This window comes from Cetorhinus maximus, unplaced genomic scaffold (genome assembly GCF_964194155.1).
Source record: "Cetorhinus maximus unplaced genomic scaffold, sCetMax3.hap1.1 HAP1_SCAFFOLD_204, whole genome shotgun sequence".
Classification (NCBI taxonomy): Eukaryota; Metazoa; Chordata; class Chondrichthyes; order Lamniformes; family Cetorhinidae; genus Cetorhinus; species Cetorhinus maximus.
In genome coordinates, this window is record NW_027596181.1 from 173,200 (window position 1) to 461,557 (window position 288,358).

At 43.7% G+C, this 288,358-nt stretch overlaps 3 protein-coding genes, 1 non-coding gene and 1 pseudogene across 4 annotated transcripts; 4 read left to right on the plus strand and 1 right to left on the minus strand.

Moving 5' to 3' along the window:
• Window positions 1-17,335: 17,335 nt before the first annotated feature.
• LOC144673028 (uncharacterized) lies at window positions 17,336-152,999 on the plus strand. Its single transcript, XM_078535025.1, is given in 28 exon segments — window positions 17,336-17,399; window positions 21,166-21,332; window positions 27,248-27,419; window positions 27,525-27,590; window positions 31,101-32,838; window positions 37,220-37,306; window positions 37,668-37,842; window positions 39,547-39,587; window positions 40,559-40,633; window positions 46,184-46,354; window positions 47,830-48,000; window positions 49,388-49,576; window positions 57,548-57,693; window positions 59,065-59,136; window positions 82,703-82,878; window positions 90,691-90,877; window positions 96,829-96,897; window positions 100,583-100,675; window positions 103,253-103,305; window positions 104,764-104,929; window positions 108,143-108,220; window positions 116,588-116,834; window positions 120,197-120,354; window positions 127,913-128,035; window positions 140,555-140,809; window positions 141,271-141,339; window positions 147,460-147,571; window positions 152,768-152,999. Coding segments are annotated over 28 exon segments (5,352 nt in total).
• On the plus strand, window positions 101,697-101,770 carry trnan-auu (transfer RNA asparagine (anticodon AUU)). The gene has a single exon. It is a non-coding gene; the product is annotated as a tRNA-Asn (tRNA).
• Window positions 153,000-153,439: 440 nt separating the features above from the next.
• LOC144673029 (histone H3.3A-like) lies at window positions 153,440-156,549 on the minus strand (annotated as a pseudogene).
• Window positions 156,550-182,682: 26,133 nt separating this feature from the next.
• Window positions 182,683-224,299, plus strand: LOC144673030 (scavenger receptor cysteine-rich type 1 protein M130-like). The gene is made up of 7 exons (XM_078535026.1): window positions 182,683-182,953; window positions 210,005-210,319; window positions 215,416-215,730; window positions 216,900-217,214; window positions 222,477-222,791; window positions 223,777-224,094; window positions 224,178-224,299. The coding sequence occupies exons 1-7, from the start codon at window positions 182,683-182,685 to the stop codon at window positions 224,297-224,299; spliced, it is 1,971 nt and encodes a 656-aa protein (XP_078391152.1).
• Window positions 224,300-224,328: 29 nt separating this feature from the next.
• LOC144673025 (scavenger receptor cysteine-rich type 1 protein M130-like) lies at window positions 224,329-233,924 on the plus strand. The gene is made up of 7 exons (XM_078535024.1): window positions 224,329-224,640; window positions 224,790-224,831; window positions 225,017-225,133; window positions 227,308-227,415; window positions 230,161-230,271; window positions 230,804-230,929; window positions 233,554-233,924. The coding sequence occupies exons 1-6, from the start codon at window positions 224,430-224,432 to the stop codon at window positions 230,920-230,922; spliced, it is 708 nt and encodes a 235-aa protein (XP_078391150.1). The 5' UTR covers window positions 224,329-224,429; the 3' UTR covers window positions 230,923-230,929; window positions 233,554-233,924.
• The last annotated feature ends 54,434 nt before the right edge of the window (window positions 233,925-288,358 follow it).

Genomic DNA, 288,358 nt, shown 5'->3' on the forward strand with positions numbered 1-288,358 from the left:
CACATGGAAACAGCCCCCCCGGGGCCCAACCCTCATCTCTTGAGACACCCAATCCCAGCCACCTTCCCCGCCCAGACGCCCCTGACACCCGCCCCCCGACAGACCCCCAACCACCGCAGCCCCTCCAGACACCCCCGACTCACACGCAAACAACCCAACCCCCACAGCAACCGAGACGCCCCCCAACACCTCCTACCTCCCGAGACACCCAACCCCTGACCTCTGGACACACCCAAACCCCATCACCAGCCGACCACCAAACCCTACCCCCTCAAACTCTGGACCTCACAACCCCCTCCTGATCTCCAGAACCACACCCCCTGACAATTCCCTCACTATATCCGGATAGCCTCAAACACCAGCCGCGCCTCCCCTCTCCAGACATTGCCGGCTGCTAAGCACCACCCCTGATCTCCAGCTACCCCAACCAGTATCCACATTCCCTGACCTCTGGACACCACCAACACCTACCCCACGACCTCTGGGCACCCTAACTCCTAGCCCCCAACAACCGAACAACCTCAATTCCCATTGCCCTGAACTCCAGGTACCCAGAAACCCACCGCCCCTGCCCCTCGACCTCCAAACACCGCCAACCCCACCCGCCAGTCCCCAGGACACCCAAAAACCTCTATTCGCACCCCCAGCCTCCGGACACCCCAAACCCCACACCCTTGAATTCCAGACACCCCCCACGCACACCCGGACACATCCAACTCCTCACTCTTGCCCAACACCGAGACCCCCCCAAATCCCCACTCTTCCCCGGCCCTTTAGGCACCCAAACACCCACCCACCGGGACACCTCAAGCCCCACCGACCAGGACACCCACAAATCCACACCCAACCTCCGGGTGCCCCCAGCCTCCAGGCCCCCTGAAACTCCACCTCCCCCAACCTCCGGACAGCCGCAAAAACCCACCTTAACCTCCGGTCACCCCGAACCCCTAGCTCAGCCAGAGACTCCCACACCTGAACCGCCACCCCGCGGACTCTCCCACAACCACACCACCCGGGACTCTCCTGCACCCCCACACTCCAGACTCACCCGCACCACCACCCACCCGACTTTCCCGCACCCCAACCCCCTGGTCTCTCCCACACACCAACACCCCCCCGGAACTCCAGACATGAGCATGGACACCACCCCCCCAAACTCCGGACATGATCATCCCCCCCACACCCCCAAGGTTCAGATATGAGCATCGACCCCCCAAACTCCAGACATGAGCATCTCCCCCTCCCCCAAAATCCAGACCCCCAAACCCCAGACATGAGCATCATCCCCCACCCCCATACTCCAGACATGAGCATCCCCCCCACCCCAAACTCCAGACATGAGCATCCCCCCCGCCCCAAACTCCAGACCTGAGCATCCACCCCGCCCCAGACTGCAGACATGAGCATCCCTCCCGCCCCAATCTCCAGACATGACCATCCCCCGCGCCCCAAACTCCAGACATGACCATCCCCCCCGCCCCAAACTCCAGACATGTGCATTCCCCCCGCCCCAAACTTCCGACTTGAGCATCCCCCCCACCCCCAAACTCCAGACATGAGCATCCCCCCACCCCCAAACTCCAGACATGAGCATCCCCCCCACCCCCAAACTCCAGACATGAGCATCCCCCCCACCCCCAAACTCCAGACATGATCATCCCCCCCCACCCCCAAACTCCAGACATGAGCATGGACGGACCCCCCGCCCCCCAAGTCCCGCCCCTGCCCCCCCTCCCCTCCCCCCCTCCCCCCTCCCCCCTCCCCCCCTCCCCCCTCCCCCCTCCCCCCCTCCCCCCCTTCTTTCCTCCTCCCCCCCCCTCCCTCCTCCCCCCCCTCTCCCCCCCCCCCCCGGGTTGTGGGGGGGTGGGGGTGGTGGGGGTGGTTGGGGGGGTGGGGGGGGAGTGGGGTTAGGGGCGGGGGGGCGGGGCCGGGCTCTGTTGCGGGGGGGGGTGGGGGGGGCGGGGTTGTGGGGGGGGCGGGGCGGGGTCCGTGTTGTGGGGGGTGGCGGGTGGGTGGTGGGCGGAGCTGGGTTGTGGGCGGCGGGGGTGGGTTGTGGGCGGGGCCGGGTTGGGGGCGGGGCCGGGCAGATATTGCAATAAAGCGGAGCCTGGGAGAAAAGGCGGGAAGAGTTTAAATCGCCTGTAAATAGTTTGCGGGTTTTTCAATGTGAGTCCCGGGACTGGGAGGATCCCCTCATCTTCCTAGTACCTTGGAAAGACGGCATTGCCGACATGGCAGCGATTTCCTCACTCAGCCCTGGTGATGTTGTTTGGATTTGTTCCCATTCTTCACCTTGGGCTGGGGGACACGATCTTCAGAGCGAGAGTGAAGCTGGGTCTAGGAGGGAAAAGCAGCCTTTCACCTTTCTCCATTCTCCCCGCCTCTCATTGCTCCATTTTCCTCAGGAGAGGCGCAAATGCGCCCTTTTCTCTCCAAAGCTGCAGGTTAATCCCGGGCCCCCCCTCTATTCAACAATCTGACTTCAATACAAAGCTTCACTCTCTAGAAATACTGTAAATTCCCCAGAAACACTGACCTTCTCACCGTCATTCACAAACACCCCCTCCCCCATCATCAAATCCCCGCCCAATGGACAGGCTTTGGGGGGTCGGGAGGCGAGTTACCCGCTGCAGGATTCCCAGCCTCTGACCTGCTCTTGTAGCCACAGTTTTTATTTGGCCGGTGCAGCTCAGTTTCTGGTCAATGGTACACCCCAGGATGTTGATAGTGGGAGATTCAGTGATGGGAATGCCATTGGACATCAAGAGGCGATAGTTGGATTCCCTCTTGTTGTGGATGGTCATTGCCTGACACCTGTGTGGTGTGAATGTTACTTCCACTTGTCAGCTCAAGCCTGGATATTGTCCAGGTCTTGCTGCATTTGGACATGGACTGCATCGGTATCTGAGGAGTCACTAATGGTGCTGAACATTGTGCAATCATCAGCGAACATCCCCACTTCTGATCTTGTGGAAGGAAGGTCATTGAAGCAACTAAGGATGGTTGGATGAGGACACTACCCTGAGGAACTCCTGGAGCTGAGATGACTGACTTCCAACAAACATCTTCCTTTGTGCTTGGCATGACTCCAACTAGCAGAGAGTTTTCCCCCTGATTCCCTTTGACTCCAGTTTTGCTCGGGCTCCTTCATGCTACACTCAGTCAAATGGAGAATTGATCTCAAGGGCAGTCACCCTCATCTCACTGTCATAAGTTTAGGAGCTGAGTGGCCCTGGCTGAACCCAAACCGGGCGTCAGTGAGCAGGTTATTGCTAAACAAGTGCTGCATTATAGCACAGTTGATGACTCCTTCTGCTTCTTTACTGATGATGGAGAGTAGACTGATGGGGCAGTAATTAGCTGGCTTGGACTTGTCCTGCTCTTTGTGTACAGGACATAACTGGGCAATTTTCCACATAGCCAGGTAGCTGTAGCTGTTGTAGCTTTACTGGAACAGCTTGGATATGGTGCGGAATGTTCTCGAGCACAAATTTTCTGGGACAGAGTTCTCCACTTCCCCCACCCTTTGTGTCAGGAAATGTTTCCTAACTTGCTCTCCTGAATAGCGTGACTCTGATATTAGGAAAGTTGTCCCCTTGCCCTGGCCTCCCACACCAGTCATTAAAGTTTCTGTCAACCGAGCAATTCTTTTCACATTCCTAAGATCCTCAATCAGAGCAGGTAGTTGGCAGGGGGCGGGGGAGGGTGGTGTGGCGAGAATGGGTGGTGCAGGATGGGGAGTTACTTCTGCGCCCGCTCTTTCATATCGCTCCTTCCAGATCATCATAACTCACTATTTAAAATAAAAACTCATCTCCCTTCTGGTTCCTTTGCCAATTACAGATTCCATAAATCTGTCCTCCTCTGCTTCCGACCCCTCTGCCAATGGAAAAACTTCCTCCCTCACTATCAAAACCTTCCTAATTTTGAACTCCTCTGTTCAAACTCCCTTTAGCCTTCTCTGCTCTAAGGGAAACAGCACCAGTTTTCCCAGGGCTTCACATAACTGACGTTTTTTTTAAAAATTCTTTCATGGGATTTGGGTGTCACTGACAAGGCCAGCATCTGTTGCACGTTCCTAAATGCCGCTGACAAACTGGTGGTTAGTCACCTTCTTTAACCACTGCAGTTTATCTTGTAAAGTTTCTCATTCTTGCTACCATTCTATTAATTCTGCTCCAGCTCTTTAAGTGGGGGACCCGGAAACTCTCGCTCAGGCCCAACCTGTGATTGATAAAAATTGAACATAACTTCCTCATTTTTGTAATCTATAACTCTGTTTATAACGTAGAAAAAAAATGTCTCAATATCTGTGTGTTTTCTTTGAAGTCTCTTCGGTCCTGTATCACAGTTAAAATTGGACCACAAATTCACCATGTTATTTTTAATTCAAAGGTTTGAGAGCATATCTGGCACCAGTAATTGAATAAGTAGAAAGCAATGGGAGTATAAGTTTGCAGATTGATATGGGGAAATGGAGAAGAAAATTATTGTGGATTCATACATGGGAGGGAGATGGTTTTTGATACTTTCTGTGCTCTGTGGTAAGACATTTCTCTCTCTGTCTTGTTCCAGCTCTTCCCATTTGTACCTGTGGCCTGATTGGCAGAGTCTGTGAACTCGACTACTGCTGTGACCCTGACTGCTCCTCTACAGACATCAGTGTCTTTTCTTCCTGTCTGCCGGGCAGTGAACTGTAAGTCTCTGTTAGTGTGTTACTGCATTGCCTCCTGATCTGGCAATGCCGTGATTTTAACATAGGAACATAAGTAGCTGTGGACATAAGCTGTGGACCCTTTGGCCTCTTGAGCCTGCTGCACTATGCCTGATCATAATGACTCTTCTGCCTCAACTCTGCTTTCCTGCCTGCTCCTTATATCCTTCCTTTTTTAATTTAATTGAATGTGGGTGTCACTGTCTAGGCAGCATTTTTATTGCCCATCCCCAATTGAGAAGGTGGTGGTGAGGTCCCTTCTTGAACCACTGCTGTCCATGCAAGATCAAACGAGAATCCACAATCTCTGGGGTAGAGAATTCCAAAGATTCACAACTCTGAGTGAATCAGTTCCTCCTTATCTCAGCCCTGAATAATCTGTAATCCCATCTTCTAGATTCCCAGCCATGGGAAACAGCTTTTCAGTGTCTACACGGTCATGCCCCTTCAGATTCTCCTATGTTTCAATGAGATCACCTCACTAATGTTGAGTGCTGAACAGAGCATTGGTCAGTCTAGAAACGGTTTTAGAGACCCATTCTAGGAGCTCAAAGCTGGGTGGATGAGCAGTGGGCTCTACAACAGGAGTGGTTTCTGATGTATGTTTTCTCCCGCTAATCCTCCTGCCATGGGTCCACAGATGTTACTTCTCGCTGTCGTGTGTTGAACCATATGGGACGGCGTGATGGTAGGTATACTGCTGGTTGGTTGAGGAAGTTGTTGACTTAGAGCATTCTAGGTTAGACTAGACATGCCAATTGCTTGCCAGTTGCAATTATCCTTCTGATGTTGGTGATGGTGTGGGGCGGTGTGGGGCGGAGGGGGCGGGGGTGCTGCTCTTCAGAGCAGGGAACCAAGGGAGGTGATTTGGTCAAAGAGTCCAGCATGATGTACATTGGTACGTTTGTTGTGGTCAGATTTGTATCTTACTGGGCCGCAGTATTCTGCACTTGAGTACATGATGGCAAGAGGAGAGATCCTCAGGATGTTGGCCTGTGATCCCCATGAGGAACTTGTCAGTCTGCTGTGAGCCTGTTGCAGGTTACTTTTCTGCTGCCTTGATGACGTGCTGCTTGTATGTAAGACTTCTGTCAAGGATGACGCCGAGATAGAAAAGGTGGAGATTGTTCAGACTCTGGCCATCCTGGGTGATGTTCAGTTTCCTGTTAGTGCTGGCATTTTAAACATTCATTCATGGGAGTTGGGCTTCGCTGGCTGGGCCAGTATTTATTACCCATCCCTAATTTCCCTTGAGAAGGTGCTGATGAGCTGCCTTCTTGAACTGCTGTATTCCATGTGGTATATGAGCACCCACAGTGCTGTTAGGAAGGGAGTTCCAGGATTTTGACCCAGTGACAGTGAAGGAACGGTGGCATATTTCCAAGTCAGGATGGTGAGTGACTTGGAGGGGAACTTCCAGCTGGTGATGTTCCCATCTATCTGCTGCCATTGTCCATCTAGATGGCAATGACTGTGTGCTTGGAAGGTGCTGTTGAAGGAGCCTTGGTGAATTCCTGCAGTGCACCTTGTAGATGGTACACACAGCTGCCACTGTGTGTCAGTGGTGGAGGGAGAGGATATTTTTTGGATGTGGTGCCAATCAAGTGGGCTGCTTTGTCCTGGATGGTGTCAAGTTTCTTGGGTGTCCTGGGAGCTGCAGTAATCCAGGCAAGTGGGGAGTATCCCATCACACTCCTAACTTGTGCCTTGTAGGTGGTGGACAGGCATTGAGGCATCAGAAGATGAGTTACTCATCACAGGATTCCAAGCCTCTGACCTGCTCTTGTAGCCATTGTATTTATATGGCTAGTCCAGTTCAGTTTCTGGTCAATGGTAACCCCGCCCCCCCCTCCCCCGCCCCCCCCCCAAGGACATTTATAGTTGGGGTTACGTGATTGTAATGCCATTGAACGTCAAGTGGTTAGATTCTCTCTTGTTGGAGATGGTCATTTCCTGGCACTTGTGTGGTGTGAGTGTTACTTGCCACTTGTCAGCCCAAGTCTGGATATTGTCCTGCTCTTCCTGCATTTGGACGTGGACTGCTCCATTATCGTGAATGGTGCTGAACATTGTGCAATCATCAGCGAACATCCCCACTTCTGGCCTTATCATGGAAAGAAGGTCAGTGATGAAGCAGCTGAAGGTGGTTGGGCCGGGGACACTATCCTGAGGAACTCCTGCAGTGATGTCCTGGAGCTGAGATGACTGATCTCCAGCAACCACAAATATCTACCTTTGTGCTAGGCATGACTCCAACCAGTGGAGATTTTCCCCCGATTCCCATTGACTCCTGTTTTGCTAGGGCTCCTTGGTGTCACACACTGTCAAATGTGGCCTTGATGTCAAGGGGAATCACTTTCACCTTACCTCTAGTTCAGCTGTTTTGTCCATGTTTGAATCAAGGCTGTAATGAGGTCAGGAGTTGAGTGGCCCTGGCGGAACTCAAACTGGGCATCACTGTGCAGGTTACTGCTAAGCAAGTGCTGCTTGATAGCACTGTTACTGATCCCTTCCATTCCTTGACTATTGATCAAGAGTAGACTGATGGGGAGGTAATTGGCCGAGTTGGATTTGTCCTGATTTTTGTGTACAGGATGTGCCTGGGCAATTTTCCACATAGCTGGGTTGATGCTAACGTTGTAGTTGTATTGGAATAGCTTGGCTAGGGGCAGGGCAAGTTCTGGAGCATAAGTCTCCAGTATTATTGCCGGAATGTTGTCGGGGTACATATTCTTTGCTGTATCCAGTGCCTTCAGTCGTTTCTTGATATCACGTGGAGTGAATTGAATTGGCTATAGACTGGCATCTGTGATGCTGGGGAGCTCCGGAGGAGGCCGAGATGGATCATCCACATGGCACTTGTGGCTGAAGATTGTAGCAAACGCTGCTGCCTTATTTTATGCACTGATGTGCTTGGCTTCCCCATCATTTGAGGATGGGGATATTTGTGCAGCCTCCAGTGAATTTTTTAACTGTCTGCCGCCAGTCACTTCCTTTTGTATTCGGCCAGCTCGGCTCGGAGCAACTGAGCCACTCTTGGAGATGGACGTTGAAGTCTCCCTCCCAGAGTACGTTTTGCACCCTTTCCACCCTCAGTGGTTCCTCCAAGTGGTGTTCAAGCACTGTGTCCCTACTGAGTAACATATTATGCCCTGTGTGTTAGTTTATATAAAAATATACTGAAACAATGCAGGTTTGTGAGGAGTTGTCTCATCCCTACTTATTCAGGAAGGAAGCACTGATTCATCAGCTGAGGGAGGGCGGTACGTGGAATTCAGCAGGAGGTTTCCTTGCCCATGTTTGACCAGGAGACTTCATGGTGTCTGGAGATGATGTTGAGGAATCCTAGGGCAACTCCCTGTTGACTGTGTATACCACCGTACTACCACCTCTGCTGGGCCTGTCCTTCCAATAGGGCAGGGCAGGGCACACCCAGGGATGTTGATGGTGTCTGGGACATTATCTGTAAGATATGATTCCGTGAGGATGACTGTGTCAGGGCTGTTGCTTGACCAGCCTGTGAGACAGCTCTCCCAATTTTGGCACTAGCCGCAGTCTGCTGGTAAGGAGGACTTTGCAGGATTGTGAGGGCTGAGTTTGCCGTTGTCATTTCCGGTGCCTAGATCGATGCCAGGTGGACGGTCCAGTTTCGATCCTTTTTAGGGGATTTGGAGCAGTTTGGTTCAGCTAAATAGCTTGCTAGAGGGTATTTAAGAGTCAACCACATTGCTGTCGGTCTGGAGTCACATGTAGGCCAGACCAGGTAAGGACGGCAGATTTCCTGCCCTAAAGGTTATTAGTGAACCAAATGGGCTTTCACAACATTCGTCAATGGTTCCGTGCTCAATAAACTTTTAATTCCAGATTTTAATTGGATTCAAACTACAACATCTGCCACCTGGGTCTCTGTATTACATGTATAGCGGGAATCTCACTATGCCGTTGTGTTGGCATTGCAGGTGGAATATGCTAGAAGCTGTTTTACTGGTGCTCGGTTGTAGGCACCATGTCTTGTGGTTGTCACCCAGCTTTGTTGCACCATAGTTAAATGAATCTTGGAGCTTCGGGGTATGAATCTGTAGGACACTGCAGATAACATCTGCATAGATTAACTCTCAGAACCAGGTTGGAGGTAAAAACAGAAAATGCTGGAAAAACTCAGCAGGTCTGTCACTAACTGTGGAGAGAGAAACAGAGTTAACATTTCCAGTCCATATGACTTTTTCAGAGCTAAAGAGAAGTGGAAATGTGCTGGATTTTATACTATTTAAGAGGGGGCGGAGCAGGTGGAGCAAAATAGAAGGTTAGGGTTAGGTGGGAGCTCAGGAGAGGTGGACGAGGATGTCATGGACAGAAAACAAAGGGAGTGTTAATGGTGGTGGTAAGAGCTAAAGAAGGTGCTGATCATGGCAGAAAGTAATAGAAGAACAAGGCATAGCGCTGTGTAAAAGCACAACATATACAGAAAACAGTGACAGATGGTCCCTGTTGGGGCGGGGGGGGGGGGTGGGGGGGGTGGGGGGGGGGGTTGGGGGGGGGGGGTGGAAAAAGGATAAAAAAAGAATATATAGATTAAAAATAAATAAAAGTAAAGAAGTATTTTTTTTTAATGAGTAAAAAGGGGGTAAAGATGGAGGAGAGAGAGAGAGAGACAGAGTTACACAGAAACAGGCCCTTCATGTCCGTGCCAGCCGTCAAGCACCTACCTATTCTAATCCCATTTTCCAGCACTTGTCCTGTAGCCCTGTCTGCTATGGTGTTTCAAGTGCTTATCTAAACACTACTTAAATGGTGTGAGGGTCCCTGTCTCTACCACCCCATCAGGAAGTGTGTTCCAGATTCCAACCACCCTCTGGGTGAAAAAAAAATTCCTCAAATCCCCTCTAAACCTCCTGCACCTCAGTTAAATTGATGCCCCCTCGTTATTGACAACTCTGCTAAGGGGACAAGTTTCTTCCTATCTACCCTATCTACGCCCCTCATAATTTTGTAATCCTCTATCAGGACCCCCCTCAACCTTCTCTGCTCTAAGGAAAACAACGCTAGCTTATCCAGTCTCTCTCCAAAGCTGAAATGCTGCAGCCCAGGCAACACCCTGGTGAATCTTGTCTGCACCCTCTCCAGTGCAATCACATCCTTCCTATGGCAACCAGAATTGCACACAGTAATCCAGCTGTGGTCTAACTAGCGTTTTACACAGCTCCAACATTACCACCCTCTTCTTATATTCTATGGCTCGGCTAATAAAGGCAAGTAACCCATATGCCTTCTAATCCCCCTTATCTACCTGTGCTACTGCCTTCAGGGATCTTTGAACATGTACACCAAGGTCCCTCTGATCCTCTGTACTTCCTAGGCTCCTACCATTCATTGTGTATTCCTTTGCCATGTTAGTCCTCCCAAAATGCATCACCTCACACTCCTCAGGATTAAATTCCATTTGCCACTGCTCTGGCCATCTTGCCAGCCCATCTATATCTCACTATTACAGGACTTTCCTCCTCACTATGTACAACACCACCAATTTTCGCGTCATTCTCAAACTTACTGATCATACTTCCTATATTCATGTCTAAATCATTAATGTACAGAACAAACAGCAAGGGTCCCATAACTGATCCCTGCAGTACATCACTCGTTACAGGATTCCAATTGCAAAAACAACCTTTGACCCTGACACTCTGCCTCCTGGCACTAAGCCAATTTCGGATCCAATTTTCCAAATTGCCCTGGATCCAATGGACTCTTACTTTCTTGCCCATTCTCCCATCTGGAGCCTTGTCAAAAACCTTACTTAAGTCCACGTTGACTACATCAACTTCACTACCCTCATCTACACAACTAGTCACCTCCTCGAAAAATTCAAACAAGTTTGTTAGACATGATCTCCCCCTGACAAAGCCATACTGACTATCCCAGATTAATCCCCGCCCCTGCGACTGGAAATTAATCCTGTGCCTCATATTTTTTTCCCAATAGTTTCCCTACCACTGATGTTAGACTCACTGCCCTGTCATTACCTGGTTTATCCATACTATGCTTCTTGAATAATGGTGCCAAATTCGCTGTCCTCTAGTCCCCTGGAGCCTCTCTTGTAGCCAGAGAGGATTTGAAAATTAGTGCCAGAGCCCCTGCAATCTCCTGCCTTGCCTCACAAAGCAGCCTTGGGTAATTCTCACCTGGGCCTGGGAATGTATCTACTTTTAAGCTTGCTAAAACCACTAATACCTTTTTCTTCAATGTTAATTTCTTCAAGCATATCACAGTGCCCTTCCCTGATTTCTACACCTACATTGTCCTTCTCCATAGTGAACAAGGCTGAAAAGTAATCGTTCAAAACCTCACTCTCTGGCTCCACGCAGATTGCCACTTTGGCCCCAAGTGGGCTCTATTCTTCCCCTGGTTATCCTCTTGCCCTTAATATATTTATAAAATGCCTTCGGATTTTCCTTTATCTTGTCCGCCCGTGTTTTATCATGTCCCTGCTTTGCTCTCCTAAGTATTTAATTACTCCTGCGCCCCACCCCACACCCACCCACACTTTCTTTACTCCTCGAGGGCTTCTGTTGTTTTCAGCCCTCTGTATCTGACATAAGCCACCTTTATAAACTTATTCAATGTGCTATATCCCTTTGACATGCAGGTTTCTTGGACTTGTTGGTCCTACCCTTCACCTTCAGGGGAGCATGTTGGCCCTGAACTCTCACTATTGCCTTTTTGAATGACTCCCACTGCTCTGATGTAGACTTTCATACAAGTAGCTGCTCCCACTCCACTTTGGCCGGATCCTGACTGATCGTATTGAAACTGGCCTTCACCCAGTTCAGTAACTTTCTTTCCAGCCCATCTTTGTCCTTTTCCATAACTACCTTAAATTTTAGAGTTGTGGTCACTGTCGCCGAAATGCTCCCCCACTGACACTTCTCCCACTTGCCCGGCTTCATTCCCTAAGATTAGGGCCAGGACTACCCCTTCTCTTGTGGGACTTTCTACATGCTGGCTCAAAAAGCTCTCCTGGATGCACTTTAAGAATTCCACCATTCACATCATGACCAGCCCAGTTAATATTGGGGAATTTGAAATCCCCTACTATTATTACCCTATTACTTTTACACTTCACTGAGATTTCCCTACATATCTGCTCCTCTCTCTCCCCCTGAATGTTTGGACGCCGAAAGTACACTCCCAGCAAAGAGATTGCCCCCCTTTTTGTTTTTTAAGTTCTACCCATATGGCTTCATTTGAGGAATCTTCTATGATACCATCCCACTTTACTGCAGCAATTGACCCTTGATCAATAGGATAATGACACCTCCTCTTTTACACCCTGCCCTGTCACACATGAAGATTCTATACACTGTAATATTTAGCTGCCATCCCTGTCCTCCCCTCAACCATCTCTCTCCGATAGCACCAACATTACATTGCTATGTGTTAATCAATGTCCTCAATTCATCGGCCTTACTGGTAAAACTCCTTGGGTTAAAGTAAACGCAATCCAGCTTTGTGCCTTAACAGGTCTATATTTGTTCTTCCTTCCAGATTGATTCGTTTCCCTTCTATATTTGGCTGTGCATCACCCCCTACTGTACCTCCGCTCTGCATCCCATCCCCCTGCCAAATCAGTTTAAAGCTGCGCCCCCCCGTCCCAGCCAGCAGCACTAGCAAACCCCCCCCCAGAAGGATGTTTGTCCTGTTCCAGTTCATGAGCAACTCTCCGACTTGTACAGGCCCCAACTTCGCCAGAAACAGACCCAATAATTCCGGAAACTAAAGCTCTCCCTCCTGCACCATCTCTTCAGCCACGCATTCATCCTTTCTATCTCCTATTCCTATACTCACTAGCACAAAGTTCATGGTCTGAAGTTTTTGTGCTTAATGTTCACTTCAAAAGGCCGTAAATTACCCCATCAAAAGATGAGGTGCCGTTCCTCCGGTTTGCCTTGGGCTTCACTGGAACATTGCAGGAGCCATGGACGGACATGTGGGCATGGGAGCAAGGTGGTGTGTTGAACTGGCAAGCAAGAGGAAGGTCTGGGTCATGCTTGCAGACTGAGTGAAGGTGTTCTGCAAATCGATCCCCCAGTCTGCGTTTAGTCTCACCAATATAGAGGAGACTGCTTCGGGATCAGCGAATACAGTCGGCAAAATTGAAGGAGGTGCAAGTGAAGCGCCCTTTCTCCTGAAAGGAGTGTTTGGGGCCTTGGATCATGAGAACGGAAGCAGTAAATGACGAGGTGTTGCACCATCTGCAATTGCATGGGAAGGTGCCATTGAAGGGCGATGAGGATTTGGGGGGTGATGGAGGAGTGGACCAGAGTGTCACAGAGGGAATGCTCCCTATGGAATGCGGACAGGGGGTGAGGAAAAGATGTGTTTTGTGGTGGCCTCATGTTGGAGATGACAAAAATAGTGGGGGATGATCTTTTGAATATGGATCCTGGTGGGGTGAAAAGTGAGGACACGTGGGACCCTATCAGGGTTCTGGGAGACAGGGGAAGGAGTGGAGACAGAAATGTGGCAAACAGTTCCTCTGACATGTCCTCCTCCTTCCTTAACTGAGGCTTTCCACCCAAGATGGTTGACAGGGCCCTCAACCGTGTCCGGCCCATCTCCCGCGCATCCGCCCTCACACCTTCTCCTCCCTCCCAGAAACATGATAGGGTCCCCCTTGTCCTCACTTATCACCGCACCAGCCTCTGCATTCAAAGGATCATCCTCCGCCATTTCCACCAAATCCAGCATGATGCCACCAACAAACACATCTTCCCTTCACCCCCCCTGACGGCATTCCGCAGGGATCGTTCCCTCCGGGACACCCTGGTCCACTCCTCCATCACCCCCTACACCTCAACCCCCTCCCACGGCACCTTCCCATGCAACCGCAGAAGGTGCAACACCTGCCCCTTTACTTCCCCTCTCCTCATTGTCCAAGGGCCCAAACATTCCTTTCAAGTGAAGCAGCATTTCACTTGCACTTCCCTCAATTTAGTCTACTGCATTCGTTGCTCCCAATGCAGTTTCCTCTACATTGGAGAGACCAAACGCAGACAGGGTGACCGCTTTGCAGAACATCTTCAGTCTATCCGCAAGCATGACCCAGACCTCTGTGTAGCTTGCGATTTCAACACTCCACCCTGCTCTCATGCCCACATGTCCGTCCTTGGCCTGCTGCATTGTTCCAGTGAAGCCCAACGCAAACTGGAGGAACAGCACCTCATCTTCCGACTCGGCACTTTACAGCCTTCTGAACTGAATATTGAGTTGAACAATTTTAGATGATGAACTCTCTCCTCCATCCCCACCCCGTTTCCGATCCCCCCTTTTCCAATAATTTACATATATTTTTCTTTTCCCACCTATTTCCATTATTTTTAAATGTATTTCCATCCATTGTTTTATCTCCACCTTTTAGCCTATTTGAATCCCTTCCCCCCACCCCACCCCCACTAGGGCTACCTGTACCTCGCTCGTCCTGCTTTCTACCCTTAACGTCACCATTTTCACATTCCTTAGCTAATGTCACCTCTTTGGTCCTTTTGTCTATGACATCTTTTGGCAATCTCCACCAATCACTGGCCCTCTATCCAGCTCTACCTGTCTCACCCCCCCCCCACCCCCCTCCCCCTTAAAGTATCTTATATTTCACCTCTTTTCTATTTTCCTTAGTTCTGATGAAGAGTCATTCGGACTCGAAAAGTTAACTGTGTTCCTCTCCGCAGATGCTGCCAGACCAGCTGAGTTTTTCCAGGTATTTTTGTTTTTGTTCTCTTGTGCTGTAATCTTTCTATGTTGCAAGCAAGGATGATAAGGGGGAATCTGTAGATGTGGTGCACTGGATTTCCAAAAGGCATTTGATAAGGTGCCACATTAAAGGTTACAGCACCAAATAGGAGCTCATGATGGAGGGGGTAACACAATAACATGGTAGAGGATTGGTAAGTTAATAAAATGCAGGGAGTCAGAATAAGTGGTTCAATTTTAGGCTGGCAAGTTGCAACTAGTGGAGTGCCACAGGGATCAGTGCTGGGGCCTTAACTATATCCAGTTTATATCAATAACTTGGATGAAGGAACCGAATGCATGGTAGCTTAAGTTTGCTGATGACACAAAAATAGGTACGAAAATAAGTTGTTAAGAGAACATCAGAGTTTACGAACGGGTTTAGATAGGTTAAGTGAATGGGCAAAAATTTGGCAGATGGCGTACAATATAGAAAAAAAATGAACTTGTCCATTTTGGCAGGAAGAATAGAAAAGCAGAATATTATTTAAATTAAGAGAGATTGCAGAGCTCTGTGTACAGAGGGATTTGAGTGCACTGGGAGATGAATCACTAAAGATTAGCATGTTAGTTCAGCCAGTGATTAGGAAGGCAAATGGAATGAAGATAGGACAAAGCTGGGTCAGTGGGGGGTGCGGGGCTGGGTCAGTGGGGGGTGCGGGTCTGGGTCAGTGGGGGGTGCGGGGCTGGGTCAGTGGGGGGTTTGGGACTGGGTCAGCAGGGGGTGCGGGGCTGGGTCAGTGGGGGTGAGGGGCTGGGTCAGTGGGGGGTTGCGGGGCTGGGTCAGTGGGGGGATGCGGGGCTGGTTCAGTGGGGGGGTGCGGGGCTGGGTCAGTGGGGGGATGCGGGGCTGGTTCAGTGGGGGGGTGCGGGGCTGGGTCAGTGGGGGGTGCGGGGCTGGGTCAGTGGGGGGTGCGGGCCTGGGTCAGTGGGGGGTGCGGGGCTGGGTCAGTGGGGGGTGCGGGGCTGGGTCAGTTGGGGGTGCGGGGCTGGGTCAGTGGGGGGTGCGGGGCTGGGTCAGTGGGAGGGTGCGGGGCTGGGTCAGTGGGGGGTGCGGGGCTGGGTCAGTGGGGGTGCGGGGCTGGGTCAGTGGGGGGTGCGGGGCTCGGTCAGTGGGGGTTGCGGGGCTGGGTCAGTGGGGGGTGCGGGGCTGGGTCAGTGGGGGGGCGCGGGGCCGGGTCAGTGGGGGTTTGGGGGCTGGGTCAGTGGGGGTTGGGGGGCTGGGTCAGTGGGGGGTGCGGGGCTGGGTCAGTGGGTGGGTGCGTGTCTGGGTCAGTGAGGGGCGCGGGGCTGGGTGAGTGGGGGGTGCGGGGCTGGGTCAGTGGCGGGTGCGGGGCTGGGTCAGTGGGTGTTTCAGGGTTGGTTCAGTGGGGGGTGGGTGTAATGTGAGTTAAACAGCTGATAACTAAATTTTACATTGTCTCAAACTTCTTTACAAATTAATATGGAGAATAATTTAATTTGTAATTTGGAGAAAAGTCTGATCCGAGACTGAATCATTTTTATATTTCTACAGTGAAGAAATGATAGGACACTGGCTGATAGTTTGATTGGGCACAAGGGTATGGGCAGACATTCAGTGAGACACACAAGTGGAGAAAATGCAACAAATTGCATTTGTATAGCACCTTTCATTAACAAAACATCCCGTGCTGCTTAACAAAAGCAGTATAATTCCTTTTTAAAAAGGCACCGGGATACTGAAGGAGCACCAGAGCAGGTGACCAAAAACTTTGGTCAGAGAGTTAGTGTTCTTAAGGAGAATTTGAAAGGAGGAGAGAAAAGTAACAGAGGCTGAGAGGCTCAGGAAGGGAATTCCAGAGCTCAGAACTTGGCCCCCAGTTTTGGATGATTATCATCCGGATGTGAACCATGTCAGACTTGGAGAGATGGAGGGCAGAGATATCGATGGTTCCCAGAGCTGTTCGAGGTTACATAGATAGGACGAGAGGGGCCATGGAGAAATTTGAAATGCTAGGTTGGGGATTTTAAAATGAGATGTTGTGAGACTAGGAGCTAGCGTGGACCAGTAGGCACAGGTGATGTTTAAAAGAGACTTGTTTAGAGTCAGGATGCAGGAAGCAGTGATGAAGTAGAGCTGGGTGTCCTCAGCTTACATTTGGAAACAGGTTGCCAAGGGACAGCGTATTGATGAGAAATAGAAGAGGGCTAACGAGACATCACTGGGAGACTCCAGAGATAATGGTGTGGGAGTGGGAAGAGATTCTTTGGCTGCAATTTAATAGATAAGAATTGATCTGGGAACTTTTGCCGCATTTTCACCCAGCTGGTTGACAGCAGAGAGGAGTTGGAGAAGGATGATGTGGTCAACCATGTCAAAGGCTGGAGACAGGTTGAGAAGAATGAAAATGCTTCATTTCCTACTGTCAGAGCCAGGAAGGGTGTTATTTGTGACTTCAATAAGAGCTGTTTTGGTCCTGTGGAATGGTTGCACCTTGATTGGAGGGATTCAAACATGGAATTCCATGAAAGATTGGCATGGATTTTGGAGATAATAACATGTTCAAGGACTTTGAGAGGGAAAAGGAGACTGGAGGACAGTTGTTTGCAAGGACAAAGGGGTCAAGCATGGGTTTTTTGAGGAGAAGGGTGAGAGCAGGTCGTACATTGTCTAGCAGCCAAAAAATCTACCATCTGTATCACTGTGACATATGTGAGATTGTAAAATCTCTAACGGTATCCTGCAAGTAAATGCTGTGCATCACCTCACTGTTTGAAGCTGTCAATGTTCTTCTGATTTTAATATATCCATCCAATCCTTGTATTCGTCTAAGATTTATTACAGAACATCCTAATCTTGGAACATCTGTCAGCACCATGGCTGAAGGTCCAAACCAGATAGAATATCCAACAACTACAAAAAGAATGAGAATGGGCACAGGTATGTTCATAAAATACTTCAGAATAAAATTTCTATGCTAATAGATTGACCATATCTTGTGCAAGACCTGCGGCTCAGACAGGAAGAGGGAACAGGACAGGGGCCGAGTAGAAGGAGTTAAATGAGTGACCCTCTAAAGGGACATCACAGTCACAGGTTGAGGGAGCCCCAGAGTTCTGGAACTATTGAGTAGATACCTGGCATTGGTGCCATGTGTGGTCAAATGCTGCCATGATGGCAGGGACAGTCACCTCACCTCAGATCTAGAATCAATTGGCTGCTTACAGAAGAGGGTTCCCTTGTATTGAAGTTTTTATTATAATCTCACTCCTGAATGGTCTGGCTCCAATCTTTTTTACTATACTCCCTAGTCATAGAGCCATGGGGTGAATTCCACACCAAGGCCGTGACCCGCACCACCTCCCTGGATTAAAATTAAGCTGCACCAAGCTCCATGTGACTGGGAGTGTCCGAGCCAAATTAACGGCCATTAATTGGCTCAGAACAAGACTTAAGCTGCTATCAGAATGGATGTCCCACCTCCGAGAGCTACCTGATCATAAAATGGCAAGTAGCATTCATGCCATACAAGTGCCAACCAATGATGGTCTCCAACTAGATAGAATATAAACATCTCCACTTGACATTTAATGGCATCACCATCATTGAATCGCCCGCTATCAACATCCTGGGGGTTACCATTCACCAGTAACTGAACTGGATTCGCCATATAAATACTGTAGCTACAAGAACATATCAGAAGCTGGGAATTATGAGGAGAGTAACTCACTCCTGTCTTCTCAAAGTCTGCCCACCATCTGCAAAGCACAACTTAGGAGTGCAATGGAATATTCTCCCCTTGCCTAGATGTCTGCAGCTCCAACAACACTCAAAAATCTACACCATCCAGAACAAAGAGCCCACTTGATCGGCATCCGTTCCACCACTTAAAACATTTTAAAAATTAATTCATGGGTTGTGGGCTTCACTGGATAGGCCAGCATTTATTGCCCATCCTGAGTTCTAAATTGCCCTTGAGATGATGGTGGTTAGCTCCCGCCTTGAACTGCTGCAGTCTATATGGTGCAGGTATATCCACAGTGCTGTTAGGGAGAGAGTTCCAAAAACAGTGAAGGAATGGTGACATATTTTCAAGCCAAGATACTGAGTGGCTTAGAGGAGAACTTCCAGATGGTGGTGTTCCCATTTATTGCTGCCCTTGCCTTCTGAGATGGTAGCGCCTGTGGGTGGAAAGGTGCTGTCTTAGCAGCCTTGGTGAGTTCCTGCAGTGCATCTTGTAGATCGTACACACTATTGCCACTGTGTCGGTGGTGGAGGGAGTGAATGTTTGTGGATGGGGTGCCAATCAACTGGGCTGCTTTGTTCTGGATTCTATCGAGCTTCGTGAGTATTCATGGAGCTGCACTCATCCAGGCAAGTGGAGAGTATTCTATCACACTGCTGACTTGTGCCTTGTAGATGGTGGACAGGCTTTGGGGAGTCAGGAGTTGAGTTACTCACTGCAGCATTCCTAGCCTCTGACCTGCTCTTCTAGCCACAGTATTTATGTGGCTAGTTCAGTTCACTTTCTGGTCAATTGTAACCCCCAGGATATTGATGGTGGAGAATTCAGCAATAGCAATGGCATTGAATCTCAAGGGGCGATGGTTAGATTCTCTCTTGTTGGAGATGCTCATTGTCTGATAGTTGTGTGGCACAAATATTACTTGCCACTTGTCAGCCCAAGCCTGCATATCACCCAGGCCTTGCTGCATGTGGACATGGACTGCTTCAGTATCTGAGGAGTTGTGAATGATGCTGAACATTGTGCAATCATCAGTGAACATCTCCACTTCAGACCTTATGATGGAATGAAGGTCATTGCTGAAGCAGCTGGAGATGGTTGGGCCTAGGACACTGCCCTGAGGAACTCCTGCAGTGATGTCCTGGAACTGAGATGATTGACCTCCAACAACCACATCCATCTATATTTGTGTTTGGTCTGACTCCAACCACTGGAGAGTTTTCCCACTGATTCCCATTGACTACAGTTTTGCTAAGGTTCCCTGATGTCACACCCAATCAAATGCTGCATTGATGCCAAGGGTAGTCACTTTCATCCCACCTCTGGAGCTCAGCTCTTTTGTCCATGTTTGAAACAAGGCTGTAATGAGGTAAGGAGCTGAGTGACCCTGGCGGAACCCAAATGAGTGTCAGTGAGCAGGTTATTGCTGAGCAATTGCTGTTGCTGACTCCTTCCTTCACTTTACTGATGGTCGCGAGTAGACTGATGGGTAATTGGCCGGGTTGGATTTGTCCTGCTTTTTGTGTACAGGACATAACTGGGCAATTTTTCACATTGTAGGGGCAGATGCCAGTATTGTAGCTGCACTGAAACAGCTTGGCTAGGGGCGCGGCAAGTTCTGGAGCACAAGTCTTCAATACTGTTGCTGGAATATTGTCAGGGCCCATAGCCTTTGGAGTATCTGGTGCCTGCATCTGTTTCTTTATCACGTGGAGTGAATTGAATTGGTTGAAGACTGGCATCTGTGATGCTGGGGGCATCTGGAGAAGGCCGAGATGGATCATCCACTGGGCACTTCTGGCTGAAGATTGTAGCAAATGCTTCAGCCTTATCTTTTGCACTGATGTACTGGACTTCCCCATCATTGAGGATGGGGATATTTGTGGAGCCGCCTCCTCCAGTGAGTAGTTTAATTGTCCGCCATCATTCATGACTGGACATGGTAGGATTGCAGAGCTTAGATGTGATCCAATGGTTGTGGAATCTCTTAGCTCTGTCTGTTACTTGCTGCTTATGCTGTTTGGCACACAAGTAGTTCTGTGTTATAGCTTCACCAGGTTGACACCTCATTCTTAGGTATTCCAGATGCTGCTCCAGGTGTGCCCTCCTGCACTTTTCATTGAACCAGGATTAATCCCCTGGCTTGGTGATAATGGTTGAGTGTGGGAAATACCGGGCCATGAGGTTATAGATTGTGGCTGAGTACAATTCTGCTGCTGCTGATCATTCACAGCACATCATGGTTGCCCTGCCTTGAGTTGCTAGATCTGTTTGAAATCTATCCCAATTAGCACGATGATGGAGGGTATCCTCAATGTGAAGACATTAGCTCCTTCCACCACTTACGCACAGTGGCAGCAGTGTGTAGTGTCTACAAGATGCACCGTAGAATCTCACCAAGGCTCCTTTGACCCCACCTTCCAAATCCATGACCTTTGCCACCAAGAAGAACAAGGGCAACAGATGCATGGGAGCACCAGAACCTGCAAGTTCCTCTCCAGGCTACACACTATCCTGACCTTGAATAAAATCACTGTTCCTTTACTGTCACTGTGTCAAAATCCTGGGACTCCCTTCCCAGAAGCGCTGTGGGCATTCAGGCACCAGATATATTGCAGTGGCTCAAGAAGGTGTCTCACCACCTCCTTCTCTGGGGCAATTTGGGATAGACAACAAACGCTGGCCTTGCCAACGACTCCCACATCCAGCAAACAATAAAGACAATTGCTGGGTTTAAATTTGAGATTGATAGCTTCTTGTTAACCATGGGTATGAAGGGATTTGGGGCAAGGTTAGGAATTAGGTCACAAATCAGCTATGCTATAACTTAATGTTTCTGGATTTTCACACTTTGTTTGATAATGTGGCTCACAGGAGGATTCAGTCGCTTCCTGTAAAGGAAGTAGAACAACGTGGCTAGAAATTCAATGATGTTTGTTTTTCTCCATTTTGTGTTCACAGATCCAAACTCCAGAATCACTGAGTTCTTGACAAAGTGGGATGATTTCCAGCTGTTCCAGTTGACAAAATTTTACTGGGACAGACTAGAACAGGCGATTGAAGAAGGGGTGGATGGAATCAGCTCATTGTTAACATACGAGAAGATTTTCAATGGTAAAGAACATCGGGTAAGTGGGAGGGTTGCAATGAGTTTGGGTTATTTAAACATTACAGAACTTGCAGAATGTAAGGATGATAGAAGACCAAGATCTATCTAGATCATTTTCTAACACCCGGGCAGTCACATGCTGATAATGGTGATAAATCAACCTCCAATAATTAGCCTACAACAGAACCAAGCATGAGGTGAGGAAAGCCTCAGAGCTTTGGGAACCGTGGACCCAAAGTGATCTGTTTCTTCCAAGCATACAACACTTACCTCATACAGATACAGCAGCATTGTGGTTATGTTACTGAATTAACAAACTAGTAGCCTGGACTCTTACTCCAGAGACCTGAACTTAGATCTCACTGTGACAGTTTGTGAATTTGATCTAAGGTAATTAGATAATATTGAATTGTCGTCAAAAGCCATCTGGGTGGCTCATGTCCTTTAGGGAAGGAAACCTGCTGTCCTTACTCATCCTGACCTGTATATGACTCCAGACACCCAGCAACATGGCTGACTCTTCACTGCCCTCTGAAATGGTCTAGATCAACATGCAACACAGCTATAAAAAGGTGTAATAAGAGCTCCCAGCATTGGATTCAGTCTCAGCTCAGTCGACCATGCAAAGTCCCCACTAACATTGAAGGACTTGTAACAAATGTGACTAATAAAACAACAGCCTGACATAAGAATAATCCTGTCAATATGACCATCAAACAACATCCCAGACTCTTCTGCTACTATTCCTGGGTATGCCCTTTCCCACTAGATGGATCCACCAGAGATGGCAGCCTAGGGGTATACAGTAACCAGGGAGAGTCCTCAATATAGACTCAGAACCCCAGGAAATCTCTTGGCATGGGGCCAAAGATAGACAACAAAACCACCTGCTGATTATTGCCCTCCTTCAGTTGATGAATATGGACTCCTCCAGGTTAATTAGAAAAAGCAGGGGCAGAGAATTCACTATAGGTGGGGACTTAATTTCTCCCATCAAGAATGGCTCGGTAGCACCACTAATGACAGTGCTTTCTGAGTCCTGAAAGACATACCTGCCAGACTGGGCTTGCAGCAGTTGGCCAGAGAACCAACAGGAGGTGAAACCTTATTTGTCCTCACCCATCTACCTATTGCAGATGCATCTGTCTATGACACTATAGGAGTGACCACTGCACAGTCCTCGTAGGAAATGAAGTACCGTCTTCAAACTGAAGACACCTCTCATTGTGTTGTGCGATAGTATCACCGTGCTAAATGTGATGGATACACAATAGATCTACTGTCTCTAAACTCACTATCCACAAAGCGCTGTGGGCCATCAGCTGCAGAATTGTGGGAAGGCATATCCATCACTCCACCATTTCAATCATACCAGGGGCTCAACCCTGGTTCAATTAATGTGTAGGAGAGCATTGCAGGATCAGCATCAGGGGTATATAAACATGAGATGCCAACCTGGTGAGACCACAAAACATCACCAAAACATATATACTTCACATCTGTCTTCACCCAAGAGAATGAGGATGAAGGTATCGAACTCGGGGATAGAGACTGCAAGGGTCTTGAGCAAATTGATATCGGGAGTGACAAGGTATTGGAGGTGTTGGCAGGCTTAAAACTGGATAAATCTCCAGGTCCGGATGATGTGTGTCCCAGACAGCTGAGGGAGGCAAGGGAGGAGATCGCAGGGGCTCTGACTCAAATTTTTAATTCCTCTCTGGCCACGGGGGAGGTTCCAGAGGACTGCAGAACAGCTAATATGGTTCTGTTATTTAAGAAGTGTTATAGAGAGAAGCCAGGGAACTACAGGCCAGTGAGCCTCACGTCAGTGGTAGGGAAACTATTGGAGAAAATTCTGAAGGAGAGAATCTATCTCCACTTGGAGAGGCAAAGTTTGATCAGGGATAATCAGAATGGCTTTTTCAGAGGGAGGTCATGCCTAACAAATTTAATTTAATTTTTTGAGGAGGTGACCAGGTGTGTAGATGAGGGTAGTGTAGTTCATGTAGTTTATATGGATTTCAGCAAAGCCTTTGACAAGGTCCCACATGGGAGACTTGTAAAAAAGGCAAATGCACATGGGAGACAGGGTAATTTGACGAGGTGGATTCAAAATTGGCTGAGTTGTAGGAGACAGAGTGTGATGACAGAAGGATGTTTTAGTGACTGGAAGCCTGTGTCCAGTGGCGTACCACAGGGATCTGTGCTGGGTCCCCTATTATTCATCATTTATAAAAATGACATAGATGACAATGTGGGGGGTAGGACTAGTAAGTTTGCGGATGATACAAAGATTGGCTGGGTGGTTAACAGTGAGGTTGAGTGTCTTGGGCTTCAGGAAGATATAGACGGGATGGTCAAATCCAAAGATAAGTGGCAGATGGAATTTAACGCTGTAAAGTGTGAGGTGATATACTTTGGAAGGAGTAATTTGACAAGGAAGTATTCAATGAACGGCATGATACTAGGAAGTTCTGAGGAACAAAGGGACCTTGGCATGTGTGTCCATAGATCTCTGAAGGAGGATGGGCATGTTAGTGGGGTGGTGATAAAGGCATATGGGACACTTGCCTTTATCAATCAAGGCATAGATTACAAAAGTAGGGAGGTCCTGTTGGAGTTGTATAGAACCTTGGTGAGGCCACAGCTGGAGCACTATGTGCAGTTCTGGTCGCCACATTATAGGAAGGATGTGATTGCACTGGAGGGGGTGCAGAGGAGATTCACCAGGATGTTGCCTGGGATGAAAAATTTAAGTTATGAAGAGAGGTTGGATATACTTGGGTGGTTTTCCTTGGAGCAGAGAAGACCTGAGGGGTGACCTGATTGAGGTGTACAAGATTATGAGGGGCATGGACAGAATAGATAGGGAGCAACTGTTCCCCTTAGTTGAAGGGTCAGTTACGAGGGGACATAAGTTCAAGGTGAGGGGCAGGAGGTTTAAGGGGATGTGAGGAAAAACGTTTTTACCCAGAGGGTGGTGAAGGTCTGGAATGCACTGCCTGGGAGGGTGGTGGAGGTGGGTTGACTCACATCCTTTAAAATGTACCTGGATGAGCACTTGGCACATCATAAAATTGAAAGTTATGGGCTGGTAAATGGGATTAGGTAGGTAGGGCAGGTGTTTCTCACGTTTTGATGTAGACTCGATGGGCCGAACGGCCTCTTCTGCACTCTGTGATCCTGTGATATTCAGAAGCAAGTGATCCCACAACCAACAGTGCATATAGCTTTGCATTCCTGCCAGACCAGTAATATTGTGGTGAACAGCTAAACAACTAACTGGAGGAGAAGATTCCACAAACGTTCACATAATCAATGATGGGGAGCCCAGCACGAGTGCAAAAGTTAAGACTGAAGCTTTTGCAACTATCTTCAGTCTGAAGTGTTTATTGGATGATTCATCCACTAGGTTCTGGTTCCCATCATCACTGAAACAAGTCTTCCGCCAATTTAAATCCCTCCACATGATATAAAGGAGCAACCGAGCTCACTGGATACAAGGTCCCCAACAATATCCCGGCTGTAATGCTGGAGATTAGTGATCCAGGTCTAGCCGCAATTCTAGTCAAGTTGTCTCAGTGCAACACTGGCATCTCTCTGACAATGTGTAAAATTTCACGGGAATATCCTATCCATGAAAAGCAGGACAAATCTGAGCCAGCAATTGCAATTCCATCAGCCTACTCTCAGTCATCAGCAAAACAATGGAAGGTATCATCGACAGTGCTTTGAACTGGCCCTTAGCAATAACCTGCTCACCAATACTCAGTTTGGGTTCTGCCAGGACCACTCTGTTCCAGACCTAATCGCAGCTTTGGCTCAAACATGGCCAAAAGAATTCCAGAGGAAACGTGATGGTGCTTTCCCTTCACATCCAGGCAGCATTTGAGCTAATGTGGCATCAAGGTGTCCTCACAAAATTGAAGTCAATGGGAAACAGCAATCATATTACTTCTCAATCTCTTTTTCCAGTGAGGACACGCCAGTTTACACAATAGATCCTCGCCCAACCCCTCCATCCTCTCAATCGTTCTAGTTGTTCTCTTCAGTAGCTCTCATAACCTTGTTGTACTGAGGCAATCAGGACTATACACAGCATTCTAAGTATGGTCACACCAATGTTTTTAGGAAGTTGCAAATTACCTCACACTTTTGGCTCAATATTGCCCTCTTAATACACCCCAACACCTAATTTGCTTTCCATGCTGCCACTGAGAATTGTTCCCATATTAGATAACGGAATCACCAAATCTTACAGAATAGAAATGGGAAAATGGATAGAACTGCAAATATTGTGAATCTGACACAATGATGTGAAACTGAAAACACCCAGCAGATCCATCATTATCTGTAAAAGGATAGGGGAATGATTCAGGTTTATCTCTATAAATAAAAAGAAAGAGTTTGATGAGGCTGGGAAAAGGAGAGAACAGGGAGGGTATAGTGGGAAAGCCTTCACCATCCCCTTCTCTAGGGTCATTAAGAATGAGTAACAAATGCTGACTTAGCCAGTGATGCCCACATCTCGTCAAAGAATATTTTAAAACTCCTGTCCCTGTTTCTCGCTCTGACAGTCACCCCTCATGGGTGAACATCAGATAATTGAGTTCATTCGCTGTGTAATTTCCTGCCTCTATACTCTTGGTGTGGAACGTAACTCCCTTTTCCGACTGTTAGACATTGGAAAAATTAACCCCATTGTCTGCTTTCCCAGCCACCAACTCCATCTTCTCACCACTTGATTGGATTTCTCCCCCTGGTCACTGACTAATGCTTAGCCAGGCTATCTGGGATTTCAGTGTCCAGCTTCAAGCTGAACTCAATTTGCTGCAAACTTGCCAGCACAAAAATGTCCTACTTCTCTCCACATAACACTGCAAGTCTCTCCCCCTATCTCAACACTTCTCCTCAACCTTCATCCATGAGTGTGGAGGTAACCAAGGTAACCTTGCAACCTCTGGAATGTTAAGCTACTCAGATTCTGCTGCCTTTACCCTGAACCACTCCAGGTCCCAGATATCACTTGTGTGCTCACAAACCTATAATATCTCCCAGTACTCAGATACCTTCAATTCAAAATTCCCATTCTTCTGTTTAAATAACTTAATGACCTTGACCCTTTCGTTCCTTGTAAGCTGCTCGAGTCCTGAAACCTCCCATTGGAATTCTCCATTGCTCTGACTCTGGCCTTATGAGCAGCCTCTGCTTCACACCACCTCAGTGTTCAGTTATCTTGGGTCACACTCATTCTCAAAACCTATCCACTTCCCACTCCTTACCAAGTTTTCATACTTGTAGCCAATTTGCAGAAATATCAAGCTTCTGAACTTTCAGTTACTGAGGGGGAAATTTATTGGATTGATTAGATTTTTCACCATTATTATTGGTCGATTCTCCTGACAGATAAATCAACAGTACTGGTTTGGTTCAGTCAATGGTGATTTCTCTGCCAGTTTTCATTTTAAGATTCCCATTCTTCTGTGAAAATAACTTAATGACCAGAATTGTCTCTTCCCCTCCACCAGAGATCTGATTTGCTGCTATTTTCTTGCTGAGTAAATGAGAAACTGTAACAGTAAGAAGTCAGTGTGAGGAAACAAGTGGATCATATTGTCAATCAATAATTTGACAAAGAAAACTCATCACACTGATCACATAAAAATACTGCAGATTGTCAATGATTCCTCACTCTCCCCAAAATGTATTTCAGACTTCTGGCTTAGTTTATTCACATTTATTTGCTGTTAATGACTGAAATGAGATGAAGATGATTTTTAGTGAATGTTCATTATGTATCAGTTCTCCGCCCAGTGACTGTTTATTGGACTCAAAACAATTGGAAATACCATCACTGAGCAGATCCTTTCCTTCTAATTCTCAGTGTTTATCTTTCACTCTGATTCTCAATATATTCATTATTATTCTTTGCAGAAAGTCACCGAGCTCACGGATAAGAGAAACCGGGCGGAGAGTTCCAAGCTTCTCCTAAGTCTGGTGATGGAGAAAGGCTCTCGGGCCCAAAGGGTGATGTGGGAATCCTTTGTGAAAGTGCATCATGGGGTCCCAAAGTTGGATAAAATAATAAAAGAAATACAGGAACTTGGTACGGTAAAATCACACAGTGAATTAAATTTCAGATTCAAACATTGCAGATTTTGCTATAACATTACACAGATCTGATTTCATGACAGTTAATTGCTTTAAACAGGTTCTGGTCCATTTGATTACATGAACATTGGAAGAGGCTTATCTGAAGTACCCAGTCACCTGAAAGGTAAGAGATGAAATGGACATTTAAAACCATTTCACTTTTTTTTATTCATTCACGGGATGTGGGCTTCGCTGGCAGGGCCAGCATTTATTGCCCATCCCTAGTTGCCCTTGAGATGGTGGTGGTGACCTGCCTTCTTGAGCCACTGCAGTCCATGTGGTGTAAGTACGCCCACAGTGCTGTTTGAAGGGAATTCCAGGATTTTGACCCAGCGACAGTGAAGGTATGGCGATATATTTCCAAGACAGGATGGTGAGCGACTTGGAGGGCAACCTCCAGGTGGTGGTGTTCCCATCTATCTGTTGCCTTGGTCCTCATACGTGGTAGTGGTCGTGGGTTTGGAAGATGCTGTCTAAGGAGACTTGGTGAGTTTCTGCAGTGCACCTTGTAGATGGCACACACTGCTGCTACTGTGCGTCAGTGGTGGAGGGAGTGAATGTTTGTGGATGTGGTGCCAATCAAGCAGACTGTTTTGTCCTGGACAGTGTCCATCTTCTTGACTGTTGTGGGAGCTGCACTCATCCAGGCAAGTGGGGAGTATTCCATCACACTCCTGACTTGTGCCTTGCAGATGGTGGACAGCTTTGGGGAGTCAGGAGGTGAGTTACTTATTGCACGATTCTTACTCTCTGACCTGCTCTTGTAGCCACAGTATTGTTGTGGCTAGTCCAGTTCAGTTCCTGGTCAATGGTAACCCCCGAGGATGTTGGTAGTGGGGGGATTGAATGATGGTAACACCATTGAACATCAAGGGGCGATGGTTGGATTCTCTCTAGTAGGAGCTGGTCATTGCCTGACACTTGTGTGGCGTGAATGTTACTTGCTACTTGTTAGCCATGCCCTCCTGCACTCTTCATTGAACCCCTGGCTTGATGGTATTTGTAGAGTGGGGGATACGCTGGGCCATGAGGTTACAGATTGTGTTTGAGTACAATTCTACTCGTATTCTTCTCTGACCTCCTCAGTTCATCGAATCCAATTCAGGAAATCGCGTTGTCCAGTTGTCAGCCATAAGCCATTTACTTTCTACATGATGTGATCTCTGTCCAAGTCATGAACTGGTCCAGCTCCATCTTCAGTGTCAGCAAACACCATAGCGACTGGAAACTCTTTCCAAAGGTTCTCAGTTCTCCGGGCAGAGAAAAGAAACACTGAACATGCTGTTTATTCCTACACTTACATAGTTTAAACTAGTCCTCCCCAATTTGATAAATTAGCATCATCTATCAATAGGGACTCTATCCAGGCATTCATGTATTTACTTGGCCTCTGTAAATTAGCGTAAATCTTTGCTGCTTGAAATTAAACAAATTAAAATCCTTGAGCCTGTCTGAGTAGCTGAGCTTCTCTAAGCTGGGAATCATTCCTGCAGCTCTCCTTTGGAACTTTTCCAATGACACTATATTATCCAACACGTAGGGGTAACCAAAACTGTGCATACTATTGAGATGTGGTCTGACCAGGAACCTGTACAGGCAATGTGATAGCCCTTGTTTAACACTGATTGGTTCCATCAATATAAACTCAATACTTTGTTAGCTTTAACTACAGTTTTTCTGCACTGATCATGAACCTTCAGTGATCTGTACACAGTAGCACCAAGATCTTTTTTATCTCACCCTGTCTCAGTATTGTTCCCTGCAAGTGATACTTTTATTCAATATTGGCCCAATCAATATGTATGAGGTACAGTTATCTGAATGGAACACTGTTTGCCAATGTGTGTCCACAGTTGTAGCACATCTAAACGTTTTATTGGATTTGATCGCCCTCTACTATACTAATCTTCAAATCGATGTTTTTGTCATCTGAAAACGTATATATTGTACTCCTAACACCCTACTACTTGTGCTCCTGATTCATATTTTCACCCTGGTCCAGCTCATGAATACAGATTGTCAAAGTCATGGGTGTAGGACCAACCCTCGGGAGAGATCACTTGTCACATATCTTCCAATTAAATTTGAGGTTCGGGATTGAAGAGATTTCCTAATCCAGAGCTTCAAATTTCAACTCACACTCCATCAAATGAAGTAACCTAGTGTGAGGATGCATATCGAAGGCTTTCTGAAAGTCTAGAGTGACAATGTCCACCAGATTTCTCTCATGCCCTATCCTAGTGACTTCCTCAATAAACTCCTCCAAATTTGTTGGACACAAGCTCATTTTTTTGAAGTTGTGTTGTGAATTTCTAATGGCCTCTTCCCTTTCCCAGTGATCATAAAGAACATTCCTTATTATCCCTTCCACTATTTGTCCCTTTTTAAATGGTATGGATAATGTTAATGAAATTTGAAACATTACATTTTTATTATTTCACGGAACAGGATGAGAGGTCAGAAAGTCTTTGATGCGAAATGAGAATATCTACAGATATTCACACAACAGAACATTAATGTGGAGAAATGTGAGGAAAAGGGAATATTCAGGGTGACTGGGAATCTACTGACCCATTTCCTCATGGCGGTGAAAGAGAGCACACTATTCTACTCAAAGAATAATCCTACAATTCACGGGTTGTGTTTGAACCCAATGTAATAATTACAATAAATATATTTTCAATTTCCCAAAACTACATTGTGGGAAACTAGAAGCAAAACTAATTATTTGTAAACAGTTCAAATGAACTGTGAATGTTACTGCTGTAATGTTACATGGAGTGAAGTAGGTAGTTGTTCTATTTCAAGTTCTGATCAGTAAGATGACAAGACTATTATAAAAACACAATCAATGTATGCATGTGTAAAACTCCTGAAAAAGTGTTAGCGATTTCTGCAACGCAGGACAACAGGAAAAGGATTATTCTTTTTGAGTTCTCTGTCCGAAGGCAGGTCCGACTCACAGCTAAACCATGGTAGGGCAAGGAGGCAGGTCCAAGATCCACCCCAGCTGGGATGGAATCGAACCCCATGCTGTTGGCACCAACCTGATCCACACTGGCCGCCCAGAAAACTGAGCCAATCTGCCCTAATATCTCAGATAACCTGCACACAGCTTGACAGAATACCAGAAGGAATCTTGCTCTCCAAGTGTACAGTGATATCAAAGATAACTTGCTGAAGGCAGGTTACAATAACAGTGGGACTCCTGAACAATTAAAGTCACTCCCTCTCCCACTCCTACCCAATGTCCTATTTACCATTGCTGCAGAAGATTGGCTTCGCTGAGGATTTCATAAACTGATTGACAAGAACATCTACCACCATATAACCAGGGCCTTTGTGGATTTGTAATGAGGTGTCCAGAGTAAAGGCAGGTCAGAAAGTGTTAACCATCAGAGAGAAAATATCATCTTTATAAAATCTCCATGTTCAGTAAATATTAGAACCAAGTGACGACTTTAAATTTTTCTTGGTCAATGGTCACTTTCAAGCGAGGTTTCCAATAATTGAGCTTTAATTCCAGCAGAAACTTTGATTGAAACCGTAAAATGAATCAATCTATTCAGCAAAATCATATTGAGAAGCCTTTTATGTTATTACAACTAACATTTACTGTCTACTTTAATTGAAGGTGTTGAACAGAAACACAAGGAGATCCTCCGGGTACAAACTGAAACATTGAGAGTGAACACTATCCTAATAAAGGAGAAGGTTAAGATTTTCCAGCTGATTGATCGATACGCTGAGCTAACGATCATTTCTAATGATCGAGATCGGACACTTGTAGAACATGAACTGTTGGCAAGAGGCCGGGACCATGAAGAGTGGAGAAAGAAAGATCTCCGGAGAGAACTGGAAAAAATCCGAACTGATCAATTGTTCCAGAGCAGTTTTTCCCTGAGAAAATCCAAATCTGGGAGTTCAGCAGCAGTGAGTGGAGTCCCAGGGATCGGAAAAACAACAATGGTACAAAAGATGGTTTATGACTGGGCCACTGGGAAAATATACCCAGACTTTCAATTTGTTTTCAGTTTTAAACTCCGGGATTTGAACACCATTAACTGCAGAATAAACCTGAGGAATCTGATACTGTTTTTCTATCCTTACTTTGGGAATGTTCTGGGAGAGCTCTGGAAGAACCCAGAGGGATTGCTGTTTATATACGATGGTTTGGATGAATTCAAGGACAGGATTGATTTTGCTGACAATCGGAGACATACAGAACCTCAGTTCATGTGCACAGATCCTGAATGCTGGTTTGAAGTGTCCGACATAGTGTACAGTTTAATACAGCACAAGCTGCTCCCAGGATGTTCAGTGCTAGTGACCAGCCGCCCCACTGCATTGCATTTATTGGAAAAGGCTGAGATTAGTGTCTGGGCTGAAATCCTGGGATTTGTTGGTGATGAACGGAAGGAATATTTCAACAAGTTTTTTGAAGATCAGGCAGTGGCAGCAGCTGTTTTCAAACACGTGGAGGAGAACGAGATCCTGTACACCATGTGCTACAACCCTTCCTACTGCTGGATCCTCGGTCTGTCACTGGGTCCCTTCTTTACACAAAGAGACAGGAAACAGCAGCAAGTTCCCAAGACCATCACCCAGCTATATTCCTACTATATTTACAACATTCTGAAAAACCATGGCCGAGAGATTGAAAGCCCCCGTGATGTGTTCCTGAAGCTTGGTGAGATGGCCTTCACAGGAGTCTCTGAGAAGAAGATTGTGTTTAGAAATGGCGATTTAATCAAGTACAATCTGCAATCTTCCCAGTTCCTGTCTGGGTTCCTGATGGAACTTTTGGAGAGAGATGATTCTGTCCAGAGTGTGGTTTACACGTTCCCACACCTCACCATCCAAGAGTTTGTAGCTGCACTGGCACAATTCCTGACTCCCGATCCCAAGGACATCCAGAAAGTCCTCAGTGAAGCGTACAGTGAGGAAGATGGGAGATTTGAGATATTTCTCCGTTTTGTTGCTGGTCTTTCCTCCCCACAGTCAGCTCGGCCCCTGGAGGAGTTTCTGAGTCCATTTCTTCATCAAAAAACCTGTCGAGTGATTGACTGGGTGAAGGAGAATGTTCACGGTCAGCTTCAAAATGAAGGGACTAAGATTGTTAAAAGGAACCTCCTGAACACGTTCCACTACCTGTTTGAGTCTCAGAATAAAGCACTGGCTCAGGCCACAGTGGGATCTGTTGGAACACTTGCATTTAGTGGATTGCGACTGACCCCGATTGACTGTGCGGTCCTGTCTCATGTCCTTGGACTCTGTGATACAATAAAACACCTCAATCTACAGAGGTGCTACATTCAGTGTGAAGGACTCCAGCGGCTGGAAAACGTTCTGTACAAATATCAGAGTTTGAGGTAATTGCTTGTTTGGTCCTGGAGCTCGTATTTTGATTATTGAAGTAAAATTTACTATCTTATAAATGAAAAAATAAATAACTTCCAGTTCAAGAAAAAAGAGGCAGAGTCAGAAAAAACTTTACAAAATAAGATGAGTGTAAAATTCCAAATTAGAAAATAAGAATAATACTTTTGAGAACAAATTGTTGGGATACTTAATGGTGAATCAAATAGTTTAAGCGTGGGATTTTGATGATAAGAAATAGGGCTAGTTATATACAAAGGGAAAATAATATAGATAGTCTAAGGATAATAAACACCAGTGGAGATAAAAATAACTTAAATAATAATAATTATAAACCATATCAACTGTAAGCTGTACTCATCACAAGGAAAATAAGTCCTATATATCATCATAATTAATCAAATTGTTTCTGGCGGGCAGGTGAAATATCTTAAATTTAGATAATGACGAAAAAAGACCTTTCAAATTCAAATTATTTAAATTTACTCTCAATTCTGTTCATTTAATGAGGAAACCTGCTGCTGACCTAAAAGTTCGAATTCCCCCATTGCATGTTCATACCCAGAAGGCAGTCAGACATGCTGGACAACTGGGAGGTATTTTCAGGAATCTGTACCATTGACTGGTTCTTACACAGAGTGGACAGTCTCTGGTAGAACTGACAGTTGGACAGTTACAACAGGATTTTCTGATAATCCACCCCACATCTGTGAAAGTGCTGCAAGCAGGGAACTCCCGGAATTTCCCGGAAATATCATAAAAGCTGCACCTGCAGTAAATGTAGAGGTTATTTAATGGGGAATAAAGTGGGAAACATCCCTCCTAGATCAACGACGGGAACAGGGACATGTCAACTTTGTAACAGGACAGAATAAACTTTCCTTGTTGCATAAAATCCAGCGGATAGATTTTACAGCAGCAGTTAGCACACTTTGACAATATCCAGCAATAGCAGGAAATCAAGATGTGGAAGGGAGAGAGGAACCTGGTGAAATTAGAATCACTAAGGAAGCAGTGCTGAGTGAACTGATGGAGCTGCAGGCTGACAAGACTCCGCGTCCTGATGAGCTTCATCTTAGGGTCTTAAAAGAGGTGAGTAATGAGGTAGTGGATGCGCTGGTGTTAATTTTCCAATATTCGCTAGATTCTGGAAAGGTTCCATCAGATTGGAAAGTAGCAAATATAACCCCTCTATTCAAGAAGGGAGGGAGGCAGAAAGCAGGAAACTATAAATCAGTTAGCTTGACGTCTGAAGTGGGGAAGGTGTTAGAATCGATCATTAAGGGGGTTATAGCTGGGCATCTAGAGAAACTCAATGTAATCGGGAAGAGTAAACATGGTTTTGTGAAAGGGCAATCATGTATGACCAATTTAATGAAGTTCTTTGAAGGAGTGACATGTGCAGTGCATAGAGGGGAGCCTGTAGACATACTGTGCTTGGATTTCCAGAGGCATTTGTTAAAGTGCCACATCAAAGGTTATTGCATAAAATCGATGGGATTAGGAAAACTCCGGAAATTTCTCTGAACTATAGCAATAGTCTCACCTGCGGGAAAGGTAGAGCCTGTTTAATGCTAAATAAAGTGGGGGACAGCCCTTCCCTGTCAACGAGGAGAACAGGGACACTTCAACTTTGTTAAGGGGAGAGAATAAAATGTCCTTGTTGTATAAAATCCAGGGGGATGGATTTTAAAGCAACAGTTAGCAGAGTTTCACAATATAATTCACTCCGAGGTGTTATACAGAGTAATGTCATGCACAGAGTTATGAAGGACATGGAATCACTGCTTTAATTCTTGGAAAATTGGACCGTTCTTATAAAAGCCCCAGAATTAACGAAGAACAGAAATGAGACAAGTTTCCTCAAACTTGGCCGGCCAGTCACTGAGCTTCAGGAGAGTAATTCTGATCATCAGGGATTGAGGCCAAACAGGGGGACATTTAGATGCTGCACACAGACAACTCTCTGTCTAATAAATATTGAGAGGGGTGAAAGTGGTATTCACCAGTAGTTAAATTAGTGATAGTGAATTGTTCACCAGTTTACACTGCTCACTGTTTCCTTTTCCCTTCAATTGAAAGGAAAATCGGGTGAGCTGTAGTATGGGCGGGTGATCCAATATCACCCATCATACACTATCAACAAAAGATCAAATTACGCCCAATAGATTTAATTTACAGTAACAGTAAAATCTCTGCATTGATTTCTGATGTTGCTTCCATGTTTCCTGTGATATTGGGAAAAGCAATTGAATCTGATCTGAGTTTTTATTCAATGTAATTACATTTCGGGGCTCCCCGAAGGAGGGAAACAGAGGCAGCGGAGGGAGGAGGCGAAATTGCCAAGAATACTGGCACCGGCAGTGTGTCAATTTCACGATGCTGATGCTCGTTTCATCGTGAATCACCAAGAGTAGGCGGGTTGAGACAGGAATGTCAAGTAAGACAGTTGAGAACTTTGTTCAGCAGATAATAAGGTTTGAGATTTAAAGTTCTAAAGGGGTGGACAGTTTACCTGTTCATCTGAAGGAAAGTGGGCACAGAGTGGGAGCCACACATGGCTGCCACAGCCCAATAAGAAGGTCAGTGGGGTAGGCACTTAGTAAGGAGGTGCCTTGGTGCTGTGGAGGTGGCAGGGAGGGTGGAAACTCAGGATTTGAATGGGGTTGGCACTCCCAGCAGTGCGGAGGGAAACTCAGGATTTGAATGGGTTTGGCACTCCCAGCAGTGCGGAGGGAAACTCAGGATTTGAATGGGATTGGCACTCCCAGCAGTGCAGAGGGAAACTCAGGATTTGAATGGGGTTGGCACTCCCAGCAGTGCGGAGGGAAACTCAGGATTTGAATGGGTTTGGCACTCCCAGCAGTGCGGAGGGAAACTCAGGATATGAATGGGGTTGGCACTCCCAGCAGTGCGGAGAGAAACTCAGGATTTGAATGGGGTTGGCACTCCCAGCAGTGTGGGGGTAAAAGAGGGAGAAAGGCTGCCAAGAACAATTGAGAGGCCACCTTCCCAGAAGGAAGGCTCCAGCTGTCAGATGTTGGATGAGGGGCAACACCCTCCGCAGGGAGGGCAGAACCCCTGGCATCAGAAGGGCACAGGAGAGGAAAGAGGGGCAGGAAGGTTACAGAGGCCGAACATTCAATACAGGAACTGTTGCTGAAGACGGCGATATCAAGGCCCAGTGATGGTGGATATTGTGACCCTTCAGGCAGTGCCCACATACATCTGTGTCCTCAATGCTGAATACCTCACAGCGCTGGTCACAGTTATTGTGGCACTGAACTCCTTCACTTCTGGCTCCTTCCAAGGATCAGGTGCGGACCTTAGAGACATGTCACATGTGGCTGCACACCAGGCCATCTCACAGGTCATGGATTCACTTTTAGCCAGAGCTGGACAGCGCATTCATTCAATAACAGGGAGGCCTTGCAGGGACACAGGGATTCCCCCAGGGGCAGAGTATCACTGATTGTACCCATTGGCCATCAAGGCACCCAGTGACTGGTCAGGGAGATCCATACAGGAAGGGCTTCCACTCCCTCAATGACTCGTCTGTGACCACAACAAAAACTTCCTCCATGTGTGCACTCACTATCCTGGCAGCTGCCATGATACTTCATCCTCCAAAGTGTTTGTCCTAGAGGATAACGGATATTCCTCGAATTGATGTTACTGAGCTCTCTGTGGGAGTCCCAGAAAGAGGCACAGTGGTTGGACAACCATTGAACAGGACATCAGGCTTCTGAAGATGTGATTCCAGTGCCTGGACCAGTCGGGTGGTGACCTCCAATCCCCTCTTGCAAGTGTCTCTGTCAGTGTGGAAATCTGCTGCATTCTCCATAACATGGCTCTCCAGAGAGGTGTGGACCTTGAGGAGAATGAGGCACTGGGATGACACAGCTCATCGAGGGAACAGCAGGCTGTGAGAGAGGAGGTGAAGGGAGAGGACGCTGAACAAAGTGGAGCCCCTGCTGCATGATGAGGTGGCTTCCTCCTGCCCCCCTCGGGGAAGAGGAACTTGCCCCCGCCCCCTCCCTCATGGCCTCCAGTTTGGCAGCGATAAAGTGAGGGGATTCCCTGCCCTGGGTACCAAGCCTCGGGCATCCCTGTGACATCTCACCTCCCTCTGTTGCTGTGGGAGGCTTGGTACAAACTCCTGATCTCTCCCTCAGGACAACCAGCAGCCTCAGTGATGGCTGCCAAGTGAACAGGAAATCTGTCTCCATGACAAATAATGATGTCCCCATTTAAAAACCATAACTTTAATCACTTTCCCACCGGTTGTGGGTTTTTGACCCAAAATAATCCTGTTCCTTGCCTCCATTGTGAAAATTCAGCCTGTTTTAATGTGTTTCTCACTTCTCTGTTTAGACTAAGTCATAATAATCTGTGAGATTCAGAAGTGAAACTACTGTCTGCGATCCTGAGGAATCCAGGCTGTAAAATTCAGGAACTGGAGTAAGCACCCGACTGTGTGAGTTTGTGTTTATAATAACCGGATGTCTGACACTGTATTTTATTATTGGTTTCAGGATTTTGGTTATTAATAGCACTTTGTACGTTATTATGAGTATCAGCAACAGGATTAATATTAATCAGTGGGGTGAAAATGGACATGGAAATGGCAGGGAAGTAAAACAGGTAAAATCACATTTTCTGGTGTCTATAGGAACACCTGATATTGAGGACTATTGAAGTAGACCCATATCGCAGATGACCGATGCAGTGCTGACTATTCTGCAGCTCCATTCATGTCCAATTTCACCCCCGCCTGTATTTTGTCCAGATTTCCACTGTTTCCTCTCCCTCTGATCTCCAGACTGTGTAACAACACTCTCACAGTTTCTTGTGCTAAGGATCTTGCCTCCGCTCTTAGTACAAACTGGTCACTGACAAACCTGGACCTAAGTAATAATAAACTGAAAGATTCTGGAGTGAAACTTCTGTCTGCAGCTCTGAGGAATCTAGGTAGTAAAATTCAGAAACTGAGTTTAGTACATAAGAACATAAGAAATAGGAGTAGGAGTTGGTCATTTGAACCCTCAATCCTGCTCTGCTATTCAATAAGATCATGGCTGATCTGCTTGTGTTTTGAATTTCACATTCCTATCTACTGCTGATAATCTTTGATTCCCTTGCCTAACAAGAATCTATCCAGCTCCGCCTTAAAAATATTCAATAACCCCGCTTCCTCCACCTTCTGAGGCACAGAGATCCACAGTCTCACAACTGTCTGAGAGAAAACAAATTCTCATATCTGTCCTTAAATGAAAAACCCTAATTTTAAAAACAGTGACCCCGAGTTCTGGACTCACCCACAGGAGGAAAAATCTTTTCCATGTCCACCTCATCAAGACCATTCAGTATCTTATATACTTAAATCAAATCACCCCTCATGCTTTTAAAATCCAATTGAAACAAGCACTGTCTGTCCAACCTTTCCTCACAAGACAAACCACTCATTCCAGGTATCAATCCAGGAAACCACCTATGAACTGCCTCCAACGCATTTACATCCTTCCTTAAATAAGGAGACCAAAACTACACACTATTCAAGATACGGTCTTACCAATGCCCCGTATAACTGAAGCATAACATCCTTACTTCTCTGTTCAATTCCCCTTTAATAAAGGACAGCATTCCATTAGCTTTCTGAATTACTTGCTGTACCTGCAAACTAACTTTTTATGACTCATGTACTAGAGCACCCAGATCCATCTACACCTCGGAATTCTGCTGTCGTTCTCTGTTTAAATAATATTCTACTTTTTTATTATTCCTGCCAATGTGAACAACTTCACATTTTCCCACGTTATAATCCATGTGCCAGATTTTTGCTCACTCAACTTATCTATATCCATCTGCAACCTCCTTCTATCCTCTTGTCAACATACTTTCCAACCTATTATTTGTATCATCTGAAAATTTAGCGACCGTGCCATCACTCCCTTCAGGTAAATCATTGATGTAAATTGTAAAAAGCTGAGACCCCAGCACAGATCCCTGCGGGACTCCACTCGACACATCCTGCTTTTCAGAAAAAAGACCCATTTATACATCCTCTGCTTTCTGCCAGCCAACCAATCTCCTATCCATGCTAATATGTTACCCCCTACACCACCAGCATTTCTTGTCCACAGTAACCTTTGGCATGGCACCTTATCAAATGCCTTCTGGATATTCAAGTACAGTATGTCTACAAGCTCCCTTTATCCACAGTGCATATTACTCCTTCAAATAATTCCCAATAAACTGGTTAAATATGGGCAGAATTTTCGGGTTGGCGAGCGTGGGTGGGGCCTGCTCACCGACACATAAAATGACGCACGGTGACATCGGACGGGAGTCTCAGCGTCACCGCGCGCTATTTAGATTTTCAGTTTGGCGGGTGTGCAGCCAAACTGCCAAAGGCCTATTGAGGCCTTTAAGAAAGTAATGAAAGTAGTTCAGAATGCTGCCAGTCCAACCTTAAGGTTGGAGGGCAGGCAAAGAGTCCAGGTGGTCTTCACATTTTTCATAAAACCTCATCCATGGGCGGGATTACGTTTCATGAAGGGTTTATTAATTAAATTAAACATTTTAAAACATTTGATAAACACTGTCTCATGAGGGGACATGTTGAAATATTTTTTTTTGTCTTTAATAAAAACTTTCATTCCACAATTAATCTCGGTGAGGCCGCTCTGTGCCTCAGGGAGATTTCTGCCTCTGTCACCCGCGCATGTGTGAAAGATCGCAGGCCCCGACTCAGAGAATCCCCCCTCCCCACTCCCGCTGCCCCCACAGGGAGTGTTCAGCGCTTCGGGGGCGTGCGTCACGCTGGGTGGGCTTTAATTGTCCGGCCCACGTAAAATGGCGGCACAGCCTCGATCTGGGGCGCCCATCGGGATCGCGCCCGACCCCACCCAACCCCCATCCCTTTCTGCCCATGATTTTCCTTTCACAAAACCATGCTGACTCTACCTGATTACGCGAGTTTTTCTCAGTGTTTAGCTATCACCCCCTTAATGATCAATTTTAACAACTTCCCCACCACAAATACCTATAGTTTCCTGTTTTGTGCCTCGCTCAAGGTTTTAAAATTTCAGGTTATTTAATTTCAAAGTCTTAGTTATTTTTATTTATAGATCTACCTTAACTCCCACACCAGTCTAAGCCTGCACACTGTCCCTCCCACTGGGCACTTGCCGGCCAATCAACGCACTGGCTTCCTGTGACGTCACAATCGCCTTTACCCCACACTGCTGCCTGACAGCAGCTGAAACGGTGCATTCCTCAGCTCCCGACTGCCCCCTGCAGCTCCGCTCCCACTCCCAGCAAGGTCGGCCGCTCTGCAATCCCTGGTCTATATTTGTAGGCATTCCTCAGCTCCCGACTGCCCCCTGCAGCTCCGCTCCCACTCCCAGCAAGGTCGGCCGCTCTGCAATCCTTGGTCTTTATTTACAGGCGCTTCTCAGAACCTAACTGTCTCCTGCAGCTCTGCTCTGTCTCCCAGCAAGGTACCAGACTGTGGAATTATGTTTATAATAACTGCATGTCTGATGCTGTAAAGTATTATGATTATCAGTAATAGTGTCACTAATAAACACTGCACATTATCATTACTACAAGTATTAGTGTTATTAATAAACACCACGGATTTACTCTGATTCATGAAATGTTTCTCTCTAAGATCTCCAGCCGGATAGTAACAGCCTCACATATTCATAGCTCCCCTCTCAGCACAAATCGGGCACTGATGAGCCTGGACCTGAGTTACGACAAACTGCAAGATTCAGGAATAATACCTTCAAAAATCATTTAAAGTCATTCTGAAAGACATGAATCAGAATTAAAAACTGGATAAAACGATTATTGCTTCTACAATTCCCATGGTGGAATTTTATGGCCCCTCTCGCCAGCGGGATTTTCCAGACCCCGCCGAAGTCAATGGATTGTGAACGGCCCATCCTATTTTACAGCCCCTCCCGTGCAGTAAATTTCCCCCCCCCCCCATATTGTATTCTTACATTTTTAGCTTAGCTTAATTAGACATTCACATTATAGATCTTTAAACTAGAAAGCTTCTCAGTTTGTAATAAAAGTGTAAAACATTCACAAATATATTGGTAAGGCAGATAATAAACGATCAAAATGAATCAGCTATCACAGTCTGTGGCTCCCAATAACCCAACAGTAAAATTCAGAAACTGTGTGAGATGTTGTTTCTGATAACAGGATGTCGAACACTGTACGGTATCATTAGTATCAGTCATGGTGTCATCAACAACAACATCAACTTTCATTCATATAGCAGCTTTAATATAGTTAATTGTCCCAAGACACTTCACAGGAATGTTATCGAACAGACTTGGGCAGCGTGGAAAATGAGATATTAGGACAGGCAACTAAAAGCCAAGTCAGGGAGGAAGGTTTTAACGAGAGTGTTAAAGGAGAAGAAAGGGGTAGAGAGGTGGAAGGAATTAGGAAGGGAAATCCAAAGCTTGGGGCTGAAGAGCTCAAGGTGCAGCTGCCAATGACAATAATTTCCATATTTAATAATCTGAAACATAAACACGTTGTTATTATTAGTATTGGGAATAGTGTTGTTTAAAATAAAACTTATTAATAGGCACATAATTAGCTTGGCAGCGAAGTTAAAGCCCAAGTAATAAAAGGGACTGTGACAGCATGGATATAAAGTTGTCTAAGTGACAGGAAACAGAAAATACTTGTTAATGGTTGTTTTTCAGTTCGAGGAAGCAGACAGTGGAGCTTTCCACCGGTTGCTTCAGGACGAGCAGTATTACATTTCTTGATATATGCTAATGACTTAGACTTGGGTGCATCTAAAAATGAGGCACCAACCTGGTGAAGCTACAACCCAGGACAACTTGCAGGCCAACTAATGAGAGAAGAACATGATCCCACAACCAACCGATAAGATCAAAGTTTTGTACACCTGTCACATCCAGTTGTGAATGGTTACGGGCGATTAAACAGCTCACTGGAGGAAAAGGCTCCACCAATATTCCCATCCTCAATGGGGGAGGCCAGACACGGCTGACGATTATTGGCTCAAACAGTCCAATTTAACTGGGTCAGACCCATTCTTAGACCATTAAAGTTGGCTTTCCCCATATTAATTATTCTTACTCTGGACTGTTCTTTGTTTTATCCCATAGTCAGCTTAAACCTTATGATACAGTGATCACTCCTTTAGACTTGATCCACTTGGCCCATCTCATTCGAAAGAATCATGTCAAGCTGTGCATCCTTTCTCACACTGGAAACACGCTGCTGCAGAACAATTTCCTGGTCACTCTAGGAATTCTGGCCCCTCTCTGCCTGTCACATTAATACTATCCCAGTCTATATTTGGAAAATTAAAGTTCCCCATTATAACTACTCTATAATTCTTGCACCTCTCTGGAATTTCCTTGCAAATTTGTTCTTCTCCATCTTTCCCCTAGTTGGTAGCCTAGAGACTAGCAATGTAATTGCACCTTTTTTGTTCCATAGATCGAGCCATATAAATTCTGTCCTTGTCCTCTTTGGATCATCCCCTTTCTCCAGCACTGAAATTTTCTGCTTAATCATTCCGACCACCCCATTCCATTTTCTCCCTTTCCTATCTTTCCTGAATACCCTATATTCAGACCAATCTTATTTACCACACTCCATGCATTCACAAACATTCTCTGTAACCCTGATTTAGACTTTAGTGTCTTCTCCCTTACTCTGTACAGACTTAATAACTTATTATTTCCTATTCTAGTGCTATATATTTCTCGCAGTATTCTTTGGTATTCCTCTCTGTTATTACCTGCTGGTTCCCACACTCCTGCCAAGTTAGTTTAAACCCTCCCCAATACCAGGAGCAAATCACCTGGAACTCAGCTCCAGCTCTGTTTCGGTGCAATCCATCTGACCTGTAGAGGTCCCACTTCCCTCAGAGCTGCTTACAAAGTTCCAGCAATTCTAAATCCCTTTCCCCTGCACCATCTTTCCAGCCACTAATTCATCTGCTTACCCTCCTATTTCTGTGTTCACTTGTGCGGGATACAAGGAGTTATCCAAAGATTACTGCTTTTCAGGCTGCGCTTGCTAATTTCTTACCTAGCTCCCTAACTTCTGTCTGCAGGGAAACAGTCTCAGTATAGGCTACTGAACTTTAAAGACTGATGCTTCACTTAAGGGGTTATGAATCTTTCGAATTCTCTATCCCAGAGGGTTGTGGATGCCCATCGTTGAATAAATAATTCTAAGGCTGAGATGGACAGGTTTTTGGTCCCTCATGGGATTGAGCAACATGGGGAGTGGGTGGGAAAGTGGAGTTGAAACCCTCGGTCATCCATGATCATATTGTCTGAGCAGGCTATTCCGGCTCCTATTTCTTTGTTCTTCTGCAGCAAGACCTAGAGAATTTGTAGGCTTGGCCTGATAAGTGGCAAATAACAAATGCACCACACAAGAGCCAGGCAATTACCATCTCCAACAAGAGAGAATCTAACCTCACCACCGCTCCACCACCACCTCCACCCACCTCCCAGCCCATAGAGGCTGGGAATTCTGCAGTGAGTAACTCACCTCCTGACACCCCAAAATCTCTTAACTATCTAGAAGGCCACAAGTCAGGAATATGAACTAATGCTCTCCACTTGCCTGGATCAGTGCAGCTCTAACAACAATCAAGAAGCTCGACACCATCCAGGGTAAATGAGCATGCTTGTACAGAATCCCATTGACCAACTTAACATCCATTCCCTCCACTACCGACCAACATTGGGGGCAGCATCACACCAAGACTCCTTCAACAGCAAATTCCAAAACCGTGGCCTCTACCACCTGGAAGGACAAGGTCAGTCGATGCATCACAAACTGCAAGTGCCCCTCGAAGTCACACACCATCCTGATTTGGAACTATATCCCCGTCCCTGCACTATCACCTGGTCAAAACGTGCAAGTGAAGCTTGAGATTCAACATACAGACGTGTTCCATATGAGTCTTTACTTAGACACCCATTTAATATAATTAATCTTCCACCTTGTGCAGCTCTGTTGCTGTTTCTTTGAATGTCTTTAACATTTCTCTTGAACCGTTAGCACATGAGGCAAAAATGCTGCAAATGAATTGAACTTATTCTGTGTTGTCCTTCCATTGTCACCCTTTGCAGGAGGCAGTGAACTGTTAAAGGCCCAGTAATGTCCTTAAAATAATGGTGAAAGATTAATTTTGTGATGCATTCATTGAAGACACATACACAACAAGGTGATATGTCACAATAAAATATAACCCCGTGAAACCCAAGTGCAATGAGATGAACCTTTTAAAGTGATGATGGGGGCTCTTACATTGCACTCCCCCTGCGCTGTCAGCTGAGGTGGAGGCAGGGTGCTGACCTTTCTCCTCCGAGGATTTCAATGACCATGGTGGTTGTCCTCTGGTTCCCTGAGGTCTGGAGGGCCCCAGCATACTGAGGGCCTCCTGCACAGATACTGGAATAGGCTCTGTTATCGTGGGTTTGTGAGGTGCTGGTGTTCCGGTCAGAGCAGTGGAGGACCCGCTGTCAAATCCAGGAGCACTCTGAGAGGAGCCCTCAGATGCTGCAGGCAGTCTCTCCTATACACTTTCAGGGCACACTGGATCCTCCCTGCTCACCTGAGGAGTCCGAGGACTTGGTGGTGACTCCAGTCACCTCACCCCCTCTCACCCAGCCATTGCTCATGGTGGTGATGATGACATGCAGGTCAGTGTGTATCTCCAATCGTTGGTCTGCTGGATTGACTGTCCTTCAAGGTCACCAATCTCTCAGTACAGGATGCCTAGGGCACTCATGCCTGGGACAAAGCAATACTCATCGCTTGGATTAACTCCTACAGCCTTTGTGTCTGGTTACACACAGCTTCTTTATGTTAACATACCTCATGCTGCAGTTCCAACATCTGCTACCTTGTTGAAGACGCTGGTGACATGTCATCAGCCTGAAGCTTGACATTGCCTTTCCCTCCCAGAGCCCTCCGAGTGTGAGTGACCTTGGCTATTACTGTCTCCATCAGCTGCTCGGGCGTGTCTGTACTGTTCACCAGATTGTGACCCCTTTACTAATGGAATGTGACTATCTCCCGACGTGATAGTACCTGCACTGGTGGAGGGTGCGAGGGGAATAATGTGACGGTGCACACTCTGAGGTCCCCTTCTCGTCCTCAGAGGTGGATGGCTGTCACCCGGTCACAGCCGTCGATCTGTGAAAGAAAAAATAGTGTTTCTAGGGAAATGTTTGTTCTGTGCTCGCCAGAGGGTCTCCTGTGTCCATCCATTAGGGCACTCATTCTCTCAGCTCCACAACCCACCTCAACATCAGTGATTGCCCACCCTGCCTCCAGATCTCCCAGTTCATGTGTCTGAATTTCCATGGGTGGAAGGATGAGGAGATCTGGGGTACAGTGACCCATTTGGCTCAGTCCCTCTCGTCAGCTGTTTTCATCTGCAAGCATAGAAATCTTCATGTAACTCGCCCATCAAAGACACACACTAGCCTATACTGGTGGCAGCCTGACTGTCCCGCATGGCACCACATGCATGTCTCCTGCATGCAGCACTCATCAGCGTGCAATCCTTGATCTGTCATCTGCCATTTCAGCTCTTCATTCAGTAACCAGGGCTCCCTCGCTGGTCCCTCCAGAGTTGCTGTGTTTAAAAGTACTGCTGGCTGCCTTTACAGATGGCGCCAGCATTGTCTGAACCGGGACGTCCCCTGTCTGCACCCCCGAAGTGGACGGCTTCTCCCACCTGTTAGCTCTGATTAAATCGCATTAGTAACTCTGGCTACCCTGACCCTCCGTCCAAACACCCACTTACAATCTGATCAGGCCTTCACCGCCTCCGGTAAAATTCCAGTCATTATCTTCAGCTCAATCACAAACTCCATTCCCAAGCCATTGACCATCCCAAGCCCCTCCCTAGCAACCAGGATAAGGACATGGGAATCCTGTGCTTTTGTCTTGTATCATCATCCTTTTTCATATTGTCCTTTCCTTGCCACCCTCCCATCCCCATTTCCCTGTTGTTTAAAACCTGCTGATTAGCTGATTTTTTTGTTCAATTCTAATGAAAGTGCATTGACAGAAACATTAAACTCTTTTTCTCTCTGAACAGATATTGCCTGACCTGCTGAGTATTTCCAGCATATTCTATTTAGATTTCAGATTTACACCAACGATAGTATTTTACCTTCTAGATTAATGGAAGTTGTTTCTTGAATTTCTCACACTATATATTATTATTGTCATTAATGGTCTTTAAAAAACTGACTTTACACTGATCCCTGTTATCTTTCTCCCTCTGATCTTCAGCCTGCGTTATAACAATCTCACAGCTTCTTGTGCCGAGGATCTCGCCTCTGCTCTCAGTACAAACCGATCACTGACGGATCTGAAAATTGATAATAATAAACTGGGAGATTCAGGGGTGAAACTATTGTCTGAGGCTCTGAGGGATCCGGACTGTAAAATACAGAAACTGGGGTAAGTACAGACTGTGTGATATTGTGTTTTTAATAGCAGAATAGTAAACAAAACAATGTCAGTACTGTTACTGGTATAATAAATAAATGCTGTCCAATTTTATTAGTGCCAGTGATAAAGTTATAAATTTTTGAGTAAATCTACATTTACTCAGATTCATATTATTTCTGTCTCTAATCCAGTCCATAGGATGTCAGTCCCACAGATAGATGTGCTGAGAGTGCGGGGGAATAAAGTGATGGTTCACCCTCTGAGGACCCCTCCTCCTCCCCAGAGGTGGACGGCTGGCCCCAGGTCACAGAAGGTCCTTGATTTGCGAGAGCGAGAATCGTGAATGGAGGGAAATGCATATTAAAACACATCCTTCAGATTATTGTTTGTGACCAGTGATGGACAAATGAACAGGATGTATTGTGGTCAGCAGAGGCTCTCCTGTGTCCATCCATTAGGGCACTTATTCTCTCAACTCCACAACCCACCTCAACATCAGTCATTGACCGCCCTGCCTCCAGATCTCCCAGTTCATGTGTCTGAATTTCCATGGGTGGAAGGTTGAGGAGATCTGGGACACAGCGACCCATCTTGGCTCGGGCCCTCTCGTCAGCTGTTTCATCTGCAAGCATAGAAATCTTCATGTAACTCGCCCATCAAAGAGACACACTAGCCTATACTGGTGGCAGCCTGACTGTCCCGCATGGCACCACATGCATGTCTCCTGCATGCAGCACTCATCAGCGTGCAACCCTTGATCTGTCTTCTGCCATTTCAGCTCTTCATTCAGTAACCAGGGCTCCCTTACTATTCCCTCCAGAGTTGCTGTGTTTGAAAGTACTGCTGGCTGCCTTTACAGATGGCGCCAGCATTGTCTCAACCAGGACGTCCCCTGTCTGCACCACCGAAGTGGACGGCTCCTCCCACCTGTCAGCTCTGATAAAATCGCATTCGTAACTCTGACTACCCTGACCCTCCGTCCAAACACCCACTTACAATCTGATCAGGCCTTCACCGCCTCCGGTAAAATTCCAGTCATTATCTTCAGCCCCATCACAAACTCCGTTGCCGAGCCATTGACCATCCCAAGCCCCTCCCTAGCAACCCGGATAAGGACATGGGAATCCTGTGCTTTTGTTTTGTATCATCATTCTTTTTCATATTGTCCTTTCCTTGCCACCCTCCCATCCCCATTTCCCTGTTGCTTAAAACCTGTTGATTCGCTGATTTTTTTTTTCAATTCTAATGAAAGTGCATTGACAGAAACATTAAACTCTTTTTCTCTCTGAACAGATATTCCCTGACCTGCTGATTATTTCCAGCATATTCTATTTAGATTTCAGATTTACACCAATGTTTTACCTACTAGATCAATGGAAGTTGTTTCTTGAATTTCTCACACTATATATTATTATTGCCATTCATGGTTTTTAAAACACTGACTTTACACTGATCCCTGTTATCTTTCTCCCTCTGATCTTCAGCCTGTGTTGTAATGATCTCACAAGTTCTGCTGTCGAGGATCTCGCCGCTGCTCTCAGTACAAACCGGTCACTGACGGATCTGAACCTTGATCTTAATAAACTGGGAGATTCAGGGGTGAATCTATTGTTTGAGGCTCTGAGGGATCCGGACTGTAAAGTACAGAAACTGGGGTAAGTACAAACTGTGTGATATTGTGTTTATAATAGGATAGAAAACAAAACAATGTCAGCCCTGTTACTGGTATAATAAATAAACGCTGTCCAATTTTACTAGTGCCGGTGATAAAGTTATTAATTTTAAAAATCTCCATTTACTCTGATTCATATAATTTCTGTCTCTAATCCCATCTATGGGATGTCAGTCCCACAGATGTTTGTGCTGAGGGTGCAGGGGAATAAAGTGATGGTTCACCCTCTGAGGACCCCTCCTCCTCCTCAGAGGTGTGCTGTCCCCCGGTCACAGGAGTCCTTGATTTGTGAGAGCGAGAAGAATGATTCGAGGGCAATGCACATTACAACACACCCTTCAGATTATTGTGTGTGAACAGTGATGCACACATGAACACAATGTTTTGTGGTCACCAGAGGCTCTCCTCTGTCCATCTATTTAAACACTCTCTCTCCCAGCTCCACAACCCATCTCACCATCAGTAATTGCCTCCCAGACTCTAGGCTTCCCAGCTCCAGCGCTTCACCTTCCATCAAAGTCTGGAATGAGCCTAAGCTGGTGCAGCCTGACTGTCCATCATGACACCACAGGGATGGGTCCTGCATGGAACCATTTGGTCATCACAAATCAACTCTGACTGGGCCCTCCAGAGAGGCTGACATGTCTCTAACAGACATTGCTGCTGCCTGGGCATTGCCAGTGGCTGGGAGGGAATGACCTTTCTACCAATTTCACTTTCATCATAAGCCATAAGTGAAGTTGTAAGCTTCACCCTGTGTGCAGCACTCACGGCCATTATCCTCATCCCCACCACAAACTCCATCCCCTGATCACTGATGTTCCATGTCCTCTAGCGAACCCGGGCAAGGACTTGGGGATACTGTGGATGATTCTTGCAAGCAGGGAAATTATCCCTTTGAGGTCGTGACCCTAGAATTACAGCATGACGTGGTTCAACACCCAATAGAACAATTGGGACGTTAATGGGTTTAATTTCCCGCTACATTGTCCGCGGGAGCTCTTCAACATTTGCGCGTGCCCGCCAAGCGAAATATCGCACGAGTGCGCGATGACGTCAGGACGCTCGTCCGACATCATATCGCCCGATTCCCCGCCTGCTTGGGTCAGGCACGCGCCCGCCTGCGGGACTCTGGGCTCTGTTTCTCCCTTCACAGATACTGTCTCCCAGGCTGAATATTTCCAGAACATTCCTTTATATTTCACATCCACAGCATCAATTATAGATTGCTTTTATGTTTGAAGTTGTGTTTCTTGAATGTTTCACACTGTATATTATTATTTTAATTAGTTAAATTCTTTGAAAAAAACTGGAAATTTATTCTGATTCCTGTTATTTTTTCTCTCTCGAACCCTCCCCCCACCCCCCAGTCTATGGGGCAACAATCTGACAGATTCTTGTGCTGAGGATCTTGCCTCTGTTTTTAATCGCTCACTGACAGATCTGGACCTGACTGCTAACGAACTGGGAGATTCAGGAATGAAACGACTGTCTGTAGCTCTGAGGAGACCGGACTGTAAAATACAGAACCTGGAGAAAGTACTAGACAGTGTGAGATTGTGTTAAGAATAACTGAATATTTAACAATATATTTGTGCACTGTTACTAGTATTAAAAAACACTGTCCATTATTATTAGTGTTAGCTATGAATAAAAGGAAACATTTAGTTTGATTCATGTTATTTCTCTCTCTGAACCCTAGGCTATTGGATGCCAGTCCCAAAGATCTTTGTGTCTCGGGTGTAGGGGAATATTGCGAGGTCTCCCCTCCTCCTCAGAGTTGGGTGTCTGTCCCCGGTCACTGTGGCCATTAATTTGCGAAAAAGAAAAAAGTGATGAGATGGCAAAAGTAAGGAAAAGGTCCTGGGGTCGCTCTGTTAATAACTGATGACATTAGCACAGTAGTCAGAGATGACCTTAGTTCAGAAGATCAAGATGTAGAATTAGTTTGAGTAGAAATAAGAATTAGCAAAGGTAACATATCACTTTTTTATTCAATCATGGGATCCAGGCATCACTGGCTAGGCCAACATTAATTGCCCATCCTTAATTGTCCTTGGAAAAGTTGTGGTGAGCTGCCTTCTTGAACCACAGCAGTCCATGTGGGAGTAGCTTATAGGCCCCTAATACCTTCACACTTTCGGACAGAATATACAGAAAAAAACATGTGCGCCTGTAAGAATGGTGCTGCAATAACCACGGGTTATTTTAATCTTCATACATGTTGGATGAAGCAGAATGGCAAAGGTTTCCTGGAAGATGAGTTCGTAGAGTGTATTCGAGACAACTTCTTAGTCAGTATATCCTAGTACCCACCACAGAACGGCTATTTTAGACCTGGGAATGTTCAATGAGACAGGATTAATTAATGACTGCTTAGTAAAGATGCCTATAATTAGCATAGTATGAGAGCAAGTTAGAAGTATAAAACCTGATAAAGGTTCTCCAAATATTTATATAGGAAATGAGAACTAAAGTGTGCACAGGTTTCTTCGAGAATGAGGCTGGGAAATTAATATTGGGAAAGGAGGAAATGGCAGAAGTGTTGAACAGGCAATTTGTGTCCCTCTTCACTGTAGAATACACAAGAAACATCCCAAGAATACTTGGAAATCAAGAGGTAAAAAGAAAGAAGGAACTTAAAACAATCAGGGTTCCGAGGGAAAAGGTATTAGGGAAACTATTAGAACCAAAGGTTGACAAGTCCCTTGACTTGATGGCTTTCATCATAGGGTCTTAAAGGATGTGGCTGCAGACAGAGTAGATGCATTGATTGTGATCTTCCAAAATTCCCTAGATTCATGGAAGGTCCAGCAGATTGGAAATCACATGGGGAGAATGTGTTAGATTTCTTTGAGGAAGTAACATGAAAATTGATAAAGGAGAATCTGTAGATTTGGTGCACTTGGATTTCCAAAAGCAATTTGATAAGGTGTGACATTAAAGATATAAAAGATAACAAGATAAGATTTTGTAATATAGGTAGTAGCATATTAGTATGTATAGATGATTGATTAGCTAACAACAAACAGAGAGTTGGGGTAAAGGGTCATTTTCGGTTTGGCAAACTGCTACTAGTGGAGTGACACAAAGGTCAGTGCTGGGGCCTCAAATACCTGTGTAAATTACTTGGGTGAAGGAACTGAATGCATGGTAGCTAAATTTGCTGATGGCGCAATGGTAGGAAAGTAACTTGTCAAGTGGACATAAAGAGTCTATTAAGGGATTTAGAGGTGAAGTGAATGGGCAAAAAATTGGCAGATGGAGTTTAATGTGGGTCAATGTGAATTTGTCCTCTTTGGCTGTAAGAATAAAAAAGCAGTGTCTTACCTGAATGGAGAAAGACTGCAGACTGTACGGTACTGAGGGATCTGGGAGCCCCAGTCCATGAATCGCTAGGCATGCAGTGGAGCAAGTGATTAGAGAGACAATTGGTCTGCTGGCGTTTCTGTGGATGCTGTGGCTGAAGCAGTTCCAACGACTGTCTAGTAAACCGAAGATCCTGAGTGTGAATTTCAGTGGTGCCTTTACCCCAATTTCCATTCAAGGCTTTGAAATGTGATGTGTTTACAACAAAAATACTTTGATGCACAAAAACCCAGCAACCAAAGTGTCCCAACGGAAGAAATCAAGAATTGTATTAGATCAAGGGAAGAGATGTATAAAGTTGCCAGAAAAAGGAAAGGCTGAGAATTGGGAACATTTTAGAAATCTGCCGAGGAGGACATAGAAATGGAATAAGAAAAAAAAGATAGAATATGAGAGTAAACTAGCAAGAAACACAAAAACTGATTGTAAATGCTTATGTAGGTATGTAAAAAGGAAAATATTAGTAAAAATAAATGTGGTTCCATTTCAAGCAAAGTCAGGAAAATTTACAATGCGGAATAAGGAAATGGCAGAGAAATTAAACAAATACTTTGTGTCTGTCTTCACAGAGAAAAATACTAAAAAAATCGCTCAGAAATAAAGGAGAATCAAGGGACTAGTGTAAACGAGGAACTGCAAGATATTAATATTTGTTAAAAAAAAAGTATTCGAAAAATTACTGGGACCTAAAGTAGATAAACCCCCTGAACCTGATGTTCTACATCCCAGAGTGTTGAAGGAAGTGGCTACAGAGATAGTAGATGCGTTGTTGATCATATTTCAAAATTCTGTAGCCTCTGGAATGGTTTCTGCAGATTGGAAGGTGGGAAATATAACCCCGTTGTTTAAGATAGGAGGTAGAGAGTAAACTGGGAACTAGAGATCTGTTAGCCTGACATAAGTAGTAGGGAAAATGCTAGATTCTGCAATAAAGGATGTGATAATAGAACAGTTAGAAAATAATGGTAGCATTGGGCAGATTCAACATGGATTTATGAAAGGGAAATCATGTTTAACATACTTGTTGGGGTTTTTGAGGATGCAGTCAGCAGAATAGATAAGGGGAGACCCGTGGATGTGGTACAGTGAGGTAGCACAAGGACCACAGCCGCAGCTATACACAATCTATATCAATGATTTGGATGTGGGGATTAAATGTAATATTTAGATGTTTGCGGGTGACTGGAAATTAAGTGGAAGTGTGAGTTGTGAGGAGGATGCAAAGATGTTTCGATGGGATCTGGAGAGGATAAGAGATTGGCCAAAATTTGTCAGATGGAATACAATATGGAGAAATGTGAGGTTATCCACATTGTCAGGAAATAACAAATACAGACATCTGTTAAATGGTGAGAGACTGGGAAGCGTTGATCTTCCAAGGTATTTCAATGTCCTTGTTCATGACTCACTTAAAGATAACATGCAGGTACAGCAAACAGTTAAATAGGTAAATGGTATGTTGGCTTTTATTACAAGTGTATTTGAGTTTAGGAGTAAAGATGTCTCACTGCCTTGGTGAGACGGCAACAGGAGCATTCTATGCAGTTTTTGTCTTCTTACCTAAGGAAAGATATACTTGTCTTAGACTGAGTGCAATGAAGGTTCCACTAAAATAATTCCTGGAGCAATGCGTGCTGAGGAAAAATTAAATAGACTGGACGTCTATTCTCTTGAGTTTAGAAGAATGAGAGGTGATCTCATTCAGGCATACAAAATTCTTACAGGGATTGACAGTGTAGATGCAGGTAGGAGGTTGCCCCAGGCTGGGGGTGTCTAGAACCAGGGGACGCAGTCTCAGAATAAGGGGCAGGCCAATTAGGACTGAGATGTGCAGGAATCTCTTCACTCAGAGGGTGGTGAATATTTGGAATTCACTGCCCCAGAGGAGGCTCAGTCATTTAGTATGTTCAAGACTGGGATTTATAGATTTCTACACATTGAAAGCATCATGGAACATGGGGTTAATAAAAGGAAATGTTGTTGAAGTGGAAGATGAACCATGATCTCAGTGAATGGCGGAGTTGGCTCTAAGGGCTGAATAGCTGGCTCCTGCCCCTATTTCATATGTTTTTATTGCAAGGGGAATGCATTGTAAAAGAAGTTTTGCTGCAGCTAAACAGGGCCTTAGTCAGACAGCATCTGGAGTAAACTATACAGTTTTGGTCTATTTAGTTAAGAAAGGGTATAATTGCATTAGAACCAGTTCAGAGAAGGTTCACTCGACTTATTGCTGGGATGAAGGGGTTTATTTTATGATGAAAAGTTAAGCAGATTGGGCCTATACCCGTTGGTGTTCAGGAGGCTGAGAGGTGATCTTATTGAACACAGAAGATCCTGAGGGGACTTGATAGGGTTTGTGCTGAGAGGACTTTTCCACTTGTGGGAGGAGAACTTAGGGACACTGTTTTAAAAAATAGCGGTCTCCCATTTAAGACTCAGATGAGAAGAAATTTAGTTAGTCTGTGGAATTCTCTTCCCAAGAGGCGAGTGGAGGCTGGGTCATTAAATATATTCAAGGCTGAGTTAAGGTAGATTTTTGATTGACAAGAGAATTGAGGATTACGCAGACCAACAGGAAAGCTGAGTTCATGCCAGAATCAGATCAGCCAGAATCAGATCAGCCATCATCTTATCAAATGACGGAGAAGGCTTGAGGGGCTGAATGGCCTACTCCTGCTCCTAGTTATTCTGTTCTTATTCCAATACGTTCTTCAGACTACAATCTGTGGCCAGTGATGGATAGAGAAGCATTATGTTTTGTGGACCCCAGAGGCTCTCCTGTGCCCGTTCGCTAGGCCACTCGATCTCTCAGCTCCACCAAACATTTGCCCGGCCTTCAGGACTCCCAGCTGCAGCACTTCATCTTCCATTGGTGTAAGGATGGCAAGACCTGGACGCCAGCACTCTTAGTGGCTCCTTCCCTGACATCATGTGCTCTCTTTTCTACATACATTTCTATGGTTACTCACCCATCAAAGGTACACATTAGTCTATGCTGATGTCAGCCTGCCTGTCCATCATGTCACCACAGAGATACCTCCTGCATGTGGACACTCAGTCTCGGCAGTGCAGGGTCAATTCTCACTGGCCAGGGCCTTCCACAGAGAGGCTGACATGTCTCTGACAGTCAATGCTGCTACCTGGGCATCCTTAGTCACATATAAGGCTGTACGTTTAACATTGGTGCTGCGCTCACCTTGCCAGAACACATCAGGACTTTGATCCTTTTGTGTCACTGCAACCACGTGCCCCACACCTGCTCACCCCCTCGGCAATCTCCACCCAGGCTTGCTTGGATTGACTGGGCCGATCTCCTCCTCCTGTCCTGAGGGAACAAGACCTCCCTCCGAGCCCGAGCAGTCTGGGGAAGCGCATCCAGGGAGACATCAGTAAACCAGGGATGTTGCCTTCATAGCTTCCAGCAAGATCACAGCCATTATCCACAACCCGACCAGAAAACTTCATTCCTGAGTCACGGACCATCCCATGTCCCCCCCACCCCCGAGTGACATGGAGATACTGTGCTGCTGTCTTGCACCATCATCCCTTCTGTCAGTTAATCACATCGCAGATCCCATTCTGATCTCTCCTTGCCCGCAGATCCCCCAAACGCCGTAGCTTATAACCTGTCAATTCACTGCTATTTCCCAGTTCTAATAACAGCTCAGACTTTAATATGATAGAATTCTTCAACAAGATGGAGAGTGATGAAGTTGATTCTGAATCTAGGGTCCTGAATCTTAATAAACGAATCTACAATGGTATGAGGCGCAAGTTGGCTGTGATGTATTGGGAAAATGTTATTTAAAGGGGTGACGGTGGATAGGCAATGGCAAACATTCAAAAAGCACGTGGGTCAACTGCAACAATTGTTTATTCCTGGCATGCGCAGAAGTAAAACAGGAAGGGTGGACAAACCATGGCTTACAAGGGAATTTAGAGACAACATTAAATAAAAGGAAAAGGCATACAAATTGGCCAGAGAAAACAACAGACCTGAGGATTGGGAGCAGTTTAGAATCCAGTAAAGAAGGGACAAATAATTGTTTAAGAAGAGGAAAATAGAGCATGAGAGTAAGTTTGCGGGGAACGTAAAAACTGACTGTAAAAGTTTCTATAGGTATGTGAAGAGAAAAAAATTGTTGAAGACAAATGTAGGTCCCTTACAGTCAAAAACAGGGCAATTTATAATGGGGAACAAAGAAGTGGCCGCCAATTAAATACATACTTTGGTTATGTCTTCACAAAGGAGGACACAAATAACATACCAGAAATGTTGAGGAACTCAGGGTTTAGTGAGAGGGAGGAACTGAAAGAAATCGGTATTGGTAGGGAAATGGGTTGGGGAAATTGATGGGATTGAAGGCCGATAAATCCCTAGGGCCTGATAATCTACATCCTAGAGTACTTAAGGAAGTGGCCCCAGAATAGTGGATACATTGGTGGTCATCTTCCGAGATTCTATAGACTCTGGAACAGTTCCTACAGATTGGAGGGTAGCTAATGTAACCCCACTATTTAAAAAGGGAGGTAGAGAGAAAACAGGGAATTATAGACCAATCAGCCTGACGTCGGTAGTGGGGAAAATTCTAGAGTCCATTATAAAAGATTTAATAGCTGAGCACTTGGAAAACAGTGGCAGAATCGGACAGAGTGAGCATGGATATACGAAAGGGAAATCATGTTTGACAAATGTACTGGAATTTTTTGAGGATGTAACTGGTAGAGTTGATGAGGGGGAGCCAGAGGATGTGGTTTATTTGGATGTTCAGAAGACTTTCGATAAAGTCCAGCCTAAGAGATTAGCGTGTGAAATGAAAGCACATGGGATTGGGGGTAGTGTATTGAGATGGATAGAAAACAGGTTGACAGACAGGAAACAAAGAGTAGGAATAAACAGGTCTTTTTCCGAATGGCAGGCAGTGACTAGTGGGGTACAGCAGGGATCGGTGCTGGGACCACAACTATTCACAGTATATATTAATGATTTAGATGAGGGAACTAAATGTAATATCTCCACATTTGCAGATGACACAAAGCTGGGTGGGAGGGTGAGATGTGAGGAGGATGTGGAGATGCTTCAGTGTGATTTGGACAAGCTGAGTGAGTGGGCAAATGTATGGCAGATGCATTATAATGTGGATAAATGTGAGGTTACCCACTTTGGTAGCAAAAACAGGAAGGCAGATTATATTCGGAATGGCTATAAATTGAGAGAGGGGAATGTGCAGCGATACCTGGGTGTCCTCGTACACCAGTCGCTGAAGGTAAACATGCAGGTGCAGCAGGCGGCAAATAAGCCAAATGGTATGTTGGCCTTCATAGTCAGAGGATTCGAGTACAGGAGCAGGGATGTCTTCCTGCAATTATACAGGGCCTTGGTGAAACCACACCTGGAGTATTGTGTGCAGTTTTGGACTCCTTATCAGAGGAAGGATGTTCTTGCTATAGAGGGAGTGCAGCAAAGGTTTACCAGACTGATTCCTGGCATGGCGGGACTGACATATGAGGAGGAATTGGGTCGGTTAGGACTTCATTCGCTGGAGCTCAGAAGAATCAGGGGGGACCTCAAAGAAAGCTATCAAATTCCAACAGGACTTGACAGGGTAGATTCAGGAAGGATGTTCCAGATGGTAGGGGATCCAGAACCAGGGGTCACACTCTGAGGATACGGGATAGACTATTTAGGACTGAGATGAGAAATTTCTTCACCCAGAAATTGGTGAGCACTACCACAGAAAGTAGTAGAGGCCAAAGCATTGCATGTGTTGAAGAAGGAGTTAGATATAGCTCTTGGGGCGAAAGGGATCAAACGATATGGGGAGAAAGCGGGAGCAGGATATCGAGTTGGATGATCAACCATGATCATAATGAATGGTGGAGCAGGCTCGAGGGGCCGAATGGCCTACTCCTGCTCCTAGTTTCTATGGTTCTATGTTTAACTCTGTTTCTCTCTTCACAAATACTTGCCTGATCTACTGAGTATTTCCAGTATATTATATTTATATTTAATTTGCAGCATTAATAGTGTTTTCTTTTTCCTTTATAAATGGATGTTGTGCTTTTGGAATGTCTCTTACTTTATATTATTATTAATAGTATTCGTTAAAACACTGTGGATTTAACCTGATTCCTGTTATTTTTCTCCCCCTGTTCCTTAGTCTATGTGGTAACCGTCTCACTGATTCTTGTGCCGAGTATCTCGCCTCCGCTCTCAGTACAAACCGGTCACTGACGGATCTGAACCTGGTATACAACCGCTTCACAGACCAATCTGTCCCCGCTTTCAGCCGACTCATCCTGACCTGTAGGATACAAACCTGATCAAGTGAGTGTTTGTGTTAATTGTTAGTGTAATAATTAAAATATAAATGGGATTTAAAATATAAATGGTCCTGAATCTATCAAACAGCAGCAATGAAAAGCGGATTGCCACTGCTCGACAAGATTCTCCCAAACTGAAACTGCTTAATTTTCCTCCCGGGACCTTCAGCAGTGACCCCACCTCCCCGGGGAGCTCCACACGAGCAGAGTCTAGTCGGGTCAGGGGAGAGTGGTGGGGTCGGGGGGTTAAGGCGGTCAGGTTGATGGCCAATGGGGCTGGGTCAGCGGCGTTGTTGGGTCGGGCTGTAGAGCCGGGGGTTTAGTCAGATTTGGTCAAGGACAGAGTTGGGAGGGTCAGGAGGTAGTCGGGTTGGCGGGGGTGTTTGGAGGGGTTAATCGGGTAGTGTGGGTGTAGTATGATGGTCGGTGAGGGGGTGGGGGTGGTTGGAGGGGTTAATCGGGTAGTGTGGGTGTAGTATGATGGTCAGTGGGGGTGTGGGGGTGGTTGGAGGGGTTAATCGGGTAGTGTGGGTGTAGTATGACGGTCAGTGGGAGTTGGGGGTGGTTGGAGGGGTTAATCGGGTAGTGTGGGTGTAGTATCATGTTCAGTGAGGGGTGGGGTTTGGAGGGGTTAATCGGGTAATGTGGGTGTAGTATGATGGTCAGTGGGGGGTGGGGGTGGTTGGAGGGGTTAAGCAGGTAGTGTGGGTGTAGTATCATGTTCAGTGAGGGGTGGGGGTTGGAGGGGTTAATCGGGTAGTGTGGGTGTAGTATGATGGTCAGTGGGGGGGTGGGGGTGGTTGGAGGGGTTAATCGGGTAGTGTGGGTGTAGTATGATGGTCAGTGGGGAGTGGGGGTGGTTGGAGGGGTTAATCGGGTAGTGTGGGTGTAGTATGATGGTCAGTGGGGGTTGGGGGTGGTTGGAGGGGTTAATCGGGTTGTGTGGGTGTAGTATGATGGTCAGTGGGGGGGTGGGGGGTGGGTGATTGGCGGACTCAGTTGTGGAGTTACCCGGGTATTAGACCAGGTTTTACAGTCTAACATTTCCTGGGTAACTACCCGGGTAAGTCCTGTGGATTTGTCCCAAGTCTCCGATTCTTACCCAGAGTCAGAGACATTCACACAGGGTCCCGGGCAGCAGGGGTATTGCCCAGTGGAAATTTAAACCTCTGGGGCAATTCCCACGTAGACCCGTGAGTCAGGACATCCCAGGGACCCGCTGCCCATCTTCAGCCATATGTCTGGTCTCTGATGACCCAGTGAGCAAGAGATTTGGCCCATTAACTCCAGTCTCCCTGTTATTGACACTGTTGTTCAATCTGTTTATTCCTGTTTAATCTTTAATCTCTTTCAGGCTGGAGTACAATCAGTTCAAAGTGGAGAAAATCAGCTGAAGTTGCTGCAGGGAACCAGATCTGTACTGAGAGTGAGATGCAAACCTTAGGATTGATAAACATTTATGTTCTCACTATAGGAACATTTTTAACCGAGTTTCTCTCCCTCCCCTTTAACCGGCCGCGCTCCAGGTTTAAATCCTATTGGCCCTTTCCCAGTTTCCAGCTCGAGCTGAGGGAGCGTCATCTCCCATTGTGACGTCAGAGGCCCAGCCACAGGGTCACGAGACTCAGCCGCCCGACCCCACAGGCGCTGCTTCTGCAGGATATCCGTGGCTGAATGTTCCCCAATGGGTCACTGGGGAAATGTACAGACAGGGAGGCCCATGGTGGGGATCAGTCTGGGCTGCAGTGGGACATTGACAATTACACTCAGTATTCCTGGGATTGGGGGTAAAGCCCCTAGGGCTCCCGCTCAGTATCACTGCCCAGTGACCCTGCTGGGAAGTGAACCTGTGTGGGTTCAGGGTGGGTACAGGGTCTGTTCAGCTGGGATAGATCCCACTGTCCAATAGAGACAAAAACCGACTGCATGGGGTGTCCCAGAGAGAGTATCCTATTGGGGAGGTTCCAGCGGATTCTGTAACTGAGGGATTGGACTGAAAGTATCAATGCTTTTCTGTCGTCCCTAAGAAAGAAATCATCAGTTGTTGAAACAATGTGTTGAATTTAGACTCTGCCCTATTGATATTGCTGTAATTTACAGACTGAAGGGTGAGTTTCTAAACAGCTGGAATGACAAAGAGGACTGGAGTGTGTCAAATAAAGATGGTGACCTGGTAAGTTCACCCACCCGCTCAAAGAATAACAAGTTGTGGAAGTTAAGTGACCCAGTGGAAACTACACTGCAGTAAATGGACAGGAACCACGTAGGGACCCACAGCCTGAAACTCCGCGGGCCTAATGCATGGGTTGTGGTCTGAACACAGAGCAGGATCACCAGCATTTAAACAGAGAGAAGATAGTTTGATGTTCTGGGTCAGGTTCCTTAAGATGTAACTTTGTTGGATTGATATTATTTTCCAGATACTGATGGGCCTGTTGTACATTACATTATTTCCTGATTTATTTTACATTCCCCATCATATACAGTTTGTTTATTCTCCCCTCACTCTGGTACAATAAATGGTGTAGTTTTACTGTGTTCATCAGGCTTCAAAAAATCAAGGAAGGGAACCAATAATTTGAAATCAGTAATAACCAGATTCGAACAACAGGCTCACACAAGAAAGATGATCTGGTATTAGATATCTCCTGGGGCCACAGACTGACAGATCAAGGGACAGAGAGATAAGGCTCTATGGTTTAATGTAAGGAATCAACTCAGAAATGTCAACATAATCACCATACAGTAATGAGAGATTAATACTGATACAGTGGAAAGAACAGGTAACAGGGACAAAAAAACACAATTTGTAAAGGCCTTTACACCCATTTATAATGTTGTCACTGACACCCAATTAACGCTGATAGCCCACAAATTGCAATGAGATAAGTGGCCCATTTAATGGAGTCGATTTCAACTATCAGGGGAGGATTGTGTATTGGGTTATGTTGCTGGACTAACAATCCTGGGGTTTTGCTGATAACCCAGAGAACATGAGTTCAGATGAAAGTTTGAGAATTTTAATTCAGATTAACAGAAGCTGGATTTTAAATAGAAACTGTTGTCATTGATCATTAATCTGCCCGAGTGTTTGTAAAGGAAACGTGCCGTCCTTATCTGGCCTGTTCTGTCTCTGACTCCAGACTCTGCAATGTGATTGGCTGTCATGTTCGCGGCCTCTGAGGTGCCCGAGTATTCCGCTTAGTTGTATAAAACAGTCACATCGATCATTCTAGGAGATGCCCCAACAGCGACATCTCAGGGTAATTTGAGTCGACAATTACAGTGACTTCACCAGCAACAGCCACAGCTGGGAAGTGGGTGGAACTTGTCACTCGGGTGTAAAACTGGTGTTTCAGATCCTTGAAATGGAAATTGAAAGGTTTCTGTGAGGCCGCTGATTTCTAATGCCAGTTTCTCACCAGAGGAGCAAGTTGGGGGATAAATGTTCATGCAGACACCGGGGTGCTCCCCATATCTTCTTGTACTAGAGCGGCTGGGATGTGTTGTATCCACTGGAACAGACAGAGAGCGCCAGGGATTAACACCTCATCGGGGAAAGCAACAAACAATGGAAAATAGAATCCGGCCGAGTCCAAAAAACCCGGACGATTTACTATATACCCCGTTATGGGCAAAATCCCAAGACAAACCTCTTCTCCAATCAACAGTATTAGATCGACAGACTACGGAATGGATGAATTAGATTCCTGAATGGTTCATAAATGAATCTCCCCAATCTGATCTAAACTATAATTTTATAATGAGTGATCTAGTGAATACTTTTTGATGGTGATAGACTGAGTTAGCAGCCTCTCATTCATTGTGCTACTTACCTGCCTATTAATTGTCTAATTAATGTTCCTGGGTGACCCTGTCTGCAACTATACAGAATAGGTCCTCCCGATCCACTCCAGCTCTACCCTCATAATTGTAAACACCTCAAATTAATGGTCACTTAGTCTCCTCTGTTCCAAAGAAAACAACCCCAGCCGATCCAGTCTTTCCTGGTAGGAAATGGGTGAGAGCCAGGCTGTCAAGGAGGACAAGGCCAGTATTGCACTAATCCCCTCAGTGCATCTCGCTCTACAACATTTATTCAGCCCTGAATACTGGTGAGAATGACGGGTCAACAGGGGAGTGCAGCCAGAGCCAAACCCATGGTGCCACGGATTGTTCAGCTGACCGGGGGTGAGGAGGTGCAATAATTGGGGATTATGTAGTTCAGGGAGACCGCTGGCCTTTCTGCGGCTGCAGACATGAGTCTTGGATGAGTTGTTGCCAGACCAACCACCTCCCCCCAACCCCCATGGTGGGTCAAGGCCACGCCGAAATCGGCAAAGGCAAAGAAAGCAATGCTCAAAAAGATGCAAATAAAAATATATAAGTTGTTGAATTCTGAGCTTGGAGGTTCTTCTCAGCATCACCACATCTCTCTTAAAAGAGCTGAGACCACAAGAAAATGGCACTTGCGGCCCAGCTCTTTCTCAATAGAGATCAGTAAGAAACATGTGCTACACCCGCGCTTTCTCTTTGTCAGATCTGAACAATTATTGTATGTTGCGTCTCCTGTGTAATGGACCTAGAGCTAATCTTCTTCCCTATTATTCCCAAATTTCCCCTGTCCAATACAATGTGAACAATTATTGTGTTGTGTTCTTCTCTAATCTGTAAACTTCATTGTTCCGGAGTGTGGGAACATCTACTGGCCGGAACTGAGAACTGTAACAGAGCGGCTCAGATTCACATTTACAGTCAGTGTTACAAAAACAGCCACAATGTGCAATGTAAGCAAATAGTTTCTGTCTGTTAATTATGTTGTATTGTTCCAAATTTTATAGTGAGAAATGAATAGAATCGAGAAATAATAACGATATTGCTTCACTCCTTGGATTATTGTGAATTTACCATTTTATTCTTTACTAGACATTAAGCACCATTTCTGTCTGATTTCTCAGGTTTACATGACTGAAAAAAACAAACACAAATAGAATAAAAACTAAGCTGATGGCTTCACAGGAAATAAAAGCAAAAGAAATGGGGGTGAAATACAAACAGAATAAAATGAAATAAATCTGAAAAAACTGGTCAGGCTGATCCTGAAACATCTGTGAAGAAGTTCGGGTTAACAGTTCAGGGCCTTGAACCTTCTCTGGACCTGAAAAGATAATCCAGCTTCTCCACAGAGAGATTTGAACATTCGCCTTCTTTATTTTAATAATGTTTTATTTTGATTTCAGAGTTGCTTATTTGGTATTGAAATATTCTTTTGTAAATTCCATGGGCCCAAATCTTCCTGTCTCCGGATGGTCAGAATTTGGGTGTTTGTGAGAAGATGTGTGTTAGGATCTTGCGGAAGTCCTGACTCGGGGACTTTCCTTATTCAATGGGCCAAGGGAGCTGGACAGGCTTTTCCTGATTCCACATCCTGGGTTGTTCTTCCCCGGTGTCTTGGGGATGACACTAGGCAGTAAATAGGAACTCTCTGCTTCTTTCTTGCCTGTGAGCTGTCTGATTGGGACTCTTCCTGTTAATCCTGTTTTATTGTCACACTCACAAGGTCTGAACTGCTGCTCTCTTTCCCATGGTCTCTAAGATTCTTAACCAGGTTAGGAAGGAATCAGTGACCCTGACCAGTAACAGCCGTTTCCTAATGGTTATCCACAAGGGCGGTTCACACACTCTCCTCACTTCATCATTAACGACCATAAATAAAACATAAAAGATACAAAACCACAGCAACAACAATAACTTCCATTTATAGGGCGCCTTTAACAAAGTAAAATGTCACAAGTTGCAGGAGGGTTACGGACAAATTTGACACAAGAACAGAGTAAGTAGGAGCAGGAGTAAACCACACAGCCCGTCCAGCCCGCTCCGCTATTTCATATGGGCAGGGCCAGGATTCCCTTCCCGCCATCCGAAGAATTGGTGGTGAACACATTCCCGCCAACTCCCACTGCCCCGCAGCCATTTCACTCTGGGATGAGCGTCAATTGGCTGCAGGTGGAACTTCCGCCCCTCAGTGGGAGGAAGTCCCGCCTCAGAGAGCTGCTGGCTATTCTGATTGGTCGAGAGCTCTCTGGTCCCTGAGGCTCCAGGAGTGGAAAGGACCGGGACTGGAAGTAGCTCCCAGAGCCTCAATCCCAAAATTCCAGCAACAGGTAATTTCTGGGGGCCTCAGGCCGGGTGGGGGGCGGCCTTGCAGCTACCGGGCTTAAGTGGTGGGGGCAAAGTTTTTCTTTATTGGTTCATGGGGTGTGGGTGTCCCAGGAAAGAAAGAATTTTTTGACCATCTGTAATTGCCCCTGAACAGAGTAACTGGCTACGCCACTTCCGAAGGCATTTAAGAGTCAACCACATAACTCTGAAGTAATGTAGGAGTTTGGATCCACATGTAGACGAGACCAGGTAAGGATGACGGATGAGAGATTTCCTTCCCTAAAGGACATTCGTGCACAAGATGGGTCTTTACAACATTTGACATTGGTTTCATAGTCACCATCACTGAGACTAGTTTCTATTCCAGAATTTGTATAAGTATATTCAAACTCCACCAGCTGCTGTGTTCGGATTTGAACCCGTATCCCCACAGCAGTAGCCTAGGAATAAGGATTAGTATTCCAGCGACAATACCACTACAGCACCATACCCACCCCTGATGGAGGAACCTTCACTCCGCCCCCATCCCTCGCCCAAGGCCTGAACTGGATCATTGTCGGGCTTCCTCCAGAATCGAGAAGTCCTCCCGCCAGATTAAAAATTGAGGCTGGGCAGGAAAGGGCCGTTAAGGGAATATATTTAAGAAGGAAATTGATAGATCTCTGGACTCTAAAGGTGCCAAGTGTTCTGGGGAGAGAGCGGGAGGATGGCGTTGTGATAGAGAATCAGCCATGATCATACTGAATGGCGGAGCAGGCTCGAAGTGCCGAATGACCGTGTCCTGCTCCTATTTCCTATGTTTCTCAATTGGGGCAGGGGTGGACAGCCCATCTGAGACCACGTCCACACCAGCATTAAATTGCTGAGAGATCGGGCAGGCGTGAATGCAGTGGGAAGCCTATCTGTGATACTGCCCGCTCAACCAGCCACCCCCTTCGGCCCCCTTCCCCTGCCCGGCCAACCACCGACAAACCAGCCAGACACAGCATCAAATTCAGGCCTCTTTTATTGCAGCTCACAAGCTCTGGGAAGCTCCACCCGCTTTTACTCTTATTGGTCTAACAAGGTTGAAGGTTTTCTCTACCAGTGCAAACTAACTGTTTAAGTTTTATTTTCAGTAATATTACAGGCATTTAGAAATGTGCCTGATGAAAGAGCAAAAATAAACTTTTGAGCAAAGCTGAGAAAAATACCTATAGGATTGGAAAAAAACAAAGATTAAAATAGTTTTTGGTTTGTCTTTTACCTGATTACAAAAAGTTTACACAGTTGTGCACATTTGGGAATGTTTGCTCCACCCTTTTGAGAAGAAGCAGAGAAGTTCACCCTTTCCACTGACAGCCCAGTGATTATTGAACTAAAAACTTTCCCTTTTAAAGATTTGGCTTCATCCCATTTGTTATCTTACAGGACAAACTGTTTGTGAACAGGAGATATGGGAGTTATCCCTAAACTGATTGCAAACACTTCTGTCTCTGATATAAAACACCGGATTATGTGAATATTATTGGACGATAAATTCCTCCAGGGCTCATGCATGAGAGAGAAGAGTAATTAATGGGATGTCCCACTTAGAATATAGGAGCGAAATAACACCAACAAATGGAAATGAATAACTCTTCCTGGCTATAGTTGAATGGAATATATCAATCCATATGGATCTATGTACATTTTAATAAAAGTGTAGGAAAGGGTAGATGAAACTAGTAAGTTGAGTGCTTTATCTTGAGGTCGTTGTGTCTTTGCCTCTGAATGATTTAAGGAAACTCCTTTTGATAGTCTGCCCACTCCCTCGGGCATTGCAGCACACGAGGGAGATAAGCAAATATCTACAGGCAGATGCCACCCCCTACTCCCATCACCCCCTTGCCCCTGAACAACTTCTGGTAAGATTACCCAAGAGTGAAGAGTGGCTTGTTTTAGATGGCATGATATTGGCATTTCGGTATGCGTGTGCAGATATGATATGTTAATGTGCAGTTACTAACATGTGGAAATGTATGATGCTCCTGCACTGAATAATGGGCCCCAGACTTGCTCAGATACTTGGCAACAGAACCACATGAATGGATTAATGTGATCAGTAGCGTGATAAAACATTATAAATCACCAAGGCATAAAATAGATATTCCACAGAAAAAATGACTTTAAAAGAATCAGGGTACAATTAAACACACCGGTATCTACCAGGAGGAGTAACATTTAAATGAAAAGGGATTTTGATTTAGAAAATATCCACAAGGTGGATGCAGCTGAAGACAGCTGGAGAATATTTAAAGTCCATGCATAAACTTCTGTTTGAACTGTAAGTACTTACGACATTCCAATAATTTAGAATTGTGTGAGTGATGTGCAGGTGGAGAGGATGAATCAAAGTCAACAGTTACCACATTTTACTGGAAAAGGTTTTAAATGTATTCTTGGGGGCAGCTCAAAGGTTTGTGTTGTTGATTTTGATAATTTTAATACCTTTAGTATGTTATCTACAGTTTGTAATCAAGTAATTAGGAAAAGAAGGTTATAGGTTAGAAATAGATGGATTAACCAGAAATCTGTTTGTGAGAGGGCTAATTGTTGGGAGGGCTAATTTTTCGAAGAGGTGACCAGGTGTGCAGATGAGAGCAATGCAATTGACGTAGTCTATTTGGACTTCAACAAAGCTTTCAGCTTTCTTCCAGTTGTTCTATTTAGGCCTCTCTCTCTCTCTCTGTCTGTCTGAATTTAGTTCCTGAAATGTTCACTGGCTATTGCTCTTATGATCAAAAAATTGCCAGCAGTGTTCCAGCTCAGAATGGGATTATTAAGGAGCAGAATAGGGTCAGTTTATGAGCTCGGTCCAGGGCTCAGGTCCCCTCTGACAGCGCTGACCCAGTGACTGTGCGGCGATCCCTCATTCCCAAAACTCTGACAGTGAAGCGATCCCTCATTCCTGACCCACTGACTGTGCAGCGCTCCTGTTTTCCTGACGCTTTGAAAGTGCAGCGGTCCCTCATTTGTGGCCTACTGTGAGTGCAGCTCTCCCTCTGTTTTGACCATCTGACAGCATAGCGCTGCCTTATTCCTGACCCTCTGACAGTGCAGCGTTCCCTCATGCCTAACCATCTGACACTGCAACGCTTGATCAGTCCTGACCCTCCGACAGTGCAGCACTCCTCCAGTCGTGACTCTAAGAGTGCCGCACTCCCTCCGTCCTGACTCACTGACTGTGCGGTGCTCCCTCATTCCAGAGCCTCTGACAATGAAACGCTCGCTCATTCCTGACCCTCCGACTGTGCAGCGCTCCCTCAATCCTGAGCCTTTGACAGTGCAGCAGTGCTGCAGCCGTGACTCTCTGACATTGCAGCGCTCTCATTTTCCTGATCCCCTGACAATTCAGCACTACCTCATTCCTGAGCCTCTGAGAGTGCAGCGTTCCCTCATGCCTAACCCTCTGACAGTGCAGCATTCGATCAGTCCTTACCCACTCTCAGTGTCGTGCTCTCTGAGTCCTCACCCACTGACAGCACAGCATTCCATCGGTTTTGACCCTCTGACAGCATACTGCTCCCTTATTCCTGACCCTCTGAAACTGCAGAGTTCCCTCATGCGTAACCCTCTGACAGTGCAGCGCTCGATCAGTCCTGACCCTCTGACAGTGCTGCGCTCCCCGAGTCCTCACCCACTGACAGGACAGGGCTCCTTCAGTCGTGAGAATCTCACAGTGCAACACTGCCTCTGCCCTGACCTTCCGACAGTGCAGCGCTCCCTCAGTCCTGACAGTCTGACAATGCAGCAATCTCTCAATCCTGACCATCTAACTGTGAAGCTCTCCCTCAGTCCAAACTCTCTGACAGTACAGCACACACTAAGCCCTAAAGCTTTGACAGTGAAATGCTGCTTCAGTCCTGACCCTCCGACAGTGCAGCGCTCCCTCAGTCCTGACAGTCTGACAGTGCAGCACTCTCTCAATACTGACAATCTATCTGTGCAGTGCTCCCTCAGTCCAAACTCTCTGACAGTGCAGCACACACTCAGCCCTGAAGCTTTGACAGTGAAACGCTGCTGCATTCCTGACGCTCGACAGTGCAGCGTTCCTTAGCCCTGTCACTTTTACACTGCAGAGCTACGCCAATCCCTGCCATCTGACAGTTTAGCGCTCCCACAATCCACATCCTCTGGCAATGAAGTGCTCCTTCAGTCCTGACCCTCTGACAGTGCAGTGCTCCGCCAGCCTTGACCCGTGTCAGTGCAGAGCTCCCTCAACACTGACCTTTTGACAGTACAGTGTTGTCTCAGTCAGTACCCCCTGACAATGCAGCACCCCCTGTTTTCTGTCCCTCTGACAAAGCAGAGCTCCCTCATGCCCAAACCTGTCACTGTGCAGCGCTCAATCAGTCCACCCTCTGACAGTGCAGCACTCCCCCATTCATGACCCCCTGACAGCGCATCGCTCCATCAGCCCTGACCATATGATGCTGTAGTGTCACCTCAGGCTTAGCCTCTGACCGTGCGGCGCCCCTCAATGCTAACCCCCTGAAAATGTAGCGCTCCCTCAGCCCTTAACATCTGACAGTGCAGTGCTCGTTCAGTCCTAACCATCTGACAGTGCAGCGCTCCCTCAGCCCTTAACATCTGACAGTGCAGCGCTCCCTCAGTCCTGAGCATCTGACAGTGCAGTGCTCTTTCAGTCCTAACCATCTGACATTGAACGACTCTCTTACGCCTCACCCACTGATAGTGCAGCTCACTTTCAATCCTGACCATATGGCAACACAGCGCTCCCTCAATCCTCATGCACTGACAGTGTAGCGCTCCCTCAGTCCAAACCGTCTGACAGTGAAGCACTCCCTGATTCATGATCCTCAGACAATGTAGCGCTCCCTCAGCCATGTCCCTCTGGCAGTGCAGTGCTCCTTCAGCTCTGACAATGCAGTCCTACAACAGACCTGACCCTCTGACAGTGCAGCGCTCCAACAGACCTGACCCTCTGACAGTGCAGCGCTCCTCCAGTCGTAACTCCCTAAGACTGCAGCACTAACTCAGCCCTGACCCACTCACATTGCAGAGCTCGCTCAGTCCTGACATCTGACAGTGCAGAGCTCGCTCAGTCCCGACCCACTGACTGTGCAGCACACCCTGATTCCTGACCCTCTGACAATGTAGCCCTCCATCATGCTTAACCCTCTGTCGGTGCAGCGCTCGTCCTGACCCTCTGATACTGCAGCACTCCCTGATTCCTGACCCTCTGACAACGCAGCCCTCCCTCATACGTAAACCTCTGACAGTGCAGCACTCTATCATTCCAGGACCTCTGACAGTGCAGCGCTCCCCCATTCCCGACCCCCTCGCAGTGCATTGCTCCATCAGGGCTGACCCCATGACACTGCGGTGCCACCTCAGGCCTGGCCTCTGACTGTGCAGCGCTCCCTCAATCCTAACCCCCTGAAAGTGCAGCGTTCCCTCAGTCCTGAACATCGGACAGTGCAGCGCTCTCTCAGTCCTGACCATCTAGCAACGCAGTGCTCCCTCCATCCTCACACACAGTGAAGGGCTCCCTTAGTCGAAATCCTCTGACAGTGCAGCAATCCCTCAGTTCTGGTACTCAGACAAGGTAGCGCTCCCTCAACCTGTTCCTCTGAAAATGCAGTGCTCCTTCAGGCCTGACCCGCTGACAATGCAGCCCTCCCTCAGAGCTGACCCTCCGACAGTACGGCGCTCCTCCAGTCATTACCCACTGAGTATGCAGCAGGCCCTCCGTCCCCACCCACTGACTTTGCAGAACTCTCTCAGTTCTGACTCACTGACTGTGCGGCGCTCCCTCATTCCTGAACCTCTGACAATGAGGCGCTGCCTCATTCCTGAACCTCTGACAGTGCGGCACTCCCTCATTCCTGACCCACTGAGTGTGCGGCGCTCCCTCATTCCTGACCCACTGACAGTGAGGCGCTCCCTCATTCCTGACCCACTGACTATGCAGTGCTCCCTCAAACCTGATTCTCTGACAGTGCAGCGGGACTGCCGTCCTGATTCTCTGACATTGCAGCTCTGCCTCAATCCTGATCCTTTGACAATGCAGCGGAACTGCAGTCCTCATCTCTGACAGAGCAGCGCCCCCGTATTCCTGACCCCTCACAATTCGGCACTACCTCAGTCCTGACCATCTGACAGTGTCCGACAGGCCTCCTCCTGGAACACCAGGGTTTTATGATTCACGAGTCCCATTTCTTCACGGAATGGGAGATTAGAAAACGGCTCAAGACGCGAAGGTAATGAGTGATTCCGGGCAGTTCCCCCATGCTTTGTACCGACTATTGTGCCTGATGTTCTGTACCGGCATGTAACAATGTTTCACGTGTCCAGCTGTGGTGACCGAGGGTCTAAGTTGTTGTACATGAGAGTTGTCCATGGGGTTCGGTGTGAATGCTCAAACACTGCCCGCAGCCTCCATGATTGAAATGATTATCTTCTTCTACCAGCTTCTTAACTCGAGAATGCATTTCATTTAATTCATTGGCACAAAGCTTGGAAATACAAATAAGTTATCCAGATCAGTTGAATAATGTTGATTTGTTAGATACTGAAGAAACTTCTAAAGCCGGTGAACAACATGGTCAGAAATAGGTTGAAATATATTTTAATAGAGAACCAGGTTGGGAGGAAAAGCAGCGCCTTCAGCTCATGTACGTTAATGGGATTTGATTTCATTCAGTTTTATCTGTGTAAAGCGACCGCAATAGGGCTCGAATCCACATTCTCCTCATAACGTTGCACGATAAACGGGGCTTAAAAGCCGTATCTATTCGGCCTTGAGACAAGCCAAGCCTCCAGCAAACAATTGTGAATAAATGTTATCGATACATTCAAGACCCTGACTCTCAATGTAAGTAGCGCACTTTGCCCCAGAGTCCTCATCCACTCCTGAAGCTGAATTCTGACTGTTTTCTATGAATCTTGTTTGTTAATTTGTTGTTTTAACAGGAAAACACGATGTTCACCGCGGGAAAGCAGCAGACACCGCAAGGCAGGAAGTTGAGGAAATGTTTTCAATTTCACAAGAACAATTTATTTTCGCCGTGGTAGAAATACAGTCAATATAAATTAGAACAGGGGCGTTAATTGAACTCGAGTTAGGACAGGAAACATGGGTTCGGTTTTTCACTTTTGTAGCCAATACCCGAATAACGGCCCAAACAGATTGAACCGCCTTCTTCAGCTCTTCCCTGAATTCAGTTTGTGTAGCTGCATGAAGACACGTGTTTGTACAGGGACACAAAAACATCAGCATCTAACCTGATTGAGGAGCGATGTATGTGAAACTTATATAATCGGGTCGGTAATGCACGGCTAGGTTGTGAGTTACAGAACAGACAGCGGCTGTCAACCACAACACTATAAAACTGCCTGATATAATGAACAGGTAAATAATGGATTTCCTTCCGTTTTCCACCTCTAGATCATTGTGATTCTTAGTGTTGTGAGCCCGGAGTTCCCTGCGGGCTCTGGGAGCTGTTAAATTGCATCTGATTGTCAATTGAATAACAATATGAAAACAAAAGGAAGTCAAATAGAGAAAATACTTCCGATCCCATAGTCCGCTACCCGGCAGGTGATAAAAAATAAATCCCAGCTTGGGCGGAAACCCCCGTGAACATTGTTTAATGATCAGTTTGTGTTCATAGGCAAACCAGAATTGGATATTCTCCAAATAGTTCAGCACAAAGGCCGTTATTAAGGTCACTGTAGCAATTTTGACAACGCAACACTTTATTTTAACCTTCTGACAGCACATAGATACACAACGGTCAAAACTGAAGGAGACTGTAAACCACACAGACGTTTATATGTCATTATTACTCATGTTCATGTTTAACTTGCCGACGGCAGTGTAGGAGAGGAATGAGTGTGGGAAGAATTTTCTGCATTGAATCACTTGACTCCTCAACTTCCACAGCCGAACCTGGATGTCTCTGCATCCCTTTACATCACCCCAACGAGTTTCAGTTTGCACAGAAGGTTTGGTTTCCAAATTTCAGTTTTAATTTTTGTTTCCTTAGGATATGGGAGGATCAGATTTCTTTCTCTGTTTCCTTTTTCAGATTGGGCCTGGCTCAATAAAATAAAACAAGCTTTGAAAGGAGAGATTCCATCACAGGAACTAATCGAGAGAATACATTCTGCCGCATTTGTGGTGTGTTCTATTATCGAGAGTAGCAAGTTCCTTGCAGCAAAGTCTAGTTTCTCAATACACGTTTCTACAGAGCACTTCCGCTACCAGGTCAACGTGCCATGTTTTCCTTTCACTGATCCACTCTCCGCGAGCCGCTCTCTTGGTGGGATGCTGTGTTGTTGTTCCGCCTATTAAGTTGCATGTCGATCAGAGCTATCTTGCATTTGTTATCGACCAACATCAAATTGTCAGTCTGATTCATGCGCATAGTCCTGACGTTCCCGCTTGCGAATCGACGAGATGACATCTCCTATATTTTAGTTTGTTTCATTTATTTGCCTGGTGCAATGTATTCTATCAACTTGTTATGGAGAGACTCTAATCTAGAAGAACCCATTGAAGCAGCTGGGCTGTGGTGGGTCAGTACCTTAGTAGTCGGGCGCTGCCCGATGTGAGGTGGTTGGCGAATGACCAGAGAGATACGATTGTCCATCCCACCGCCAGAGGCTGCCTGAAGCACTCGTTCATTATGGCAATCAAATTGGAGTTATCACTCATAGCTACTGTTTCCCGTGTTGTGTTAACATTCTGCAATGAAAATGGGGTGCCCTGTCTCCAGGGCTCCAGGTTTGGCAAAATGTATGTAGATCTGGGCTGCGCAAACGGCAGGGTGCGACTCTTGACCTCCCCGGTTGAATCTGCATCAATGCAGAAGACTGCGATTGGCACCAGCTTGGTTGCAAAGGTAGCCAGGAATGTGCCTTATTTAGACATCAATCTGCCTTTGGGTTCCAGTCCAGATATTTTGACAGGGGTTATTCGCATATTCTTTAGCTCTTCCGAGGCATCCATATCGCAGTGGAGCTATTGTCCCACAGCTGCGAGTTCGGTTCCTGAGTCCACATGGCAGTGGGCCTGGGCACGGCATGTATGGGGCTAACCCGCTCTGTGTTTCTCTGAAACTTCAGCCTGGGGCTGTGAGGAACCCGTTTCCATGGTCACTGGGAAGATGCACAGTTGAGAACTTGCTCATGGGGAGGCCCTGCACCGACAGAGGGAGATTTACACATTTCTCATTGTTGTAAGCCAGCAGTGTGGGCTGAAAATGAGATGACATTCAGCGCACAAAAGCAGAAAGCATGCTCACTCTCTTCACCCACACATTGGGCACATCCCATCAATCTGTTGGATGCATTAATTTCAATTAAACCGGAAAAAGGAACAGGCGTACCATGCATCTACGTCAAAGCCATTAGAGTTATGATGTACAAAGTAATTAATGGAAATTGCCCATGTCCACATATATGGAACCAAAATATGTCATCGCACTGTGTGAAGCTTCATTTGCTCTGGATATCATTGAGGGGGTATAAGTGAAGACAAAGCATTTCTGAAGATGATCAACAAAGACAGGTGAGAGATTCTGCCCTTGACATCTAGGCCGCATTTGACCGAGTGTGGAATCAAGCAGCCCTAGCAGAACTGGAGCCAATGGGAATCAGGAGGAAAATGCTTCACTGTTTGGAGTCATACCTGGCAGAAGCTGAGCTGGGCGAACCATTGTGGCTACAAGAGTAGGTCAGAAGCTATGAATCCTGCAGCGAGTCACTCACCTCCTGACTCCCGAAAGCCTGTCCACCATCCACAAGGCACAAGTCAGGATGGAATACTCTCCTCTGGCTTGGATGAGTGCAGCTCCCACAACGTTGAAGAAGCTTGACACCATCCGTGGCAAAGCAGCCCGATTGCTTGGCACCCCTTTCACAAACATTCACTCCCTGTGCCACCGACAAACAGCAGCAGCAGTGTGTACCATCTGCAAGATGCACTGCAGAAACTTACGAAGGCTGTTTTGGCAGCACCTTCCAAACCCACGACCACTCCCATCTAGTTGGACAGGGCAGTAGACAGATGGGAACACCACCACCTGGAAGTCCCTCCCAAGCCACTCGCATTCCTGACTTGGAAATACATCTCCGTTCCTCCACTGTCGCTGGGTTAAAATCCTGGAACTTCGTCCCTAACAACACTGTGGATGTGCCTACACTACAGTGAATGCAGCAGTTCAAGAAGGCAGTTCACCACTGCCACCTCATGGGCAAATGGGGATTGGCATTAAATGATCGCCTTGGCAACGATGACGGCATCCCGTAAAATGAATAAAAATGTGATAAATTTTATTTGCATCTTATAATTATTTTTTGTTGATAGAAAATTAAAAATCCAAAATCCTTAGGCATCGACACCAATTTGTTCCAAACCCTGAATATTCCAACCAGCTGTGCGAGGTTTTGTGCACCCCTGTCCAGTTGTTGTTCCTGTGTATCCCTGTCCAACTGTGGTAGCCGTAGGAACCCCTACTTCCACTGTGGTAGCCCTAGGTTCCTGTGTGCATCCGTGGTCCCCCTGTGTATATCTGCCCAGAGGTGCTAGTACCTGGGTATACCTGTCAGCGGTGTAACCTGGTCAATTTGTCCATGAATGTCGTCTTCTAGGGTCGTGTCGATAAGATTTATGTGGTTATGGGAACTCGTAATACACCGTCCAAACAAAGTTTACCCCATTCACAGAATTGGAAGGGAGCTTTCCGGAGCCGGAGGGCGGTCGCTTTCCATCCAAGTGTATCCGAAAGAGAGTGATCTCCTGCCGAAAATTCCGGGAAGGAAATTCGGAAGTTGAGTCAGGAATTTAAAAAAATGTAAAGTATATTTTTTCGCTCTGTCACTTGTATGGCTTTGAACGTTGTGACACTTGCTGAAGTGAGTGCAGTGGATTCAACATTTCACTGCCTCTCTTAACATTTTCTTCGAGCTGAGACCAAAGACATGGGTGTTTACATCGTGTCGATGTTATCAGCTTCGCCTGACACGTGAAAGGCCCCTTATTACTTGATAGAAATCTGCTTCCGCATGCGGCGGATATTCATAGGCTGAATGCAATTGTCCTTCATCCACAAATGTGATCTGACATGTTAACTGTTTTGTGAAATGCACTTTTCTGAATGGAAATCGAACCAGAACCGCGGAAATCCTAACCATTAGGCCGGCAGGGAAGGATACCTAAACGTCGTTGAAATGACGAAAGGATCATTTGGATGTGCTTTTCATTTTGTGCATTAAATGAAAATTAATTTCATGAATCTGCTATTTAAAGATCTGTTTACGTGTTCCTCTATTCTTGTTCATTTATCCGGCTGCATCTGACTTCAATCTGGAAGGGCTTTTTTCTGTCTATTTAATTCTCCTTTACATTTCAAATACATTGAAAAATAACCCACAGGTACACATGCAGTTTTCGAGAATAATGAACTAAAAAATCTTCCCAGATCAGACCACATTCAGCCGAAATGAGGAAAAATACAGATCCATGCAAGCAGCAGAGTGTTGAAACGCATTTAGATCCAGCAGATCAAGTCAAAATCACATCGCGAGTCTCGCGCTGAGAATTGTTTTGAGCCGATGTCAGGGTAATTTGCGCTCCCCCATAGCGTAGTCATGGCCTAGTGGTTAAGGCGATGGGCTACAAAGTCCATCAGGGTTTCCCTGCGTATGTTCAAATCCGGCTGGTTACGCGGTTTCATTTGCTCCATCAGTTTCAATATTTGACGGAGTTAATTTATGATGTATTATGCCTGACGTGGAATGCTACCGCACCGAGTACAACAGGAGATATTCCCTCCCATTATTGTTCATCTGCGTATAATTACGGAATTTCTGCCATAAATTCAGCAAATTAGTGACATGTTTCCTTCTGGTCCCCTCTCCCTTTGTCTCAATTACTCCACGTCTAATTATACATAACAAAAACAGAAAATGCTGGAAAAACTTAGCTGGTCTAACAGCATCTGTGGAGAGGAAAAAAAAGTTTCCACTTCTCTTTAGTTCTGAAGAAGAGTCAAACGGACTCGAATCATTAACTCTGTCTTTCTCTCCACAGATGCTGTCAGACCTGCTGAGATTTTCCAGTAATTGTTGTTTTTGTTTCAGATTTCCAGCATCCGCAGTATTTAGGTTTTAACTTAGTGTTTAATTGACTCCCGCTCTCTTCCAGGAATGCCTACCTTGCAGAAGTACTGTTCTTCACTCCGACACGATTTCCGCGTTTCTCTTTTCCCCTTCTCACCTTCATTGCTTTCCATTTCCCTTCTGGTGTTTGACAAGGTGTTCAGTAAAACTCGCTTTCACAGCCATTCTTCCTTCCTCAGTGACTGTCCCCGCCTCCAATTTACCCCTCGTGGTTCCAACTGAAGCTCCGTCCCTCATGTTTTGAAACCGCCCAGGGTTACAGGTATCCCCGGGACATACAACACTCCTTGGGCTGCTGTTCTCGCTGCATCCTGAGATCCACACTCAGTGCCGTGCGCTGTTATATGATCACACCCGACCTTTCCATCCAGCACCACCGACTTACCCTATCTCAAAGCTGTCCTTGTCCCCAGTTTCATTGTATTCTTCCCCTCAACCGAAGCCTTAAAAATAAACCTTGTCTCTCTATTTCAGGTGCTAAGGGGCGCAAGCTCCAACAAATCATTGATATGAAAGCCCAGCCAGGACCCTCCACCCCTCCCCACCCCTTTGGCCCCATCCAGTCTTCCAATCCCAGCCCCGGCCGTGTATTCACCATGCCCTCTGACCTTCCCCTCTCTGATGCTGAACGTTCAGAGCTCAGTAAAGGACTCAGGTTCATACCCTTACGCCCTTGCCTCAATGAATTTTGGGCTCGGCACAATGCTGAACTCTTCTTCCGGCGCCTTCGTCTCCGTGGTTACTTCTTTGGGCAGAAGTCCACCACCCCCACGCCAACCCCCGCCCCCCCGCTCTCCCCCACCACCTTCAAAGGATCTTTACACCCGCCTTGAGTATTCTCCCTTCACCTGGACCCCTCCCTCCGGCCTCTTACCTGCTCTTGATCTTTTCATTGAGAGCTGTCAGAGTGACATCGGCCGTCTCAATTTCTCTGCTCCTCTCTCTCAAACTAACCTGTCTTCTTCTGAAGTTGCCGCACTCCATTCTCTCAGGCCCAACTCTAACTATGTTATCAAATCTGCTGACAAAGGTAGCACTGTTGTTGTCTGGTGCACTGATTTCTACCTCGCAGAGGCTGAGCGCCAACTCAAAGGCACTTCCTCCTACCTCCACATGGACCATGACCCCACCACCAAACGTCAGGACATTGTTTCCAAGGCGGTGCCTGGCCTGAACACCTCTGGGGATCTTCTCTACACAGCTTCCAACCTCATAGTCTCCCAACCTCATAATCTCCCAACCTCGGACAGCACGCTACTACCTCCTCCCCAAAATCCACAAACAGGCTTGTCCCAGTAGACCGATCATGTCAGCCTGTTCCTGCCTCATGGAAATTATTTATTCGTATCTTGACCCCATTCTCTCTCAATTTCTCCAGTCTTGTCCCACCGACATCCACGATTCCCCTTTTCCTGACATCATATCAACAATTTCCAGTTCCCTGGCCCCAACCACCTCCTCTTCTCCATGGACGTCCAATCTCTCTACACCTCCATCCCCCACCGGGATGGTCTGAGTGCTCTCCGCTTCTTCTTGAACAGAAACCCGAACAATCCCCATCCACCACCTCTCTCCTCCGTCTGGCTGAACTTGTTCTCTCACTGAACAATTCCTCCTTAAACTCACCTCACATCCGCAAATAAAAGGTGTGGCTATGAGTATCCACATGGGCCCCAGTTATGCCTGTCTCTTTATGGGATATGTGGAGCATTCCTTGTTCCAGTCTTACTCAGGACCCATCCCACAACTCTTTCTCCGGTACATCGATGACTGTTTCAGTGCCACTTCATGCTCTCGTCTGGGCCTGGAAAACTGTATCAATTTTGCTTCCAATTTCCACCCTCCATCACTTTCACATGGTCCATCTCCGACACTTCTCTTCCCTCCCTTCACCTCTCTGTCTCAAGTTCTGGTGATAGACTGTCCACCAATATTCATTACAAGCCAACCAACTCGCACAGCTACCTCAATTACAGCTCCTCACACCCTGCTTCATATAAGGACTCCATCACATTCTCTCAGTTACTTCAAGTCCGTCACATCTGTTCCAATGATGCCACTTCCCTAAACAATTCTTCTGACATTTCTTCCTTCTTCCTGAACCGCGGTTTCCCACCCACGGTGGTTGACAGGTCCCTCAAGTGTGTCCCACCCATCTCCCACGGCTCTGCCCTAACACTTTCCTTCTCCTCCCAGAACCTTGATAGGTCATGTACTCACTTTTCAACCCACCAGCCTCCGCATTCAAAGGATCATGCTCCACAAATTCCGCCAACTCCAGCATGATGCCACCATCAAACACATCATCCCTTCACCCACCCTGTTGGCATTTGGTATGGACTGTTCCCCTTGGGGCACCCTGGTCCACTCCTCCATCACCCCCTACACCTCAAACCCCTCCCACGGCACCTTCCCATGCAATCGCAGCAGGTGCAACACCTGCCCTTTTACTTCCCCCCTCCTCAACGTCCAAAGGCCCAAACACTCCTTCCCAGTGAAGCAGCGCTTCAGTTGTAATTTCTTCAACTTAGTCTACTTCATTCGTTGCTCCTAATGCGGTCTTCTCTACATTGGAGAGACCAAACGCAGACCGGGTGGCTGCTTTGTGGAACAAATACGGCCTGGACACGAGCATGACCCAGACCTTCCTGCCGCTTGCCACTTCAACACTCCACCCTTCTCTCATGCCCACATGTCCGTCCTTGGCCTGCTGCATTGTTCCAGTGAAGCCCAACGCAAACTGGAGGAACAGCACCTCATCTTCTGACTAGGCACTTTACAGCCTTCTGGGCTGAATATTGAGTTCAACAACTTCATATGATGAACTCTCTCCTGCAACCTCGCGCCTTTTTGATCCTTTTTTTCAAATATGTTTTTATTAATTTATATATATAATTTCTCCCCACCTATTTCAATTACTTTTTAAAAAATGTATTCGTTGTTTTATTCTGCTTTCTACTCTTAATGTCACCTTTAGCACCACCTTTAGCACCACCTTTAGCCAGTATCACCACTTCGGATTTATGCTTATTACATCTTTTGCAATCTCTCCTTTGCCGCCACCTACCACTGGCCTTCTACCCAGCTTCAACTATCCCACCGCCTTAAACAGTTTACACTTCACCACATTTTCACCTCTTTAGTTCGAAAGAAGACGGGTTCGAAACGTTAACTCTGTCTTTCTCTCCACAGAGGCTGTCAGGCCTGCTGAGTTTTTCCAGCAATTTTTGTTTTTGCTTCGAATTTCCAGCATCCGCAGTGTTTTGCTTTTATCTTAAAGGAAAATGTCGTTATTGCGCAGAAATAAAAGAAGATCATCAACAGTTCCCCAAATCAGGCTGCCAGTGGGATTGGCAGAGTCTGGCCGCCACGGGATCCGCCAACAATCTAAACTTTGGCTTTTGGAGAGCCTCACGATTATGTGGAACATTAAAGTGTGACGGGTAAAGGGTTAGGTCACCGAACTCAACAAATGTAGCTCTTTCACAATTGAAGTTCAAAATCCATTGTACATGTAAGGTTTACAATAACATTCTTGAACACTGAGGTGATCTGCCATAGGTTCATTAAGGATGCAATAATACACAAGGGGGAATTTGAAATTGCAATCACTCCGAGCTACTGTTGGTGGGCGACCCAAACATAGCAGAGCGCTGAGTTCAGCATCTGAAGCCGAATAGACAGTAAAGCTTTGAGTCAGTGGACGTTTGTTTCCGCGTACTAGACAATGCCCCTAACATGCATTGTTTGATTGCATTGAAGCTGAAATATTTATTTAATGATAATTTCACTCGTGATAATTATCCAAGATTAAAACATTTTAACAGCAAGTCTGTCCTTATTTTTGTATCTACCATATTACATAAAACGGTGCCCGTTCAGGTGTTTCCTCAGGAGAACCACACAAGACGGTTCTCAAATCTGACTTTTTTATTCGTTCATGCGGTGTGGGGGTCTCGGTCAGCATTTATTGCCCATTTATTGTTCATGGAGCGTTTAAGTGTCAACCACAATGCTGTGGGTCTGGAGTCACACGTAGGCCACACCAGCTAATGTCTGGAAGATTCCTTCCCTGAAGCACATCAGTGAAGCAGGTGGGTTGTTATGAGGATCGTCAATGGTTTCAAGGTCATCATCAAACTTTTGCTTACAAATTATTTTGAGGAGTTTATTTTTCACCATTTGCCTTAGCGAGATTCGAACCCAGGTCACCAGAACATTGCCCCAGGTCTCTGAATACTAATTTATTGAAAATATCGCGATGACATTCCGTCCTCTTAAAATGTTGACATCATAGGCAATGGGTGGATCAAATTAAATACCTTATTATTTCATCCTAGAACTGACTATTGTTGCACGGTCGGCTCAGGCCATTCCAAAAGTACTTTCTATAGACTGTTACTTCCCCCTTTAACCGGCAAAGATTAAGGTTAATATAGCTGAAAAATAAAGGAAAACTACTATAGCTTGAACGCACCAGAGGATAGTCTGATCAACCTTTTTGTTTAAGTGCCTGTTATGGAGGTTAAAGTATTTAAATTCAACACTAAATTAGATCTCCTCAAGATCATATACTTACTACGACCTATATTATGTCTGTGCCCTCCGTCCGCTCGTTTGGTGAATTCCGCTCTTCAGAACCAGGTTAAGCATTTTATTTAGTAGTTATGGTTTTACATTGGAACTGCTCTTTTGAACATTTCAATCATCCTTGGCGCTTCGTGATCATAGTTTCACTTTTGCGTGTCCATAGATAGCCTCAAGATTATGTACATCATTATATTCAATACAGAAAATGCTCTCCTTTCTGGCTGTCTTGGAGAATATAGCGGTGGGGTGGGGTTGGGGGTGGGGGTGGGGTGTTGGGGGTGGCCTGGAGTCATTTGTTTGGAATCTTGCCCTCCATTCCCCAGATGTTTAGGGTACTGTTGAAGTTATGAAAGCTAATGTTCACATTAATCAGTATAACCAATATCACAACCAACTGCAAGACAGAACTATGAATGAACTCTCTTAACTCCACTTCCCAGACACTCACTAGTTTGGTTATTGATATCAGGTTGATTTTATTTGTCGAGTCGTGACCATCTGGATTATATTCAGGAGGACTGGATAAATAGATGCAGATAGCGCGCGTCAGTTGAGGGATCAAGAACTAAACGCCAGATATAAAATATTAAATGACAGAACGATTCAGAAATTATGGTGAAGAAAGGTCTTTACTGGAGAACTGGGAGATGGTGGAATTCGCAGATTCAGAAGTTATTCCAAAATAAAGAGGAACATAAATAAGCTGGTGACTAAAAATAAGCAGGTGATGTTCTTACAAGGCGGGTAAAATGTATTGGGACTATTTTCTTGGCTGGAGGGTAAAGGCCCAAAAGGTTTGGCTGGTTGGAATGATCTGTTTCCTTGTTACAAAATACCGACATGTTCACGACCAATTGAGAGTTGAAGTTAATACGATGAGCCAAGTTCTTGCTACCGTTATAATTAGATACTGATCAGGAGACAGGACGCTCGTCTATTACTTCTGGAAACAATGGAGAGTGAAACCTGACTGGGGTCCAGGGTTTGTAACATTCACATCAATATTACAGGTAAACTATAAACAACCACGATTTCAACACCCACTTCGTTGCTTCTATTCTAAAGGAATCTATCACTTAATATTACAGAGAGTATTATTCCTGTAGCTGGAGTGGAAGGCACTAAGCGCTAACTCCCACGTGTTCGACTCCATATCTGAACCTCAAGTATGACTGTTCCCTTTGGATGTGGGGTAAAAGGTGGAAGGTTTCAGCAGGAAATTGAGCTGCACAGTTTCGGAGAGTAGACATGAAACACACGGCTCTAAGGTCAGGAAATGTTTTCTGATGCCTGTTCATTTTCAATGACAACAAATCCCTTTGATCCAAACGGAAGGTGGCCATTCTGTACGGAATCACGGGCTGTAATTCTGCTCTAACTTGGGCAGGTCGTTTGGCTTTGTTTTTTTATATTTTTAACCACGGACAAAATTAATATCCAAGGAGATTTCACTACATTAATCAGCTCTTCCACGAACTTCGCATGTGTCGCTGCATAAATGCACGTGTTTATAGAAGACTTCAACTGGATGAGCATATATCCGGTCTCATTGGCAATATATTCAGGATCTGTATATACTGGTTGGATACGTACGACCAGGGCACCAGGCCACTGACTCACCACTGATATCAGAATCAACAATATAATATATATATTCAGTATAACAATATATTCAGTTCTGTTGGAGGGTCGTGTGGACCCGAAACGTCGGCTCTTTTCTTCTCCACCGATGCTGCCAGACCTGCTGAGTTTTTCCAGGTAATTCTGTTTTTGTTTTGTCAACAATATAAAATTGGCCGACACGGCGAACAGAAAAATAATGGATTTCCTTCGGTTCTCCATCTCTGGATCGCGCTGATTCCCAGTCCTGGGAGTCCGGAGTCTCCTGCGGGCAATATTGGTTACTACAATGCGTCTGACCGTTAAACAATTACACAGCAATATCAATGCAAAAGGAACCAATGAAAATAGAAAACCTTGTAATCTGAAGTAGGTTCCGCCTGCAGGCGATCTGAAAAAGGCCACATTGGGGCTGAAACCCCACTGAATATTGTTCATTATTATTTTAGGTTCAAATGCAAACCAGAAAGGGATGTTCTCTAAACACATTATCACAGAAACAATTATTATGACGATGGACGCAGTTCTCACTGTACAGTACCTGGTTTTCAGTTTCTCACAGCATATAGCTACAAACTGGTCAAATGTGAAGCAGACAGTAAACCACACGGACAAGCCGACGTTGGTACAAGTCATGTACACCATAAGTTTGCAAATGACAGTGTAGGAGAGGAATGAATATGGAAAACGTTCCCTGAGAATTTGATGAGCAACTCTATAGACGAGCGTGGCCAGTAGATGCACAGCTGCCATGGCCACCATGTGAATGGAGATACTTCTGGAAAGGTGGCACTTTCCTCTACAGAGGGTCACTATTGTCAAAAGATTCACTGTAAGAAAGAGGAAGAAGAGTTAAATAAGGCTGGGGAGTGGGGATGGCACTCAGAAACCTCCGGTCACAATTTGTGGGGCAACGTACAGATTTGTTGCTACTTTCAATTGGGAACACGGTTTCCTTTTAGAATATTCGGCCAGCATTGATGACATTTCTTTTGAATCAAGTAAATCATTGAAGACTCAATTACCTTCAAACACATTTCATTTAGGAGGTAACAGGTTCGTTCGGATTCAGGAAGGGGAATGGTCAAAGAGAACGGTCACACCATCGAGACCCAGACGCTGATAACACATGGCAGGGGTCGGGGGGCTGGGGCCTTGGTGTGCAGCGGGGGGAGGGGGATGGTTCACTGTGGGGTGGTGGCGGAGGTTTACCGACTTGGGACGATATAGTAAAACATGAGGGATCAGTCAATTATCTGTCATTTTTCGACAATGATTTGTTTTCCATGCCTAACACAATTAAACTGCAAAAAAGTCCACATATCTTCCATAGCTGTGCGATTAAGGAAATATGGGGTGTGAAGAGCAACAGCTAAACAATAAATATTTATCTAGCGCTTTCAAGGAAGTGCCGTAAAAGCAAACTAGACAGGGAACACGTGGGGAGCTTTTAGGACGGTGGCGAAAAGCTTGGTCAAAGAGTGAAACTTTAACAAGTATCTTGAAAGGCCGACGAGACGTGGAGAGGCGGGGGAAGGGGCGATTTGGCGGGAAATTCAGAGAGTGGGACCTAAGCACCAAAGATACGGGAACGAATCGTGGAACAATTAAAACTGGGGATGTCCAAGATGCCAAATTTAGAAGATTGCAAATTTCACCGCGGTCTGTGGGGTTGCAGGGGATTTCAGGTTTACAATGGGCAAGACCAGGGAGTAATGGGTGTTGGGGTGTGGGGAGTGGCGGAGGTGGGGGGCCGGGGTGTGGAGTGGGCGGGGGGTGGGGGGGGCGGGGGGGGGGCGGTGAACCGGTGGGGTGGTGGGGGGGTGGGGGAGGTGGCGATTTGCAAACAAGGATGAGGATTTTAAAATCGAGGCATTGTTTGACCGGGAGATGATTTACACCAGCGAGCACAGGCATGATATGTCAACACGACTCGTTGTGGATAAGGGTTCGGGAGCAGAGATTTTATGACTACAAGCTAACGGAAGGCAGAATGTAGGAGGCCGGGCGGGTGTGCATTGGAATAGCGAAGTCTGCAGGTGACAAAGGCTGGAATGAGGATTTCAACAGCAGATCAACTGAGACAAGGCAAAGTCGGACAATGTTACGGAGATGATCAAAGACTGGTCACGAAATACGTTGGAACTGTGGTCAGAAAGTCACCTCATGGTGAAATTCTGACACCAAGTTTGAAAACTAACTTCCTTAGTCCAATACAATTTCTAAGCAGGGGAAAGGAGTCAAAGTTAGGCAATGGAGTTTTGAATAGACAAGAAACAATGGCTTCTGTCTTCCTGATATTTAATGGGTGGAGATTTAGGATCATTCGCTGCTGGATCTGTGATAAGCAGCCTGATGAATCGGTCGAGGTGGAGCAATCTACAGGTTCGATTGCGAGGCAGATCTGGGTGTCAACAGCGGACATTTGTTTTACTCATTCCCGGGATAGGCCAGCATTTGTTGCCCATCCCTTGTTGTGCTTGCGAAGGTGGTGGTGAACCGCCTTCTTGCACGGCTGCAGTCCATGTGGTGCAGGTATACCCGCAGTGCTGTTACAGAGGGAGTTCCAGGATTTTTACCAAGCGGCAATGAGGGAAATACGATAGATCTCCAAGTCAGAATGATCAGTGGCTTGGAGGGGAACTTCGACGTCGTGTTGTTCCCTCGATTCTGTTGTCTATGTGCTTCCAAATGGTCGTGGATTTTGAAGCTGCGGCCGAAGGAGTCTGGGTGAGTTCCTGATTGAGTCCCTGTTCATGTGAAAACAATTGCTCTGTTTGAGCGTAATGTCGACGAGTGGCAGCATGTTGATGGGAAATAGGAAGCGGAGAGGAATAGGTCCTCGCGGCGGTTTCGATATCAGAGGTAATGGCGCAGAAGAGGGAAGAGAAGCCCATGCAATCGATGCTCTGGCTGTGATTAAATGAAAAGGAATCGCACGGAATCACAGAATTGTTAGGGTGCAGAAGGGGACCATTCGGCCCCTCGTGTCTGCACCAGCTCTCCGAATGAGCAACCCATCTAACATTATTCCCCGCATCCCACCTTCCCCCACTCCACCCCGCCCCACCCCCACCCCTACTTACCGTAACCCTGCACATTCTTCCTTTTCAGATAACAGTCTAATAAACTGTGAGTGTTTCAATTGCATCGGTCTTCTCTACAGCCTCGGGCAGTGCACTCCAATCCCGAACACTCGCTGCACCAAAATATTTCTCCTCATATCACTTCTCCTTCTTTTAGTAATTACTCTAAACATTTTCCCTCTCCTTCTCGATCCTTTCACGAATGGGACAATTATTTACTCTGTCCAAACGCCTCATGATTTCGAACACCTCCATCAAACCTGCTCTCAATTTCCTTTCTCTAAGGAAAACAGTCCTAACTTATCCAATCTATCTTCATAACCAAATTTCCTCATCCCTGGAACCATTCCAGTCAATCTGTTCTGCAACCTCTCTCATGCCTTCTCATCCTTCCTGAAGCGTGGCGCCCAGAACTGGACACAATACTGTAGCTGAGGCCGAACTGAGGCCTTGTACAAATGCAACTTTAATTTCTTGCTATTGTACTCTATTGATAAACACCAGGATACGACAGAGCACTGTCAACATGCCCAGTTCCCTTCAATATTCATGAACAATCGGTCGCTTAGTAATACAGAACTTGAGTACTGTTGAAAAAAGACATTTTGTCGATGCTTTTCGTCTTGCCCTCACGTGGAAAATCACATGAATAACAATGTCAGGGCAATTTTTAGCAAATGTTGACCGATCACAGAATCACATCTAATGTCGGACACTGTATTTTGAGTTCTGCAACCACGGTTTGTTAGGGTACAGTCTGTACCTTGCCCGTTCCGACAGCAGAAGTGACGTGCTGTTTGATACGATTTGATAGGTCTCCTATCAAACAGCATCTCCCTTCTTCTGTTCACAACGGGCAACCAGCCCGTGCTCGCAAAACTCAACACACAGTGTCCAAATTAGATGTGATTCTGCGATTGGACAACATTTGCTAAATATTCCTCAGTGAGAAAAAAATTATGCTGAAAACCAATTGAAGACTGTGAGTTGGGCTCTGTGTGTATAAAGAGCTACATATATCAATACCCAGAGCAGTGTTCTTTGCAGCCAGAAAGAACATGTACACACAATGCGCCTGTTTCAGCGAAACAAAATAAGTGATAGCCATTCGTTCCTTCTTTCCTCGGTGCAATGCCTTGGTGAATTCCAAGCCGCATGGTTTAAAATTTGAAACAATTCAGTAGCCATCGACCAGTGCTTTCTCCACGGCAACACCTCTACCAATCAGAGTCCAATTGCCAGTCACTCAGCACTCTCTTATCAGACAGTATAAAGTTGTTACTTCCCTGACTTTGGTAGTCTTGCGATTGTCATTATCATTCTCATTGCAAGGCAACAATCTTTGACAAAACGCCTTTTTTCAGCATTAACCAATTTATGAACACATACAACCAAGTCTGTCTGTCCCTCCACACCCTTCAGAGTTGTACGCTTTATTTTATAATGACCTTCCATTTTCTTCTTACCAAAATTAATCACTTCACATCACTTTGCATTAAACTTCATCTGCCTCTTGTCCGGCCATTCCACCAAATTGTCGACGTCCCTTTGATGTTCTATACTATCCTCCACACATTTCGGAATACCTCAAGGGTTTCTATATCTGCAAGGATTAACATTTTGTCCTATACACGAGGGTCTAGGTCATTAATGCATATCAGGGAAAGCACGTGTCCCAACACTGACCCCTGGGGAACTCCAGTTCAAACCTTCATCCAGCCCACAAAGAAATCCATTCACCAAAACTTCCCGTTTCCTTTCGCTCAGCGAGTTCCATCTCCACCTTGTTACTGTCCCTTTTATTGCACGAGCTGCAAACTTGCTCACAAGTCTGTTGCGTTATATTGTGTCAAATGGTGTTTGGAAGACCATGAACACCATATCAAAAGTGGTGCCCTTATCAACCGTCTCTGTTAGCTCTTTAAAATAATCTACAGCAATTTCGTGGAACAAGATTATCCATTAAAGAATCGATCCATGCTAATTGAACCAAGAGAGTGCGGTCCCAGTTCACTACAAGACAATGTAAAACAATGGAGGGGGATGTCTTGGTCAACGCCATCTGCAGACAGACCCACCGGCGCCCACATCCCAGGAGTGAATAAATAAAGTCACTGGATTTTATGCTCTGATAAAATAATGGAGTAGCGAAAATCATAGAGAGCAAATCGATTCTCCCAATTTTCCGACCAGCAGAGCCCCTCGCCGGCGAGGTGGACACCTAAATTTCCCGCTTATATTCATCAAATGATCCCGCTGGACAAGTGTCAAAGCAAGGAGGAAATTCTCATTCTGTTACATAATCATTAACAGTGAGATATTCAACAGTTATCAGACAGCAGGAAATACTGACTTACCAGGAGTACCAATGGCTACCAGCGCGGGATAGTAAATATCCTTGATCTGTAGAATTATTGGCCGTTCCATTCTTAGAAGAATCTTCGCCTCCTGCCCTGTTTTGCAGTTCCCATTGGAATGTATCTGAGATCCTTAAGTGATCCCCTTTATAGTACAATCCGTGCTCAGCTGAGAAAAGCAGCTTGCATAACATCTGGCGTTAGTTCCAGTCACTTAACAAACAAACAGCGCTTCCGCTTCAGTGACTTCAGAACGGCAATGGCAAAGTTGAGCAGGTCAGTCCGCAAAACGCCTGCCATTGAAATTCATCATCAGAATGAAATCCCAGGGGAGATGTGCCTCAATATATACATGATAATTTTGTGGATCAGCATTTCAACTACCCAAAAAAGGTTCTGGATCTAGTTTAGATCCCTTTTAGATCTAGTAGTGTGCAATGAGGACGGTTTAATTAATAATCTTATAGAACGCGATTTCTAAGGGAGACTGAAAATAATAAGGCAGAAGATTAGATTGTGTTTTTGTAAATGATTTGGTTTACGCTGAATCTCGGATGATGAGTCTCAAAATAGCAAACAAATAGCTTTTGAATTCGAGCTGTCAAATGTAAGTTAGGTCACCACATTTAAAGATATGATTTTGGACAAACAATGGTTCTCATTAAAATACTTACTGTACAATTTTAAACACGTATACATCCATTTAAGTTGTAGCAGCCCCAAGACAAAAGAAGAACAGCGCAACCGTTACGAACAAGAGTGCTTAAAGATACCATAGTAATAAACCGCGGAAATCGAAAGCTTTTAGATTTCAGCCAAAGAGGATCTACAATTTTCAAGGATACAGTAAAGAGAACATGATATTACACCAACTGCTAACTTTAAAAAAAGTTTGTAAACATTTCTATAAATTATGCAGATGAAAAAAAAATAATTGTGAGAGTAAACATTGACCCTTTGGACTCAGAGAAAGGTGGAATTATAATGGGGAATCGGGATTTGGCTCAAAAACGATTCAGAATAAACCTGAAACCAAATATCAAGTGAATATATTGAACTTGTGTAACTCTGTACCAGGAAAGAAAGATTTCTGGAGACATTCATGGAGGTAAGTTTCAAGCAATCTCCTAGACCTTTCCACTTGCAACATGGAGTTTGACAGAAGAGGTAGCTGCAAAGATAGCAGATGTATTGGATTCGATCTTTCAGAATTACTTAGAATCCAGAACAGTTCCCAAGGATTGGAAAGTAACAAACCCCGATATTTAGGAAGAGGACAAGAAAGAAAACGGGGAACTATTAGCTTCACATCACTGCCAGGCAAAATGATATTTTCCTTTCTTTTCGGGATGCGCTAATAGAACACTTGGAAAATCATAATGTTATTCAATAAACTCCACACAAGATTCTGAAGGGGAAATTGAGTACGGCGATCTTATCAGCGTTTCTGAGGATGTAATTATGAGGGGGATATAGGGAACACAAGTGAATGTACTAAATTTGGATTTTCAGAAAGCATCCATTAAAGAATCCTTAAAGGTTCTTATACAAACTTAGGAATTATGGGATTTGGCGTCAATACTAGCATGGAAAATGAATTGGCTAATGGACAGACAACAGAGAGTAGGAAGAAAAGTGACATTTTCACCTTAGCAGGTTGTAATTAGTGGGGTGCTGGATGGATGAATACTTAGGTCTCAGCTATGTACATTCGATATTAATGGCTGAGATGATGGAACTGAGTTCGAAGTGCGGGATAAAGTTGTTTCCCACAGCAAGAGTTGATGTGAGACTGGAAAACAGCACCGCCACAGTGTGATGTAAAGAGTCACATAACAGTAAACCTGGGATAGACTGGTTCGGACATCGGAAAGACGTGAACTAGAGACGCTCGTGTAGAAAACTGCATGGAGATAGCTCTTAGTCTGGGCTATACTGGTGGTTCTGTATACAGCTGTGTGTTACCAATAAACAGTGACTGTTCAACAGTTGAACTTTCTTCGTAAGACCAATGGACAGAACTCTTACAACTTGGTAGCAACTAATGACCGAACCCAGAACTCAAGACAAGCTGGGGAAAGACCCCAAAATCTGAAAAACTAAAGGAACCACATCCTGACCTGACGAATTCACCAAAACTGAAGAGAGCAGATGAAGATCGCCTAAGAAGAAACCCCATTGCAGAACTGGAGGCTCAAGGGCAGAAGAGAAATCCACTGTGTAGCTGAAGGACTCCAGCAGAGCCCGCCCCGGGCATTGTGAATCCCCATCCAATACAGAGTCAAATAACCGAGCCAGGTCGCAAGGGTGAGTTAGCTAAATAATATTTAAAAATAGGTACAAAGGCTGAACGGGTCTTTAAAAGTATTGAGGGAATTAATCAGGCAGAACAGTCCATTTCTTCAGTCACCGCCCCCAGCCCGAGTCCAGAGTCGGCGGCCTAGAACCGTTGAAATAAAAACATTTGACGCCTCAGTAAAAGACGGAAATCCCCTTTGATCAATTGAAGACTCTACTCTGGGAAATTCGCGAGAATATCCAAACGTTCGATTCAAAGACTTGCTGCAAAGAAAATAGATCACTTTGAGGTCGGGACGACATCGCCGCTGGAGCCCGCCAAAACCCCAAAAAGCGCGGGGTGAAGTGAACTAAACGGTTTCTGCTGATCCATCTTTAAAAGTGCAACAGCAATTAAATCTGAACTCCCCTCTGCTGAAAGAAAAACAGCCTTGGATAATAAATCAGAGCTAACAGGTCGATCTTTGCTGATCCAAGGGGCAATTCAGGCACAGAATTGGTGGCGTTGGCGGGCATTTTTAAAAGATATACCATAGCTTTAGGGTTAGATAAGGAGACACAGGTTGAAGAACTGAAAACACTTTTGTAAACAGAAGGTCCGATAACCGATGACGTCATTGTGAGCCAAGGAATAAATGAATCTCCGGGTAAATTTGAAGCTGTTCTGAAATCTTTCGATACCTATTTTGATTTAAGTGGGAATACAATTTTAGTGCGAGGAAAGTTCAACAACAAGTCCAACAACCTGGAGAGCCCATTGGCATCCTGGACCTGGTGGTGTCCGATAACGGCCCGCAATTCACTAGTGAAGGCTTCACTCAATTCACCATCCATTACGGATTTCAGCAACTTAACTGCTCCCCAAATTTTCCACAATCAAATGGTGAGGCGGAAAGAGGCGGCCCACCATTAAACCCTCTTCTGAGATATAGAAAATACGTCCCATAGACGCTTTGAACATTGAGATCCAACTTGCCTCAGTGCAACAGGCAGGAGCTGTGCAATGTCCCGCATAATCTTAGTAGAACTTAATTCTCCTAGTTTCTGTTACCAAGCTGAAACTGTTTACATTTCGGCATATTGTTTTCCACCTGCCCTGTTCTTTCCCACACACTCAGCCCATCCATCTCCCTCTGCAAATTTTCTGCGTTATCTCCAACACACACTTTCCCGTCACTTTTCATCGTCAGTAAACTTGGATACTTTGTGTTGTAAGAGTTCTTTTCAGTAGGTGTTCAGAGGCTTGTAATGTTGAACAATAACCGTTTGTTGGCAACACATAACTGTATGTGTGTGTGTGTTTGTGTGTGTGCGCGCGCGTATGTGTGCTTACGTGCGTGTGTGTGTGTGTTTGTGTGGTTGTGTACAAACTATAGGCCAGACTAAGAGCTATCTCCATGCTGACATCTACTCAAGTCTCCTGATCATGCCTGTCCCATGCGCTAACCTGTCTATCTTAGGTATACTGTCATGTCACTCTTTCTATCACGCTGTGGGCAGTGCTGTTCTCCAGTCTCACATTAACTCTTGCTATGCCGAACGTACTCGCAGTACCGTTCCCTCCACTCTTAATCCAACATAATTGCATTACAATATTTTTTACAGCTACCCTTTCTCCTTCTTCAAGCCTATGACTTTATAAATTCAGACGGTCTGGAGGCCTGACAATTCTATCAGATCTCGTTCTGGTCACATCTGGAGGGTTGTAGGCCCAGTTGTTTTGGGCCAGCTTTATTGGTTTGGAGTTGAAAAATCAGAATATCCTTTCTTTCTGGCACATTTTTTAAATCATTCATGGGATTTGGCAGGCGGCTGGCTAGGCCGGTGTTTATTACCCATCACCAATTGCCCTTGATAAGGTGGTGCTGAGCTGCTTTACTGAACCGCTGCAATGGATGTGATGTAGGTACACCCACTTGACTGTGTCTACCTGATTAACTTAAAAGTATGATAGGAGGTTCTTCTCAACAGATGAGGAGTAGAATCATGTTCCGGCGGATTGTACCTTCTGGAGTATGTAACAGGTATGATCTTGCTTGATCATCACCTCCCCAGTCTATGATGCCCGCTATTTCAAGGTGCCTGGTCCAAACCTTGTCACTTCTGTTTAACTGGAGCAGGTTCTTGGTGCAGTATCTCCTACTGTAGGCAGAATAGTGCATTCTCGGTCCTGAACTTCCTTCTGATCCCTGACTGGCAGAATAACATAGAAATCCAGCCTACCAGGGTTTCGGTCTCCTTACCAAAGCAAGGGCAGCTTTCCCTCACAGAAAGGACAATGTATCTTCATTGGACTGGTTCATGGGAGGAGATGATTGTGTGTGAGGAGGGACTGTTTAAGGTAGGCCTGTACTCAGATGACCGGCCTGCTTTGAAAACTTTATTTTCAGTAAGATTTGAATCTCAGAACACTCCAGCTTAGAGAATCACGGGAAACACCAGAGTCAGGAGCTGCGACAAGAGCTCCATCATCTCAGTGCTGACCAGTAGCTCCATTCAAGATCCATCTGCCAACTATATAACTGCAGCAGCTTTAACAAAGACTATTCCAGCTTCCACTTCCTCAACTGCTGGTAACATACTTAGCATCAGATCGCTCCTGATTAAGAATTTACTGGCAGATCACAGAGTCACAGTAGCATAAGGTGTCGACAGGGGTGCTTCAGAGTCGCCTGAGTTCTGGATCGATGTGATATCGTCCTGTGATAACGCTGTAAATGTAAATTATTCAGCACCGGGCAGAGATGACAATAACCTCACACACTATCCTTATTACAGCTCTGGTGTGGAAGGTGGAGGCACGATTTAAGTTTCTAACTTTTCACAAAGATACGGTGACACTTCATCTCCGGCCGCCATCTTATTCTTGCTCCACCAGCTCTATGTTTATTCATCTGCCAAAGTGATTTTTACTGACGTGACCCCAGAATTTTATCTGCTTTCATTTTATGAAGGAGCACAGTTTGATGTTGAACTGAATGAGTCACAGGCATCAACCAATATTCTCTGGGTTATTCGCTTCCCACTTCACAGGGCCCAGCCACTTCCAGTGTCACGGGGCGAATGGATAAAATGAAAAGCAAACATCTCTGCATCAACCTCTCTGTCTCTTCTCCAGCTCTCTCTCCCTCGATATCACTCTATCTCTCTCTTTCCATTTTTCTCCCTCTGTCTCTCTATGTATCTCTCCCTCTCAACACCCAGCATCCCCGCCCCCCTTCAACCCGTCTCCCTCTCTCTCTCTCTCACACACGTACACGCGCACACACGTACACGCACACACACGTACACGCGTACACACGCGCACACACACACACACACACGTACACGCGCACACACGCACACACACGCACACGCACGCACACACACGTACACGCGCACACACGCACACACACGTACACGCGCACACACGCACACACACGCACACGCGCACACACGCAAACATAAACGCACACTGATGCTTACACACTTTCTTCCTATTCTGGCCCAAACGAATTGAAACGAAATATTTTCAGGAAAGCCACAGTGACAGCCTTTAAAGAGATTGTTTGGGTGCAGTCGTGGTTCCTTGCCACGATTAGGAAAGGATGTTCAGACAAAACCAAAGGTTTTCGATGAGGAAATATGTATCGAGCAAAATGAAAGAAGTAAAGGCTGTCAGATTGTTTTCTTTTATTCCTTCACCTGATGAGGGCTTGCTGGCTGGGCCAGCCTATATTGCCCATCCTAATTGTCCTTGAGAAGTTGATGGCGAGCTGCCTTCTTGAACCGCCGCACTTCCTGTGGTGTAGGTACACCCACAGTTCTGTTAGGGAGGGGGTTCCAGGGTTTTGACCATGTGACAGTCAAGGAACGGCGATATATTTCCAAGTCAGGATGGTGAGTGACTTGGACGGGAACGACCAAGTGGTGGTGTTCCCATTTATCTGTTGCCCTTGTCCTTCTAGATGGTAGTGGTCGTGGGTTTGGAAGGTGCTGCCTAAGGAGCCTTGGTGAATCCCCGCAGTGCATCCTGTAGATGGTAGACACTGCTTCTACCGTCCGTCAGTGGTGGAGGGAGTGAATGATTGTGCGTGTGGTGCCACTCAAGCGGGCTGCGTGGAACTGGACCGTATCAAATTACTTGAGTGTTTTGGGAGATGCACTCATCCAGGCAAGTGGGGAGTATCCCATCACACTCCTGACTTGTGCCTTGTAGATTACAGACAGGCTCTCAGGAGTCAGGGAGTGAGTTACTCGTCGCGGGATCCATAGCCTCTGACCTGCTCTTGTAGCCACAGCATTTATATAGTTAGTCCAGTTCAGTTTCTGGTCAATGTTAACCCCCAGAATGTTGATTGTGGGGATTCAGTGAAGTGCAGTCGGACGTCAAGGGGCGATGGTTAGATTATCTCTTGATGGAGATTATCATTTCCTCTCACTTGTGTGCTGTAAATGTTACTTGCCACTTGTCAGCCCAAGCCTGGATATTGTCCAGGTCTTGTTGCATTTGGCCATGGACTGCTTCAGTATCCGAGGAGTTGTGAATGGTGCTGAACATTTTGCAATCATCAGCGAACATCCCCACTTCTGACCATATCTTGGACGGAAGATCATTGATGAAGCAGCTGATGATGGTTCGGCCGAGGACACGACCCTGAGGACACTACACCGCAAGTGAGAACCATGGAAAATAATAGAAAATTCATTGGGGAAGTGAAGAATAAACACAGGTAGAAAAGGGAGACTGGGAGAATAGACTAGCAGATTTTTTTTTTTTGCCCTATGGATATAAATATTAAAGGTTGCGAAAACAGGAACGGGCCGAATAGGGACTAAAACGGAATTTCGCGCCTGGAGCCAGAGGACTTATATTGTGTTTGCCAAGAAAGAAAAACGCTGGCAAAGGCAGAGTGAAACACAAGATGGTTGTGAAATTGGGTGGACGACAATTGTAGATAGAGGAGGCATTATAAACCTGGTTTTAATTAAATATTGATAATTCACCAGGATTGGTTCAGGGGCAGGGTGTTGACGAACGTAAATTTGGAAATTGCGGAGGGCAGTGGGCCACAAATTTCCAATCCTGCTTAGTTTTAACGGACGATGCTAGAGGATTGTAGAATTGCAAATGGTATACCATTGTTCACAAAATGTAGCTAATTATTTGTAAACCACACACGCACCAGTTTAACCTCAAGTGGTGGAAGAGCTTTTGGAAACGATATCCAGAGACAAAATGTATTACCACACGGATAAGTGCGGATTCATTCAGGAAAACATGTCTGGATGTGTTAAAAGCAGTTAGCGTTCAGTTAACTTGATTGTTTTGGGATGAAGACTGCCAATGGAGAATGGGCACCAAGTCAGCTGAATGATAGGAAACAAAGAGCCGTGGTGAATTGCTATATAATGGGATTCTCCAGCCATCAGCAGTGTCATCAATGCTGTTCTTCTTCAACATAGGACCGAGGCGTCAACGTGGAGGGCACCATTTCAAAACTTGTGGATGACACAAAACTCAGAAGTGTTGTAAAATTCAGAGGAGGATAATGATAAACTTCCAGAGGACAGAGGCAGGCTGATGGAACAGATGGCATGAAGTGAAATTTAACGCGGAGAAGAGTGAAGTTGTACATTTTTTCAGGGAGAGCGAGGAATGGCGATATAAGGTACACTAGTCAATGCTAAATGAGATGCAGGAGCCGAGGGGGCTGGAGAAATGTCTTGAAGTTGGCAGCGCAGGTCGGGAAATTAGTTAAATTACTGACCGGCGATTCAGAGCAAAATCAAGTGGGTCACTGACTGTGCGGTGAATTTTCAATTCACTCCCAGCATTCGGCGGAGTTGCAAGGAGAGGGAACTGGAAGATCTTTCTACCTGGCTTTCATTCAGAGATTTGTTGTGTTTATAGCAAATATGGTAACAACTAACCAGAATGAAAAATAATCCAACTGCAGTTGTCATTTATGCGTTGATCTCAGTGCCAGCTTGTGGCAGCACCGCTTGACAGAAGAGAAGACAACACTGTGGAGAATTCTCACTGCTTTCCGCTAGTATTTGCGCTGCGCTGAGTGTCCTTCATAAGAAGTGAAACCGAGTTAAATTTAATTCAAAAACGTTGTACAGCGAAAGCGTTGGTTTCTCAGTTAGTGAATTATGTGTCGCTGACAAATATCTGAGCTATGACGTACATTTTGCAATATCGGTGTTTTGTTTCATTCGGACGTGGTTTAAAGTAATTCGCAATAAATTATTACCCTGTTGTACGACGCTTGTAAAGCACATAGAAGCAAATGATTTTAGTGCCTCCAGCTGAACAGTCGATGTAGAGACAGACATTAAGCATGTGGAGAGTACACAAAGAGCTTATCCAGTGAGCAATGGGCGTATTTTCTAGGTGGTGAGAAACAGGGGACCGTAGAGAAGCAAAAGGATTTCGTTCTACAGGTACAGGGCTCACTAATCGCCAGTGCACATGCACAAACAATCATTTTAAGATCTGGACTTCCAGGCTGTCATATCCGAGGTGCCACTCATTCCAATAGATAGTTAGACAACTGTCTTAAATCTGCAGCTACGCAGATCTATGTAACAGACGGAGTGGCATAAAAGCTACAAGCGAGTTTTGTAATGCAATATTGTGAATTGCATCCCACTATTTTGCTGTGAACATGATTCTGGGGCCGCAAATGCATTAGGAATTCTTTATCTGTGATGGTGCTGCATGACGGTGCGAATTGAGGATTCTCAGGATGGTGCAATTGAAGCAGGAGATCAGGCAAAAAGTTCGTGAATTATTGAGAAGTTGTGAAATACATAATACACCTGTCCCTATTTCTCATGTTCCTCCAGACGCTACTCAGAGGAAGCAGCAGGATTACATTAACCCTGGAGTGGAAGCAGTGCTGATTCCGGAATTTAGTAGGTCACTTTAGAAGTTCAGTTTTGATAATTCTAGATTTGTATAATTATAGGATGGGTAAAGCACAGAAGGTGCCTGTCCGTTCTGTGCTGCTTCTCTGAAGGAGACGATCACCTAGTGTCAATCCCTCGACGTTTCCTGCAACTTTCTTTCGTTTGCAGGGCTTCTAGCTGTTTCTAATCTCTTGAGAAAAGAAGAATGAAGGGTGGTTTGATCGAGGTTTCAATCTTGTTAGAATCTAGTGTGAGATTAAATGGGGAGAAGCTGCTTCCACCGGCGTTAAGAATGGGGTTGAATCAGAACATATTGTTGTCACTGATTCACAGGGATAGTGTCTCGGCCAGCCAAGGGAAAAGCCTGGAAGAACCTTTCACACTTAGAGTAGCTGGAAATCTGCAAATAATTCCTAAAAATCATCGAGAACGCCACAATTTCGAGAAGAAAGTTTTTTTTTGTTGCAAATCGAAGAAACTTATACGTCTCTTCTGTTCTCTTGAATCATTCAGCATACTTTGCTCTTTTTTCCCGACATTTCAATGGGACTGTACCCTTTGTCCCAAAAGGATGCAATTGGATATGGACTGGATCCATGGACCTTCAGATTAAATGTCTGATGCTGTACCGACTCGGCTATCCGGCCTCCATTGAGCATGTTTCCCATAGCAGCCTTCACTGTCTAACTAGAGTTATTACAGCATCTATTTTTTCCATTCCCTTCTTTGTATTTCACCCCCTACAACGCGTTTCCCTCACAAACAGACCGGCAGCGTCACTTTGGCTTCATTTCACAAACCTTCCAACTTGCATCAACTATTCGCTCCTAACCAGTGGCGTGAGATGTGATGATTGTTGTTATCCTGGTCTGTGCATTAGACCTTCAAAGGTTTGAAGAGTGTATTCATTTCAGGGAGCTATTAAGTTGCAGAAATTGAAGGGGGAAGCTCTAAAGTCACAGGGATGGATTTCACGAGTGGGTAAATGATTTGTAATGGTGTTTGACGTGGGAAAGTGTAATACCATCCCCTTGAAATCAAGACAGCTCATTCGGAGTAACGTTTAAATAGTGTGAAGCACTAAGTGTAGGTATCTAAATCGATCTGCAAGCCTGAGAGCATTGATTAAAAAGATTCACCATGCACCCCTCTCCACTCTTTCCTGCATAACGTGCGGTAACATAGATCAGTCAACATCTTCCCTTGCTCTGCTAAACCCGGAATAAATCAAAGTGCTTCCTTAAGTAAACACCTCCAAAGGTAATATTGGTCCATTCGGGCTTCTTAATATTGGCACGTAAACCCAAATGCTTTTTTCGGGCTTTGTTACGTTGATGTAAACTTCATAACATCTGCCTCCAGTTGATGTCTTGCTGGGTTTTACTGATTTGGTTTTGTCACGTTTCTATCTTTATTCCATCATGTTACTTTCGGACGGTTGCAATGCAGCTATTCACAGCCCCACTTGGACATATCCTTTGTTTCCTTTCGATGCCCATTACAACTCTCTATGGATTTTACATCAAGAAACCTTTTCCCTCCTTCCCTCCACCCTCACAGACATTCGCTTTGTACATCCCGCCCCTTCTTCCTCTCCACAGGATTAACATTTAATATATTTATATCTTTCTTCACTTCTGATGAAAAGTCATCGACCTGCACAGTTCACTCTGTTGCATCCACAGGTGCTCCCTGACGGGTTGAGTATTCCCAGGATTATTTTTTAATATTCCCAGCAGTCACGCTGCATTGTTTTACTGTCTGAAAGGTTGGTAGAATCAGATTCAATCTGAATTTAAAGGGAACTAATTTACAGAGTGACGTGGGAAGCTTGATTGTGGAACAAAATTGACAGTTCTTTTCAAGAACGGGCACAGAGTAGATGGGCCGACAGGCCTCCTTCTGAGCTGCAGGATTTGATGAATCACGTCTTTAATTTTTGCGTTGACCGGGAGATTAGAAAATGGCTGAAGACGTGAAGGTGATGACCGAATGGTAACAGGTAATTGTCTGATGTTGTGTGCCGAACATGTAATACATGTAAGAGGATTTCAAGCACAGCACAAGTCTATAAATTACTACTATATTATCTCCTAAAACCCCTAATTAACCTCGCTTCCACTTACACTCCCGTTAAGGAAACAGTAAAAACAAATATATTTAAACAGCCCCCAGCAAGTCGACACAATACCCTGGGCAGAAGTATTCAAAGTGGCTATTCCAAGCTTCGGTCTGTGTAGACAGCAGGCTTAATGCACAAATACTGAAGGCTGTTTGCACTTCCCGTCGACCTTAGAATGCCTTCCCTGCCATCGTTCTCCTTTATAAATGTTTGTCTTTTTTAATGTAAACCTCATTGTTCCCATATGTCTTTGAAACTTACCTTTCTCATAATATGAATCATATTGCTAATCATAGTGCTAATATTATCAGGAAAATTTGGAAAAATAAACATGCTGATTGCTTGCCTTCTCACGCTAGGTGTATCATCCAACCATCTCTTTGAAATTAAAACTACTGTGATATACCTAAAACTGCAAATTCTGCTCACCTCACATTCTAAGACCTCAGCCATGTTTTCCCATTTAGCATTTCAAACCTAGATTCAGTTGATGAGTCAAAGACTCCAGACCAGCTGTTTCCAATTCAATTACATCCCACACACACTCACAGAAGCTAATCAAATCCCACTATGTCCTACCTTTACAATAAATCACAATAATGTTACGAGAATTATTGTGCGTTCGTGACATCTGGAATTCCCTCCCTTAAGCTCTGACCCCCTTTACCTCTCTCTTCTTCTTTCAAACACTCGTTCAAATCTAACCATTTGGCCAGACAGTTCGTCATTTTCCTAAATACCTCCTTGTGAAACTTCGTTTTAAATGTTGGTATATAACGCTCCTTTCAAACACATTGGCAAGGAGAGGAGTGGGGAGTTTGTGAAATGCAATAGATACATAGAAGATTCTGCTGTGTTGTTCAGTTGAGCGGGCTTCAAAATTAAATTGTGTGGATCCGTTCAAAGTTAATATATCCCTCCGGTCAGAGCTCGGGTTATGGAATATTGAAGAGGGTCACTGCTGAATCTGGGATGGCGAGTTTTATCTAACGTTGGCTCCCATTTTTAGCAGCAGATACCACCGGCTATCCACGTTCATCATGCCGGAACTCCACCATCGATTTGTAATTTGGTAATTTCCATGAGGTGACCAGGACTGCACACAGTTCTCAAATTGTGGCCTAACTAATGATTCTTACAGCTCCACCATAACCTCCCTGCAAGTATATTTAAGCCTCGTCTAATAAACGAAATGATTCTACTTGACTTCTTAAACACCTCATCGGCCTTTCATGTAACATTCGGGAATCTGTGGAGGTTCGCTCCAATGTCCATCACTTCCTCTAAACCTCCCAGTACCCGCTTCATTAATTGTGTATTCCCTGCGACCTGTTTGAGTTCCCCAGCTGCATTACATCGCTCTCCCCCGGGTTGAATTCCATTTGGCATTTTTCTGACCATCTAACCAGTCAATTGATATCTCCCTGCTATCAAACCTCCACACTATCAAACACAGCCAGTTTTCTCGTTGCCTAAAAACTTCATGAAGATTCCCCCTATATATTTCCAAATAGTTAATATGTGCCATGAAAAGCGCGGCTAAATATACATGTGGCTTTTTTTTTTCAGGAGAGAAATCTGGTTGGTACAAATCCATCTCTTCAACACCCTTAACGCTGATGTTTTCAGGATTCACGTCGGTGCTCGGGCGCTGTTTTAAATGTAAGTTCTCCATTGGCTCTGCCATGCAGCCCGATAAACAAATTCCAATGATCTTTGCAGCAAAACAGTGCAACGGATTTGAAACCTTTGCATTATAACTACACGCCGTTGATTGGTGACACATAACCGCCTGGGCTCAGAAATCAATGCCGCCCCCGTCTAATTCCAACCAATCCCGAACGCTTCCTTATGAAGACAGCCAGAAGAGGGTAAACCCGAGGCAAAACAAGATTGAGCTCCCCCCACACTGTTGTTCTGCGGATTGTGAAGCGGCGCTGGTGTATGACTGTTAATCAGATAAATACATCAATCACAGCGGCAGTTGACCTGTTACTTACCGCTTTCCCAACTTGCTCTGATCGCCTCAAGTCATCGATTGAGAGCCAGGCGGAAATATATTTCTGTTCCCTGACATTGCAACTCCCGCGAATGATAGCATCAAATGTAAATTTCAACAGGCACTCGGTAATTTCTCGTTGAAGCCCCCGCCGTGAGTTTGCCCGATTGTGAGCAACTTCCTTCCAATTCGCCATGAAATCCACACGCTTCAATTCCTACATCCTAGAGATGCTGCAACATTTCCACACTATTTTTACTTCAGTGTTTGAAGTGCTTATATATTTTATATAATTTAGCATCGTTCCGAAGGCAATTGTGAATGAGCAACTTGCACTGGTCATGCGCGACATGCCCACACCCCATGAAATAAATAGAAAAGAGATTGCATAGATACCAGCCTATTGACGGGAGATTTTGCAGCTTAAGGTTTGCTTTGAGCAGATTATTTTCATCATTGACAAGAAGGAGAAGGTATCTGTAGCTGAACAGCTTTGTGAAGATCGGATCATTCAGCAGCTCTGGGAGAAACATACACTCACAGCTCGCTGGTAACCTGAACTTCCAACTGGGCAAATCCGGGAGTTCCAGACTGTGCGCGATCAATCAGCGAGGAAGATTGCGGAATCCTCCGCTCACTGCCTGTTGAATTTGAAAACCAGATACTAGTGGGATTGCACCAAGTGGCCGGTTAGCTGAGATGGTTAAAGCGTGGTGCTATTAACGCCAAGGTCGCGGGTTCGATCCCCGTAAGGGCCAACGTATTTTATTCGACTTAGAAGTAATTAAAGCCCGGACCCGGTTCAGTTGTTATTCCTCCGCTGTCACATGGAAAGAGCGTTTCGAAAAGTTCTTCTGCAGCGTTGCAGGCTGTGTTTTTTTTCCATCCATGCTTCTTCCTTCTGGAACATTTCTGCCTCTAGTTCTGACAAATCCGTCCTTCTTTTAACAATTCTGTGCTACAAATTTGTTGGCGACAAGACAACAAAGCTTTGCTACTGCACAACGGAACACTTGCAAACGACGCTCTGCTCAGCATCTCTGGGGCAAATATATCCTTACAGCTCCCTGGTAACCTGAAGCTTTGACTGGGCAAATACGAGAGTTCCAGCCTGTGCGGGATCAGTCAGGTAAGGAAGAATGCTGAATTCTCCACTCACTGTTAGACTGAATTTGAAAAGCAATTGATCAAACTAGGAACGTGCTGCTTGGCGACCAGTTAGCTCCGAGATAAAGGCAAAATTCTGCGGATGCTGGAAATCTGAAGCAGAAACAAAAAATGCTGGAAAAACCTCGTCTGAGTCATACGGACTCGAAATGTTAACTCTGTCTTTCCCTCCACAGATGTTGTCAGACCTGCTGAGTTTTTCCAGCACTTTCTGTTTTTGATCAGTTAGCTCCAATGGTTAGAGGATGATGCTAATAGCATTAAAGCTCACGGGTTCGATCGCCATTGAACAATGGGACATGGGAAATGTGTGGTAATTCTGTCCCTATTCCAGTTCAGTTGCAGTCCTGCTACTGTTCCATAGTTCGTGGTTCAGTTGTAATTCCTATACTGTCACATCCGAATGGGATTTCGAATCGGACCGTGTTCTCCTGCCGCATCGCAGGTTGAGCCTTTTTCTCTTCCACACTTCTTGCCTTTGGAAAATTTCTGCCTCTTGTCCTGACAAACTGTCCTTTTTCACACTTCTGTGCAATAAACCGGTCAGCATCATGGCAACAAATATTTTCTCCTGTACAGAGAAACACTTGCAGACGAGCAGTGACATCGCTGTTAACTGTGCCCATGCCTGCCGTTCACTGCAATGCTGCAGGCAAATTACCTCGAGCCAATTTGCAAGTGTCAGTGCAGCCAATCGTACTAGCCTACCATAAAGTGATTGCATTGAAGCTATCAACAGCTCTCTACACGACAAAAATAACTCGTTTCACAACAATTTCACGCAAATACTGCATCTGTCAGCAAAGTCTATCCATTATCAAATTTCTCAACAGTCAGTCAGCTGCTGGCGAGGCCAAAAAAACATTTGCTGCTTCGAGATATCTTTTAAAAAAGCAGCACAATATACTCCTAATGTGTTGTTAATTATTCTCAAACATGACCGGAACGAAGTAAAATACTGAACCGCGCAAAGACTACTTCATTGCTGAGCGACTTGTAAGCGACGGATAAACTAGGTCCCTGAGAAGCCAATGTTATCCCGTCTAACTTGTCGTAATTCCAATCTCTCTCAGACATTCTAGTGACGAAGACACCCAGCAGAGGGAAAACCCAACGCAAAATTACTGTGAGCTCTCCCCACGGTTTAGTAGCTTTGCTATATGACTGTTACTGGGATAGCTTTTTAAATCACCGAGGGCAGTCGGCCTGTTATTTGTTCTCTTATTTACTGGTTCCGCAACTTGCTCCAATCGTCTAAAGCCCTGATTGAGAGCCAGGTGGAAATATCTTTTAGTTTCCTGCACTTGCAACTTCCCCGGCTTTTACTACCAAATTTAAAATTCAACAGGCATTCGGTCATTTCTCGCTAAAGAACCGCTCATAATTCGTAAAAACTGTGATCGTTTTACTTCTCATTCGCAATTCAGTTCCAATTCCAAGCTTCACTTGCATCATCCTGAGGACAGGGCAACATCTCAAAACTAATTTTACTTCAATGTTTGAAGTATTTTCATTTTGTAAAGTTAGCAATCCTTCTCAAGGCAATTTCGGATGAGCAACTTACACTGGTCGTGGAGGCATATCCATATCTCATGTAATAAATAGAAAAAGAGAGTTTGGATAAGATATCAGCCTGTTGATGGCGAGAAGGTTTTCAGCTTGAGGTTTGCTTTCGGCGGAATATTTTGAGCATTCAGAAGGGGAGCGTTGAAGTTGCTGATCAGCTTTGTGAACATCGGAACAATGAGGCAGCTCTGGGGAAAACACATTCCCTTCCAGATCCCTGGTAACCTGAAGCTTTCAATTTACAAAGACGATAGTTCCAATGGTCCGGCTGGTGCGCGGTCAGTCAGCAAGGACTGAGTGTCGATGGTCCTTGGGTCGTTCTTCGGTACCATTCCAGACACAGAATCCGAGTGACCACCGGCCCCCTGCTGCCTTGATACTGTCTCAAAGAAGTGTACAGGAAGGATATTGAGCGTATATTGTTTTCATGCTTTGAAAAAGTGTCTGCATGTATGACAGGAAAGAATCAAGGCGCATAATACTCAGTCGAAACACATCTGAACATTCCCTCTACATACTGTGATATTTATCTGGCTCTCGCTATCACTGATCTCGTTTCCCTCTTTCTTACGGCGAACCTGTTGACAATCATGATTCTCGCCAGATGAAACTGCGGCCTTTTCAAATTTATCTGTCTATATGGTGTCTGGAAACAGCAGATCTACTGATCACGTTCTTCATATATTAGAATATCAAACTTTCAGCAAAGTCTTTACACATTCATTCCTCTCCAACACTGTCATCGTTATGGCAGCACCAAACTTTAAATTGAACAGGCACTCCGTCATTTCGCGCTGAAGCACCCGTCATAAGTTGGCACTGAAGTGGCCGCCTTACTTCTCATTCGCAATTTAGCTCCATGTCCAATCTTCAATTGTCACTGTCATGGACAGAATTTTAAGGCAAAGTATGTCACTGTGAAAATTGCTACAGTGACCATAACAGCGGTCTCTGTGCTGATCTATTGGGAGAATTTGCCATTTTGATTTGCTCAGGAACACAAATGTTCATTTCTCAGCAACTGAACAAACTGCAAAAACGGGTGATCAACAAACTGATCATTAACAATCTTCACTCGGGTTCCCGCCCTGGCGTGTACTTTGTTTCCATCGTCTTCCGGGGTAGTGGACTTTTCCCATGTTTTCAGGTGAAGTTCCAGGCAGCAGAATTTTGGATGAGCACAAGTATGTGTGGGGTGGAAGATGGGAGGCCGGCCAGGTGAACACTGGAATAGTCAAGCCGAGAGTGAACAAAGACATGGGTGAGGGTTTCAGCAGCAGATAAGATGAGGCAGGGCCGCAATTGGCCGATGTTTAGGATGTTCAAGTACTGAGTGTTCATCTGATAACAGCCTGTCAGTCTGTCTAATATCATGTAGTTATATCAGAGATATTAGGTGTAAAATGGATACAGCGTCAGCCACTATTGTTCAATATTAGGATTGTTACTGTGTCTGTATCTCTGGAACATTATGTCGCTGCGGGACTTTTCACATTTCACTGCAATCAGAAGCTGAACAAAATGTCCCAGAATGTGGCCAAGGACTGAGACCCTTTAAAGCTGAAATTAGCCCCTTTAGCTCGTCCAATTGGGATAATTCCCTGCAGGATATTTGCTGTTCATGAACCATTAATATCAATAATTCCTGTCACTGGGTTCACTGAGAGGGATGAAGAGTCAGTGAACAGACCGGAGTGTCACAGTTGTTCTGTTCCTGACTCTCCCTCTCCCGGTCTTTTAGTGAGGACTCGGTCTCCCAGGGAATGTGTTGTCTCCAATTCCGCCCGATTTCCGTCTTTTAACACTGAGAGAACTGACAGCTGTCAGTAACTCCAGTATCGGGATCCTGGTAAGTTCATTGTGGTTCAGTGTTTAGACAACACAATAACAAACAAGGTTCACAGAACATATCATAACTCAGATTCAGGAGGGGATCAGATACGTGGGCAATCTGCGCTCTCTACCTTCTGATTCAGGTTCCTGAACGTTGCGGAAAAATAAATGATAATTCTGGAATTGTTGATGTTGTGGTCGTATTAGATGAGGCGTTTTACTTCCCTGTGTCGTGCAAGATTATCAGAAGATTGTAGGTTGGAGTCCTGCAATTTGTCCTATGTTCTTTTGACGCAGATAAATTGTCGTGTACAGAAGTTCTCGCACTCTTTGTGTGTAGAATTCTTTTTTCTAATTCCCTCGGTAAAAACCCTGACTTTAACTCTTTGACGGTGGCACTGGGTCCGAGATTCCCAGTCAGCGGGAATAGTTTTGGGCTGATCTTACTTGTTCAAATTTACCAAAAAATGCATCGAATGCCTCCTGCAATCATGGGGAAGGATCTCGGTAAAGGGACAGTCAGTGCGTTCAATGTAGGGGCTGAGCTCTGGTTTGATGTCGGGAATTGAAGAGGGTTAGGAGTGAGTTCAAAAGACAAACAGATTTGCAGAGGAAGAAAACGGAAAGATTGGCGACGAGGAAGAAAGAGGAATATGAACGGTCTTCACCATCTTTCAAATTTTATTCAATGAAAGATGAAAAGAGAAAATAATCTCTGTGCCAAGGAGCTGCTGATAGTGCGGAGAACAGAAAATAGAGCTGGAATTAGGAGAATCATCGTGTTCACTGAGGGAGAGGAGATGGGATAAGAAAAGAAAAGTTGCGAGGGGGCGTGGATGAATGGCTGGATCCTGAATAGCTGCCGTCCAAAAACAATGGAATTAAAGGGAAAAAATAAGTTTAATAAATTAATAAAATGGTGGCAGATGTTATAATGTAAATTACTCTATCATGTTAAAGTCACTGTTTACAAGATACTCGTTGACTGTCAGATTATTAATGAATTCTGCCTCGTTAGTCATTACTAAACCGAGTGTGGCCGGCTCCTCTCGGTTTTAAAATACCTTTTTTCAGCAAACTGTCCTGGGTTCAAGCTAACAATTCACTGATATCACTGAAATTCCGATTCAGCCTAGTTTTAGTGAACAGGCAGAGTCGGGTGTTCGGACACATAGGGAACTGTCGGCTGACTGTTGGTGTGAAGGGCCTTTCCTCTCAAGGAACTTTAATATTCCAGGATCTCTAAAAACTACCGCTGTTCCTAAATTTCTGAGACGAAATCTGCACTCTCCCCTGTATATAAAACAATGCCCAAGACATTTCCATCTTAAGAAAGATAACGCCTACTCCCCTTCGGGGAATTGAACCGCGGTCTCCCGAATAACAGGCGGGGATACTAAGCACTATACTAACGAGGAACTGCTAAACTTCAGCACAGCGTAGAAAAACCTGGGGTTAACTTCACTCAGTAACAAATGAAAATGCTGAAGTGGCAAAATGTGGGACTGGAGGGGGCTTCCATTAGTTGTTTCCGAGACTTCTGATTGAAGTCGCTGTTGTTCAATTGCTGTCAGGAACTTATGATGCTTAATAACCCACAAATTGAAATTTGTAGAATGAAAGAAATTAAATTGTCCTCCGATCAGCACATTCATATCGTGAAGCATTCCTCTTCTGTGTAGTGTCTCGGTTTATCAATGGGAAAATCTGACCGCCAGTGAGATCCGCGGATGTAATACTCACACCAAACTTACAGGGAAGTTGTCAATATGGGGAATTGTCAGTGAATACGCGGCACACGCCTATGCTCAATAATGCGCACGACTGAGGAAAAAATGTAAATTCTGCACCTGCAGTGAAAGTCTAGGAAAGTTCGGAGACAATGAAAATATCATCAATTCAGGTTATCTGTTTTGTGGCAAATCCTGGCAAAATAACACTCCTTCTGACCCCATTTTGGGACTTTTAATAATGATAGGGATTTATTTTTCCTCTTGAAACATTTCCCGACCAGGAACCCGATGAGGGGGAAAAAAAACAAATGTTAAAATGAAAGGTGAATATATTTATGTTCACCCTGCAGTGATGGGGGAATTCCCCCCGCCCCCCGTCATTATTGTGTCCAGCCTCCTGCTGGGCCGCCGTCTTGCATTTGTGCAGCAGTTGTTTATTATTCGGTTCAGCTCTGTCTCTCCCGTCACTGGCTCTCCATCCTGTCGATGGTGCTGTCTCATGAACTCCGAGAAGGTAACGCATTCGCTTATTAAAATCACAAGACAGAGGCTCTCTGAGTGAAACATTTGGATCGAGGCCAAGTGTTTAGTTCACCACCCAGCAGCTCCTGGGAATTACCTGCAATGCATTCACTTGCTTTTTAAATGCCTGGTTACTGGTTGATATATGCACTCATCCTTGACTGTCTCAATGACCTTCAAGGGTAAAGGCTTCCTCCCGTCTGCTGTAGAAGCTGCGCCCCTGCAGCTTGAGTTGTGCAGGACATCACTAGTGAAGAGTGCATGTACCAGGCGGCTTATAACCAGGTTTCTCTTTTCTAAATTTTTCAGAGTCTCCAATTTTTCTGATGCTACAAAACACATTTGACGATGTTGCAGTTCCACCTTCTCGTGCCCAGGGTTCTGAAAGTTAGGGAATTAATTTGAGACCCTGGTAGTCCGATGGCTGCAAATGTCTGTTGCTGCTAAAACATGATGGGATGTGAAAATTAGACAATGTGCTTTCATTTCCTGAGTGAATTGTACTTGCGTCAAATCTCCTTTCCCACTCCCATTCCTCAATCCTGCCTCCAGCAGGTATCCTTTTTGTGAAAATGGATTCTTGAGGGCCCTGTAACTTTGTAATTTCGGCATTCATGTGTGGTTGATTGGCAGTTACCCCCTGAGGTCTGCATAATGCTAGGAATAACTGCTGGTCTGTTTGTAAAATATTTTTAAAAATGTTTCAATGATGGACATTGAACCATCGTAAAGAGCGAGTCAAAGCCTGATCGCTGCGATTTCTCATTTAATTTCCCAACCTGGTGACAAGAATCACTCGTTGGCATCGATCAACCTCAAAGCTTCGAGGCTGAACTAGACAGGCCACTATATGCCTTACAGAGCGGGTAGAACAAGGTCTTTCTTCATTCTCTCCGATGTAACATCCCTAACAAGGCCGGCATCCCCATCCCTTGAGAAAGGTTAAGAGTCAACCACATTTCTGCAGGTCAGACTGGGTAAGGACAGCAGATTTCCATCCCTAAAGGACATTTATGAACCTGATGGTTTTTTTTACAACAACCGATGATAGTCTAATGTGAGTCAGCATTATTTAAATTAGTTTTATAACCCAGAATTTCTTAAATGATTGTAAATTCGAACAGCTGACGTAGTTGGATTTGAACCTGCGTCCCCTGAGTATTAACCTCCCTGGATTATTAATCCAGTCACATGTCCAGAGAAAAAGGCCAGTCAATTAATGTAGGCCCCAGTCTCTCTGATCCACTGCTTGTGAGCATATTCTCGGGAAAGTCGAGGGTGAGAACATGATTAGACCTCTCAGTTTGACCTAAGGTCACATAATGGAGGGAGGGTTCCACAAGCACTCACCCACTTCTCATTTTCAGACCTGCTGTCAATTGCCACTGTCCATGCCCTCCAAGGGACCAAAAATGCCCTGCATGAGATGTAGCTTTCCAGGATTCATAGCTTCAATGTAAAGAGGAAACTTGCAGATTACTTTATCTTGCTCTCCAGACAAATCCAAGGGCTATAATTTCAGAAGCCGTGGAGGGGTCCGGGGAACGGGGGCGGGGTGGGGGGGATGATCCACGTGAATTTCACTACATTCAATATCAGGATCTCTATTCACACAAATCTGTTTTCAGGTGCCTCAAACAATTCATCATAATGTGCAGGGACCCGGCAATCACACACTGTAGAGGAAGCTGCTGATTTTCGGGGGGCAGCATGGGACAGAGAATTCTTACCCAGCTTGTCACACAGAGGACATGCTCGTACCTTGGCCCAGCTGTTCAATTAAGCCCGCGGTCTATCGTTCTCTACACACAGGATAACATTCTCCTGTCTCAGGGCTTCCATTTCAGTCTGTCACATTCGCTGTCTCACCACTGGAATGTCTGGATCTGTGTAAAGTGGTGTTCGATCTGCGATGCTCGACTGCGCATGTGCATTACCCACCAATGTAAGTTCAGCTGTTACCAAGTGAAGTCCAGCAGAATGTGGCTGTGAATACAGCTGTTGAGGGGCTCTGTGTCTTATTGGCCTGATGTGGCTGTTATCATTCTGACTGGGGGTTAAACGTTGAGTCTCAGCCTCCTGCTGCCTTTCCTCCTTCCCTCTGGCTGCCTCACTCGGCTCCTTTCCGCTGTCACTGTACAGAGTGTCGGTTTTCACTAATGCTGAGCACTGCTCGGTGCCACTGGTGGAGGATGATACGGTCCTGGTGGGAGATGGTTCCTCCTCCCCTCATCCTCCAGCTTGGCCATTATCCCTGCAAACAGGAATTCACCAAGGCTCCTTAGCCAGCTCCTTTCAAACAAACCACCACGACCATCTAAGAGGACATGTGCAGCAGCGACATGAGAACACCAGCAGCTGAAAGTTTCCCTCCAAGTCACTCAACACCCTGACTTAGAAATATAACACCGTTCCTTCGCTGTCACTGGGTCAACATCCTGGAACTCCCTTCCTAAAAGTACCGTTGTTGTACAAGGACTGCGGCGGTTCAATAAGGCAGCTCACCACCACCTTCTCAAGGGCAATTAAAGATGGGCAATTAATGCTGGCCTACCCAGCCAAGCCCACATCCCGTAACTGAATAAATTTAATTATTGGTAATCAATTCCTGGAGTTGCACTTGGAACCAGTGTTTCTGGCTGAGTCCAAAAGACCTCACATCTACTATTTTAGAGGTTCTATATAAACGCGACTTGATGTAGTTATTAATAACACTATGACTGATGGAAATGCAGTGGTGAAGTGGGAGATTTGAAGATGTAGGAGCTCTAAGCAAATGAGTTTGTCATATCATCCCTTAATCTACTCTAACCTTCTCTCCCCCTGTATTAATCATTTGATTCCGCAAATATTATTAAACCTATGCTTTGTAGTTAAAACTTTTAGTTCCCGGAAGTATTTTCTTTCCAACCATGTGGCGTTGTGAATCGTTGGTCTTTAGCATAGCTGGAATTCAATTGTGCCTCAGTTTAATAATTGAATTCAAGCCTATTAAAGCATGACATACAGGAAACGTTCCTTACTTCTGACTGGGGCTTGGAGGGAGGGCGTGAGGCTGCGGGGTGCGGTGGGGCTACCGGTATGTAGCGGGACCACTGCATTTTCAAGATTGAGATCAATAACCTAGACATAGGTGTGCAGGGCATAATTTCAAAATTTGAGGATGGTGCAAGACTGGAAATATTGTGAACTGTGAGGCGGATAATAATATACTTCAAGAGGGTATAGGTAGGGGAAGTATGGAACGGGAAGACACAAGGCAGGTGAAATTTAATGTACAGAAATGTGAAGTGATACAATGTGGTCAGGTGAACGAGGAGCGGTGACATAAAATGATGGTCCTGATTCTGATTGGATGCAGGAGCAGAGGGACGTGGGTGTACAGGTGCATAAATCAGTGAAGGTGGCAGGGCAGTTTTAGAAAGCAGTCCTTCGTCCTGAATACTCGGCTTTATAAATCAGGGCATAGAGAACGAAAGGAACTAAGTAATTAACCTTCATAAAATTCTGGTTCAACTTAAACGAAGGTTTTAGAAAGAGTTCAGAAAAGATTTACGAGAATGATTCCAAGGATGGGAGACTTCAATTATGTGGATAAATGGGCGAAGCTGGGGCTGTTCTTCTTCGAGAAGAGAAAGTTGAGAGGAGATTGGTTAGACGATTCGGGTGGAGAAATTATGGTCATGTCTTAAATTGTGTGGAGGTATAAAGCAAATTATTCCCTATTGCATAAAGAACCTGAAAACGTTAACTCTGCTGTCTCTGTTCACAGAAGCTGTCAGGCCCGCGGAGTATTTCCAGCATCCTCTGATTTTATTACAAATATCTGTAAGGACAGCTGCGGCCAGTCTGTATGGTTCAGAGAGAGGGAAGATTCACCCGCCCCCCATCCCCCTCCCATTTCTTCGTCGCTTTACAGAACAAACCCTGGTAGGAGTGAAAAACTAGTCATCTTTCGTTTCTGTGGCCTGTTTTGCGGGCAATGATAATTGTGCAAGACGAGTTCACCGTTTACGAGCTCGATGCGTCACTGCAGGGTTGACAATGAAAATTATATTGACACAGAAATTGTTACAGGCGTCACCTCCGATGCTCTAAATCCAGTAACAACTTCTGCAAACGCAAGTTAAATTCGGATGACACTCGCCACTCACAATGGCTTTGGTTTATGGCAGGTAGAATGAAGAAACATCATTTAAATGAAAGAACTAGTGACCGCTCGCTTCTTAAACATAAGGTGTCTTTCCATCTGGTTACGAGATAAAGAGAGCAGAGTCCTTGAATTAACTGCTGTCAAATGCCAAAAGTGGCTGCTTTACAACAAATTTACCACATTTTAAGTGATTAGTCATGATTGAGACACAGGTGGGTTTTGTGCTCCTGCCCGCTATATCTTCGATAACATTGATTGTTATTGGCAGATTGGTGCATCTTCCCCTTGCATCTGCATTCAACTGTAACAACCACATTTAGCTCCCCTCTTGAAAGCGACCATTGTCCTTCGTAAGACAATTGTACTGAGGTGAATTATTACTGTTTTGTTCGCTGTCAACTGGGGAGATACATAATCGATCTATCGCCAATTGGAAGCAGTAATATTCTCCATAGCTTGACTTTTCAATTTGTGACTACGCTTTGTGTTCAGTTATAAGGTGTAAACGTCAATATGAACTGTGCATATTCAAGGATAAAACGGTTCCTGCTGCATTAAGTTTGAGCGAGGAATAGATTTATCTGACCTATTAGCATTTTTTTCAGTGATATGTCATGACACCCTTTCATTCTCCAAGCGCAGTTACAACCTAAAAGTATCTTTTCATTTTCCTTATTTCTTTTTGTTTATGCCCAAGGGTACTTGTGCCATGATACTTGGCCAAAGCATTATAAATGCTCCTAAAGTGAAATAGAGGATTGTAGGCAACATCACTTTCATATAATAGGGGCTTTCCCAATTTTACCCAGAGTGCTGATTAAAATATTAACTCCGGCAATGCAGAACATTACCTTATCATCAGGCGACCGGATTTCGGAAAGAAATAAAACAAAACAAGAAAAAAAAATCCTTGGAGGCACTGGATCACCCCCAACAATGTGCCAGGGATGTTATCACGAATTACTTTGAGTACAGCCCTCCGCAGTAACATTATAGTGTTACAGCTAGAAATGTTAGAATGATTCTCTGCACGGACACAACTATTATTGCTCGTGTAGGGGCTTCCCCAGTGATGCTGCGATACTCGATATCTGAAATTTAAAGGTCAATGCTGACCATTGCCTGAAAAATAAACTCTGATTCACTCTACGCTGACGCTACAAGATCTCCTGAGTATTCCCAGCATTTTACAATAAAATTTGGAGCAGGGCATACAAATGTTTGAGTGGAGTTTTCATGAATAATGATAGGTTAAAATCAGCACCGATAATATTCTAAATTTTCCTACTATTACTGTTATAGTAGGTAATGTCTAGTACTGTTGACTGACAGCAAAAGCATAAATACACGGACATATCCAGTATTGTTAACGTTCGAGCAATATCATCGCCAGTCATAATAACGCCGAGTCATCACGAGGTATCGACACAGAATACAATAGGTTTAAGTTGTACATTACAGTCTATAACAGGTTTACATTCTGCAATGGCTGAGTCCAGATCGCACCAGAATAATATGAAGCTCCAAGAGACCAACACTCTTCAGGAGGAACGTCCCTTTCAACGTTCAAAGGTGGCAGGCGCAGAACACATCACCTCTGGGGTTACTTTCCGATCATTAATTTTAATTGACGAAGTTTCTGGAACTGAGCTGGTCAATCTTCCCATTGGCGGACCGGGGTCTCTGACGAGGTAAATTAGCCGCTTGTTTGTTAAGTGACTATAACTAACACGAATTATTAAATGAGCTGATTTCATCAGTCGAACAGGGGTTGGCCTATAAAGGGGGAAACAATTACGGTTCTTAAATACAATCAGAAAACTGGGTGAAATCTCGCATCCTTCTAAAAAAAAATGACCCGGCCAACGATTCTACAAGTAACGGATGTTTACTATCCAATTCTCGCAGCCTTTGGTATTCCCGGTAAGTCAGTGTTGTCTAATAGCTGTTTGATTTCACTGTTAGTGATTATGTAGCTGATTGAAGGAATGTCTCACTGCCGAGTCATTTCACTGCCAGGATAAATTGCTGAATATCAGCGGGAACCCTAGCCGTTCACAGGGCCTGTGAGCCGCGGTAATGCTCAGCAGATCCTCACAGTGAAGGAGAATTAGGCTAATTTCCCGCCCCCACAAAACTAAAGCATGTGTTGCTTAGTGTCAATGGCATCTCATCTCATATATGTAATGTTGCCCATTCTCTACATTACATTGCTAATTCCTAGTACTTCAGCGCCCTCCACCCAGCAGTCGGCGGGAAGTTATTTTGAGGAATACGAAGCTATTCCTCATTCCTCCCTGGCAGCGAATCTTTCCGGATCCACCGCCTCCTGTTCAGTTCCTGAGCGGATCCTTCAGACCGCTTATAAAGAAGCAAAGGCCAACGTTTTGAATTACATTGGATAGTTTATCTTCAGCTGAAGGTTTTATTTGAATTTATTGCGTCCTGTAATGGATTGTAAATTATATTGAATGCCGCTGGCATCGGATACTCTTCCCGAGATTCTCATCTCCAAATAATCAGAAAGAACCGACTGTAAAATTATTTTTAGTGTAACATGGAGCCCCAGTGGCAATTTATCAAAATCACTCGGTGTATCACTTGGTAACGGCCCGATGACAGGAAGGTTGTTTGAAAGGAAATATGTATATTATTTGACCGTTGAAATTCAAGAAGATATAAGAATGTCCCACTTTCCCTTTACGAAAGTTATATCTGTAACTGGACTGCCTCTGCAAGGTGCTGACGGCTGAGTTGCGCTGGACAGTTCCATGCAGCCTCAATCTAGCGCCAGGGACAATGGTCAATGAAAGGGAATCGGGCGATATGTATGCCGGACGGCTGATCCGATTTAGCCAGTTTTTCACTGTTGTCCGAAGCCACCATTGGCCCCAGTTGAGGCATCAATGCATTAGGGTCGGTGGTAGTGGGAGGAGTTTGGAGCTACTCTCCGTTACTATTTTCCAGGCTGAATTCCAGTGACCCTTCTCTCAGCATCATGAAAATATCAGACTGAAATTTAGCGGGAGGACGGCAGAGACCCAGTCCCGATACAGTGTTTCTCTACACTGAGGATCAACTCCCTGAAAGAACCGAACTTCCCCTAAGGTCCCCGATGGAAGAAGACAATGGACAAACATTAACTTTTTAAAACATTTATTGTTAAAAATCAAACCAAAGTCAAAAAGTATATAATTAGCTTCTAATTGTATTCAGTAGAAAGTATTGATTATTGTTGAAGTAACTGATACAACAATGATAAGTCTCACGGATATCTCAGTTAGCCCACAGCACACATATGGCACTGTGTTCAGTCCTAATGTCTCTCACAACTCCATCTTGCTCCAGCAGTGCTCAACCACTGTTCTTAACGTAAGGTCTGATTCTCAAGTGGCCTCCAACAACCACTTGAATGCAATCCAGCTACACGGATATGATTATCGACAGCAAGCCTACTTCTGTGTGGCCTGTTTCACTGGGGTCACAACAGTCCTGATAGCGGAGTTTTCCCAGAGGCACTGTCACTCACCATTCAATAGGGATCTCGTGTACAGTATCATTAGCTCTGTGGCTCATAGCTTTTCTCAGGTTTTAGTATTTTAAGATTGCTCCCATACACAACTTCAGCGAGAACCACTGAGCCTTGGCGGCTTCTGCTGAAAAGGAATTGAACTTTTTAGACTCCTGCTTGTTCTGACCACATGGTGAAACCCGATCTCCCAAACTGTTTACACTTCCCAACCAGTATCCAATCCCTTACCAATTACATGCGCACATTCATTTCTCAGAATTCCGGTGTCCAACGAAGAGATCCCTCCCCCATAAATCTGGTTCCGGTCTCTGTTTCAGCGAGGGGCCAATCTCAAAAGTACTGCCCTTGAAACTATTTAATCACAATAGAGTGCATATTCGTTTATTTATTTTCGGAGTTTCATCAACACTGGCCAATGTTATAAACTGGACACATGTATATAACGCTGGGTAGAAATGCACAGTAACATTTCCAATAATATTCTGTGGAAGGTATCTGAGTGTCCATGTTACCTACTTTCTCACCCTTTTTCCCACAGCGAACCTTATGACAATCGTGATTCTCTCCAGAGGAAATTGCGGCCTTTCAAAATGTATTTCTTTCTATATGGTGTCCATGGCAATAGCCGATTTACTGGTCATGCTCAACAATGTTCTTGTGCATCAAATCCTGAGTAAACGTTTTCCACATATAATCCTGTCCTATACACCCACTTGGAAGTTCATAATGTACTCAATTAGTACCAACCTGTAATTATCGGTGTGGTTTACAGTCTCCATCACACTTGACCGGTTTGTGTTTATATGTAGCCACAAGTTTAAGACAAGATATTGCACAGTGAGAACTGCGGCTACAGTTCTAACAACAATCTGTGTCCTCTCACTTTTACACAACATTCCAAACTGGTTTGCATTTGAACCTCTGCGAACAATTAACAATTCTCACTGGGGCTTCCAGCCCAGCCTAGATTTTTATACATCTCCTTTTGGTGTAATATTTATTTGGCTACAAAGCATTTTATTGACATGGATTCCTTTCTCTTTGATATTACTGTTTAATTGTTTGACAGTCAGACGGATTTTAATAGCCAGTCGAGCCCGTAAGGAGCTCCGGGGTCACAGCAGCGAGAATCATAATGATCCGGAAATACAGAACCGAAGGAAATCAATTATATCACTGTTCACTGTATCGGCTACTTTTATACTGTTGTGGCTGACAGCAGTCGTTCGTACGTTAGTCAGTAGTATGCTCATTCATGTACGACCCGATTATGCAGCTCCTGCATACATCGCTACTGAAACCGGATACATGCTCATGTATTTGAGTTCCTGCACAAACACTTTTATTTATGCAGCTACACAAACTAAATTCAAGGAAGAGCTGAAGAAAATACTGAAATCTCCATGGACAATAATTTTGTTAATGTTAAAAAAAATGCAAAACGAAACCAACTGTTCCTGTTCTAACTATAGTTAACTTGTAGACTATGTTCCAGTTTTGAATGTGGCCTTTCTGTTGCGACGACAATGTATTGTGTTTTTTAAGGCATCAGAAATCATTATTCCACATTGTTCCATGTGTTTTATGTCTGCTGATATTCCACGGGGATTATAATTGTTTCTTGTTATAGCGGCGCACTTGCAAGTCAGGGGCCATAGAGAACAGTTATTAACATGTTTCAGCATTGGAGTAAAACCTCTCTGTGTTGGCCTTAACTCCCCTCCACTGCAGGAACTGCATGAGAAGCGCCAGTTTAATAAGCAGCTAAGGTCCCAAAACTTCCAATGTCAACAGCAGTGAATTGAAGTTGCTGTTGCGCATCCCAAACACTGCGGACGTCCTGACACGTGGACACGCTCTGAAATTGCCCCGGAAGTTTAAATTCCTGATTGACTGATTTGCGCTCTCCTGGACCCGCTGTCATTGTCTCCCACACTGAGCTCAGTGTCAGAGATTTGGGTGTCAGATACACGGGACTTGCCTGCATACTCACACTGCGAATGTTACGCTGGTTAAAACTTGATCTATCTCAGGGATTAACCAACAGAACTGAACGAAACACCAAACTCAACTCTCCAATTCACCACCACCTCCCCCCAACCATGCCGACCCGATCCGGCTGCCCACGAGACGCAATGGTCCACCGATCCAACTGCCACCCGACTGATTGCCCAGCCCAGCTGCCTACCCTATCTCCGCCAGGACTAATCCTTCCAATTTAGCTATTTCCCTCCCAACCAGCCCCCAGCCACTCCCACCTCTCCTCAGGACCTGACTGCTGTTCCCCGAACTGACTACCTGCCAACACGTCTGCTCTCCTCGACCCAGCTACTCAGCCAACCTGACTACCCACCCGGCTCAATGGCCCACCTGATCCAAAGCGACTACTGCCGATTGGGCGTGATTAACGTGATTACCCACCTATGAAACCCAACTCCAGTTCTATAGGCAAAGGGATTGCTTATTCTCTCAGTCCTAAATTCCTTACATTCTCTAATATGTGGACGTTCGTCCTCAACCATACATAAATTCAAAATCCAGTGAATCTCAACAAAGTGCAGTTGAACCAGTTAATTAACATGTTTCAGTGAGAGATGCCTGTGTCCTTCCATCTACTGACGGGAGAAGAATGGATTTTACAGGTGGGAGCTGCCCAAATGACAGGGTCCGTGCAGGAGAGATTCCAGTCAAAGACCTGCAGGCCCATTCCTCTGGACTGGATAGGCAGAAAATACAGGAATGCCTTCTCATAAAGACGCAGACTGGAAGACCTTCTCGATTATAATTGATAAGATTGTCATGAAGTTTCTCCACATTGTATCCTCTTGTTTTCTCTTTATATTGTAGTAGCTGCTATCTTTAGCCATTATATACTAAGTAGCGAAGAATATGTCAATTTGCAACAACACGAGGCTGTCAGGCCAGTACTGACCCTGCAGTAAGCATCAGTTTCAGGATGAAGTTTTATGGAAGTTATTTAAAGATATGTTATTGCACACTGATTAATAAACTTCAAAAACGTTTACTCGTTTGATACCGTCTAGAAATATAATCATTTGTCATAAATCATCCTCTCAATTGGCAGCAATGATAAAGGTGAATAGCAAGGTTTATAAATAAACAAATGTTAGAATTTCAATTATGTTGACCTAGATTGAATTTATCTATTAGACAACAAGTTAAGGGCCTAATACTTTTGGCCGATTGGTAAAAAAATCTTGTTCAGTAGGGGAAATTATCAACATTGAATAAGAATAAGCAAATTATATTCTCACGATATGAAATTGAAATTTAACAATTACAGAATTGTGTAAATCAAACTTATAGGAATTGTTATATAGTGGGAGTGAGAACAACGTGTAAAAATGTAGTCGTAGTATTTCAGTTAGTGAAAAATGCAAGATTTGTATCTGCCCACGGTTTGCACCCGCCGCCCTGCAACCCGCCTCCACCGCCAAATAAAATCATTACCTGCCGCTGCAATTTCTGCCTCTAAATGTATTTTAAATAAAATTGCACGGAGTGCGTTCTCAATAAGAGAAACATTCATTCCAATGCTCTCGAACCTGATTAAAGCATTTATGCTTCAATAGCGATATAATTATACTGGTTTTGAATAGCCTGTCATTAGCTGCTTACTTTGAGCGTCACTCTGCCATGTTCTCATTCATGTTGAGATCCTTCAAAAGTCGAACTTCACATTGGAATCCAGTGCGACAACACTGAATAGGTGCTTGTCAAAGTCACAGATCACACGCATGCAGGATATGAGCGTCTGACCACGTATCACCCCGATCGCATCGATTACACAATGTCGCGCAGCTCCGCCTTTTTTGCTGCTAACCTCACCCGCCAAGTTGATGTCACTCCAGACTTGGCTTATGCATTGTTACCCTGCCGGCCTTCTACCGTCCACTATCCAGAAAAGCAATATCAGAGAAAGCCCTGATGGCCAGAATGCAACTGGCACTGAGCCCCAATCACACAACACTAGCGCTCGCTGAACATGTACTCTGGTATGGGCAACCCCTCCATTTAAAAATGTTCATTCTCGTATCAATCCCATCCTTACCCTTGTCTCTACCATCGTCTGCGATCTCCTTCTCTAAAGCCTTCTGAAAATTATGTATTCCTCATATTCCGGCGTCTTGCTCATCTCCTAATTCCTTCACTGGACAATTGTTGGATTTTCTTTCAGATCTCTATGATGTAATCTCTGGAATCTTCTCCCAAAATCTATTTCTCCCCCTTTAAAGTCGTCATTAAAACTAACATCTGGCCTCTTTTCCTAGTGATTTAAATATCTGTCTCAGTCTCCTTATTTATCCAAATACAACATTTGTAAGCCCAACGACACTATGTTATCAAGTTAACACCGTGATATCAATGAAAGTTGTTATTTGCTAAAATGAACTATCCGTTCTTGCCAGTCCGTCCCCAATACATGCCTGAATGGTCCTGTCCATTTAACGTGGATGGAGCATAAATTACTGAATATTATTGAGTGTTGATTCCATTAGTGACACTGAACCTCTGATCATCACAGTTTACGGTTTCAGCACAGGAATAGGTTCTAAGCCCGGTTCACAGGGTATTCATTGGTAACCAGCACTGGGGCAGAGATTGTCATAGCGCAGTGACTGTTCTCAACTACTAGGCCATCAATTGCTCCCTACAGGGTTCACCATGTCAGACCAGTTTCAGCTTATGCTGGAGAGATAACCGAAAGTGGCAACTGCGAAATGCTTTATGACAACGACAAGAAAAAACGTCGAAGCGATTATCATTCCCGGACCCCGCCATTACTATTGAGACACACTCAAGAGATCGCGGCAAGTTAGCACAACGGTTCCCGCTTGCTTCATAGATGATTTTGATCCAATCGTGGTTCCTTATAATCGCACGTGATTTGCTTCTTCCCGCATTGAAAATGCCCGCTTCTTTTCCGGATTAATTTAAAGCCACACGTTGCAGAAACAGACAGAGGCACTGCTGAGATTCACAATTGGGATCTTCATTTTAATTGACAGGCGCTTTCACTAAATAAGCCGCGGTGACAACCTGCAAGCAAGCATTGAAATACAAAGCTTTGAATTGTAGATCACTATATTGCTGCAGAATGATCTTAAGAAAGAGAGGGGAAGTTGTATTAACTCATTTTAACAATCAAGCATCCAGGTAATATCAAGAGAATGCTGGAAATACTCAGCAGGTCAGTCAACATCGGTGACGAGAGCAGGAGATGTAACCTTTTAGATCGCTGGCCAATCGAATAAACTGCTCTGTTGTAAAGTAAGTCAGATACCGAATCAGAGGGAGTGTCCAAAATAACCTTCACCTCAGCCCTGTCCAATCCCGACAGATTGACCTTCATTCAGATGGACTTGACGGGGATCAATAAAATATTTATATGCTGCTTGTTATTTGCTTCTTGCTAGGAGACGCTTTCTGACGCCTGGTTTTCATTGTATGTCTTCACGCTCTACACTTCCTCCTGACAGGAGAAACAACACACTGCCAAATTTATGGAGGTGTCACTTCAGTCCCTCAGGAAACATGAGGAACAGATTCAGCCAGAATGGGCAAAACCACCTGGTGCTTTATTAGTAAACAAAAAATAAACACCTTGAATATCTTCTCTGTTGTGCATTCGACTTTCCTGAAAAAATACCTTCTCGATTTTTCAATTTCAATGTCATCTTCTTATAACAGTCAAACGTCAATGCATACATCACTTCCTCAACGGCCAACTTCAATTGCTTGGCGTAATTGGGTGCTGCCAGATCTGGCGTCGCATTTAATACAGTTTTCAAACTATCAAATGGCTTCTGAAACTCCAGTGTACGTTGCAAATTCTCATTCTTTTTTACTACTTCAGTTAGTGAAGCAAGCACACGGCTTAAATGTGGTACAAACTTCCAGTAACACCAGCTCATGCCCAGAAATCTCAAAACTTCCCATTTTGTTGTAGCACGGGGAAATCCATGATAGCCATGAATTTCACACCTCTTGGAGCCACCTTTCCATCTCCAATTGTATGGCTTAAATACATAACTTACAATGTTGCAAATTCACTTTTAGACAAGTTCATCGTCAAATTAGCTTCTTGTAATCGAATAAATAATTCTTCCAGATGCTGTAAATTCTCCTCCCACGCCTGACTATAAATGATTCGTTCATCAACATAAACAGCATAATTGCATTGATCTGCAACTACTTTGTTTGTCATCCTGTGATGTGTCACAAGTGCATTCTTCTTACCAAATGGCATGATTTTAAACTGTTATAGTCCATTTGTCGTCACAAAACCCGATTTTTCCTTTGCTCTCTCCGATAATGGTACTTGTCAATATGCTTTTAGCAAGTCAATATTTGCGATAAATGTTGTTTGCCCCACTTTTTCAATGCAATCTCCAACCGTTCTATTAGATTTGAATCCTATTTTGTCACCGCATTCACCTTTTGATTGTTCACACAAAACCTTTGTGTTCCACCTGGTTTTGGTGCCAGGACAATGGGTGAACTCAAGTTACTGCAACTAGACTTAATGATATAATTTTGAAGCATGAAGTCAATTTATTTCTGTGCTTGTGATCACTTGCTGAATTTAATCCATAAGAATGTTGCCTTATCGAAGATGAAACTCTTACAGGGGCATCTTGCACAGCTAAATCTTTCCTCCCCAATGCATTCCCACAAATAAGCATTTTTGACTGCAATAGCTTACCCAAACCACTTTGATAGATTTTGGAAGGCAATTCAATATTACATTTAAGTACTCAAGTATTCCCTCTTTATCTATTTTGAATACAGGTAAATCAATTTCAGAGTCCTGCATTTCTACTTCTTCTTCATAATCTACCACAACTAAAAACTAATTTCGTCGTCTTCCCACCTCTTTGGAAGAGGTGACAGAACGCTCTCACCATAGTTTTTAATAGTTTGATGCAATCCTTCCAAAGCTCCTTGTTGATAAGCTGTTGACTTAAAGTGTTATTTTCCCTAAACTGTTACTTCCGCCCTTAAACAGCTGTGACATTAAATTTGAAACCTGATCTGATTGTTTTTCCTGAGATAAACCATATCTCGTAAAAAAAAAATAGTCAACCCTTCCACAGTCTCCTTCGTTATATATATTTTTTTAAGATATCGCTTCAGGAAGCCTGGTAGACACATCCATCATTGTCAGTAAATCCTGATTTCCACTTTAATATTATGAAAGGGAGCTACACAATCAATCATAGCTCTCATCAAAGGCTAATCAAATGTTGGTATTAGGATTAACGGTACCGATTAATCACAGTTTGTGGTTTCCCTATCACCTGACATCTGTGACAAGTTTACAGAAGGTGACGACAAACCTATGCAATCCTGGCCAATAAAAACATTTCTGCATTGTTGCCTGTGTCTTCCTAATTCCGAAGTGCCTCCACATTGGAATTTAATGAACAATGCTCTGAATCTGATTTCTATATCCTAATGGGATGACAATGTGATGTGTCTCTCAGCAGTTTTCATTTGCTGAGACATGGTCCAGCCTCCAATTTCGCATTTCAAATATCAACTGTAAAGGAATAACACTCTTGGATGCATTTGCCTCTCTTTCTGAATAAACCGTCTGATATAAGTATTTTAATCCCAAATCCTTTTGCTGCATCTCAATTAACTGCCTTGAGTTAAACCTTTCAGCAGAATTATATTCTGTTGTGTCTTTCTGAACAATAATATCAGACACATTGGATGCTAATTGGATTTCAATACCCTCTTCCTACCTTTGAACTGCCTGTCCACCTGGTTTCTCTTGCTTCAAACTATGTGCCTGTCATCTCGTTATCACTTATTCTGGAAACAATCCAGGATGCTGCTCTTGTAACACATCTGTTTAAAACGTTTCTACACGCTTCTCAAATGCCACATTGGTGATCCAGCGACTCATTAACCAAAATAAATTGAACCTCTGCAATGGGCATTTTTTCCACCACCCCAACAATCACTTCGCTAGTTTTTCACTTAGTTTTTAAATTTACCTTCCACAATGGAATATGTTTAGCATCCCCAAGAACCTCACTCAATATCACCTCTTCCTGCAATTCTCTGTATGAAAAACAAACATCACTATCCCACAACAGTAATGATTTACTAGCCGCTGTCTCTCCTGAAATTTTAACATCTTTACCTACTCCACCATGTACACATGGAAAGACATTCCCTTCACACACAAAATCTTTAAACATTTTTACAAACTGCTCTTCATAATTCTCTTGGGTAAATTTTGCATACATTCCAACTTCTTTACCTGTCACTCATTCTCCTGGTTTTACTTGTACACAAACCAGGGTTTTTTTCCTCCTGTGCCTGAACATCAATATTCACAGTGCGTTTACGTCCAGAACATTTCTGCCCCCCGCACCCCCCCCACCCCCCCCCCCAGTAATTCCAACAGGTTTTTCCTGCAATTTCCAACACACTGCCTTCATGTGTCCCACTTTATTAGAATGAAATCACCTCACCTTTCAGCACCTTCCTTTTCATTCAGAGATAAAACTTCCTGGGGGTTTACAGCTATTCCTTTTATTCCCTGACTCCCTACCTACCTGCTCCATTAATTCACCTCCTGGTGCATCGTTTCATCTGTGGAATTATTCTCAACTGTAACTGTCGCCTGTTATTGAGACAATTGGAGTTCCGCTTAACTGCGCTGTTAAGCAATGAATTTACTTTTAAATGAATTGGCGGTGAAATTTTGAAGGAACAGAAAATGGGCTTCCAACTTTGACTTTCCATAATTGACGGAAACCATTTTTACTGCCCACATTCCCCAGTAGGAACATTTTTACTATTTTTCAATACTTAAATTTGAGTTGCTTTTTCCCTGAATTTTACTGTGGCCCTGTTTATGACTGTGCAGCTGCCGGAACCCATTTTATTTCCAATGCCTTTTTCAGCAAAGCCTATTCATGAGAAAATTCCTTTACATTCAGTCAGCTGCTGGCGAGGCAAAAAAAGCATTTGCTGCTTCCACATGTCTTTTTGAAAAAATACTGCACGACGTACTCCTAATGTGTTGTTAAATTACTTTGAAATACGCCCGGAACGAAACAAAATACCGGACCGAGCAACGTCTACCTTATTGCTGAGCTACTTGTAAGCGACGCGTAAACAAGGTCGCTGAGTAGCCAATGCTTTCCCGTATAGCTTGTTGAAATTCCAACTTCTCTCGAACAATCTTGTTACGATGCCACCTAGCAGCGGCAAAATAACAGTGAGCTCTCCCCACCGTGAAGCCGCTTTGCTGTACGTCTGTTACTGAGATAATTACATAAATCACAACGGCTGTTGACCTGATATATGTTCTGTCATTTACTGTTTTCCTAACTTGCTCTAATCGCCTAAAGTCCTTGACTGAGAACCAGGCGGAAACATGTTTCAGTTCCCTGCACTTGCAACTCCCCCGAATTATACGACCAATTTTAAGACAAGCCAGAGCCACCAGAGGTGGCCGCACACCGGTACACCGTCACGGAGGGGTTGGAAAGTCGCATTGAACGAGGTAGCTCGTTTTTCGGCCGGCGCAGACACGATGGCCGAATTGGCCCCTTTCTGTGCTGTAAACTTTCTGTGATTTCTATGAGTGCAGTGTGAAGATGCCGGCAGAACTCATCGGGAAACGACAACCTGATTTGGCCTCGAGGCCGATCATTCAGTGGGTGAGATGAGGTGTCAGAGGGTCCTTGTGTCGTCTGTTACCAGCTAGGGACTCGATGACAAAGGATTGGGAGGAGGAGGAAGGAGAATAGGGTGTAGGGAGTGGTTCATTGCCTGCTTATCTTGAGCCAGTTAATGCAATTACAGTCAGTATTAATCCGGCAACCATGAAAACCACTGGAAATTCAGGGGCCTTATCCCAGGTAATTATTGCAGAAGGAATCATGGCGAATGATAAATTTAGATGGATTGAATGGAAAACTGTGGGCAAATGGGCTAAATGGCCTGAAGGGAACATTATAAATAAGTGGGCTAGAACGGTTGAAGGGAATATCTGGTAGGGTGGGCTTTATAATTTAATTGTATGTGCTGAAGGGAACACTGCTTATTGCCGAGCTGGATGAGTTAAATGGATTATTATGGACTTGCTCCTCATTCCTCCCTCGCAAAGAATCTTTGTGGTTCTACCCGCCCCCGCTCATATCCTGAACGGGTCCTTCAGGGCGACTGTAAATAGACAAAGGGCAACGTTTTGAATTACTTCGGATAGTTTTTTTTCTTCAGATGAAAGTTTTATTTGAATTTATTACTTCCTGCAATGGATTAGGACTCATATTGAACACCGGTGGGACCTGGTGCCCTTCCCGAGATTCCCATCTCCAACTAATCAGAAGGAGCCGACTTTAAAATAATTTTTAGTGAAAGATGGAGCCTCAGTGGCAATTTATGAAATTCACTCGGTGTATCAAAGGGTCATGGCTTGATAACAGGAATGTTGTAGTTAAGGACATGTGTTTACTATTTGACTTTGAAATTGAACAAGTTATGGAAGTATCCCATTTTCCCTTCACGAAGCTTATATAGGCAACTGGCCTGTCTCTGCAAGGTACTCGCGGTGATTTGCGCTGTTGAGTTCCATTGAGCCTCAATCCAGAGATGGGGCGATGGTCTTTCAAAGGAAATCGGGTGTTATGTACAACAGACGGCTGATCCTATTCAGCCATTTTTACTCAATTTTCCGAAGTCAACAATAGTCCCAGTTGAGCTATCAATGCATAGGGGCAGTGCGACTGGGTGGAGTTTGGGGCTGCTCTCCGTTACCATCCTCCAGACTGAATTCGAGTGACTCTACTCTCAGCACTATGAAAACATCAGTCAGAGATTTACCGGGAGGTCGACAGAGACCCAGTCCATATAGACAGTGTTACTGTTCACTTCAGGATCAATTTCCTGAAAGAACGTAACTTCCCAAAGGTCCCAGGTGGAAGAAAATAATGGTTAAGTTTTCACTTTTTATAGCATTATCTTAAAAAAAAATTCAAACCAAAGTCAACAAATATATAATTAAATGCTAATTGTATTGGGTAAAATAGTATGTATTATAATTGATGTAGCTGATATAACAATGATAAGTCTCACGCATTTCTCAGCTAGCCCTCAGCACATAGTCGGCACTGTGTTCGGTCCTAAAGTCTCTCACAATTCCGTCTTGCTTCAGCGTTGATCAGCCACTGTCCTTAACGCAGTGTCTATTTCTCAGGTGGCCTCCATCACCCACTGGATCCCAATCCGGTTTCACGAAAATGATTATCATCAATAAGGCCTTCTTCTTTGGAACCCCTTTCACTCGGGTCACAAGAGTTCTGATGGCGGAGTTTTCCCAGACGCACTGTCACTCCATCATTCAGTAACCCTCTCGTATCAAGTATGTTCAGCTCTGGGTAAAAGAAAAAAAAAATCTCAGCTCTTCGGCGTGACTGGGTGGCTCATAGCTTTTCTCAAGTTATAGTTTTCGAAGATTGCTCCCACACACATCTTCAGCGAGAACCCCTGGGACTGCGGCCCTTCAGCTGAAAAAGAATTGAACTTTTTAGACGCCTGCTTGTTCTGACCTTATACTGAAATCCAATCTCCCAGCCTGTTATACTTCCCAATCAGTTTCCGTTCCTGTTCCTGCTTCAGCTGGGGGCAGTCATAAAAATAAAGCCCTTGAAACTGTTTAATCTCAATATTTATTTTGCGAATTTCATCAACACTAGCCATTATTAATCGTATACGTGTATATAACGCTGGCTAGAAATGCACGTAATTTCCCATATTATTCTGTGTAAAGTACCTGAGTGTCCACTTTATCTACTTTCTCTCCATTTTCCCACAGCGAACCTGATGATAATCGTGATTCTCTCCAGAGGAAATTGCGGCCCTTCAAAATGTATTTCTTTCTATATGGTGTCCATGGCAATAGCTGATTTACTGGTCATGCTCAATAATGTTCTCGTGCGTAAAGTCCTGAGTAAGCACTTTCCACATATAATCATGTTCTATACAGCCATTTGCAAGTTCATAATGTACTCAATTAATACCAACCTGTATTTATCGGTGTGGTTTACAGTCTCCTTCACACTTGACAGGTTTGTGTCTATATTTAACCACAAGTTTAAGACAAGGTATTGCACAGTGAGAACTGCGGCTACAGTTCTAACAACAATCTGTCTCCTCTCACTTTTACACAACATTCCAAACTGGTTTGCATTTGAACCGAAGCGAACAATTAACAACGTTGACTGGGGTTTCCAACCAAGCCAGGAATTTTATACATCTACTTTTGGTGCCATATTCATTTGGCTACAAAGTATTTTATTGCCCTGGATTCCTTTCACTTTGATATTACTGTTTAATTGTTTGACAGTCGGACAGATTTTAATAGCCAGTCGAGCCCGTAAGGAGCTCCGGGGTCACAGCAGCGAGAATCAGAGTGATCCAGAAATACAGAACCGATGGAAATCGATTATATTACTGTTCACTGTATCGGGTACTTTTATATTATTGTGGCTGACAGCAATCGTTTGTACGTTAGTCAGTGGTCTTGTCATTCATTTACTACCGGATTATACAGCTCCTGCATATATCGCCACTCAAACCAGACAAATGCTCATGTATTTGAGTTCCTGCACAAACGCGTTTATTTATGCAGCTACGCAAACTAAATTCAGGGAAGAGCTGAGGAAGATTGTGAGATCTCCTTGGGCAATAATTCTGGTACAGATTTTTGAAAATGCAAAATGAAATCAACTCTTCCTGTTCTAACTATAATTAAATTGCAGCCAATGTTCCTGTTTTGATTGGAGGCCTTTCTGCTTCCACGACAATATATTGTTTTTTTTAAAATTATCAGAAAACACTGATCCACTTTGTGTCACGTGTTTTATGTCTGCTGATATTCCATGGGGATTATAATTGTTTCTTCCTAAAGCGGCGCACTTGCCACTCAGGGTGCACAGAGGACAGCCATTAACATGTTTCTGCATTGGAGTAAAACCTCTCTGCACTGGCCTTTACTCCCTTGTATGGCCGGTACTTCAATGAGAAGCGCCAGTTTAATAACAGCTAGGGCCCATAAACTTTCAATGTTCACGGCAGTTAATTTAATATGCTATTGCGCATCCCAAATACTGTGGATGTCCTGACACGTGCACACAGGCTGAAATTTCCTCGGAAGGTTAAATTTCTGATTGGCTGTTTTGCATTGACCTGGATCCGCTGTCAATATCTCTCAGGCTGAGCTCACTGTCAGAGACTTGGGGGTCAGATACAGGGGACTTGCCTGCATACTTGCCCTGCGAATGTTACGTTGGGAAAAACTTAATCTAGATCATAGACTAAGCAGCATAACTGAACTGCTCACCACAACCAGTGCTGAAACTCACCACCACCACCACGACCCCCCGAAAAACCTGACAACTCCCCCAACCCTAACTGTGTACCGAACCAACTGCCCACCCTACTGATCGCCCACCTCACCTGACTATCCTCTCTCCGCCCCGACTACACCTTTCAATTCGGCTACTTCCCTCCCAACAAGTCCACCCCCTCCCCGCCACCCCCCAGCCCTCCCCACGACCTGACTGCTCTTTCCAAAACTGACTACCTGCCAACACGATTGCACTCCTCAACCCTTCTACTGACCCAACCTGGCTACTCACCTGACTCAACGTCCCTCCTGAATCAAACTTACAAATGCCCATCGGACTGCCTACACAATCCGGCTGCCCACTCAACCCGATTACCCACCTATGCGACCCAACTGCACACCCAACCTGAATGCCCAACTAGAGAGCGGACTGCCCACTGAACCTAATTACCCACCTAGTTGACACAACTACCCACTCAACCTGTGTATCCAACTACACGACCTTACAGCCGGGCCAACCTGATTATCCACCTACGTGATCTGACAACCGGACCAATTCGATTTCCCCACCACCACACCCCTAACGGCCCAACTGCCTACGCAACTGGATTACTTATCTGCCCAACCCCGAATACATACCCAACGCGATTACCCACTAATGTCACCCAACTCTCGTTCTCCAAGCAAAGGGATTGCTTCTTCTTTCAGTTCTAAATTCCTTATATCCTCTCATCTGTGGGCGATGGTTCCTGACCCTTCAGATCTTGGAAGCAGTGTGCTGCTTCACACCCTTCTTATGTTAAATCACCTGGGCACAACTCGCCAAACTATATCAATCATATTAATTTCAAAATCCAATAAATGTCAGGAAAGTGCAGATAAACCAGTTAATTAATACCTTTCTGTAGGAGTCTAAACACGTTTCTATTTTAGAATTTTCATTCCTGCATTCAAATCCACCCATGGCCTTGCCTCTGCGATCGTCTATGATCTCTTCCCTCTCTACAATGTTCTGAGAATTCTCTATTCCTCATATTCTGGCGTCATGTTCATCCATTAATTCTTCACTACACTATTGTTGGACTTGCCTTCAGGTCTCTGGGATCTTCACTCTGGAATCCTCTCCCAAAACCCATCTCTCCTCCTTTAAAATCGTCATTAAAACTAACATCTGTTCAGTTGCACTAATGCTTTAATTAAGCGGCTCGGTATCCTTATTTGTCCAAATGCACTCAATGACGTTTTTTAATTAAGTTACGGTGCGACATTACGACCGTTCTTATTTGCTAAAATGAACCACCCATTCTTGTAAGCCCGTCTCCAACACATATCTGAATGGTTCTGTCCATTTAAACTGGGTAGAATATTAATAACTGAACATTATTGAGTAATGATTTCATTCGTGGTACTGAACCTATTATTATCGCAGTTTGAATGTGAATGGCTTCAGCACAGGAAATGAATCCAAGGCCGATTCACAGCGCATCCAGTGGTAATCAGCACTGGGGCAGACAGTGTCATAGCGCATTGACTGTTCTCAAATACTAGGCCCTCAACTGCTCCCTACATGGTTCAGCATGCCAGACTAGTTTCAGCTGATGCTGGCGAGATAACTGAAAGTAGCTACATCAAAATACTTTGTGACAACGATAATAAAGATGTAGACGCGGTTATCTTTCACGGACTCTGCCAAATTCCCTTGGGATACATTCAAGAGGCCGCGACATGTGTGCACAACGGTCCACATTCGCTTCATAGATAATTTTGATCCAATAGTGCTTCCCTATGGTCGCACGTGATTTGCTCCTTCCCTCCTGAAAAATGGCCACTTCTTTACCGTATTACTTTAAAGCCGTACATTGCAGAAACAGAGGCACTGCTGAGTGAATTGGACTCTTCAGTTTAAAAGACAGCCGCTTTCACTAAAAAAGGCACGGTGACAACCTGCAAGCAAGCATTGTAATCCAATGTTGTGAATTCTATACCACTATATTGCTGCAGTATCATCAAAAAAAGAGTGGGGGGAGATGTATTACCACAGTTTGATATTGTAAAATCCAGCTCATATCAAGAGAATGCTGGGAATATTCAGTTGGCCAGGCAGCATCTGTGAAGAGAGGAGGAGATGTAAGCTTTCAGATCGGTGACCAATCGATTAAACTGCACTGCTGTAAAGGAAGTCAGATACCGAATCAACAGAAGTGCCCAAAAAACACTTCACGTCACCGCTATCCAATCGCACCAGGCTGCTCTTCATTCAGATCGACATGTCGGGAATTAATGAAACACTCATATGAGGATTCTTATTTGCTTCCTTCAAGGTGCCGCTTTCTGACACCTGGTTTTCATTCCATGCCTTCACATTCTATACTTCCTCCTGACATGGGAAACAACCCGCCACCTAATATATGGAGGCGTCACTTCATTCCCTCAGAAAACCTGATGAACAGCATCAGCCAAACAGGGCAGAATAACCTGATGCTTTATTATCACACTCAACAAGCAATAAACACTTTGAACATCTTAAACAAAAACATAATTACCTGGAAAAACTCAGCAGGTCTGGCAGCATCGGTGGAGAAGAAAACAGTTGCCGTTTCGAGTCCTCACGACCCTTCAGCAGAACTGAAGTATAGTTAGGAGAGAGGTGAAATATAAGCTGGTTTAAGGTGGGGGGCGGGGGGAGAGAGAAGTTGAGGGTGGGGTGGTTGTAGGGATAAGCAAGCCGTGATAGGAGCAATAATCAAAATATGTCACAGACAAAAGGATCAAAGAGGTGTTGAAGGTGGTGATATTATCTAAGAAAAGTGCTAATTAAGAATGGATGGCAGGACACTCAAGGTACAGCTCTAGTGGGGGAGGGGTGGACAGACTAACAAAGTATTAGTTGTAGATTTAAAAATAATGGAAAAGGGTGGGAAAATAAGAATCTATATAAATTATTGAAAAAAAAGGGGGAGGGGGAAGAAACGGGGTGGGGATGGGGGGAGGGGGAGTTTAAGATCTAAAGTTGTTGAATTCAATATTCAGCCCGGAAGGCTGTAAAGTGCCTACTCGGAAGATGAGGTGCTGTTCCTCCAGTTGGCGTTGGACTTCACTGGAACAATGCAGCAATCAAGGACAGACATGTGGGCAAGAGAACAGGGTGGGGTGTTAAAATGGCAAGCGACAGGGAGGTTTGGGTCTTTCTTGCAGACAGACCGCAGGTCTTCTGCACAGCGGTCGCCCAGTTTGCGTTTGGTCTCTCCAATGTAGAGGAGACCACATTGGGAGCAACGAATGCAGTAGACTAAGTTAGGGGAAATGCAAGTGAAATGCTGCTTCACTTGAAAGGAGTGTTTGGGCCCTTGGACGGTGAGGAGAGAGGAAGTGAAGGGGTAGGTGTTGCATCTTCTGCGTCAGCAAGGGGAGGTGCCGTAGGTGGGAGTTGAGGAGTAGGGGGTGATGGAGGAGTGGACCAGGGTGTCCCGGAGGGAACGATCCCTACGGAATGCCGCCAGGGGGGGGTAAAGGGAAGATGGGTTTGGTGGTGGCATCATGCTGGAGTTGACGGAAATGGCGGAGGATGATCCTTTGAATGCGGAGGCTGGTGGGGTGATAATTGAGGACAAGGGGGACTCTATCATGTTTCTGGGAGGGAGGAGAAGGCATGAGGGCGGATGCGCGGGATATGGGCCAGACACGGTTGAGGGCCCTGTCAACGACCGTGGGTGGAAAACCTAGGTTAAGGAAGAAGGAGGACATGTCAGAGGAGCTGTTTTTGAAGGTAGCGTCATCAGAACAGATGCGACGGAGGCGAAGGAACTGAGAGAATGGAATGGAGTCCTTACAGGAAGCGGGGTGTGAGGAGCTGTAGTCGAGGTAGCTGTGGGAGTCGGTAGGCTTGTAATGGATATTGGTGGACAGTCTATCATCAGAAATTGAGACAGAGCGGTCAAGGAAGGGAAGATAAGTGTCAGAGATGGACCATGTGAAAATGATGGAGGGGTGGAGATTAGAAGCAAAATTAATAAATTTTTCCAGGTCCCGATGAGAGCATGAAGCAGCACCGATGTAATCATCGATGTAACGGAGAAAGAGTTGTGGGAGGGGGCAGGAGTAGGACTGAAACAAGGAATGTTCCACATTCCCCATAAAGAGACAGGCATATGCGGTTACCCATAGCCACAACTTTTATTTGGAAGAAGTGAGAGGAGTTAAAGGAGAAATTGTTCAGTGTCAGAACAAGTTCAGCCAGATGGAGGAGAGTAGTGGCGGATGGGGATTGTTCGGGCCTCTGTTCAAGGAAGAAGCTAAGGGCCCTCAGACCATCCTGGTGGGGGATGGAGGTGTAGAGGGATTGGACATCCATGGTGAAGAGGAAGCGGTTGTGGCCAGGGAACTGGAAATTGTTGATGTGACGTAAGACGTCAGAGGAATCACGGATGTACGTGGGAAGGGACTGGACAAGGGGAGAGAGAAGGGAGTTAAGATAACGAGAAATGAGTTCCGTGGGGCAGGAACAGGCTGACACGATCGGTCTGCCAGGACAGATCTGTTTGTGGATTTTGGGTAGGTGGTAGAAGCGGGTCGTCCGAGGTTGGGCGACTATCAAGTTGGAAATGTGGGAGGAAGATCTCCAGAGGAGATGAGGTCAGTGACAATCCTGGAAACAATGGCTTGATGTTCTGTGGTGGGGTCATGGTCCAGGGAGAGGTAGGAGGAAGTGTCTGCGAGTTGACGCTCAGCCTCCGCGAGGTAGAGGTCAGTGCACCAGACAACAACAGTACCACCCTTGTCAGCGGGTTTGATGACAATGTTGGGGTTGGACCTGAGAGAACGGAGTACAGTAAGTTCAGAGAGAGACAGATTAGAATGGGTGAGAGGAGCAGAGAAATTGAGACAGCTAATGTCACGCCGACAGTTCTCAATGAAAAGATCAAGAGAAGGTAAGAATCCAGAGGGAGGGGTCCAGGCGGAGGGAGAATATTGGAGGTGGGTAAAAGGATCCGTTGAACGGGGAGAGGACTCCTGCCCAAAGAAGTGAGCACGGAGACGAAGACGGCAGAAGAAGATTTCAGCATCGTGCCGAGCCCGAAATTCATTGAGATGAGGGCGTAAGGGTATTAAGCTAAGTCCTTTGCTGAGCACTGAACGTTCAGCATCGAAGAGGGGAAGGTCAGGGGGTATAGTGAATACGCGGCTGGGGCTGGGATTGGAAGATGGGGTGGGGACGGAGGGACAAGCAGGGGTGGATGGTCCCAGATGGGTGTTGGTGTCGATGAGTTGTTGGAGCTTGTGTTCCTTAGCACTTGAGAGTAAGAGAAAAAGTTTCTTGTTGAGGCGATGGATGAGGCGAAGAATAAAATGAAACTGGGGGCACGCGCAGTTTGAAAAAGGGTGCGGCGGTGCTGCTGGAGGGAGAGGTCGTGTGTGTTCATATGGCGGCGCATGGCACTGAGTGTGGATCTCAGAATGCGATGGGAACAGCAGTCCGAGAAACGTTTTATGTCCCGGAGATACCTGTAATCCTGGGTGGATTCGAAACAAGAGGGATGGAATTTCAGTTGAAATCCACGTGGGGTGAGTCGGAGACGGAGACAGTCACTGAGAAAGGAAATAAGGCTGTGAAAGCGGGTTTTAGTAAACACCTTGTCAAACATCAGGAGAGAAATGGAAAGCAATGAAGGTGAGCAGTGCAGAAGAGTCAGGCGGAAATCCTGTCAGAGAACAGAACAGTACTTCTTCAGGGAGGGCATTTCTTGAAGAGAGGTGCCCTCTCTTTTAGCCTTTTATTTTTATCTCTATGTTTAATTGACTGCCACCTCTCTTCAAGAAATGCCCCACTAGAGCTGTACCTTGAGTGTCCTGCCATCCATTCTTAATTAGCACTTTTCTTAGATAATATCACCACCTTCAACACCTCTTTGATCCTTTTGTCTGTGACATCTTTTGATTATCTGATCCTATCACGGCTTGCTTATCCCCACAACCACCCCACCCTCAACTTCTCTCTCACCCCGCCCCCCACCTTAGACCAGCTTATATTTCATCTCTCTCCTAACTATACTTCAGTTCTGCCGAAGGGTCGTGAGGACGCGAAACGGCAACTGTTTTCTTCTCAACCGATGCTGCCAGACCTGCTGAGTTTTTCCAGGTAATTCTGTTTTTGTTTTGGATTTCCAGCATCCGCAGTAGCTTTTAGCCTTTTGTTTTTATCACTTTGAATATCTTCTCTGTTGCACATTCAACTTCCGTGAAAAATTTCCTATCGATTTTTCAATTTCAGTGTCATCTTCTTGTAACAATCAAACCCCAAAGCCTAAATCACTTGCCTCAATAGCCAAATTAAATTTCTTGTTATAATTGAGTTCTGCCAAAACTAGTCTCGAAGTTAAGACAGTTTTCAAATTCTCAAATGTCTTCTTAAACTCCAGTATCCATTGAATCTGCTCGTTCTTTTTAAATAGTTCAGTCAGTGCTAGAAATATGTCAAATTTGGGTACAATCTCGTAACTTAAATAGAAACACAGACTCGAAACATCTCGGGCAAACTTTGTCAATCTCTCATATTTAACTCCAGAATATACTCTTCCATGGACTGATGGTCTGTCATCGCAAATTATTCAAACGTTGACCACGCTGCGTAGATTTCCAACAAATCACCTTCAATATAAAACCTATGCACCAATTGCCATAGAAGAGTTAGTCCCTCCTCAGTGTCCAACCCAGCTCCAAAAATAATTGACTCCTAATCTTATTGTTTCCTGGTGCTGCCGAATTCAAAGCGGTGCCCTTCTTCCTCTTGGAAAACGAGGTAACTCGAGTCCACATTTCCACCTCATTTTCCGCTGCTTCTACGGTTCAAATTACCCAAAAAACAGTTGCAATCAGTGGTTGAAAATTTGCTTCTGGCTTCACCATTTTTCACCAGAGATTTCCTCGAGCAATACTTCTGTCAGAAATAGATACAAAGAATGCTTATTCAGCTTACAGCCACTACAGCTCGACGTTCATTCTCTGGAACCATGGTACAATTTGATACTCATTCCCTGAGTAAAGGAGGAATATGGAGCCAGTCTTTCTTAACATTGGTTTAGTCACAAAACCCAGAGAACACAGGCACAAACTTAATTTTCCTTCCATCCACATGGGTGGAAACCAATTCTTTTATATGCTTAATAATAATGCACCACCATTTCCCCAACTAATAACAGAACCTCTCACTTATAACTAGAGCAGGCGCTTCATGTGACAGGATTACAACATTAAGGATGATAACCGTATCTACTTCAGAATAGGTGTGCGGTCAAAGACAGGAGGGTGTGACTACCAGTGAGGCAAGTAACTGGACCCAGCAAGTAGCAATGGACGAGCCTCAGTCCTTGCACTTGTCCAACAGGAATTAATTGCTTGCAGCTTACATAAAAGAGAGCAGTGACTACACCGTGGATGAACGCAGTCCTAAAGGGTCTCATTCAAGCAGGCAAAGTAAAGAATTGAAATGAGCTGTAGAAGAGGACAGCATAGTCAGGCGTATAGATAACAATCTTTGCAGCATGAGCTAAGAGCTGAAAGTCCTGCTGCCCGCAAAATGCCCGTTTTAAGGCTGGAGAGGAACCTGGAATGGGAGGGGGAGGATCCAATTGTTCTGATCCATGTGATATCTCCTTCTGTGGCGCAACATTAACTTTGCTTTCTTTTTCTTAATGATAACGCCCTTGTTAAGAGGCTTGGAGCTTTCCGGTCCATTTCCCCCTTGGCAGCCAGTGATGGTGATATAGTGGTGAGCATAGCTCCCTTCTAAGTAATTGACCCGGGTTCGACTCTCGGCCACCGCAGTCTGTTAGTTTCTAAACCCCTCAGATCTGAAGTTCGCAGCTGAATTTGATCTGTTTCGGTGAAACTCTGTTCCAAAAATACGAGCTGGTTTAATTTTTATAAAAAATATTTCCAACCTCCACTTCTCATCCATTTAAAATGTAACTCAGGTGAATTCCTTGTTGCTGATAATGAAGGCTTTTCCTGAACTGTATTTTTGAGCAGGGAGAGAATTACTCCGATTTAGTAAAATTCGCCAATTATCTGAATTTTCCCCCCTGTTGCTTCCCATTTATTATTTGAATATGGATTCCTGCACAGGGATTGTTTTATTGTTCAAAAGGCGAGACACTGCTCAATTTGGGAATCTGAAATAATGACAGTATTTGCTGAAACACTCATTTGTGCTCCGACAGCATCTGCGGAGAGAAGAAGGGAGGATTCACACTTCAGGTCGATTGAAGTTTTAACGAATAGACCTGCAATCGAAGCGTCGAAATTGCCAGAGCGACTAAGTTCTTCCAGTATTTTCCATTTGAATCATGGAATAGCTAGAACACAGAACGAGGCTATTCGGGCTGTCCAATCTGTGCTGGCCCTCTGAAGGTGCAATTCACCGAATGCTGCTCCCTGTAATCCTGCAATGTTTCACTATTCATCTGAGTGCGGATTGATTCTGTAAATATCAGTCTCTGGCACTATCTGGGAGTGTGGAATTGATTCTGTAAATATCAGTCTCTGGCACTATCTGTGAGTGTGGAATTGATTCTGTCCATATCAGTCTCTTGTGCTACCTGCGATTGTGGGATTCATTCTATCAATGTCAGTCTCTGGTACTATCTGTGATTGTGAGATTAGTTGTGTAAATATCAGTCTCAATCACTACCTGTGAGTGTGGGATTGATTCTGTATCTGTCAATCTCTGACTCACGAACAATCAGCGTTCGGGTGGCACTAAATACCTCATGCGCAGATGTCTGCTGTAAATCAGCAACTAAAATCAACATTTTCTGCAATTCACTTAGATCATTATCTGAGCAAAGGGATTGGGATTGGGAAAAGATCACAGAACATTGAAAAGTGGGGGCTTGACACTTTACAAACCCCAATTTGGCATCATTCCCTGCAGGGGATTTGTTGTTCACAAGCCCATCTTCACTAAGCAATCCTGCAGAAACATGGGAGGAATGAGGGAGGTAGTGATTTGCTGGGACCACGCAATAGTTAATATCTGACAGATTCATTTAATCGAAGTGAAACACTCCGTTACTGATAGCAATACCCAGCAACCCTGACCTGCAAGATTGCAGAGATTACAACAGGGAAAAGGAGGTTAAATATGAGGCTTTGGATCACTCTCTGGCACTGACCCTGAGTGTGTGATTAATAATGTATTTTTCTCCGGTAAAATATCAGTGAGAAATGAGACAGCGTCTTCTACCTTTCCAATTGTATGTTCGTAAAACTGGATTGAACAATGTATTCTGCAGCCGATACTTTGCCTGACTGTCTGTGTCTCACTGCCTGAACTCACCCTGACTTTGTCTTTCACTCCGCCCTTTTTCCCTTTTCTCCCTTGCCCTATAAAACAATGTGAGATTCGCTTACTGAAGGGCCAGAGCACAACATTTGTATTTTTATATTAATTAAACATATTGCTGGCTGTGAATAATCTAATAATGTAAAATTATACCTGTCTTAATCCAGCCAGAGCTGTGATGCGTTTCAGCCCCTGAATCTGGGGAACAGACACTGTGAGCAGAGCTGCGAAACTACAAATAACCCCGGAGAGTCCACAGCAGAGGCCGAGTGGAGTGGGAAGCCTATCCCAGGAACTGACAATCTGGGCGCAGTTTGTCCTGTGAATGTGCAGATGTGAACATTGCGTCAGAGAGAGTGTGTGAAAGGGGCTGGCGGGTTAAAATAATGTCCCCCTGTGTTTCTGTGTCCGCTCTCAGCACCTGATTTCTGTCCCCCTCTTGTGTGAAACAAAATGTTTTCCCTGTCATAGGATGACTCTGCTCTGAAGTGAGAATTAAACGGGAAGATTGAGTTGATTTTGAGATTTCAGTCGAAAAGAAAAGAACGTGTCAGCGAATGGATGAGACAGTGTGACCAGTGCAGAAGTGAAAGAGTTTTAAAACCAAACTAAGGCTTTTTCAGCGAATGAGGCCTTTTTCAAGAGCAACCATTCTGTCATTCTGGACTGTCCGAATTTCAATGGCTTTGGACAGTTTAACAGCAGAAAGGAACAAAATCTTTCATGCAGTAGGACACCCTGATCCCTCTGTAACTCCGAGCTCTGCAATCTCTCATCGTTTATAATATGTGCCCCTTTTTTGTTTGTCCTGCCAAAATGGTCAAACTCACATTTTCCTGCTTAACACCCCATTTGCCATCTCTTTGTCCAATCATGTAACCTATCTACATCCTTCCATCCCCTTCACAACTAACTTTCTTACATCCATTTGTGTGATCGTTACCTCCCTATCTACTTTGACGGTTGTTCAAGTCTCATTTGTCGCTTTTAGAAATGTTTCTGTTCAGGGATTGTTGTGAATGGGGAGTTATTCCTGCCCGGTAAAGTTTGAAAGCGATAGCAGAGTGAATCACCATCAATAAAGGATTTTAAAACATAAACATTTCAACAAGGTCCATTCTTCTGCCTTCTACCCGCATCCCTGCGCATTGATGGTTTCCCAACCATCATCTAACCCCTCCTGCTCTGGGAGAGGAAGTGGGAATGCAGCCTGTGTCTGGGATGGTCAGTATTAGAGGAATGGCCTCTGCTCCTCACAGACATACAGAAGTGGTCACATTAAAAATCCATTGTGTGCTCCAGAGGCCACTCCCTCAGTACCTGCTGCTCCCAGGGGCATTTCCACTTCCTGTGCTGGTGTGGGCCACATTTCTGCTTATGATCGGTAAGTGCAGCAGCTCCATGTGGATCGGGAGTGAGTGGGGCCGAGAATGCGGGAGACTGGAGCCTATAGTGGAGCTTCTGGGGAAGGGGTGGGCATGTCAGCATGGAAATGGGGAGGGGGGAGCCAGGCCTGCACGAATATAGGGGGTGGGAGAATGGAGGCAAGGCCAGCATGGAGTTGGTTTAGAGGGTCCGGCGGCGAGGGGGAGGGGGTTGTGGGGGCAGGGGTCAGAGGTGAGACGGGGGGGAAAACAGGCTTGAGGCAAACATCGTGGTTTATTCGGATTTTCTTAGAAATAAATGGTCCGTTAACCTGATACTTCAAGGTAAGATAATTATCTGCTTTTAACTTGGAATGTGATCTTTAGGGAGACGGGGCACATGGCTACTGCAGTTTGGAACCTCCTGCACACGATGAGGCCGATGGTAATGCAGCACTCGGCCCTGTGCAGAGTCAGCCTGCATGATGCATCCTGGGCTAGAACTTGGACTCCCTGCTTTCGGGATGCAGAGCGAAAAAAATAATGGCCACAGGCCAGTCCTCACCACAAAGGGGCCTGAAAAACCTGCAGCACATTCGGGAGATGTTCCTCGCTACATGTTTTTGTCTCAACTGTAGGGGCCTCTTCAAATGCTGCTCGAACTTTGTTCAAACATTATAAAAGTTTGTAACATTTCTCAGTACTATCCCCGGACAGAGAGAGATGTTTTCTTCAACAAAGTTTACAGTGGACAGACTTTCCCAGTCAAGAGTAGACAGACTGTGTTCACCCGCTTGAAGTCTAATAATTACATCCAGCTAGAAATGGCCTAGAAACATTTGCGTTCCAAAAGAGTTCACAAAAAACGCCAAAGTCACCCCAATTCTTGTCATGAAGTGTTCTCAGGTGTTTTTGTTTCCCGCCACTAATTTTCAGTCCTTCCTGTCATTGACAATTCTCACTCCATCAGCTGGTTCTTACCACACTTCTCCGCTTTTATTATCACCCGCTTCGGCCATATCAGGACCTCTTGTACGGACATCAGTGACCTTATTGCTGCCGAACACTCGGCGCCCCCGGCACATCCAGCCGCAGCGACCCGAAAGTTCTGTCTGGTTTTCTGGATCGCGGAGCTGCTGACCAGGATTGAGCCGCTGTCTGCCGTGAGCGAGCAGAAGGATCGAGAGGAAGGTTGGACGGGCCCGGACTAATGGAAGGGAAAAGGGAAGTTCATCGGGAAAACTTTGAAAGTAGGTGGTAGGATTTTTATTTTCTTCTGTTGTAACACATAGAAGGTGAACTTCAGCCCATTTGACAGGGGGAAACTAAACAAATGAATAGGCCTGGGAACATGCCAAACAAGTTAGAATGTAAAACTGACCAGAAAATTGTTTAAAATTCAGTCTGCACAATTGTTTCTTCAATACTTCCGTTTAGCCGAGTGTCTACAGCTCAAAGTTGATCATTTCGTAATGAACTCAGACACATGATTTATGTTTTGTCTGCACAGCGCAGCCCAAGGCAGTGACCATTGCACTGTTACAGATTCAGATATTAATATCTGTGATAAGCGTGATACAAAGAATCTTTTAGTCAATCATATTGATTGTGAGGTGACTGATTTCTGAGACATTCCAATATTAATTTTGTAGAGTTAAGGAAGGAGCTGTTGACCTCCAGCTGGGCGCTGCTGCTGACCGGGCTAGAGGAGCGAGCGCAGAGTAGGTGAAGAATCCGAAGTCCAAGGGCAGTGTGCAGCCTCCTGCCGCTGGACTCCATGGCAATGGGAGTGGCCCTCCACAGGGAAAGGGAAAACAGTGTCATTCACCCGGCCCTAGGTTGGAGACTAGCCGACTGCTGTTTGCAGGGATAATGGCCAAGCTGGAAGATGATTAGGAGGAGGAACCACCTACAGCCAGAACCGTGTCAACCCCCACCAGAGGAACCGAGCAATGATCAGCATTGATGATAACAGGCACTGCACACAGTGCCAGTGGAAAGGAGCCTAGTGAGCCAGCCAGAGGGAAGGGGGCAAGGCAGCATGAGGCTGAGGCTCAACGTTTACCCCCAGTCAGAGTGAAAACAGCCACATCAGGCCAATGAGACACAGGGCCGCTCACCAGCTGCTTTCACAGCCACAAAAGACTGAGCGTCACTTGTTAACAACTGAACGTACATGGGTGCGAAATGGACAAGGACCGCCCAGCATCACAGATCCAACACCACTTTACCCACCTCCATACATACCAGGGGTCAGACTCCGAGGTGTGGCAGATGGACAAGCACACTTGGCCCTACGAGAGACTCTGGGTGAAATGGAAGCCCTGAGGCAGGAGAATGGTAACTTGCGTACAGAGAACGAGAGGCGGCGGTCTCAATGGAGCAGTTGGATAAGGACACAGCACTACAGTGTGTGATTGCTGCACAGTATGGTGTATCGTTTGAGGGACCTGAAAACGGTGTTCTGTGAACTTGGAACTGACCACTCCTATCCCAGGTAGAGATTTGCAATTGGATGTCATGCAATTAATGAGTATCCCTCCTGCCCCCACTTTAACCATCCCCACCCCATAATGCTGAATTTATAGCCCTTCGATTCCTCTGGGTAGACATAGAGTGTAATCTGTGACTTTACTCTTTCCATTGAAGCTGTGAATCCTGGAAAGCTGCAGGTCATGCGGCACATTGTAGCTCCCTTGAAGGATAATGCTGGGTCCGACAGCAGGCCTGAAGGTGAAAAGGGGCTGAGTACTTGTGGAACTCTCTCTCCGTTACGTGAACTTAGGTCACACTGAGCGGTCACATCATGCCCTCATCCCTGACTTTCCCGTGAACATGCTCACAAGCAGTGGGTCAGACAAACCAGGGCTTATGCCAATTGGATGGCATCTCTCTCTTGTAATGCAACTGGATTAGTAATCTAATAAATCAAAAGTAAATTGTCATCTAAACAATTCGAGCCAGACTGAAGTCCCTACAAACAGTTTCTGCCACAAACATTGGACTGGAGCTCGCCGACAGCCCGCCATACAAATGTGTTCTGTACCCTCCTGACACAGATATCGAGCTCAAAATGAATCGCATCTGGAATACTGTAAGCAACATTCATTTACATAACTATAATACAGTTATTCATCGTATTTATATTGTATATAGTGTTCTCATAAGTCCGACGCACTCAAAGGAGAATAATTGTAAAAACAATCAATTATATATAAAACCGCAAAGTGCAATTGTGAAAATGTGTGAGAGAGAAGGGCAGGTAACGATCGATATTTGGTGAGAGAGAGAGTCACCCATTGGTTCCAGAGAAGTGGAGGATTGAAAATGTCACATCCAAATTCAAAAAAAATGGCAGAAATGTTAAACTGCCCATTGCCGGCCAGCCTGTTTCACGCCAATGGCGGGGAAGCTTAGACAATAATAATCCTGAAATAAATAAATAAATTGAAATAGAGAAATAACTCGGAAGCCTGGCGATCGCCGACACTGGCAGCTTTCCCGGAAGTTTAGTGTGAGTATTAAATGCGCAGATTTCACTATCGTCACATTTTCTCATTGAGAAATGGAGCCACTAGTCTCACGAGGAATTCTTCACGATATAATTGTCCTGACCATGGGGCAACTCAATTTCTACTAGTCAACAATTATGCCAATTTTTGGGTTATGAAGCATTAAAAATCCAGATTGGAATTGAAACAAAGTGAATTCACTGAGAGAAGGTATCCTTTCATCCTCGCCTCTGAGGTAACTGAAGGAAGGCGGCACCCCGACAGTACCACATTGAACCACATCTTCAGTTTCATTTGTGAATGCGAGAAGCTAACCCAAGGTTTCTTTACTTTGGTTACCTTGGTAAAAGGCTATGGGCCAAGTGCTGGTAAATGTGGTTAGGTAGGTAGGACAGGCGCTTCTCACGTGTCGGTGCAGACTCGATGGGCCGAAGGGCCTCTTCTGCACTATGATTCTGTGATTCTGTGAAAATCTGAAAGATGGTGAATGCCATTCATATTCCTCTGTCTTCCTCCTCGCCAATCTTTCGTTTTCTTTTACTGTAACTTTGCCCCTTGAACTCCCTCCTAAACCTCTTCAATTTCTGTCACTAAACCGCAGCTCAGCCCCTACATTTAATCCACTGACTGTCCCTTTACTGAAGTATTTCCTCATGATGGCAGGAGGGATGCAGTACATTTATTTTATAACTGTGAACGGGTAGGATCAGTCCATAAACTATTGCCGCTGACCCAGGGTCACAGTCAAAGAATTAAAGCCAGAGATTTCCCAGCGGGAATTAGAAAATAATTCTACACACAAAGGAAGCTGGAATTTCTCTACTCGGCAATAAATGTTTCACCCGTTGTTTATTTGAAATCTGAGATTAAAAGAGCTTTCTTAAAAGAGGTTATTAAGAAATATGAGGGAAATGCGAAAATATGGAGATAGTTATCAAACAAACAGAAAAACAGAACATGCTCCAGCGAATAAAGGGTCTGAACAAGAGTAAAGGTCGAGGAACAGCCCCTGACCTTCCAACTGGGTATGATAGAGCATTCTGGACTCAACACTGAGTTCAACAATTTTAGATCAGGACATCTGCCTCAATATTGTTCGGTCACGTTTCTTTCTTTACTCCTTCATGTTACATTCGGACCGTTGCTTAGCGGCAATTCACAAACTCAGATGGACACCTCTTTTTTTATTGCTTTCCTACAGCCACTGCAATTTGTTGGTAACCATGGAAACTCTCTCCCTGCTTTCCACCCTCATTGTCATTGTCTTTTGTACATCCCACCTCCTCCCGCACTCCACTGGTTTAACCCCTGTCACATTTACATCTTTCTTCCATTTTGAAAAAAAAATCATCGATCTGAACAGTTCGCATTTTGTCTCCACAGATGTTTTATGAACTGCTGAATATTTCCACAATTTTCTGTTAATTTCGGTTTTCCAGTGTCTGTGCTAGTTTCCTTTTCAATCTGAAGGCATTTTGGAAAAAATCTTGAACGCCATTCATATTCCTCTCACTTTCTTCTTCGCCAATCTTTCAGCTTTCTTGCTCCGCAACTCTGTTTGCCTCTTGAGCTTCGTCCGAACGCCCCTCAATTCCGGACACTAAAACACAGCTCAGTCCCTATGTTGAACACTCTGGCTATCCCTGTAACGAATCCGCCCCCGTGATTATTGCACTGATTTGATCCAAAATTTTGGAATGCTGAGGTAAACATAAAATCAATCGAAGACCTATTTCAGTTTCCTGGGAATCCCGGAATAAGGCCCACAGTGAAAATATTCAAGGCAGGGATTCCAGCATGGAAATTAGGAAACAATTCTATGCACAAAGATTCCCAGAACTTCAGAACTCTCTACAGTACAAGGAAATTAATGCTTGATCGATGGTTGTATTTTAAATCTAAGAATGTAAGATCTTTGTTAGAGGATATTAAGGGCTATGGGGCAAAGGCGAGCATATGGTGATAGTCACCAATCAGCCACAACATCATTGAACATGTTCTAGGGACTAAATGGCCTCAAGAGCAACAAACTTCGAGGGACAACAGATCAACTTCCAACTGGGTAGTCTGCAGCCTTCTGCTCTCAACATTGAGTTCAACAAATTAGATTCTAATATCTGCCTCAATGTTGTTTCGAGAGTGTATTATTTTTCTTATTGCCGGTTTGGTTTGTGACGTTTCTTTCTTTATTCTCCATGTTACATTTGGGCCGTTGCTATGCTGCCACTCCCACCTCACCTGGACACACCTTTTCTTTCCTTATTATACTCCCACAGACACAAAAACTCGGAAATGTTACAACGCAGGAGAAGGTCATTCGATCCATCGTGTCTGAATGAGCAATTCACTTAGTGCCATTCCCCGCCTTCTCCCCGTATGGACGGTCTTCCTTTCGAGATAACAATCTCACTCCCTTCTTTATGCTTCCCTCGAACCTACCTTCACCACATAGTCAGGCGTCAGGCGGTGCATTCCAGAACTTAACCACTTTCTGCGAGAAAAATATGTTTTTTTCGTCGTGTCTCTTTTGCTTTATTTCAAACAACTACTTTAAAGCTGCGCTAGCTCGAAGTTGATCATTTCACGGATGAGAACACTTGCTTCCCATCCAACCTTTCCAGACCTTTCGCGATCTTCAATCCCTCTAGCAAATCTCTTCTCAACCTTCCTTTCTCCCAAGGGAATCAGTCCTAACTTCTCCAATCTATCTTCACAACTGAAGCTCCTCATCCTAGGAAACATTCTCGTGAACATTTTCTGCCTTCCTTCCAACATCCTTCACATTTTCACATTCTTCCAAAAGGGAAGCGCCCAGAACCGGGCGGGATGCACCAGCTGAGGCTGAACCAGAGCCTTCTATATATCTTGTTTATCTTATTCCCATTACAACACTCTTTGAGTTTTAGTGCCGTGAAAACCATTGCCTCCTGCCCTCTCAGACAATCACTTTCGAAGTGACCCCATAAACTTCGGATCAGACCTAAGTTGTGCAGGCCTTCCACATCCAGTTGTGAATAGTGGTGGACAATTAAACACTGACTGGACAAGGAAGCTCCACAAATAAATGATGGCCTTACCAGCGGTTTTCACATCCATGAAGCAACAATAAAAAAACTGTCAATGTATTCCGGGAATGGCAGCAATCCTACCCCGGGGTCCTATTCCAGTCACTGTTGAAATGGTTCCATAGTGGCCCAATCCGCTTCTTCGACACTTTGACGGATACCACAAGGCCACCCTCTGTTTCACTCAGATTCATGTCAAGGACAGTTTCCAGTTGGCATGAAACAGGGGAACAAACTTTATTGAAATAAATTGTAGTTGATGGAGATGCCTTTAAAGCCTTGGTTTTTTGCCAGAATTACTTCTCAAACCCCTTGAGACATTCGTGGATTAATCCGTAATATCCCTGTTTGTGAAGGTGTGTGCGCCGGATCAAGATCAAAGAGCAAAAGAAAATCGAATGTCCTCTGTAACTTCTGCTCTAACCCAGAAACGTTTATCATTCGATTAACCAGACAAACCCGTTAGTTCATTAGAATGATCTGAAGAGGAAGAGATGCTTCAGCACAACTGTGCGCGCTCGCTTTAAAGGGAATTTCGATCCTATCGTTCTTCTTTATATTCACATGTCATTCTAAATGCTTCCCTCTGACTTAAAAATGCTCAGCTCTTTGCCTGGTTAATTTGAAAAAAAAGCAAAAGCGCCATTGAAATTAGAACTCAGCATTGCCTGCATTACTGATGCAAGATATCACGCACCAAACCACAGCACAAAGTTATAAACGACACCAGGCTGCGATGTTTTGAACCATATTCCACTATTTGGTGTAAACTTATTGGGAATTCTTCATCTGCTATGGGGCTTGGTGGCAGCGAGAATTGAGAATTTTCAGGAAGGGAAATTAAGGCAGATATTCAGCCAGTAAGTTCTGGAATGTTTGAGAAGCTGGGAGACACATGATAAACCTGCTCCTATTTCTCATGTTCTTACAGACACCACACAGAGGAAACACCAGGGTTATATCGAACTTGGAGTGGAAGCAGTGCTGATTCACCAGTGGGATTCCGGAGTTCAGTAGTTTACTTTTGGAGTTCATGTTTCCTCATCCTAGATTCGTGTAATCATAGAATGGGCTGTTTGGCCCATCATGTCTGTGCTGGCTCTTTGCAGGAGAAATTATTCTACTATCATTTCCCCGCCTTTTCCCTGATCCCTGCACACTTTTTCTTTTCTTTTCAGGGATTCAAGTTTTCCTATTGCCTTGATTTACAGAGTTTATTTTTCCTTCTTCATTATGTCTGTCTTCAGTACTTTCCCCTTCACAGGTGAGATGAGAGTGGCTGACCTCGACATCAAGACAGCTTTTGTCCGAGTGCAACGTCAAGGATCCCGAGCACAACAGGAGTTAATGGGAAGCAGGGAGAAAACGCTCCGCTGGTTGGAGTCATAACCATCACAAAGGTAAGTTGATGTTGGAGGTCAATCATCTAAGTTACAGGACATCACTGCAGGAAATCCTCAGGGCAGACACCTCGGCCTAAACACCTTCAGCTGCTTCATCAATGACTTTCCCTCCATCATAAGGCCAGAAGTGCGGATGTTCACTGATGATGGTACAATGTTCAGCACCATTCGAAAATCCTCACACACTGAAGCAGTCCATGTCCAAATGCATCAAGACAAGGACAATATCCAGGCTTGGGTTGACAAGTAGCAAGTAACATTCGTGCCGCACAAGCGCCAGGCAATGACCATCTCCAACAAGAGAGGATCTAGTCATTGCTCCTTGAGTCCAATGGCATTGTCATTACTGATTCTCTCATGATCAAAATCCTGGGATACCATTGACCAGAAACTGAACTGGACTAGCCATACAAATGCAGTGGCAGCAAGACAGGTTAGAGGCGAGGAACCCTGCGGCGAGTAACTCACCTGATGACTCCCCAAAGACTGTCCTCCATCTATATGGCACAAGTCAAGAGTGTGTTTCAATACTCTGCACTGGCCTGGATGAGTGCAGCAACAACCCTCCAGAAGCTTGACACCATCCAGGACAAGATAACCCGCTTGACTGGCACCCCATCCACCCAACATTCCTCCAACACTAGAGTACAGTAGCAGCAGTGTTCTTCATCCAGCTGATGCACTGTAGGAACTCACCAAGGCTCCTTGGACAGCAAATTCCAAACCCACGAACACTGCCATCTAGAAGAAGGGCAGCAGATGCACAGGAACGCCGCTACTTGGGAGTTCCCCTCCAACCCTCACACCATTCTGACCTGGAAATATATCGCCGTTCCTTCACTACCTCTGGATCAATACCCTAGAAATACCCCTCCCCCCACAGCTAACGGCACTGTGGGTGTACCTACACCACGTGGAATGGACAAGGAAGCTCAGCAGCACTTTCCCAAGGGCAACTAGGGATGAGATTTTATTCTCTACACATTGACAACCGTGCTTGATGCTGATCTGGTCTAAAATTCTGCATTCCCTCCCTAAACTACTCCACTTCTCCAGCTCCTTCTGATCTTTAAGATGTTATTTAAAAACTTATGCTTTGACCAAGCTTTTGTCATCTGATCTAATATCTCCTTCTGTGGCTCAGCATCATTTTTGCTTCATTTGTAATTATACCCCTCTTGTTAAGAGTTTTTTGACTTATTGCTATGTACTTATGCTGGCATTTAGTGATGGTGGTATAGTGGTGAGCATAGTTGCCTTCCAAGCAGTTGACCTGGTTTCGATTCCCGGCCATCGCAGTTTCTTGGTTTTTAAACCTCCAAATCAGAAACCCCAAGCTTGAAGCTGAATTTGATCCGTTTCGGTGAGATTTTGCTCCGAACACACGGGCGGGTTTAATAGAAATATAATTATTTCCCACCTCCACTTATCTTCCATTCAAAATGTAACTCAGATGTATTCCTTCTTGATGATAATGAAGGTTGTCCCTGAGCTGCAGTGTGGAGCCGGGATAGAATTAGTCGGATTTGTAAAATTCAGCGATTCTCTGAATATTTTCACTCTGCTGTTTCCAATTTCTTATTTGAATATCGATTGCTGCGCAGGGATTGTTTTATTGTTCATAAAGTGACAGACTGCTCACGCTGGGAATCTGAAATAATAAAAGAAGGTGCTGGAAAAACTCAGCAGGTCCTGCAGCATCTGTGGAGACAGGATATGGGGTTTCACATTTCACCTTGATTGAAGATTTAACGAATAGACCCGTTATCGAAGCTTTGAAACTGCCGGAGCTACTCAGTTCTCCCAGTATTTTCCATTAGAATCATAGAATGGCTACATCACTGAAAGAGGCTATTCGGGCAGTCTAATCTGTGCTGGCCCTCTAAATGAACAATTCACCCAATGCCACTCCCCGTAACCCTGCAATGCTTTCCTATACCAGTAAGTGCGGATGGATTCTATAAATAAGTCTCTGGTACCGTCTGCGATTGTGGAATTGATTCTGTAAATATCAGTCTCTGATACTGTCTGTAATTGTGAGATTGATTCGATCAACTTCAGCCCCTGGCACTATCTGCGAGTATGGGATTGATTCTGTAAATATCAGTCTCTGATACTGTCTGTAATTGTGGGATTGATTCGATCAATTTCAGCCCCTGGCACTATCTGCGAGTATGGGATTGATTCTGTAAATATCAGTCTCTGATACTGTCTGTAATTGTGGGATTGATTCGATCAATTTCAGCCCCTGGCACTATCTGCGAGTGCGGGATTGATTCTGTAAATATCAGTCTCTGATACTGTCTGTAATTGTGGGATTGATTCGATCAATTTCAGCCCCTGGCACTATCTGCGAGTGTGGAATTGATTCGATGAACATCAGTCTTTGGTACCATCGGTGGGTGTGGGATTGATTCTGTAAATATCAATCTCTGTTACTAGCTGTGGGTGTGGGATTGATTCTGTAAATATCAATCTCTGTTACTAGCTGTGAGTGTGGAATTGATTCTGTATCTATCCGTCTCCGACTCACGAACAAGCAGCGTTCGGTTTGGGACTAAATACCTCATGCGTGGTCTTCCGCTGCAAATCAGTAATTGAAATCAACATTTTCTGCAATTCACTTTGATCAGCATCTAAACATAAAAACTGGAGATGTGGAAACGGTCAGAAAACAATGAAAAATCGGACTTGTCCTTTTAGGAAGCTCAATTTGGGATCATTCCCCACAGGGCATTTGCTGTTTACGATCCCATCTTCACAAAGAAATCCTGCAGAAACATAGGTGGAGTGAGGGGGCTAGCGAGTTTGCTGGGACTGTGCAATAGTTAATACTTACTCACCTCTGAAGTGAGAATTAAACGGAAAGATTTAGTTGATTTTATGATTTCAGTAGGAAAGTAGAGAACATGTCAGCGAATGGGTGAGAGAGTGCGAGCGCAGCAGCAATAAAAGAGGTTTAAGTCGAGACTGAGGCTTTTTCAGCGAATGAGACGTTTGCAAAAGCAACCATTCTGGTCTGAGACAGGAAGGATCTAGCATGAGACTCTGGACTGTCCTATTTTCAATGGTATTGGAGAGTTTAGCAGCACACAGAAACCAAATGATTCATGCACTAGGACACCCAAACTCCTTTGCATCTCAGAGCTCTGCAATCTCTCACCGGTTGGATTATGTGCCTCTTTTTTGTCCGTCCTGTCAAAATGGACAACCTGACGTTTTACTACTTTCTACTCCATTCGCCATGTCTTTGTCCAATCACGTAACATATCTAGATGCTTACGCCCTCTTCACAACTTACTTTCCGACCTACAGTTGTGTCGTACTTACTTTACAGCCTTGCCGCATGTTCAAGTCTCATTTGTCACTTTTAGAATGTTGTGAAGGGGTTGTGATTCCCGCCGGTAATTTTTGAAAGCGACAGCAGAACGAACCACAATTTATACAGGATTTTAAAACATGAACATTTCACCAGCTGTAATTCCCTGCCTTCTCCCCGCAACCCCGCACATTGTTAATTTTCCAATCATCAATAATCCCCTCTTGCTCCGGGACAGGAAGTGGGAATGCAGCCTGTGTCTGGGACGGTCAGTATTAGAGGAATGGCCTCTGCACCTCACAGACATACAGAAGTGGGCACATTAAAAATCCTTTGTGTGTTCCAGAGGCCACTGCCCCAGTATCTGCTGTTCCCAGGGGCATTTCCACATCCTGTGCTGGCCGGTGCCCCTTTTCTACTTGTGATCGGGAAGTGAAGAAGCTCCATGTGGATCAGGAGTGAGCAGGACCGAGAATGCGAGAGGTTGGAGCCTTGGGCCCGAGCGGGGAGAGGCCGCAACGTTTGAAATTGGGCGCGGGTGAAGGGCGAGGCCGGAACCAGGTGGATCCCGAGAGAGGGAGGAGTGGCGAATGTAAACAATTATTGTGATATTGGGGAAGGGGAGGGGGGAATCAGGCCAGCATGGAGACGGGGGAGGGGGAGTCAGGCCAGCATGGAGACGGGGGAGGGGGAGTCAGGCCAGCATGGAGACGGGGGAGGGGGAGACAGGCCAGCACGGAGACGAGGGAGGGGGAGTCAGGCCAGGATGGAGACGGGGGAGGGGGAATCAAGCCAGCATGGAGACGGGGGAGGGGGATCCAGGACGGCATGGAGACGGGGGAGGGGGAGTCAGGCCAGCATGGAGACGGGGGAGGGGGGGTCAGCCCAGCATGGAGACGGGGGAGGGGGGGTCAGGCCAGCATGGAGACGGGGGAGGGGGAGACAGGCCAGCATGGAGACAGGGGAGGGCGTTCCAGGACAGGATGGAGACGGGGGAGGGGGATCCAGGACGGCATGGTGATAGAGGGTGGGAGGAGGGAAGCATGACCGGCATGGAGTTGTTTTTAGTGGGGGAGGCGGGTGAGAGGGGGGAAGAACTGGCTTGAAACAACTATCCTGATTTTTTTCGGATATTCTTTAAAATAAATGGCCCGTTAACCTAATCTTTCCGTGTGTAAGGGCTGTGACATTGGGAGAATTCTCTGCTTCATCCTCCGAATGTGATCTTTAGGGAGACGGGGCACATTCCTGCTGCAGTTTGAAACATCCTCCACATGATGAGGCCGCTAGTAATGTAGAACTCGGCCCTTTGCTGAGTCAGCCCGCATGGTGCACCCTGGGCTAGAAATTGGACTCCCTGCTTTCGGGATGGAGAGAAAATAAAATATGACCGCAGGTCAGTCCTCACCACAAGGGGACCTGCAAAACCTCCAGCACATTCGGGAGATGATCCTCGCTACATGTTTATCTCAACCACGGAACTCTCTTCATCTGCCGCCCGTGCTTCATTCAAACATTGTTTCAGTTTCCACCCTTTCTCAGTGCCATCCCCGCATTGGGAGATGTTTTCTTCAACTTAGTTTAGAGTGGACAAAATGTCCACTTGAGGTTTAATAATTACACCCAAATGAAAATGGTCTAGAAACATCTGCATTCCAATAGAGATCAAACAAATCTCTAGATTGGTATAGTCACTAATCCTTGTCATAAACTGTTCCCAGATCTTTTTGCTTCCCGTCACTAATTTTCAGTCTTTTCTGACCATTGCTGCCATTCTGACCATTGACCATTCTCACTCCCTCAGCAGGTTCCTATCAGGCTTTTCCCACTATTATTACCATCTCTTTCAGCCATCTGGACATCAGTGACCTTATTGCTGCCGAGCACTCGGCGTCCCCGGCAGATCCAGCCGCAGCGACCCGAAAGTTATGTCTGGTTTTCTGGATCGCGGAGCTGCTGACCAGGATCGAGCCGCTGTCTGCCGTGAGCGTCAAGAAGGATCGAGAGGAAGGTGGGGGCGCGCACTGTCAAATAGAAGGGGCGAGGGAAGGTCTTGGGGAAAATTTTGAGATTAAGCGGTAAGATTTGTTCTTTATTTTCTCCGACTGTAACATCGAGAAGGCCGCAGTGACAGGGAAAAGCGAGGTTAGTGAATAGGCCTGGGGTCATGGCGAACAACGTAGAGTGTAAAACTAGCCAGAAAACTGCTTAAAAAATCAATCTGCACAATCATTTATTCAATACCTCCGATTAGACATACATGTATAGGTCAAACTCGACCATTTCATTTTTTGTAAAGATACTAATGTTTATTTTGCAACCTGAGCCAAGAGTTCGAAGGAATGTTTACAAAATCTTTCGCTATTTCCTCATTAAGTCACGATCAACACTCAAAACTAACAAAAATTCAAAATAAAGGCCCAGCCCCCACAAGAAGCCAAACCTAAGGTCCAATAATGTTTTAGAAAATGTTTAAATGTGACTTCAAAATAGTCTGGAGGAAATGTGATGAAGCAAAGAGTTTAAGCACGCTGCCCCCGGTTCCGTCGTCCAATCTGGGTGTCTTTGGGCATTACGGTAACTCTTTTGGCATGGATGGCACACAGGTTGGTGTCCTCAAACAGGCCAACCAAGTAGGCCTCTCTGGCTTCCTGAAATGCTCCAATTGCTGCACTCTGAAACCTCAGGTCAGTTTCGAAGCCCTGGGCAATTTCCCTCACCAGGCGCTGGAAGGACAGTTTATGGATAAGCAATTTGGTAGAATTCTGGTATCGGTGGATTTCTCGGAGCGCGACTGTACCCGGCCTGTAGCGATGAGATTTCTTCACTTCGCCAGTGGAGGGACATTTCCGGGCTGCCTTGGTGGCAGCTGCTTCCTGGGCGCTTTGCCGCTGGTGGATTTACAGAGGCAGATACTAATAGCTGCAATAAACAAAGAACCCTTTTATTCAATCCTATTCATTGCGAATTGACTGATTTCGGAGACATTCAGATATTCCTTTTGCAGAGTTAAAGAAGGAGCTGAAGGCCGCCCAGCACACTGTTGATCTGCAGCTGGGCGCTGCTGCTGACCGGGCTGCAGGAGCGAGCGCACAGAAGGTGAAAAAGTGAAGACCAAGGTCAGTGTGCAGCCTCCTGCCGCTGGTCACTATGGCAATGGGAGTGGCCCTCCACAGAAAAAGGGAAAACAGTGTCATTCACCCGGGCCTGGGTTGGAGATTAGCCGACTGCTGTTTGCAGGGATAATGGCCAAGCTGGAGGATGAGGAGGAGGAGGAACCACCTACCACCAGGACCGTGTGAACCTCCACCTCTGGAACCGAGCGGTGCTCAGCATTAGTGAAAACGGACACTCTGTACAGTGACAGCGGAAAGGAGCCGAGTGAGGCAGCCAGAGGGAAGGAGGAAAGGCAGCAGGAGGCTGAGACTCAACGTTTAGCCCCCGGTTAGAATGAAAACAGCCACATCAGGCCAATGAGACACATAGCCCCTCACCAGCTGTATTCACAGCCACATTCTGCTGGACTTCACTTGGTATCAGCTGAACTCACATGGGTGGGTAATGCACATGCGCAGTCCAGCATCGCAGATCCAACATCACTTTATCCACCTCCCTACCTACTAGAGTTCAGCTACTGTGTGTGACAGGCTGAAATGCAAGCCGTGAGACAGGAGAATGTTATCCTGTGTGTAGAGAACGATAGACCTCGGGCTCAATTGAACAGCTGGGCCAAGGTACGAACATGTCCTCTGTGTGACAAGCTGGGTAAGAATTCTCTGTCCCATGCTGCACTCCACAAATCAGCAGCTTCCTCTCCAGTGTGTGATTGCCGGGACCCTGCACATTATGATGAATTGTTTGAGGCGCCTGAAAACAGATCTGTGTCAATAGAGATTCTGCCATTGAATGTAGTGAAATTCACGTGGATCATCCCCACAACCACACCCCACCCCCACCCCACGCCCCCCCAAACCCCGCCCCCGTTCCCCCACCCCCTCCACGGCTTCTGAATTTATAGCCCTTGGATTTGTCTGGGGAGCAAGATAAAGTAATCTGCGAGTTTCCTCTTTCCATTGAAGCTGTCAATCCTGGAAAGCTCATGCGGGACATTTTTGGTCCCTTGGAGGGGAAGGACAGTGGCAATTGACAGCAGGTCTGAAGATGAAAAGTGGGTGAGTGTTTGTGGAACCCTCCCTCCATTATGTGAACTTAGGTCAAACTGAGAGTCCACATCATGTTCTCACCCTCGACTTTCCCCAGAATATGCTCACAAGCAGTGGATCAGAGAGACTGGGGCCTACATTAATTGACTGGCCTTTTTCTCTGGACATGTGACTGGATTAGTAATCCAGGGAGGTTAATACTCAGGGGACGCAGGTTCAAATCCAACTACAGCAACTGATCGAATTTCAAATCAGTTGAGAAATTCTGGGATATAAAACTAATTTAAATAATGCTGACCCACATTAGACTATCATCGGTTGTTGTTATAAAACATTAGGTTTATAAATGTCCTTTAGGGATGGAAACCTGCTGTCCTTACCCAGTCTGACCTGCAGAAATGTGGTTGTCTCTTAACCATTCTCAAGGGATGAGGATGCCGGCCTTGTCAGGGATGTTACATCGGAGAGAATGAAGAAAGTCTTTGCTCTACCACTCTGTAAGGCATATGGTGGCCTGTCTAGTTAAGCCTCGAAGCTTTGAGTTATTCTTGTCTCCGGGTTGGGAATTTAAATGAGAAATCTCAGCGATCACGCTTTGAATCGCTCTTTATGATGGTTCAATGTCCATCATTGAAACATTTTAAAAAATATTTTACAAACAGACCAGCAGTTATTCCCAGAATTATGCAGACCTCAGGGGGTAACTGCCAATTAACCACACATGAATGCCGAAATTACAAAGTTACAGGGCCCTCAAGAATCCATTTTCACACAAAGGATACCTGCTGGAGGCAGGATTGAGGAATGGGAGTGGGAAAGGAGATTTGAGGCAAGTACAATTCACTCAGGAAATGAAATCACATTGTCTAGTTTTCACATTCCATCATGTTTTAGCAGCAACACACATTTGCAGCCATAGGACTATCAGGGTCTCAAATTAATTCCCTAACTTTCAGAACCCTGGGCACGAGAAGGTGGAACTGCAACATCGTCAAATGTGTTTTCTAGCACCGGAAAAATTGGAGACTCTGAAAAATGTAGAAAAGAGAAACCTGGTTATAAGCCGCCTGGTACATGCACTCTTCACTAGTGATGTCCTGCACAACTCAAGCTGCAGGGGCGCAGCTTCTACAGCAGACGGGAGGAAGCCTTTATCCTTGAAGGTCATTGAGACAGTCAAGGATGAGTGCATATATCAACCAGTAACCAGGCATTTAAAAAGCAATTGAATGCATTGCATGTGATTCCCAGGATCTGCTGGGTTGTGAACTAAACACTCGGTCTGGGTCCAAATGTTTCACTCAGAAAGCCTTTGTCTTGTGATTTTAATAAGCGAATGTGTTACCTTCCCGGAGTTCATGAGACAGCATCATCGACAGGATGGAGAGCCAGTGACGGGAGAGACAGCTGAACCGAATAATAAACAGCTGCTTCACTGCATGGTGAACATAAATATATTCAGTTTTCATTTTAACATTTGGGTATTTTTTTCCCCTCATTGGGTTCCTGGTCGGGAAATGTTTCAAGAGGAAAAATAAATCCCTATCATTATTAAAAGTCCCAAAATGGGGTCAGAAGGAGTGTTATTTTGCCAGGATTTGCCACAAAACAGATAACCTGAATTGATGATATTTTCATTGTCTCCGAACTCTCCTAGACTTTCACTGCAGGTACAGAATATACATTTTTTCCTCAGTCGTGCGCATTATTGAGCATAGGCGTGTGCCGCGTATTCACTGACAATTCCCCATATTGGCAACTTCCCTGGAAGTTTGGTGTGAGTATTACATCCGCGGATCTCACTGGCGGTCAGATTTTCCCATTGATAAACCGAGACACTACACAGAAGAGGAATGCTTCACGATATGAATGTGCTGATCGGAGGACAATTTAATTTCTTTCATTCAACAAGTCTATCAATTTGTGGGTTATTAAGCATCATAAGTTCCTGACAGCAATTGAACAACTGCGAGTTCAATCAGAAGTCTCGGAAACAACTGTTGGAAGCCCCCTCCAGTCACACATTTTGCCACTTCAGCATTTTCATTTGTTACTGAGTGAAGTTAACCGCAGGTTTTTCTACTCTGTGCCAAAGTCCAGTAGTTCCTCGTTAGTATAGTGCTTAGTATCCCCGCCTGTCACGCGGGAGACCGGGGTTCAATTCGCCGATGGTGAGTAGGCGTAGTCCTATTATCTTTATTAAGAGGAAACACACGAAATGTCTTGGGCATTGTTTTATATACAGGAGAGAGTGCAGATAAAGATTTGGTCTCAGCAACAGGGAGATTCAGGAACAGCGGTTGTTTTTAGAGATCCCGGAATATTAAAGTTCCTTGAGGGGAAAGGCCCTTCACACCAAGAGTCAGCCGACAGTTCCCTATGTGTCCGAACATCCGGCGCTGGCTCTTTCATTTAAACTGGGCTGAATCGGAATTTCAGTAAAATCAGTGAATTGGCAGCTTGAACCCAGGACAGCTTGCTGAAAAAAGGTATTTTAAAACCGAGAGGAGCCGGCCACACTCGATTTAGTAATGACTAACGAGGCAGAATTCATTACTAATCTGACATTAAACGAGTATCTTGTAAACAGTGACTGTAACATGACAGAGTAACTTCCATTATAACATCTGCCACCATTTTGTTCATTTATTAAACGTATTTTTCCCTTTATTTCCATTGCTTTTGGACGGCAGCTATTCAGGATCCAGCCATTCATCCGCGCCCCCTCGCAACTTTTCTTTTCTTGTCCCATCGCCTCTCCCTCAGTGAACACGATGATTCTCCTAATTCCAGTTCTATTTTCTGGTCTCTGCACTATCAGCAGCTCCTTGGTACAGATGTTATTTTCTCTTTTGATCTTTCATTGAGTAAAATTTGAAAGATGGTGAAGGCCATTCATATTCCTCTCTCTTCCTCCTCGCCAATCTTTCAGTTTTCTTCCTCTGTAAATCTGTTTGTCCCTTGAACTCACTCCTAACCCTCTTCAATTCCCGACACTAAACAACAGCTCAGTCCCTACATTTAACCCACTGACTATTCCTTTGCCGAGATCTTTCCTCATGATTGCAGGAGGGATTCGATACATTTTTTTGTAACCTTGGACAAGTAAGATCAGCCCAAAACTATTTCCGCTGACTGGGAATCTCGGACCCAATGCCACCGTCAAAGAGTTAAAGCCAGAGTTTTTACCGAGGGAATTAGAAAAAAGAATTCTACACACAAAGTGTGCGAGAACTTCTGTACACGGCAATTTATCTGCGTCAAATGATCATAGGACAAATTGCAGGACTCCAACCTACAATCTTCTGATAATCTTGCACGGCACAGGGAAGTAAAACGCCTCATCTATTGGGCCATACGACCATAACAGCAACAATGCAACAAATATCATTTATTTTTCCCCATTGTTCAGGAACCTGAATCAGAAGGTAGAGAGCGCAGATTGCCCACGTATCTGATCCCCTCCTGAATCTGAGTTATGATATTTTCTGTGAACCTTATTTGTTAATGTGTTGTCTAAACACTGAACCACAATGAACTTACCAGGATCCCGATACTGGAGTTACTGACAACTGTCAGTTCTCTCAGTGTTAAAAGACGGGAATCGGGCGGAATTGGAGACAACACATTCCCTGGGAGACCGAGTCCTCACTAAACTACCGGGAGGGGGAGAGTCAGGAACAGAACAACTGTGACACTCCGGTCTGTTCACTGACTCTTCATCCCTCTCAGTGAACCCAGTGACAGGAATTATTGATATTAATGGTTCATGAACAGCAAATATCCTGCAGGGAATTGTCCCAATTGAGCGACTTAATGGGGCAAATGTCTGCTTTAAAGGGTCTCAGTCCTTGGCCACATTCTGGGACATTTTGTTCAGCTTCTGATTGCAGTGAAATGTGAAAAGTCCCGCAGCGACATAATGTTCCAGAGATACAGACACAGTAACAATCCAAATATTGAACAATAATGGCTGACGCTGTATCCATTTTACCCCTAATGTCTCTGATATAACTACATGATATTAGACAGACTGACAGGCTGTTATCAGATGAACACTCGGTACTTGAACATCCTAAACATCGGCCAACTGTGAACCTGCCTCAGATCATCTGCTGCTGAAACCCTCATCCATGCCTTTGTTTACTCTCGGCTTGACTATTCCAGTGTTCACCTGGCCGGCCTCCCATCTTCCACCCCAGACATACCTGTGCTCATCCAAAATTCTGCTGCCTGGAACTTCACCTGAATCTAGTCCAGTTGACTAATCACCCCCGTGTTTGTTGACAGACACTGGCTCCTCCCCCGGCAATGCCTCAATTTTGATACCCTCATCCTTACTTTAAAATCTCTCCATGACTTCACCTCTTCATTTCTCCGTAACCTCCTCCAGCCCAACAAAACTTCCAGATTCCTGCTCTTCTGCCTTCTTGTGCATTCCGGGTTTTAATCTCTACAGCATTGACAACCGTGCACTCAGCTATCCTGGTCTAAAATTCTGTACTCCCTCCTTAAACCCCTCCACTTCTCCAGCTCCCTCTGATCTTTAGGAAGCTCCTCAAAGTCTACCTCTCTGAGAAAACTTTTGTCACCAGACCTAATTTCTCCTTTCTTGGCTGAGCATCAGCTTATTTTTTTAACGATAACGCTCCTCTTAAGTGCCTTGGGAGACTTTGCAGCTGCAAAAGTACCGAGTTCAGTGATGGTGGTATAGTGGTGAGTGGCTTTGCTTTTCAAGCAGTTGACTCTGGTTCAATTCCCTAATATCGCAGTTTGTTGATTTTTTAAACATCTCAAATCAGAAACCCCACACTCGGATCTTTATTTGATCCGTTTTAGTGAGATCTTGCACGGAAATCACGCGCAGGTGTAATTCAAATAAAAAGGTTTTCAACCTTCACTTATCTTCCATTTAAAACATAACTCTGGCTTGTTCCTCATCGCTGATAATGAAGGTTTTCCGTGAACTTTAGTGTGGTGCTGGGATAGGATTACTCGGATTCAGTAAAATTCACTAATTCTCTGAACGTTTTCCCTCTGCTGCTTCCTAATTCTTTATTTGAATGTCGATTCCAGCACAGAGATTGTTTTATTGTTCAGAAAGGGACAGACTGCTCACGCTGGGAATCTGAAATAATAACAGAAGGTGCTACAATCAGCTCCCAAAGAGGAAGGTTAGTAAATATTTCAGGTCTATCGAAGGTTTCAATAATTGACCCCCTAAACCGAAACTATCAGAGCAGCCGAATTTTTCCTGCATTTTTCAATTTTTTGAGATGAGTTCTTTCAATATTTCACCTCTTTCCCAACTCAATGTTTCCTGTGAAAATTTCAAGGCTGTGCTCAGTTCCTTGCGTATTTATGTTTTATCTGAAGTGATGTAGGTCATATCCTGAGAAATCAGACTGAAATCCTGCTTATTCTAGGGTAAAATGTACTTGGGTTTTGTAATCTGCCTTTCAGGGATAGCAGCATGACTTACTAGAAGGGAAATGGGCCGTGAAATCCAGTCTTAGTTTCACTGCTGCCCGTGAGCAGAACAAGGCACAGCTGTGATGTCTTGAAGCGTTATACCTCTGGACAAGTATTTATGTGTCCCTAATCTAAATATATGAAACCGCACCAATCACCCCGCATTTTCTGACCTAGAAAACTCGCTCCTGACCCGCCAATGGCTCCATTAAAAAATTCTCATTCTCAATTTCAAATCCCTCCATGACTATGTTCCTCCCTTATATAAGTGGACCTTGGAAATCGCTTCACTTGAATGACAGCCGCGTGTGTTTTCGGAACAAAATCTCATCTCATCAGAATCAACTCCTGCTTGGAGCCCCTGAACTCAGAAGTATAAAATGTACAAACTGCGATTGTTGGGAATAGAACTCAGATCAACTGCTTGAAAAGCAGCTATGGTCACTACCAGGACACCACAGCTGACGACATGCAATTGATGGGGCAAAGTATCTCAAAGCATTAGCCATATATTTGAATGATGGTTGGTGCCTCCATCATTATAACAACAGAAAATGGTGTTCAGCGGTGGTCAGACAGCCTGGCATTAAGATTAACTACAGATCCGATTGGTGAACAGTGTCAGGTTATGCTACATGGCATGAGGCGACTCTTGAAGTTTTGAGCAGACCTAAAGAGAGCCGAAGTTCGGAAAGCATTAAGAAGACAGCGCGCTGACTGTACAGAAAGGCTGTAAAACAGAGTCAGATAGTGTTCAAATGAAGCGCAGGGAAGCAGACGGATCCCTCATGGTGAGATTGCAGTGCATGGCCTGTGAGTTCAGTGAGTGGGAGAGGGTTTCAAAAGGACCAGCTCCAGATTAGGTCAGTCAAGAAAGGCGACTGACCAGGGCGTGGACCGGATTCATAGTGAGCGAGGGAGAGTCAGAGAATGAAAATAAATAAACAAAACTGCATAAACATCAGGCCAGAGAAGGCTGCGATTATATTGGCACAACTTTGGAAAAGTCAGCAAAAGCAGCCACAGTGACAGTCATTCCAGGTACTACAGAAGAAGGAAGGTCAAAGGGACTTTGTCAAAATGTCCACAAAATTCCCCAGATTGAATTCGGATGCAACTGAACTACCAGCCGAATTCTAAAAGTTTGAACAGAGCTATGGTTTCTTGATTCAGGTGTGCCTGAGCCAGATAAGCAAGCCATTAAAATTCGCCTAAATTTGTGAATGAAGGTCTACGCAGGCTGAACATGTCAGGATTAACAGCAGAAGAGCTAAATGATGCGCAAAGATATGGGTTATATTGGAAGACCGGTTCAGAATCACGTTCAACTTCAGAATTCATCATCGACATGTCATGTCATTTCCACCACAGACCGAACCCATGGACAACTTCATCAGCAGATGCAGAGAAAGGGGTCCATCGTATGATTTTTCTAGTGCAGAAATAGTCGGCAGAATTGGTCAGTTGTTAATCACATAGACACATTCCAGCAAGACTTGCAAGACAAGCCCAAAATAAATAGCATCAAAGAAATACTCAAGGATAGACATAAGTGTTAAATGAGCTTCGCTGGTCAACGAAGCTTAAAGGTTCCAAGTGCAACACCTACTGTTGATGCACTCAAACCAAGCAAGGCATGTGCAAGTCAGGAGGACGCATTTACAATGCTGTGTGAACAGGCCTTCATTTATTCGCGCAGCTTCCCCTTCCAGTTAGCTGTTTAATTGTCCACCACCATGCATGACTCGATGTGGCAGGACTGCAGAGCTTCGATCTGATCCAGTGGTTGTGCCGTCGTTTCGAAAGTGATTGCCTGTGAGGCAGGAGACAACATTTTTTCATGGCACAATGTGCAGGGCTAGGGGGAGAAGCCAGGGAATGTCTCACTCGGAGATCTGCTGCAGACAGGGTGGTCTGAGTGACCTTCTGCTGCGCTGTAACATTTCTGTATTCCTGTGGGTACAGTAAAGAATAAAAAAATGCGTCCAGATGAAGTTCTGAGTGGCAGCATAGCAACCACCTAAATGTCACATGATTTAGAAAGAAAGAATCGTGACAAAACCAAACCAGGAAAATAAAAATAGGCGCAAGAACGAACATAGAGGCACATGTTATGGTGTAAATTTCTTGAACTGAATGTTGAGTCCAGAAGGCTGTAGGTGAGTTGTTTCCCTCGAAGTTTGCTGTTGCTGAGGCGAGTTAGCCCCTGGAATATGTTCAATGACGTTGCGTCTAATTTGTTACTAAGTCCATCTGCTCGCCTTTGCCTCAGATTCCTTAATACCCTCCTTTAACGAAACATGTTCAATCTCAGATTGAAAATATAACAATCAATCAAACATTAGATTCCGTTCACAGAATGTGACCCTGAAGTTCTAGCTCGCTTTGTGTGTAGAATTGTTTCCTAATTTCCATGCCGGAATCTCTGGTTTTAATGTTTACACTCCGAGATTACCAGCCAATCGAAATAGGCTCTTCGACTGACTCATCTGTTTCCCTTAGCATCTGGTAAGCTTGTGTCAAATCACTGCAGAAATCAGGAAGGGGGACTACATTACTGGGGCAGTCAGTGGCTTCACCATAGGGACTGAGCTGTGGTTTAGTGTCAGGAATTGAGGAGCGTTAGGAGGGGGTTCACGAGACAAACAGATCTATGGAGGAAGACAACTGGAAGATTAGCAAGGAGCAAGAGCGAGGAATATAAATATTGTTCGCAACTTTTTTTCGCAAACCTTTCAAATGGAAAAGGGAAACGGTGTAGTCACTGGAAAAGTGAAAAAAAAAAACAGAAACAAAAAAAGGACCCAAAAATGTTTAGGAGGTCACAGAGAATCAGTGTAGACAAACACAGTGAACTGTTTAGGTCGATGGCTTTTCATCAGAACAAAAGAAATTAGAAGAATACAATGTTTAAACCAGTGGAGAGCGGGAGGGCGCAGGGTTAACAGAAGAGCTGAGTGAGGGTTTTTGTTGGGGCGGTGGGTTGTTGGGGTGGAGGAGAGAAAAGGTTTCATGGTACAAAAGCTGAACAGAATTGTAATGGTTCTAGTAAAAAAAACAAAGGATGTGTCCAGATGAGATTGTGAATGGCTGCATAGCAACCGGCCCTTTTATATTTAATGATAACGCTCTTGGTAAGTGTCTTGGCATTTTTCCCGGTATTGAAGGGCCTGTCATCAGCGTTAGTGGTGCAGTGGGGGATATAATCTGTCTTCCGCGCAGCTGATTCGTGTTCCATTCCCGCCAATCGCAGTTTGAGGAAGTCATGCCGACTCGAAAAGTTAACTTGGTTACTCTCTCCACAGACTCTGCCAGACCTGCTGAGCCTTTCCAGCGTTTTTTGTTTTCTTTATTGTTAATTTAAACCTCTCAAATAAGAAACGCCAAGCCCGGAGATTATTTTGATCCGTTAAGGTGAGATTTTGTTCCTAAAACACATGCGGGAGAAATTCTAATGAGAAGATTTCCAACCGCTACTTTCTTCAACACGGATATCACATTCTCAATCCTCAAGTCAGCTGGCATCATCACTGGCTCTTTCTCTCTCTGTCTCTCTCTCCACCTCTCTATCATTACCTCCGCATAACACACACACACACACCACATGTTCACCATTGCATTTTGTGGCTTTATATATGATAGATTGCTTTACCCAGGACGATTATTATGCTCGTTTACATCAGTCGGAAAGCATCTCCTCTACAACAGCGCAATGATCATTGCTTTGCTGCGCTGTAAATGAGTTTGTGTGTGCATGTCAGAGGCATGGAAGATCTAAGCATGTGCACATCGTGCAGTTCAATTCACTCGTTAGCATAGTGTTTAGTATCCCCATTTGTTACGCAGGAGATCGGGGTTCAATTCCCCGAAGGGGCGAAAGCTGTGGTATTTATACAGCGAAAGCACGCGAAATTGGAAACAGAATTTGAATTTGGTAGGTATATGGGAGACAGATGCTGATAAAGATTGTATATCAACAGAGTCAAGAATCTGCGGTTGCTTTCAGAGATCCCGGAATATGAGCGCACGTTGAAAAGAAGGGCCCTGAACCCACACAGTCAGGCGAAATTTCCGTGTGCGCGTTAACACAGAAACTGGCTCCTTCACCTCAATTGGGCTGAATCGGAATTTCTGTGAAATTAGTGGTTTGGTAGATTGAATCGAGGACAGTTTGCTGAAACAAGATACTTTAAAACCGAGAGGAGCCGGGCTATGCTCAATTTGGGAATGAATATACACGCAGAGTTCATTAATAATCTGACAATAAACGTGCATCTTGTAAACTGTGACCGTAACATGACATAGTAACTTACACTTTAATCTCTGCCACCATTTTGTTCATTTTTAAAATTTACTTTTTTCCTTCATTTCCTTTGCTTTTTGACGGCAGCTATTCAGAATCCACCATCTTTTCTTTCCTTGCTTACCCCGTTTCCCCTCCCTCAGTAAACACCAGAATTCTGCTAATTTCAGTTCTATTTGCCGCTCACTGCACTAATCAGCAGCTGCTTGGCACAGGGATGCTTTTCCCTTTGGGTTCTTCATTGAATAAAATTTGGAAGATGGAGAACGCCATTCATATTCCTCGCTTTTCCTCCTCGCCAATCTTTCAGTTTTCCCCCTCTGGAACTTTGTTTGCTTCTTGAACTCCTTCCTAACCCTCTTCAAATCCAGACACTAAACCACAGCTCAGTCCCAACATTTTACCGAGTGACAGCCCCTTTACCGAAACCCATACTCATGGTTGCAGGAGGAATTTGATAATTTTTTTTGAAAGTTATTTCCAATGAATTGTACCCTAGGACCCAGGGCCGCAGGCACGGATTTAAAGCCAGACAACAGTGTAGCTCTCTTTTTAATGCTTCCTTTGAACCTGCCGCCAGCACACTCTCGGGCAGTGCATTCCAGGCCTTAACCACTTTTTGCAGGGAAAGTAAAGTTTTTCCTCGTGTCACTTTTGCTTTTTTTTAACGAACTACTTTAAATTTCTACCCTCGAAATCTTGAACATTTCACGAACGCTAACACTTCCTCCCTGTCTCTTCTGACCAGGCACCTCGTGATTTTCAATCCTTCTATCAAATCGACTCTCAGCCTTCTTTTCTCCCAGGAAAACAGTCCTAAGTTCTCCAATCTACCATCATAACTGAAGTTCCTCATTCCAGGAGTATTCTCGTGAATCGTTCCTGCCCTCTTTCCAACATCCTTCACATCGCCACATCGTTCATAAAGAGCAGCGCCCAGAGCCAGACCTGATACAACAACTGAGACTCAACTAGTGCCTTCTACAAATCCTGTTCACCTCATTCCCATTACAACACTTGGTTTTTGTGCCTATTGCCTCCTGTCCTCACAGACAATCGCTTTCGATGTGATCCCACAATCAAAGGATCAGATTTAAGCTGCACAGAGCTTGCACGTACAGTGGCGAATGGTGGTGGAGAATTAAACATCTATAATGGAGAAGAAGGCTCCACAAATAAATGTTGGCCTTGCCAGCTATTCTCTCACCCAAGAACGAAAAATAGTAAAAGCTGTCGATGTATTCCAAACCTCACGGAACCATAACCTGGGGTCGTGTCCAAGTCTCAGTTGAAAGAATCTCATTGTGACCTCAACTCATTGCCTACACACTGACAGAGAGAACATAATCATAGAATGGGCACAATACAGAAGGCCATTTGGCCCATCCTGTCTGTGCTGGCTTTCAGAAGGAGAACTTCACCTATTGTCAATCCTTCACCTTTTTCCTGATCCCTGCATAACACCGCCCACCCCCCCCCACCGCCCCCCCCGCCCCACCACCGCTCCCCCCCCCCCCCCCCCCCCCACGCCCGCCCCACCCCCACCCCCCACTCCCACCCTTTTCCGGGCATCCAAACTTTTCTATTTCCTTGAGTATAGAAGAATGAAGGTTTAAACCTGTTAAAGTGATTTGTTAGGTTAAACACGGAGAAACTGTTTCTCCCGCCAGTAAGAATGGGGTTGAATCTTGACATGTTTTTGCCTCTGATCCACAGCGATCGTGCCAACCAAGGGAAAAATCAGGAAGCACTTTTCACACTTAGAGTAACTGGAAATCCGGAAACAATTCTAAAATCGATCGAAGCTGCCACAATTACGAGACGGTGGGTATTTTTCTTCAAACTAAAAGGTTCTCCGTTTCTTCAGTTCTCCTTGAAGAATTCAACCTCCATGACTCGTTTTGTTGCCGTTTTGCTGGGAGTGAACACCTTGAGCCAAAAAGACAACGCCCAAACAGCGATGGAAACCTGGACCCTCAGGATAAAAGTCTGATGCTCTACCTAAGGCGGGACCCGGGCTTCGTTTTACATGCATCCCACAGCCGCCTTCACTGTCCACAAAGGGGCATCGCAAACTTATGTTGCATTTCTTTCTTTGGCAGTTCTGTTTATTTTCATATTGCCAGTTTTCACGCGACTTTGTTTTTCACCTGAAAGGAAGGTGAAATCAGATTCAATCGGGATTTCAATGGAACTAATTTACAGGGTAATGGGGAAAAGCTGGATTGTGGAACAGTATTTACAGATCTATCAAAGAGCATGGACAGACTCGATGGGCCGACAGGCTTCCTTCTGAAAGATAGGATTCCGCGATTCAGGAGTTTCATTTCGACATGGGCTGGGAGATTAGAAAAGGGCTCATGAGGGTGAAGGTGATGAGTGAATGATTCCAGACAATTGTCTGATGTTTTGTACTTTACATTATGCCTGACATTTTGTACCGACATGGAACAAGGCTGCATTTGTCTTGCTGTGGTGACCGAGTGGTTAAGGTGTTGTGCATTAGTGTTGTGTATGCGGTTCGGAGGGAAGGTTCAAACACCGCTCGCAGCCTCCCCATCATTAAAATGATTATCTTCTGCCATCAGTTCCCTGACTTGAGAATGCATTAAATTAAACCCATTGACCCGAAACTTTGAAACACAAATAATTTACGCAGATCAATTAGATAATGTAGATTTGCTAGAAACGGAACGAACAGCAAAAACAGATGTTCAGGAAACTGGTTGAAATGTATTTTAACAAAGAACCTGGAATGTTTGGAATGAAAAGCAGGATTTTCAGCTCATGAGCATTAGCGCGGTTTGCTTTCATTCATATGGAGGGGGTTTATCTGCGTGAAAGGATGGTAACAGCTTGTGTGGCTGCATAGACGCAAGTTTTTGGACAGGAACTCAAATAAATCAACAATAACTAGTTTGAGAGGCGATGTATGTCAGGGATGTAAAATCGGGTCGGTAATTAACGGCTAAGCTGATAGTTGCAGAACAGACAGCAGCTGTCAACCACAGCATCATAAAACTGCCTGATATAGTGAAGAGGCAAATAAAGGGTTTCATTCTGTTTTCCACCTCTGTGTCATTCTGATTCATGCTGTTTTGAGCCCGGAGTCCCCTGCGGTCTCTGGTAGCTGTTAACATGTGCCTGATTGTCAAACAATTAAATAATAAAATATAAAATAAAATTGAGAAATGGAGATAAAATACATCCGAAAATTCCGCCACCCCGGAAGACGATGGAAAAAAATCCGTGCCAGGGCGGGAACCCGAGTGAACATTGTTAATGATCAGTTTGTTGATCACCCGTTTTTGCAGTTTGTTCAGTTGCTGAGAAATGAACATTTGTGTTCCTGAGCAAATCAAAATGGCAAATTCTCCCAATAGATCAGCACAGAGACCGCTGTTATGGTCACTGTAGCAGTTTTCACAGTGACATACTTTGCTTTAAAATTCTGGCCATATATCGCTGACAGTGACAGTGACAATTGAAGATTGGAAATGGAGCTAAATTGCGAATGAGAAGTAAGGCGGCCACTTCAGTGCCAATTTATGACGGGTGTTTCAGCGCGAAATGACGGAGTGCCTGTTCAATTTAAACATTGTTCCATTTGCTCCTTATGCCTTTCTTCAGCCACAGTGTCTCACTTGTGTTTCAATGGATCATATATTTTGTCAATCAATATATTTCCTGGACTCTTTAAGAATTATATAAACCTTTCTCATTGTTGGCATACATAAGTATTTGCCAATATTGCAATTTTTAAACAATTTTTATTCCACTCATTCAAATTTGGTTGTGCTCCCCAATCTATTGCAAAGATCTTTGTCATTTCTTGCTATTAACTTAAAGTCCAATATACTATGATCATTATAATCCTCTTATTTCCAAACTTATGCTCTCTATCAAGTCCAGATAGATTGCGTTTCTTGCATAATGTGTTGGAAGTTTTACTGTTAGCCTTGTTGGTATCCGTGCCCTCAACATCGTTGTCAAACTCATCAGCCTTTTAATTTCGTGGTAGTTGACATTTACCCATGATTATTCATCTATGGTTTACTTAACTAATTGCTCGAAATTATTGTATTATTATCATTCAACCTCCCTCCAATTTTTAGTTCAGCTGCAACTTGCCACCGTTAGCATGATTTGATTGTTTTTAGACAATCAACGGATGAGGTCCTCTACGCGCATCCGGATACCTGAAGTTCGTAGTCTGCAGCCGAGCGGGAAACAGAAACCTTGATATCTGCTGGCACTTTACTCCAAAACAGGGCAAAAAGAAACATTATTTGAATGATAAATAGTAATGAGAATCATTCCAAACTCATGTCTCATTTCACTACACAGAAGGACAAAGGCACAACCACTGGAATCTGATTCCTGTAAATGAGTACAAAGAGGGGAATGCTGATCGAGTTCATTCAGTTCATGGTCACTTAAAAAGAAAACAAAGGAAAGTAAAGCGACATTTACCCAGTCAACATTCGGTGCGAAAGGAAAATTTATACATGATCTATTTGCCTGAGTCGGCTCCTCGCCAGGTGGAATATTTTCAATCTCATTATAAATTGGTTGGTACAAACGAACAATGAATCACTGTCGCCAATCACAGCATCTATTGGATGAAAGGTGGAAAGTGGAAGTTTTCCCTCCTTTTCAGACGCGTGTAAACATTAATTACGTGTTTCCTTGCATCTCAAAATACATCCGGGACAGTTTCAGTACATGTGCATGTGCTGTGTCAGTGCCAGCCTATGACTGTATAAAGTGAGAGATGATTTTAAGTGCAGCTCTGCTTTCTGCCTTTGAATGACGCATCTTATGCCAGTTGGCATCTTATAACTTTCTCAATTTACAAATAAGTTGGTGTTTTTTTTAGAGTTGTACTTAAAGTGGAACATTTTGTTTTTAGAATTTAGGTTTTTAAGACTGAGAATCATTCAGTCAAACAATATTTGTTTTGAAATAGTTTATTCCAGCACTGAATGCTAGAGGTTTGCGAGTGGCAGGTGAGTATGTTTCCCCCTGCAAACTGTTCAACATTTACAGAAATAATGCAATAAGTAACATGTGTTAGACAGATAAAGAAGCAAACACCGGTCTCAGATAGCTCCATTATCTAACAACTGATCTCATCGGCCCTGGCAGGAATTCACTTCACAAAGCCTTTCCAACTTTAATAACTACTCCTCAATCAAACTCGCTAAAGTGGAAAGAATCGTTGATATGGCCTTAGGTATTTATGCTCAACATTAGTGTTTTGTATGAACGGGCAGCCCGCATTATAACCCATTCTGTGAACGGTGCCAAGATATGGAGCGAAGCAAGTTCTGAGGAGGATGCAAAACATATGAAAATGAATATAGTCTGGTTAAGTGAGTGGCCAAAATTTGAGAATTGAAGTATAATGTGCGAAAACATGAGGTTTTCCAGGGACTGGAAGAATATAAAATCAGAATGATGTCAAAATGAAGATAAACAGTAAGATGATTTGATAAAAGGGACACCGGTATCCAAGTACATGAACGTCAAAATTTCAGCGTGCGTCTGGAGCAAACTCAGAAGGGAAAGGCAATAATGCTCTCCATTGCAAGGCAACAGAACAAAATACCGCTGAGACCACAGCTAGAATACATCGCGCAGTTTTGATTAACTTATTTAAAGAACCATTTAATTGCATTAGAGGCAGCTCAGGGATGAATCAGGGGACCGATTCCTGTGATAAGGGGGTATCTTTTGAGAGAAGGCTGAGCATGCGATGTGGAAAGCATTGAAGTTTAGAGGACCGAAATGTAAGGTTTCTGTTAAATATAAGATTCTGAATGGGATTTATTTGGCCGTTGCTCAAGTTGCGCTGTTTAAAAATTAGCGAGTTTTCCAATTAAGTGGGAGAAGAGGAGGTATGTGTTCCGTTTAATCGCAGCGTTGCTGGTGTTTGAAATTTTCTCCCGCAACGGGCAGTGGAGGCTGGATCACTAAGTATATTCAATGTAGATGTAGACACGATTTCGAAGGAGAATAATTTTAAGCATTCTGGTTACTTGTCACAGATGTGGATTTAAGAACGCATTGCCTCAGCCATGATAGGATTGAATGGTGGGACAGTCTGGCGAGCCCGATTGGTCTACTCCTGTTTATATTTCTGAACGTCTAATATCCTACCAACAATTGGGTCGACCCCATTCAATTTCATTGTTTTTCAAAAACAAAGAAATTTTCTAAAATACTGTGTGGGCTTCGTTAGGCATTTCATCACGCCCATGACTGCGGATGATGCAGCGCATGCGGCCTACGTTCGAATAAGCTGCAGAAAATCCGAAATTCGTTCACGTTGCAACGTGAACCTTGGCCTCTGTCAAGCAGACTTAGTAATAAACACTTTGAGACCACACCTATCAATGATCCACCTTATAATTTTACATGATTTTACTTTCTTTGAGATTAAAATATAACAACAGTAAATTAAATCAAACTATTTCCCATGATGCTAAAATAATGCTAAGTAGCTCCCTAGGCCGGCATCAATCCATAATTATCATTGTCTGTGTTTTTTCTTTCCCCTCCAATCGATATGATTTTTTGATCCTTCCCAGATAAAATCACTTGGAAGAAAACTCTGCCACTAAGGACAGGAATCTTTAATTTGAATATTATGCTGGCTGGAAATTGTTTTTATCGAGCACTAAATATTTCTTTGAAAATTCAATTTTTGATTTCGGACAGGCATTTTGAAGGCTCCTCTTTTGGGGCATTACTCAATCACTGACTTTCCAATTTTACTTTACCATTGAACTCTTGTTTGCTCATGGGATCTAATCTTCAACTGCTCAATTAGGTCTTATTTCTCTTGTTTCTTAATTCTATAACCGTTGACATCTCGACATCTGTGCTCATACTCCTGACTGCAGTTTGCAAGCTTTAAGGATCAGAAATCATTGCTTTCCTTCAACGGCATTCGAAACAATCAGGATTGATTTTAAGGTAGCCTATTAAGGAGCAACAGATTTTACGTGATACCTGGGGAAAATAGACCTGACAAGCAAACAGCACATGAGATTTGAGAGCTGTTCAACGATCCAGTAAACAAATGACCCAATGGATGCTGACATCTGGAGCTTGTGACGAACAAATTTTCGACTGTAGTCGAAGTGTTCGGAAACCCTTCCAATGGTCTTCTTCCATCTTCCTTGGAATTTCTCGATATGGGCATCCGGAAACGGCGTGATGAGAACAGCCACCTGCCTCCGTGCTCTTAATACACTTCAATTCTATGATTTGGTTTTTTAGCCTGTTGAAAATTATGAAAGTATAGGCACCCATTAACTTGAAACACAAGTGTGTAATTCATACCGATCTCACCTGTGAGATTTCCGCTTGTTGATAAACTTTCGCTTCTATTTACTCATCGCATAGTGAGGCTGAATGTTACCACATCAACTTACGGATGGGCAGTTATAACAAATTGTTCATGCATTTGTTTGCGATCTTGTGGCTCAGTTGGTAAAACCCCTTTCATTGAACAGGTGAGTCCCAGGTTCAATTCCAACCCCAGGCTGTAATGGCCTTGAAAATGTTGTTCAACGTAAATCTTATTCCAACCTCAATACCATCCTCTAAAATGGAGAAAGATGTGATAATTTCCCCAAAAAGAATAAGGTCACGGTCTGTTTCTGCAATCTGACTGGTATGGACTTGTCATTTGAGGCATAAAACGTCGTGCTCGGGGAAGTACCGGGTTTGGGAGATGTGAGTATTTCAGAAGGCTTATCAAGTGAGGTGTGGTAAATATTGGTTATATGATAGCTTGCAAGAACGGAAGGGCTCCAGTGTTCATTTTTTAACCACACTTACGTCAGTTTAAACAAAGTGGAGAACAATAGCAGAAGGGAGAAAATGTAAAGATGTCAGCCAAGACGAAGAGAAGGAAGGGACTTGATCCCACCAGCCAGTCGACGCCTCCAAAATCAGAATCGGAGAGGGAGTTAGAGAAATGGAGTGACACAACTTGACAAGGGGAATAAAATAGCGACACACTCAAAAAATTGTATTCGAAATTGTCCGTCATCTCCCCCATTCATGGTTTCCAGCACCTTGTGCTGTGGCTATCATTTTTAAAAATGGGACTTTCAGTGAAATGGCAAAAACTAAAGTGCGTTACTTGTGACTATGCATTCCAAACTTAAACTAATGCAGAATCCGAATGATAATATAGGCAAAAAGCTGATACAAAATCTCAAAACAATCTCAGAAGACAGAATTAAAATAAGGCCGTGGCCAAGTGATAATATTAGTGGACTAGTTATCCAGAATCCCATGTTAATGATTTGGGGATTCGAGTTCGAATGGGGCATGGTGTGGTGGAAAATTCAGTTCATAAAATGTGGAATTGAAAACTAGTCTCAGAAATGATGATGATTAAAATGTAATCCAATGTTGCAAAATCACATTTGGTTCATTAATGTCCTTCAGGTAAGAAAATCTGCCATACGTACCGAGTTTGACAGACATATGATGGAGGAGTGTCTCTGTTGATTGCCGACGATGATAACAAAACACAGAGGGAGATCAGTATTTAGAACGCGTTTGGGAAGAAGTGAAAATGATAAGGTGAAGAAATCACTTTTGGAAGTGGTGTTCAGAATCTGGGCAGTAATGGGTAGGGCAAAGTACTAAACGTCAAATAATGAGTTCATATCTGAAAGGCCGAGCTTAATTCATGGAGGATACTCATCTACATAAACTGTAACGATCTGATCAACAAATGGGGCGCAGCTGAAGGATTCATAGAATGGTTTCCGGATAGCAGCATTGGACGTTAGGGATCCAACTATAGTGCAGCGCTCAACCTGGTACTTTGTAATAAGACAGTATTAATTAAATAGTTCATTATGAAGGCGCCCTAGGTAGACTTGATCAAAACATTACTGAATTTAACACTCAGTTTGATGGAATAAATGGTGTACCAAACTAGCATTTTAAACGTAGGTAAGCACACTGATGAGGGCATGAGTGCAGATGCAGCTAAAGCGAACTGTTAAATGAGGTTAATGAATAGGTCAATAGAAATGCAGCAACATACAGTTAAAGGGATATTTCAGAATACACAGAATACCTACTTTCCGACAAGAAAGGAAAAAAGAAAAAAATCAAGACGTGGTCCCACCAAACGTGGCTAACTCATAAAAAAAAATAAAGACAATATCAACCTTAACGGGATGAAAAACTAAAGCACTTAACGGTGCAAATGCTGGTGGGATGTCCGGAGATTGGAGAGATTGTACAGAGCATGAAGGAATGGCAAAACAGATGAATAAGAGTGGACACATTAAAATATGGGGGAAACCAAGTTGGAGACAGACAGAGCATGGTAAGAAATTCTATAGATTTCCAATAAGAAAATAATTAACTAAGTAAGCGTTGGTAAAGGAAGCCTGGGAAATTATGAATTGAAAATAACGGAGCCGGCAAAGTAACTGAACAAGTGATTTGTATTGCTCATCACTACAGATGATGCACGCAACATTCCAGAAATACCTGTAAATCAGGGAGCAGAATGGCAGAGTTGTGGCTCTGATCAAATGTTGGGGGCTGCGTCCTGACAAGCGCCAGGTCCAGATGAACTTAATCTCCTGCGGCGCTACAATAAGTGGCGAGGGAGATAATTTAGGCGTTGGTTTTATTTAGTTAAAAATGCCGATGATAATGTAACTTTCCATTCGATTTGAAAATAGGGATTGGAACTCGTTAATTACATAGGGTGCGGGGAGCGTGATTTATGGAGGGGGGAAGGCAGTGCAGGAAGCAGGGAAATATAGGCCAGTTAGATTAACAAGAGGAAATATGTTATGACAGCGCACTGAACAAATAAACAATGCAAACAGGCGGATTCATCATAGTTAAGTAGATCGGAAATCCTCTTAATCAAAAATCAGTGTATTATTTTCAAGACATGTGCTGCGTATAAAGGTGCACGGTGGATGCACCGTACTTTAGTGCAACAATTAGTTATGAAAGCTAACAGAATGTTATCGGTTAATACTGTGAGAATTTAATACTAATGTAAGTATGCTCCATTTGTACAGGGAGCTGGTGAGGCCACAACTACAGTATTCTGTACACTATTGGCCTTCTTATTTTTGGAAGGATGTACATGTGCTGGAAGCAGTTAAGAGACGGTTAAATAGGTTAATGCCAGGAATGGGCAGGTTGCCTTCTGAGGCAACATTTGTCAGACTTGGCTGCATCCACTGGAGCTTAATGCGTATTAGGTGGTTTGATTGAAATATTTAAGATCCAGAACAGTGTTGGCAGGATGGATGTGGAGGTGATCATTCCTCTTGTTGGAGTATCTAGAACTCAGGGCCACAGTTTAAATTAAAGGGAACACTCGGTAAAGATAGAGATGAAGAAAACGTTTTATCTTCTCTCAGGGCAAGTGAGACCTTTACTCCCCTTCCTCAAAAGAGAGTGGAAGCAGTGTATTTTCGACAGTTGTTAATGCTGAGTTAGATAAATGCTTGCTGAAGTTGGGGGTGAACTGTTAACGGCAGTAAGCCGGAGGTTAATTCAGATCAGCAATGACCTTTCTGAATGTCGGAGAAGGATCGAGGGGCAGAGTGGCCAACCCCTGCTACATTTCAGTTTATTTTTATTCTAATTGTTCGTACGCATGCTCGTTTGTTATTGTTAATTAACGAAGGAATGGAATAACGGTACAGTTTCAGATCCAGTAAGTAAATAGTCAGAATCAACTTCCGCTTGAGGGCTACCACAAGGAACAATGTCGATCGATCCACTTACCTTTATATAATTATCACCAAACATTTTTAACAAACGTAAAACTTCCTCAGGTTGTTGCATGTTAAAATGTCTTAAGCAAAGAAAATTTCTACGGACTAGTAATATCAGTATACTAAAATAACGATTTCAGGAAAAAAACCTCCTTCTTTCTTTCAGCTTGCACAAATCTAAACGGACAGAAACTCCCATTGATTCATGATCGCTGGTGTAAGGTATTAAAATCTGATTAGTGCTAACCCTCATTGCCACTCTGCACTGATATACACTCCCAGTAAGGCATGGCAACTGGGGACAGGTGCACACGTCTGTTTCGTGACAAACACTCAGTAAATTTGACAGTGGCAAATAATTACTACATACATATGCACAACGGATTCTATCACTGATTGTAAGATTCCAGGGTAGTGCACGAAATTTGATTATATTATAATATAGTCTTGCTTGAAGTTATAAAGCTTCCGTGTGTTGATCAGTCAAGGAGTGGCCCATCATTTTATTGCTGCTGCCGATTTCTGTCTGTTCTCAGTCTCTTTGCAAGACGTCAACTGTTGAAAACTATTTCACTTTGTAGTTTTCGGCCACTTGATGAGTCATGCGATGGGCCATGTGGAATTTTTGGCTTGATCTTGAAACAGCTGGAAATTTTGGGTCTATCAGGGACCATGTAGAGAAATATAAACATTGTACCAGGTGCTGCCGTAGACTTAGTTTATGGAGTGAATTCTACGTATGCAGGTCGGCGCTATCAAATAAACATGGCCAATGTAAATCCCAGTGAGCAAATGAGAAGGAGGAATTTAAAGTTTACAGTACACGGGGCTAGCATTCTACAATACTCTCCTGTATCAACTGCGAGTCGAATTATTCAATGTTCATCATTGTTGTATAAAGGTGAACATATCACTATTGTATTCACAAAAGCATGCAGACAGTAGCATCTTCATGTTAGACTTGAACCGCACAATATCCATAGTCAATGATGGACATATTTTCTATTACTGCCTCCATCAGTTGTGCCGTTTATCGCCAGTGGAATAGTTAATGAACTTAAAATCTGGGCCTTGAAATGTTTCAATTTCTCTCGACAATGTGTCCAGTTAATAAAATTAAGTGATAGAATTATAAAGTGTTCGGGCAAACCTGCATGGCTGAACATGTTTGATTAATAATGTAACAATTGCTGTTCGCCATGATTCGTGATTACGTCTCCCGATGGATTATCTCTGTTATTAATAAGAACTTCGTGGAAATTTAACTCTCCTATAATGTCCCTGAGAATATCAGCTCTGTACCTGATAGATGACAGGTTCCCTACAGAGAACAGGAGATTTCAGAAGCATTTCAGAACAACATTATGAAATAATATAAATATGAACATTGAAATTGCATGCAATGTTTTAGGAATTGAGATATCTGTGGCAGGTCTTGGTTTCTGGAAGTTTCTGGAACAGTAACACTACATGGAATGATTGCGTAAGAGCAGCAAGTGAATGAAATAAAAACGGCTTCAAGGCTGTAATGGAATACGCAAGTCAATTCAAAGAATCATCCGTAAACGATTGATGAGTTTTCTGCAGAGGGTGCCACATGACTTGATATATTGAATCTAACAGAATACGTGCGCAGTGAAGGGAAAAGGACGTCTCTGTCTGCAGTGAACTCTGGAAGGATAGGGAAAAGAAATATAAAGTTGGAGGCGATGTTGTTCGGGGTATGATGACAATTCTACAGGAGAGCAATTTCGCAGAGCAATGATCGGCTAAGTCAATATAGTCATATAAGCAGAAATAGCAATATAAAGTAGTTCGGCCGGTTTTATAGATTCCAGGATAACACGCAGCATATTATGGAGTTAATTTATCATCAAACTTCAGTGACATGAATCATTAACCGGAAACAATACCGGGCGCTTTAATTTAACAAGTACAGAGTGGGGAACGTCACAACCAAAGGAAAGGAGGGTGAAGGATTCCTAAATTCTCTTGAATATAAGCTGCTTAATCAATAAGTTAGAAGCAGCTTGAGGAATGATCAAATGTTCGATGCAGTTCTACGTAATGAAGTCGCACAAATGTTTCGTGTTTCAGACGAAAACATTCGGTGGAATTAAAAAATATATACAAAGAACAACAAAGAACAAAGAAAAATACAGCACAGGAACAGGCCCTTCGGCCCCCCAAGTCTGCGCCGATCATATTGCCCGTCAAATAAAAACTTTGCACTTCCGGGGTCCGTATCCCTCTATTCCCATCCTATTCATGTATTTGTAAAGTTCCCTCTTAAACACCACTATCGTACGTGCTTCCCCAACTCCTCTGGCACCGAATTCCAGACATTCACTATCCTCTGCGCAAAAATTTGCTCCGCACATCTCCTCTAAAGTTTTCTCCTCTCACCTTAAGTCGATGTCCCCTAGTAATTGACTCTTCCACTCAGGGAAAAAGCTTCTGACTATCTAATCTGTCCATGCCACTCATAATTTTGTAAACTTCTATCAAGTCGACCCTCAATCTCCGTCGCTCCAGTGAGAACAATCCGAGTTTCTCCAACCTCTCCTCATACCTAATAACTTCCAGATCAGGTAGCATCCTGGTAAACCTCCTCTGCACCCTCTCCAACGCCTCCATATCCTTCTGGTAATGTGGCGACCAGAATTGCACGCAATATTCCAAGTGTGGCCTAAACAAGGTTCTACACAGCTGCAGCATGACTTCCCCGCTTTTATACTCAATACCACTGCCGATGAAGGCACGAATGCCGTATGCCTTCCTGACTAGCTTTTCCGACCGGGTTGCCACTTTCAGTGACCTGTGGACCTGTAGACCAAGGTCCCTCTGCCCATCGATGCACTTAAGGGTTCTGCCATTTACTGTATAATTCCTGGCTGTATTAGATCTTCCAAAAATTATTACCTCGCATTTGTCCGATAAAACCCCACCTGCGATTTCTCCGCCCAAGTCTCCAACCGATCTATATCCCGTTGTATCCTTTAACAATCCTCTTCACAATCTGCAGCTCCTCCAATCATTGTGTCGCCTGCAAACTTACATATTAACCCAGTTACATTTTCCTCCAAATCATTTACATATACTACAAACAGCAAAGGTCCCAGCACTGATCCCTGTGGAACTCCACTAGTCACAGCTCTCCATTCAGAAAAGCACACTTCCACTGCTACCCTCTGTCTTCTATGACCAAGCCAATCCTGCATCTATCTTGCCAGATCACCTCTGATCCTGTACGACATTGCCTTCTGTGGCAGTCTGCCTTGATGGACCTTGTCAATGGCCTTACTGAAATCCATGTGGATAACATCCACTGCCCTTCCATCCTCGATCATCTTTGTCTCTTCCTTAAAAAATTAGGTCAATTTGGAGAGACATAAACTCCCTTTCACAAACCCATGCTGCCTCTCACTAATACGCCCATTTGCTTCTAAATGTTAGTAAATCCTCTCACGAAGAATCTTCTCCAATAATTCCCCTGCCACTGACGTAAGGCTCACCGGCCTGTAATTTGCTCAGTTATCCCTGCTACACTTCTTAAACAATGGAACAACATTTGCATTTCTCCAGTCCTCTGGGATCTCAAAAGTAGCCAGTGAGGATACATAGGTTTATGTCAAGGCCCCAGAAATCGTCTCCCTTGCCTCCCTCAGTACTCTGAGGTAGATCCCATTCAATCCAAGGGAATTATCGACCGTAATATTCTTCAAGACGCCTAAAAGCTACTCTTTTTTGATCTCAACATGATCCAGGCTATGTACACACTCTTCCCTAGGCAAATCGACGGCTAAGTCCTACTCTTTGTTAAATACAGATGAGAAGTACTCATTTAGCATCTCTCCCATTTCTTCTGGCTCCACGCATAAATTCCCACCTCTGTCCCTGACTGCGCCTACCCTTTCCCAGGCTCCTGCTTTTTAAATATGTATAAAGGGACTTGAGATTTCCTTAATCCTGGTTGCCCGTGACTTTTCATGACCCCTTTTAGCCCTCCAGACAATTACATAAATTCCTTCCTACTTTCTTTATATTCTCCACGGGCTTCATCTGTTCCTAGCCTTCTTGACCTTACGAATGCTTCCCTTTTCGTTTTGACTAATATCACAATATCCTTCGTTATCGAAGGTTCCTGAAACTTGCCATACGTATCCTTCATCCTTGCAGGAACATGCCGATCCCGAATTCTAATCAACTGACGTTTGAAAGCCCCCCACATGGCCATTGTTGATTTGCCCTCAAACATCCGCCTCCAGTCTCGATTCCTCAGTTCCCATCTAATATTATTACAATTAGCCTTCCCTCAATTAAGCACCTTAAACCGAGGACTCCTATTATCCTCATCCACCAGCACCTTTAAACTTACTGAATTATGGTCACTTTTCCCGAAATGCTCCCCTACTGTAACTTCGACCACCTGGCCTGGTTCATTCCCTAATACCAGGACCAGTATTGCCCCTTCCCTAGTTGGAAAATCTACACATTGTCTCAGGAAGCCCTCCTGGATGCACCATACAAATTCTGCACCATCCAAACCTCTAGCACTAATTGATTGCCAGTCAATATAAGGAAACTTAAAATCACTCACCATAACAACCCTATTGCTTTTACATCTTTCCAAATCTGTCTGCAAAACTGTTCCTCAATCTCCAGGCGGAAGTTGGGTGACCTATAGTTAAACCCAACATTGTGACTGCACCTATCCCGGAGCTCTGCCTATATTGCCTCGCTGCATGAGCCCACCGATGTCTCCTCCTCTTGTACAGCTGTGATATTCCCCTTAACCAGCAATGTAATTTTAATGATTTTGGCTTTGAAATAGTGATCATTGGATGATCCTGTGACATTTTCAATCGCTGAGAAGAAAGAAGAGCCCAGTTTGCACAAAAAGTTACATACTCAATGGGGATAGTGACTTCCCTGGTGCTCAATAATTGCATGTATCATCGAACATATTTTCTGCACATGTTCAATTGGAAGATGCCTTTTCTAACTTGAATCTTCCTTCCCCTTTCTGCTGCAGACAATTCCTCTGCATTAATCTCTGAGGTGAATCATTCTCAGAGCCATTAACATATATCATGTGGAATCTCCATAGGATTTGGGGATGTAACATATTTTCACTTTTTATTAAAATGTACAAATGCATTACAACAACTACCCAAAACCCCCTTTCTTAATTAAACTTTGCACTGAAAGCAAATTGTACATTTCAAAGCGCAATATTTTAATAACTTAAGAATGGAAGCTGAATTCTGATAGGAAAGGGAGAAAATGAATCATCACTTCATTTGCTGCATCTCATACTCTTTCATTAATGCCCCTAGCTCGACTTTGGGCATTCAGTGATCTAATTCAAAATCGCCCGGCATCCCTTCCATGCATGTTCTCCTGCACCTTGGCTGTGACTGACCTCTGTATCTGTGGACATTGAATGAAATGGCAGGAACTAACTAAAGCGACTAACTTATGAATATGCATTGAAAACTTAAACTAATACAGAATCTGAAAGACATTCTAGGCAGAAAACTGATACAAAATTAGAAAGCAGTCTAAGAAGATGTCAGTAAATGAAGGATGCGCCGAGAGATAATGTCACACGGGAGGGCAAAGTGCTAAATAATATACAATGACAGCTTATCAGAAAGGCCCAGCGAAATTTTTGGACGATTTTAATTCAAATAAGCTGGACGCATCTGATGGGCAATTGGAGCCTAGGTAGTGAATTTCTACAATGCTTTCGGTATAGTTTCTTAGAAGAGCACGTTCCGAGGTCATCTATACTGCAGCCTGTGCTCAAACTGGGTCTGTGAAATGAGAGAGGATTAAATAAATATATTTTAGTGAAGACGCTCTAAGTAGCTACGATAATAATTTGATTGAATTATACACTCCGATTGGGGGAAAGAAGGGCTGTCTAAGGCGAACATTTTAAACATAAATAAGTGCAATTACAAGGGAACGAACGTAGAAATAGCTAATGGGAACAGGGAAAGGAGGTTCATGAATATGCAATAGAAATGCAGCAGCAGATATTTAAAGGAATATATCACAATACACAAAATTGAAACATTCCAACGAGAAAGAAAAATAAAGAACAAATTCAATCTGTGGACCAATAATAAATTTAAAAAAAAACATTTAAAGATAATGTCAAACTTAAGGAAAACAAACATAATGTGCAAAGGCAGGTGACATGTCAAAATATTAGAAAGGATGTAAAGAACATGAATGAATAACAAAATAGATGAACAAGGAGAAAAACGATAACGTATGAGAGAAACCAATATCGAAATATGAAGTGGGTAGTAAGAATTTAGGTAGATACTCAAATAAGATAACTAAGTTAGCCTTGTTCATATAGAACGTGGGTCTCCGAAACTAATAATCAAAAACCATGCAGACCTACACAAGTATTTGGCATGTGCCTTCATTATGGAGGATGCAAGTAACATCCCAGAAGTTTCTGTAAATCAGAGAATAGGACGGATGGAGCAACTCATGAAAATTGCAATGAACAGGGTTGTTGTTCTGAAGAAATCTTTAGAGCTGCAGTCTGACAGCGCCCGGGTCTTGATGTAATTCACATGAGTGCAGTTAAATAAGTGGCTAGTGAGATCATGGGTGTATTGATTTTATTTTGCTCAACATGTCCGTCATACGGGAAGGTTCCAGTAGATATATAAACAGCGAATTTAAGTTACTTATACCAATGAGAGTCATGTCGCAGAAGGTACAGGAAGCAGAGTACTATTGGGCAGTTAAGTTAACAGAGGCAAACCGTTAGAAACTATTACTGAAGATTTTATGGCAGGGCACTTGGGAAAAATCAAGAAAATCAGGCAGAGTCAGCATGCTTTTGTGCATGGGAAAACTTGTTTAACCAAATTATTGGACTATTTTGTAGAAGTAACATGTGGTGTGGAAAAGTGGAAAAGGCGAATGTACTGCGTTATGGTAGAGGAAGTAATTATGAAAACGAACAGAACGTTATCGGTTATTGTTAGAAGAACTGGATACTAATGATGGGAGCTTATGCTTCACCTCCTCAGGACACTAGTGAGACAAAACTGGGGAATTATGTACAGTATCGGCCTCCTTATTTAAAGAAAGATGGAAATGCCTTAGAAACAGTTAAGAGAAGGTTTAATAGACTAATGACAGAAATGGGCTGGCTGTCTTCTGGGGAGCGATTCGACAGTGTTTCCTTGTATCCATTGGAATTTAGAAGAGCAAGAGATGACTTGATTGCGACGCTTAAGATCCTGAGCGGTCACCACAGGGTGGATTTGCAGAGTATGTTTCCTCTTGAGAAAGCATCTGGAACTAAGAGTCACTGTTTAAAATTTAGGGATCCACCTCTTATAGATCGAGATGTGAGAACATGTTTTTTTTTTCCACAGAGAGTAGTGAGAATTGAATTCGTCTTCCTCAAAAGGCATTGGAATCAGTGACATATGAGTATGTATTTAAGGCAGAGGCATAGGATGTTAAATAGTTTTAAAACAAGTGGGTGAAAGGTACGATAGGAAGCCAGATGTTATTTCAGATCAGCCATGTTCTTAAAGAATGATGGTGCAAGAACGAGGGGCAGAGTGGTCTACTCCTGCTCAATTTCGCATTCTTTTTGTTATTGTTCGTCACTATGTCCGCATGTTAATTATCATAAAAAGGGAATACCAGGATAGTTCCAGAAACTTGTAATTAAATAAGCAGCATCATCCTCTGCAGGAGTTCAGTAAGGGACAATGTCAACGATACATTTACCTTGATACACCTATCACTAAACATTTATAACAAACATGAAACTTCCTCCAATTGACACATTTTAAATTGTCTTAAATATAGAACATTTCCATGGAGTGGAGAGATCATTAAGCTAAATTAACGATTTCAGAATAAAGCCTGCTTTATTCTCTCAATTGGCACAAGTCTACACCGACAGAGCCTCCCATTAGCCAATGGTCACTGGTGTCAGGTATTTCAACTCTGGTCAGTGCTAACACTCATTTCAACTCTGCACTGACATATCATCTATGTAAGGCATGGCCACTCGGGTCAGGAGCTCAACTTGGTTTCGCAACAAACACTCTGTAAAATTGACACTGGCAAATCAATTCTGCATACATATCGACGACGGATTCCGAAACTGTTTGCAAGGTTGCACGGTAGTGCACGAAATTTTATCATGTTATAGTATAGTCTCGCTTTAACGTATAAATCTTTACATGTTGTTCAATCAAGGGCCGGCCCATAATTTTATTGATGGTGCTGATTTATGTTTGGCTTCAGCCTGTTTGCAAAAGGTCAAGTATTGAAAACTCTTTCAATTTCTGTTTTTCTGCCAATTGATTGTTTGAGTCACAATGTGAGCTTTGCTTAAGTGTCCTTCTTGATCTTGAAACAGCTAAAATAATGCATTTGGCAGGAACCTTTGCAGAGAAACGCACATATTGCACCACTAGGAACCGCTGGCTTAGCTTATGAAGGCTTTCTAAAGGTGGAGGTGGGCATTATGGTATAAATGTGACCAATGTACATTCTAGTGATCGAAAGAGAAGGAGGAAATTGCTCCATAAAATTCGCTAGCGCAACGGGCAGTGTTCTACAGTAGGGAACCATTATTGTATTCATTATGACGCAAATTATTCAATGTTCATCATTGCTCTGTGAAGGTGAACACTGCACTACTGTTTTCACAAATGCAAATTGCATTCCAATCAACATGATACCTTTGAACCCCACAACACCCTTCGGCGATGATGCACATCGTTTCTCTAATTGCATCATTCGTTTGTGCAGTTTTCGCCATTGGAATAGTTAGCGAATTTTAAATCTGGACCTTGATTTTTTTTACAATTTCCGTTCACAATGTATCTGGTTAACAATATTAGGAGTTACGGGTCACAAAGTGTCAGGACAACCATGGATTGCTGAACTTGTTTGATAAATGATGTAACTACTGTAGTTCCCTTGAATCGTGATTGTGTCTCTAGATTGTTTAAATCTGTTATTATTGACAACTTCGTGACAATTTAACTCTTTCTCCCTGTCCGTGAGAACATCAGCTCTATATCTGTTAGTTGACAGGGTCCCTGAAGTGTAGAGGAGGTTTGAGTAGCATTTCAGAACATCATTATGGAAGAATATAAACTCGTACAATCAAATTACATGCACCGTTTTTAGGAATTGAGATATCTGGGTGTCTGGGAGTTGACTTCTTCCTTAACGGTTGCTGGTTGTGTTCTTGGTAAGGCTTGATATACAATTGTGTACTCTAAGGTCAACTTTTTAATGAAATACCGCCTCGTTACTGCCATTTTCCCTGTGATGAGACACTGAGCGTCGATCTGACAGTGCAGCGTCCCCATCCGTTTCCATGAAGCCATAACACCCTGAGTTACATGTCGTGTGGATGTGTGGTTCCTTGGGGGCGCTGTTCTAATAACAATTAAAGAGAATGTTCAGCAATTGTTTTACAATACCCTTGGTAACTGTCAGCATATACATGTTGATATGTCTATTCTTGGTTTGTGGAGGGCTGTTCGTTTGTTTGTCGATATGTACAATTAGTTCACGTATTTCACAAAATTTGAAGGCACTTCTGGAGTGAGTTTAGAAGCCCTTATGAATGTCAAAGGGATTTCAGGAGATCAGAATTCAGTCATTATTTAATTTATTTGTTAAATGTAGCATTTGTTACGCAATGCACTCCAGGCAGATTTGGAAGATTTATTTTTATAGGCCGGAGGTTACGATGGGCAGGCAGGGCGATGGTGCTGAGTCCACAGTCAGATTATCCATGCTTATTTTGAATGGTGGAAGGAAACAGAAGGGCCGAATGGGCCTTTATTTACTTATAATAATAATGGGGTTCCGAGCTAGTTACAATGCTTGCAGGGGTATTCCCAGAATTCACATTCATGGACGGTTATGAGAATATGCAGCAGCTGTAACATGAGTAGCACGGATTCCATGCTTCGAATCCTTGATTCTAAAATGATTATTCGTAGCCAAATATATCCTGTTCAAATTTCCAGGATGTCCGTTTGTAAGTTCAAAATATTGATATATGTGACTGTCACTTAGTCCACTCAGATACACGGCAGCAACTCTAATATCTGCCAGCTCCACAATTCTGTGCGAGTATTTAAAGCTGCTGAGGAACCTTCTTGCTGTCTATATTCATGTTCCATGCTCATGTTTGTTGTCTGCAAAGTTGTCAGAGTGAATCAGTTTGTGTTGAACCAGATACATCAGTGGAAACAGATGACTGCGTGGCAAATTTTTCAACGGAAATATTCTGTTTCAATTCATTTTCATCACCGTTGACAATCGATTTAAAGAAATAACTTTGTAAATGTCTATGTCTGCTGAGATTGTTTTCATTCTAAATAGCGTCCGGTAAATGTGCCATCCGATGAATGGCTCTTGATAAAAACTGTAACTTTATAACTGTACCACTTCTGTGTTCGGACATTGATCTTCATTAAATATTCAGACACCTATAATTATCCAGATAAACCTTTAGTCCCCGAGATTTCAGGGTGACGGTAAAATATGACTATTTAGGTTGATTCGAAGCAAGTAACCAACTGATTTATTTTCAAGGTGCATTCTCGTCACTGGATAACAGCAAGTCAAGGTTTTGCATTTACACATAATCTATCTGTTTGCTTTTGATAAACAACAATATTAATGCTACACTGGCCTAGAAATTAGTGCAGAAATAGTGCCTCATTTTCCATGGCTGAGACCATAAGACATAGGAGCAGAAATTAGGCCATTCGGCCCATCGTGTCTGCTCCGCCATTCAATCAGGGCTGAGAAGTTTGTCAACCCCATTTTCCCGCCTTCTCCTCGTAACCTTTGATCCAATCTATCTCGGTCTTAAATACACTCAAAGACCTGGCCTCCACAGCCTTCTGAATTCCATAGATTCACACTCTCTGGCTAAAGAATTTTCTCCTCATCTCTGTTCTAAAATGTCCTCCCTTTACTCTGACGCTGTGTCCTCGGGTCCTAGTCCCTCCTACTAATGGAAACATCTTCCCCAAGTCCACTCTATCCAGGTCTTTCAGTACTCTAAGATTCAGTTAGATCCCTCCCCCGCAATACTTCTAAACTCCATCGAGTAAAGACCAAGAGTCCTCAAACGTTCCTCATATGTTAAGCCTTTCATTCCTGGGATCATTCTCGTAAACCTCCTCTGGACTCTCTCCAGGGCCAGCACATCCTTCTTGGGGCCCGAAATTGCTCACAATATTCTAAATGTGGTCTGTCCAGAACATTATAAAGCCTCAGCAGCACATCCCTGATTTTACATTCTAGTCCTCTCGAAATAAATGCCAACATTGCATTTGCCTTCCTAACTACCGCGTCAACTTGCATGTTAACCTTAAGAGAATCCTGGACTAGGACTCCTAAGTCCCTTTGCACTCCAGGATTCTGAATTCTCTCCCCATTTAGAAAATAGTCTATGCCTCTATTCTTCCTACCAAAGTGCATAACCTCACAATTCCAAACGTAGTATTCCATTTGCCACTTATTTGCCCAGTCTCCTAACCTGTCCAAATCCTTCTGTAGCCAGCCCACTTCCTCAATACTACCTGTCCCTCCACTTATCTTTGTATCATCTGCAAAGTTAGCCAGGATGCCCTCAGTTCCTTCATCTTGATCAGTAATGTATAAATTGAAACGTTGTTTTCCCAACACTGACCCCTGCAGAACTCTACTAGTCACGGGCCACCATGCTGAGAAGGACCCCATTATCCCCACTCTCTGCCTCCTGCCAGACAGCCAATCATCTATCTATGCTAGCACCTTGCCTCTAACACCATGGGCTCGTATCTTACTGAGGAGCCTCCTGTGCTGCGTCTTGTCAAATGCCTTCTGGATGTCCAAGTAGATAACATCCATTGGCTCTCCTTTGTCTAAACTACTCGTTAAATCCTCAAAAAATTCTAACAGATTTGTCAGGCATGACCTCCCCTTGATGAAACCATGCTGACTTTGCCCAATTTTACCATGCACTTCCAAGTATTCTGAAATCTCATCCTTAATAATGGACTCTAAAATCTTACCAACTTCTTCTATTTCACTTCAAAGGTTCAGGGAGGATTGTGGTTCCATCTATACATGAATTTACTGATTGATTTGGAATCGGAGACATTGATCCTGACCTGTGGATTTGTTGTGTTATACATTTGGGAAAGTGTGCACAGATTACGGTAACTTGGTACCGTGAATCTCTTTTGTGATCAGGGAAAACATATTTGCAGGCACTAAACTGTCCTGTAGTTTCAATGAATACATCAAATTGCTCAAAAAAAATACTTGTTGTCTTTTTACAGTCTTTATTTATACAGCTGAAATTCAAGTTCCGAGGGGAAAATTCCAGGCACATTATGTCCACATTGGAGGTGAACTGCAAACATAACACGAGCAGAGAAGCCACCACAACGCCAAGTGCTTCTTGTTAGTCAACAGGACAGCAAAACGCGCAGTGACTGTTGTGAGTCTCTGCAGGCTGCGAGTTGCGTTTAATGCGTTGGGGGACATGAATGCCCCCATCGTTTCCATAAGCTCGCCTTCTATAAAGCACATCCCTTCCTGTTTAGAGGGAACTCAATTACGTCTCCCCTGATAGAGATCATTGAATGTGGAATTTAATTTTGTTCCGTGTTTTCGGTAATTCTTTATATTTTTTTATTATTCTCTCCTGAAGTCTCTTCGAATGATCATGTTTCCTCAACTATTTGGAAAGTTGCCCTATGCAACTACGCAACACATATATGGTGTGCAATGCAGCAGCAATACTGAGTCTACAGTTCAGAATGTCTAAAATCTCTACAATGGGCACATGCAGCAAATTTATGATTTTAAAATGTGTTGCCTTCATTGCTGGCTGCATTGATAATGGTAATCGACGTGAAGTGCCATGATTCTAATGTTGCATTTGACCGAGACTTCAACCAAGAAGGCGACTTTGATAATCCGTTTTAATACAATTTGCCAGTGTTTCTAGAGTTGTTTAATACTTTCTCTGTAGCATGTTATTTCCCGTCCATTGCACCCCGAAATCTTTATGTGTCCTTAGAATCTCTTTTTTTAATGGCAGTATGCTATAGATGCTGTGAGACTGAAATATGACCAAAAAACCTTGAAATATTTAGAATTCCAAGCAACAGGTGTAAGGAGAAAAATAATCTTCATCATTCAGCCAAGTGTCCTTTTGTTAAAAATGGTAAATGTTGTGTCGTCATAGTTCCAGTAGGAACAGGCACCTTGAAAGTGGGAAGGGGGAAAATTGTTTAAAGAACTCAAGTAAATCTATATCATACTGAGAACGGCAGAGGTGCCTAAACGGAGGGCATATTCTTTTCCAGCTCCCTTTGTAAGAAATATTATAGAAAAACAATTTGGACATGATTTATATTTAACTCGGTTCTGAGTTTGGGAAGATGCAATATGTGAAGGAGGGAAATAAGGTTCATTTGTAGAAAATTCAGTTAAAATCCATTGAAATAGGTCCAGGGGCTGAAGAGAGAATGGCCTGGCTGAGGTGGCAGAAAAACATTACATTGGAAACTTACTTGAAGGTGATTGTCACGCTTGAGGACTTCACAGTAATTTTCAACAAAACAATGACGTAATGTTTGCTTTGTCTCTCGAATGTAAGCAGAAAAAAATTGGGGGTAATGAACACTCAATCCTTTCACTTTGGAAGGAGTGAATATGGCTCTTCATATTGAATGAGAGGACATGAATGGAAACCTGCTGCACATCCACCAACTATAGGGGAAGGTGCCATTAAAAGAAGAGTGGGTATCCTTGGTGAAGCAATAATGGACCAGGGACATTTTAGGGAATGTAACTGTGTAATTAAATAAAATAAATCGAGAGCTAGCTTGGATAGGTCTTATGGTAGCTTTCCATAGAATGTGGCGGAAATGGCAAAGCCTGAGGCCTGAATTTGTAGGTTTTTGGAGTGAATGTCGAGGAGCAGTTTTCACCATGGTGTAAACAATAATGGAGACGAGCGTCACCTGAACTCTTTGAAATGGAACACGCATTTTTGACGGACGGCAACCATTGAGTCAGTGAGCCCACAATTGAGGAAAATATAAATCATATCCGAAGCAACCTTTGGAAGCTTACATTGCCAAAATGGAAGTTAGAGAAACAGAGAAGTTGGGAGTTTGGCATAGCAACCTCAAGAGAGGAGGATTGTGGAAAATTTAATCCAGGTAACTGTGTTGATCAGATTCTTAGGGTATATTATTCTTGACAGAAATGGGGAAGCTGCTCTCCCCCTCCAGCATCTTTATGCCCCCATGTGTCTGAGTTCCATGAACACTTTATTCGTGTTCTAGTGATCTACGCTAGATAAATCGTTCCCGCCCCTTCCCTTTCATTACTTCAAATTGACACTTCCAACCTGTCCTCCAACACCCTGAATTTCCACTCTCCTCTCTATGGGACAATCCCATGCCATCACAGGTGAGAAAAACAAATGTTCCATTGGGGTGAGGCTGTACGGCTGACCTGTCCTTCACAATCTAACAGCTGTAACCGAATAGATTAAATTGTAGGAACCAAAATATTTTGCCAAAATCTCCCAAAAGGTTTTTACTACAAAAAGCTAGTATCAGTGGGCAAAAAAATTGGCTGTTCCGAATAGCAAATTTAAACAGATTTAATTTCAGCTGACATTCACCCTCTTAACTAAGGCTCCAGATAGACTTTTTATACTCGCAGAAATGTTAACTATAATCTATTGATTACCTCTGGAGAAATTTACCATGATAATCATCATATTACCGAATGCTTCATTGCTAGAATGTGTTTGGGATTAGGGTAAGGACAGCGAATTATATAATAATTATGCAGATGAAATCTATAACAAATGCATTACGATAATACATTCTCAAATGTTTGTATGGACTCCTTTTGAACTGATCATTATAAGACAGAGGGTGTATGTTTCAGTTTGGAATTGTTCAGCTAAGTTCTATCTGTGAATTAATGAGTCTGTGTAATGTTCTGTTAATGAGCTTGCGGTTTGTGACTGACACCAAAAAGTGTAATTCGCATGTCAACTCACCTAACACAAACACGTGAAACCGAGATTTAAAAGGTAACCGTGCTTTAAGCTATTTTATATTACTCTATTCAGACATAAGTGAAAAACAGTCTCTCAAATTGCCAACATGCCTGAGCTTCAAATGATTATTTCCACGAGAAAAGTGATAACGTTAATATAATGCATGGATTCATTTGCCTTGATTTGTTTCAAGCCTCTGAATGGAGTTGCACGGAATGTGGAATGATAACCAATATTCATTGGAAATGTTTAGTGGAGTTAAGGGCTCCTTTTATTTTAGTACTCGGTAGGGTGAGGGCTGTAGTTGTGACAAAGTCGTTTTTTTTTTCTCCGTACAGGTCAATCCCATTGCTCCCTTTGCAGATATTTTACAGGCCAGGAAACAGGTAGCAGGTGTAACGTCGGGACGCAGAATGGAACTTAGGTAAAGATTACTTGCTTCCTCTTTTTAACCATCTGAAATGAAATTGATCAAAAATTAAAGGGTAATTATCTTTAGTTCTGTCTCGGCTGCTGTTGCAGTCCAGTGCATGAAACAGTCATGGACACTTTTAAAATTAACAGTGGAATTCGGAAGCTCTGCTCAGTGAGGACAGGATAGGAGCAGTTACTATCCTGACCACACGATGGAAGCTGCCTTCATAGTGCGAACATAAATGTTCGTGCCTGCCTGAAACGGTAGAATCCTGTTTTGCGAATAGCAATCCAGGTGGTAGTACAGAATGGAGAATGGTTTAAGATTTAAGCACCGCTCCTCTCTGCACCGCCCTTGGGTCAGGAATAAAGTAGATTTGAATGCATTTGACAGCCTTTGTTTCATCACTCTAACCTTGTTCATTTCATTTCCTTACATGACTAAATTCATGCAGTGTAACAAACATGTGATGAGATTCAATCCCTTCACCTCTAACTAAGACAATGTGATCATTAATTGTGATCAATAGAGCTTTTCACAATCCAAAATTATATGTCATGCGATATTAAATCACTTCTTCCATGATTGTCTCCATTTTCACGTTTTAAAATTGATGGTCAGCGCTGTCTATAACTCAGCGCAATGAGACTAGGTTGAAGTGCAGTCAGGAACCATTCCTAGACACTTTTCGGGGATGGGCTGCACAGCGTGGGTCGACAATGTGCATCAATGTAGAAGTTATTGGGGATTTGATATTAAGCGGAGTGGAATGTTATTCCTCCTGTCAAGTTCGCACATTTTGCATTTCTCCACCAGTCCCCCTAACCACACCCACCCCCCACCTCCCCCCCCCCCCCCCCCCCCCCCACCCAAACCCCACCCCCCCACACCCTCCTCGTAACAGAGAAAAAAATGCAGTTGAATGGGTGCAGTGAATTCTGGAAAGGCGAGACGAGTAGAAGGCACGGTCCAATTTGGGACAGATGACATAGCTAGAGAATTGACACAGCTCATTATTACAAATTTTCATCAACGAGAAACTGTGAAAACCGGGCTTCTCAGTTCATGATCTGTAGATTCATCCCACAGCTGCATGCTAGGAAATACTGAACCAAGAAGATAGTACAGATGAATGCATGGTTCCGCACATGATGGACGAGAAATAGCTTCAGGTGCCTAGGATAATGTCGACAAGAGGGAAGAGACAAGATTAATTTTGATCATCTGTAGATCCTGCCCCAGATCAGGGCTACGACAATGCATTTAAATATTGTTGTGGGCGACAGTCTAAAATGTATGAGTGTGATTGGACACCAGGACCCAGCAAATGATTGAAGGAGCAGCAACACGACAAGGAATGGAGACGTAAGAGCAGCAACAACATTTTAACAAATATATTAAAGGCATGTAGGGTATTATGGAATAGCTGGCTGTCAAGTTAAGGAATTTTCCAGAATCGATTGACAAGTTTGCTACAGAAGGTGCTACATGAGTTGATGATAATGAGAATAAAACAGAATACTTGGGAAATGATGGGAACCGGGCGCCTTTGTCTGCAGTAAACACTGAGCGGATATAGTTGAGATAAATGAGGTTGGAGGCAATATTGTTCAGGAAATAGATGAGAATTCTACAGGAGTGCAGAATAGCAGAGCATTGATAGCCTAAATCATTTTGGTCAGATAAACAGAAAGAGCAATGTAAAGTAGTTCGACGTCTTTTAGTGATTATCAAATAACACACAGCAGATTCGCGATTGAATTTATCAGCAAACTTTAGTGACATGTGAAATTAAAGGGCAACAATATCGAGCGTTTTCACTTACCATGTACAGGCTGGGGAACATGATAAGAAAAGGCAAAGAGGGCGAAAGATCACTAAATTTTCTCGAATAGAATCTGCTTAATCAATATGTTAGAAGGACAGTGAAGAAGGTTCAAATTTTCGATACAGTTTTGCTGAAAGAATTCGCAAAAATGTTCTGTGTTTCAGACGATGGAATGCGGTGGAATAATGCACATATATATATATATATATATATGTGTGTGTGTGTATAATAATTATTATACCAAAATTTCAAGGTTCAAAATAATAATTACGTGATTTTTTATGCAATTGATGAAGGGAAGATTATAAATCGTCTACATTCAAAGTAGAAACAGTTATGTAACCAGCCAAAATATTTCCATGACGAAGGAACAATAATAAAGTTCAGAAGTTTGAGGAAAATGTTTCAATCTTCTTTGGGAATTGAACTGCTGCTCGAGAAATGAATTAGTGCAAATGTTATGGTGTTGTACATGAAGGGGCAGATGGCAACTCTTGGAATAGCGGACTCATCTTTATAACATCTTTGACATTGGAGAGACCTCATCAAGGAAAAAATAATTCTCACTTGGGAAATGGATTAACAATGTCAACCAGACCATTTGTTAAAGCCAATCATGTCTGAATAATCTGTGAGTTATCTGATGAATTAACAGACATTGCGAGGAAGGGCATGCTATCGATATGTATGACGTGGGCTTTCAATTTTGTCAAACTCTTTGCAGATTTTCACAGTCAGTCCAAGTGCATTGCATGAAAGAACATTGTTAACTTGCTTGTTTGGTTGACGAAAAGGGAGGCGGATGAAAATAGTCGTAAATGAATTTTCATCCGACTAGGAAGAGTGTGTTCCGCTTAGGCATCGAGTATAATACTATTCATCTTTTTTTTACACATATGTTTAAAATATTAAGATAAGTTTGGGTACAGAAAGAAACTGGTTACAACACTTTATAATGTTACAAAATCATGAACATATTAGCAACAGAAATAAGACGGACACAGGCAAAGTGGTAAAGTGGCCAGACGCGTGGCTGCTTGAATTTTTTGTGCTTTTGTGAGACGCAATGCATCATGGGAAACATTCCGTCTTGTGGCATCAAAGTATAAATGTAATTACTTTGAAGGGGGAAATGAACACAATTACGATGATGTGCATGCCCATGATTACTTGAAAGTGGCGTGGAGATTGGGGCAAATGAAACATACTCTGTACTGGTTTGGTAAACATGGGTATTAAATTGAAATCTAATGAATCATTTAATACATTTGTAAATTAATTGCTATTATTCAGATGGCATATGGCGCACAATTTTAGTCACTGTAATGGCGGAAGGATGTGAAGGTCCTGCAGAAGGTACAGAAAAAGTTGTTAGGAAGACACGATGACAACTAAATAACATCATGAAGATAAACCAACAACATTCTGGGGTTGGCCTCACAATGTAGATATTGGGAAGGCGTCCTTCTCGCATGAAGTCCTAGAAATAGGGAGCGATATTCAAAAACATAGGATCTCTCAAACAAGTGGCAGATGAGCAGGAATGTCTTATTTCAGAACGATGTTAGTCTTTGAAAGCTCCTTGCACGGAGGTTGATGGGCATTGAAGTTTTGTCAGTTTGAGAAAGACAATGCATTTGATCCTCAAAGAAGCTGTGTTATTTTGAACGGTTGTGGCAGAGACATGGATTTCTGGCTCAAATCAGATCAAAAATGATCATATTGAACAGCAGAGAAGGCTTGCTGAGGCATATGGCCTCTTCCATTCCCGGAGTATCTTATGGGCGGGAGAATGTTGTTATGTGGAGAGATTGGTGAAATTGTTTTTTTTTTCCCTGTTGGAGCTGAATAGGTTATGAAATAATCCAACAGCGCTTGTAACACATAATCCTAGAACAATTACAGAACATAAGGAGACCATTCAGCCCATCTTTTCCATGCCATCCAGAGGAAACCAAGGAGCCCATTCTAATCCCACCTTCCTTCACCCGGCCCATATCCCTGCAGTTTACAACACTTTAGGTGCACATCCAGGTGCTTTTTAAAAGCGTTTAAAGTTTCTGCCTCTACCACAAATATGGACAGCGAATTCCAGTCATCCACTAGACGCTGTGTAAAAAGAAATCTTACCCATTTCACCCCTACACATTCTGCCAATTGTCTTGAATCTATGTTCCCTGGTTTTAGAATTCTCCGTCAAGGGATACAATTTTATCCAGTCCACTCTATCTATTCCCCTTAAAACTTTGTACACTTCAATTAAGTTACCTCTCAGCCTTCTTTGTTCTAAGCAAAATAACCCCAACCTTTCCAATCTCTCCTTGTAGCTACGCTTTTTAAAATCTGGAAACAATCTTTGTAAAACTCCTCTGCACTCTCTCTAAAGCTATTCCGACCTTCCTGTAATGCAGTCACCAGAACTGCATACAATACTCCAGTTGAGGCCTTACCAATGTTTCATACAATTCCAACCATTTATCCTTACTTTTATGTTCTATACCTCTGCCAGTCAAGGAGAGCATTTCATACGGCTTCTATCCAATCTTGTCTGCTTGAAATGCTGCTTTCAGTTACCTATGTACTATTACGCCAAGATCACTACAGTTTAATGTGCACTAATGTTGTTTACATTTTATCATGAATGATTTTCTCTTGAAATCCATGTCCCTCTTCATAAAGCACAAAACCTGTATGCTTTATCATCATACTCTATCAGATTATGTAATTCGTGGAAATATAGCAGCCCTCTCTGCCTCGAAACCACATATGTAAACTACTCAGTATTTTCTATATTCTCGCCTCCAGGTACTTACCAAGTTAATCACCTCATACTTCCGTGTCATTGGCAAACTTTGAGATCGTGTGTTTGCAGTCAATTATCTGCCATTACTACATACTAGTAAAAGCAGGCAATTAACGTTGATATGTTAATTGGTTAGAGAGGTGATGGCGGATTGGGAGTTATCGTACGTGGAAAGCTTGGTCAGACTTGTGGAGGATCCCATTTAGAATAATGAGAGATGATTTTATTTTTACACTTGAAAGGTCCTGATGGAGATTGACATGGTGACGGCTGAATGGATGTTTCGACTCGTGGAACAGTCTAGAACTGGATCGCAGGGCTTAAAAGCTAAGGTTCCTCCCACTTCAGTCGCGGGTGAGAAGAATTTTTTCTCAGGTGATCTTGAAACTTTGAATGTCTCTTGACCAAAGAGCAGTGACAGCAGGGCCAGTGCACATTTTTAACGTGAATGTAGAAGCACACTTGATTAACAAGGGGATCGAATTTCATCGCGGGTAGATTAAATATGGGGTTGAGGCCACAAGAATATCAGTCATGATCTTATTGAATGCCGGAGCAGGCTCTAATGGCAGAATGACCTACTGATGCTCCTAGTTAGTGTGTGTGGGGAATATGTTATTGCTGAAGAACGTCTGCTTGCTGCAGTTTCCGTTTGAGAATGCGAGAGGGGGTAGTTCTGTGTGGAGAGAGACCTCTGTGTTTTTGATGTTTCTCTGTATGGATGGTGTCTGCGGGGGCGCTAGTGTGCGTGAATGGGGAGAAGTCCTCTCTGTGGAACAAGGCTGCATCAGCAAGAATGGAAACTAGCGATGAACACCACAGTATCCTCCTCCTTCTGTTTACTCACTGTCCTGTGCACGTCTTCCTCTGTTATCTTCCTCTGGCCTTCTTGCATACCGGGTTTGATTTCCAAAATAAAAACACCGCCGGAGATCTCTCAACTGCTGAAATTCTGCTCCCTTGTCCATCTCAAATAATTAACACTTCACTATTGAGGAGCGAGGGTTACATGTGACCTACAACCATATCTCCTCCTGCTGTAGTGCAACCAATGAAACTTCACAGAGTATCATTCTAAATATACCTCAACCACCGTTATCGGGGATGAAAGCTAGTTAAGTTACTTCATTTTAAGTTCAACCTATAACCTGTATTCTCGGAAAATAAAGAAGAAGATGCAAAATTGTAATTTAAAAAAAAAACTGAAAATGCCTGAAAACAACTCTGCTCGTCTGGTAGCATCTGTGGAGAGGGAAACAGAAAAAAAACAAAATGTGAGTCCTATAATTATTATTTCTTAGGAACTGGAGAGAAATGGAATTCCGATGAGCTTAAAGCTGTTGCAAAAAAAAAAGAGGTAGTGCAACAAGTTAAGTGGTGAGGGATATGCCGGAGGGATGGAGAGACTACATCAGAAAGATGCAATTGAATACGGGACAAAGGGAATGACAATCACGTTGCTAAAGTTTGATACTTTTGTCTGGGCCAGATGTCGATAGTACAATAAATGTCAGCACTGTCTGAAACAAAATAAATGGTTCGCAGAAAATGGCAGAAAAAACACGCCCGCTCTGTCGCGAGACAACCAAGTCTGCTTTCGGTCTCCGCAATGAAAATGAGACTGCATCATGAGCAGCGAGTACAGTAGAATACATTGACTGAAGTACTAGTAAATCGCTGCTTGACCTGGAGGGATTGCATGAGGCTTTGAAGGCCAAGGGGGATGAGGTAAAGGTGCAGATGTTACAGCTCATTCGATTGCAAGTGAGAGTGCCCTGTAAAGGCAATAAAGTGTTGGGGTAGATAGCGGATTGCACCAAGGTGTCACAGAGGGAACTGTTTCATTGTAATTTTGACAGGCTAGTGAAGGGGGGGGTTTGTTTGCTGCTGGTATCATGCTACAATTCGTGGAAGTGACGTAGGCTGCTGGGGTGGTGAATGAGTTCGTGGTGAACCACGTCCTAGTTTCAGAAAAGATGTGTGCAGAAGTGCTGGATATGTGTCGGATACTGTTCAGGGGCCAAAGAGCAGGGTTTGCTGGGCTGGGGAAGAAGGGAGGATTCTCCGGATGTTAATTGTGAAAGGTAACATAATCAGATCTGTGGAAGGCAAGAAATTATGGAATATTAGAGACTCCTTACCGAAATAATAATGTGAAGATTTATAACCCAGAAGTCTGTGGAAATCAGTGGGTTTGCAAAGAATGTTTGTGGACTGCCTAATGTCAGCAATTGAGACAGGAAAGTCACGCATTGTAGGTATCGGAGAAGGATCATGTGATGGTGAAAAAAAGTTTATAATTGGAACAAAACTTGCTGAATTATATTTTTCTCCAGACATTCAGGCAAAAGCATGATTTTGCACCAAGACAGACTTCGATGTTCCGGAAAAAAAAAGAATGAACCCTGTGAGTGGGCCTAAGTCGGACTATATTCAGGAATGTCGAACATGACCACACCCAAAAAAGGCAGATGTAACTGGGGTCCATGCTGGCAGCCATACCCACACCGATGTGAGTGCAAATGTCACATGAGAAAAAAGTTTTTTCACGCAGTGAGTAGTTGGGGTTTGGAATGCCATGCCTGGAATCGTGGCGGAGGCAGCTTCAATAGACGCATTCAAAATGCCACTGGATGATTATTTAAATTGAAACAAATGTGCAGGGCTTCAGGGAAAAGGCAGGAGATTGACACGGATTTAAAATGTCCAGCGAGCTGATGTAGACACGATGAGCCTAATGCCACCCTTCTACACCTTTACCGTTCTTTGATTCTGTGATTCTTATTTTGCGGAAGTAAAATAAAAACATGTTAATGTTTGTTTCCTCAATGAGAGAACGAGTTGTGCTAAGCTGTGGTGTGTGGTGGTGGATGAGGAATGTCCGGGCCTATGTTCATTAAACAAACCGAGAGCCCTCAACAAGCCCATGTGGAGTAAGGAGGTTTAGAGGGATTCGATGTACATAGTGAAGAGTGCCGATCAGGGCAATGTAACTGGAAAGTTTTGAGGTGATGTGGGGGATCTTAATAATCACAAAGTTAGGTAGGGGGTTTATGCACAGTAGGGGGAAAAATAAAGCCTAATATGAAGAAATAATTCCATCGGGGTAGGCACTGGTGGGGACAATGGGTTTAATAGGAAAGTCCTTTTTGGGAGTATATATATAAAGTTGGTACAAGTGGGCTGCAGAGTTGGGGCACCATGAGGCTGGAGACTTTAGAGGGAAGGTCTACTTTGGAGTTGACCTCAGTCGTAGGCTTGCAAACTATAGCTTGATGTTTGTTGATGGGGTTTTGTTCCAGATGTGGTGCAGAAGAAGTGTCTGAGTTTAGGTCCACAGACTCTGCAAGGTAGAGGACGGTGTGCCAGACAACATGCGCACCAAATTGAGTTTGTCAACTTTGCTTTTTTGTAGATTGTATCAATGTCAATGACTGAACACACAGTCACACAGAACAAGATGTTGATGAAGACTGTGATTCTGAGCCAAGCTCATAGAAAAGCCAAAGCTAATTTATCTGCCGTTATGATTCTACAGTGACACTCGGCCATTAACTGGCATAATGACTTATAAACTGACATTGTGAATATAAAGTAACCAGAACGATGGAAAATTAGTAATCACCCCAAAGTGACCCATTGTCTTCAATCCTGAGCAATAATAACATATTTACTCACTTGTAGCAAAACAAACAAAAACCAAGAGATTATCCGTGTCGCAAAGTATTTGAGGAGTTAGAAATCGACGCCCTGCAGATACACTGTTCAAATGATTAGCAAGTAATCATGTGAACTTAAGCCGTTCGATTACCTCCAAACTAGCAATGTGATATTATATACCCAACTGTCATTTAACTAACTCGCTGCCCATAAACTCCCTCACTCCTCCAAAAGGACAAGCTCCCCACAAATCAACCCTCGTCCAACCTATAAAATAACATTAACATCGACCAGTCCAAAACCTACCACTCTCGGCCTAACAACGCAAAAAAGTCAACAAAGCCTCCGTCTGATGTGTTGAAATAGAAGATGAAGCAGCACTGATAAAAACAAGCTGTACTGACGCAACTCCCATGTTTGGGCCCTGCAATATTCGCCAGTAATCTGCCGGAACACCCGTGAACTGATACCACGCCTGTTAACTTACTGAGCGCCGTAAACCTATGGGCAATGGCAGACCGACACAAAAACAACAATATCTACCCGTACCACTGTCTGTGTAGTTAATCGTGTATTCATTTAATATAAAAAAAAACTGAAAAACAATGCACTATCAATTAACTGAACTATTCCAATAAAGCGAATACTCTCTAATTAGAAACGTATGTAAAATTACATGACACATTGAGCTTATTGAAAATGCAGGCACAGTAACATTGTGAAGTAGCATTGAGTATTCAAGTAGCGCTCATAAAGAAATATCAATAATGAAGTAATTCAACCACTGGTTTAACTTGAACTTAACCATTAACTGTATCAGCTTCCTGATTAAACTTTACTCAACATCTGTAGATTGACTCACATCAGTCAGCTGGGTGTATGAATGCCCGACATCAGGAAATTGAATCATCAACTACCAATTCAAAAAACTGGCGAAAACTGTGTGAACACAGGCAAGGTCGTTGCACGGCTTTCGCTGGAAGGCCGGGGACGAGGGTGGGCCAAATTCAAACCGGTTTGAACATGAGGCAGAGGCATTGCGTGGCCTTCGAATGGAGGCCCAGGATTATTTGGGACTATCGTGAAAATGGTTCGCACATTATCTTAATTCATTAACTGGCTTTAAATAATGGCTCGGGATGATTTGGGACTAACAAATAAAATTTCCATTGTCGGCAGAGCGCATGATTTTTGTACCAAACACCTACTTTGAATCTGTCAGTGCTGGAGAGCAGATTTTTCCTAACTGGTAGAGAGAACAAATTGGCGACCTTGAATTTGAAACACATTCACATATTGGATATAGGTAAACTCCAGGCATTAATCAAAGCAGCAAAATCAACTGGCCGAAAATCCGCCAGGGGAACAGAAAGCAGGGAGCGATACTGAATGGTCGTTGATTTTACATGAAGCATCAGTCCAATACTGCCCCGAACGTGTATGTGTTAGGGGTACTTTCTCATATTTAGGCATTACAGTCATCATCAAAAGTGAAACATTAAATCCTTCAGCACTGTATATAAGCAGTGATCAAGCAAGACAGCAAATAACAAATTAAATCTTGCATTGGAGTTTGCTAATTGATACATTTTGAGTTAAATTGACAGTTGGCAAAATATAATTTATATAAACCGAGACATTGCAAATAATATATAAAAATAAGTATTCCTGGCTGATTCAACATCAACAAAATGACTCGAAGCACACGACTGTTTAAAAAATAGAACCTGGTACAAGAATTTTACCTCACCTGCTACAACAATCACATCAACTTCCAAATATTCATTTTACTGATTACCAAGCAACTGATTTAGAAATCCTCACTTAACAAAGTTACCACGACCCATCAATTCATCCCTCGCTAATAAACGAATACAATGTAGAAATGGTAACCAAGTGCTCTGAAACTGACCTAGCATCTCAGAAATTCTCCAGTGTTTATCACTTTTCATATTAACAAACCATCCATTACAATGTAAAGTGATACACTGCAGACTGGCCAAAAACCATTCAAAATATTCAGCACCCAAACAAAAAGAGGCATACTCGTTATCCGAGGTAATTTTTAGCCCTCATCGAAATCCTATCCGTAAAGTGCTGACCCTGGTCTGCTCTGGGGAGTTTGGCTACACCGAATCATTTATTTTATTCAGCAGAAACCCTGGCCGCCAGTAGCTTGAAGGCAGAGTTGTTGAGGAGGGTGACGTTAGGGAGGGATTTGGGGGCGCGGTGGGAACGGTGATCAATGCCGACATGCCGGTTGTAGACTTTCACAGCCTGAGCAATGGCAATAGTCGATTAAAGCCGCCAAACTAGACGTATTGTTTGTTGCACACGCCAGACTGTCTCGACAGTTTACCGACATCTTATTCCATGAACAACTATTAATGACACTGGTTTGGACTATTTGCAGGTCACATTCTGTCATGTTTTTCCCGTGAATTGGTGCCGGTACCCAGATATACAGCCACGACTCATTGGCCTGGACATGTTCAATGTTCACAAGCCTTATGTCAATATTATAAGGGAGCAGCGACGAAGTTGCTGGTGCAGACATCACCACAACGCCAGGTGTTTCCTGTCAGTTCTGCACAACAACAAAACATACAGCGAGTGCTCTGTGAATCTGCACACTACGAGCTGCTGTGGGATTACACACAGACATTTTCAGTAGTAATTACTCATTTTAAAGTAAAAACACATTTCATGTCGCAACAAATATCCCTGTTGGCTCTACTTCTCCCCAAGACTAGCGCTGATTAATGGAAAAACATTTATTCAAATGATTGGCAATATTTCCCAAAGAAGGTGCAAGTACATTTCGGAAGCTTATAGAGAAAAATTTAGGAGCGGCATAGATCCGACTGGGTAAATTGGGAAATGGTGGTCTCTCCACATCTGTTTTTGGTGATAATGGAAATCAAGCAACTGCCCTTCAAATGAAGCTTTTTCTATAAGTTTAACAACAATGGGCACCAATAATTTAGAAGTCAATGGAGATGAAGCCGGTTTTCAGACTTCAGGTTATTTCATTCTCAATAGTTAGCTAAATCGCCAAGTTTAGCTGCTTGAATTTCTAATGTTTTCACTATCACCCTATTTGGAATCTCCGCTAAATTCTCCTCCACAATTTTGACAAATTAAACTCGTTATGGGACTGCAGACAACCCACTGAAATATATAAGTAGTAGCCACAAAATAATCAAGTGCAAACACACAGTGTCATCAATATACACAGAATTAATTATCTGCGAAGCTTTTAAACTGGGTCCTTCGGCCTTGGACCTGAGGAAGAGAGTTTGTAAATAGATGTTTGCGTTGATTGTGTCTATCGCTATCCTATGGTGAAAAGGTCTCTCGATAAAGTGTCCCAGTGTGAAAAGCATTTATTTAATTGTTTAACACGTTTAATAAATGTAAGAATTAAGCTGCAGTCTGTCTAACATTGAAACCTGTAAACCACACGCTCCCCAGCTCAAACACAGATTATAATCAGGATGCAGAAAATACATCACACTAATCTTAAAAATTAGAACTTTAAAGCTGTCAAACATAACCGAATAGCTCTCATGAGGCTCCTGAGTTGGCCACTCTGATTTTCATTTTAGAATAATAATCATAAATGAGTACATAAACACTTTGTTGTTCCTTACATTCTTTGTTACAGTCTGAAGGAATGTTCTTCTCCTTTTTATACCCGACATCTAGCTGGAAAGAAAAATCATATTTTTTTCTTGCAATGCCTGTTGAATTTCAAGTGAATTTCATATCTCATCCCAAAGCCATCAGTAACGAATAGAGTTAACGATTCATGTTGAAATGACCTTCCATGTGGTTGGGAACTGGTTGAAATGACAGGTCATCTAGACATGAAACGATAACCGTTTCTTTCCGGAGTTGATGCATCACTGGCTGTACATTCTAGCGTTCTGATTTGTTTGTATTTTACGTCAACAGCCTCACATTTTTTTCGCGTTTTTTGTACTGAACAGGAAAGCCATGTAATAGGAGCAAAGAAACAGAGAGACAGTTAGAGAGTCTGGTGGTTAGAAAGACAGAGACTGAGTTAGAGAGAGTAAGCCAGGAATAAGGCAGATACAGAGAAACACAAACATTCACACAGACACACACACAAACACACATAAAGAGATACATCTCAGGGCGAGTGGGGAAAAGTATTCCAATTAGCTTTTGTGTCATTAACTGGATGTTATGAACTTAAATAAATTGACAACATTGTTACTGAACAGAAATTTAATCACACAGCGGCTGACTAAGATCAGGAATACACCATAAGACATAATGGTGTAATGATATTCCACAGGATTCTTTTGAAGGCAATTGGACATGTGCTTTAAGAGAACTCATTTGCAAATGTATGTCGGGATAACAGCAGTTGTGACACAGCAGGTGTAAGAGCCCACTGCTTTGTAAGTTCCTGCTGTAAATTTCAATGATTGAATGACCTGATACAGTGTTGTTGACTCATTTCCTTTCCATTCTAACAGGAAAAGGCGGTGGATGGGCCCTCGGTTCGTTTTATCCATTAATGGGCATGTTCATTCTCATTGGTCTGTTACCAGACGGCACTCTAGAGCTCTCACATGAAAGCATCTCTATTTTATTTGGAAGGAAGAGTCAACTCTGTTCAAACTGTTTTCGAACACTTAATTGCCGCCTCAGCCGGGTTTTCGGAAGGTGTTCGAAGGAGAGCCCGGCATCTGTGTACAGCATTCGGTTAAAGCTCAATTCCCAGCGCAGGATCCCAGTTCCGGGAAGATGCTGCGGTCCTTTCTAACTCTAACTGCACTGCAACTTCTGAAATGTAAGTTTTTTAAAAAAAATTACCCTGTTCTACATTGCGGCTTCCACTGTTATTCAACAATGAATCTTATCAATACAGATATTGATATTTACTGCAGAAAACATTGAGCTATTTTGTAAGGTAAATTTTGGATTTGTATTCAAATATTAACACGTTTGCCTATTGTGTAATGGGATATTGCTGCATAATAATACGCAGATCGAAGGACGCTCGCTGCCTGAAAGGCCGGTGAATGCAGGAACCCTCATCACAATTAAAACATGTTCGGTTGCGCATTTAAATTATGGTAGCGCACAAAACAAGCGGCCAAAACTGGAAAGTGGGACAAGGCGGTATCCGATTTTTCGACCCGCGCAGGCCCATTCAGCCGAAGTCTCTAATTCTGAGCCTCAAATTGCTATGGCTTTACCCGTGTGCATAGGTCCCTGTTCTCTATCAGCGTTCACCTGAATTCCCTTAACCGGCTGGCTAGTTTGGAGTTGAAAACATTCCCAACTGAGACAGTTGTACAAATATAAAACAGATGGATTTGCCGAGAGAGAATAGTCCAGTCTGGGCTTTATTTATTGAACACGGACTTTTTTACATTTATTTCTGCGCTTCATTAAGATCGTATGAACTGAGGATTAATGAGTCGAGTTTATTTGCCGAAATTTTATCCAGTTAATATTTTAGACATTTCAATTGATTTAAAAATATATCATTTTGAATCATATTTGAAAGGTTTTGCACCTGGTTGGTGATTGTTTTAAATGTGATATTTAGGTCAGAACGATTTAAATCCGAAAGAGAACAGAAATAACACAGCAGCTGAATTTATTGAGTCCCCTGCTACTCTTCCTCACACACAGCTTATTAAGATTAACACTCTGATCAGACAATTTCAGCAGAGCTGGTACGACGTCGAAAGCCGTCACTGTTAGAATATCATGGAGCGGAGTCCTGGTTTATGTCAATTAACTGAGTATGAAACTGCACCTACTAACGTGTGAGCCTCCACACATAGTACTCTCAGGGGTATTTCTCAGTCGACGTTCCGCCTGAATTATGTGTGATATACGGGCAAACACTAAGCATGCATAACAGTGGGGTCTGCCTTCGAGTGTTTTGCAAGTTCGATAAATAGTTTATATTGAAATAAGAAGAAAGAGCACAATTAATAGTATAATGTTTTCTTTTGGCGATTAATTGCATTCTCCAAATATATAGTTACTGCAACTTCTTTAACTCATGGGAAATGGTACTTATCAATGTTCTTGCTTAATTTGATAATACAACCTTCCAAGTTATGACCACATTGTATGAAGTTTAAAATTCCCATTGAACTATTTGTTTTCACGGGTTATGCGATAAGTACGTTCACTCAAATTTATTCCGAATTCTCATTGTTTTTCAAGGTCCCATGTGGTGTTTAATGAGGTATCGAGACTTGTGCCTTTACTTCCTTCCACCGGCCTGATATTATTGTTCAGTTTTATGTCGATGCCTTGGTTGAAATTTGTTGCTGCTTCCAGTGCGTTTCTTCATTTACAATTCTAAATCTCTTATTAGAAATAAGAAATGCTGCCTTAGTGACAGGGAAACCTCGCTGAATTCTTGTCAGGTACACGGTAAAAGGAACATGGCTCTCTCAATCACTTTCTAATTATTTTGAAATAAATGACTGACACTAAACTGCAGGCATTGTAATTTACTTGAGGAACATGTCTTCTAAATCAAAGAACTGCTGGAAGCATGTATTATATATTGCTCCGGAAAATATTTTCACAAATCCCGGAATGAACAAAATTCTTTGTCAAAAATTGGAATATTTTTCCTTAAATTGGTAATTAATTTGGGATGAAATAGTTAGTTTAATTGTGTTGAATTCTGAGCTAGTAGACTCTTTGCTCATTTGTTTCATTTTAAATCCGCCAAGTTCAAAAGTCCAAATGTTGACCATTGCTTTTGGTGGCCGTTATCTGGGCTAACATGTTTTACTTATTTCCAATTGCAACCGAGACTTGAATGTCAAAAGGTCTAAAGTGATCATACTCCCAGCAGTTTGCTTTTATCTTGACCTCTGCCCCTCTTGTACAGAAACCGCAGACTGAACATGCAATTCGAACCTGGTTATTTAAATTTAGTGGATAAGGAGCGTAAAACGTCGCTGTTAGAAAGGAGCGGATCAAATTCTGGAATGTAAATTAACTCAATGAGTACAGAATCCTGGTCAGGGCAGTACTCACTGGTGAATGAACCAATGCAGATTTCCAGTAACTGACTTTCCTCAGTAGAAATGCGGTCAAACCTACTTGTGATACTTTGAAATAAGAAACATGCAAATGCTTTATTCAGCAGTAGAGTGTTGGACCCAATTTTTGAATAGAGTATAATAAAATATTAATCATTGTCAGCATCAACATTGCTCTAATTATCTGTTGCCATATGTATAATTATTAACTGCAATCTACAAACAATAAATTAGTTAAAAACGTTCTTATATTTACGTATTTGCTCAGAATTTTGTTTAGCTTTTACTTTCATCAATATTATGGCTGTTTGATATGAAGTTGTATTTTCTGCTTCGCTCATTTTCTATGTACAGATTCACGAAATTATCAAGTTTTCTCCGCCTCCTTCCACGTTCCCGATAACTTTTATTTAGAGTTAAGGGGATCTCTGGATTTTTTTTTTAATTTATTTGCATCGGGGCGAGGATTTTTTTTTTTTTGCTGCTTTGTCAGTAAAAAGAACTAAAATAAATTGTGTTTTACTGTCAGGGAATAAATTCGAGAATAGTTATCAGATACATTTTTCATTTACCGAAATATATTTACATTGGCTATTTAATTTAATTCTTAAAAAAAGTAATATTTTAAAAAGTTTCAATTCTAAAATTCTAATTGTGTCGCTAATTTAACGAACATTCCCTGCGCAGCGCAGAAAGGAGACAGAAGACAAAATTAATATTATCCAGAATCATTTTCACAAACCAAGCGCAGATCAGGTTTAAATCCACAAAAGCGGGCCAATGTTGTTAAAATTTAGAATGCGTGTGATTAGATTGAGCGAGATTTGAAATTGTTTATTTACATTGTGGAAATGTCATTGAGTGCATATTATGGACTGTATTATTTTCCGTTCATTCGACATCAAACAGGGAAATTAATTTATCCAATTCTATCAATAACTGTGACATCTAAATATTAACTTGCATCTGCTTAACATAAACTTTGAATACCTGACCAAATAGATATCACATTTCGATTTAATCCAGAATACAACTCCAAAAACGAGGCAGTTAGTTTTAATTTCTCCCCTGCGGCTCTTGCACAGGCAAAGCAGACTCGATTGCAAATGTTTTTAATCGCAGAGTGTTGGAAGGATTAGAAGGCTGATTATCAACCTGTTTGAATCGCGAATGCTCCTTCTATGGCCGGCAAGTCCTGCAGTGGGACTTGAACCTAGAGCTTTCTGGCTCACAGGCAGGGTTGCTATCTACTGAGCTACAGAATCTTTAATCGCAGAGTGCTAGAAGCAGAGCGCATTTACTCTTGGAGAAGCATGAATCACATTCTGGGATGTAAGGTCAATGACTGACTGTACCAACCCTGTTAAAGTTGCAGTTACTGCCAACTGAACCCGCGCGCATATTTTTCAAACATATGTTTATCAGTGGTAGAGCTTTGTGACTGTTGTGTGCTATAATGAGCTGAACGATTTCAAATAGTATTTTCAACTTTGGAATGATGGACAATGACTTTTTTTTTTCAAATTTAAATTGTAAATTGCGATCGATCAACGTTGGTTGTGATAGGATAATTTTGGTAAAAATGAGTATTAATTGCACGCTGATAGTTGAGGAGAGCATAAGATCTCACATTTTACCGGGAATTAACCTGTAAACGTGCTTGATTATGTGTTTATTTTTTGGGTGCCTGAAATATGTTTTAATTAAATCACTTTCCTAAGGCAGACATTTATATGTATATTACTTATGTGAACCTGAATGTTTGTCAGCCTGTTCCACATGCTTCATATGTTTTTATAATAGATCATGTAGTAGCTAATGAGATATCAGATCTCAACTCTCAAACTTGCATTCCTTTATGTCACTTTGTATCAGGCTTTAGGTCTCATTTATATCTTGTGCACCTTGTACATGAGGTACTCAAAGAGGACATGTTTGGGCTGACGCTCAAGGGGGTTGCTATGAACTTGCTAGTGCGCAGCTTGTTGAGTATTGTTGCGACTTCCATTACCCAGGCAATCACAGACAATTCCAACAAACTCCTGAGTTATATTTTCTAGGTAGGTGCACGCTTTGTGCAGGTCTGGCAGAAATCATGTAAGGGGTTGCAGAAATCCAACTGAGGGTGGGAATCAATGTAAGATGTTCTATAACACGTCAAACAGGAAATATAGAGATACCAGAATATCCTCCTGGTTAAAATAAAAACCCGAGCCAATTTTGGAAAATGTTAACGCACAGTCAATGGTGTGAAACCAACAAATGGAAAGTGACCAATAAACATGCAGGTCACCATGTCTTCGAGCACCGAGAGTGAGTGAGGTAAACATACCATCGATAGTATGTTAGAGGGACTTCAGATGGTGAGAAGGTGATCTGTGCAATGGGGTATTCTCGGGATCTCCTGGGTAAACGTTGACCAGTTAATAACATGAACTTGCTCCTGAGCCTGTACTGGATGCATCATCAGGAGTGGAAAACAGATGAAATCACAAACCGCTGGATTATTTCTTCCGAAAAGCGACGGGAAATCTACCTTCAGATAATGATGGAAACTTGGGTGTTTGTTGAATTTTTTTAACATAAAGTTCCTGAAAACATTATGTTCAAAAAATGACAAAATATTCTCGCAGTTGCTTTGAACAAATAACGTTTCTGGCAGTTTCATCGTCCTCTTAAACCATGAAACTTTAATTCTCAACATTTCATTTCAGGCAGAACCGGGAACAGTCAGGCTGATCCATCAGGTAATAACTCTTAATTTTCATAGTATCTGATATTTTCCTGTCCAATCTACGTGAATTAAAACTAACTGTCGGGGGCAATTGCGGTACCGATTTGATCATTGATTAACTCGCTTTCCATGTGCCTGTCAGGGAGGAATGGAATGTTTCCTGCACTCTGATAATGAACATATTTAAACCCTGTTGAGGGACAATTGCTGCCTAATGCAGAGCGACCATGACTTGGGTCCCGGAGAGGGGAATGTCAATAACCACTGATACTGCTGCCGATCCCAAATGGGCTGCCAATTCGCGAATTACAACCAGACAGAGATAGAGGTTACATGACGTTCCAGTTCCGGTGGGCGGGGAAGGGTGGGGCTGGCTGGGAGAAGGAGATTGCATTTGTGCTCTGGTGCTCTGAATGGACCTCAGTCTCCGCCAATCAGTGAGTTCGCTGTTATAGTCACGTCCATCTCCTGATCTCCGGGGACTGGAATATATTCTGAACGTATCGACCAACTGTCCCAGAAGGGGCATCTCTCCCACTTATAACCGGCTCGTTTAAAGGGTTGAATACAATTATACCCTTGTGTTTGAGAGGTTTTATTTTTAAATCGGGATTCAATGGGAGATTGGGCACAGGCCAATATTCCAAACTCTTCTGCTCTGACCTGCAGAAAGTGGAGACCGGTTAGATGGGTCTCGCGGTTTTAATAGGTTGTAATTCTGCGCTTATTATTGTATTTTACAGAGGCGGTGAAACTGAGACTGGCGAATGGGGGCAGTCGGTGCGCAGGAAGATTGGAGATTCACTACAGGGGACAGTGGGGGACTGTGTATGATGACAGTTGGGTCCTGCAGGACGCCGCCGTTGTGTGTCGGGAGCTGGGCTGCGGGACCGCGGTCTCTGCACCGGGCGGGGCTCACTTTGGGGAAGGCTCCGGGCCCATTGTGACGAATGATGTTGAGTGCAGCGGGAACGAGGCCGCCCTGCGAGACTGTAAATCAGTTGCCTGGGATCACTATTCCTGGTCACACAACTATGATGCCAGCGCGATCTGCTCAGGTACAAATATTTCTTCTGCTTCTCATCGCCGCCGGGTCTGATTTTTTCCCTGGAATAAAGGTGGAGATGTTATTTTGGGACAGCCGATTGCTGAAGAATGAGACTTAGGGCAGGATATTCCACTTGGAGTTAATGTTATATTCAATCAGATTCATTGTGTGTCATAAATTCATGCCAATAATTGTGTTAATTTTAAAAAAAAATAAGCTCACACCGGAATGGCATCATGCACCCCGCTTTATATCACTGCTGGCTTCCTGCTGTGAGGTGACCCGGACCATCCGAGGATAGGGAAGAATGTCCGGAAAATCCCGCACGCATTCTGCCTTCTCCCTCGCCACTCGCCCGGATGGTTCGGGATGCTCTTGGGGGAATGAGTGAGAGCGATTGCAAAGTCCAGTTGTTCAGTTGCCCGGCTGTTAGATCATTGATTTATGTTCTCCCTCCCTGTATAAATTCCCTGGTGTAACGACCCTGCGAAGAACATCGGAGCGCGCACGTGTCTTTCATTCAGCTCCATTGCGGAGTCTCCCAGAGAGCAGGGGAATTCCCCAGATGAAGTTGAAACTTCCCGGGCTGTTCACACATAGTTCAAGGCGCCAATACTTCCGCAGGGGCCGCATGCTCATCTCTGCCATTCCTTAGGTTTCCGAGAGTCACTAGAACGGAATACTTGGGCTGATATTTTACAGGTTGTGAAACGGGAATTGGGGAGGAAGGTTTCTGTGCGTAGGGAGAGTCTAAGTCATGGGGCAGCACGGGTCTAATCTGCAAACAGAATCCCGATGTTAACTGCACAGTCCATTCGTTTCAATATTTAATTTATATTGAGATCGGAAGAAGTGCTGCATTTCAAACAAATATGTTAAGTGCAGTGCACGGCACAATTGCAGTGAATAATCTTAACAGCGTTATAGTACTGGAAGAAAAGCGGAGAGTTCCCCATCAACGCACCCAAGAAATCCGACCACATGGACCTAACCTGGCCATCCTCAGAACAGATTCATTAGCAATTTAACACTTTCTAGGATTTTGTTGCAAAGGGCAGCGATTATAAAACTGAATCAGTCTTTTAAAACTAAACTCAATGGAGATTAAACGGAAACAGCATTTTCTAAGTTACTGATCGATGTCGAACTTTTTTCAACTGCTTCAGTCATGTCTTTCTTAACGTTATATGTTCTGAAGACGAGTTGTTTGGTCATGACTACTCAGTGCTCGGCTCCATTCGCAATTCATCAAATTAGGAAGCAGCCCAGGAGCACACAGAGTAAATCCTACACAACATCCATGCCTCAAATGATAAAAGACAAGTAATAAGTCCACCACACGTGTGTCTGCAAACGGCTAACGACAGCAAAGAATGAGAGATTCCACTTAACATTCAGTTGCTTTACAATCAAACAGTCCATCACCACCTTAAACTTCGGGAACACCGTTGACTGAACTTTCATTTGCAATACCGAATGCCAATGCCGTGGCGTCTTCAGCGGGCCAGAGGCTGAATGTTTTGTGAGTTTCGGTCTTCAACTGTCTCACCAGAGTTTCTTATTTCCCGAATGATTGCTCATTGTGGAAACTGCACTTGACCTGTATAGGCGCTGCTGAGGCACTGTTCAGGAGACTTCCCATCCCCAGACGAAGTTTGATCTTTGACTGGTTGTTTAATCACCGCCATCAACCACCATTCTCTTCCTCAGTGGGGTAATAAGACTGATTTCTTAATTATGTGCAGGGGGAACGGCAGCCCCTCTAAAAACATTCTCTTCTCCATCTCTCAAAGAAACAGCCTTCTCGCTGGTTCAAATTCCATGAACTCCCAATAGAACAGCAATGTGGTAACCCGTTCACCACACACAAGGCAGCTTCTTTTATGAAACACAAAATAATCTTCTCAAGCAAAATTGGATGGACACTTAATACAGGTCGTGTTAGCGAAGTTCACATCTGTAGTTCTGTTGGAAACATTACACAGAATCACACATTTTCGACGATAAAGCTACTTACTCCATAGGACAACCGGTCAATCTCAGGGTTAATGATCTAATCGAGCCTCCCCCGCTCCCCAACCAATTTAACCTCCCACAAAATCAACACCACGTCTTCTATCTCCATCAATATAACGTGAGGTTCCATTCTCCCCCATCTGTTCATCAGTCATAAATAAATCCATGTCAATCACCTCATCTTCTGTGGCCACGAGTTCCACATTCTAACAGCTGTCTGGTAAAAAAACATTTCTTATGCATGCATTTGGAAATTTTAGTAGTTTTTTTAAGTTTGCAAGTTTGGCCATAGACCACAGTTAACGATCATCTATCCTTTCAATTCGTTCAATCGTCATATAGATCTTTATCATTTCAGTGCTCGGGCTACCTTCCCTAGTGAAAACAAATGTACCCAAGCAATTAATTTCATTTCCCCCGACATTCCTCGTAGAACTGTCAAAATCCAATTAAATAGCTTTCAACTTTTCTCGCGTCTCTTGGAATTTGACTGCCCCGTTGCAGCGGTGCCGTGGGAGTAAATGGCGGTGAGCTATTCAAATGTGCATTGACTTCGGCAGGACTGTACTATGTCGGGAGCGCAAGAGTGGGCTGACCGAAATATAATGAAACTATCAAGATTTTTGATTTCTTCCCTCCAAAAATGAAGGCCGAGACTGAGATCCATCCGATGGCGCATCAACCTAATTTGCACTTTCATTTTCCAATGAATACTTGAGCTCTGAATTAATTCTAACAAAAGTACTGCATTGCCCTTAACTATTATAACATTCATTTGAAAATTAAGTGCACATTTTGTGAATTTATTGCATTTACTGTTTATTCTATCTCTGTAAGTACCTCCTCACAGATTTCCTGAGTTTCAACTGAGCTTCGAATTTGACTTCACAGACTAATTTTGAACTGTTTCCTGTGGATAATCTGTTTCTGTAAACGGTAAACAATATTGTTCCTGGCATCCGTCCTGCTGGAACACAATGTACTACCTTTGTGCTGGTCTGAATATCTACCCTCAATCCCTAATCATTGATTTCTGTTTGCTATGCAGTTTGGAATTAATTCTGCTCACTGTCCGCTAGCTCCACATCGTCTCTCACGGAATTAGCTTGTTTTCTTCTCTCTATTGCACGATAGTACAGAAAATCTACTGTTAAATGTAAAGGAAACGATGTAACTATTGTTACAAGATGTCAAAACCAATGATTTGAGTAAGAGGATCCTGCGGAGAGACAATGTTCACGTTTCACACCAGTAGCTTTTGGCACTAAAACTGTGGAAGCGATATTCAGAGACGACATTCGTTAATGGACAAACAATCCATAAACAACGTTGGTAACCATTATAGAAGGCAGCGATCTGATACTCTGTTATCCAAACGTTTGAATGCATCCGGCAGTGCAGTTGCTGTCCTGCATCAAATGACCCTTAATTATTGAGGGTCATTTTTGTTTTTATCTCTTCTCCCCTACATTATACGATGTAATTTAGGCTACGTGATGGAAGGTTACTGGACATTAATTGCCAAGGCCCGTGAAGACTATTCGGTTGCAATGAGTTTGCTTCTTCATCGCCTCTCACTGACCTGATTAAACTAGATGTGAGGGCCGAGTGACGATGAGAGAGAATATTGTTGGACTATCACTGTCTCCCCATTTATTTGCTCGTCGATCATCGCCTTAAGAGGCTCCCTAAAGCTTCGGGAATCAAAAGGTGATGTAAGGGAACAAGAATCAATCGACATAAGCTGTCCTTTCAAGTTTACACTTGAAAGACGAGGAACATTCTGGGGAGCTCTAAATGCACTCCTTACATGATCAGCGTATTCAAACCAAGGCTTGGCTCCCAGAACTGTACATGGTTATCCGGTGATTGGTTCCTTTTGATTCTAGCTGTCAATATGTTAAAAATGCTAAAATAGCACGAGCCATTTTTTTCCCCTTGTATGTGACCGTTACATTTTACTGACAGATTCAAAAGGGCTCTTAACATTGCTTTGCGCTTCCAGTGTTCGGAACTTTTCACTAGGAAGGTAGTGTGGAATCAAACAGTTAATGTTTGAGGTTATTTCATGTCTGTGTTCGTAAATGTGCTCCATTGACGAAATGACAAACGCCAGCAGATCAAATGGGAGACTCTAAACACTCGAGGACAAGTCAGGGTTCCTGGATTTATCCGACTAATTTTCTAGCCTTTCACAGTATGTGCAATAGGTGCCAGGGAAGAGTTACTCCCTGAAAGTATTATGAAGAGAAAGCTGCTGTCGCTTCCATATAAGTAGATGTTGTGAAGAGAGGGCCTTATAATTTCAAGAGAAGGGATTGAAACGTGAGGGGCCAGAGGTAGTAAAAGTAGATAAATTGGGACTTTGAGAATTGATATGTAATAAAATTATTAAATACAACCCGATAGAAAATACAGAATGGAAGGGAAAGGGATTTTTTTTTGGTGATCAGATGTTTTCCCGCAGGGATTGATGGGGCTGGGGAGGGGAGGTGCCTGGATGCAACTTGATGTAGTTTATATTTGCAAATTAGTGCCAATGTAATACCAGCTGTGAAAAGTCGAATTCTGGGTGGTTTTCATTAATGAGATCTATCGACTGCACCTCGAAGGTGTGCACGTGTGTTGGGGTGAAAGATGGTATGGTTGGAGGGAAAGGGTAGCATTATCTTTTTGTCATTCAGTGTAGACAGAATTTCAGTTTTCTTCATAGGCTGCATTTCGGTCTATAGTTTCAGGGCGTGAATCGGGATAAGAACGATATGGGAATGAAGAAAGTTGGCTGCGGGTAGAGTAGACATTGTTTGACGTCAAAGTGCACATCTCTTTCAATATATGCTTAGCCAAGTTCCCTCTGTAGATATAGTGCGCGTGTGTGACACCGTACTGAGGTAGCAATAAATCTAAGTATGTTAAAGGTTGCATATGGCCACTTTGCAAGCAATAACTTCTGGAGCAATTTAGGGTTTAGCTTAATCGCGATTATGCCAGAATGAAAATTTTATCAGGAGTCATCATGACAGGTTTTGCTTAAACAGATATGCACAAAATTGAAAATGATTGCGACTATCATGAATTGTTCTTCCTCAGATCACAGGTTTCCCAGACTCGTTTCCGGGGATTCCCAATGCTCGGGCAGACTGGAAATACAGTTCGGCAAAACCTGGGGAACAGTGTGTGATCTTCACTGGGATTGGAATGACGCCAGTGTGGTTTGTGATCAGCTTCAGTGTGGAGTCGCTGTGTCCGTGGCAAAAGGGGCTTATTTTGGAAAGGGCACTGGACTTCAACGGAGCGATAAATTTGAATGTAAAGGCAATGAGACAAGCCTGACAGACTGTCCTAACTCTCCAGTAAATGAAAACGTGTGCACCCACATGAACGATGTCAGTATGAGCTGTTCCGGTGAGTAAAACGAATCCGAATGACAAAAAAAATTTTCTGGTGAACTTTTCAGAAACTGAGAAAAAGCCATTGATATTTCCTTCTTTGATGATCATTCCCAAGCTCTTCTTTATAGTTCACTGTCGCTTTATTATGATTCTGGAATAACACAATTATGTGTAAGTCAGTAACTTCTACGTTATCTGAAAATAGCACATTATTATTGCTAAATTAATGCTTGCACCATGCATAGGTTCTTCATTCACATTTGCCAGAACACCCATTATCGAAAGAACTCTCAAGTCGTGTTCTGTTTGCCAAACCTGAGGCAAACTTCATTAATTACAAACGTAGGCGAATCATTAATTAACGGTGGTTGCGTTATTTTAGAGAGGCGTTTCAATGAATTGACCCAAATGAGGTAAATAATTAGGAGAAAATTTCCTTTCTGGTTTCTCGCTCAAAATAGTGGGATTATCTCAGTAGCAGCATTGCAAGTCTACTTTCAATCTGCCCACGTCAGCAGTTCAAGAGAATGGATTTCAATCGCTTTTGCAGGGGAGTGTAGGAACCAGTAATAAATGCAAACCTTGTCAAATATATTCCTATCCCCGGCAACAGCAAATTCATCCTTTGAGTGGACTTGTTCTGGTTTACTGCACCCGTCACTCTTTGTCAAATCTTTGAAATCAATATAAGATTTTTAACATAGTTTTATCAGCCCTAATTCTTCCAGATTAAATAGCTTCAAGTCATCTTTGTTCAAACTGGGATCATAATACAATGCTTAATTACATTATACATCTTTCATATCTACGTTTTATCCCCCCCAAGACGAATATTTTCTTCCGGAGTGCCCTGTCCAAATCTGACATATGTTATGCAGGTTGGTTCTGGCCAATACTAGGTATGACTGAAACGTCACGTCCAGTCCTTGGAATTTCAAAGCTGATGTGACAAAGTCCAAAATTCCATTAGCTTTTTGTTGGATGAACTCTCTACTTTGAGCAAATAGACGCGTTCGTTTAAAGGCTTTCGCAGTCTGGTGAGTTTCAAACAATAAGATGTGTAAACAGTGCAGTGTAACACAAACTTATCCATTTTCATCTCTTCCTTTTTTATCTTTCGCCATGTCTATATTCAAATGTGGATTTACAAAATGTTTTCGTCCTTATTTTTATTAAAAACAGGGAAGCATGGACCCCGATTGGTTGGTGGTGAGAACAGGTGCTCCGGCCGGGTGGAAGTGCTGCACGGAGGGCAGTGGGGGACGCTGTGTGATTTTCACTTTGGTTTACAAGACGCCAGTGTGGTGTGTGAGCACCTTCAGTGCGGGGCTGTAAAGGCAATCCCGAGGGGTTCTTACTTTGGGCAGGGAACTGGCCCCGTGTGGAAGGAAAATTACAGGTGCCGCGGGAATGAAACCCGATTGACAGATTGTCCGGTTACATCCGGGGAAAGTTTTAACTGCTCACATGGAAATGACGCGAGTGTCATCTGTTCGGGTGAGTCCTCTCAATCGATGTAATCATGGATTAAAATAATCTCCCTGCAGAACTGAAAGAGGCCTTTCAGCATGTTCTGTCCGTGCAGGTTCTCTGCAAAAGTATCTCACCCACTCACACACCCATGCAATTTACAATAATCCGGTATTATTTTCCATGCAATTATATGACCACATATATTTTAAAATCTCCGATTGATATTCATCCACCAGATCTTCAGCCAGTGCATTTCAGATCCTCGCCGCCACATACTTAGACGGTGCTTTTCATATCTTCAAACACCATATTTTCCGACAATGAATTGCAGATCCTCATCATCATCATTTTCAGAGAGTGCATTTCAGGTCCTCATCCTTCGCTTTCTCAGGCAGTGCATTGCAGACCCTCATCATCCACATTCTCGAACAGTACATTGCAGAACATCAAACACCCACATTCTTAGACAGTGCATTGCAGATCTCCATTCCCCCACATTCTCAGGCAGTGCATTGCAGATCCAAATCCACCACATTCTCAAGCAGTGCATTGCAGATCCACATCCCCCACAATCTCTGGCAGTGCATTGCAGATCCACATAGGCCACCATCTCAGACCGTGCATTTCATATCCTTACCCCCCACAATCTCGGAAAATGCATTTCAAATCCTAATCCACCACTTTGTCAGATAGCGTGAAGCAGATCCTCACGTACCACATTCTCAGCCAGTGCATTGTAGACCATCATCCACCACATTCTCAGACAGTGCATTGCAGATCCTCAGCCACTACAATCTCAAACAGTGTATTGCAGATTGTCATCCACCACATTCTCGTACATTGCATCCCGGGTCCTCATCACCCACATTCTCAGTCAATGCATTGCAGATCCTTATCCATCACAATCTAAGACAGTGCATTGCAGATCGTAATCCAGCATTTTCTCAGACATTCCATTGCATTTCCTCATTCACTACAATTTCAGTCAGTGCATTGCAGATCCTCGTCCTCCACATTCACAGGCAGTGCATTGCAGGACCTGATTAATGGCACCATGCAAAATTAGCATCCTTACGTCACCATTTCCAATTTGTCCATCACCATAAATCTGTACTGATCATTCATGATCCTTCCGCCAATGGTAATAATTTTTCTGTGTCATATTGTCCAGATCCCGGAGGTTTTGAGCATTCCCTCTCCAAGTAGAATATTCGTAGCTCCCTAAAACCAGTAGAAAAAGTAAGTTTATCATCACCATAATGATCTTATGAAGCATTTCTGCATCTTTTCTAATGCCTTCAGACCCTCCCTAAAGTTTGTAGCCCAAAAATGGAAGGATTACTCCAGATGAGGCCGACATGAATCATCACATCTTCCCTGCCGTGTACTCAGTGCCTTAGTTATACACCAAAGAACTCAAAACTTTAGTAGCCTTTTCGCAAACTGCGCTGTGAAGCACAATTGTTTGTAGAAATGCACCCGAGATTCATCAGCTGCTGAAACTCATTTAGAAATGATCCCGTTCTTTATTGTTCCTTCTACTCGTCCTTCGTGTGCCAGCCTTACTTCACTTAAAAACACTCTCACTTCTAAAGCACAAGGCCAGGTACAAGAATGACTCAAGTTATTTACCAGAGCAGTCAAGTCTGTGAATGAAGTGCAGTGCTGTGGGAATGCTGCCCTCTATAATATTTCGTGTTCCAGGTAAGAGGGGTAATCGATGCCATATCTGCATCAGTGGAGGTTAATAAAAATGTGAACCATGGCTCTACTTTGAGGGAAACGAGAGAGTCTTCCCCGGTGTCCTTTCCAAAGTTAACCCTTGATCAACATAAAACAATGTAGCTCATCTGGTCATTATCACATGACTGTTTGTGCGATTTTACTGCGCCCATTATGGCTGCGGCGTTCCTTAAATTGCAACAGTGACGACATTACACAATGCAAATAAATGCCTGTAACTTGCGTTGAGACATCCGGTAGTTTTGAAAAAAACACTTATCAACTTTAAATATACATTTATTTACTTCCGACAAAAGTGAGCCAACCAATGCTTCCCTCAGCTAAATTTCATCTGGAACTTTCCGGCCCGTTCTAACAGCTTGTCTGTGTTCGATTGAATTTTATCCTTTCAACATTTTACAACACTTAAAAATTCCGTGAAAAAAAAACAATAAATTGTTCCTCTTACAACCAATAATATATATTACTGGAATAATATATATAATATATATTACTGGAAAATTAGGGTTGCTATCCGGATGGAATGTTCTTTTCCTCTGGCCTGGAAAAGAAGAAATCTTGAACACGACATCCTGTTCCCTTTCAAAGAGCAATTCCATCTCCAAGCAGCCATTTCAGCCTTTTATTCCACAGGCGCTAACATTTCTGCCAAGCATCATTCGTGGCCATTTTCCAAAGGTCATTTGAAAGTCCATCAAAACCACATCCACCCCATGACCCTCATTAACACTCTCTGTAACCTCATTTATTTACTCTAGCAAGTCCGTGTAATGCGATGTCTCTTACCAAATCCGCCCTAGTTTTTAATGAATCCACATTTTTTCAAGAATAACTTGCTGTTACTTCTGCCCAAGGGATATTTTCCAAGGAAACAAAGCTTTCCCAAAGACAATATTAAACTTACTGGTCTGAATTTACTGCATTTATCCTTACACCCTTTCTTGAACAAGGGTATAATATTTGGAAACATCAGTTATCGGCATTGAAGAAGGATGGGAACATTATGACCATTATCTGGCGATTTCAGTTCAGGTCATGCCCCTCCAATACATCTCATCCAATCCATGTGTCGTGTCAAATTCAACATCAGTTGCCCTAGCCAATTCGTCATCTTTATAAATATCTAGCCATTCCATTTTTTTTTCTTCTGCCTATTCTTTGTCCACCATTGAGCAGCGTTATCTTCCTTGGCAAAAACATACTCAAAATGCTCACTCAGCAGCTGAGCCAAAACATCAGCCTTTATATACCGATGTCCTTCCTGGTGTCGGTTTTGTGCCTATATAAGACTGTAAGATCACGTTTTATGTTAGTGGGACTCTCTTATACGGTCTGGATATTGTACATTAATCTTGGATCTCACTTGCATTATCCCAATTCAATATCCTATGCATATATTTTGTTCTGCTTCACCTTAATCCCCACCTCTTTAAACAGCCAGGGAGCCTTGGGGTTTTTGCATCGTCCTGCACGTGTCTAAGCCAATTTTCCATTTTTGCACCTGCAAAAGAGCCTGCACGTCACGAAAATCATTTATTACAATGTATGTTCACACACCTGAATGGTAAATATAATTGAGGCCCTTATACAACCCCTATTGCTCTTATCCTGAATAACACCACGTTATTTCCTCCGTTATTGCAATCTTTCTTTTCTAGTTTTCTGTGCAGTTTGGTTTTTCTCTCTAACATTATCTGCCCGTTCCCATATCCCAGCCAAATTAGTTCTGAACTGTCCAACAAACAAACCAGACGGACATTCCCTTCGGACTTTTTCATCTGAAACACATGAAAACATCCATTGGTCCTTTCTTCACAGAACTGAGTCTATGAGTCCATGAGAACAGATCACAAAGTCACATGAGCTTGATTAGCGCTCTCATGCACCGTTTATCCGGCGACGTTCATCAGTTCTATCGCTCGTGCGTTGTGCTGGGATATTTTAATATTATCAGGATATTATTCCGTTGATGGCAATTTACTAGATTGTTTGCAATATCCTTAAAAATCATCTGCAGGACTACACCCCTCTTCCTACCTCTGAAATTGCTCCACTAACGGAGCACGAATGCCACTGCTCACCCTACCGCATCAGAGGGCTCAGCAGGGTCCCAGTGATCTGCCTCACCTTGGCACCACGGTCACAACATTTACTTGAATAATTATTGCCCCGGTTATGTTGAATCAAATGTGCATTTTTTTTTTAACGTTAACCCTTGCTCTCAACGGCTTTCTTCTTGTAGATGAAAGTTGGTCACTGAAATTGACAAATGGGGGAAGCCGCTGTGATGGTCAGGTGGAAATTTACCATAACGGTCGCTGGGGCAGAGTACAGGACAGCCTCTGGGAAATAAACGATGCTAACGTGGCCTGCAGGCAACTAGGATGTGGTGTCGCAATTGCCGCTTATATCTTTTCAAATTATGGAGAGAGTGAAGTGCCTGTGTGGGTGAATGATGTCCAGTGTGGAGGAAACGAATTGCATCTCCGCAACTGCAGCTCATTTGCGATGAATTCTTCTCTCAATGAGAGTGTCGGCGTCGGAATTCTGTGTTCAGGTGAATAAATAGTTCAATTTTACAGGAACATACATAGAAATATCTAATAAGGAGTGTGGTGTGAATATACGTCACTTGTTCCTCGAGTTCTTTTAAGATAACTGCTTAACACTGTAGGGCTAACGTGGAGAGAGTGGGCACGGACAGAACTGATCAACAAACAGCACTTTCATGTTAGCTGTGCATTTATTAACGACAGAATTCTCAATTATCTCTCCGACAGGAAATTCTGACTGCACGGTTGGGAGAGTGTGTTGTTAGCGCGGGTCGGGGGATGTTGTGAGGCGGAGGTGAGGTGGTGTCGGGAGGAGCCTTACAGCTTGGTGCGAAATTGTGTTAATTTAACAACGTTTTCATAGAATTGCAGTTCACATACTGGTCAGGGCAAGAGGCCGCTCATGGGATTTCTGGATTATTCCATCCTTGAAAAACCCAGGTACTTACAGGCCTTTCAGCAGCAGAAGGCTGAGCTTCTGTGAAATGTCTTTCTTAAAAGTCAACTTGGTTTCTTTTTCCACTGATGCTGCCAGACCTCCTGAGGAGTTACAGCATTTTTTTCAATATAATCATTGTAAAATAGCGAGATATTCAGAAATCGAGTGAAATAAGGGTTCGAGATGCGTGCAGGGAAAAATAAACTGTGTACAATTGAAGTTTATAAGTAGTTTGGGTGCAACGATGAATACAAAGAAGTTTAATTGAGGTTGAAACAGGGCACACAGCATTGAGCACACAATATGTGAACTGCAATCCAAAATATCGTAGGAGTCAGGTGTGGGAATATTTGAAATATTTGTGCATTCCACACTATAAATTTCAAATAATTAGAGATACATGGTTTCAACTATAGAAACAGTTACCTGTCATAGTCAAGTCAAATATTTTTTAAATTACTTTTGCTGGATAATATCCAATAGTTTCAATTGGGTTATGACATAAATGCGTAATCGAATCCTCTTGATAAATACTGTATTTTTTTGGTTCAGAACACATACAGTTAAGGCTGTCAGATGGTGGAAGCCCATGTGCAGGACGAGTGGAGATTTATTACAACGGGACCTGGGGCTCAGTTTGTGATGATTCCTGGGATCTGACAGACGCTGACGTAGTTTGCAAACAGCTGCATTGCGGAAAGGCATTGGACGTGACACTTCCTGCCTCTTGTGGACCAGGCTCAGGTCCAGTTTGGCTGGAAGGCTTGGAGTGTTCAGGGGAGGAATCGTATCTCTGGCAATGTCCCTCTGCATATTGGGGTTCCCATGACTGTTCTCATAAAGAAGATGTGAAGATTATGTGCTCAGGTACGGGTGACCTTAATGAACTCATTTCCTTTATACAAGAAGATTCACACAGATGGTATTTTACTGAATAGCGCAGAAACTGCACATCAACGGTTTATTCTGCTCAACGCGTCTGACAGCTGCTTATTCTGCTCATAATCTTACATCATTTCATCTGGCATGAGCTGAATTCCACTCTGCATTTTCCTCTCGTGTCTTTATCAAACGTCACATTCAAGGCATCACCACAATTCGCCCCACCAAACGTACATGTTCCATGTTCCATATTCTCCTTCTATCTGGGTAATAGAGAGTGAAAAAAAAAGCTGAAATCGCAATTTTTTTGGCTCTTGTGTTTCTTCGTCCAAAAAAAGCACGACTTTATTCTAATCAGCACTGAAAAAATTCGGCATTGACACGCCTATCCTGCCGTCTCTGAATGTCTTCCTGCAGTTAGTGGAGTCTGTCTTGGTATTGACTGCAAATCCTAGTGCATTTTGAACATTTACTTCATTTCCAAATACCAAGTGTAGTATGTTAATCTTAAACAGATGTGACCCCCAGCATTAATCCATATGCACAGCACGCTCCATCTTCTGCTATTGTATGTGAAATCCTGCGTTGTTGCTTGTTGGCTCTTCTTTTAATACTGTGCCGATAATTTCATTTTCCCTGATCTCAGCCTTAATTCTGCTGTTTGAAAACTTTTCGAAAGTTATTGTTTTCAAAATCCATGTGGATTACATAGACATTATTATCTCCACGTAATCTTTCTGAAACTTCTTCAAGTAATTCAATTAATTGGAAGATATAGAGTTCGCTCTTTTGAAATCTGCGTTCATTATCCTTGATTGTATAATTGGATTGTACATGCATCACTATTACATTTTTGGAATAATTATCTCTATTCAGTGAGCACATCTGGCGCAACTTGGGTTGAGGGGCACTGTTGACTTGATTCAATTTATCACTGGAAACATCTGGAGATTTCTTATTTCGTTGATAGAACACAAGGAACTGCGGCTGGTGAATGGAAAGCATCGCTGTCAGGGGAGGGCGGAAGTGTTCTACAATGGGACCTGGGGAACAGTGTGCTCGGAATCACTGAATCGCCATGATGCTGAGGTGATTTGTAAACAGCTACAGTGCGGCCCTCTCGCTTCTATTGAGTATAGCACTCGGTCATTCGGAGAAGGATCAGGACGTATTTGGCTCGATGAGATAGAATGTATTTCACACGAGTCGACCATTTGGCAGTGTCGGACAGACCCGTGGGGACAACACAACTGTAATCACAGAGAAGATGCAGGCGTTTTATGTTCAGGTAACAAAACAAACCTTCTAATGTGAGAGTGTTATTTCATTCATTGATGTCCAAATGAGTCAGCACGTTTCCTTCCCCAACAGGAGGAAAGATAACGAAGGACCAACCCGAAAGTGAAAAGGATTCTGCTCGACAATCAGGTGATCTATCGGCTTTATTATATCAATTATCTGAGTTGTATACCTGTATTTTTGTGCAGAAATAATAGTGATTGATTATCATTGACAGATTCGGGTGTAGGTTTGCACCTGATTGGAGGTAACAGCAGATGCTCCGGACGAGTGGAGATACAGTGCAAAAACACCACGGGCACGGTGTGTGATGACTCCTGGGGTATGGCCGATGCCAATGTTGTCTGCAGACAGCTGGGTTGTGGCTCTGCTCTACTTGCTGCAGGAGGGGCCGCTTTTGGCCAGGGTGGAGGTGACATGTGGTTTGATGAGGTGAGGTGTACCGGAAGCGAATCCTTTTTCTCCGATTGTCCTTCTTCAGCGTCTGCTCAGCCTGACTGTGATCACAAGGAAGAAGCCAGTGTGATTTGTTCCGGTAAGGGTAGTGCAGAACGGGGCGGGTTGGGGCCGGGAGATTGGCGGTTGGTGAATGTTCGCTCAATATGTCTCATGAATTCGTAAACGATGAACAACAGATCACTTTCTAAATTAAAGTTCTATCTTTTTTTGCATAATAACCCATAGGTCCCGAATTGTCGTCGGCTGCTTCTCCATTCACACCCGCAGGTTGGTCTTATGAATAATTAGTATTCATGTCAAGGCTAATGTCCAGAATGATCTGATATGATTGACATTTGCTTGTTTTTATTAAAAAATTCCGAAGTTAATCTTAGTGTTTCAGAATGTTGGACTATTTAACAATACATAGCATCCTCTGTCCCAGTTGAATCTTTCTTTAACATTTCATTAAGAACATGAAGACAATATCACTTCCATCCCTCTTGTGATCGGTATAACAATCGGGATCCTGTTGATCTGTGAGTTCATCGCACTAATTGTGGTAATGCGGAGACAATCATCAAGGAAAGGTGAGGTCAAATATTACCACTGACTTCACATTAAATCTCGGATATTTTTAGTTTTTATTTCAATTCATGAATGATAAATGAGCCTCGCTGGCAGCCCTGCATTCATGGCCCATCAATGATTGCCCTTGAGAAAGTGGTGATGAGATGTCTTCTTGATCCGTTGCAATCCATGTTGCGTAGGTACACCCACAGTGCTTTTACAGAGGGAGTGAAAGGATTTGACCCAGCGACCATGCCGGAATGGCGACAAATATGCAAATAAGAATGGTGAGAGGCTTGGAGGGTGATTTCCAGGAAGTTGCTTTCCCATGTCTCTGCTTCCCTTGTCATTATCCTTGGTTGTTTATGTGGTTTTGGAAGGTTTTGTCTAAGTAGACTTGCTGGATTCTTCAAGTGCATCTTGTACACAGTACACACTGCTGCCACTATAAGTCGATGGTGAAGGGAGTGATTGGTTGTGGATATCGTGCCAATAAAGCGGAAAACATTATTCTGGATTGGGGCAAACTTCTAGAGTTTTGTTGTAGATGCACTCAAACAGGCAAGTGGAGAATATTCAGGAACACTCCTGAATGTCCCTTTTAGATGATGGAAACGATTTGCCTAGTCTGGGCTTGAGTTCCTCAGAAGCATTCCTTGCCTCTGACCTGCTTTTGTCACCACATCATTCATATCACAAGTCCAGTTCAGTTTCTGGTCAATGGAAACCCCCGGGATGTTGTCAGCGGGGGAATCAGTGATGGTGATGCCACAGATTGTCAAAGGCTGACAGTTAGATCACACCTTGTTGTAGATGGCCATTTCCTGGCACTAGTGAGGCGCAAATTTTACTCACCACTATGAACGTCAGGCCTGGATATGGTCCATGTCTGACTACATGTGGACATGGCCTGCTGCAGTAGCTGAGGATTCGAGACTGGTAATAAACATTGTGCCATAATCAGCGGACATCCCCACGAATGACCTTCAGATGAAGAGATGGTCATTGATGAAACAGGTGAAGATCGTTGGTCCTAGCACGCTATGCTGAGGAGCACCTGTATTAATGTGCATTTACTGAAAGATTATTAACCTCCAACAACCACAACTCCCTTGTTTTGTGCTCACTCTGACTTCAAGCAGCGAAGATTTCCCCCTGAATCCTATTGGCTCCAGTTTTTTTTTTCAGGCGCCTTCATGCCTGATACGCTGACGAGAACTCACTTTATTGCCCTTTTCCATTGAATGTCACTTGTCATGTTGGAAACTAATGTTAACCGATTTAGCGAGTATTCTCGTTCAAAGTACTCGGTCAAATAGTGAAATGTGTCATTTAAATGGAAGAGTCACTTGACTGTCCACATTCACAGTCCTAATCGTTCCACCGCTACTGTGTCTGAAGGTCAATCAATTGATGTAGCCATCGATCTGAAGGTTATTTGAACATTTTAGACTTAGTGCCCAGTCATGATGTTTCCGTCAATCGAAGTCTATCCAATCAGTGTCCGTCCAGTCCTTCCGTTTCGGTGCCCAGATGCCCAATCTCGAGCTCCATAGCCAGAATTGATCCACACTTTTGAGGCAGGAGACTTTGATGGGATTTAAAGCACCAGTTTATTAATATTGTGTACCCTGACTTAACTAACTACTCTGATCTGAACAACCATAACACTCCTGTTCGATGCGCACAGCAAATTAATTTTAATACTGTTGCGATACATAAAAGAAACGTCAGCTCCTCACTCGTCTTTCCAACCTGATGCTGTCAGCAGAATTCTGTCATTTTCCCCAGCTTCTCTTCAGCTAAAATCCCCTTGGGTCTCACAACATAGTTTTCAGCTGGAATTCATTCCTCCCGAAAACGCCTAGTTTCGTCTTTTCCGACCTTAATTACATTTTCCATAGTCTGGTGGAGTTGAACACGTGTCCATGCGGTTACCCACACACGCACACACCCACTCAGACACAGCCACACACACATAACGTCTATCTCTCTCTAGCTCTCTCACACACACGTATGGATACGCGCTCCCTCATAAAAAAAACTACTTAACAAAAGATCCTTCATAGCCAGCTCACTGACTTTCTGCATTCACTTTCGCCATCAGTTTTGTGCTAATATTTGCAAACACTTTTATTATTAAACAAAGCTAAAACGAAACAAATTGTTAATCCCTCCGCATTGCCTCCAGCAGGTTATGTCACTGGCAGTTGGGGTACACCAACTGATTTGTACCAAGCAATTTATGAAGAAATTGAAGATATTCCGCCTGTCAAGGATCCCGCTCTGACCCGTGGCTCAGGTTTGTAACTTCCATTGCAAAGCCAATCCGCACTGGGGGATTCCATTTCCGTTTACCCATTTTAAAAGTCAGGGCAATGAATGGGCCCGACAGGCATTCCGCTCACTTTACTCATGTGAAAGTTTCCGATCTCTGTGTGCTTCTGTTATGTGAGAAGAGTGATGAGCTCCTCAAATTTCCCAAAATTCTGTGTTGCTCAAAGGGTGTTTTGCCGTTTGGCGGAAAATAGGGAGCAGATCGGTGTTTCCAACTTCCCAAGGGACTGCTCACTGCCTCCATTAGGTATCTGACTGACTAAATTATACAAAGAGAGGATTATTGAACAGAAAATGCAATCCACTCTCCCCAACTATGATAGTCTACAGGGCCGCTGATCTCAGGGGCCGGGAATCACATTCGGGAATAATTGATCCAACATTATGACTATCCATAATGAAAAAGAAAATACATTCAAACTACTTTCAACCGAATCCAGGGGACCATATTTCAATAACTAATAAGAATATGATTAATACTGGTGCAAACCATCGGGAACAAGAGCACACAGAAAAAAAGAAATAACGATAAAATCGCGAAGAATAACAATGATGGGAAGCGGTGTGGTGGCAAAGCAGCATAAGGGAGAAAACGAAGAAAGACGACAAATGTAATTACGGTGATAATAATGACTAATCAATGAAATGATCGTGGACCGTCTAGCAAGTTAGTACAATATTTAACGGCACAAAGAAATGGTCGGTCAGTAGGTCATGACCGTGTTCCAAAAAGGAACTGAAAGAATAAAGCAGCATTCATGAAATATCAGAAATATTAATCAATAACATTATTTCAGTATTCACCAGGGGTAAGAGGGCATGACTTTGGAAAATTAGGTTAGGAGTGACAAAATTTCATTTAAAATCAACTTAAAAAGAAAGTTAAAAAAAATCTTACCAAAAAAGCACGGGTCAGAACAATTTGCATCCAATCATTATGGAAAAATATTATAAGATAGCAGAGGCACAATTACAGTGATTAACCAATTAATTTCAAGCGGTGGTAGTGCCACGATCCTGGCAGATAATTAATATTAAATGTACAATTAAATATGGAGAAGGAAAATTTCCAGGGACGAATGATCCGTTATCTGAACGTTGGTGGGAGGAAAACTAATTAAATTGATACAAAGGAGGAAAAGGGTACAAATTCGCACCAAACAACCAAAAGCGCAGTCAGCAAATACTCCATAATGGGAACTGTCACATTAGCAACTTCAGCAAAATGCTGAAAAAGTTAACAGCATAGATAAGGTTAGCAGTGAGGACATAAAATCTGTGGATTTGATAAATAATTTTGGAACTGTGCACTTAATATTCCGATGGATAAGACAAGTGCTAACCTCTCAGCTATTGCCCAGTGTGTGTCAATCTTGCCTCTGAATCAATATCCTGCGGCATCCAGTTCCACTCTAGTACTTGCTCAGAAATTTCAACGCTGACACTGTGGTGCAGAAATGAGCGGCTGATGCCTTCTTGGCCGTGTTCTCTTTCAGAGTCGTTGTTTAAGTGGTGACCAAAATGTCTTCTCCTGGAGAATTTAGACCTGCCCTTGGTATACTGACAAATATGTATCTCTTGAGCAAAATCACAAAGTCAGATTATCTGCTAATTAGCACATCGCTGTGATTGCCTGTGGAAAGTTTTTTGTGTACAAATTGTCTGCTGCATTTCCCATATTTAAATAGTGATGATACATCACAAGTATCCATTAGCTGTAAAAAGCTTTGGACATCTGGCGATCTTGAAAATCACTGTTTGCTCGTATTCATCGCATTTATATGCAGTAAAGTGACACCTATGAGAATGGGTAGCCTGCTGCCTGCAAGACAGGAAACAGAGAGTGGTACACAAGGTAGTTATGTTGGGGGAGGAAAGTGGGAATGGGTATTTAAAACGCGTCTCTGCTGGGATTACTGTTGTTCTAAATTAATCTGAACGATTCAGACTTTGGATAAAAATGATATTTTTTCTAAATTTAACTATTGAACAAATTGTGTTGGGCTGGGGGTAGTGAAAGGATTTTAAAAACATACATTATTAAAGTTGCGGCAAAGAACATACGATTGGCAAATGAATATCTACATAAGTAATTATTGGGAATTACAATCTAGTATATAAACTAAGAATTAATTTTCGGTCTGTAACAATGAATCCGAATTAAATGTTAAAATCGTGGAATGCAGGGGTTCAGGGAAATAAATAAAGAAAGTAAATCGATGGAGAATGATCAGGCTGTAAAAAGCCAAAACAAACACTATATTTTATTTCTGGATAGATGTGCTTAAATAACAATATTATTCTGTTGAACCTCGATCGAACATTAGTTAGAGGGAATTTGGAGTATAATTTAGGGTTCTGGTCAGCATATTTTTAAAGATATAGAGGAGTAGTTGATGAGGCTCAAATCACTTTACAAGAATGGAAACCGTGTTAGGAGCAAAAGGAATCCAAAAATGCTGAAAATAAGGATCAAAAAATGCTTGTTGGTCTCTTTTTGGTTCCATTGCCCATGAGTTCCTTTCTCCTCCCTCAAATAGGACGGATTTAACGTCTCTGATAATGAAATGGAAAGCGGAGTTTTGGGGAGGGGGTTACTTATTTTAACCTCTACTCCAAAGGGCTGTTTACTTCTGTAACGCGATGACACTATAATGACATAAATAATTCCTCCAAGAACCAAAGTATTTTTTTCCCCTTTCTTTAACAGTTTCTGCTTCCATTGATTCGCTCAATCATATCGAATATTACACCAGCCATGTTTTGGATTTCAAAAGTCTTGGATCGCAAAGTCCTGACGAGAACTCCTCCAGTATTCAGGGTGGGTACACTTTTACTTCCGACCATCTGGTTTTCATCCTTCACACTCAGTAAGATCTACAATCGAATATGAATTATTAAAAAGAACGAATACAAGTTAAGTTGCACGGACGATGATATCAGCTATTACAGTGACTTTAGATAAAAACGCTTCTAAAATACTTTCAGGCTGATACAATATCATATCAAGATCATGTGATTGTACTCAATAATATAAAGGCGTGAAATAGTTTCATTTAGAGTACATATCATTTTATTAGTTTCATCACAAGGCCCAGTAATCTGTGAAATGTGAAATACGCATGCAGGCTGTCGAGAACATTGGGTCAGTGAGACACGTGACATCAAAACATAAAATAAAAATACTGTGACGCGAATGGTTCCAAAAATTCTCCACGCTTTAAGCTCCCTCCCCTGTTAGCGCAATAGAACCACTGTCCTCTCTTCTGATTGTTTTGTTGACAAGTCTCAATGTTATTCTAACTGTTCATTGTTAGCAATTAATCTCAATGAAAGTCGTTTGTTCCTCCCAGCTCTCCGCGATTACGACGATGCTAAGACTACAGACAATGATTCTAAGGGCGATCACTTGCTGCTGGACCGTGTTCATGTTGATTTGTTCACACGGGAAAGTGCCGGCGGTGATATGTGAATTCTGGGTGAGATAGAGATTTATTTATCTTCTCAGCCTGTCCTCTGTATTGTTGGTGACTTTCTTACTCTCTGCTTATATCGGTTCTGAAATGCCTGATAGTCCATTGGATGATCTGCGGAGTCTCTCACTAACGGGATACGCGCTGCTTGAAAGGTTGGGTAGACAGGTTGTTCGAAGGGTTGTGCGCTCCATCCATCATCTCGACTTAGTATATGCACGTTTGTGTTTGTTGGATTGCGGCCAACAGCGTTCTCAGATAAGTCACGGGGTTAGTTGTGTATCTTCAGGGATGCGTTGGAAACATCCCTGAATTGATTTTCCTCCTCCTTCTGGGAGAAATCGACCTCCTCCACCTCCCGCCACTGACTTCGGAGCAGATGATTACTTCTGAGTATTCCTTCCCTCACCTGCTCACATTTGCGGAATGAACTGGATCTGTTTTAAAGTTCATTCATATTGGCGATGGAACAAACATTTGTTTGGTGTATGCTCCTCTTGAGGTGATACCATTTATTTCATTAATTTATTGGATATGGGCGTCGTTGGCTTGGCCAGCATTTATTGCCCAAACACAATTGTCTTTGCGAAGGTTGTGGTGAGCTTCCTTCTTGTAGCTTTGTAGCCCCGCTATTGTAGGTACCTGCTCAGTGCTGTTGGACACAGGATTCCAGGATTCTGAGCCAGCGACACAGAAGGAAAGGCGATAAATTTCCAAGTCAGAAAGGCTTGTGACTTGGAGGGACATTACAAATGTTGGTGATCTCATGTATGCTATACCCGTGTCGTGCTAAATGGCCCTGGTCCGGCGCTCAGAAGGTGCTGCCACAGGGGCGTTAGTGAGATTCTGCAGTGCCTCCTACAGATGGTGCGCATTGATGCTACTATTCGTCGATGTGATGGGAGGGAATGTTTGTGGAAGGGGTATCAATCAAGCAGAGTTCCTAGTTCTGTAGGTTGACGAGCTTCTTGGGTGTTGTTGGTGGTGCAATCGTCCAGTCAAGTGGAGACTATTCCATTTGGCTCCTGACTTGTGCCTTGTCGATTATGTACAGGTTCTCTGGAGTCAGGAGTTGAGTTGCTCGCCTCAGGGTTCCAGCATCTGACATGCTCTTGTAGTCTAAGTGTTTACCTGGCTATTCCAGTTCAATTGATGGTCAATTGTAAGCCCCAAGATTTTGATAGCAGGATTCAGAGATGAGCATGCCATTAAATGTCAAGGGGTGTTGGTTAGATTCTCTCTTGTGGGATATCGTAATTGTCTGGCACCTTGGTGGAGTGAATGCTACTTGTCGCATGTCAGCCCAAGAGTGGATATTGTGTAAATTGTGCTGCATTTAGTCATGGACAATTTCAGAACCTGAGCTGTTGTGAATGGTGATGATCATTGTGCAATCTACAGCGAACAACCCTTCCTCTCACCTTCTGATGAAAGGAAGGTCATTCATGAAGCAGTTGAAGATGACTGGGCCGAGGGCACTACTCTGAGGGACTCCTGCAGTGGTGCCCTATAACTGAGAGGCATGGCCTCCAAAAACCACAGCCATCTTCCTGTGTGGTATATATTACTCCAAGCAACGGCGAGTTTTTTTTTTCATTCCCTTGGATCCCAAAGACTCCAGTTTTGCTCGGGCTACGCTCGGTCACATAACGCCTTGATTTCAAAGGCAGTCACTGTCCCCTCACCTTGGCAGTTCAGATTTGTTGTCCATGTTTGATCCAAGGCCGAAAATAATAATGAAGCTCAGTGACTCCGTCAAACCCATACTGATCGTCACTGAGCAGGAGATTGCTAAGCATGAGACCCTTCTGATTTTACTGATGATGGAGAGTAGACTGATTGGGCTCGAGTTGGCTTTAGTCGTTAATAAAATTAATGCTGTTGGGTGTGATTTTATCACTTGTTCAGACCCCAAGCGGCAATACGTCGAGTGCTAAACATGAAACATCGGACTTTGCAGGACGTCGTCTGTTGCCTCACAGCGGCACAACACAGCCCGGGAAAAAATAAACACCATTTCTCTTTCACTCATAAATAAATAAATTCTAACCTCTTCATGCTGCTGTCACACACCCACGCACATGCTCACTCGCGCGCACACACACACACCAGACACCGGAAAAACACTCGCTCTCAGCCCATTATTAACCAATAATATGTTCATCCTAAGTGCATAACACTCAGGTTATTTTTGATCACGCCTTATCGGCCCCTCCCATTCCTGATATGAATGGCAATGTCCTCTGTGAAACCTTCACAAGCCCACCCAATCTGTCCCCAGAAAGCAGTGAGGGTGTTGCTCAAACTTTACAACATATACATTAAACTGGTAAAGCCAATGCTTCATTACCGGCTACAAGCTTGTTCCGCATAGTTGGGGAGTATGCAGCCCTCTCTGGTTTTTACCATGTCATTACACGGAGTTGTTCCGATGCTTTTAATGATGCTGAAATTATCAATGAGAACTTGCTGTTTTTTGTTTCTCTAGAAACAACAACAACAACAACAAAAATCTAGTTGATTTGGAAATATTCTGAAGAAGAAAATGAATGCATGGCCTTCATTTCGATGATGGTGGACATAGTTGCATCACTCACTCTAAAGCAATACTATTTTAACCCATCTTTCAGGTAAAATACATCGACAAATCGAGGATGCGAAGCCCCAGGCGTGTGACTCGCTGTGTACAATCTGAGGGAACGCCCTTAAGTTTTCAAAAAATACATCCATCTCGAAGATGCTTACCTTTCCGACATAAACATGTTTTGAGAAAAAAAGCAAACGTTACCTTGTGTGGAGACATCTTGATTCGTTTCTTAAATCTATAAATTATCTTAAAAAGTATGAATAAATACTGTCTAATCAGAATTGTAGGACAAAGGGATTTTTTTCGCGCATTTTCATGTATATAATAAAACTGTACCACACTCCGCTGTATCGACAATACAACCCATCAAGAGAATTGAAGAACCGATGACTATCATTACAAGTTATTTTCAGCTCCATTTTCTAAGATTTGTTTTTTTTCCCAAATGCCTTAAAAAGAAGTATTAGAACAGAGAAATAAATGGAATATCTGTTTTCCATCCATTTAATGTACTTTCTCTCTAGACTGCCACATACCGGGTACACAGAGAGCTGCATTCTCAAAGCAGCTCAAAACAACACGATGTTGCTTGACAGCACAACATATAACTCTCGGGTTATCGAGTCTGGAGGGAGGCAGGAAAACAATCAGAATTCAGTATGTCTCCAATACTTTATTTCTATAAAATAACTATTCAGTTACCCATCATTGGAGCTCAGTACTGACTGACTCAGGAGAAACAAATCACCGTGCACTATCCCCAGCAGCAGTTATTATAGTTCCATGAGGTTGGCGATTTTATCAGTCATGACCACATGCTGTGGGCCACCATTATAATAAATACAGCACAAAATAGAGAAAAAATGTTCAAATAATGAGATAACATAGACTGAGAGAGAAACAATGCTCATCTTTCCTGTATGTGAAAGGGTCATGGGCCGGAGTGATTAAGTAAACCCTCAGCTCTAGCACTCTGTGTTCTGTCCCTGTGAACTTGCTGTGCTCTGTACGCTCAGGGCCAAAATTCTTCCTTCTCTGAAAGGCTGGTGGAAAAATAATCGCACTTGGTGTTTTAGACCAATCTTCCAGCTGCCGGATCGGAATCACCAGCAGTTTGGAATTTCGTCCAAGTCTTCACCTGTAGCGAGACACCAACAGTTGACATCAAGCCATCCTTCCCCAGACACTCTCGACACGCCATGTACGCTGGAGTTATGCACACTGAAAACTAATTCACCCTCACACCACACTGTACTCGAGCATATTCCGCATCCTTCCAAATTTCCGTAACACTCAAGACGCTCTTCGTTCTTTTACTTCCAATGGGCAAAAATACTGGAAATCCCTCCGAGCCGCACAGAGAATGTATCTACACCACAGGAATTTGGCTCCCACCATAAATATCAGGGCAATTGGCAATGGGCAGGATATAGTGGCCTAGCTAGTGATGCAAGATCACGCAAATGCCTTTATAAAAATGGTGTCGCTGTCCGACACATCATTCCCACTTCTTCCTATCACTAATCTTTGGAAAGACATTTAAAATTCTCTTCCGACATTAAGCAACATGTTTAACCATTTCCAGTATCCTGGCTTTTCCGCTGCTGCCAGACCTGCTGAGTTTTTCCAGATAATTCTGTTTTTGTTTTGGATTTCCAGCATCTGCAGTTTTTTTGTTTTTATTCAGTATCCTGGCCTTCACTAATTATGTTTCACAATGGACATAGAGTTCCCTTACAAAAACCAGGACATTGAACTACATCTGTATCGCCGTTCCTTCATTGTCGATGGTTTAGGGTCCTGGAATTCCCTTCCTTACGACATTATAATTAAAGGGCAATTAGGAATCAGCAACAAATGCTGAATTTACCACTGACTCCCGCATACCACGAAAGAATAAAAAAGTGATACATTCTTCCCTCAGCAGAACAGCCAATCCCCCTACAACTCTATCTTCACCAGGTCTCCCAATCCCTCTAAGCCTCATCCATCACGACGACATTCAGTCCCCCTGCAAATCCATCCATCAGCAGGACATCCAGTTCGTCTACACACACATACCTCAGCGATACAACTGGTCCCTCTGAACATGCATTGTTCAACAACACATCCAGTTTCACTATGCCAACATCCCTCACAACGACATTCAGTCCTTCTTTACCTCCATCACTCGCCAGGCCTTGCAGTGCCTCTGTGTACCATACCCTCACCAGGATATCATGTCCCTCTACACCTCAATTCCCCAGCTGGAAATCAAATCCCTCCACATCTCCATCCCTCTCCAGGGCACACAGTCCTTCCACCTCTCCATGCCTCACGAGGAAATTCACTCCCTCTGCACCTCCGTCTACCAGCAGGGTATTCAGAACCTCTACCCCTTCATCTTCACCAGGAAGACCAATCTCACTTCACCTCCATCCCGCAATACGACCGGCAGTCACTTTTCACCTCCATCCATCACCAGGGCATGCAGTTATTCTGCACATCCGACGCTCAACAGCATGCACTTTCCCTCTACACTTTCATCCCTCAGCCAGGCACACAGTAAGTCTGCATTCCCATTACTCAGTCGGACATCTTGCCTGTCCAGGCCACCTCATTCACCCCTGGCATCCGGTCCCTCTACATTTCTCCTTCCGCGGACATCCAGTCCTTCTACACTTTCACTCTTCAACAGTGAGGATGAGCGACTATGAGATGGTGGAGTTCTTCATGATGATAGAGAGTGACGTATTTGATTCTGAAACAAGGGCCCTGAAACTTATTTGAGGAGGCGACGATGGTATGGGGTGCGGCCTGCCTATGCTGGATTTGGAAACGTTGTTTGGAGGGATGACGGTGGATGGGCAGTGATGGATATTCGGGGAGCGCTTCTGTGGGCTGCAACAGTAGTTTGTTCATGTCTGGCACAAGGGAGAGATAGAAATGCTGTCCGAACCATGGCTTACAGGGGAAATTGGGGATAGTGTTGGTTCCAAGGAAGAGGCAGACAAGTTGGGGGGGAAAAAAGAAAAAGTCATGATGATTTGGAGCACTTTAGAGTTCATCAGGGGAAGACCAGGGTATTGATTAATTAGGCGAGGGTGGAGTGTGAGAGTAGGCTTGCGGGAACATATCAGCTGTCTGTTAACGCTTCTACAGAGGAGGGAACGGTTGGTGGATACATGTACGGGTCTCTTACAGTCAGAAGCAGGGGATTTATGATTGGGAACGGAGGGGTGGCTGACCAACTAGATGGATATTTTGGTTCTGACTTCACAAATGAGGACGCAGGTGGCGTGCCAGAAATGTTGGGGAGCAGTGTATAGAGTGAGAGGGAGGAGCTGTATGGGACCAGTATGGGCACGGAATTGGTGTTGGGGGGATTGATGGGATTGAGGAGCCGTGGAATCCCGGGGCCTGATGGTCTACGTCCCAGTGTCATTGGGGAGGTCGCCCTTTAAGTGGTGGATGCCCTGGTGGTCATCTTCCGAGATTCTATAGTGTTGGGTAAAGTTACTGCGGGTTGGAGTTTACCTAACGGAACGGCAAAATTTGCAAGGGGACTTAGAGAGAAGGCGGGGAGTTGTAGACCAGTCGGCCTGACATCGGTGCTGTGGAGAATTCAGGATTCCGTTTTGGAATATTTGTTAGCTGAGCCCTTGGGAAGCAGTGGCATAATCGGACAGAGTCAGAGATGGACAGAAGACTGATTGGCAGACAAGAATCAGGGAGCGGTCATGAGCAGGTCTTTCACCGAATGGCAGGCAATGAATACAGCGGTGCTGTGGGGGTCGTTGCTGCGATCCCATTTATTCACGGTGCGTGTCGATCATTTGGATGAGGGAGCTGGGCGTGGTGTCTCTGAATTTGCAAATGGTGCTGGTTGCGAGGCTGAGCTGTGTGGAGGATGCAGAGATGCTTCGGTGTGATTTGGACAGGGTGAGTGGGTGGGCAGCTGCATACCAGAAGCAGTCTGCTGGCGATGGTTGTGAGTTTGTCCACTCTGGTCGCAGGGATGTGAGGGCAGATCGTTATCTGAATGGCTTTGAATTGATTGAGGAGAGTGTGCAATGAGGTATGGGTGGCCTTGTGCACCGTTCGCTGAAGGTAAGCATGCAAGTGCAGTGGTCGGTGGGGGAGCTGGATGGTTTGTTGGCCTTCGTAGCTGGAGGATTCGAGTAAAGGAGGGGGGATTTCTTGCTGCAATTATACAGACAATCCAATTTCACATCAGAGTGACACAAACATTGCTCATCATAACAAGGAGACACAGGGAAGGCACATTCTGGGGAGGTAATTTACACTAGTGAAATAGAAGGGAATAATACACTTGCCCAGGCTGTGCAAGTCCATTTCCCTAACCTCCCAAACTCTGCCCATACGTATTGGTAGACCCCAAAATCCAGATCAGAGGTGGACACAGTCTGTTGATTGTCTTTACCTTGACGGGCGGCCTCTGGAGGGCCGAGACCTGGAGGTGCCCGGCCTGCTTTAGTGGTCCTGCTATGTGGCAGTGATACCCTCCTCGTAATGTGGAGCTGGGGCTGCTGAGGTCACAGGAAGTGGGGATTCGCAGAGGATAGGTGCTCGCGGAGCCATCTGATTGTATAGACACGGTGATGTGCATTGGCGGATCATCCTGCATATTGGTGCCTGAAAGTCCTTGGCTGATTTATTGGCTGTGTGCGTGAGTTAATGTGTGTGTATGTGCCTGCGTGTGCATGTGTGTGTATGTTCATTTGTGTGTTCATGAATGTGTGTGTGGAAGAGAGAGGGAGAGGCGTGTGTGTTTATTCCTGTCTATATTACTGTGTGTGAGAACGTGCGTTTGTCTTAAAATTTCTGCGAATGTGAAAATTCACATGTGTTTATGTACCTGATTTATGTGTGTTGCTGTTAGATTGTGCGTGTGTGCTTTTCTGTGTGTTTGTGTGTCAGGGGCTGCTTGTGAGATCTTGTGGGTGTGCATGAGTATCTCTGCTTGTGACAGTAATTTTGTGAGCATGTGTGCATCCTTTTTTGTGTGACTATGTGTGCATTCGTATGTATGTCTGTGCATTTGTGCGTTTTTGTCACTTTTTGTGTGTGTGTGCGTGTTCTGACTGTGTGTGTATTTATGTGTGTGTTTGTGTGAGTGTGTGTTTCTTTGCGCATGTGAGAGAGAGATAGAGAGATAGGGAGAGAGTTTATGTGAAACATAGGAACATAGAAATATAGAAATTAGGAGCAGGAGTGGGCCATACGGCCCTTCGAGCCTGCTCCGCCATTCATTATGATCATTGCTGATCATCCAACTCAATATCCTGCTCCAGCTTTATCCCAATATCCTTTGATCCATTTCACCCCAAGAGCTATATCAACTCTTCCTTTAAAACATGCAATGTTTTGGCCTGTACTAATTCATGAAGCAGCGAACTCCACAGGCTCAGGTACGATAGAGGTGTTGAAAACGCAGCTTGACAAATGCATGATTAGGATGGGAATAGAGGGATACTGACACCGGAAGTGCAAAATGTTTTAGTTGACGGGCAATATGATCGGCGCAGGCTTGGAGGGCCGAAGGGCCTGTTCCTGTGCTGTACTTTTCTTTGTTCTATGACATCCATTCCCTCTACCTCTCCAGACCACATCGGAACAATCAATCCTTCTGCTAGTTCATCCTTCACCAATACACTAAGTCGCTCTATAACTCTATCACTCAGTTGGAAATCCATTCCCTCTAACACCTCAGCTTCTGTTAAGGACAGCCTGGCACGTGCCCCACGACCACGATCTCTCAGCTTTCCGTTCATATCCAGTGCAGCACAATACTTGGAGAAGCCATTTTGACAGAAAACACCTCTGTCTCTTCTCGGAACGGGTAGCATCAATCTCCCCCACATCCCTATTCATTAGTATTCACCAAGATGACAAGTGGATATTTGCCCTCCAACCTTACTGGGAATTCTGTGGATTGCTTCACCGCTGCTCCCATCCCCGCCACGCATACGACCCATCTTTTTTATTCATATACGTCCGTCCAAATAATTGCCTTGTAACAGCAGCAAACTTCATCTGTCGAAACTGTACTCTCATTGGAAAAATCACCTTTGCATCTACAGCATTTCTCCAACGAAATCATAATAATTATATTGAAATTGTTAAGAGTCCTAGCTATCCCTGTGTTTACGTGAAGGGAACATTATTTCTGATATTTTGACTGCTATGTTATTCTGCCGTTACTTTACTGGTGTTGACTGGGAATAGACCACCTATCTATTATATAAAGTAATTCAATTCCTGTACTCCCTATGCATGACTCATCTGTGAGGCCTCCCGCTTCCTCCCTCGACTTTTTATTTCCATTTCTGTGGTTAGACTGCTTGCAGTGCATGCTACAATGCTACCATCATGCACAATAATCTTTATCATAGTTCCTGCCATTCTGCTTCCTGTAATTTCTCAGTTGATTTTTCACATTCCTCCGCCTTCATCACATCTGTATTAATTGGGCCATGTTCCACAGCGCTACTATAGAAATTCCTTCCTCCCTGCTCTGCCCATAAGTCCGCTTCATTGGGGCACACAGGGATCTCGACCATGATGGTCCCATATCCTACACTTCCGCCCTCGACCTGCTCCTCTGCATCAGCATCATGCTAGACTCCCATCTATACCCACTTTCCACAACCCTAAAGATCAATTATTTTATTGTCTTTGCAATTTGCACCTACTACGTCAGGAAATGCACTTTCTTTGTCGCCTGGTCTCTTTCGCTAATCATAAGTGGACCGTTTTTCCTCCGGGACTCAGATTTATTTCTGTATGAAACTGCAGAGCCCCCCGTAGAGGAATAATATATTTCATCCACATGCGGTACATGCAGAACACTCTTTCCCTGTTCGCTTTTCATTTTTCAGGGCAACAACAATTCCATCCTGGTGAAGTAGTCATGTTGGTGGTACTGCTTCTGCTTTCCTATACTTCAATTCAGTGAACATGCGGATATTAAAATAACTCACTAATGAGCCATTTTGTATCAAAGTTAGACGTTGTACTGATCTGTCACTCAGCAACGTGTCAAATTATGTATGGAATTTAAAAGCAATTTAGTGCAGTCAGTGGAGGCCTGTAATAAGTACAAAACATGCTGCAAAAGCTCAGCAGGACTGGCAGCTTCCGTGGACTGAGGAACAGAGTTAACGTTGCCATCCAACATGTTTCTTCTTTGGAATTCAGAGTGCCAAAAAAACCGGAGTTCTTATTATCTGAACAGATGCTGCCAGAACTACGGAAATTATTCGAACATGTTCTGTTGTTTAAATGAAGGTGGCATCTTGCTACCTGTTCTGTTGTGCCCTCTACTTGGTCGCTGTATTGCAAAGCACAAGCTAATGTTTGATATGAAGTAATAACTATGAACATAATTGGTTTTCAAGGCTGCCTGAGACACGGTAATGCATTAAAGAAATTGAACTGTGCTGCTATGTATGTCAAATTGCAGGAGTCACTCAAGGGGCATATTTTGTTTATAAGGTACATATTTTTTTTTGTAAAACTGAAGTAATGAATAGTTTCCATTGTCTGTTATCCAAATTGTGACAGTAATTATATTCTTTCCTGTCCCCACTACTACCTGTTTGTGTTTGACGTTTTCCAGCTCCAATAAAAAATCTGCAGTGACGTGGCTACAAGGAAAGAAACGCTGCGACCTGATTATCGAATGGCATTGAACACTCAAGTAGAACAGGCAGATGTGGTGGATAGCACAGTTAATAAAACAGTATTAATACTATAGTGAGAGATAACCTTGGATCCGAACATAAATGCATGGAATTAACTGAGGTGGAATTAACAACCAGCAAGCTCCAAAAACGATGCATGAAACAGCAACTGTAATGTAAATCATAAAATAAATCAGGACATTTTTAGTGCGTGTAACAAGAATAATACCATAATCACGGAATCGGAATCACAGCATCTTAGCGCAGAAGAGGCCATTCGGCCCATTGAGTATGCAACGACACACGATTACAACCAGAACTAACAGCCTAATTCTATTTCCCAGAAATGGCCCATAGCCTTGGATGTTATGACGTGCCAAATGTTCATCCAGGTACTTTTTAAAATACGTGAGGCAACACGCCACCACCACCCTTCCAGACAGCACATTACAGACCGACACCACCCGCTGGTAAAAATAAAGTTTTTCCTCACACCCCCCCTAAACTTCCTATCCCTCACCTTTAACGTATGTCCCCTTGAGACATCAACTAGGGGGAACATCTATTCCCTATCCAACCTGCCCATGCCCCTTATAACCTTGTACACCTCGATCATGTCGTCCCTTAGTCTTCTCTGCCCCAACGAAAACAACCCAAGTCTATCCAACCTCTCTACAGAGCTTAAATGTTTCATCCCAGGCAACATCCTGGTGAATCTCCTTTGCACCATCTCCAGTGCAAACACATCCTTCCTATAATGTGGCGACCAGAACTGCACATAGTACTCCAGCTGTGGTCTCAACAATGTTCTATAAAACTCCAACATGTCCTCCCTCCTTTTCTAATCTATGCCTTGTTTTATAAAGGCAAGTCTCCCATATGCCTTTCTCACAGTCCCAGTAACGTGCCTCTCTGCCTACAGGGAACTATAGAAACATACGCCAAGGTTCCTTTCTTCCTCAGAACTTCCTAGTGACATTTTGTTCATTGAATACTTCCTTGACCAAGTCATCTTTCCAATGTGTATAACCTCACACTTTTCATGGTTAAATTCCATCTGTTTCTTATCTGCCCATTTGACCATCCCGTCTATATTTTACTGTACCACAAGATACTGAACCTCACTGTTAACCACCCGGCCAATCTTTGTGTCATACGCAAAATTACTAATCCTAAGCCCCGCAAAATCAATTATGTCGTTCATATTATTAACAAAAAATAGTGGACCGAGCACACATCCCTGAGGTACGCCACTGGGTGGACCTGGCTTCCAGCCACTAAAGCATCCTTATGTCATCACGCTCTGCCTCCTTCAACTTAACCAATTTTGAATCCACCTTATCAAATAACCCTGAATCCCATGTGCATTTGCATTCTTTATAAGTCTCCCATGTGGGACCTTGTCACAAGCTTTGCTGAAATCCATTTAAACTACTTCAACTACACCACCATCAGCTACACATCTGGTCACCTCCTCAAAAAACTCTATCAAACTTGTTAGGCATGACCTCACTCTGACAAAGCCATGCTGACTATCCCTGAGCAAACCTTACCTTTCCAAGTGGAAACAGGGACTCTCCTTCAGAACTTTCTCCAACAGTTTCCCTATCACTGACCTGAGACTCACTGGCCTGTTCTTTCCTGGCTTATATCAATAACCATGAGGATGTTCGAGGTCTAATAAACTGGGAAATGCTAATCAGTACTAATGTTGTGTAGGTAGATATATTGGGGTGTAAATAAGGTGGTTTCCCGAACTTGCACGTTGAAGAACCAACTCGAAAACTGGCAATTTTAGATCTAGTATCGTGCAAATAATGGGCCGAATTAATACTTTTGTTGTAAACTACCCTTTAGGAAAGAGAGAACATAAATCGCAAAAAAACAACGCCTTGATTCACAACGTGTTTTTGTTCAATGGGATATTCGTCTAAAAGGCAAAGGAATATGTGATTGCACGATCTTCAAGTTGACTTTGTTATTGCAAAGCTTTGTTAAAAGGCATGATTATAGACAGTCAATAGCTAACACTTAAGGAACGCGTGCATAGTTTACCAGAAAAATACATTCATTTAATGCAATAAGGCCAATCAAGGAATGTGTTTCAGCCGTGGCTAATTTATTAAATATAGGATTACATTGTGTCAAAGGAAGAAGCGTACAAATTTGCAAAAATGGTAAGCTTGAGAATTGGAAGCATTTTAAATTCCGCAAAGCGAAACAAAAACAGAGAGAATCTTCACAGAATCACAGAATAACACAGTGCAGAAGAGGCAATTCGGCCAATCGAATCTGCACTGGTACGTGAGCAACACCTGGCTTAATTAAGGGGAAAAGATTATAAGGCAAAAGTAGCGTCAAACATTAAAATATAGATTGTTAAACATCCTACAGGCAAGCATAAAGGAAAATACTTGTGAATAAACGTCAAATATGGGCCCATTACCTAAGGATTATTGAGAATTTATAATGCAGAATAAGGAAATGGCCCAGAAGCTATACAAATATATTGTGCATGTCTTTATGGAGGAAAATATTAAAACCTCCAAGAAACACTGGAGGAGCAGGGGACTACTCTTAGAGAGGAAATTCATGATATTAATATTCGTCTTGAAAATAAAACTGGAGAAATTACTGGCCTTTAAAAAAAATGGTTCCCTTTGAGTTGAAGTTCTGCATCCAAATAAATTGAAAGATGTAGCTTAGAGATAGGAGATGCAATGGCGATCATCATTCAAATTTGATAGATTCTGGAATGAAATCTGCTGATCGGAATGTGCCGAATGTAACCAAGTTATTTAAGAAAATTAGGAGAGAGTAAATGGCGAACTACAGGTGTTAGCCTGACATCAGTAGTAAGGAAAATTCTAGTATTCCTAATGGAGAATATGAACTTTATAGACCGAGGAAATAATCGGAGGGTTAGCCCGAGTCAACATTGAATTATAACAGGGAAATCGCGATTAATAAATTTGATGGAATTTTCTGAGAATGTGCCCAAGCAGAACAGGTCACGGTGATGCTCTGCAAGTGGAATGTTTAGAATTTCAGAAAGGCTTTAGTAAGTTCCCACACGCGAGGCTGGTAAGCAAAATTAGATGCTTGAAATTGCGGGGGTGGGGCGATGGTGGGAGTTGGAGGGTGTGTGGTATTAAAGCCTGCATTGTGAACTGGTTAAGAGTCACAAAACAGAGACCAGGAATAATTAAATATTTTCAGGTCGGCAGGCTGTGACTAATTTGGAACTGCAAGATTAATTCCCTGGGATCCAGTTATTTAAAATCTATATCAATGATTCGGATCTGTGGATTAAAGGCAATATTTCCAAATTTTCAGATGACACAAAACAAGGTCGGAGTCGCAATTTTGAGATGGATGCAATGTGGTTTGCAGAAGCTAAGCGAGTGGGTGTAGGTACCGCAGATGGAATACCATGTGCAGAAATACGATGTTATCCACCTTCGTCGGAAAAAAGAGAAATACCGAGTGTTGCTAAAATGTTCAGAGAGTGGGAAGTGTGCCATTGGGTATACTTGTTCATGAATCACTGAAAGCTAACATGGAGGCACATCCAGCAGTTAAGGAGCTAAATAGCACATTGGCTTTTGAAGGAAAAAAATTGAGTGCAAGGTAAAATATTTATTTATGTAATTTGATCGTTATATTTGCAGAATAGGAATGGCAACGAAGTTTCACCAAATTAATTCATTAAATGGAGGGATTGTCATATGAGGAAATATTAAATAAAAAATACATTTAATATCCAGAGTTTAGAAGGTGTGGGGCGATCGCATTCAAACAGAAAAAAATCTAACAATGTTAGGCAAGGCTGATGCTGGAAGGATTGTTCACCTGGACCGCGAGTCGAGAAACAGGGGAGGCATTATCTCAATTAAGAACAGGCCATTTAGGACAGGGATGAGGAGGCAGTTCTGAAAGGAGAGCGTGGAGAATCTTTAGAATTCTCTGCCCTAGAGGGCTGTGGAGGCTCAGTCATTGCGTATTCAACGGACCGATGTCAATAGGTTTATAAAGTTAATCAAGGGATACAAGAAAATGCAGGAAAATCGTGTTGAATGCGAATATCACCCACTATTTCATTGGTTGGCGGGAGGTCCCGAAGGTCTGAATGGCTTACACCTTCTCCTATTTCTTCCTCAGTGCAGATATGACAGCTCTGTATTGGGACATCAGTTAGGTTATATAAATCATCACGACAGCAGAATAGTATTCATCCACATTTTTCGAACATGCAGCTTCGAAATCTACTTCACTCTACCAATCGTTCAAAGGAAAATGTTCATGATTCAACGACATGAGTCATGAGCAGCCACATACAACTAAAATGGAGCTGCCAACCCGGTGAAGTGACAGCACATGTCTCCTTGTATGCTGAATTGCGGAATCAGCATGAAATGTGCAGAGCTAAGCTATGCCAAAGCCAATGGATCAGCTCAAAACTCTGTAGGCCTGCCACATCTATCGAGAATGGACGTAGGTAATAAAACAACTAACATTCTGAGGCTGGTCCACGCTGACCAATCCGCTTCCAGGATTATTAAATGACAGGGATGAAGCATTTGAACCTATCTTCCTCCAGAAGCCCCCTCGCATCACAAATGCAGGCCTGGAAACAAATAATTTAAATAATTGTCGTAGATACGAGTTCTCCTCTGAAAGCAAGGTACATGCGATGGGATCATTGATTTTGCCAAAAGTTTTCTCTGAGTAATTAGCTTCGGACATTCTTTAAATCTCAGTCAAAACATTCAGTCGATGGCGTGGAGTTTGGTGGGATATTTATACGAAGTGAGGCTGTGGGATGGTGTTGCGCACTCTGCCCGGGATTTAGTCGCACCTCACACAAAAACCAGCGTCCTTTCTGTTTACGGTGGACAACCCTCTGAACCACAGGGCAGCGTTTATGTAATTGGTCACATTTGTCTCCTAGGCCTAACCATCGTTTGGTCCTTTATAAATATCGTCCCTCCAACATAAAGCTATCAGTGTTGATTTTCGCCGAAGGCTGGACAATATTCAGCAATATTCCTATCTCAACAGGCTCTGAAGCCATCCATTCCAATATAAAACAATGTCTGGACAACTTTCCCGCTTTGACTGATAGGTGGCAACAGACTATTTCACCATGCCGGTTCCAGGTAATTTCCAACAAAATTAATTCGAAACATCTCCTCTTACATTTCAGTGACATCAACACCAACTAATCTTCTACCTAAAATATGCTAAGGAATGTTAATATGTAGCTCCATAACCGGCGAGCAATATGAATATTGTGCTGGCAAGTCCAGGTAAGTGGTTGAATATACTGTGGCGAGTAATTCATCACCTTCATCCTCAATGCTTGCTCAACCATCAATAAGCAGGAACTGTTCATTTCCATAGACTAATTCCGACTTTCCTAGATCAGCCAAGCTCAAGCAACACATAACAAGCTCGAGAGGATTGGAATCAAAACGTGCCTTACTCACTGCATTAAGCATTCTCATTCTCCACCGCCTGCGTACACTGACAGCAAGGAGTGCCATCCACAGGATGCATGGAGACCCTCGACAATTACCTCAACGGCAGCAGAAACATGAGTCCACAACTAGCTGCATGTTGCGCTCGAAGGTGCACAGCATCATCACTAGTGTACATATTACCATGTCTTCATTGTCACTGCACCAACATCTTAGAGAATACTCCCTTAAATCACTGAGAGTGCACCATAGTTACACTTAATGGGGTACATCAATGTGGTCAACCTTCGAAATTGCAGTCAGGTGTGGACTAAAAATGGCGGAGTTTCTAGCGAAGCTCAGATCCTTAGAGTTAATACATCCTATTCCTACTGCTACCACTAATTCTACTACTGCTAATACTACTACTAGTTCTACTAATACCACTACTAATGCTACTAATACAATTAATAATAATAATACTAATAGTAATAATTATAACAATGATAATAATAATAACGATGATGATAACAATTATTATCATCATCATCGTAACAACAATAATACGACTACCGCATCGAATTCTATTTCCACTATTTCTCATACAAATATTAAAAATAATAACATAAAAAGTACATCACAGACGGGAGTCATTCCAACCATGATTTTTATTGGCCAGAATGGAGCTATGGAACGTAATTTATTTTTCAACACTCATCCTTAGCCCCAAGGTTTCGATAGTTCAGATGATTTTTTTTGTTATGCGATGAGAAGTTATGCGTCGAGAATAAATCCAGGCAGCGCATTCCGGATACTCACCAACCTGTGGCAGAAAGTGGTTCACCTCAACTAAATTCTAATTCGTTCATTATGTTTTGATTTATGTATACGCCCCCTCGTTATTGACAATGTTTCAATGAGAAATATGGGCTTCCTCTCCAGTATATCTGCCACAATAAAACTTCATCATAGTTTGGTAGAGCTCAATTAAACCTTCACATAGTCTGTGATGTTTTAACAGCCCCAACACATCAAATCTTTCCACATAGATATCATTTTATATTTGTGACAAAATCGCCCATTTCCCTCCTCCGTCCACTTTCTCATTTGATCACGTTCTTCCTGTAACACAGTCACCAGGAATGTGAAAGTACACTAGTAGAATAGATAGGTTTTTCGAATCATTCTAGCTCAATATTCCTGAAGTCATATCCTATACATTGAACAAGAATGGAAAATATGTTGTACGACCCCTGTTGTTGAATATGCTTAGGGAGAATAAAAACCGACAAAGAGCTGGACTGACTGGCTTCCTTACTCTGAAATTCCGCGGAATTTGTTTCCATCGCCTTTTTAGGGTGTACATTACAGATCATCACAACAAATCTATTCATCTCCTTTCGGAAAAGGCCAGACATTCCAGGTTCCAATACTTGTGCTTTCATGAACAGCGTTGTGTTCACTTCATGGTCTGAGCTGACTGAAACTCGAATAGAATAACAAAGGAAAGGAGACTGACCCCTTCCCGCAGAGAAAACTTCGGTTTGGGGAGGAATATTGGTAGAGACAGAGGGAGAGGCGGTCGGTGAAGGGGAGGGTGGTGGGAGAGAGAGAGAGAGAGAGAGAGGAACAGAGAGAGAGAGAGAGAGCGAAGGTAGAGAAACAGGGAAAAATTAGGTGTGAAAAAAATTGCGACGAGAAAGGAGACGGTGGGGGAAGGACGACATCTCTGGGCGGTGCATGGTGGGCAGATTTGTTGCTGCTACAATCAGCATTGACAAAAAAAGCCCACTCTTCATGATTTGGTTTTTGTACTGTTAAAATTGAAGGTGCACGTTTTTCAAATTGATGGTGACTATTACAATGTGAAAGGACACAGTTAGATTGAAAGACACATGTGCTGCATGGCATGATCAGCAATCTCAATTATGGAGTTAAATGCAGCAAAGGCAATTGGATTTTCTACAGTTAGACCTGCGTTTTTGTGGAATAATTTGTGTTCAGCTAAACTCCCTGATTGTGACTCGTTTCCAAGGTTCTTGATTATTCACTTCTCAACAGCAATGCTTACAGAGAATTTCATTGCTCTAGTTATAAACCTGCCTGCTTCAGTCTAACTATCTGTCTATCAATGTTCCATTACTTACCTCATCCTTAGTGGAAAGAATCTGGAAGAGCCAGAATGTATTGATCATCGCAAATGGCCCACTTATTAAACCGCTACAGTCCAAGTGATCTGGGTATACCATTGGAAATGTTGGCGGGAAAGTGAGCTGCCGGGATTTGTTGCCCAGCTTCAATGATTAAAAGACTGATTAAATTCCAGGTGTAGAAGGTACATGCCTTGGACGGGAGTTAGCAGCTATTAGTGTCCGCATACAGCTGCTGTTTTTGTCCTTTTCGGACGTCAACATCTTGGGATTTTAATTTGCTTTCCAAGTATGTTTGGCATCTTGATGAACGTAATTTTGTCGGAGGTACAGGCTGCATTGAAGATGACATGGTTGCGGGTCCACAGCTTTTTTCTAGCAGTGTTTAGCGTAGTGCTGACCCAGGCTGTTTTGTAATTCTTCTTGGGGAAATTCTTGCGTTTCTTTCAAGCTGGACTTAAATAGGATTTGGGGGACATTCCATCACACTCCTGACTTGAGCTTTGCAGATTTTGGAGCATTGTTTTTCGGACTCTTTGGGAAGTTATTTTCTGCAGAAACTCTAGGTTCTGAGTTGCTCTTAAACCACGTGATTTATTGGCTGCACCTGTTCCTGGTCAATGTTTATTTCTCAACAATACTCTGTCACATTGTTGTACATAAGTTAGATAAGCTGTGTAACGTAACGAGCCGCAGGTAACCCTCTACAATCAGCCACGCTGAAGGCACTCTGACGATAATTTCTTACGGATCTGAAGTTACAGGTGTTACAGAGCAACAAAGTATTTTAATGACTGAAACATATCATTCTAAAAAGAGGCTGATACCAGTGTGTTTTCAGTACATTCCAGAAAATGTTGATTGTCGTAAACACACATCTGGTTCATTCGTGTCACTTAGGGAAGGAAATCTGCTGTTGCCACTTGCTCCGTCCAACATCTGACTCCAGGAGCAAAATTTTATGGCTGACTCTTAAAAATCCCCTCTGAAGAAGGGAGATTTAGAATGGGGGATAATTGCTTGTCCAGCCATTGATGTATACATCCAAGGAACTATATTTTAAAACAGTTCCACATCGCGGTGTTTTATCATTCTTTGATGAGGATGAAATAAATAGAAATATATGTTGATGGGGTGATGTGCAGAGAGGAAATAATTATCTGCTGTGAAGAATAAAGATTAGCCTGGGCCTGCTTTGACGAACTGACTGTTACTGTGTCGTAAATGCTTGGTAGCACGTTATGAAAATCTAAACATTAATCTCCAATTTGCTAACACATTCTATTGAACTTGATATGCAGATATAAGGCCCTGAAATACAATGCAAGAGGGAAAAACCTGCTGAATGTAACAAGAAGCTTTAATCAACAACAAAAAAAAAATGTTCACCCAATGATGTCTTAGTTATTCGTGATTTGCCATTGGATTTTGACTGAGGAACCAGTCCGGTCTACTGGCTTTGTTGCAAGCGTTCTGCGACATGGACATAAGCTTCAATGGGGTAATGAAAGAGGAGAAAGACTATTTGTGCGAGGGAAGGGGAGACGGAAAATGTGATTCGGGGAGGCATTATGAGACAGAAGGACGACAATCCGCCCATCTTCTGAGATACCATGTCAGAGTGGGTAGGGCACAGAGGGGGAGAAGGGGAAAGAGAGAGTTTGCAGAAGAACGAGGAATGGTGGCTGAAAGAGGCAAGTGGGGAATCGCATAATTGTTAAGCACGCAGCTAATTTCGTGGAGTTAAGATTCATTCCTTGCTCGTCAGATGCAAAAGCGTTCGTTGTCCTCATGAAACAAGACGTGAAGAGCATTCAGTTTTGGGCTGATAACAAGCAAGTGATATTAACGCCACATAATTGTCTGCAATGACCATTTACAAAGAAAAAAATATATAACCAGCTCTCTTTGCTGCTTAACGTTATTACCACTGTCGAAATCCCTAACTTCAGCATCCTGGCTTTGGAAGGATCTTTCCAAATAGCCCAGGTGATTTGATGCAGAGCATCCTTAGGGGGAAAACAGTGATATCAATGTGCTCCTGTGGTGTGTGGTTGAGCGAGTAAGACTGATCGTCATTGAGGTGCAATACTGAACACAAATATGTTGTTGCCATTGACTGGTATATCCTTTTATGCTGAATGATGATACTGAACAAAGCAATTATCAGTGAAAATCCTCATAGTTTCCTTAGGTTGTCGTGAAGACATTTGATGAAGCATTTGAAGATGGTTTGGCTGGATTTAGTTGACAATAACCTAAGGCGATGTCCTTGGCTGAGATGACCCCCCCACCACCCCCGCACCGCCCTACCTCCAATAGAAACAACAAATTTTCTTAGTGTTTAGTTCCAGTGCGAAAATTGATGACTGGAAGAAGGGTCATTCAGATTCGAAACGTTAACTCTGTCTTTTTCTCCACATTTGCTGTCAGGACTGCTGAGTTTTCCCACTTTTTTTGCTTCAGACTTCCACCATCCGCAGAATTTTGGCTGTTAATTGATGATTTTCTCTTCACCTTTCAATCACCTCAATTTTGAGCAGGATAATTGATGCTTTATTCAATGACACGTTTAACTGTAATTCGTTCGTTCCTTTGTTCATTCTTTCATCCACGTATTCATTCAATCATTCATTCATCCTTTAATTATTGCATCCATCCACTCATTCATTCATTCATTCATTCATGCTTTCATTCATGCATTCCTTCATTCATTGTTACATCCATCCACTCATTCATTCATAGAATTAGTTAGTTAATTAGCTAATTAGATCGTTAGTTAGGTATTAGAAGAGTCATACGAATTTAAAACGTTAACTCTGTTTCTCTATCCGCATATGCTGCTAGAACTGATGAAAATTTCCAGCATTTCCTATTTTTTTTTAAATTTTATGTTTCAAGCACGCACGGTGTTTCACTTTAATCTCAGAACCGAGCGAGATCGCAAAGCCGGTCGTTCAGCACTATGAGTGCTGCATTTCCTGTATCCCATTATTGAGCACGTTCAGCGCTGTCAGAAAGGGATTGTTGGGAGATGTTTGGACTGTTGGATGCTCAATGCTCAATGACCGTTGGATAGACTGAGCATCCGGATTGAAAGAGTGTTGAACTGCTGTATTTTATGTACTGCAGTAAGGCGGTGATATCAGAAGATCAGTAAAATGCAGCACAGCACTCTTGCAGTTTTATCTATTGAATAATTATGAAACTGAAGCAGAGTTTACGCCGTCAGCTTGACTGAAATAATCTGCAGCTCTAAACAGAAGAAGAGCAGTCGAGCTCCCCCCAATGATCCTGAGTCTAACATGTATCCATTAATTAGTTGCACGGAAAACAGATGATATCACAATGTCACATTGCTGTTTGAGGGATTTGTTCATTCCAAATTGGGTACTGGGTTTCCTACAGTACAATCAAATCAGCACTTTCGATAAATGCCTCATTGCCAGTAAAACTTTTTGAGTTGTCTTGTTGGGTGAAAGGCGCAGGTCAAAGAAGTGTTTTTTTTTTATCAGAAAGAATATGACGCCGCTAAGTTGTCAAGGAGAAAGTTTCAGTAATTTGGAGGATATGGAATGCATTGCCGAGAGTTCCAAGCCTGGATTGACATTTGCCAAATCGATATTCGAGTGGTTCAGCTTCACAAATGTTACCCATGGCTGGGCCTCATTCATCTTCTTGCAGAAGAAGGAAGCATACTTACTCGAAAGCGTGTCCCACCCCACAACTCCAGCAATCCCCGAGCGATGAATGACATCTGTAATTGTGTAGGTTTGGCCGGATTGAGGGAGGAATGTAGGAGGGTCGGTGTGTGGACAGACAAATGGAGGGGGGAGAGATTGAGCGAGGAAAAGAGGGAGATGGAGAAAGAGAGAGAAAGAGAGAGAGAGAGAGAGAGATGAGAGTGAGAGAGACAGCGAGAGAGAGAGAGAGAGAGAGAGAGAAAGGGAGACAGACAGAGACAGAGAGAGACAGAGAGAGAGAGAGAAAGAGAGACAGAGACAGAGAGAAAGAGAGAAAGAGAAAGAGAGAGAAATGGAGACAGACTGTGAGGGAAAGAGAGAGAGAGAGAAAGAGAGAGAGACAGAGAGACAATGAGACAGAGAGAGAATGAGAGAGAGTGGGACAGAGAGAGAGAGAGGGACAGAGAGAGAGAGAGAGAGGGGGAGACAGAGTGAGAGAGGCAGAGAGAGAGATAGATAGAGTGTAAGAGAGAGAGAGAAAGAGAGAGAGAGAGAGAGAGAGAAAGAGAGACAGAGAGAGAGGGAGAGAAACCTCTTGAGCAATAACAACTGTGAACCTGTACTGGGGATGCAGCGGAGGGCAAAGAGAGTGAGAAACACAAGGAGAAGGAGAGAGAACGCAGAAAAGGAGAAAAAAAGGAGAAGAGAGGAGAGGAGCAGAGAAGAGAGGAGATGAGATGAGAGGAGAGGAGAGAGAAAAGTAGAGGAGAGGAGCGGAGTGGAGACGACAGGGGAGGAGAGGAGATGAGAAACAGGGACAGACGAAAACCGGAGTGAGGGGAAGACAAGGTATGGAAAGGAAATAGAAGCTGAAGTTAATTAGATGTCAGCCACGGTCTGATTGAGTGGCGGAGTAGGGTCGAGGAGCCGAATGCCTCACTCCTACTCCTTGTAAGTGATGAAAAATACAGGTCAAAGGAGAAACAGAGGATGAAGGCAGAGGCTAGGGTCGGGGTCGAGAAAGACAGTTAGGTGATAAATGGAGGGAGATGATTGTTGGAGGGAGAGACTGAGCGAGTTGGATGTGTCAGGATAATATCTACAAACAGAGAAGAGAAAAGAGCGGAAGAGTGTGTTCGAGCACAAAGTAACAAGTGCGTGTCAAAAAACGAAAGAGAGTGGAAGGGAATGTTGGAGGACAAGTTAAAGGAAAGCAGAGGCACAGCGTCAGGGGGACTGGTAGTGAAATGGGGAAGAGAGAGAAAAGCAGAGAGAATGAAAGCCAAAAGGAAATCGAGAATGCGCTATTATACAACCTAATTTAACTTTCACAGAATCTATAGAGTTTGGAAAATTGAAACCAGTGTATCAACTTTCTCACTAGCGACTTCATTCACGGCCTTCGTGTGAATTTAGCAGTGCAGCGGCAGTAACAGTTTGAGGATCTCCCTTGTTTAGAGTGTCTCTATCAATTTTAGTGTTTTCCTCTGTTAGAATACCTGCAATGGTTACAGGTTCGGCGATGGGTGTCGGGTCTGTTTTAGTTGGAGTGTTTATATTGTTTTAATGAGCTGTATATGTTGGAGGCTTTGTGACAGCTTCAGGAACTGTTTCTATTCATTGGGATGTGTTACTTCGATGTTCTGCGTAAGCTGGAGGGTCTGTATGAGTTGGAGGATTGTCTCAGTTGCAATTTGTCGATTTGTTGAACGAGGACTATCACTTGAGATTTTTGAGATTTTTGGAGGTTCTTCAATGTTTGATGTTTCTTAGTCTGTTGTCGAGTTTGGATCGGCTGGGGGATAGTTCTTGTTTGGAGAATCTGCGTTGTTTGCAGACTCCATAAATGTTGAAGTGTCAGTGTAGTTAGGGACGCCTGGCGACAGATAGCCTGGAACTCACAGATAGCCTGCAACTCACCTACCGGTCGGAGAATAGGTACCAGTTGGATGAAGTGTATCCTTTGAAGGTGCAGCTTTTGTTTCTCTATGTTAGTTACAGTATGGATTGGAGAATCTGTATGGGTTGTGGTATGTATTTATATTTGTATTTATATATACATATATATAAATAAATAAATTAGAGAGTATGATCAAATGCAGAGATGCCAAGGTTTTGTTTTTTGAGGCAGACCCGTGATCAGATCAGGCACTGAAGAGAGAGGTTCAAATGGCAGCAAAGAAAGGAAAGTAAACTCTCCCAGTTCATGAGGAAACAAAAATTGCGACTTAGGGTGAAAACAAACCATCCAGGCAAAAGGAAACTGTCTCAGGCTATTATAACTGACGCACAAACATCCAGTAACATTTGACGAGTTCAGTTCTGCAGCACAGACACGCAGAGGAGGACGGCAGATCCACAAGCTGATCACTTGTTGCTGCATCTGTTTCCACTAGTTGAAGATAACATTCTTGGATCTGCACCATCCAGAGTTAATTTGCCGAAACTTGTTATCTGTGGTGAAAGCTGTGCTGTGGATCTCTGATTGATTATGTGTTGCGTCTCGGCTGGAGATCAGGCCAAGCACTGGAAGGAGAGGAGCTGTTTCTCTCTCTCCACAGATGTTGCCAGACCTTCTGAATCTCTCCAGAATTTCCTGTTTTTATTCTAATCTAAACATTCCCTGGGCTCTAAGGCAGGAAAATAGGAGGTGCGTGAGCAGTTTGGTTGATGATTCAGTAAGTAGCCTATGACTAGGAATCTGAAGGTAACCCATCAACACAAGGCACAGTCCAATATTCCCTAACCGTTCGGATCTCACTTTACCTAAAGGCCAAAATTGATCATATTTTGCGACCTGCAAATCCCTGACAGATTTGCACTTCATAACTGGATTCCGGATGGCTCAGTGTTAACATTTGGTTTCAGTATAAATCGCTATTTGATCCCAGGTCATCATCCGGGAAATTATTGTGATGTTCAGAACGAAGCCATTGATTGTCAGGTGGTTGCTTTCTGCCGCAAACTGGTCCTTATGACCTCTTCACAATGCGAGATGCCAATGGTGATCTCCCGACTCTCGATGAGTTCAATTGCTCGCAATCGCGCGGTCCGCACCCCTCTGTGTACTGGCGCTGTTAGGAATTCCATTCCAAACGCCCTTCAAGTGTATTTACAAAAAAAGGTAACAGGAATAATCAAATATATCGGTGTATGCTTGTCAAGAAATAACAGTGTCAAGTGTGGTAGTGGAGAAGAATGTTAATGGCAAGAGATTTCAAGAATATTTTGGCTTTCAATGAACCCCATGTCCATTGCACAATGGGTGATGTTACCTATTGAAGTCTAGGCAAATCCACGAGCTATTACTTTAAAAAACTTTGCGTGAAGCAGATAAAATAAGTGAATTTACACTAATCTAATTAATGGAAGCTCTAACAATTTGCTGCTTCGCTGGATCAGAAAGTCCCTGGAGAATGAATAAATGACTTGGTTTGTTTCTACCAGAATCCTAAACTGTCGTAATTATTGGTACTTGCTGGAAAGACGATGAGCAGTTCAAAGTGCCTTCTGAGCGTTGCCAATATTAAAACATTTCTTGCACGTAACAGTAACATTAACACTCCCTTTGTCCTTTTGTTCGTGACATCATTATCAGTCTCTCCTTTGCCCTCACCTATCGCTGGCCTTCTATCCAGCTTTACCTGCTCCACCCACTTTGAACAATCTAAATGGCCTGATATTTCTACTTCGCTTTAGCTCCGAACAAGAGAGATGCAAACTCGAAACTTCAGCTTTTTTTCCCCCACAGATGCTCTAAGTTCGGCTGCGTTTTTCCAATCTGTTCTGTTTTTGTTTCAAATTTCAAGCACCCGCAGTCATTTGCTTAGGACTCAGTGTTTAAATCACTAGCAATGCTTTTCCAGAAATGTCTTCCTTAACGAAGTGCTGATCTTCCCTCCGACAGGCCTCCTGTTTGTCAAATTTTCCCTGATCTCCTCCAATGATTTCTATTTCCCTCCTTTTGTTTGATAAGTTGTTTAACAAATGTCGCCTTCACAGCCACATTTCCTCCTTCAGCGACCGTGTCTACCTCCATCTTTCGCCATGTGTATTCCACCTGGACTTTCATTCCTCATGTTCCGAAACCACTCAGTATTACAGGTATATCCAGGACATACAACGTTGCCCGGAATGCACTTCTGTCCGCATCCAAAGGTCAACAATCAGTGTCCTGTGCTCCCATATGTATACACGTGCTCTCCCGCCCCATCAGCATCGACTCATCCTAACTCAAAACTGCCCTGGCCCCTGATTGATTTTATTTTTCGTCTGATCGGACAAGTTAAGAGGAATATTTTTAGGTTCTTTTCAGGTGTTAAGGAACACAAGCTCCAACAAGTACTTGATAACCAGAAACCACACCCGTCCTGTCCCTCTGACCCCATCCCGTCTCATAATCCCAGCCCTTGCCATGCATTCACAATATTCTCTGGCTTTCCCCTCTGTGACACTGAACTTTCAGTACCCAGCAAATGACTCAGTTCCATGACCTAACCTACTTACCACAATTTATTTTGGGCTCGGCCCCATGCTGAACTCTTCTTCTTCTACCTTCGACTCTGTGCTCACTTCTTTGGGCAAGGAGTACGCCACCCATTGCATGGACACCTTCTACCGCCCCGAGTATCCTCCCTCCACCATGTGAACTGTCTCTGGTATATTACCTGCTCTTGATCTTTTCATTGAGATCATCAGTGCGAAATCAGCCAACTCAAATTACCTGGTCCTTTCATACACACTAGGCTGTCTCCTTCTGAACTTGCTACTGTCCGTTGTTTTACCTCCAAACCTAACTGTGTTCGCAAACCTGCCAGCAAGGGTGGTATATTGTTATCTGGCACACTGGCCACTACCTCACAGAAGCTGAGCGCCAACTCGGAGAAAATGCTACCTATCTCCGCTTGTAGCATGGTCCCACCACTGAACATGAAGCCGTTGATTCCAGGACTGTCACTTACCTTTTATCCTCTTGAGATCTTCACTCCACTGCTTCCACTCATCGTCTCCCATGCTCCATCTCAGGCATTCCCGACCCTTATTTAACTCCTCTGTCTTCATTTTTGTTGATAGAATGCTCACCAATATTCATGACAAGCCCAATGACTCTCAAAGAATCCACTACACATTCTAAACCGCACCCTGCTTCGTGTAATGGCTCCATCCCATTCTTCCAGTTTTTTCGACTATTTCACACCTGTTCCCTTGATTCCACAATAAAAATCGGAAGTTCGGGCACGTGCCCCTTCTTCTTTAACCGAGGTGCTTCAGGCAATGTGGTTGACTGGGCCTTTAACCAGGCCCTCACCACCTCCCGCGCTTCTGCCCTCACTCCATCCTCTCCCTGCCAAAGCCATGATGGAACTCCCTTGGTCCTCAAATTTCACCATAATCTCTTCACATTCAAATAATCTTTCAGCGCCATTTCTGCCAGCTCCAGCATGATGAACACACCTAACACAGCTACCATGCATTCCCTTGTCAACATCACATCGGAATAATTCATTCTGCGATACTCTTGTACACTCCTCCATCACCCTAAACACTTCGTCCCGCTCCCACAGCACTTTCCATTGCATTGCAGAAGTTGCAACATCTGACACTTTCCCTTCTCCCTCATCACCATCCAAGCGCCCAAACGATGCTTGCAGATGAAACAGCGTTTCCATTGCACCTCCTTCATATTGGTCTGCTGCATTCATTGCTCCAAATGTGATCTCCTTTACACAACGTATACCAAATCCAGGCTGGGTGACCGGTTTGCAATACACCTCCATTCTGTCTACAAGCATAACGCAGCCACTTGCCATTTCAACACCCCATTCTGCTCTCATGCCCACAAGTCCGTTCTTTGCCTCCTGCAATGCTTCACTGAAACACATAGCAAACTGGAAGAACAGTACGTCATCTCCTGACTAGGCACCTTATGCTGTTTGAACTTCAGATTAAGTTCACAACTTCTGCCCATTAAATTTACCCACATGTATAATCCCCTTTTGTTACACTCACTTTTATTTCTTCTACTTATTTTCGTCATTTGGCCATGGTTGTAAAACTTTTTTTATCACCCTTCTTTCCCATTATCTATCCCTTTCCCGCACCACTGCCCCCTCCCCCAACACCATCCCCAAAGGCTTCATTTGTTACTTGTTAAATGTTGTTATTTCACTCAATGCTACTCTTGCCCTGCTATTATCACATTCTGATTTCTTATATTTTTGCTACAATGAGCACCGCTTTTTGCTGTACTACTACAATTAAGACGCCTTGTGTCCTTGTAGCTCTGACACTGTTGTCAATCTGTCGTTTGACCTCACCTATCGCTGGCCTTCTATCCCGATTCACGTGCCAAAATCCCCTTAAACAGCTTAAATTTCATCATGGTCCCACTTCTCTTCAGCTCTGAAGAAGAGTCATACGGGCTCGAAGCGATGACTCTGTTTCTCTCTCCACAGATGCTGCTAGGCGTGCTGAACTTTTCCAGCATTGCCTGTTTTTTTGTCATAACTTTACATCATTCCCGAGTAACGGAAACTGGAAGTGAATTTCCAAATCAGAATACTAGATGTACCCTAACAACTATGAGCTGAATATGAGGTCGACCCGAGAGCCTCAACATCCACCAATATGCATGATTTACCCAGAATGCTGAAGAAATCCAGCACACCACCGCGCAACTTTGTATATTCAGGGAATAACATCCAGCCTCCTAAAGCTTTTCCGACAGTTACAAAACTCTGTTGAGTTTTCACACAGTTAGAGCTTTTCGTGCACTTTTTCACGTTATGGGGAATGAAGATTTGGAAAGAGATAAAAATGGACTGGGTTCAATAGGCAGGTAGCAGTTAACCAAAGAGAGGTTCAAACAAGGGAGGCGGAATTTAAATTATACCACTTGGCTCGGAGGCTGGGAGTTGGGAGCAGCGAACATTAGGGGCGGTCCCCGCAGGAAGCCAAGGCCGTGAATGCAGAGTGAGTGAAACTTTACTTTTTGGGAGGGGAGCGAATCTTGTTTGTGTGTGTGTTTGCGTCTGTATGTGTGTGTGTGTGTGTGTGTGTTTTATTTTGTGTAGGGGGGAATAGCGGGGGGTTTGAGTTGGGGCTGCAGGCTAAGGAGGTAATCAGTTCATGATGACAACCTGTGAACAGCAGGGCTCAACCTGCCAGAGACGCTGACGCCACAGGACATAATGTTAATTAAACCCCACCGAAATAATGCATTGTCCGGTTTTTTGGAGAGATCAAAGCAGGTTTGCCACAGGCTTAGGAACGAGGGTCAAGGTGGGGAAAGGCGAAACCCTTTTTGGGATTGTAGCCCTAGTCCAATATGGCAGTGGAAATTACAAAGATTGGGTGATTGAGAGGAAGGGTCGTGAGGGAGCGGAACCTCGTTGGTGCGGGACATGTTGACAGAAGATAAAGTTTGGATGGTTGGTCATTGGTAAAGAGGACACTTCTAATTTTGCTTGGATAATTTTCTGATCAAGGAGAAGAAGAAAAACTCTGCAGCGAAGCAGCAAGAAAGGATATGTCACTGGGACAATGTCATTGTCTGCGCATAATATCTTTCAAAACAAACTCTTGGTTGGGATCCTAAATATTATATTTACATGTCCCCGTGTCAGGGACACACAGTTATTGGTTCCACTGCTCTATGATTCAGTGTAATACAGCGATACCAGTCATATTTATAATTAGTACTGAAGGAGCGAAAAGGATCCAAAAATGAATCAAAATTCTAAGTGCCTGTTCATTTTTGTGGGATCAGCCCTTAATGTGCAGACTTATGAATTTCTTGCCAGGATAGTTCTGAATTAGGTAGTGTCCTGTATTTCGAAATGTCTGCCTTGAATGAAATAATTCAAAGCTGCTGAATGAATGTGTTTGTTTAAGTGAATGTGACTTCCAGCAACAATCAAACATATTTCTCTTGGTGGGAACTCATCCCGCGTATTAATCGGGGGCCACTTGAATAGTTTCCTTCAGAGTTCCTTCTTGAGGTGCCGTTTCCAGACCAGCAGAAATTGAGAAGAGGCCATTCGGCCCATCGAGGCGGCACCGACAGGTGAGAAACTGCTGACCTACCTATCTAATTCCATTTACCAGCATTTGGCCCATAGACTTTTAAGTTATGGTGTGCCAAGTGCTCATCCAGATACTTTGTAATGGCAATGCATTCCAGACCGTCACCTGGGTAAAAATAGTTTTTCCTCATTACCCCCTAAACCAGCTGCCCCTCACGTTGAACATAGGCCCCTTTGTGAATTATCCTACAACTAAAGGGAACAGTTGCTCACTATCCACCATATCCACGCCCATCATAATATTGTACACTTCGATCTTGTCGCCCCTCAGTCTTCTTTGCTCCAAGGAAAAAAACCTAAGTCTGCCCAACCTCTGTTCATAACCTGAATATTTAATCCAAGGCAACATCGCGGTGAATCTCCTTTGCACCCACTCCAGTATAATCACATCTTTCCTATAGTGTGGCAACCAGAACTGCAGACAATGCCCAAGCTGTGGCCCACATAAGGTTCGATAGAACTCCAGCATGTGCTCCCGGCATTTGAATTCTATTCATCGATTGATAAGGGCAAGTGTTTTGTATGCATTTTTCACTACTCCACTAATATGACCCTCTGCCTTCAGAGATCTATGGAAACGCCCGCCAAGGTCCCTTTGTTGCTCATATATTTAAACTCTTTTAAAAAGCACCTGGATCTGCATGTAAAGTGCTGTTAGTTGCAGGGCTATGGGACTGGTGGCGTGAGGTGGGGTTAGAAAGAGAACGTGGATGTCCTCGCGCTGGCATGGACAAGATGGGCCGAATGGCCTCCTTCTGTGCAGCAACTTTTCTCCTGTTCCATCGTTGAAATCTAGGAATGTTGAAATCACCTAATGTAATTAACATTTTCTTATTGCTTTTACACATCTCTGCAAATTTTGCACATATTTGCTCCTCAATTTCGCGCTGAATATCTCGGAGTCTATAATAAACACCTAACAATGTGGCTGCCCATTTTTTATTTCTCAGCTCTAACTGCAAAGCTTCACTCGATGCCCCCTCCAAGATATCATATCACCTTACTGCAGTAACTGACTCCTTAACTAATAATGCAACACCTCCTCTCAATTAAACCCTCCCCTGTCTCGCCTGAACATTCCATATCCCTGAATGTTGAACTGGAAAACCTGCCCTTCCCTCAACTACGTTTCAATAATGGCTACTATATCACAATTGCACTTTTCAATCCTCACCCTTCACTCGTCTGTTTTACCTATAATACTCCTGGCATTAAACTAGAGGCCATCCAGCCTTGCCTTACTCCCTTGAAAGCTTAATGCATCTGTATTTCCTCTGACTTTATTTCTGTACTGTATTATGATGTGTCCTTATCCTAATAACGCTGTGTCCCATCCCCCTGCCGAATTAGTTTGAAATCCTGACAACAGCACTAGGAAACCCACCCGTAAGGTTGTTATTCCCGCTCTGGTTCAGATGTAGTCTGTCCCGTTGTACAGATTCCAAGTTCCCTAGAAAGGGTTCCAGTGTTCCCAGAATCTAAAAACTCCCTCCTGCGCAAACGCTAAAGCCACGTATTCATCTGCGTTATTCTCCTTATCTGAGCTCGATAGCACGTGGCACTGGTAACCATCTTGAGATTACAACCCGAGAAGTCTTGCTTTTTAGTCTACTGCCTTATTCCCTGAATTCTTGATGCAAGACCTCATCCCTCTTTCTACCTATGTCATTGTTACCAACTTGTACCAAAAACACTGCCTTTTCACTCTCCCTCTTCAGGATTCCCTGCAGCCGTTCATTGACATCCCGGACCCTGGCACCGTCCTGGAGCCACCTTGACGGCCACAGTAGCGCCTATCTGTTGCCCTGATATAAGAATCGCCTATTACAATGTTACTTCCTCCCTTCCCCCCTCTTGTTCAGACAGGCTGCCTGTGGCGCCAGAAGCTTGACTCTGTCTGCACGCCCTGGGCGACCCAGCGACCTTTTCAGCCTCCAAAATGGAATACCGATTTGCGAGCGGGACCCCAGGGGATCCTTAACTACCTGCCTGCTTCTCTTGGACTGCCTGGCGGTCACCAATCCCTTCCATCCTCAAGTCCTTTCATCTTCGGTGTGACGACCACTCTAACCGTGCTGTCGATGATGCTCTCATCCTCGCGGATGCTCCTCAGTGGCTCCAGACAAAGTTCCAGCTATGAAACCCGGACTTCCTGGAGCTGCAGGAGGACTCACCTCCTTCACATATGCTGCTCCCGGGCACTGTAAATATCCCCGGTTTCCCATATGGAGCACGAGGACGGCACCACGGCTCCTGCCATGCCTAATCCTTTTAATTTAAACATTTTAAGTCAATTACTCTTGAGCCCTTCTTTCCTGATCTTCGTTACTACAGAATATACAAACTAAAAACAACAAAAACACCTTAAACTATCAGAGGTTAAAATAGTAAATAACTTACCCACTACTTACCACTGATTTCTTTCCATGATAGTCTCTACTGATGCAGTATGGCAAAACCATCGCTCTGAAAATTTAAGAATTTGGCAAAAAATGCAAAGAACAGGCCGCCCCCTATGCATCGAATTCCCACTGTGCACCAAATTGCCAATACCCAAGCTGGATTTGCCCCACTGTGGATTTGATCACTCCTTGTTCGTGTGCAAGCAGGGGTTTCACTGCATTCATAATTGAAAATGCTTTGAAAAGTTATGAATGTTGATTAATTTTTGTATCATTGCATGGGGAAGTGCTTCTGGGCTAACAGCACGAATGAGGCCACGGGGAGGTGTGAACAATGTCTTATTATGGGGCTACATGTCTTGGGTTATATTGATAAGCGTTTTTCCAGTGCTTCAGAATTAGGCTGATCACAGTTTCCATTTCTAAAACAGGCAGCTGAAATTCCTCCATCTCCAATTGCATTCTTCCGTTTTAGCTTTGATTCCAATGTTTTTCTTTTGTTTATTTTCTCACTGTTGAATGTTGTTTCATTACGGCACAGCTTCAGGTTTACGATTGAACTCTCTGCTCGCTCTTTCATATTTTCTCACAAATGCATTTCGGATGATGTCACTGTAACGGGACCATGCTGAAAAGTCAAGCACTTTAATGGGGCGTTGTATAATGTTCACTGTTTTTGTAGGGATGTTCGCTGCTTCTGTCCGGCGATGGTTCCTTCCAGTTAAGTGTGAACTTATTGGGAGCATAGATGAAATTGACTTCCGGCTAATTGAATCGTGGAACAATCCAGCATTGTACTTTACAATTGCAAGATAATGCTTTTATTTATTTTTTTTGTGAGGTCTGCTTGGAAGGTTCATGAATTATTTTTCTGTGCATTGTATATGATATAAACAGTTGGAGACATGCGTTGTTGCTCAAAATGTTAAACTGTTCACCGGGGCTGAACAGCACAGATTGTGAATACTAACGTTTGAAATCTGGCTGGCTAATAGAATGGAGAAGCAGGATGTAATGGCTAAATTCATCGTTGAAAAAAGAGAGGAGAGGGTTGGAGAGAGAGAGAGGACAAAATAGCGTAAAGCTATCATCAGTGTGAAACATGCACAAGGTTGGACGGCAGATATGCTCACAACAATTATTGAGACAAAACTGATTTTAAGTTGCACAAATGATGGTGCCACATATAGTGAGGATTCATGGTGGATCTGCTCGGTGTGAGGTAAAACTGTCAAGCCTTCAAGAGAGGGTTTTTTTTGAAGCTTCATTTTCCTTCCTTACTGCAGGCTAGGCATAATAGGGTCATGTTTTCATTTCCATGATGACAATTGACAGCTTCTCTATCGTTATTTAAATACCATCTGACAATTCGGTTGAAAAAAACATGATTTCAAGAACATAATTAAATTTAGTGCTCAAGAAAATGTGCTGAGGGAATTGATCACACAAGTATTGTTCCCAGCTTACTGGTTCCATAACACAAATGGGCACAGGTAATGATGCTTTATTGCGGTAACTGAACTGTTAAAGACATGTTTGCACTATTATTCTGCTGAAAGATATCCCTTTTTATCTCATCCTACTCTGATTTTAATCAGTTTATCCAACTGCCAAATCCATCAGCTCCAGTCTTCCTTCCAGCTCGGATATGACATTTCCTCTCTCTTCCTAAATATATCATTCACAGTCTAGGCCTCCAAATCACTCTTCCAATGGTATCCAGAACCTTCAACTCACTGTGGTGTGAGTTTATTTATTTTATTTTAAAGACTGTTTGAGCAAAGCACTGATTGATGCGCTTGTACCAGTAGAACAAACCAACTGTAATAAACGTTGTCGCAAGGAATTCCGTCCCGTTCGAACCCAGCCCAAATGACAATTTCAGACGTTGGATTCCGCCTGTGTAAAATGCCTTCCGCCTCTCGGCTGGAACTGCACTGCAGAGTCACTCTGTCCTTGCTGTGGAATCGATAACATTGGTACAAATTGTTTCAAGATTTCATGAATCATTGTTGTTTTTAAAAATAAAACCCAATCAAAGGTTCAAAAAAACAGTGTGAAACGGATGATGCTGCGATAAAGTATTAACTTCCACCACAGATGGTGCCACCTCCTGCTGTGGCCCCACATCTTAACATTAACTGCTATGCTTTATCTTTCCCCCTCTCCGAGTTAACTTGGCGGCGATTGAGATCCTTTCCCGAGGAAAATGCTTTCTGCCCAAATGTCTCACTGGGCACCAGCTGGGAAAGGCTGTGACCGATCTCCCTATCGTTCTACCTGAAGCGATATTGCGATGGAATGGGGCGCTTTATTCCTTAGATTACTTCCTGAAAATTACTCCTGTGTGCTACCTCATAATCACCTTGTCCTTTGAAGCAACAGCGCTTTCCGTATGGTTCACAGTCGCTTTCAACTTTGACCGATTCGTGGCCATTTGTTGTGAAAAAGTGAGAACAAAGTATTGGACCGAGAAAACTGAAGCTGTGGATTTTGGAACAGTGAGCGTGGTGGCTGCTTTGAAATGGTCTCATGGGACTTTATACGGGAACCAATATGTAGACTTGATAATGTATTGTTACTTCACCCACATCATCCTTATATTTGATGTTCTTCCGATTTTGCTTCTCAATCTCCCAATCATCAGACATATAGTGGTTTCCAGTAGAATGCAACGAAGCCTCCAGAGCTGCAATAAGAAAGAGGATCGCTAGGAACTAGAGCTGGTGAGCCGAAGGAATTCCATCATTTTAATTTCCCGAATTTCTGGCAGTTTAATTCTGATAACGGCATTCCACCTTCTTTATAGCAATTATCCGAATTTCCACAAAATGTTAATATAACAGAAATCAGAGCAGCAGTTCTGCAGCGTCACAATAATTGCACCAACACGTGTATTCACATTCTTACCCGGATTAAATCAGAGAGGAGTTGGTGAACGATGTAAAACGCCCACTCAACCTTAATCCAAAAAGGGCGAAAATTCGATTCGAATGATGGCCATCCAGCAGTGTGAGATCCTCGCCCAAGTACACTGGAGCATGGTGATGGTGATGGTGGTGACTGACTGAATCATCATCACAGAAGAGCAAACTCAGCAAGGTGGATCGGAGCGTGGGGGAGGAGGTTTGGGGGGCGGTGGGTAAAGGTTGAGCTGCTACTTGATCCTCTAACAGCTCAGTCAGTGGTGGGCGGGGCGTGTGAAAGTGGGGTTGTTCTGTGAGTGGACTGTTCCATTTATGATAATGGTGATGCTGTGAAGTAGGGGTTTTTGTGTCCACAGTGCTCTCTGTTAACCATTTATTCATCCATAGGCTTTGGGTGTCGCTGGCAACGCCAACAGTTATTGCATATTCCTAATTGTCCTTGAGACGTTTGTGCTGAGCTGCCTTCTACAACCGCTGAATTCCATGTTGTGTAGTTACACCTACAGTGCGGTGAGGGAGAATTCCAGGAATTTGACACAGCGAAAGTGATTAAATGGCGGTTTATTTCCATGTCATTATGGTGTGTCGTGCTGGGGAAAATGGAGGTGGCGGTCTTCCAATCTGCCTGCTACCCTTGCACTTGTAGGCGGTAGTGGGCGTGAGATTCTAAGGTGCTGTGTAAGGAGGGTTGTGGAGCCTGCAGTCCTTCCTGTTGATGGTACACACGGCTGCCAATTTGCGTCGATGGTGGATGTAATGAATATTCGTGAAAAAGACAAACAAAGAGCGGCCTGCTTTGTCCTGTATGTTGCCAAGTTTCTCGAATTTTGTTAGACTTACACTGACACAGCCAAATGTAGAGTGCACCATCACACTCCGGACTGGTTCCTTGGAGATGATTGTGTTGCAGATCAGAAGTGCTCGCCCTTGCTTTATTCCCAGCGTCTATAAACTTAACGAAGGAGAACACTTTCTTCCTGTACAGCCTGCACAGGATCCACATTGTTATGAACACCAATATCATAACTCCAATTAATCGCCTCCTCTTCAAGGAGAACAGATCAAATTTCACCCACCTAATCAGGTAATTGAATTCTTCCACTTTGAACCACCTTCTGTACTTCCTCTGTAATACCTTCATGTCATTCCTATCATGTTCTGTTCAACACTGTGCAAAGCACTGCAGCTGAAGCTGAATTATTGCTGCTCACGTGTTTGTCATGACTGTTTTGCCCTTAAGCTTCACCTCTCTTGCTATAAAACAGAAGGACTGTATGCTTTAACATCATAGTCTGTCAGCTTCACATATTTATGGGAACAAAGCAGCCCTCTCTGCCTCGGACCCACTTTAAAATAAACACATGATTCTCAATAAACTGACCTCAATCGTCTTAACAAAGTAATCACTTCAAACCTTTATGTCATTGTCAAATTTTGAAATTATGTGTTGTGCACCCAATTTTCTGCTATTACCGCACACTTTGAAAAGAAGGCAACTAACATTGATACGTTAATTGTTTTTTGAGTGAATGGGGAAATGCAAGTTATCTTACGTAGAAAGTTTGGACAGTCTTGGGCAGGATCCAATTTCGAAGAACGAGAGTTGAGTGGACATACACATATAAGATCCTGACAGGACTTGACAGGGTGAATGGTAAATGGACGTCTCTCCTCTTCGGAGAGTCTAGAACTTGGTGGATCAGTGAAAAAACATGGATTCTCACATTTAAGACGCAGGTGTGACGAATGTTTCTCTCAGATCTTCGTGAACGTTTCGCTCTCTCTTGTCCAACGAACAGTGGCATCAGGGCCTGTGTAATTTATTTTTAAGGCAGGTGTAAATGCATATATAACTAACAAGGGAGCCGAAGCTGATCGGGGGTAGGTCAAATGTGGAGTAGAGTCCACAGTAACATCAGCGATGATCTAGATTGTCCGATGACATATTCTTGCTTCGAAATTGCATGTGTGCAGAGTCTGTTATTGCTGAAGAAACTCAGCCTGTGGCTGTTTCTGTGTAAGAGTGGGAAAGGTGGCTGATCTGTGTGGAGAGATATCTCTGTGTTGGTAATGTTTAATTGTGTGAGTGCTGCCGGAGGTGGGCGCTTGTATCCATGAATGGGGAGAAGTCCTCCCTGTGGAGGAAGGCTGCATCAGAAAGACTGAAAAATAGCGATCTACGCCACTGCCTCCTTCTCCTTCTGTCTACTCTCTCTTCTATACAGGTCTTTCTCTGAATGAAGCTGTTTCCTACATGTGGCCTTATTTCATTTTGGCCGCCACCTGCTACAAAAAAAAAACATGGGCAGAGATCTCTCGACTCCTCAAATATTGCTCGCTTGACCATCACAGATTTTCATCACTTCACCATTGCCGAGCTAGTGTTACATCAGAGCGACAATTCGATCTACTCCTGCTATCATGCGATCAACATAACTTCAGAAAGCATCTTTCAAAATATGACCCAACCACTGTTATCACAGATGAAACACATAAGTTACTTCGTTTTATGGTCAACTTATATCTCGTCATCTGTGAAAATAATGAAGAGTATATCATATTTCAATTTTAATAAAAACTGAAAATACGTGAAAAGATACCTGATGGTTCGTCAGCATCTGTGAAGGGGGAAACATAGATAAAATTAGGAGTCCAATATTACTTATTTCGTAGGAACAGGAGACATGTGGAAATCTGATCAGTTTAATGTTGTTTTAATAAAACAAAGAAGGGACATGATCGCAAATTGAGAGGTCAGGGACATGTGAGAGGGCAGGAGAACTATCATTAGAAAGATGTAATGAAACACAAGACAAAGGGAACGACAAGGAAATGCTGAAGTTTAATAATTTGTTCGAGACCAGGTGCCGATAGCACATGAGCCAGAGTAACGAATTAGCAGGAAATGGCAGAACAAACGCGCTAGCTCTGTCTGAAAGCAACACCAACAACAACAAAAAAAAACAAGTTACAGACTTGCACGTGTGTAGAATTAAATCAGAAAAAATGAACAAAATTCATTGCCTGAAGATGTTAAATTCAATGCTGAGTCCAACAGGCTTTCAACTGCCTAACTGCAACTGAAGGTGTTGTCCTTCCAGCCTGCATTGGCCTTCATTAAAACATTCCCAGAAACTGAGGATGGAAGTTTGAGCATGAGAGCAAAGCTGGTGAAGTGACATAGCAAGCGTCAGGAAGGTAAGGTTCATGTCTGACATAGAACATTGATTTATTTTCGCAAAGAGTACACTCACTCTGATTTCGGCCTTCCCAATGTAGACACAGCGTTGTGTGCAGTGAATATAGTAGACTACATTGAAGGAAGTACAAGTAAATCACGGCTTCACCTGGAGGGATTGCTTGAGGCTTTAATGGTAAAGAGGTAAGACGTAAAGTTGTAGGTATTACACCTCCAGCTATTGCAAGTGAGAGTGCGGTTGAACGGCAATGATGGTTTAGCGGTGTTTGCGGGTTGGTCCAAGTGGTCACAGAGAGAAATGTTCCTTTGGAATGATGCCAGATTAGAGAAGGGATGATAAATTTGCTCCTGACCTCAAGCTACATTTCGTGTAAGTGACGCAGGCTGCTAACGTGGAGAAGGAGGGCGAGGGGAACCACATCCTGGCTTCAGGAAGGGAGGGGAAATAATGAATGCAGAAGTTCTGGATATGCATCGGACACGGTCGAGGGGCCAAAAGGTGGGAGCTTGCTTGGCTGGGGAAGAAGGAAGTTATTTGGGGATTTCAAATGTGAAAACTAATATCATGACATATGTTAGAGGCAGGAATGTTGGACATTGGAATATAGTCCTTACGGAAAGCAGGATCTGAAGATGTGCAGCTGAGGCAGCTGTGGAAATCGGTGGGTTTGTATATAATATTAGTACACAGCCGATCGCCAGCAATTGAGACAGAGAAGTCACGGAAGGGAAGAATCGGAGTTGGATCATGTGAAGGTGAGAAAGCTCCGCAATTGGAAGCAAATTTGATTGTTTTTATTTTAACCATGGGAAAGCATGAAGTCGCAGCAAAACGGTCATCAATGTTCCGGAAAAAAGAACCAAGCCTGGGATTGGGACTGATTAGAACTTTATTTAGAAACGTCTAACATGACCCCCCGCCTCCCCCCCACGAAAAAGTCAGATGTAATTCTGGTCCATGCTGCCACCTATACCCCCACCTATGTGAGTGCAAATGTGAGGTGAGAAAAAAAGCTTTTTCAAATAGTGAAAAGTTAGGGTTTTGAATGCACTGCTTGGAAGTTTTGTGTAGGAAGCTTCCGTTGAGGCGTTCAAGACGTTATTGGCTGTTTATTTCAACTGAAACCGCAAAGAACAAAAAAACAAAGGAAAGTGCCACAGAGAACAGGCCCTTCGTCCTTCCAACCTTGCGTCCATCATATTGCCTGTCAAACTAAAACATTTGGCATTTCTGGTTTCTGTATCCCTCTATTTCCATCCTATTCGTGTATTTGTCAAGCTGCCTTTTAAACACCACCTGCGTACCTGCTTCCACCACCTGCTCTGGCAGTGCATTCCAGACATTCACTACCCTCTGCGTAAAAGAAGCTTGCTTCGCACGTATCCTCTATAGTATCCTCCTCTCCCCCTAAATCCATGTGCCCTATTAATTGAATCTTTCACCCTGGGAAAAAGCTTCTGACTATCTGCTCTGTCCATGCCACTCAGAGTTGTATAAACTTCCAGCAAGTCGCCCCTCAATCTCCGTCGCTCTAGTGAGAACAATCCGAGTTTCTACAACCTCACCTCATAGTTAATAACCCCCAGGCCAGCATCATCCTGGCAAACCTACTATGCAGCTTCTCCAACGCCTCCATATCTTTCTGGTAATGTGGCGACCAGCATTGCGCGCATTATGCCAAGAGTGGCCTAATCAAGGTTCTATACATCTGCAGCATGACTTTATAGCCTTAATACTCAATACCCCTGCCAATGAATGTAAGAATGGCATATGCCTTCCTAACTAACCTGTGGACCTGCGTTGCCACTTTCAGTGACCTGTGCACCAGTAAAACCAGATCCCTCTGCCCGTCGATGCACTTAAGGTGTCTGCCATTTGCTTTATAACTCCTAGCTGTATCAGTCCTTCCAAAATGCATCACCTCACAATTGCACGGACTAAACTCCATCTGCCTTTTCTCTGCCCATGTCTCCAACCGATCTATATCCTGCAGAATCCTTTGACAAACCTCTTCACTATCTGCAATTCCTCCAAACTTAGTGTCGTCGCAACCTTACTAATTAGCCCAGTTACAGTTTCCTTCAAATCATTTACGTATACTGCAAAAAGCATAGGTCCCAGAAACAATTCCTTCGGAACACCACTAGTCACCGTTCTCCATTCGTATAAGCACCCTTCCACTGCTACAGTCTGCCTTCTATGACCGACCCAATTCTGTATCCATCTTGCCAGCTGAACTATGATCCTGTGCGACGTTACCTTCACTACCGGTCTTCCATGAGGGACCTTCTCAAACGTGAAGGTTTACGGGGAATAGACAGCAGGTTTACGCTAAATTAAAATGCCCAGAGTGCCGAAGCAGTCACGATGGGCCGAATGTTCTTCAATGCAATGTTTCAGCTGTGTGACTCTGTGATTCCTATTTGACGAAAGGAAAGTAAAAACAATTTAACGTTTGTTTTCTCAATGAGAGATAAACTTCAGCCAGGCTGTGATGGACGTGGGTGGATGTGGAGTAATCGGGCTTCTGGTTATTGAAGAAATTGAGAGCCTCCAAAGCGCCATTGTGGCGGATGGAGGTCTGGAGAGATAGGATGTACATTGTGAAGTGTGACGATTAGGGCCAGGCAACTGGAAATTAATGACGAGATTGAGGGCGACAGAGTTATCACGAAGCTGGGTAGGAGGCTTCTACACCATGGGGAGAAAGATCTAGACAAATATGAAGAAATAATTTCACGGGGAGGCAAAGGTGGAGTTAGTGGGTATAACAGGATAGTCCTTTTTGAGAGGATTATATTAAGAAGCGAAATGTGGGCTGTACAGAGTGGGGGCACCATAACTTTGGAGGCTGAGGGGGAAGGTCTTCTTTGGATTTGAGTTCGGTGGCAGGCCTGGAATCTACGACTTTATTGTACTTCTTGATGTGGTTATGGTCCAGCTGGGGTGTAGAAGAAATGTCTGAGAGTTGATGCTCAGATTCTGCAAGGTTGATGCCTATGCCAGACACGTACGCCATATTGAGTGCGTCAACTTTGTCATTTTATGGATAATGTGTTATTGAAAATGACTGAACACAAAAAAAACTACAAGTTCATTTAGTTTGTGATTATAACCCAAGCTCATAGAAAAGCCAAAACTCAATTAACTGACGGTTTGACTATACAGTAACACTCGGCCATAAGCTGGCATCATGATGTATAAAGTAACATTGTGATTAGAAAGTAACCGGACACTTGGCAAATAAGTAATCAATTCCTAAAGTGATCCAAAACCTTCACACCTGCGCAATACTAACGTTTTGGCCATGTTTTTGCAAAGCAAACAAAAAACAAAAGATTATCCACGTCCCAAGATGATTGAAGAGCCAGAAATGGTCGGACTGCTGATGCGCTGCCCCATTTTAAGAACATAATCGACTGCATTTAAACTTTTCGATCACCTCCAAACTAACACAGAGACATTAGCTACCCAACTAACCCGCTGACAATTAACTGCCTCACTCCGCCAATAGGGAAAATTCCCCACAAACGAGCCCTCTTTAAACCAATAAAACAACGTTAATTTCGAGCAATCTAAAAAGTGTAAATCTCGTTTTTCCAGCACAAAATAATCCATAAAGGCACATTCTTATCTGTTAAATAAAAAATTAAGCTATACTATTAAAATCAAGCTGCACTGGCCCAAATCACATATTGTGAACCCGCAATATGTACCAATGACGTTCCGGAACACCCGTAAACTGACACTGTCCCAGGTAACTTGTTAGCGCCTTAAGCCTATGAACAATGGCAAACTGAACCAAAAACAACAAAGTGGCTCAAGAATATCAACCCGACCCCCTGCCAATGTACTTAATCTTGTACTCATTTAAAAATGAAATTTTAAAAATCCTGCTGAGTGATGCACTATCAATTAGCTGAACTATTCCAATATAGCGAATAATCATTTAATACAAACTTAGGGTCCATTATATGACTCATTGAGCTGAAAAAAATAATAAAGACCCTCTAAAATATCCGGTAACATTGAGTACTCAAAAGGCACTCAGATCTATGTATCAGTAATATAATAAATCAATCCATGGGTTTGATATGAACCCAGTAACTGAATAAGCTCTCTCATTAATCTTACTCATTTTTTACAGACTGACTCACACCAATGAGACGGACGTATGAATGCTCTGCGTCAGCATTTTGAATCATCAACCGTCAATTCAAAAAACAAGCTAAAACTGTGTCAACAAAGGCAAGGTTGTTGCATAGCCTTCGAATGAAAGCCGGGGACAATTGTGGACCAATTAGAAAACGGTATGCACATCAGGCAAAGTCATTGCGTGCCTTCAACCGAAAGTTCGGGACTATTGAGGAGTAAGGAGAAAGTGGTTTGAACATTAGTCACATTCATTTAATGGCCTTTGAAGTGTGGTTCAAGATGCTTCGGGACTAATAAAGAGACATTCCATTGTCGGCAGAGGGCATCATTGTTGTACTAAACTAGTACTTTGCATGTGTCTCTATTGAGGAACCGATGTTTGCTAAAGTGGGATTAAATGAGTAGCAATTGGCGACATTGAATATGAAACAACATTGATAAATTGGGTCTCTAAACGCCACATAGTCCTCAAAGTAGCAATATCACCTGATCTAAAATCCGCCAGGGGTACAGAAGGCAGGGAGTGATAATGATTGGTCGTTGATTTTTAGTGGAAGCAGCAATACATTACTACTCCGAATGTGTGTGTGATTGGGGAACTTTCTCATATTTCGGAATTACAGCCGTCATCAAGTGAAACATTAAATCCTTCAGCATTATGTAGGAACACTGATCAAGCAAAACAAAAAATAGCAAATGTAATCTTGCTTGGGGGTATTCTATGTGATACATTTTGATGCTATATTCATAGGTGCCAAACAGAAAGATACACCAACCGGGATATGCAAATAACATACAATAACAATGAAACATTGCTGAATCAACATTCATAAAATGACTCGACGCACACACGACTGCTACAATAACCTGCAGATAAGATATTAATAAAACCTCACACGCCACAAAAATTCAGCTCAGTATCCAAATCTTCAATTTTCTGAGCACCCAGGAACTGATTTAGAATTCATCACTTAACAAAGTGACCATGTCCCATCAACTCACCCCTCACTAATATATGAATACAATGTAGATAAAGCTAACCTAGTGCTCTGAAACTGACCTAACATCTCAGAAATACCCCAGTTTTTTTCACTTGTCATCATATCTAGCCATCTATTAGAATTAAAACTGACAGAACACATATACGCTGACCCACAATCATTAAAAATTTCCAGCATCAAAACAAAATAGACATGCTCATTATCCGAGGTGTTTTTAGCCCGGATCCAAATACTCTTTGTAAAGGGGTTCCCAGGACTGCTCTGTGGAGTCTGCCTTTACTGGAAAATTTCTGTATTTCAACAGAATCCTAAACGGTCAGTGGTTCGAGGGCGGTGGGGCGTGGAGGCTGGTGTGAGGGGTTTGGTGAGGGTGGTGGTGGAGTTGGAAACTTCCCATGTTATGGCTGTAGATTTCCACATCCTCAGAAAATACAATAGTTTGTTAAACCAACCAAGGTAGACGTGATGTGTGTTTCACACGTCGGATTCTCTCGACAGATTACCGATATTTTGTTCCCTGACCAACTATTTATGATACTGGGTACGATTATTTGCTGGCGACATTCTGTTATGTTGGTTTTTTTCGCGTGAATTAATTATGTTACCCAGATGTACTGGCCCGATTTAATGGCTTGGACATGTTCAATGCCCAATAGCATTAAGTCAACATTAGAAGCGAGCAGCTAATAAGATGCTTGTGCAGGCATAACCAGAACGACAGGTGTGTCCTGTCTGCTCAGCAGAACAGCAAAACAAACAGCGAGCGCTCTGTGATTCTACAGGCTGCGAGCTGCTTTGGGTTTGCACACAGCCATCTTCAATACTAATTGCTCATCTTTAGAAAACACATATTTTTACAACAAACATTTCTGTGGGCTCTACTTCTCTCCAAGAATCGCGCTGAATGATGGCAACATTATTCAATTCAAATGATTGGCAATGTTTACTGAAAAAGGTGCAAGTGCATTTCTGTTGCATTTAGGGAATGATTCCTGAGCGGCCTTTTTCCGAGATGCACGTTCGGGGAAAATCGCACAAGTAATAATGGTGGTCTCTGTTATTGGTGATATTGGTAATCAAGCAACTGACTCTTAAATTAAGCATTTGACAAAGTGTGACAATAATGAACCCCAATAAATTTAGCCAATGAAGATTCACAATATGCTTAGATTTAGGGTTATTTCAATATCAATAGTTTGCTTTATCCCTCAGTTCAGCTGTTTGAATCTTAAATGTTTCCAAAATTTCCTTACATAGAGTCATCTTAAAATTCCTCTCGACATCGTTGACAAATTATTCTGGCTTTGGGACTACAGACAGTGCAATAATTCATATACTATGTAGCCACAAAAAAAAAGTACAAACACACAGCGCCAAAAATGCACGCAGAGTTATTTACCTGAGAACCTTTTAAACTGGGTCCTTCTGCCCAGCACCTTGGAAAGAGAAGTTGGAAATATATGTTTGAGTGGATTGTGCCTATCGCTTTCCCCAGTTGACAAGGCCTCTAGAGAAAATGTACCGGTGTGACAAGTATTTTTTTATTGTTTCATGTGTTTATTAAATTGTTGAACTTACGGCACAAGGTCCTGCACGCTCTTCTCGCTCAAACATAGATTAAAGTGAGATTGCAGAGAATACATCACACTAAGTTTAAAATATAAAACCTTACAACAATCAAACAAAACCGAATATCAATCATGAGAATAATGAGCTGCCCACCTTGATTCTGATATTTAGAATGATGAGGAAAATTTACCCCGTTTAATTCATGGTGTTCATTCTTTCCATGTATTATTGCCTGCAGGCATTTTCTTCTCCATTTTAAAACCCACTTCCAGCTGGATACGATAATCCTCTTTGTCTTACAATGTCTGTTAATTTTCAAGTGAATTTTCTTTATCATCCGAAAGCCCTCAGTAACAAATCTGTTAACGTTTGAGGTCGCAGTGACCTGACATGTGTCCCAGAACTGATTTTGGTGAAAGGTCATGTCGACATGAAACGTGACTCGCTTCCTGCCAAAGAGAATGAAATGATTGCAAATTATTCTGGATTTTTTTTATTTCACATCTCCAGCCTCATATTTTTTGTTTATTTTCTTCTACTGCACGAGAAAGTCCTGAAAACAAGCAAATAGTTGGAGAGAACGTCGGAGAGAAATACAGACAATGAATCACAGAGATTAAGCCAGGAGCAAGGCAGGCTGAGCGAAACACAGAAAAACATGCATCAACACACACACGCAGAGAAAGAGGTTGGTGGAAATCGTTTATATTCTTGAACTTTATAGATGGGCGAGTTGGATTAAGTATTCCAACTGGCCGTGTGTCATTAGCTAGATGGTATGAACATAAAATAATTGTCAACATGGTTGCTGAACAGAAAGCTCTTCAAAAAGCAACTTTTTAAGATCTGGAATGCCCTATTAGAAATAACGATGTAATCATATTCCTTGGATTTTTGGAGGGCAATTGGGCACGTACTACAAGACGGCTCATTTTCAGACTTATGGAGGAAAAACAACAGTTGTGACGCAGCAGGTGTAAGAGCCCATTGCTTTTGTAAGTTTCTGCTGTAAGTGTCAATGATTCAATGATCCCGTACAGTTTGGTGACTCATTTCCTTTCCTTCCTCACAGGAAAAAAGCGTAGGAATGGTACATGGATAGATTGTATCCATTAATGGGCCGTTTCAAACGCATTACTGTGTGTTGCCAGGCGGCATTTTAGAGCTCTTACATGACAACATCTATCGGTTAATTGGAAGAAAGAAGTCACCTCTGTACAAACTGTTTTCAAAGAATTAACTGCCGCCTCAGCCGAGTTTTCGGAAGGTGTTGGAAGGAGAGCCAAGCATCAGTGCACCGCATTCGGTTAATGTTCAAGTCCCATCGCCGGAACGCACTGTCGAAAGGCTGCTGCGGTCCATCCTGACTCTCAGTGCACTGCAGCTTCTGAACGTTGAGCGATTACCAATGATCAGTATTATGTTCTCTGTTAAGGCTTCCAATAATATTAAACAATTAACCATATCAAGACAGGGATTGGTATTTACTACTTAAAATATTGGGATGTTATCGAAGGCAGTTGTGGACTTGTTTTCAATATTCGCTCTTCTACCTGGTGTCTCGTGGAATATTGATGGATAATAATATAGAGTGAGAGGATGGGAGCTCAGCACTTTTATAACATGTTCGGTTGCGCATTGAAAGTGCAGCAGCTCACAAGGCAAGGAGTTAAAACTGGACAGTGGGATTAGGCGGAAGCTATTTTTCGACCCTCGCAGGCTCGTTTGATCAGAGGCCCTCATTCTGTGCTGTAAATTGCGATGGCTTCGCCCGTGAACTAAGGTCCATATTCTCTATCGGCAGCGACCTGATATTCCTGTGCCGGCTGGTGCGACAGGATTTGAAAGTCATCCCGGCTGAGGAAACTGAACATACGTTCAGAGGGCTTCCCCGCCAGATAGTATTGGAGTCGGGGCGTTATTTATTGAAAACGGGAGTTATACATTTAGTTACGTCCTTTATTCATATCGTATGAATTGAAGATTGAACTGGCAAGTTTACTTAGCTGAAATCTTGTTTTATGACTCTATTAGGCAGTTCAATATCTTTCGAAATCGATCATTTTGAATTATATATAGAACATATTACATCTTATTATGATAGTTTCAATGTCCACTTGATATTTACATCAGAGACATTAAAATCCGAAATTGAACATAATTCCCACAGCAGATGAATTTATTGAGAACCCTGCTTCTCTTCCTCAAGCACAGTTTCGTCGAACTTCCATCTGAATTTCATCTAATATAGAGACAGGCACGAAAGCATTAATAACATCTTGCTCTGCCTGAGTGTTTTGCAAGTTCGTTAAATTGTGTACATTAACATTAAGAATAAAGAACACAATTAATATTATAATGTTTTGTTATGATTAAGTGCATTCTACAAATATACTGGTATTGCAATTTATTTAATCTTTGGGGAATTTTCTTTGTCAATGTTATTCCATAATTTGCGTACATATTGCACTAAATTATTTGCTTTTGAAGAATCATGTCATCAGTAAATTGGCTGAAATTTATTCCATATTCTAATTTCTTTCACGCTCCAGTGAGGTGGTAATTCAGATATCGAAACTTATTCCTGCATTTCCTTGCAGCTGCCCAATATTATTTGCTGAGTTTCATGTCGATGCCTTGGTTCAGCTTTTTTGCTGCTTCCAGCATGTGTTTATCCATTGCTGTATAAATATCTAATTTGCAGTCACATATGCTGGTTTACTGACTGGAAAAACCTCGCTGCAAAGTTGCCATGTACAAGGTAAAGTGCTTATGGTTCCATCAATCTGTTTACTTTTTAAAAAGTAATGAATGCATAGTAATCGCCTGGTATTGCCGCTGATATAAGGAAAATGTCTTGTAAATCAAAGAACTGCTGGAGGCACATAATGTAAATTGTTCCACAAATTATCGAAAATCCAGGAGTAAACAAAATGCTTTTGCGGAAAACTGGAAATTTCTTTCCATAAATTTGCTACTAATTGGGATTACGTGAAATGCGTTTTGAAATAGTTAATTTAATTGTGTGGAATTCTGAGTTAGCAGATGCTTTGCACATTTGTTTAATTTTAAATTCATCAAGTACAAACCGCTAAATTTTCTCCAGTGATTTCTTTGTCCGTAAACTGGGATTAATTTATTTTTTACAGTTGTTTAATTTATTTCCAATTGGAACTGAGACGTGGTGACGTAAGCTCGAAAGTGAGCACACTGCCAGCAGTTTTTTTTTATCTTGACCTCTGCGCCTCTTGTCCATGAACAGAAGGGTGAACATTGCATTCTAAACTGGTTCATTAAATTCAGCAAATAAGGAGCCGAGCCCATCGCTGTTATAATGGAGAGTATCAGATCTGGGGAATAATTAACTCACGGAGTACAGAATATCAGTCAGAGCTGCAGAATGAACCAATGCAGATGTTTCTATCAGTCAGATGTCTCAATGGAAATGTTGTCAACCCTCCTGGTGATACAGCGAAACAAAGAAACAATTAAATAATTTATTCTGCATTAGAGGGCGGGCTAGAATTTTGAAATATAGTATGATAAAATATTAAGCATTCTCAGCATCAATATGGTTTGAAATAATATTTATCATCAGTAAAATTACTGACTGCAATCCCAAAATATTAACATAGGTAAATTAGTTATTTTTGTTTCTATTTATTTGCTCTGAGTTTGGATTAGCTTCAATTTTCTTCATAATTAGGACAATTTGATATGAAGTTGGTGCTTTGACTTCAATGATTTTACATGTACAGATCCAAGGAAATTATCATGATTTCTCCTCCTCCTTCCACATTGCCCATAACTTTTACACAGAGTCGTGTGGTGTTAAGGGGATGAAGGGAATTATGATTTTTTTCGATCTCCTTGCAGCGGGACGTGCAATTTTTTTTTGCTGCTTTCTAGTTCGAAGATTCAAAAATCAATTTTGTTTCACTGACAGGGAATACGTTCCAGCTCTGTTATCAGATAACTATTTTATTTACCGGAAATCATTTCCATTGGCTATTTACTTTAATGAGAAAAGATACAGAAAAAAAAATGTCTAAATTCGGAAACCCTGATTGTATCGGTAATTTAATGACCATTTTCTGCACAGGGTAGAAAGGAGACTGATGTTAGCCAGACGAATTTTCACAGACCCAACGCAGATCAAGTTCAAATTACACAAGCAGGCCTGTTCTGTTCAAATTTGGAATAGGTTGTCTCAGGCGGAGCGAAATTTGAAAGGGCTTATTTAATTTCTAGACATTTCATTGAAGACATATTATGGTCTGTTTTATTTTCGGTTCATTTGGCTTTTAACAGAACAATTATTTTATCCAATTCGATTGACAATTGTGACGTGTATTGTGCAGCTTCCATCTGCTGAACAAAAAGTTTGACATCGCGACAATATTCACATCAAAATTAAATTTCATCCAGAATCCAACTCAAGTAACGAGAGGGTTAGTTTAATTTCACCCCTGCGGCTCTTGTAGACAGAGCAGAGTGTAATTGCAAATCTTGTTAAAGCCAACCTGCTCGAAGCAGAGCGCCGTCACTCTTAGAATAGCATGTATCACATTCTGGGATGGAAGTTCACTCACTGACTGTAGAAACCCAGTAAAACCTGCAGTTACTGCCGACTGAAATAACGCGCACATTTTTCAAAACTATATTCGTCAGCGGTAGTGCTGTGTGACTGATGTGAGTTGTAATGAGCGGAAAGATTTTAAATCGTGGTTTCAGCTTTGGACTTCTGGGAATTCCTGTAAATTTTGCAAATAGTTAACTTAAATCGAGATAGATTAATATTGGCTTTGAGAGTATAATTATGGTTATAATAAGTATCAACTGCACGCTGAAAAATGAGGAGAGTAAAAGATCTCACATCTTCCCGGGAATTAACCGATGAAAGTTATTTGATTTTTTTTTTTACGGAGATTCTGAAATTAAAATCAAGTTTCCTTAGACACGCAATTAATGCATGTTATGTACGTGAACATGAATATTTGTCAGCCTCTTCCTTATACCCAACATTTTTTACATAGGATCATCTTGTATTTAATGAGATATCAGGTCTCAAGTCTCAATCTCGTTACGCTCCATGTCACTTTGTATCAAGATTTTAAACTCATTTGTATCTAGGACGCAGGACGTTCTATCCGAGGGAAATGTTACTCAGTTTTGTAAGTATTGGATAAATGGTTAGTAGTTTTCTAAGTTTAGTAACTATTAATCCAACACTAATTCATTGGGTAGGAAATATTTTTTTTTAAATTTGCAATAGTAGATTGCGAGCCTCATCAGTCCTGAGCTTAATGGAGAACTTAACACGAATAATGTTTTCTTTTAATTCATTTTGCTCGCAACTCTACCGTGTGGGGTGTCTGTGTGGGTGGGGTTTGCCTGTGGGATTTGGGGTATTGGGTGTGTCTGGGTGGATGGGGGTTGCCTGAGGGGAATTGGGGGATTGGGGGTGCCTGGGTGGGTGGGGGTTATCTGTGGGGATTTGGGGGATTGGGGGTGCCTGGGTGGGTGCGGGTTGTCCATGGGGATTTCGGGGACTGGAGGTGTCTGGGTGGGTGGGTGTTGCCTGTGGGAATTTGGGGGATTGGGGATGTCTGGGTGGGTGGGTGTTGCCTGTGTGGATTTGGGGGATTGGGGGTGTCTGGGTGGGAGTTGCTTGTGGGGATTTGGGGGTTTGTGGGTGTCTGGGTGGGTCGGGGTTCCCTGTGGGGATTTGGGGGATTGGGTGTGTCTGTGTGGGTGGGGGTTGCCTGAGGGGATTTGGGGAATTGGGGGTGTCTGGGTAGGTGGGGGTGCCTGTGGGGACTTGGGGGATTAGGGTGCCTGGAGGTTGAGGGGGTGGGGTTTACTGTGTCCGAGGTGAGGTTGGGGATTTGGGGTCACTGTGGGAGGCTGGGTGTTGGGTTTGTCCGGATTCTGGGGGTGGGGTTCAGCCGTGTCTGGGGTTGGGGGTTCAGGGTATCTGGGGGTGGTTGGGGTTGAGGTCGTCCAGAGCTCGGGTGTAGGGGTTGAGTCATGGGGGTGCCTGGTGTGGGTTTTGGTGGTGTCTGAGGGGGGTTTGAGGGTGTCTGAGGGGGGTGCAGGTTGGCAGTGCCCGGGTGTAGTAGGGTTTGGGGTTGTCCAGGGGGTGGGGGCCGGGGGTACGCAGAGGTCGGGGAGTGGTGGTGAGGCTTCAGGATGCCGGGGGTGGGGGTGCGTGTGGGGGGGAGTGCGGTGGGTGGAGGTTTCCGGTGTTGGTGGGGTGGGGAGCTTTGGGGTTCGGGGTGTCCGACGTCGTGGGGGGTGTGGCTGGGGGGGTTCTGGACGTCTGAGCGGTCTTAGTTGTGGGGGACGGGCCAGAGTCGTGGAGGCTGGATGGCGTCCGAAGGCTGGTTCTGGGTCTTGGGAGGTCAGGGAGGGTTTTGGAGGTTGGAGGGGATTCCGGGTGTTGGTCGGTCGGAGTTGTGATACGGAGGGGGGTGGGGGAGGAGCGGGAAAGGGAGGGGGGGAGGCGGGGCGGTGTTTCGTAGGTTGGGATGGGTGGGGGTGTCTGAAGTTCAGGGTGGGGATTGACATTTGTGGCATGCGGAGATCGGGGGGTGAAGTCCGAGGTTCGGGGCGGGAGGTGGGGTCCAAAGGTCGAGGTGGGTCCTGAGGTTGTGGTGGGTCCTGAGGTCGAGGTGGGTCCTGAGGTGGAGGTGGGTCCTGAGTTCGAGGTGGGTCCGGGGCGGTGGTTGGGTCCTGAAGTCGAGGTGGGTCCTCAGGTCGAGGTGGGTCCTGAGGTCAAGGTGGGTCCGGGGCAGTGGGGGGGAGGGGGGGTCCTGAAGTCGAGGTGGGTCCTGCGGTCGAGGTGGGTCCTGAGGTCGAGTTGGGTCCGGGGCTGTGGGGGGTGGGGGGAGGGGGGGTTCTGAGGTCGAGGTGGGTCCTCAGGTCAAGGTGGGTCCTGAGGGCTACTTCCTTAAGTACTCCGGGATGTAGATTATCAGGCCCTGGGGATTTATCGGCCTTCAATCCCATCAATTTCTCCAACACCATTTCCCTACTCACACTGATTTATTTCAGTTCCACCCTCTCACTAAACCCTGTGTTCCCCAACATTTCTGATATGTTATTTGTGTCCTCCTTTGTGAAGACAGCCAAAGTATGTATTTAGTTGGTCAGCCATTTCTTTGTTCCCTATTCTAAATTCCGCTGTTTTTGACAGTCGGGGACCTACATTTGTCTTCACCAATCTTTTTCTCTTCACATACCTATAGAAAGTTTTACAGTCAGTTTTTATGTTCCCCGCAAGCTTACTCTCGTACTCCATTTTTCTCTTCTTAATCAATCCTTTGGTCCTCCTTTGCTGAATTCTAAACTGCTCCCAAACCTCAGGTCTGTTGTTTTTTCTGGCCAATTTGTATGCCTGTTCCTTAGATCTAATACTATCTCTAATTTCCCTTGTAAGCCATGGATTGGCCAACTTTACTATTTTACGTTGGCGCCAGACAGGAAAAGACAATTGTTGAAGTTCACCCATGCGCTCTTTGAACGTTTGCCATTGCCTATCCACCGTCCTCCCTTTAAGTAACATTTCACAATCCATCATAGCCAACTCGCATCTCATACCATTTTAGTTTCCTTTATTAAGATTCAGGACCCTAGTTTCAGAATCAACTATGTCACTCTCCATCTTGATGAAGAATTCTATCATGTTATGGTAGCTCGTCCCCAAGGGCCCTCGTACAACTAGACTGCCAATTATTCATTTCTCATTACTCAATACCCAGTCTAGGATGGCCTGTTCTCTAAAATTGGCAAAGGACAAATAAGATTAAAGAAACTAATGTGTGGTTCAAAGACTGGTGTGGGAGAAGTGGGGATTGTGGGGCACTGCCACCAGTATTTGGGAAAGCAGGAACAGTACCGTTGGGTGGTCTACACCTGAACTGTGCTGGGGCAGGTGTCCTTTTGAGCTGCTTAACTAAGGAAGTAGAGAGGATTTAAAACTGAATAGTAGAGGCAAGGGATCAAATTTGAGAAGATGTGGTCAATTAAAGAGTAGAGACAAGACAAGAGAGACAGCTGTTAATATGCGAAATAATACACAGGCTGTGACAGGAAGGGAAACAGAGTCCAATTCTCAGGAGTAAATCGGCAGAAAAGGCTAGATGCTGCAAAAATAATCAAAACTAAAGGCTCCGTATCTAAACACACGTAGCATTCGAAACAAAACAGATGAACTGACAGTGCAAATAGAAATAATAAGTATGAACTGGTAGAAATTACAGAGACATGCTACAGGATGACATAGAATGGCACCTGAATATTGAAGTGTATGTGACATAGAGGGAGGACAGAAAATTAGGAAAAGGTTGAGGAGTGGTTCCATTAATTAATGATGGTATTAGCACATTAGAGAGAGATGACCTAAGTTCAGGAGCCCAGGGTGTAGAAATGGTTTGGGTTGAGATGAGGAATGATAAAGGCAGGAAGTCACTTGTGCTAGTGGTGCACAGGCCCCCTAATTATAATTACACTGTAGGACAGAGTATAAAAAAGGAGATAATGGGAGTTTGCCAGAAAGGTACAACAATAATCATGGGGGATTTAAATCTATATATGGACTGGAAAAATCAGATGGGCAAAGGTAGCGTAGATGAGGAGTTCAGAGAATGTTTTCAGGATAGTTTCTTAGAACAGCACATTCTGATGTCGACCAGAGAGCAGGTTATACCAGACCTGGTATTGAGCACTGAGATAGGATTAATTGATAACCTCCTAGTGAAGGCACCCCTAGCTAGCAGCGATCATAGTTTGATTGAATTTTACATTGATTTTGAGGGAGAAATGAGTGCATCCAAGACTAGTATTATAAACTTAAATAAGGGCAATTATGAGGGCACAAAAGCAGAGCTGGCTAAAGTAAACTGGAAAATGAGGTTAAGGAATAGGTCAATAGAAGTTCAGTGGCAGACATTTAAAGGGATATTTCAGAATATATACATTCCAATGGGAAAGGAAAATTCCAAAGGGAGGGCCCACCATCTGAGGTTAAGTAAAAAAAGTTAAAGACAGTTTCAAACTTAAAGAAAAAGCATATAGTTATGCAAAGATGGGCGGTAGGTCAGAAGATTGGAAAGAATACACAGAACAGCAAATAATGACAAAGGTTAATAAGTAGAGAAATATTAGAGTATGAGAGAAAGCTACCCAGTAATATAAAGATGACTGGTAAGAGTTTCTATAGATATTTAAATAGAAAAAGAGTTATAAAGTAATAAAGTGAGCATTGGTCCTATACAAAGTGGGTCTGGGGAATTGATAGTGGAAAGGAGGGAGATGGCGGACAAATTACACAGGTATTTTGCTCCGGTCTTCACTGTAAAGGACACAAGTAACATCCTGGAAGTAGTTGTAAATCAGGAAGTGGAAGGGAGGGAGGAACTCGGGAAAATTATAATCACAAAGGAAGTGGTATTGAGCAAATTGTTGGGGCTGCGGGCTGACAAATCCCCAGGTCCAAATGGACTTCACCCTAAGGTCTTGAAAGAAGTGGCTAGTGAGATAGTTGATGCATTAGTTTTAATTTTCCAAAGTTCCCTTGGTTCGGGGAAGGTTCCATTAGATTGGAAAATAGCAAATATATCTCCTTTATTCAAAAAGAGAGGGAGACAGAAAGCAGGAAACTATAAGCCAGTCAGCCAAACATCTATCATAGGGAAAATGTTATACGCTATTATTAAAGATGTCATAGCAGGGCACTTAGAAAAAATCAAGACAATCAGACAGAGTCAACATGGTTTTGTAAAATGCAAATCATGTTTAACCAACTTCTAAGAGTTTTTTGAAAGAATCACATGTGCTGTGGATAAAGGGAACAGGTGGATGTCCTGTACTTAGATTTCCAGAAGGCATTTAAGAGTCAACTGCATTGCTGTGGGTGTGGAGTCACATGTAGGCCATACCAGGTAAGGGCAGCAGATTTCTCTCCCTATAGAATGGAACCTAGGACATTGGTGAACCAGATGGGTTTTTACAACAATTAGCAATAGTTTTGTGGTCATCATCAGACTTTTAATTCCAGATTTTTATTCAATTTAAATTTCACCCCTTTTGCTGTGGTGGGATTTGAACCTGGGTCCCTCAGAGAATTATCCTGGGTCTTACTGGAATACTAGCCCAGTGACAATACCACTATGCCACCACCTCCCCCATTGAAAGATGATCTGCTGCTCCCTGATATTACGCTGAGCTTCAGTGGGTCAGAGCAGGAGGCCCAGGACACAGTTGGAGTGGAGACCAGAATTAAAATGACAGGAGATTGGGAGCTCAGAGTCATGCCCACAAACTGAATTGGAGGAGTCTGCAAAGGGGGCATCCAATCTGCATTTTCTCTTCCCTAATGTAAAGGAGACAGTGCTGAATGTAGCAAATACAGTTGCTAAACTGAAAGAAGTACAAGGACATCATTTTATCACTTGGGAGGAGTGTTTAGGATCCTGGACAGTGAGAAATAAGGAGGTAAAAGGGCAGGTGTGGCATCTCCTGTTTACCTTTCATTTACTCTATCTTTCCTGTAGACCTTAAAACTGGGTATATTTAATTCCCAGTCCTGACCATCTTGCGGCCATGTCTCCAATAATGGGTAGCGTGCCATACCCTCCAAGTTAAATATGCACCTGCAACAAATTGAATTTGTACTTTATACCCTGCGATTTCTACACACTAACCGGCACTTCTGTTCTTACGTATTTCTTATTTTTTTGTCCTCATTTCATTTCTTTACATCTTTTATTTTGCTTTCATCTGTCCAGGTTTGAATGCCTGCCCCCATCGACACTGTTTCTACTGGAACTTCTGAACTTCAATACCATCGCCGACAAGGCTAATTCATCTCTGCAAACCTGTCTCATTGTAGAAGTCAACACTACTGGAAACATGAATTATCCAGCATCAGCTCAGCCTGCCGACCTCTGTGAAGGAATTGACCACTGAGCTTTTGATTCTGGACTGATATGAAACAATAATAATTTGCTCTGTGCTCTTTGCCCTGTAAATCAATCTTTCTCTATCCCTCATTTATTGTATGAATGCAGAGGGAGCTACATCGCGACACCCTTTCCCGCGTTTTGAGTGTGTGCAAATAAACTAATGCTCTGAGTTCACCCTTCCTCTGGGGTTATTAATAGAAACTGGATCACGCCAAAGCTGAGGGGTTGGGAAATACACCACTGCTTATAAAGGAGAAAATCAAAATCAAAATAGCTTTCTGTTCATGGACAGGTGGTGAGAGGAGAAATCAGGGCTGCTTAAATTCAATCCCCACCTGTCATTAACACTACAATTCTCAGAACCACATTTCAGGAACAATATCAAGGCATTGGATTGGATTCAGAGGAAATTTACCAGGATGATGCCAGGAATGAGGGGCATCTTTTACATGGAGAGATTGGAGAAACTTGGATTGTTCTCGTTAGAACAGGGAAGGTTAAGAGCAGGCAGGGCAGAGAGATTCAAAAAGGAGGGGTTTTAATGGAAGAAGAGAGGAATCAAGCGAATGGCAAGTCTAAGCAACGACTTCAAGCAATTGGCAAAAGAACGGGAGGGGAATTGAAAAAAAATCAGTGGGTTGTTTAAACATGAAGGAGTAATGGAAGCAGATTTCAGAGAAATTTCAAGTGGCCAGGTTAGTGGGGCACAGGTGTGGGCCTGGGTCAGTGGGGTACAGGTGTGGGCTGGGTCAGTGGGGTTTCGGCTGGGTCAGTGTGGTGTGTGGGCTGGGTCAGTGGGCGTGGGCTGGGTCAGTGGGTGTGGGCTGGGTCAGTGGGGTGTGGGCTGGGTCAGTGGGGTGTGGGCTGGGTCAGTGGGGCACAGGTGTGGGCTGGGTCAGTGGGGCACAGGTGTGGGCTGGGTCAGTGGGACACAGGTGTGGGCTGGGTCAGTGGGGTGTGGGCTGGGTTAGTGGGGTGTGGGCTGGGTCAGTGGGGTGTGGGCTGGGTCAGTGGGGTGTGGGCTGGGTCAGTGGGGTGTGGGCTGGGTCAGTGGGGTGTGGGCTGGGTCAGTGGGGTGTGGGCTGGGTCAGTGGGGCGCAGGTGTGGGCCTGGGTCAGTGGGGCACAGGTGTGGGCTGGGTCAGTGGGGTGTGGGCCTGGGTCACTGGGGCACAGGTGTGGGCTGAGTCAGTGGGGTGTGGGCCTGGGTCAGTGGGGCACAGGTGTGGGCCTGGGTCAGTAGGCTGTGGGCTGGGTCAGTGGGGTGTGGGCTGGGTCAGTGGGGTGTGGGCCTGGGTCAGTGGGGCACAGGTGTGGGCTGGGTTATTGGGGTGTAGACTGGGTCACTGGGTTGTGGGCCTGGGTCAGGGGGGCAAAGGTGTGGGCTGGGTCAGTGGGGTGTGGGCTGGGTCAGTGGGGTGTGGGCCTGGGTCAGTGGGGCACAGGTGTGGGCTGGGTCAGTGGGGTGTGGGCCTTGGTCAGTGGGGCACAGGTGTGGGCCTGGGTCAGTGGGGTGTGGGCTGGGTCAGTGGGGTGTGGGCCTGGGTCAGTGGGGTGTGGGCTGGGT

Coding starts and splice junctions, on each gene's coding strand:
- LOC144673025 (XM_078535024.1), top strand. CDS start 224,430: ATGGCCGATGCCAATGTTGTCTGCAGACAGCTGGGTTGTGGCTCTGCT. Junction 224,641..224,789: donor AGCCAGTGTGATTTGTTCCG/GTAAGGGTAGTG, acceptor AATAACCCATAG/GTCCCGAATTGTCGTCGGCT. Junction 227,416..230,160: donor CGCTCTGACCCGTGGCTCAG/GTTTGTAACTTC, acceptor TTTCTTTAACAG/TTTCTGCTTCCATTGATTCG.
- LOC144673030 (XM_078535026.1), top strand. CDS start 182,683: ATGGGAGCTTATGCTTCACCTCCTCAGGACACTAGTGAGACAAAACTG. Junction 217,215..222,476: donor CGCGAGTGTCATCTGTTCGG/GTGAGTCCTCTC, acceptor TTTTTGGTTCAG/AACACATACAGTTAAGGCTG. Junction 224,095..224,177: donor TGCAGGCGTTTTATGTTCAG/GTAACAAAACAA, acceptor CTTCCCCAACAG/GAGGAAAGATAACGAAGGAC.